The sequence below is a fragment of the Oncorhynchus clarkii genome, chromosome 26, assembly GCF_045791955.1.
Source record: "Oncorhynchus clarkii lewisi isolate Uvic-CL-2024 chromosome 26, UVic_Ocla_1.0, whole genome shotgun sequence".
NCBI classification, from domain to species: domain Eukaryota; kingdom Metazoa; phylum Chordata; class Actinopteri; order Salmoniformes; family Salmonidae; genus Oncorhynchus; species Oncorhynchus clarkii.
Window position 1 is genome coordinate 8,425,357 of NC_092172.1, and position 288,358 is coordinate 8,713,714.

Below are 288,358 nucleotides of genomic sequence, written 5' to 3' on the forward strand. Positions count from 1 at the left end.
TTAATAAATAAAAGAAACAATGAACACGAAACACACAACGCGCCGACATGAAAACAGAGTCAAAACACCTGAGGAAAGAACCAAGTGGAGTGACAGATATAGGAAAGATAATCAAGGAGGTGACGGAGCCCAGGTGAGTGTCATGAGGCACAGGTGCGCGAGACGATGGTGGCAAGTGTGCGGGATAATCAGCAGCCTGATGACCTAGAGGCCGGAGAGGTAGTATACCCCCTCCCCGACGGGCGGCTCCAGCCGCAGGACGCCATCAGAAGGGACGAACCCGGGGATCAGGAGCGGACCGGTCAGCCTTGCTGATGTTCGAGAACCTGTCATGCCAGCTAAGGCACGGGAACCTGTCGAGCCACCAGGGGCGGGGGGAACCTGACAGATCGGTTGAGGCAGGGGAGCCTGGCGATCCGGCTGAGGCATGAGAACCTGACGAGCCGGTGGAAGCAGGGGAGCCTGGCAATCTGGTTGAGGCATGAGAGCCTGTAGCAGTTCCCGGACCCGATGTCATTACTCTGACACAAAAAAATAAAAACACTCCCTGATGCTTCCCTTAGGTGAGGTGTTATTCTGTAACAAGGGCGCTGAGAGTCGGGAAGCAAGTTCAGGGAGTGTGTGTTTTAATAGATATATGAACACAAAACACAGACAACGCACCAACATAAAAACAGAGTCAATAACACCTGAGGAAAGAACCAAGGGGAGTGACAGATATAGGGAAGATAATCAAGGAGGTGATGGAGTCCAGGAGAGGGAGTATACTTGACAGTTAATGTCTTATGATAAACTTCAGCAATTTTTGACAATTATTTGATACATTTAACTGATTCCCTACTAATTACAAGACATTTTTGAATATAGTTGAATCCCGTTTTGTCTGGATTCCTTGACTCCATCTGCGTTCTCCGTATTGCAGATTTTATAGGGCCCCCACCGTAGCCTAGGCTGCATCTTGAGGAGGGATTTTTCTGAAGTCCTCTTTCCCTCCAATACCCCCTTTGCCCCTCCCTTGCTGCCGTCTGCTCCTCTCTTACTATCCCGTGGCTCTGTGACTTGTGCTGCGGCCCGGCTGTGGACTGCCCCTAGAGCCTGGCTGCTCTCAGCAGGGCTCCCCTAGTCATGCACAGAGACCGGCGGGCTTCAGGATCAACACACTAATCTCTGTTAACACAATGGGCAACTTCAAACGACAGGAAGAGGGAGTCAGCAAGGTGGTTTTGGAAAACCTGGGGCTCTCTTTGTTATGGGCCTATCCCTCGGAAACCATAGCAATGGTGATGTGGAATTCATGTTTGCATGTGCAATCTGCCAAATAAGAAAAGTCTCTAGCTGGTTTATGGTGAAACCACATTGTCTTAGCGTCTTGAACATATAGCTGAACAAGGATGCCAGCCTTATATTATAGAGATCCTTTGTTATGGGTAAATGTCACACCTGCTCCCACTCCCCCTCTCTGGTGATGGGCACCAGGCTGCCCATCATTACGCACACCAGTGCTCATTGGACTCACCTGGACTCCTTCACTTTGTTGATTGCTCTTCTCTATCTGTCTGTTCCTTAGTTGGTTCCCCGTGTCAGCATTATTGTCGTAATGTCATTTTCTTCCCCCTGTCCAGACGCTGTTCGTTTTGTTCTACGTCCGTCGTTTCATTAAATGTTCACTCCCTGTACTTGATTCTCGTCTCCAGTGTCTGTCCTTACAGGTAAATATGTATTTAATGTTCCTGTCTATTTCAATGGTGGTAAGAAATGTGATTCTGCAGAAATTCTTAATGGACTTATTGGGGTTTAAACTGCTATTAAGCTGTCGCAACTATGGCACACTAAATTCCTCACGGAACCTACTCTTTTGTTTGTATCAGTGGTTGTGTGTGTTTATGCGTGCGTGCGTGAGTGAGTGAGTGTGATACTTGATTTGACTAACTCCAGGTGAAAGGCCAGTAGAAGGGGGACTGTCATAGTAACTTAGAGTATACATCATAGTTAAATGAAGGCTGACACCCCACAACTTCAAGGATTTTCACCACTAATATAATATCCTTCGTGTGAGGGTGGTTCGTTACAGTAAATCCTACATGTATACTATTTCTATTACGGTGATGCATGCCATAGCTTGGCCGTTACCATTTCAATTAGCTAACAACTCTATGGATGCTAACTTACTTTTAATACGGCATGGATTCTGGAATGTAAAACATAAAATAGTGACATTTGCTTCATGGTTTTCCTTTCATTGAGGAAATTCCAATCCAGTCTGGCGTAGCACAGACAAAGTGTCCCTTTAGGTTTATTGTGATTCATTTAGGCCACTAAACTGTCAGTTGTTATATCACCAAACTATGTCTAGGAGTGAGAAATGCCTTTTTCTCCCCAGCAGGCTATTTTGAGACAGTTGGCAGGTGAGGCCATGTAGTGGTCTGGATTCACACAAACCTGTTACATAACTTCGATCAAAGTCTTATGAAGGAAAATCCTGGAACGTGATATTGTGGGGTAATCACGGGAAAAGCAACTACTTAGACATGACTCTGAACACACAACACCTAATACATTAAATGAACTCAAAGTGGTCATCCCACTGGTACTTGAAAGATATGATTCTAGAAAATCCCACATCAACATGCCAATCAACAAGGATTCTGTAGACAGGTGTTGAAAAGAGAGTTTCCATACAGCTAAATTCAAGGTTTTAAAGTAAGTTACTTCCCACTGGGCACAGACGTCAATTCAACGTCTATTCCACGTCGGTTCAACGCAATTTCATTGTAATGACGTGGAAACAATGTTGATTCAACAAGTGTGTGCCTAGTGGGTTGTATCTTGTATTTAGCCTCCAGTTTATCTGTGCTAGGAGTGTAAATCTTAGCACATGCTGTATTTAGGTCTCACGTGCAAATCTATGCTGCTGATAAAATAACTAAACTGGAAATAACATTGCTACCAAATCCTCCTCTGCACAATATGCCCGTCACAGTTGGGAAAATGTGGCATTTCAAGATGGAGGGGTATTCAGTCTGCTGCTGTGCTGTTGTCGAGCTCCGAGTTCAACCTCTGCTTTCTGCTAACAGTAGGGGAAGGAAGGAGGCGATGGAGAGTTGGATAAATACTGGGATTTATCCCCAGAAACCTGCCATAGCTGTTATCAGCTTTCAATTTACACAGTGCCCATATTATTGAATAGAGCAGCATGTGGGTGGGTTGGAAGGTAAGTTGGTGTGTACAGTCCAGTTTATGTGTGTGCATGTGTGTGCGTGTGTGTGTGTCTGTTGCCTAAAGAGAAGGCTGTACCTACCGTTGTGCAAAGTGAATGGCTGTTTTGTTCTCAGGAATGGCCTGTTCTGATCGTGAGGCCTGCCTCTATCAAATACATACACACACACACACACACACACACACACACACACACACACACACACACACACACACACACACACACACACATACACATACACACACACACATACACACACACACACACACACATACACACACACACACACATACACACACACACACACACACACATACACATACACACACACACACACACACACACACATTTGTTTTACTATACTTGTGGGGACCAAACAATTGATTCCCATTCAAATTCCTATTTTCCCTAACCCCTAAACCCAATCCTAACCCTTAACCTAACCCTAACCCTAACCTTAACCCCAAACCCCTAACCTTAACCCTAACTCCTACATAACCCTAAACATATCCCCTAACCCTAATTCTAACCCTAACCTTAAACCTAACCCCTAAGCCTAAAATAGCTTTTTCCTTGGAGGGACTGGCGACATGTCCCCACTTGTCATAATGCTCCTTGTTTTACAATCCTTGTGAGGACTTCTGGTTCCCTGGGCTGCTGCTGTGACAGGTCGGGAGAACTTGACACACTGCCTTTAGCTGCAGGAGCAGAGGGCAGCAGCAGAGGAGGGGGCGGATTTTCTCCCTCTATATTTTCTCGCTCTCCCTCCCTGTGTCTTCCCCTTCCCTCTCTAATGTAACACACATGTACATTACAAACATATATTTTATCTTCTGTCTTCTTTTGTTCTCTGTGCTGTGTACTTCTGTGGTCTTGGTCAAGGTGACCCACCACAGAATGAATGTTAATCTTTCATCTAATCTTTCATCTAAAACACACACCCGCTGCGCTCTTACATAGCCTCCACCATTCATCAGGCAGCAATAGCAGGCGGAAAAAGCACGACGTAATAGCTTTCAAGAGCATTGTCCTTTGGTAAATGATTTCTTTATTTTAAGGGTGAGTGAGAGTATTGTGTGTCAGATTTCACATCAAGTGATATGCAGTGGTGTAAAGTACTTAAAGTACTACTTAAGTCGTTTTTTGGGCTATCTGTACTTTACTTTGCTATTTATATTTTTGACAACTTTTACTTTTACTTTTACTCCACTACACTCTTAGAGGGAAAAGGTGGTATCTAGAAACAAAAAAAGTTTTTGGGTTGTAACCCTTTGACGAACCATTTGTGGTTCCAGGTAGAACCTATTTGGTTCCATGTAGGATCATGCCGTCTGGTTTGCTTAATATAAGGAATTTGATTTATAGCATTTACTTTAACTCAAGTATGACAATTCAGTACTTTTTCCACCACTGTACTTAAAGGGGAGAGAAGCCAAACGTGAGTTGGCTTGGGGGTGTGGTTTGATATTTGTGGTGTCCTAGCCACCACCAAGACACGCCCATCTGTCAGAACCTTGCCCGCAGATGTTTCCCTCCACTCAATGACAACAAACAAACCTCCTGCAGGTTGAGTTCAACAACTGCAGGCAGATGCATGGTGAGGTGTCGGAGGAAGCTTTGAATAGGTCAGTATCCTACAGAGTAATATGAGAAGAATGCAATTGCTGAATGTATGTAGATATTCTAAACTAAGTGTTTTGATACCTTTCAAATGTAGAATAAACAACCCTTTACACAATACCATAGAAGAATACAAATGTAATTCCCAGCCGATACAGATACTGTACCAAACAGCATTTTGTGGTAAAGTGGCTACCTTGGCAAATATGTCAGAGTGGTCATACATTCCGGTGTGGTGTCCCCTGTTCCTGGTGCAGAATACACAGGGTTTCTCCCTCCCCATATTGACTGGTAACATTCAGTAAAAAATAAATAATAATACAAGTAAAAGTTGTGTCTAGTAAAATGTTAATGCCGAGTGACAGGTCTCTCTTCATTCAGAGACGTCAGCATCAAGCCTGTCTGTCAGTCTGAACTTCATCACATCACCTTGCATCAAGTCTTCATGTGCTGGCTTTATACATGTTTCTGTGAACACATACACACACACACACAGTCACTGTTCTTTAACCAATGGGAGTTAGGATAGGTAATAGCTCATACACAAACAGGTATTAAGTTGAAGTTTGAAAAGGTCTCCCCATCGATGACAGTTGGTAAGCAGGCAAGAAGTGAGGCTGGAGGTGAAGTCTTTGCCAGAGCCCCAATGATGGGCAACACACACGCACGCACGCACGCACGCACGCACGCGCACACACACACACACACACACACACACACACACAGAGCACCCCCTGCTACTCTGATTTTCAATGTGAAATAATCTACAGTTGAGCTACTGTAGATTATTTCACATTGAAAATCAGAGTAGATCAACTGTAGATTATTTCACATTGAAAATCAGAGTAGCAAGGTGGTTTAGAAACCATCACACCTACTCCATACCACATTATCAATGGTGGTTATGATTAGCCTGGTGGAACCAACCTGATTGCTGCGTTCACCTTTCTATTTCACTTCAGATGTCATAAAATGAGAAGTGAAATAGAATGGTGAACACAGCGACCAGACCGGTTCCACCAGGCTAGGTTACTGTACCACCAACTGAATTCTGCTCTGCCCGGAGTATCCTTGCACTGGGAGCTTGGCAAAAGGGGGAATTTACTTGGTGTGACTCACTCAGGTTCCAAGATCAGTTTTTAGAGAAGACTGACTTTATGACTAAAATGATCCTATTTACACTTTCTAGTCAATTTTGACACTAGAATACATTTTTCTGACTCATATCGATGCCACATAGGCCATTTTAACCTTTCTGATCTCCCCATCCCGGATCCGGGATCGTGAATACAGACTCAAGCTCATTACCATAACGCAACGTTAACTATTCATGAAAATCGCAAATGAAATGAAATAAATATGCCATCTCTCAAGCTTAGCCTTTTGTAAACAACACTGTCATCTCAGATTTTCAAAATATGCTTCTCATCCATAGGAAAACAATCATTTGTGTAAAAGTAGCTAGCTAGCGTAGCATTTAGCGTTAGCATCCAGCACGCAACATTTCAACAAAAACATAAAAGCCTTCAAATAAAATCATTTACCTTTGAAGAACTTCAGATGTTTTCAATGAGGAGACTCAGTTAGATAGCAGATGCTCAGTTTTTCCAAAAAGATTCTTTGTGTATTAGAAATAGCTCCATTTTGTACATCACATTTGGCTACCAAAAAAACCCGAAAATTCAGTCCTCAAAACGCAAACTTTTTTCCAAATTAACTCCATAATATCGACTGAAAACATGGCAAACTTTGTTTAGAATCAATCCTCAAGGTGTTTTTCACATATCTCTTCGATGATATATCGTTCGTGGAAGCATGGTTTCTCCTCTCAATCAAATGGAAAAATACTTGCACATGGCTTTGCGCACCAGTTTCGACGCAGGACACCAGGCGGACACTTGGAAAATGTAGTCTCTTATGGTCAATCTTCCAATGATATGCCTACAAATACGTCACAATGCTGCCGACATCTTGGGGAAACGGCAGAAGGTCTAAGCTTATTCCTGTCGCATTCACAGCCATATAAGGAGACATTAGAAAACAGAGCTTCAGAAATTCTGCTCATTTCCTGTTTGACGTATCATCTTGGTTTCGCCTGTAGAATGAGTTCTGGGGCACTTACAGACAAAATCTTTGCAGATTCTGAAACTTCAGAGTGTTTTCTTTCCAAAACTGTCAAGAATATGCATAGTCGAGCATCTTTTCGTGACAAAATATTGCGCTTAAAACGGGAACGTTTTTTATCCAAAAATGAAATAGCGCCCCTAGAGATGCAACTGGTTAAAAGGGATTGGTTGTTTTTTAGGGACAGTCTCTAAGTACAATTAAAACAAGATACTTTAAGACTTTTACTCAAGTACTATTTTACTGGGTGACTTTTACTTGAGTCATTTTCTATTTAAGTGATAATGGCTGAGAAGCCGGCTTTTGGAGGATTTATTGACACTTTTGTTGTTCATCTCGGGCCGGCTTCGAGGGCATTATCACTTTTACACAACGGGTTACGAACCTATTCAAATAATGATTTACATATTTTCATTATAAACATTATTTTGTTGAATTTATTCATACTATTTCATCCTTTCACAAGATATAATCCCGAAACAAATCGAGGGTTGCTACCCAAGCTGGCTGTTCGTTCTGTCGGTTCGGTTGCCAGAGACGTGACCCAGTCGTTCAGTCTTTTTGCTCTGTATCTAAGGATGCGACCCAGTCGTTCGTTAAATGTTCCATTGCCATACTGGCTGGCAACATTCTTATCCCTTGCTCGCTAGCTAGCCACACAGTTGAAATGATAGCATGACAGCACCTCTTCCCCCTCAGAAGGCTGAAATTATTTGAAATGGGCCCAAAGATTCTCAGAAAGTGATGCTCACAACAGCTGCACCCGTGTGAGCATCACTGTAGTTACAGAGGTGGTGAGTACAGCCCAGTACATCACTGGGGCCGAGATCCCTGCCATCCTTGGCCTCGATACCAGGCGGTGTCAGAGGAAGGCCCAAAAAAAATTCAGACTCCAGCCACCCAAGCCATAGACTGTTCTCCCTGCTACCGCACAGCAAGAGATACCAGTGCACCAAGTCTGGAACCAACAGGACCCCGAACAGCTTCTACCCCAAGCCAGAAGACTGCTAAATAGCTCATCAAAGTGCATACACCCACACACACATAACATGCGCACACATGCATACTGATGCCATACAAACACACACTCACACACTTTTTCACACTCACCACATAAGCTGCTGCTACTGTATTTTAATCAATCCTGTTTCCTAGTCACCTTACCCCTACCTACAGTTGAAGTCGGAAGTTTACATACACTTAGGAGGTTGGAGTCATTAAAACTCGTTTTTCAACCACTCCACACATTTCTTGTTAACAAAATATAGTTTTGGCAAGTTGGTTAGGACATCTACTTTGTGCATGACACAAGTGATTTTTCCAACAATTGTTTACAGACAGATTATTTCACTTATAATTCACTGTATCACAATTCCAGTGGGTCAGAAGTTTACATACGTTAAATTGACTGTGCCTTTAAACAGCATGGAAAAATCCAGAAAATGAAGTCATGGCTTTAGAAGCTTCTAATAGGCTAATTGACATAATTTGAGTCAATTGGAGGTGTGCCTGTGGATGTATTTCAAGGCCTACCTTCAAACTCATTGCCTCTTTGTTTGACATCATGGGAAAATAAAAAATAAAAATTGTAGACCTCCACAAGTCTGGTTTATCCAAGGGAGAAAATACCAAACGCCTGAAGGTCCCACGTTCATCTGTGCAAAATATAGTATGAAAGTATAAACACCATGGGACCATGCAGCCGTCATACCGCTCAGGAAGGAGACAGGTTCCGTCTCCTAGAGATTATCGTATTTTGGTGCGAAAAGTGCAAATCAATCCCAGAACAACAGCAAAGGACCCTGTGAAGATGCTGGAGGAAACAGGTACAAAAGTATCTACAGTAAAACTAGTCCTATATCGACATAACCTGAAGGTTATGCCCTCCCGGTACTGACCCTTTCTGCCTGCCCTGCCTGCCCTGACACTGAGCCAGCCTGTCTGACCATTCAGCCTGCCTTGACCTCGAGCCTGCTTGCCCCCACTGTACCTTTCGGACTATGACCTGGTTTATGAACTTTTGCCTGTCCCCTTTTGCCTGTACTCTAACCATCTGCCTCCTGTGTCTGCATCTGAGTCTCACCCTGTGTCACCCACCCTTTGAACAGCCTACCACGGCTTCCCGGGAACCCCACTCACCTCCTGCTGAGTGCTATGTTGGGGACCCTGGAACCTGCTGGGCATTTCTTTCCCAATGCTCCCTCATCTTTGAGCTGCAGCCCTCTTCGTTCCATTCAGAGTGTTCGAGAATAGCGTATCTTACAACGCTCATGTCTGGTAGGGCACTCTCCTGGGCTACGGCGGTATGGGAGCAACAGTCTGCCATTTGCCTTCGTTGGGAGGATTTCATAGTGGAGGTGATGAAAGTATTTTGATTCTCCGGTGTCCGGGAGAGAGGTAGCCCAAAAGCTACTTCGATTAGGTTAAGAACCCCGTGGTGTGGCAGACGATGTAGTATACTTTCACACGTTGGCCGCCGAGAGTACCTGGAACGCGGAGTCTCTGTTCAGTACCTTTGTTCGTGGACTTTGCGAGGAAATTGAAGACGAGCTCGCTGCTCGGGATGGATGAATGTCTACGGGAGTGCAGGAGTGAGAGGTCTGTTTTCGGCATTACAAATCTACCTGTCCAGTAAAAGACCAGACTCATCAGCTAGGTAAGAGTACGATGGTGAACCATACTGGGAGTTTTCTAACTCACATTACTCACACTCTCTTCGATGTTATCCTGCTGTGGGTTGACCAGTCTAAATCTTGCCGAGTGCTCATTGACTCTGGGGCTGATGAGAGTTTTATGGACGCTACTCTGGTATTCGGAGCTGGGTATTTACACACAACCCCTCTCCGTTCTCATGGACACCAGAGCACTGGACAGACGCACAATAGGCAGTGTCACTCATAGTATGGTGCCCAATAACCTGTGTGTGTCGGGCAATCACAGGAAGTTCATTCAGTGTCTTTTCATTGAATCTCCCAATGTTCCTGTTCTTTTGGGATTTTCATGGCTCCAGAGGCACAACCACGTTATTGACTGGACCGCTGGTTCTATCATGGGTTGGAGCCTGTTCAGCCACTCACATTGCCTGAAGGCAGTGCAGCCTGCCCCGGGATGCTCTCCTGCAGGCTCTGGTAAAGCCTTGGATTTCTCTGTTGTTCCCACAGGACCTCCTGGAGGTGTTCAGCAAGACTCGTGCCTCTCCCCCTCTACATAATCCCTACGATTGCGCTATTTATCTTCTCCTGGGCACAACACTGCCTCATGGGCGGTTATTTTCCCTGTCTGGCCCTGAGATCAAGGCCACGGAGGAGTACATTGAGGGAGCATTTGTCCTTCTTCCTCCCCTGCTGGAGCAGAGTTCTTCTTTGTGGAAAAGGACAAGACCCTGCGTCCATATATCGACTACCGGGGCCTCAATGACATCACGATGAAGAATCGTTACCCTCTACCACTCCTCTCCTCGGTTTTCGAACCTCTCCAGGGGGCAACCATCTTTTGCAAGTTGGACCTTCGGAATGCCTACCACCCAGTTTAAATACGCGAAGGAAACAATTGGAAGACGGCCTTCAACACAAGTAGTGGATACAATAACTACCTGGTCATGCCAATTGGACACACCACAGTGTTCCAGGCCCTGGTCAACGATGTGCTCCGTGACATGTTGAACAGATTTGTGTTTGTCTACCTCAACGACATCCTTGTTTTCTCCCGTTCTGCTCAAGAACACATCCTCCATATCCTCCAAGTCCTTCAGCGTCTCCTAGAGAACCAGTTGTTCGTGAAAGCTGAGAAGTGCGAATTCCACTATTTCCTTTCTGGGATACGTCATCACTGAAGGAAATGTTCAGATGGATCCTGAGAAGGTGAGAGCGGTGGTGGATTTTCCCCAACCCACATCCAGAGTGCAGCTGCAAAGTTTCTTGGGATTTGCTCATTTCTACCGCCGCTTTATTTGGGACTATAGCACCCTGGCGGCTACCCTCTCTGCACTCACTTCTCCCAAGGTGCCGTTCACATGGTCTCCAGCTGTTGACAGGGCGTTTTTGGACCTCAAGCATCGTTTTACTTCAGCCCCCATCCTCATCCATCCGGATCCGTCCCGTCAGGTCGTGATTGAGGTCGACGCTTCTGACGTTGGAGTGGGGGCCATCATGCCCCAGCGGTCTGCCCAGGACCAAAAGCTGCGTCCCTGTGCCTTCCTGTACCATCGTCTCAACCCTGTTGAGAGAAACGACGATATAGGAAATCGGGAACTTCTGGCAGTCAAGATGTTGTTGGAGGAGTGGAGGCACTGGCTGGAAGGGGCAGAACATCCCTTTTTGGTGTGGACCGATCATAAGAATCTAGCATATCTCCGTACCGCCAAGCTCCTTAATTCTAGGCAGGCCCATTGGGCCCTGTTATTCACCAGTTTCAACTTCACCATTTTCTACCACCCAGGGTCCAGGAATGTGAAGCTGGACGCTCTCTCTCGCCTGTATAGTTCCGCTGCCACACAGCCTGACTCTGAGACCATCCTCCCTACCTCATGTGTGGCAGCTACAGTTGTCTCGGGAATCGAGCGCCTGGTTCGCAAGGCACAACTTTCCCAGCCGGACCCTGGGGGAAGGCACGGCTAACCGTATGTTTGTCCTTGATTCAGCCCGAGCTCAGGTCCTGGAATGGGCTCATTCTTCCAAGCTCACCTGCCATCCCGGCTCCCGTCAAACCCTGGCCTTCCTCCGACAACGCTTCTGGTGCCCCACTATGGTTCCTGACATCTCAGACTTTGTTGCCGCATGCACTGTATGTGCTCAGAACAAGACTCCGCGGCAAAGTCCGGCTGGCCTCCTTCAGCCACTCCCTGTTCCTCATCGCCCCTGGTCCTATATATCCCTGGATTTTGGCACTCGGCTTCCTCCGTCTGATGGCAACACCACTATCCTGATAGTAGTGGATAGGTTCTCTAAAGCTGCACATTTCATCCCTCTCCCCAAGTTACCTTCAGCCAAGGAGACGGACCAGCTCATGGTGCAGCACATCTTCCGAATCCATGGAATCTGTTGACATTTTCTCTGATCGTAGCCCTCAATTCTCGTCCCGATTTTGAAAGGCGTTCTGAACCCTCATCGGGTCATAGCCAACCTGTCCTTTTCCATTGACCTTTTACAAATGTCTCAAATATTTCATTTATAAACACAGTACAGTATACATACAGGCCTATAACCATCGCAGAATAATTTCCTCACCATTTCTGGTCATGATGAGTTCATATTCAAGATGTAGCCACACAACAAATGACCATGCACCGGGCAGTGGAACATTATTGAATTTAAACGAGCTGTTTACAGGTCCCCAACAATTCAGAAATGGTAAGATACAGCCAATGTCACTGCAAAAGAATACATTCTGCCAACACCTCCAAAGACATTTGACCAAGTTCGCCATTGCTATTTCCTTGAGATACGGTCTAGGCCTAATTCCAATAACTCTAAACTATAAAGCAAATAAAGGCGTTATTGTCACCACAAAAGGTGAATGTTGGGAATTTTATAATGCTCATTGTATAATGCGCACGCACCATTTTTCGACAGGTCTGATTTATAACAGGAAATGTGTATGTATGGCGAGCGCCAAATTGATAAATCTCTATATTTTTGTACATTGTGCAGATTTGAAAGAAATGGTGCAAGCAGATATTTAATGTTAAATTTACGCAACGGTTATGAATGAGGCCCCTGGACTGCCACAAACGTCCCATGACGATCAAGGAGAGAGTCACTCTTTTGACGATCCAGGACCGCCACAGTCATGACAATCCAATACCGTCATGGTCAATATGACGATCCAGGACTGCCACAATCGACCATCCACATTAGGAGAACATCCGATTCAGGGAAGGCTTGCCTCAATGCGTTGATTTCTAACATACTGTATCTTTGTCAACCAACAAACATCTAAAAATACAGCACAGGGATAAAAGGGGGTACATTGCATATAGTACAATCCAGTGAAAAACCCTAAAAATACACTTGGCTGGCCATTGCTTTGGAGTTACTAGTTTCAGAAGGGCATACTCAACTCAATCGTTCTAAAGTCTTTGGGAGCAGGGTTAAATGAAGATGTAACCTATAAAGAGGAAAACTACACACTCCCTTCTTTTCAGTGTTGTCAACACTACCCCAATTGGAAACTATACTGCTATCAAATATGTATTACTGTAAAACGACTTGAAACAACTGCTACAGTATGAATGAAATAAGGGACAAATATTTATAAGTGACTGCAGTTTTTTTTTGCTTCTTACAGAGTCTTAGAATGAACATGACATTGCGAATTTGAAAATTATGTTAGGGATAGGAAACAATAGGTGTAGTTTGTGCAGTGCTAGTTCAAGAGTCTCTGGCTTTTCCACTGCTTGTTATAATGTATGCCTCGGAATTTCATGTCCATGTTCATTTCTTACTGCCAATGTAGAAAGGAGTAGTAGTTGACGCAGGGGGCTGGCATCTTGAAACAATGTTCTTTCCATGCTGTTCCAACTTCTTCCTCGTGGAAAAAGTCTGACAGATCTTGTTCAATGTCTGGTAAAATAAAACAGTCTTTACAAGGACCTGTGAATGTTTCTTGCGCAGCATACCAGTACGAATATTCTGTATGTCCTTTGAGGTGACAAGGTATTCTATATTGTTCAAGTCACTGTGTCATTGGGCCCTAGACCATGAGTGTGCCTGAAGGAGTATAATGTCGGGTTTCAGTCCTAAAGAGATCCATTCTTCAATTTGGCTTGCCAGTTCAAGGCATGTTCTTTTGAAATGACGACCCTCTTGGCACTGTTGATTATGGCCATTGTGGTGGCTAAATGTCCTCTGTACCATTACTTTTTAACCCAACCAGTCTTTTCTTAACTTAAAGTACATACAGTGGGGCAAAAAAATATTTAGTCAGCCACCAATTGTGCAAGTTCTCCCACTTAAAAAGATGAGAGAGGCCTGTAATTTTCATCATAGGTACACTTCAACTATGACAGACAAAATGAAAAAAAAATCCAGAAAATCACATTGTAGGATTTTTAATTAATTTATTTGCAAATTATGGTGGAAAATAAGTATTTGGTCACCTACAAACAAGCAAGATTTCTGGCTCTCACAGACCTGTAACTTCTTCTTTAAGAGGCTCCTCTGTCCTCCACTCGTTACCTGTATTAATGGCACCTGTTTGAACTTGTTATCAGTATAAAAGACACCTGTCCACAACCTCAAACAGTCACACTCCAAACTCCACAATGGCCAAGACCAAAGAGCTGTCAAAGGACACCAGAAACAAAATTGTAGACCTGCACCAGGCTGGGAAGACTGAATCTGCAATAGGTAAGCAGCTTGGTTTGAAGAAATCAACTGTGGGAGCAATTATTAGGAAATGGAAGACATACAAGACCACTGATAATCTCCCTCGATGTGGCGCTCCATGCAAGATCTCACCCCGTGGGGTCAAAATAATCACAAGAACGGTGAGCAAAAATCCCAGAACCACACGGGGGGACCTAGTGAATAACCTGCAGAGAGCTGGGACCAAAGTAACAAAGCCTACCATCAGTAATACACTACGCCGTCAGGGACTCAAATCCTGCAGTTCCAGACGTGTCCCCCCCCCCTGCTTAAGCCAGTACATGTCCAGGCCCGTCTGAAGTTTGATAGAGAGCATTTGGATGATCCAGAAAAAGATTGGGAGAATGTCATATGGTCAGATGAAACCAAAATATAACTTTTTGGTAAAACCTCAACTCGTCGAGGGCCTCCCGGGTGGCGCAGTGGTTAAGGGCGCTGTACTGCAGCGCCAGCTGCGCTACCAGAGACTCTAGGTTTGCGCCCAGGCTCTGTCGTAACCGGCCGCGACAAATAATGAAGAGAAATTATAGATGTAGATAAAACATAACGGTGCTCATTGGCCATTGAACATAAACATTACATTAACAAACAAGTTGGAAATCAACAAATTCAACAGTGAGTGGTTTGGAATTAGTGACAGTGGCTAACTGCAAGCATTGCAACTGGGAAGTTGGGAATAAACAAGCTCAGACTGGGAAAATACGTTTTGAACGGTCATCCAACTCGGGATTGTAAATCCGTCCTCTTTGTCTTTCTTTGATGATAAAAGTTGCCCATGAAGGACCGCCACTCTACTTTCCACATTACAAGGTGAGTCCAAAAATGTCTTATATGCTGCTGCATAAATTATTATAATATGCCACGGAGATACATGCATGTATACTGTAGCTAAGAAAGCAATACTAAGTGTATGTTGTATAGTAAGTTGTTAGTAGCCGATGTGTCTCACCCTAATAATTTGGTCTATTTTCACCTCTTCATTTTGCCTAACGTTACTGTTCTGACTTGGTGGTGCACATGTAGCCTAGCGGGACCCCTCGACAACATTCCGTTGAAAAGGCAGCGCGCAAAATTCATTTTTTAAATTTTTTATATGTAACTTTCACACATTAACAAGTCCAATACAACAAATGAAACATAACCTTCTTGTTAATCTACCCATCGTGTCCGATTTCAAAAATGCTTTATAGCTAAAGCACAACATATTAGTTAGGTCATAGCCAAGTCAAAAAAATACATCAATTTTTCCAGCCAAAGATAGGAGTCACAAAAAGCAGAAATATAGATAAAATGAATCATTAACCTTTGATTATCTTCATAAGATGACACTCATAGGACATCATCTTACACAATACATGTATGTTTTGTTCGATAATGTGCATATTTATATCCAAAAATCTCAGTTTACATTGGCGCCTTACGTGCAGTAATGTTTTGATTCCAAAACATTCGGTAATTTTGCAGAGACACTCATAATAAACATTGATAAAAGATACAAGCGTTATTCACAGCATTAAAGATAGACTATTCCTTAATGCAACCGCTGTGTCAGATTTCAAAAAAACTTTACAGAAAAAGCATAATCTGAGAACGGTGCTCAGAACCCAAAACAGCCAGAGGAATAATCGCCATTTTGGAATCAACAAAGTTAGAAACAACACCATAAATATTCACTTACCTTTGATGATCTTCATCAGAAGGCACTCCCAGGAATCCCAGTTCAACAATAAATGACTGATTTGTTCCATAAAGTTCCATCATTTATGTCCAAATAGCCACTTGTTGTTAGTGTGTTCAGCCCAGTAATCCATCTTCATGAGGCGCAGGCACTTCATCCAGACAAAAACTCAAAAAGTTCCGTTACAGTCCTTTAGAAACATGTCAAACGATGTATGTAATCAATCTTTTGGATGTTTTTATTGACATCTAGTGGAATCCGTAGGAAGTGCAACTTGACTCCATAGACACTGTGTATTCGGTAGGCCAAGCTTTGAAAAACTACAAACCTCAGATGTTCCACTTCCTGGTTGGATTTTTCTCAGGTTTTCGCCTGCCATATGAGTTCTGTTATACTCACAGACATCATTCAAACAGGTTTAGAAATTTCAGAGTGTTTTCTATCCAATATTAATAATAATATGCATATATTAGCATCTGGGACAGAGTAGGAGGCAGTTCACTCTGGGCACGCTATTCATCCAAAAGTGAAAATGCTGCTCCCTATCCCAAAAAGGATAACCTCTTTTTACGAAATGTAATCATGGAATATTGTAAGAGCTTTCATTGTATGTTTATATGCCCCCTTTATTTATCCTATGGTTCTGACTTGGTGTACAGGGAGAATACTGTAAGAGCAGCCCATGTTCTGCATTCTGTCGCTGTACATTTCAAAAGTGCTGAACAAATAGTTATATTGACTACGTCCGTCCTAGCTCGCTCTTTAATGTCTTCATCAAAATTACGGATTTCCTCTTATCTGCTCGTCGTTCCCTTATGCCATAGTTTGTACATCTCAATTGTCAGTAGAAACCGCATTTGTTTAAGCAAGTTAGCCATATCAGCTATGTTTTTTTTAAAGGGAGTAAATGAGGCTGAATGAACTGTTTCGCTGCCAGAAAAGGCTCTGCTGATAGCCAGGTGTAACGGTGGTATGTGACCATCCAGGACAGCCACACTCTTAGAGGGCTAGCTCGATGCTAAGCGGTCTATAACAAGTCTGTGGTCTGTAAGAAGGCCTCATACTTATAATGTTTTGACTTGAGGTTCATGGCAATGGAAAATGTACCTCTTATGTTGAATAGATTTTGCAGAAGCACACAGCTGGTCAGTGAGGTCCACTAGATTTTCTTTATTTTGGTGGATACATGGGGGGCATTGCACATCTTGCGCATGTTGATGATGTCATAAGGCAGACAATAGTCTGATATGTTGATATAATAAAGACGATACAGGAACGTGTCCTACTTGGTCAAGCCTGCCATCGACGCATTGACGTCAGTCATTACTATAAGGGCACAAGGCGAGACCCAGATGCAGACAGGGAGGCAGATGGTTTGAGTCTTTGATATTTATTAATAATCCAAAAGGGGTAGGCAAGAGAATCGTCGTGGACAGGCAAAAGGTCAAAACAAGTTCAGAGTCCAGAAAACAGGCAAGGGTCAAATCCGGGAGGATTAGCAAAAGGGAATAGCAAAGGCAGGAGCACGGGAAAACCACGCTGGTTGACTTGGAATATACAATACGAACTGGCACAGACAGACAGAAAACACAGGTTTAAATACCCAGGGGATAATGGGGAAGATGGGTGACACCTGGAGACAAGCACAAGGACAGGTGAAACAGATCAGGGTGTGACAGTACACCCCCCCCCCCTCTAGGGGCGCCACCTGGCGTCCTACCCGGGATACCTGGTGGACCGGATGGCCATCGATGACACGGGGTGGAGGGGTGGGCCTGGAAACAGAAGACAAAGGGCTGTGAGACACGGGCTTAATCCTAGACACATGGAAAGTAGGGTGAATACGGAGAGTACGCAGTAACAAAAGACGAACAGCAGTGGAACTAAGGACTCTAGAGATGGGGAAAGGGCCAATGAAATGTGGGGAAAGTTTGCGGGACTCCACCGGGTACGCCGACAGCGGCGGATTAATATCTGGTATGTTGACTTCCTGCTCTTGTTCTGGGAAGAGTAGAGGCTGGCCGACGATCCAATAAGGTTGCAGAACGCCTTCCAGAACTGAGACGAGAACTGAGGACCCCGGTCGAAGACCATGTCCACTTGGAGTCTGTGGATGCTGAAGATGTGCTGCACCATGAGTTGGGCCGTCTCTTTGGCAGAGGGTAGTTTGGGGAGAGGGATAAAATGGGCAGCCTTGGAAAACCGATCAGACTGAGAGAGCCTAGTGACAAAGTACAGGGATATATGGGACCAGGAACGATGAGGGACAGGTAGTGGCTGAAGGAGGCCGGAAGGGGTTGTTGTGGGGGTGAGTCCTCAAATCAAATCAAATTTTATTTGTCACATACACATGGTTAGCAGATGTTAATGCGAGTGTAGCGAAATGCTTGTGCTTCTAGTTCCGACAATGCAGTAATAACAAGTAATCTAACTAACAATTCCAAAACTACTGTCTTGTACACAGTGTAAGGGGATAAAGAATATGTACATAAGGATATATGAATGAGTGATGGTACAGAGCAGCATAGGCAAGATACAGTAGATGGTATCGGGTACAGTATGTACAAATGAGATGAGTATGTAAACAAAGTGGCATAGTATAGTATAAAGTGGCTAGTGATACATGTATTACATAAGGATACCGTCGATGATATAGAGTACAGTATATACGTATGCATATGAGATGAATAATGTAGGGTAAGTAACATTTATATAAGGTAGCATTGTTTAAAGTGGCTAGTGATATATTTACATCATTTCCCATCAATTCCCATTATTAAAGTGGCTGGAGTTGAGTCAGTGTCAGTGTGTTGGCAGCAGCCACTCAGTGTTAGTGGTGGCTGTTTAACAGTCTGATGGCCTTGAGATAGAAGCTGTTTTTCAGTCTCTCGGTCCCAGCTTTGATGCACCTGTACTGACCTCGCCTTCTGGATGATAGCGGGGTGAACAGGCAGTGGCTCGGGTGGTTGATGTCCTTGATGATCTTTATGGCCTTCCTGTGACATCGGGTGGTGTAGGTGTCCTGGAGGGCAGGTAGTTTGCCCCCGGTGATGCGTTGTGCAGACCTCACTACCCTCTGGAGAGCCTTACGGTTGAGGGCGGTGCAGTTGCCATACCAGGCGGTGATACAGCCCGCCAGGATGCTCTCGATTGTGCATCTGTAGAAGTTTGTGAGTGCTTTTGGTGACAAGCCGAATTTCTTCAGCCTCCTGAGGTTGAAGAGGCGCTGCTGCGCCTTCTTCACGATGCTGTCTGTGTGAGTGGACCAATTCAGTTTGTCTGTGATGTGTATGCCGAGGAACTTAAAACTTGCTACCCTCTCCACTACTGTTCCATCGATGTGGATAGGGGGGTGTTCCCTCTGCTGTTTCCTGAAGTCCACAATCATCTCCTTAGTTTTGTTGACGTTGAGTGTGAGGTTGTTTTCCTGACACCACACTCCGAGGGCCCTCACCTCCTCCCTGTAGGCCGTCTCATCGTTGTTGGTAATCAAGCCTACCACTGTTGTGTCGTCCGCAAACTTGATGATTGAGTTGGAGGCGTGCGTGGCCACGCAGTCGTGGGTGAACAGGGAGTACAGGAGAGGGCTCAGAACGCAACCTTGTGGGGCCCCAGTGTTGAGGATCAGCGGGGAGGAGATGTTGTTGCCTACCCTCACCACCTGGGGGCGGCCCGTCAGGAAGTCCAGTACCCAGTTGCACAGGGCGGGGTCGAGACCCAGGGTCTCGAGCTTGATGACGAGCTTGGAGGGTACTATGGTGTTGAATGCCGAGCTGTAGTCGATGAACAGCATTCTCACATAGGTATTCCTCTTGTCCAGATGGGTTAGGGCAGTGTGCAGTGTGGTTGAGATTGCATCGTCTGTGGACCTATTTGGGCGGTAAGCAAATTGGAGTGGGTCTAGGGTGTCAGGTAGGGTGGAGGTGATATGGTCCTTGACTAGTCTCTCAAAGCACTTCATGATGACGGATGTGAGTGCTACGGGGCGGTAGTCATTTAGCTCAGTTACCTTAGCTTTCTTGGGAACAGGAACAATGGTGGCCCTCTTGAAGCATGTGGGAACAGCAGACTGGTATAGGGATTGATTGAATATGTCCGTAAACACACCGGCCAGCTGGTCTGCGCATGCTCTGAGGGCGCGGCTGGGGATGCCATCTGGGCCTGCAGCCTTGCGAGGGTTAACACGTTTAAATGTCTTACTCACCTCGGCTGCAGTGAAGGAGAGACCGCATGTTTTCGTTGCAGGCCGTGTCAGTGGCACTGTATTGTCCTCAAAGCGGGCAAAAAAGTTATTTAGTCTGCCTGGGAGCAAGACATCCTGGTCCGTGACTGGGCTGGGTTTCTTCCTGTAGTCCGTGATTGACTGTAGACCCTGCCACATGCCTCTTGTGTCTGAGCCGTTGAATTGAGATTCTACTTTGTCTCTGTACTGGCGCTTAGCTTGTTTGATAGCCTTGCGGAGGGAATAGCTGCACTGTTTGTATTCGGTCATGTTACCAGACACCTTGCCCTGATTAAAAGCAGTGGTTCGCGCTTTCAGTTTCACACGAATGCTGCCATCAATCCACGGTTTCTGGTTAGGGAATGTTTTAATCGTTGCTATGGGAACGACATCTTCAACGCACGTTCTAATGAACTCGCACACCGAATCAGCGTATTCGTCAATGTTGTTATCTGACGCAATACGAAACATCTCCCAGTCCACGTGATGGAAGCAGTCTTGGAGTGTGGAGTCAGCTTGGTCGGACCAGCGTTGGACAGACCTCAGCGTGGGAGCCTCTTGTTTTAGTTTCTGTCTGTAGGCAGGGATCAACAAAATGGAGTCGTGGTCAGCTTTTCCGAAAGGGGGGCGGGGCAGGGCCTTATATGCGTCGCGGAAGTTAGAGTAACAATGGTCCAAGGTCTTTCCTCCCCTGGTTGCGCAATCGATATGCTGATAAAATTTGGGGAGTCTTGTTTTCAGATTAGCCTTGTTAAAATCCCCAGCTACAATGAATGCAGCCTCCGGATAAATTGTTTCCAGTTTGCAGAGAGTTAAATAAAGTTCGTTCAGAGCCATCGATGTGTCTGCTTGGGGGGGGATATATACGGCTGTGATTATAATCGAAGAGAATTCTCTTGGTAGATAATGCGGTCTACATTTGATTGTGAGGAATTCTAAATCAGGTGAACAGAAGGATTTGAGTTCCTGTATATTTCTTTCATCGCACCATGTCACGTTAGTCATAAGGCATACGCCCCCGCCCCTCTTTTTACCAGAAAGATGTTTTTTCCTGTCTGCGCGATGCGTGGAGAAACCTGTTGGCTGCACCGCTTCGGATAGCGTCTCTCCAGTAAGCCACGTTTCCGTGAAGCAAAGAACGTTACAGTCTCTGATGTCCCTCTGGAATGCTACCCTTGCTCGGATTTCATCAACCTTGTTGTCAAGAGACTGGACATTGGCAAGAAGAATGCTAGGGAGTGGTGCGCGCTGTGCCCGTCTCCGGAGTCTGACCAGAAGACCGCCTCGTTTCCCTCTCTTTCGGAGTCGTTTTTTTGGGTCGCTGCATAGGATCCACTCCGTTGTCCTGTTTGTAAGGCAGAACACAGGATCCGCGTCGCGAAAAACATATTCTTGGTCGTACTGATGGTGAGTTGATGCTGATCTTATATTCAGTAGTTCTTCTCGACTGTATGTAATGAAACCTAGGATGACCTGGGGTACTAATGTAAGAAATAACACGTAAAAAAACAAAAAACTGCATAGTTTCCTAGGAACGCGAAGCAAGGCGGCCATCTCTGTCGGCGCCGGAAGTAACAAGTCCTTTATTGCCTATTGAGGGTGTCGACGTTATCCTTGGGAATAACTTGGCTGGTGAGCGTGTATGGCCTGTCGTTTTTCCATCTCTAGTGGTTTCCGCTAAGCCGTCATTTTTAGGGATTCCTGATGAGAGTGTGCAGAGTTTCCCAGAGGTGTTCTCTGCGTGTGCAGTGACACGTTCTATGAGCCGCGGCGACCTGGTCACTGGCCCGGCTAACTAGAATGCCACAAAGAAATCTGTCACTACTTTCCCTGTTATCCCGTTATCTGTACCCCGCTCCGATCTAATCAATGCGCAACGGGCTGACCCCACATTAGAAGAGTTGCGTGAACAAATTGTGCCTGTAAAACAGTTGGGAGACGTCGCCCAGGGTTATTTTCTCCAAGAGGATGTCCTGATGACAAAGTGGGTGTCTCATGGTAGATGTTTTCTGGGGGAGGCGATTAGTCAGGTTGTTGTACCAGTTAAGCTTCGTAAATTGGTTTTGACAACTTCCCACAATGACGTTGCTGGACATACGGGTGTGAGGAAAACCTAAAATAATTTTTTGGGGGCCTAGGTTAAACCTTTTTGGGATAGGGGCAGCATTTTTACTTTTGGATGAATAGTATCCCCAGAGTGAACTGCCTCCTACTCTGTCCCAGATGCTAATATATGCATATTATTAATAATATTGGATAGAAAACACTCTGAAGTTTCTAAAACTGTTTGAATGATGTCTGTGAGTATAACAGAACTCATATGGCAGGCGAAAACCTGAGAAAAATCCAACCAGGAAGTGGGACATCTGAGGTTTGTAGTTTTTCAAAGCTTGGCCTACCGAATACACAGTGTCTATGGAGTCAAGTTGCACTTCCTACGGATTCTACTAGATATCAACCGTCTTTAGAAACGTGAATGAGGATTCTACTATAAAGGAGGGGCTTCTTTACTGTTAGGTCTCTCTAGTAGGCACGTTACTTCTGTGGGTAAAAGGAGGCTTTACAACATCCTTACCTTTGCAGCGAAGAAAAACATCCTTTACAGTGAATTAGTGATAAGGTTCCTTCTATTAAAGATTGGCATAAGATACTATTTGAATGGGTGCCTCTGGAATATCTGACATGTACATTGCATTCTAAAACAGACCAGTTCTACAAAGTATGGGAACCTTATCTAAATTACCCAGCTATTATGCTGCAAGGATTCTCTTAGAATGGCGGGGATCTATGTATTTCAGAACTACACTGTACGTTCCATGTGTGGAACCTAACTTCTTGGTTTAAACTGAGCTTTTTTGTTTATTTCTGTTTGTAAGTTTGTTTAAAATGTAAGTATTGAGAGACGCAATGATGGGGATGGGGTGAGAGAAGCACCGAGCGGGAAGAGGAAAATGGTGTACGTATGTATGGGTGTGTGTGGTATGTATGTATGTGTGTGCATGTCTGTGTGTATGCATATATATGGGTATATGCATGTGTGTATGTGTATGTGTATGTATATATATATATATATATATTTATGCGTAGTTATGTGGAAGTGAGTGCTGTTTTTTTTTTTTTTTGTTGCTTTGCCTCTGTTGTTGTATCTCTTAATATGGGTGAAAATTGTGAAATTCCAATAAAACATACTGTTACAATAAAGGAGGGGCTCATGAGACCTGTTTGAGTCAGTCGTCTGACAGAGTTAGCTCTCATTCCAGTGCTTTTCTTCAGACAGGAATTTTCCGGTTGGAACATTATTGATGTTTTATGTTAAAAACATCCTAAAGATTGATTCCATACATCGTTTGACGTGTTTCTACGACCTGTAATGGAACTTTTCGAGTTTTATCTGGACGAAGTGCTCGCGCCTCATGAAGATGGATTACTGGGCTGAACACGCTAACAACAAGTGGCTATTTGGACATAAATTATGGACTTTATGGAACAAATCAGTCATTTATTGTTGAACTGGGATTCTTGGGAGTGCCTTCTGATGAAGATCATCAAAGGTAAGTGAATATTTATAGTGTTATTTCTAACTTCTGTTGACTCCAAAATGGCGGATATTTCTCTGGCTGGACTGGGTTCTGAGCGCCGTTCTCAGATTATGCTTTTTCTGTAAAGTTTTTTTGAAATCTGACACAGCGGTTGCATTAAGGAGTAGTCTATCTTTAATTCTATGAATAACACTTGTATCTTTTATCAATGTTTATTATGAGTATTTCTGCAAAATCACCGGATGTTTTGGATACAAAACATTACTGCACGTAAGGCGCCAATGTAAACTGAGATTTTTGGATATAAATATGCACATTATCGAACAAAACATACATGTATTGTGTAACATGATGTCCTATGAGTGTCAACTGATGAAGATCATCAAAGGTTAGTGATTCATTTGATCTATATTTCTGCTTTTTGTGACTCCTATCTTTGGCTGGAGAAATGGCTGTGTGTTTTTTTGACTTGGCGGTGATCTAACATAATCATATGTTGTGCTTTTGCTGTAAAGCATTTTTGAAATCGGACACGATGGATAGATTAACAAGAAGTTTATCTTTCATTTGCTGTATTGAACTTGTTAATGTGTGAAAGTTACATATTTCTAAAAAATATTTTTGAATTTCGCTGCCTTTTCAACGGAATGTTGTCGAGGGATTCTGCTAGCGGAACGCCTGTGCTAAAAAGGTTGAAGAGGGATATTTCTGAGTTCATCAAAACTTGTCACACCTGTCAATTAACTGGTAAACCTAATCAAGCTAATAAGCCGGTACCACTGTGTCCTATTCCAGTACTCAGTCAACCTTTTGAGTATCTGATTATTGACTGTGTTGGTCCTCTGCCTCTGACCTGTTCACTGTGATGTGTCAGACCACGAGGTTTCCTGCTGCCTATCCTCTCCGGTCTATCACAACTAAGTCTGTGCTAAAAGCTTTTACTCAGTTTCTCTCACTGTTAGGAATCCCTAAGGTCATTCAAGGTGATCTAGGATCTAATTTCACCTCTAATCTGTTTGGTCAGGTTCTCCAACAGCTCCATATAAAACACAATTTGTCTATCTCCTATCACGCGCAAAGTCAAGGAGCGCTGGAATGTTTCCATCAGACACTTAAGTCTTTGTTGAGAGCTTATTGTACTGAGATGGATAAGGATTGGGAGGGGGGTTTGCCTTGGTTACTGTTAGCCGCTAGGGAGGTTTCACAGGAGAGCACGGGGTTCAGTCCAAATGACCTTGTGTTTGGTCATGGGGTGCTTGGACTTGCTTCTGTTCTCCAGGATGACTGGAAGTCTCCCGAGCCACCTCAGTCCCTGTTATCTTATGTGTGTGATTTCCGGCAACGCCTGTACGCCACTGGTGAGATGGCTAAAGAGAAGCTATCATCTTCACAGGAGAGGATAAAAGGCATATTTGATCGGCGAGCTGAGCCTCGTCACCTTAGTCCAGATGACCAGGTTCTTGCTCTGCTGCCAGTTGTTGGAGATCCTTTTCAAGCCAAGTTTTAAGGTCCATATACGGTTGTGCGCCAGTGCACTGAGAAAGCTATCTAGTTGCCACTCCAGAATGGAGAAAAGCACACCAACCGTGCCATGTAAATTTGTTAAAACCCTATTATGCACATTCCTCTGAGGCTGAACAGTAGGAGTCTACAGAGAACAGTAAAACCTGTTCTTTAGGCTGATACCGTTATTTCCCTGGATTCTTGTCATGCTAGGTCCATGCATGAGGAAGATGTTCCTGGTTCCGACAATTGCATACTGCAGGGTAGATTGAAAAATATTTTAGATAGCCTTCTCGCTCATCTACCTGTTGATTGGCGGATGGTTGGTCTGATTCTGAGATTTCCAGGTTTGTTTTCTGATACACCTACCGTACAAACTTAATAGAACACGATATTGACGTTGGGGATACTGACCCCATTCATCAGCAGTTTCTTAGAGTTTCTTCAGAGAAACTGCATTGTCTGGATGCTGACATCAGGTACATGCTGGAGAGTGAGATAGCAGAGCCTTCTTTCTCCAGTTGGGCTTCTCCCTGTATCTTGGTCAGTAAACCGGATGGGACAAACAGATTTTGTACGGACTACTGTAAGGTAAACAGTGTCACTAAGCCAGATTAATTGCCGCTTCCTCGGATGGAGGACTGTCTTGGTCAAGTTGGCGCAACTAAGTTTGTGAGCAAATTTGACCTGTTAAAGGACTATTTGCAGGTGCCACTGACGACTAGGGCACGTGCAATCTCTGTCTTTATTACACCCTCTGGTCTGTACTCATATTCGGTTATGAGTTTTGGCCTGAGTAATGCACCTGCCACTTTTCAGCGACTTATGAACAGGTTTGTCTCCAGTCTGGCCGAGTGCGCTCTTTATCTGGACGATGTAGTGATATATGCAGATACTTGGGAGGAACATCTGTCCCATATTCAAGCCCTGTTCGACCGCCTAGCTGCGGGTCGCCTCACGATCAATCTGGCTAAATGTGAGTTTGCTCAGGCGACCGTTACATGCCTTGGAAAGGTGGTTGGGCAGGGTGAAGTGCGTCCTGTTCGGGCTAAGATGGTAGCTATTGATGCTTTTCCACCACCAACTACTAAAAAGGAACTGATGCGTTTCTTGGGAATGATTGGTTATTACCGTAGTTTTTGTAGGAACTTCTCTACTGTGTTTGCTCCCTTGACAGATTTGCTGAAGGCTAAGGCTGTTTCCGTATGGTCTGGTCGTTGTCAACAGGCTTTTGAAGATGCAAAGAGGTTGCTAACCTCAACTCCGGTGCTGGCTGCTCCTTGTGTGGATTTGTCATTTACCTTGCAGGTGGATGCTAGTCATGTGGGGGCAGGTGCAGTTTTGCTGCAAGCAGATGTGTATGGTGTTGAGAGGCCTGTTAGTTTCTTTTCCAAATAGTTTAACCATTATCAGTTGAACTACTCGGTCATTGAAAAAGAAGCGCTAGCGCTCATATGGGCGCTACAACACTTTGAGGTCTATGTCGGGTCGGGAGTAGTACCTATAGTGGACTACACCGACCATAACCCTCTCACCTAATTGAGGTCCATGATGTGTCCTAATCAGAGGATAATGAGATGGTGTTTATTCTTTACAAGCATTCCATCTCAATGTGCGGCACATCCGAAGGACTGATAATGTCTTTGCTGACGCGCTCTCTCGTGCGCCATGTTCCTGAATGTCCACGTGACTGACCACTGTTAGTTTATGTTTGGTATTGTCCTGTTCTGTTGCTCCTGACGACCCTCCCACTCTGTCTGCCGAATTCTTTCTCTTTGCTCTTGTTTTCCTTAATAGGATGTCGGTGGGCGGAGCCGGGAGGGTCATCAGAGAAATGGAACACACCTGGTCCCAGGATAAATGCACCTCTTCCCCATTCATTGAGGAGACTCTCTCCATGCAGACACACTTACAGATTTTGGGTGTTGGCATTTTCTGTGGCTGTTATGTTTGTTTGCGTTGTCACCTTTCAACACCCCTCATTATCACATGTATCCACACAACCACTCACTTACACTACTGATTACACACACCATTGTTAATTGTAATTACTTTACTTCGGTTAATAAATATATTTTGTTATTCTTTATCTCCACGTTGTCTCCCGGTCCGAAGGGAATGAAGATGGCTGTAGCTCAAAAATAAGGGAGCATTGAGAAAGATCCCCGGCAGGTTTCAGGATCCCGAGAATATCACTCCGGAGGTGGTAAGCGGGGTTATCGGGGAGCAGGGGTATGCTGTACAAATCCACCACTGATAGTAGACAGGTTACTGGGTGGTTGAGAGGTCTCAGACGTGGCAGGCTGCCTATGAGCTAACTCACTGATTCGCTCCATGATAGCCTTGAACCCTTGGTCGCGGCGTTCCGTCAGAGAACGAAGCCCTTCCAAAAGGTCCAGCACTAGCTCCTCATGCCTCCCAATGGTGGCTCCATGCAGGGAGACAGTGTGGGGGAGCTGGTCCAAGTCTGCTGGGTCTGTCATGGCCAGTTTGTACTATAAGGGCACAACGCAAGACCCAGATACAGACATGGGAAGCAGATGTTTGACTCTTTGATATTTATTAATAATCCAAAAGGGGTAGACAAGAGAATGGTCGTGGACAGGAAAAAGGTCAAAACCAGTTCAGTCCAGAAAACAGGCAAGGGTCAAAACTGGGAGGACTAGCAAAAAGGGAATAGCAAAGTCAGGAGCATGGGAAATCCGTGCTGGTTGACTTGGAACATACAAGACAAACTGGCACAGACAGACAGAAAACAGAGGTTTAAATACCGAGGGGAAAATGGGGCGGCAGGTAGCCTAGTGGTTAGAGCGCTGGGCCAGTAACTGAAAAGTTACCCAAGTTACCCAATCCCCAAGCTGGTAAAATACCCAACAAGGTAAAATGTATCTGTCGTTCTGCCCATTAACAAGGAAGTTAACCCACTGTTTCTAGGCCGTCATTGTAAATAAGAATTTGTTTTTAAAACCTCTTAGTGATCCCTTCGCTGCGCCAATCCCGTTAACAGGATTGATTTGACAACACCCAGTGAAATAGCAGCGCACCAAATTCAAAAACAGAAATACTCATAATAATAATTCATGTTATACATGGGTTTAAAGATGAACTTCTTGTTAATCCAGCCACAGTGTCAGATTTCAAAAAGTATTTACGGTGAAAGCAAACCATGCTATTATCTGAGGACAGCACCCCAGCAAACATACACATGAAAATCATAATTCAACCCACCAGGCACAACACAAAAGTCAGAAATAACATATAATGCATGCCTTACCTTTTAAGATCTTCTTCTATTGGCACTCCAAAATGTCCATTAAACATCACAAATGGTCCTTTTGTTCGATAAATTCTGTCGTTATATATACAAAATGTCCATTTATTTGGCGCGTATGATTCAGAAAATACTCGTGCAACATGACTACACATTGTCTAATTAGTTACCTGTAAACTTGATCCAAACATTTCAAATAACTTTCCTAATCCAACTTTAGGTATTTTTTTGCGTAAATAATCAATAAAATTTAAGGCGGGATAAACTGTGTTCAATACCGGAGGAAAACAAAGTGTAGCGAGCTTTCAGGTCACGCACCTCAACCACAACAGTACACTTCACTCGACCCTCGTTCTGAACAGGGCTACTTCTTCATTTCTCAAAGGAAAAACATCAACCAATTTCTAAAGACTGTTGACATCCAGTGGAAGCGATAGGAACTGCAAGCAACTTAGAATTCTAGATTCCCATTTAAAACTAAAAAGAGAGTGACCTAAAAAAAAAATATTCCTGGATTTGTCCTCGGGGTTTCGCCTCCCAAATAAGTTCTGTTATACTCACAGACATCATTCAAACAGTTTTAGAAATGTCTGAGTGTTTCCTATCCAAATGTACTAATAACATACATATCCTGGCTTCTGGGCCAGAGTAGCAGGCAGTTTACTTTGGGCGCGCTTTTCATCCGGACGTCAAAATACTGCCCCCTAGCTTTAAGATTTTTTAACTGACATGCCTAGTTAAAAAAAGGTAATAAAAAATTAGGAAGATGGGTGACACCTGGAGGGGGTGGAGACAAGGACAGGCGACACAGATCAGGGTTTGACAGTTACTATAGCAGTACACATATCTCTAATAAATATTGTTCAATGTCAAAATCCTAAAAATAGACATGTTTCTATGTTAAATGCACATTTTAATATTAGTGGGTGGAATACATCTCTTCTCTTTCTGAAGTGTTTCCATTCCCCTTTATGATATCTTTACCTTTACTCAAGTATTACTTTTTCAACCACTGGAGATATGATGATGAGCCTTTAGATGTTATTTAATTTGATTATTTGCTGTTACTTAAACTGATTATTATTTGAGTAAACTGATTATTTGGTGTAAACACAAATCTGTTGAGTATCTAAATGAGGGAATCAAGTAGCTCATCTTGAAGACCTGAAAGGTTGTGCTGTGGGCACAGGTTCCCAGGTTCCCTTGACTCCATTTAATGGCCCAGAATAATTGTCGGAGTATACAATTCTGTTTTTTCTGCCTGCTGATGGCTGAGGGAAGGGGGTTGGACAGTGTGACAAAGGCCTGATATCCCCCAACAGACCCCATGCTGGGGCTGTCATCAGCACTCTCTCTCAGAGGAAGAACGCTATGTTTCCCACACATGCATACACACACGTACGCCTACGAACAAACAAACACACACATTGTGTGCGCACACACACACTCCTACACCAAGAGACACATTGAGTATAGTCAGCTTTAAAGTGCTCGCTCACCCCCAGTAGTAGTTTGAAAGAGGAGCAAGTGATCTGCAGAGGAAGGGAATCACAGTCCTTTCAGTGGCCATTAGGGATAACACCATGGATCAATAAGGAGCCGTACTACCACTGAGGTCTGACTAATAGGTTTCTGCAGGCCCGCATATAATGACAGCATTAGCGCAGATTCCCAGATGGATAGCACGTTGGGAGAGGATGATGAACCAGAGACAGATGGAGATAGAGGGAGATACAGAGGGGAAATAGGTTACTCATATTAGTTGACATGATCGTTCAAAAAATAATGTTTTTACAGGAAAAATCCCCTTTAGTGTTGAATGATTTCTGTTGGTACAATCATTTACATCATGTTCCTTTAGCTGACATTTTTAGGGAACAGTTCTGGCTCAAGCTACAGAGGAAGTAAGTAGTCCCTTTAAATTAAATAAAAAGCAGACATCATGTGGTTATAAGAAAATCGCAAATCCACCACAGTGTGTTTTTGCATGAGGAGAAAAATCTGGACTCCCATTTGGATGTATCTATCCACCAGGCTGATCCTCCTGCTTGACTAATAAATCATGTTGAGTTTGCCTTGTGGTCACCTGAGACCCATTCGCTGTAAGCCCAGCTGAGGGGCTGGAGTTGGGGGAGCAGCAGCGTGTATCTTCTCTTTCTACACATACACAGCTTTTAATATAGGCTCATGTTGTTGGGAATCTGCAGCCTCCATTTCCAGGATGTTGGCTTGGGTTTCATTTAATTACTTTCTCAATGTGTCTTCCTCAGTCTCTCCAAGTCAGTGCTCGCTTGTCTGACTGTGTCCAACAATGTGAATGTAAAAAAAAAAAAGCTTTGTATTCTGTAGAGTAGTACATTGTGTGCTGTGAAATGTGGAGTGGATCTGGCAGTTTTACTTGCTACTCGTGATAACATGGCCTTTGAATTGAGTACACATTTTCCTTCCTGTTTTCTTTCAAAGGCACCACTGAGAAATGGCTAAATAAACGAAGGCCTTTCCACATATGAAAAAAGGAACAGGAAAGCACTTTTAGCTCTGTGCCAAAGCCTTAGTATAGAGTGCATAGTGTTAGAGTAACCAAGCAATGCAGCTGGGGATGGACAACGATGCAACTTAAAGGCAGTGTTTAAATCAAGATTCAAGCAGAGCCTCTACCCCAAACTACAGGTCACAGAGACCCTAGCACAGAGAGCGAGAGAAAGAGAAAACGAGAATGAGAAGAAGAGAGGGAGAGAGAGAGAGAGAGAGAGAGAGAGAGAGAGACAAAGAGAGAGAGAGAGAGAATGGGCTGTTTAAAGGAGAAAAACCTTACCCCCCAGTGTAATATCCTCAGTCTGGGGTGAGGTACTGCAACTGGATTCCTCATCTTAAAATGTCTACACTATGATCCCATCCCCTCAGAACGGCCTGAACCAATGAAAACTTGGCAAACACATGCTGTTGCCGACAATCATTTTTCTAATTTAAGTGAGAGAAAAATATGTTAATATTTGATGCTGTGCTTTTTTCTCCAGTCCTTGGTTACATAACTGTTGGGTTTGGGTGATTTTTTTGTTGTCCTCCTTTGAGCAAGTATTCAATACAGGTTAGCTAGGGAAGCAGGGGAAGTTTTCAACCTCTTGCTCACAATGGCGTTTTTAGAGGTGATATTGATAGTAGAGCTGGTCTGTTTTTGTGGAGAAAAACGCAACCTTTGAATAATGCAAACACAACCAAACCCATGGGAGTAGCTATTGGATATTCATGATTTCCGTGTCTATAGACTGTAACAGATACTGTATATCCTAGAATTTGTTCTGACATATGAATAGCCCACATATCCCTAAAAATCTATGCATTTTGTTATCTATTGACAAGTTAAATAGTCTGTGTACAGTCGTGGCCAAAAGTTTTGAGAATGACACAAATATAAATTTTCACAAAGTCTGCTGCCTCAGTTTGTACGACGGCAATTTGCATATACTCCAGAATGTTATGAAGAGTGATCAGATGAATTGCAATTAATTGCAAAGTTCCTCTTTGCCATGCAAATTAACTGAATCCCCAAAAAACATTTCCACTGCATTTCAGCCCTGCCACAAAAGGACCAGCTGACATCATGTCAGTGATTCTCTCGTGAACACAGGTGTGAGTGTTGACAAGGACAAGGCTGGAGATCACTCTGTCATGCTGATTGAGTTTGAATAACAGACTGGAAGCTTCAAAAGGAGGGTGGTGCTTGGAATCATTGCTCATCCTCTGTCAACCATGGTTACCTGCAAGGAAACATGTGCTGTCACCATTGCTTTGCACAAAAAGGGCTTCACAGGCAAGGATATTGCTGCCAGTAAGATTGCACCTAAATAAACCATTTATCAGATCATCAAGAACTTCAAGGAGAGCGGTTCAATTGTTGTGAAGAAGGCATAAGGGCGCCCAAGAAAGTCCAGCAAGCGCCAGGACCATCTCCTAAAGTTGATTCAGCTGCGAGATCGGGGCACCACCAGTACAGAGCTTGCTCAGGAATGTCAGCAGGCAGGTGTGAGTGCATCTGCATGCACAGTGAGGGGAAGACTTTTGGAGGATGGCCTGGTGTCAAGAAGTGCAGCAAAGAAGCCACTTCTCTCCAGGAAAAACATCAGGGACAGACTGATATTCTGTAAAAGGTACAGGGATTGGACTGCTGAGGACTGGGGTAAAGTCATTTTCTCTGATGAATCACCTTTCCGATTGTTTGGGGCATCCGGAAAAAAGCTTGTCCGGAGAAGACAAGGTGAAGCGCTACCATCAGTCCTGTGTCATGCCAACAGTAAAGCATCCTGAGACCAATCATGTGTGGGGTTGCTTCTCAGCCAAGGGATTGGGCTCACTCACAATTTTGCCTAAGAACACAGCCATGAATAAAGAATTGTACCAACACATCCTCCGAGAGCAACTTCTCCCAACCATCCAGGAACAGTTTGGTGACGAACAATGGCTTTTCCAACATGATGGAGCACCTTGCCATAAGGCAAAATTAATAACTAAGTGGCTCGGGGAACAAAACATCGATATTTTGGGTCCATGGCCAGGAAACTCCCCATGCCTTAATCCCATTGAGAACTTGTGGTCAATCCTAAAGAGGCGGGTGGACAAACAAAAACCCACAAATTCTGACAAACTCCAAGCATTGATTATGCAAGAATGGGCTGCCATCAGTCAGGATGTGGCCCAGAAGTTAATTGACAGCATGCCAGGGTGGATTGCAGACGTCTTGAAAAAGAAGAGTCAGCACTGCAAATATTGACTCTTTGCATCAACTTCATGTAATTGTCAATAAAAGCCTTTGACACTTGTGAAATGCTTGTAATTTTTACTTCAGTATTCCATAGCAACATCTGACAAAAATATCTAAAGACACTGAAGCAGCAAACTTTGTGGAAATTAATATTTGTGTCATTCTCAAAACTTTGGGCCACGACTGTACATGCCGTAATACCTGAACTTGTTTTGAAACAGACAGTATCATGGTGATGCTATGAAAATATCAGCTTGAATCAATGCCTGCACTGTGATCAGTCTACTGTAATTTGTCAAGCTTACTCTAATCTCACTGATGATCTCTTGATTGAAATGTAAGGGGGATTTAGATAATGATAATTTACAGACTGTTTTCCTGAGATGAATAGGGAAATCCATACAATTGTATCCTGTTTTCATATACACTGTAACCATTTGGCACAGAACGCTTCAGATGGGAGAGAGAGAAAACAACCCAGCGTGTCCATCCACCCAACCCCCAGCTCTCAATAACGTTATTTTCATGAATCTGAGGGCCGGAGTATTTCTTGAAGAAACCGGAGCAAGAATTCAGGGTTGCTATGTGGAGGAGCTCGTTATGGTGCCGTTGGAAGACGCTTGGGAACCTTCGATATCTCCATCGAATCTTCTTTCAGATTTTGACCCACTCTCTATAAATTCTGTAGGAGATTCAATATACAGTACATATGCCTTGGACACTCATGAACACAAACACAGTCTCATGAACACACACACACACATACACAAACGCGCATCCACAAACACATAACATTTATCTCCCTTGTGCTAATGCATGTGCTTTGGTATCTACATGACAGATACCCTCTAGCCTCTTTTAAGATGTAGGTGCAAGCACCATGCTCAGGAGCATTCCGCAAGGGCCGATGAAGTAGGTGTCAGAACCTTCTACGACTGTTTTATCCACCATCGCCACCCCCTTGCCCAATTTCAGCCCCTGAAACAGTATAAAAATGTCTCAAGGCAAAAGAGAGATTATCTCATTTGTCATGGTTGTGTTCTCTTCTGTGCTGCGTCAGAGCTCTTCCTTTCATCCCAGACCCTCATCCCCCCCACTCACTCCCACCAACCCCATTGAAAGCCCCTTCCTACTCCAAGAATACATGCCCCTCCCCCAAACCCCCTCGCCATTTCAATCTCTGAAATGTGGGGAGTGTGTGCTGCCCACAGAAATAGAATGAATAGAACAGGCGTCCCCATTCAAGTCAATGATGGTATAATGGGTGGACTGGCAGCCATTTTGAGTGTACCCATGCCAGGAAGTAAAAGCAGGACGTGTACCCTTGAATCTGCTGTGATTTGTTGTCAACTCAACTGACAAAAAACAAAAATACATTCTATTGTATGAGCCACATCAGTTAGCATCATTTGAATGAATATTCTACATCACCATGGCAATCTAGCATCAGTTGACAGAACATTCCAAATTACCATGGAAATGACTGCATCACAATACCAGGCAGCCATTGCGAGTGTACCCATGAGTTTACCAGTCAAATAGATGCGGTGAATAGGTCAATGGAACGCAGACAGTGGGAGCTAGAAGAACGATGCCGAATTGGTGCAAATTCAACAAATTTGATTAAAAAAAGTGGATATTCGTCAAATCCATCATGATTTATGTATTGTAACAGGCCCACAATGTGGTTACTAAATAGCTACATGTAACATAGAGAAATCGGTGGTGGTAGTCAAAGTCGTTTTTTAACTGCAGTACTGTTGATTGGTGACGATGACAAGAAAATGTTTTGGAGTTGACATCTATACAAGCATTATATTCTGATTTTTACCTCAACATATTGTGAAATACACATACAAACATTAGCCTAAATCTATCCAAATTTTGCTGGGGGGCAATGAGGAGATTTGGGATCTTTCCCGCATATTTCCGCATGTGTTTCCATGGCATTTCCATTGTTTGGGTCGAGTTCCATTGACCTCTTTACCGCATCTTTTGCCAGGGTCAGAGCTTCCAAGCCCTCTCTATTCATTCTATTTCTATGGTGCTGCCTGCCTACCACAGCTTGGAGTTCCAGTGAGATGGGCTATTATGATGTAAGAGGTAGAGGAAGAGATGACCTATGAAATTATCTGTCTGCATGCATTAACATGGTCATATTTTTCAAACAAACACACAGGCAAGCCAAGATTCACCAAACTAAATATTTGCAAGGCCAATGACCTCGAGGACATTGGTCTACAGGTAATACAATCTGGCGACCCCTAACCCAAAAGAAACCTGGTCTGTACATAACTGTAGAAGTTTGAAATGAATGATGTTCTGTAGATAATGTCTCCGACTGCTGATATTGGTGCACTCAATCTATCAGCCAACAACAATAAAGCACTGGACGAATGTCAGTTTTCAAAGATCTCCGTTGTTTGCACCTAGGTTTACTTATTATAATCGATCATAAAGGCATCTTACGATACAGTTGAAATAATTGTAACATGCTAAAATTGACTAAAATGACCTGTCATTATATGATAAGGCCCTGTGTCAAATGGCTCTTGCCTAATTTATATAGAATACACAACAACAAAAGAACAATCAGGTATAACAGTCTTTTTTTATTCTCCATTCCAAGCCATCAATGAATATTCCTTACTGTTTGCACCATTATAAAAGGCCAAAACTTTTCATCCATTATTTTGTCATGTAGTTAAAGGAAAGATATGTGAAAGTCTAAGTTAGATCACTATTGAATGCTATTCCGATAAAACATGTTTAATAATCATCAGGCTCACACACAAAGACAAGACTACTCATTCCATTCAACATTTCCAATGTCAATGTCACGTTTTTTTTCTCTGTTGTCCAGTTTTTTGTTGTTGTTGGTTTTTACTATACTACTCCCTCAAATGTTGCTGGCTTTCATCTCACCACAAATGCTGCAAACACAGGCTGCCCCTCTGCAATGACGTGTGGGGCACAAAGACTCAACACTGCAACCATCTCTTCCTTCACATGTACCTCACTCCCCCTCTCTACACTTGAGTGGTTGTATTTCCTTTTAGTTAACCGGAAACTACTTTGCCATAACAGACATTTTTATATTTATCTTCAGAAGCTTGTGTTGGAGGTTTTTTCGGATCATTAGGGACTTTAGGGACACATTTATATTAGCTTCAGACCAAGTCAACAGCCTGACTTATTGCCTCACCGATTGCCTCAGGAATCTGGATGTCGCCAGTCAGGTTCAAGTCCTTTTTAAATTCACAGTCAATTTGCACCTCAACGGCATCCTCTGGCTTGTCAATGCCATTGACACATTCCTTTTGTTGTGGCTCCGGGGCAGACACGGCAGCCGGCTCGGCTGCCTGCTCCTGACACTCCCCATTGACCTCAGGGGCAGAAGGCTCAGCAGTAGCCTCCTCTGCGGAAACAACTTCCCTGTTGTCCAGCACAGCCTCCTGTGGCCCAGCGCTGGCCTCCTCGGCAGCAGCAGGTGCAGCAGATTCTGAAATTATGATCTCCGGGATGAATTCTGCAATGTCGGCAGCCTTTGGCTCTGCTGCCTCTGTTACTGCATCAACAGCTTCAGGTTCAAGCTCTGCTATGGATTCTTCTACAGGTAGGGGGAGCTCTTTAGCGGCTGGTTCTGGGACGGATTCTGGTTCTGCGGCTGCCTCTGGCTCTGCGGCTGCCTCTGTGGCTGACTCTGACACAGCTTCTGCAACTGATGTAGGCTCCTCCTCCAGTGCGGGTGAAGCTGCTTCTGCCTCTACTGGTGCCTTGGGCACAGCCTCAGGTTCTGGGGCCTCCCCTGTAACAGTCTCTGTTTCAGGCTCTGGAGCAGCAGGCTCAGGTTCTGTAGTGTCTGCCACCTCTGTGGCTTGTTCTGTAGCCTCAGAATCCTTTTCTGGTGCTGCGGCTAGGCCCACAGAGGCTACCGCAGGCTCTTCTGGTGCAGGCTCTTTTGGTGCTGCCTCAGGCTTTTCTGGTGCATGCTCTTTTGGTGCTGCCGCAGGCTCTTCCACTGCAGGCTCTTTTGGTGCTGCCGCAGGCTCTTTTGGTGCAGGTTCTTTTGGTGCTGCCGCTGGCTCTTCTGGTACAGGCTCTTCCACTGTAGGCTCTTTTGGTGCAGCTGCTGTTTCGTCTAGTGCCGCTGGTTCTTCTGGTGCCTCTGTTTTATCTGGTGCTGTTACAGGTTCCTCTGGTGATGCTGCTGGTTCCTCAGCTGCAGCAGGTTCTTCCAGTGCTGACACTGGCTCTTCTGGAACTGCAGCTGGTTCCTCTGCTACGGCTGCAGGTTCTTCCGGTGTCGACACTGGCTCTTCTGGGGCTGCAGGTTCTTCTGGTGCTGCAGCTGGTGCTGGCTCCTCTGGTGCTGCAGCTGGTTCTTCTGAAGCCACGGGCTCTTCTGCTGTTGCCGCTGGTTCTGCCGGTGCTGCCACAGGTTCATCTAGTACAGCCGCTGGCTCTGCGATGGCCCCCTTGGCCACAGCCTCTATAGCTGACAGGGCCTCTTCTGTCGCTTCTGTGATGGTTACCGCTGCCAACTCCACTGCTCCCTCTACCGCAGCAGACACCTTAGGAGCATCCTTCGCTGCCAACTCAGCGACCGGAGCTGGTGCTTTGCTCTCCACGGCATGGGCCATGGCCTCAACGGCACTCACAGCAGCCACAGTAATCTCCTCCTTCTTGTCTTTTGGGTCGCTGACATCGTACCCCTTCTTTCTCTTGCTCAGTTTGCCTCCCATGGTGTCTCCTAAAAGTGAATAATAAAATCAGAATGACTTAACAAGTGTGACAGGTTGTTGCGTTTGATAATCCATGCATAGCATATATCAATTTCCTTTCATTACCCACCACAAACCTCAATACCGAGTTAAAGCTGAATAAAATTCAACGCATTGCAATCATGCCAACATAGTGCCGCCTGTCTCCGTTGTAAGAAAGCACTCAGTCAGGCTTTAAAGGGGGAAGGCATTTCAATCTGGAGACCACACTCTGCCAAATACTTTTGGCAAAAAGACAAATGACCACTGCATGGGAACTACTCCAAGTTCTAAACTATCCAGTGCTCTTGTATAAACCACAGGACAAGAGACCCTCTCTGGAGACTTAGGTAATGTTATTATGTGCCAAGTGAGCCTCCCATTCTACTGTTGCCCTTTAATGGTCTGTTTTAGTTGTACACTTATTCCCACTGGTATACTTTTAGAATAGCAGGTTAGAGGCACAGTTAGAGGAGGAAGGAGGACTTGAGTTCACAAAATGAAGTTAAAAAACACAATTGTTTTTAGCTATAGGTTTTGGGAACCTATTGAGCACTTGTTGTGCATGACTGGGACCTGTTCAACAATCCTGGTGAAAATGATTGTATAATCTGCTAACCTTATATTGCTTTCTAGTGCACTGTATATAAATAAGTAAGGGAAAAATCAACGAGGGGCTATGCGTTCTGTGGAAAATAATGAACGACGTGGAATGCCCTTTAACCAATCAGAAACTAGTATTGAAATAATGCCATGGTATTTTAAAAACGACAGGTTGGTGAGAATTTTGGGGGGGCTATGGTCTGGATTTTCTCTATACTTTAGTGCAAGGGTTAAATAAGATTCAGGCCAGGGTAAGCATGGATAAGATAACATGTTATTTTACAGACTATAAACTCCTGTTACTTTGCAACCACTAAAGCATGATAATGAATTAAGGGATAATCAACAAGGGGCTATGCGTTCAGAGTGGAACTGACCTTCCACAGAGATGCATTATTTTCCAGAGAACGCATAGAGCCCAGAATTGATTATCCCTGTCATACCATCCATTTTATACTATTTGCTTGTAGAAATGTGTTCAACATCCACTGAAGTAGCTAGCTAGCAAGTTTTATTTTGATAGCTACAGTAGTTACCATGGTAACCAAACAAACAGACCGCTAATTTAGCTAACCAAGCCATCAGACTTAGCTGCTATTATGAAAATCGAATTCAACAATACCAATACTGTTTTCAATTTGACTTTTGCTTTCAAAAGCAGCTCAAACAAAACGTGTACAAATTAACTATATCCATTGATTTCTATCATGCAAAAAAAATACCCAAGGGGGTGTGGTATATGTCCAATATAACATGCAACTCGGAGTGCCTGGATACAGCCCTTAAGCCATGGTATATTGGCCATATACCACAAACTCGAGGCGCCGTTGCCAATGTAATTAGAGCAGTAAAAATACATGTTTTGTCACACCCGTGGTATACTTAAGCAATAAGGCATGAGGGGGTGTGGTATATGGCCAATATACCATAGCTAAGGGCTGTTCTTAGCAGGATGCATCACGGAGGGCCTGGACACAGCCCTTAGCCGTGTTATATTGGCCATATACTGCAAACCCCTGAGGTGCCTTATTGCTATTATAAACTGGTTATTAACTTAATTAGAGCAGTAAAACTACATGTTTAGTCATACCCGTGGTATACGGTTTGATATACCACTGCTGTCAGCCAATCAGCATTCAGGGCTGGAACCAAACAGTTTATAATGTCTGATATTCCACAGCTGTCAGCCAGTCAGCATTCAGGGCTCCAGCCACCCAGTTTATCATGGGAAATAGTGCATGCTCTAGAATGCCCTTCAAGCCAATCAGAAAGGACTATTCAACAATGCCATGGTATAATACTGAGTAGTAGTATTCCGAGTAGTAGTACTATACACCCTCCACCGATGATAACAAAAACATATAGCTAAACTATTTTAGCTATACATATAGCTTAACTAAGTATGTGTGTAGGGTTAACTTTATCACACTGGTCTCACTCACAAAATTGTGTTTATTTTACTCCATTGCCATGCTTGTAAGAGGAAGAGCTAATTTCAACATACTTCAACTTCCCTTCCCCTATCAGAAAACCGAGAACTGGAAGTTAAAATGTTATCTGATAGATTATGTTTGGTGATACTAGTACTCAATTATTCATTTATATAACAGTAGGCTGGCTGTCACAGAAAACAATATTTACCATGGGAATGGATATACTAAACAGGAATTACAGGTTACAGGTTTCTTCTGCCTGACATACAGTTTTAAGTGAAGCCAAAAGGTGGAAAATGATCAACATTCAGGCGGTTCTCAAAAAATGAAGCAAAACTAATCACGAACGGAACAATAGACTATGACATTTTCCCCAAGTACTTCGATTGACCATTATCCAAAATGTCCCAAACATAGTTGAATCTAATTTGTCTTTCTTGTTAGATAGGTGAGAGAGCGACTGCCATATTGCATATTTATTTGAACTGCAGAACACACGGGCGTGATCATAATAGGAGCTGTCCATAGTGCTGCATTAGGGCAATCAAGAAGGGATGCGGACAGAGGGAGCCATGCGGCAGGCCAGCGCAGGCTAAGGGCTGTACAGCTAAATCCATGCTGATATCAGAGCAGCGATGGGTCCCCTCTACTAGACTATCGGATAAACAGGCTTTCATATTCCTCCCAATTACTGTCCATATTTGAGGTTCGCTATAGCATGCGAATTAAGTTAATTGCGCGAGTTATTTATATGTGTTTGACTCAATTAATTTCCTCGGTTTACATGACATTTGCCTATACACACACATTAAAAGAAAACAGTCAGACATTTCAAAAAGAGATTTCAAGATAGATTTGCCAAAAGCACATGACAATGCTCACAGATTGGGGAAGTACATGGAGCCTATAGGCGACGAGGGGATTAAATAGTACCGGTTTAGGGGTGTGAGGGATAAACCAATTACAGCAATATGATCACACACAGATTACTGTAAACACTACCGGGTAGCCATGTATTCTTTTCTATTAAAACTCAAATAGCGCTGAAGACACGTTAAATTACGATGAAGGAAAATGTGCTGGTAAATTTACAACTCCTGTTGCACCAGCAAGGCTCTGAGAGACAGGCATCCTAGATGCCTGCTACAGAATGATGTTAACTGTGAAATCCACCTCATTATAAAAAATATATAACTTTTATAGTTTGGATGGATGGCTGTCTTTGATGTTTGTCATTATAGAACAAATATAAGTAATGATTAAAAACGACGTATTATCGACAGGGAAGGCACACTGACTCCATCCCCCCAACCACATACCCCCGCTACTTCACTCTATCTTCACTGTTCGTTAATGTTGCCATACCGTCTTGTGGGGCGATGGAAAATATGTTTTTTTTTTTCTATTAAGTTTGAATCTTGATTTGTCATCTTACTCTACACTTGATCTTTTTTCAATGTATTACATAAATTGATTTGGGCACACACAGCCCTGTCACCCTGATGCTTCTGGATAAAAAAAAAAAAAGTCTACACCTCATAGCGCAGACAAATTGTTAAAATCCCAGGAAAGACTCTTTGGAACATCCACATAATAAAACGCAAATCGTGTCTCGAAGATGTTGAATGTGAAAATCCACGCACGCACCGGTAGGAATGCAAATACATGAACAAAAGAGAACAAAGGATAGCTTATCCAACTCTTTCTCCCTTCTCCATTCTTTATTCTCCAATTTACCACAACAGCAGGCTATATGTTATCTTATTTTCTCCAGAATAATAAAAAAAAAAACATACAAAAGCTGAAAAGTATAGATACAAAGTTCACTAACCTGGATTTCTGCCTTAAACCCAAACGGTAAGGAGAGTCGAGGAACTGATGTATTCCCTTGCAAGACTGAGCACGGACTGATAATAGAAAAAATCTTGCGACTGAAAGCTGCACCAAAGTCCTCCTCGCTCCCTGAGGTGCAATCTAGGACTGTGCTTTTTTGAAGAGTGCCCCTATAGGTTTGCCAGACATCATTCCCTATCACAATCTATTCCACAATCTAGGAGAAAGTGGGGTAAATTTAGCATTTTTTTTTACATTCAGCGTCCTTCTGTCAAGGGAAATATAGTATTCTTTCTAACAAAGATATATAGGCTACATATATTTCAGGATGTTGTGTATCCCTGGAAATATTCAGAATTCATCTAAACGTTACATTTTTGAAAACATACTGTAGCTTGTTTTCTCTTAGCATAATTTACCCCGATATTGGGTCAATTGAGTCGCAGGACAGGGTAAATTAAGCCACCTACACATTTCTGTACTGAATGAAATATGAGTATGACCTATCTCAGAGGAGGCTGGTGGGAGGGGCTATAGGAGGACAGACTAATTGTAATGGCTGGAATGGAACCAATGGAACAGAGTCAAACGTGGATTCCATTTGTTTAACGTGTTTAATGTGTTTGATACCCTTCCATTTATACCATTCCAGCTTTCACAATGACCCCGTCCTCCTATAGCTCCCCCCACCAGCCTCCACTGGTCTATCTTTATTTCCCAAACACAATTTAACACAATCACAATCCCTTTTTTGGGTTTTAATACATTTTAAGCATCTTTTAACACAGGCTTAATACCTAACAAACAATGTACTTAAAAAAATAAACACTTTTAACATAGGCCAGGCACGGTTGTTACCTCATATCCCAGCGACAATGAAACGATACTAGCGCACACCGCTAACTAGTTAGCCATTTCACACCGGTTACACTCACCCCCCTTTGACCTCTTCCTTCTCGGCAGCAATGATCCGGGTCAACAGCATCAATATAAAAGTGTTGCTTCCATCCCTCTCCTTGCACCAACCTGGGCTTGTTACCTTTCTCTCCATAAAAGCCTAGCATAGCAAGGGAATCATTTACTTCAAGGTCTCAGAGTGAGTGACTTCACCGATTGAAATGCTACTAGCGCACACTACTAACTAGCCTGCCATTACACACTAGTTACACAAGGATACACTTTCACAATAGGTTTAGGACCTCATACAGCAGCTTATAGAGACCCCAACGGATGTATAGAACAATCTTAAAATGATCTACTGTGGTGTAGATACAAGCATCATGAAACCACTGAAGGATTGTACGCTTTTTTAAAATTTTCGCCTAAAATGACATACCAAAATGTAACTAACTGCCTGTAGCTCAGGACCTGAAGCAAGGGTATGCATATTCTTGATACCATTTGAAGGGGAACACTTTGAAGTTTGTAGAAATGTGAAATTAATGTAGGAGAATATAACATATTAGATCTGGGAAAAGATAATACAACAAACAAACAAAAAACAGTAGGGGATTAAACTGTAGAACCAATTCCTACATTTGAATATAAAAATGGATTTCATCATACAAAACTATGACACATTTTATCTCTGGGACCCTCAGGATGACAAATCAGAGTAAGATTACTGAATGTAAGTACATTATTTACCTTCAGAGGTGAATGTATCAGAATGTAGCAGCGGATATGCTCCCGAGGTAGGGCCCACCACCTTGGGACTGGAGCCTACATCCTCGGGTGCTGAAGCACCTGTGGGACAAGTTCGGAAGGGCGCAGGTGGACCTGTTTGCCTCCCTGGACAATGCACACCACCCCCTGTGGTACTCTATGTTGGAGCCACCAGGGCCTTTGGGCTTGGATGCTCTGGCTCCCGATTGGCCAGGGCTAGAGCTTTACACATTCTCCCCTTTTCCACTGATTCAGGCTGTGCTGGACAGGACCAGGATGGCAGAGCATAGTCTGCTGCTGGTGGCCCCATACTGGCCCAGACAACCCTGGTTCAGTCTTCTCCTATCCCTGTTGTCTGGGACACCCTGGCAACTGCCCCTGAGACCTGACTTGCTGTGTCAGGCCGGGGGAACTCTGTGGCATCCGAGACCGCACCGCCTCAGTCGGTGGGCTTGGCCGCTGAACGGCACCAATGGTCCATGTTAGGACTACAGGGGGACGTAATGAACACCATGCAGAGTGCAAGGGCACCGGATACAACTGTGGCATACCAGTTGCGCTGGTGGTTCTGCTTTTGGTGCACTGGTATTGAGGTTGTGCCCGAGTCATGCGGGGTGCAGTACGTCCTCCAATACCTGCAGTCTCGCTTGGATGAGCGCTTGGCAGCCTCTACACTGAGAGGGTATCTGCATGCCATGTGGGGTGGATGGACAGGCCAGTGGGGAGCCATTCGTTGGTCTCCAGGTTTATGAAGGGGGTTTGTCGCCTGCGTCCAGCTAGGACCCACTCAATGGCGAGCTGGGATCTGGATGTGGTCTTGGCAGCTTTGGCGAAGATGCCTTTCGAACCGTTAGAATCTGCCTCCCTGAAACACCTCTCTATGAAGGTGGCTTTCTTGGTAGCGATTACTTCCATGATGAGTGTGGGTGAGCTCCATGATCTTTCGGTAAGTTCTGAGTGCCGCCCCTAACCTTCATTCCTCCCAAAGGTTCTGTCAGACAGGCATGTGAACATCCCTTTTTACCCTACCAGCAAAAACATTGTAATCAGATTACAGATACTTTTGAAAAACAAGATGATTACTTCGAGGATTACTTTTAAATTTCGTAAGGATGTTTGCAGGGCAAAAAAATTGACACTTCTCTGTTTTCTCAATGACATTCAAATCAGCATTGAAAAAAGGCGCAAATTTAACGTGGTTCCACCTGAGCGAGTCTGACCACAAGTCAGAGACCAATATGATGACACACCAAATCTGTTTGATGGTTCACAGTAAAAGAGCAGGAATAAGCTTTTGTAGGCTACAGTCCAAGTTATGTCGTCCAATGATGCGACTGCTGTCGGCATCCAAAGATTATCCAACTTGAATAAACGCTTGGAGGTAAGGATGACAGCAGAGGTGTAGTCTACGGCAATCCTGATATCACGGATATCACATACGGATATCTACATAGCGCATTGATGTGAATCCCACTGCTGCTCTCTGATTTACCTATTTGCACTTTACGAATTGTGGTTGTTGTGGATGGCTGTTCACACATCAAAATATGTATGTGAACCCAATAATGGTTGAATTCAAGATGTTTAATCTGCCTATCAATCATTGTTGCGCTCTTGCAACATCTGCAGAGTGCGGATCCCAGACTATGGAATAAAAGTGGGGCTTCTATTGCTCAATCTAATTCATGCTGATAAAAAAACAAATCCATAGGCCTAATGGACACATGCTCAAATTTGCACACTTTTGATAGACTTGAAGGGGCAATCTGTAATTGCAATCTGTAATTGCATTTTTGGATTTATAAATTAGATACATTAACGTAAATATATAATTTAATCGTATTATTATATGTAGTAGAAAGCGATGTGTTAGAAGAAGCCTACATAACCAACCCATAAAGTAAAATTCAACATCCCTATATGGCCAGCTATGTAAACTTTAACATTTATTTATCCTGCAATAGATGTCGTTCAATCGTCTCTCTTAAGTAATCTAAAAGTAACTGAATGTAATCATATTACGTTACTGAGTTTGGGTAATCCAAAAGTTACATTACTGATTACAATTTTGGACAGGTAAATGTAAAGGATTTACATTTAGAAAGTAACCAACCCTGTATATGAGGACACCGAGGTCCGGACCTCGGTTATTTAAAAAAAAAAATATAATAATTGTCGGACTGAACTTACTGTTGAGAGTTAGAATAGAAGAATACACAAGGTTACATTTCTAGAATTGGTTGTAGCAGCTTTCTTCTTATTTTGTCACTCACTGACAGTCACTCAATTAGCCCATGTCAGTTAAAACATGTTAGATTATTATTTGTATATATTTTTTTTATTTAACCTTTATTTAACTAGGCAAGTCGGTTAAGAACAAATTCGTATTTACAATGACGGCCTACCCAGCCAAATAAAGAGAGACCTAAGAAAATGAGTCTAGTTCGCTATCAAAACTTGTAGTAATCATGGCCGAATTACTGACCAGGCAGGCAGGGCACGTGCCCAGGGGGCCCCTGACGTCCAGGGGGCCCCGATTTGATTTTGTCAGTCACTCTCACTCAGATATCACATTAACCTGGCATAAATCATGGCAAAATATGTAGAATTGCAGGAAATTTGCTTTAAAACTGCACAAGAAATGGTTCTGTAAAGCAAACGTATTTACCTTTTGTTAATTAAATACTTTTTCTGCTAACAGATCCCTCAGTATGTACAGTGCCTTGCGAAAGTATTCGGCCCCTTGAACTTTGCCACCTTTTGCCACATTTCAGGCTTCAAACATAAAGATATAAAACTGTATTTTTTTGTGAAGAATCAACAACAAGTGGGACACAATCATGAAGTGGAACTACATTTATTGGATATTTCAAACTTTTTTAACAAATCAAAAAATGAAAAATTGGGCGTGCAAAATTATTCAGCCCCCTTAAGTTAATACTTTGTAGCGCCACCTTTTGCTGCGATTACAGCTGTAAGTCGCTTGGGGTATGTCTCTATCAGTTTTGCACATCGAGAGACTGAATTTTTTTCCCATTCCTCCTTGCAAAACAGCTCGAGCTCAGTGAGGTTGGATGGAGAGCATTTGTGAACAGCAGTTTTCAGTTCTTTCCACAGATTCTCGATTGGATTCAGGTCTGGACTTTGACTTGGCCATTCTAACACCTGGATATGTTTATTTTTGAACCATTCCATTGTAGATTTTGCTTTATGTTTTGGATCATTGTCTTGTTGGAAGACAAATCTCTGTCCCAGTCTCAGGTCTTTTGCAGACTCCATCAGGTTTTCTTCCAGAATGGTCCTGTATTTGGATCCATCCATCTTCCCATCAATTTTAACCATCTTCCCTGTCCCTGCTGAAGAAAAGCAGGCCCAAACCATGATGCTGCCACCACCATGTTTGATGGTGGGGATGGTGTGTCCAGCTGTGTTGATTTTACGCCAAACATAACGTTTTTCATTGTTGCCAAAAAGTTCAATTTTGGTTTCATCTGACCAGAGCATCTTCTTCCACATGTTTGGTGTGTCTCCCAGGTGTCTTGTGGCAAACTTTAAACAACACGTTTTATGGATATCTTTAAGAAATGGCTTTCTTCTTGCCACTCTTCCATAAAGGCCAGATTTGTGCAATATACGACTGATTGTTGTCCTATGGACAGAGTCTCCCACCTCAGCTGTAGATCTCTGCAGTTCATCCAGAGTGATCATGGGCCTCTTGGCTGCATCTCTGATCAGTCTTCTCCTTGTATGAGCTGAAAGTTTAGAGGGACGGCCAGGTCTTGGTAGATTTGCAGTGGTCTGATACTCCTTCCATTTCAATATTATCACTTGCACAGTGCTCCTTGGGATGTTTAAAGCTTGGGAAATATTTTTGTATCCAAATCCGGCTTCAAACTTCTTCACAACAGTATCTCGGACCTGCCTGGTGTGTTCCTTGTTCTTCATGATGCTCTCTGCGCTTTTAACGGACCTCTGAGACTATCACAGTGCAGGTGCATTTATACGGAGACTTGATTACACACAGGTGGATTGTATTTATCATCATTAGTCATTTAGGTCAACATTGGATCATTCAGAGATCCTCACTGAACTTCTGGAGAGAGTTTGCTGCACTGAAAGTAAAGGGGCTGAATCATTTTGCACGCCCAATTTTTCAGTTTTTGATTTGTTAAAAAAGTTTGAAATATCCAATAAATGTCGTTGTACTTCATGATTGTGTCCCACTTGTTGTTGATTCTTCACAAAAAAATACAGTTTTATATCTTTATGTTTGAAGCCTGAAATGTGGCAAAAGGTCGCAAAGTTCAAGGGGTCCGAATACTTTCGCAAGGCACTGTATTAAATGATCGTTTTTAATCACAGTAAGAGTTTGGTACTGTACATCTAAAGTATTTAGAATGATCTGATTTTTAGTTCTGATATTTGCCATGCATGGTAAGGAGTACAGATGTAGCTCATCCTGGGGAAATGTGTCCAATTTGTCCTGATGGTGGTACGGTGCGCCCACACCTTGAATCCTGCCAATGCTGCTTGCAGCTTTAATTTTTTGTGTGTTTTTGTTGTTGTTTTTGCTGTTCTCCAAATAGCATTTTAGAGTTTTGAATTGGTTTAGCAATGCAGTAAATGAGCTTAAACCTTTCTGGACCTCACTAAAACAGACCCTGCTCACTGGGCACAGACGTCAGTTCCACGTCTAGTTTTGATTTACATTTGTTTGAGTTGTCAACTAATGTGAATTCAACGTGAAATCAACAACAAATTTCACCATACCATTGAATTTAGGTTAAAAGTTGTGTGTGAAAAAAATACGAAATTCCATTTTACATTGATTACTTTTGCAAATCCAATCAGCTTTCCACTTAGGTAGCTACGACCCTGTGTGCCATAAACCCTCAGGAACATGGTGTCTGATTCCCGTAGGTTCAACATACTGTTTTTCATGTTAGTTATTGTTCGTAAAGGTGACAGAGGGCCCAAAGGTCACTCTCAATATTACTTTTCCATTTTAAGTTTCCTGACATATGGCATCTTTGTTATATTTGCCGTCTATGTGTTAATGGGCCCAATATTATATGTGAGGTTTAATGAAATTCTACAACTTGATCCTTTTTGTGCGTACAGTTCACCCGAGAGATGATTCCGTTTTTCATGTACAGTAGGTCTTGTCTTGTTATCATCTGCATCGTTGAAAGACAGGGAACAGAAAAATATTAATAAGGACATTTTGAAACAGAAAAAGGCAGATTATTCCATTTTGTTCTCAAGACAGGAAACATGAAGAGTTTGTCTTATTGCCCAGGAGTGGATTTTGTTTTGATGGACTGAGGGGAATGGTCTTTGCAAGTGTAAATCAAAGAAAAAAGGAATAGGAAAGGAGGAATAGAATGTGTTTGTTCTTTCAGCTGCAATTTTATGTGGAAATTGTTTAGCAACCACAAGGGAAAGATTAACTTCAGGCACTTGTAATAGCCTACTAGGCTAGACTACAGTCTTTGACCAACCACTACTGAACCAGATATTACAAGCCAGATCTTACATGTGTGGTTTAATAACACATTAAGGACTTTCTGGATCACACCTTACAAAACAAAAGAGTGAGACTTGTTTTTCTGTCTCACCTAAGAGTGGACTGAATCAGTCTTTAATTTGATCACTCTCATTGGACAGGAGCCATCAGCAATCAGAGATTAGATCACATTACATCAATGAGGAGGAGGATCTGTCCTCTCATCTCTATGGTGTGGAATGCAATCAAACAAGTATTAAAGAAGTGCAGTCACCAAATGAACATGCTAATGAATAGGGAGAGGTGTGGTAGCAGGGTTAAATATTTTATTACTGCATACAGATAGATGGAGGATCTAAATTTGAGTCAGTCTCCTACAGCAGGAAAAAAAATCCTGCAGCAACAGGAAATGTGAATTATTATGTGGACTATAATTAAAGGACATTTTTGTAGCGGTTGATATATTTTTCATAAGGGAAAATCAAGTCTGAAATTTGTAAGTGGAAATAACAAACTTTAGAAGCCTTTTAAAACCTCAAATACACTAGAAGTTTTAAATGTCCAAGGGTGAATTTACAGAGTGATCAAATTAAGATCTTACATCTGTATGATTGCCAAGCTTATTGCCATCCAGGACCTATATACTAGGCGGTGTCAGAGGAAGGCCCAACCACCCTAGTCATAAACTGTTCTCTCTGCCTACCGCGTGGCAAGCGGTATCGGGGCGCCAAGTCTAGGTCAAAAAGTATTCTTAACAGCTTCTACCCCCAAGCCATAAGAACAGCTAATCAAATCCAGACTATTTGCATTATCCCCACCCCACCCTCCATTTTTACGCTGCTGCTACTCTTTGTTTATTATCCATGCATAATCACTTTACCTCTACCTACATGTACATATTACCTCGACTAACCAGTGCCCCTGCACATGGACTCTGTACGGAACCCCATGTATATCACCTCGCTACTATATATATATATATATATATAGAGAGAGATTTTTTAAACTGCATTGTTGGTTAAGGGCTTGTAAGTAAGCATGTGCAAATAAAATTTGATTTGATTGGCACTTAATAGGGAATGAACTTTTCCAAAACATGAAAACAGGAATTTCCATTCAATTATGTAGTCAGTAAACTCAACTGTCACAAGCTCATCAGATTCTGTTAATGTGCCTTGGGGAATAAGCAACCTATTTGGCAACCTTACTATACCAAAGTTATTTCCCATGCAGGCAGAGTGTTATGAGGCATGACTCATGAGGAAATGTTTCATTCATACCCGTCTATCACGTTTTCATTTCACCACTATCAGTCAGTCGACTGTTAATTTGTTAGATTGACTTTAGCTGAGGATAAGGTTATAGACTTCCCATACCCTTCAAGTAGAACATTGTATGGTTTGTGTGCTGAGTTCCACTTACTCGGCTCTACAAACACATCATAAGCTATCAATCATAAGGGTTTTGCAGAACCAAGTTCTGGAAGGGAATTTTACTAGGAGAACAGTGTCACCTTCTGTCTCTACTATGGAATTACATCAACTGTTTGATATGAGAGTAGCTTTTATGGACAATAAGCAATATGTACGTTAATGTGAACTCATAGCTTGCTGTTTGGTAGTAAGCATTTATTAGTTTAAAGGACACACTATCCAATCTGAGTTTTTTTGTTTGGAATGCTACGCCTTGTATCAGAGACTGATGCAGGATGTATGAGGGGTGCACACGCCCTCTCAGGAATTGCAGAGAAGGAAGCCTAATTGTGTGTGCCCGGGAAAAAAATATAAGCACACTTAGCTTGCTCGAATGACAAGTTCAATAAATTAAATATATTGTATTGCAGTGTAGCAAAATCAGTGTCATTGAGCAGAAAAGCAGAAGGCTTGTTTCCCTCAAGCCTTTGACAAATACAAAACCTGTTTTATTAGATGTTCCTGGCAGCAGGAGTAGGCCTCACCACACCAAGAATGAGAGTAAGAGAAGAAAGGCCAAGTATCACGCCTCACAGTTCTGGCATGCACTTCAGCCAATATCCCTAATCTACCCTGGATCTATAGATGGGGAAACCCAAAGCCATATAGGGAGTCCTAAGGGAATTCCCTACAGCAATAATGTAGATGCCTCAGTTCAACTGTCTGCCCTGCCTTCCTGTCTCAAAGGTCTATGGTGGAGCAGGTGGGACTCTGAGTCCCTCGGTAATCTCAAAATGAATTACCAGCACAGCTCTATTCAAGTCTGGGTGCCCTTTTTCACACAGTGATTGATTCAGGTTTACGGGATTGCTCCTATTTCTTTTGGGGCCCAGATTTAATTATTGATTGGCGTCATTCTGGTTTGAACTAGTGTAAAGCAAGTTTCGGTCATTATGTTGTTTACATGGTTTGTCTTGTAAAGGCTGATTATTATCTAACGATTGTGTATGTTGGCGTTTACATTAACAATGTAATGTGCAACTGAGAGGCACTGACTAAGGACATTGAAACCCTTTACATTTCGTGGAAAATATGTTAAAAAAATATTATTTTTTTTTAAATGTGAGGAACCCATTAACAATGCAATTGTTAAAATCATATGATTTCCTCAATCGTTAACACTTTACAGCTTTTACTGTGAAAACAGTTAGCATACGTATGAACATGTATGCACTCACTACTGTTAATCGCTCTGCGTAAGAGCGTCTGCTTAAATGTAATCGTATCAATCCTCTTGCATCCCCTCCTCTCTACGCACACACGGTCTCTGTTTATTAATTACATCTTGCGGAAGACCTAACTAAAATGATTCCAAGCAGTCGAAATGATTACACATCTTAGTTTAAATTCGGATATTGATTGAATGAACAGAACCGTACACGGATCGGATCGTCTAGACACACACCTGTTTGCTAACTTTAGCCTTTAGCTCGATGCTTGGTGGCTTTTAATATAAACTCCCTGTCTTGTCTGTCAATATATATATATATATATATATATATATATATATATATATGTATATATATATATATATATATATGTATATATATAAAGTAGACCAGTGAATACTGTAATAGCGTGTCTTTTCTTATGACAGTTTACATTTTCCATGATGTTCCTATCCTTTCGTTTATAGACTGGCCAATAGCTTCTATCCCCAGACGGTTAGGCTGCTGAATAGCCACCCAATCAGCCACCTGCCAATCATCTACCCCTCCTGTCGGAGCTCGGAGTTGAAGATTTTCACTGGACACTGCATTACATCTGCAACCATGTGCATGTGACTAATACACTCTAAATATAAATCTACATGTTGCCTTCTCATGATTCCACTAGGTGGCATCATCACTTTACCCAACTGTATTATGGCCTAGCTGCACAACTGATCCTGGACCAGTTGTTAAGTGTACAATGCCCAATATTAAAAATAAGTCAGTCAGCCTTGCAGGATGACATCATGCAAGCCAACGCGTACTGAGCGCGCTGTTATTATGCCTGATCACAATTAGCGTACACAACACTTTCATGGTAACGTGTTGTTTTTCTTTGTCTTATTTTGCCCCCCTTTCATGATTACAGTAAATCATTGAGTAAATCATCATGATATAATCAGATGTAGTTTTTGGAAGGAGGCTACTGAGTTGTCGGTGTACTGGGTTTAGTATGCGCAAAATATTGTACACTAGCCCACTTCAGATATTTTGATTGGGCCACAAAAAATAGTGAGGCATTGAGTATCATCACCATAAGTTATCATCAGCATTGACCCTTTGTCTGTATCTGATAGCAAGATGTGGTAGGTATCAAACGTCTCTGTGTTGTTTAGCTATAGATTTTGAACCATCAATGATGAGCCGCATTCCGGGATTTGTTGCGGTGTAAATCGGGTGCACACAGTTTTAACAAGGTCCTAGGGCGCCCAAGTCGCGCCTCTCTCTTTGTGGCTGTAGAAAGAAGATGGCTCCCGTTCTGGAGAAGAAGTTCCTGGGCGCAGCCGGGGCAGGCGACACTATGGAAAATAGCAACGAAGACGAGGAAGGACAAAACCTATGGCAAGTTCAAGTACTCGTGATTTACAATGTGCTATTTTCTGTAACGGAAAAGCTTTTTACTAACTTGTTTAATGTGCTTTGTCACTGCCGGGTGCTCTCATCAAAACGGTCCCGGATGCCTTCAAAACAGTTAACGTTATTGCTAACGCGTACTGTAGTTACGATAGCAAACATTCGTTCAGCTACAACATTTTGCTTTAGTTAGTGTGGCTACATAACTAACCAGTTTCAATAACAAACGAACCAACCAACCTTATAGCTAACTAGGCAAGCTAACCAATATCCACTCCAAATCAATACTAATAACAGGCGCGTTAACTAGCCAAGTTATTGTCGTCTGATTGTGCAGGACCAAATAATGTGACGTTAACTAGCTTGCTTTCCAGCTAGCCCCGTAGCCACAATAATTGTTGTTCCTTGATAGTTACAACTACATAACTAGCTATGCCATAATATTGCCAAGCCAGTCAAACTTATTTTATAAAATATTCAAAATTAAGAAACGATCTAGCTAGCAATGTATGATCAGTGACAGCTGACACTCAAAAGCTCATTCGACAAGATAGGCTAATTAGCGTAACAAGTGATAGCTAACTTAGGTAACGGTCTTGGTGGCAAGACAGGCATGCAGACAGACACTTACCAGTAGGCTATGTGTTAAGCCTAGGCTACTTAATTGTATAATGTGATAGCAAGCAATCAAACTAAATGCATTGTTATTCCCTTCAGGACTTCAATTCTCAGTGAGGTTTCAACACGTTCAAGTTCTAAGTTGCCATCCGGGAAGAACATATTGGTGTTTGGTAAGTGTAAATCCATAGCCTTCAGTAACTTGTAATCACATCAAAAGGGAGAAGTAGCTTATTTTCAGGAGAGGTTGCATTTAACATTATACAGATAATAAATGTTGTCTTCAGTCAAATAAACCAAATCATAACAATAACATGACAATAACCAGTTTGTGCGGAAATGTTTCAGGTGAGGATGGGTCAGGAAAGACAACGATTATGGCAAAACTCCAAGGAGCAGAGCACAATAAGAAAGGAAGAGGCCTGGAGTATCTGTATCTGAACGTCCACGATGAGGACATAGATGGTAAGTTCCCTGTTCCAGTGGCAAAAGAATACAACTGTACATGGGTTAGGCTACATGTTATTTTTTGCGTGACTGTAAATCTCTGAATATTGGCAGACCTTACACGCTGTAACGTGTGGATCCTGGATGGGGACTTGTATCACAAAGGCCTGCTAAAGTTTGCAGTGACAGCAGAGTCGCTGAACGACAGCTTGGCAGTGTTTGTGGCAGACATGTCAAGACCCTGGACCATCATGGAGTCGCTCCAGAAGTGGGCCAGCGTGCTGCGTGATCATGTGGACAAGCTCAAGATCCCGCCGGAGGAGATGAGAGAGATGGAGCAGAGGAGTAAGTAGTGCTGAATCATCTACTTCACCTTGGCTGCTGCGACAGTGTCTGTGAGGACGATTGTCCAAGCGAAGGCCAGTCCCAACATTTAGCTGTGTTTGTTTGGCAATCAGACAGTAGAGGTGGTGATAATTGCTTCCCTTTATGTTGCAAGATGCTTGTGGAGCTGATATGGGTTTTGTTTGGCAAGTGTCTGCAGCATAGTGAACATCCCCAGGACAGAGCTTACATAACACATTTAGGCTACAGTTTGGATGCTGGCTGGTTTTTCATTTAAACTAAAGGGAATGGCAGTAGAAAGCAGACACTGGATTATAAAATTACTCATGGTCATGGTAGTTTGTAGGTCATCAGAAAGGCCCATGATTATCAGCTGTGTTCAGTCATGATGACCAAAAGCCTAGTCTGTTGATCACTGTCTTATGTACTGAATGCTCCCTCCTGATAATTTTAGAAATTATCATGAAGTGCTCTTTTGTGCTCTGAAGTTGCATGCTCTTACAAGAGCCGGGGGTTATCTGAGGTTCTCTTGAGCAGGCTGTCTGAAGGTTACTCTACTTGGAGATGCTTTAGAGATTGGTTTGATTTTTGCAATCCAAAATTAAACCAATGCCATGTTTAATGTGCTCAAATAATCCCAGTGGATAGGTTCACTATTGTTTTTGTCATCATTCAACTGTAGGCCTATGACTACTCTGGGCTTAAGTGTCAGGTTTATGATTGGAGAACCACTAGGCCTAACTGTTTACAAACTAAAATGTGTGAAAGGGGAAGTGGCAGAAGGATGATGTTTCTGTAGGCAAAAAACCTTTGAGGTAACTTAGCACATTACTGCGTTCTACACAAATATTGAATATTTTGCGTAATCTGAACGCTTCTACTGGACCAATAATCAGTGATTTACTGAATCTATACTGTAGGCTAAATTACATAATTTTGATAGATGAAGACATGGTTTGAATTTTCTTTCTCAATATAGGGAGGAAAGCCTTTGCATAGTTGTCAAGCCTTGTTTTTCATTGTGGATTGTGTTGTACTAGTAAATAAGTTTTACTTTACTTTCAATAGTGGAAGTGGAGGCCTGATTTTGGCAAGTGGTGTTTGCTGATATCCAACACAGGTAGCCAGGCTGGCATATGCGCCCTGCTAAACTCTTTTGTTGAATACACTCCCAACCACAAGCATTTACATCTTTCCAATCTAGCGGAGTAGCATATCACCCAGACAGTGTTCACCTTTCAGGATGTCGGTAATGATGTCATCACTGCACATGTCAGACTAGTGCGACATATCTAAAAGGGAGGAGGGGTGTCCAGGCGCCCTTACAGCAGTGTTGCGTCATGGTTTCTTCTGACGCCAGATTGAGTCTAAGCATGGAAGGGATATCGAGTGGGCAGGACGTTCTGGCTCAGTTGAAACTGGAGCAGCTTGGTGGTGCTCTGTAGCAGAACCATTCCTTGCTGTATCATGCACTGTAATAACACAGATCAACAGTTTTTCTATTAACAACTGTCATTATCAGGATTCAGGAATATGTCTCTGCATTATAACGCCACGAAGCTGTAGGGTCCCGCAGGGAAAAAAATGGAAATTACGCTTCAAATTGGTCATTATCATATCTAGGCTAATACTTATACTGTAAAGCTATTTGGCCCCACCCATGTTTGTACTGGAACGGTTAAGTGGGCAAAGTTGAACGATGGACGATGTGGTGTCTGAATGATGAGAAATCTGGATTTATAACTGTACAGATGAAGGCTAGAAGTGTGACCACTGCACCTTTCTGACAGGCACTTTACTGTTATTACCGTACTAAAGATGTTTTGCTGCTCAGCCGGGTTATGTAAGAAATGTAGGCCTAAGCTATGTATGTCACTCCCACCAAGGCAGTCTACCAAAATATCCAAGGAGAAAAAAACAAAGCTCAATGGCTGAGAAGTGCTTGCCTAAGAATGTTTTCCTTGAAGAACACAATGTGAGCCAGGCATTTTTTTGTACACCCAGTTATTTGAGTTCTTTGGAGACAATTGTTTGTCCAAGAGAGTAAATGCCGTAGTGTTACACTAGGGCAATTGCACATTTGCATCTTTTGGTTTGTCTTTGTTAGTTGAGACTGTTGCGTCTAGGCTCTGCTGGCCCCCTGTAGCTTTAGCTGGCACAGATCAGAGCCTGAACAGGGAGTCTGATCCCATCCCTGTTCCCAATCAGCTGGAGTTTACATCACAGGGCCCAGGCCAGGCAGCCCAGCACCCTAAGGGTTGTTCTGTTCCTGGTGGGAGGGAAGTGCTGTAGCAACATTGGCTCTCTGGGTTAGCCGTAACCACATTCCTAAGGTTCCTGAGGAAGGGGAAGTGCCTTCCCAGACCACTGCTCACAGCTGCTGTTCTGGGATGCATACAGGGGACAGACTGCCAGCACAGATGCCTGCAGCAGTGCCCTATTGGGAGTTATGCTTCTCCTTTATACCGAAATAGACCTAGCCTTTGTTTTATTTTGCTGTAGCAATATATGGATCCATCATGTTAGTTAAGCTCTTTGGAGTGTAAATATATTAGCAAGTCGTACTAAAAGCTTAGCGAGTCGTTCTGAAAGCTTTTGCACTTGTTTACATATCTACCAACTACAGTCTCTAGGGTTGAGTCCTGTAGAAAGTCCAGGAGAAGCTAATTGTCATTGATATTCTGTTTAGTTGGAGTTAACAGCGCACAGTGGCATGAATAGCTAGATGACGGATGGGCTGTTGTCTGCTTGACTAAGGCAGACGGTTAGTTATGTGTGTAAAACACATTGGGAGTTATTCTCCAGTCTGGGTAGTGGAGCAGGCAGGAGATCCAGCTGATCCGGCTGTCAGATCAGCTAATGTCTCTATAGACATGGTGCAGCGAGTTCTGGAGCTCAGTGAGAATGGCTGGGTCCGGGGGAACAGGGACTGCATTTACTCCATGTCAGGTCACTTGGTCTTTAAAAACTCAGGTCCCCTCCCGGGTGGCGCAGTGGTTAAGGGCGCTGTACTGCAGCGCCAGCTGAGCCACCAGAGACCCTGGGTTTGCGCCCAGGCTCTGTCGCAACTGGCCGCGACCGGGAGGTCCTTGGGGCGACGCACAATTGGCCTAGCGTCGTCCGGGTTAGGGAGGGCTTGGCCGGTAGGGATATCCTTGTCTCATCGCGCACCAGCGACTCCTGTGGCGGGTCGGGCGCAGTGTACGCTAACCAAGGTTGCCAGGTGCACAGTGTTTCCTCCGACACGTTGGGTGTGGCTGGCTTCCCGGTTGGATGTGCACTGTGTTAAGAAGCAGTGCGGCTTGTTTATCGGAGGACGCATGACTTTCAACCTTCGTCTCTCCCGAGCCTGTACGGGAGTTGTAGCGATGAGACAAAATAGTAGCTACTAAAACAATTGGATACCATGAAATTGGGGAGAAAAAGGGGTGAAATTAAAATAAAATAAAAATAAAAAAACTCAGGGAACTAGTTATGGAGTACCCATTTGTGATGCTGTCCTGTATGCTTTATTTCAATCAGAAGAAAATATATGCTCTCTATACTAGAGGTCGACCGATTTATTATTTTTCAACGCCGATACTGATTTATTGGAGTACCAAAAAAAGCCGATAACAATTAATCGGACGATTAAAAAAAAAATATATATATTTATTTATTTGTAATAATGACAATTACAACAATACTGAACACTTATTTTAACTTAATATAATAAAATCAATTTAGCCTCAAATAAATAATGAAACATGTTTAAATAATGCAAAAACAAAGTGTTGGAGAAGAAAGTAAAAGTGCAATATGTGCCATGTAAAAAAGCTAACGTTTAAGTTTCTTGCTCAGAACATGAGAACATATGAAAGCTGGTGGTTCCTTTTAACATGAGTCTTCAATACTCTCAGGTAAGAAGTTTTAGGTTGTAGTTATTATAGGAATTGTAGGACTATTTCTCTCTCTACCATTTGTATTTCATATACCTTTGAATATTGGATGTTCTTATAGGCACTTTACTATTGCCAGTGTAACAGTATAGCTTCCGTCCCTCTCCTCGCTCCTCCCTGGGCTTGAACCAGCAACACAACGACAACAGCCACCCTCGAAGCAGCGTTACCCTTGCAGATCAAGGGGAACCACTACTCCAAGTCTCAGATCAAGTGACGTTTGTAACGCTATTAGCGCTCACCCTGCGAACTAGCGAGCCATTTCACATCGGTTACACCAGCCTAATCTCGGGAGTTGATAGGCTTGAAGCATTGCGAAGAGCTGCTGGCAAAACGCACGAAAATGCTGTTTGAATGAATGCTTACGAGCCTGCTGGTGCCAACCATCGCTCAGTCAGACTGCTCTATCAAATCATAGGCTTAATTGTAACATAATAACACACAGAAATACGAGCCTTAGGTCATTAATATGGTCAAATCCAGAAACTACCATCTCGAAAACAAGACGTTTATTCTTTCAGTGAAATACGGAAAACTGTTGCATATACCCTGACTCTGCGTGCAATGAACGCAAGAGAAGTGACACAATTTCACCTGGTTAATATTACCTGCTAACCTGGATTTCTTTTAGCTAAATATGCAGGTTTAAAAATATATACTTCTGTGTATTGATTTTAAGAAAGGCATTGATGTTTATGGTTAGGTACACATTGGAGCAAGGACAGTCCTTTTTCGCAAATACGCACCGCATCGATTATATGCAACGCAGGACACGCTAGATAAACTAGTAATATCAACTATGTGTAGTTATAACTAGTGATTATGATTGATTGTTTTTTACAAGGTAAGTTTAATGCTAGCTAGCAACTTACCTTGGCTTACTGCATTCGCGTAACAGGCAGGCTCCTTGTGGAGTGCAATGAGGCAGGTGGTTAGAGCGTTGGACTAGTTAACTGTAAGGTTGCAAGATTGAATCCCCGAGCTGACAAGGTAAACATCTGTCGTTCTGCTCCTGAACAAGGCAGTTAACCCACCGTTCCTAGGCCGTCATTGAAAATAAGAATGTGTTCTTAACTGACTTGCCTAGTTAAATAAAGGTGTTAAAAAAAAGAGACCCAAATCGGTGTCCAAAAATACTGATTTCCGATTGTTGGCCATTCCAATTAATCGGTCGACCTCTACTCTATACAACCTGTGTTTAATAAATCTTGTAAAGATTATTGATCCTCCAAATGAAAAAGGTGCATTGCGACTGGCCTAACCAATGTGGCCATCCCCTGTTTGCCCCACAGTGGTGAAGGCTTTCCAGGAGTACACAGAGCCGGAGGGAGCCGATCCAGCCTCTCCCCAGAGACGGGCTCCCCCAGCAGGGGGGGATGACGAGGGCGTGGTGCTACCGCTCGGGGAAAACGTACTCACACACAACCTGGGCATTCCAGTGCTAATAGTTTGCACAAAGGTAAGTTGAGGCTGTCTGGTTGAAATATACAGTACCAGTTAAAAGTTTGGACACACCTACGCATTCAAGGGTTTTTCTTTATTTGTACTAATTTTTTTTTACATTGTAGAATAATAGTGAAGACATCAATAGTGGAGTCCATGTAGTAACCAAAAAAGTGTTTAACAAATCTAATTATATTTGAGATTCTTCAAATAGCTACCATTTGCTTTGATGACAGCTTTGCACACTCTTGGCATTCTCTCAACCAGCTTCATGAGGTAGTCACCTGGAATGCATTTCAATTAACAGGTGTGCCTTGTTATAAGTTAATCTGTGAAATTTCTTCCCTTAATGCAGTTGAGCCAATCAGTTGTGTTGTGACAAGGTAGGGGTGGTATAGAGAAGATAGCCCTGTTTGGTAAAATACCAAGTCTATATTATGGCAAGAACAGCTCAAATAATCAAAGAGAAATGACAGTCCATTACTTTAAACTTCTTGATACTACCCATCCTGGATCCGGGAGCGTAATCATCGCCTCAAACTAATTAGCATAACGCAGCGGACATAAATATCCCTAGAAAATGTTCCTATTAATGAAAATCACAAATTAAATATATTGAGACACCGCTTAGCCTTTTGTTAATCACACTGTCATCTCAGATTTTCAAAATATGCTTTACAGCCAACGCTAGACAAGCATTTGTGTAAGTTTATCATAGCCTAGCATAGCATTAAAAGCAATCAAATTAAATCATTTACCTTTGAAGAACTTCGGATGTTTTCACTCACCAGACTCCCAGTTAGATAGCAAATGTTCCTTTTTTCCAAAAATATTATTTTTGTAGGTGAAATAGCTCCGTTTGTTCTTCACGTTTGGCTGAGAAATCGACCGGAAAATGCGGTCACTACAACGCCAAACTTTTTTCCAAATTAGCTCCATAATATCGACAGAAACATGGCAAACGTTGTTTAGAATCAATCCTCAAGGTGTTTTTCACATATCTATTCGATAAAATATCCACCGGGACAATTGGTTTCTCGTAAGAAGCGATTGGAAAAATGGCTACTTCTGTACTTTACGCAAGATTTTCTGCGGGAGCCATCATGTGACCACTTGCTCAATGTGGTCCCTTACGGCTATTCTTCAACATAAATGTGTAAAAAGACGTCACAATGCTGTAGACACCTTGGGGAATACGTAGAAAGCGTAAGCTCATTCGTAGCCCATTCACAGCCATATAAGGAGTCATTGGCATGCAGCGCTTTCAAAATATGGGGCACTTCCAGATTGGATTTTTATCTGGGTTTCACCTGTAACATCAGTTCTGTTGCACTCACAGACAATATCTTTGCAGTTTTGGAAACGTCATAGTCGAGCATCTTGTTGTGACAAAATATCCCGTTTAAAACGGGAACGTTTTTCATCCAAAAATGAAAATACTGCCCCCTAGTTACAAAAGGTTAAGACATGTTCGGTCAGTTTGGAAAATTTTAAGAACGTTGAAAGTTTCTTCCAAGTGCAGTTGCAAAAACCTCCATGAGGACCGCCACAGGAAAGGAAGACCCAGAGTTACCTCTGCTGCAGAGGTTCATTAGAGTTACTGTAACTGCACCTCAGATTGCAGCCTAAATAAATGCTTCGCAGAGTTCAAGTAACTGACACATCTCAACATCAACTATTCAGAGGAGACTGCGTGAATCAGGCCTTCATGGTAAAATGTTTCTTTGCAGCAATCTTTTGGTCTGATAAATCCAAATTAGATTTGTCTTTGTGAGACGCAGAGTAGGTGAACGGATGATCTCCGCATGTGTCGTTCCCACCGTGAAGCTTCGATGACGAGTTCTGATGGTGTGGCGGTGTTTGCTGGTGATGCTGTCAGTGATTTATTTAGAATCAGGGCACACCTAACCAGCATGGCTGCAGGGATGCATCTGGTTTGGTTCGCCATCACATCTGGTTTGCGCTTAGTGGGACTGTCATTTGTTTTTCAACAGGACAATAACCCAAAACGCATCTCCAGGCTGTGTAAGGGCTATTTGACCAAGGAGGAGAGTGATGGGGTGCTGCTTTAGATGACCTGTGATACACAATCCACCTGATCTCAACCCTATTGAGATGGTTTGGGATGAGTTGGATCACAGAGGTGAAGGAAAAGCAGCCAAGTGCTCAGCATATGTGGGAACTCCTTCAACACTGTTGGAAAAGCATTCCAGGTGAAGCTGGTTGAGAGAATGCCTGCCAAGAGTGTGCAACGTTGTCAAGGCAAAGGGTGGCTACCTTGAACAATCTCAATTATATTTTGATTTAGCACTTTTTTTTGGTTACTACATGATTCCATATGTGTTATTTAATAGTTAATAATAGTAGATGTATTCACTATTATTTTACAATGTAGACAATAGTAAAAATAAAAACCCTTGTAAGTTTGTGCCCAAACTTTTGACTGGTACTGTAGGTACCTGAAAGAAGTAGCCTGCCATATTTAGGCACCAGTTTTCAAATTAATAGACAGGTTTTGTACTGAAAGATTTAAATAACACTGATCCTCAGATTCTTCATGGGCCCACAACTAACTAGTACACCATTGACGCTCCACTCTGGCAGTCCATTTCATGGTTGGTGCCTGATCATCTCCCGTCTCGAGTTGCTGGTTTTTAGTGTTGCCCGTGAGGCAGCATCTTCAGCCCATGAAAGCACCACATTGTTCCATGTCCATGAGCTTCTGGCAAATGGCTGCTTTAAAAGAACACAATGTTGTCAGTCATCAGTACTTCACATGCTAGTCATGACGAGGACGAGTGAATGTATTCTTTTCACTGCTCACTGTTTTTCTATTTATTTTCTGCCTTTAGGGAGGAAAGGCTTATTTCACTCCCGGGGAATTCATATGGGTCTTTAGTGCAGTTTGTTGAATATACTCTCAGAGCATTAGTGAAGTGTCCTTTCTTCAGGCACGATACATATGGATTTAGTGGATTTGAAGTGTGGTATGTCTTAGTCTGCTGTCATTACGTGTTCCATATTTTCAGACTACTCTATTTTATTTTTCTTTCGTTTGTTTTGTTTTTGCAAATTTTACCCTGTTTTCTCCCCAATTTCGTGATATTACTGTCTTGGCTCCGCTGCAACTCCCCAACAGGCTCGGGAGAGGTGAAGGTCGAGTCATGCGTCCTCCGAAACATGACCCGCAAAACCGCCCTTAACATCCGCTTGCTTAACCCAAAAGCCAGCCGCACCAATGTGTTGGAGGAAACACCGTTCAACTGTTGACCGAGGTCAGCCTGCAGTTGCCCGGCTCGCTACAAAGAGTCGCTAGAGCGTGGTGAGCCAAGTGAAGCCCTTCTGGCCAAACTCTCTCCTAACCCGGATGACGCTGGGCCAATTGTGCGCCACCCTATGGGACTCCCGTTCACGGCAGATTGTGACACAGCCGGTCGAACCCCAGGCTGTAGTGACACCACAACACTGCGATGCAGTGCCTTAGACCGCTGCGCCACTCGGGTGGCCATTTGCTGTATTTTCTAAATTATGTCATTTGAGTTTGATAATTGAGTGAACCACATTGTTGCCGTTTACAGAGCTATAAGGAATATGAATGCCAGTTTATTCGCTGACACAGATACACAGGTTAAATGATTAAGCATGCTAGCATATACCATATACTTCCAGTCATTGTGCTAATGCTAGTTAGCATTGGCTCTCAAAACTACCTCTAACTTCCTTCATACTGGACACAGAGACATAGAAAAATGGTATCCACAAGTTCATCTGACTCTGGGGAAGTAGATGAAGAATCTCTGCTCAAATGGCAAAATATCCCTTTAAGTCCCACTGAGTGTGGCACTTGGGTATGTATATTTAATGAAGGGCTCCTGCATACTTAACCAGGCCTGCTGTCTTTGCTACTGCCATTTTTTTTATTTCAGGAAGTAGCTAGCCTGGCATTCCCTGAGTCATGCTCAGCCAGTCAGCCTTGTTGTCAAGGTTACCATATTGTGGTCACTGTGGGGAAGTGTATATATGTGTGTGTGAGAGACTGGGTGGGGCCTGCCTGCAGGGTCTTACTGCTCCTTCCCGGAGGGAGTGAGGAGGGGAACTTGCAAGCGAGTGGAGCAGAGGGGAGGAGAGCGGAAGTGAGGGAGGGTCTGAGACTGAAAGGGAGGCATGGCGAAGTGAGCTAAGCTTGCGCTAAGGCGAGTCATTTTTATGTCCCTCGGGAAGGTATGGTTTACTTGCTCCAGTTGTAGCCTAATTGCCGTCTACTTTGCTCTCTTCCTCGCTCTTTCTCTGTCAGTTAAATTCAAAGGGCTTTATTGGCATGGGAAATATATGTTTACATTGCCAAAGCAAGTGAAATAGATAAAGTGAAATAAACAATCTAAAATGAACAGTAAAGGTTACACTCACAAGTTTAAAAGGAATAGAGACACTTCAAATGTCATTATGGCTATGTACAGTGTTACAATGATATCTCTCTCCACAGTGTGATGCAGTCAGTGTTTTAGAGAAAGAGCACGACTTCCGAGAGGAGCACTTCGACTTCATCCAGTCCCACATCCGACGATTCTGCTTACAGTGTATCCTTTCCACTCAAACACAACTCTCCCTTCTTAGAATGACAGGCCCCACCATAGATGCAAAATTATACAGTTGAAGTCGGAAATGGACATACACCGTAGCGAAATACATTTAAACTCAGTTTTTTTACCATTCCTGACATTTAATCCTAGTAAACATTCCCTGTCTAAGGTCAGTTAGGATCACCACTTTATTTTAAGAATGTGAAATGTCAGAATAATTTAGTGATTTTTATTTCCGCTTTTATTTCTTTCATCACATTCCCAGTGGGTCTGAAGTTTACATACACTCAATTAGTATTTGATAGCATTGCCTTTAAATTGTTTAACTTGTGTCATGTTTCGGGTAGCCTTCTACAAGCTTCCCACAATAAGTTAGGTGAATTTTGGCCCATTCCTCCTGACAGATCTGGTGTAACTGAGTCAGGTTTGTAGGCCTCCTTGCTCGCACACGCCTTTTAAAATTTTCTATAGGATTGAGGTCAGGGCTTTGTGACGGCCACTCCAATACCTTGACTTTGTTGTCCTTAAGCCATTTTGCCACAACTTGGAAGTATGCTTGGGGTCATTGTCCAATTGGAAGAACCATTTGCGACCAAGCTTTAACTTCCTGGCTGATGTCTTGAGATGTTGCTTCAATATATCCACATAATCTTCCTTCCTCGTGATGCCATCTATTTTGTGAAATGCACCATTCCCTCCTGCAGCAAAGCACCCCCACAACATGACGCTGCCACCCCGTGCTTCACGGTTGGGATGGTGTTCTTCAGATTGCAAGCCTGCCCCTTTTTCCTCCAAACATAACGATGGTCATTATGGCCAAACAGTTCCTTTTTTGTTTCATCAGACCAGAGGACATTTCTCCAAAAAGTACGGTCTTTGTCCCCATGTGCAGTTGCAAACCGTAGTCTGGCTGTTTTATGGCGGTTTTGGAGCAGTGGCTCCTTCCTTGCTGAGCGGCCTTTCAGGATATGTCGATATAGGACTCGTTTTACTGTGGATATAGATACTTTTGTACCTGTTTCCTCCAGCATCTTCACAAGGTCTTTTGCTGTTCTGGGATTGATTTGCACATTTCGCACTAAAGTACGTTTATCTCTAGGAGGCAGAACGCGCCTCTTTCCTGAGCGGTATGACGGCTGCGTGGTCCCATGGTGTTTATACTTGCGTACTATTGTTTGTACAGATGAACGTGGTATCTTCAGGCATTTGGAAATTGCTCCCTTGGATGAACCAGATTTGTTGAGGTCTGCATTTTTCTTTTCTGAGGTCTTGGCTGATTTATTTAGATTTTCTCATGACGTCAAGCAAAGAGGCACTGAGTTTAAAGGTAGGCCTTGAAATACATCCACAGGTACACCTCCACGCCTCAAACTCAACATAGTGTATGTGAACTTCTGACCCACTGGAATTGTGATACAGTGAATGATAAGTGAAATAATCTGTCTAAACTTTTTTTGGAAAAATGACTTGTCATGCACAAAGTAGATGTCCTAACCGACTTGACAAAACTATAGTTTGTTAACAACACTTAGGTTGGAGTAAGAAGTTTACATAAACTTGTTTTTCATGACTCCAACCTATGTATACTTCTTACTTCAACTGTAAGTGTTTTATTTAATTTTGTGCCCTATCATGTCTGCATGTTCCTTAAACCCACCTGACAGATGGAGCTGCATTGATTTACACCTCTGTCAAAGAGGAGAAGAACATGGACCTCCTATATAAATACATAGTGCACAAAATATATGACTTCCAGTTCACCACGCCTGCCTTAGTGGTGGAGAAGGATGCTATTTTGATGTAAGTGAATGCTCAGTTATGCTCTGTTAGGTGCCCACGTATTGAGGTAATTCTTTTTCATCTTGTGATTTGGCCTTTTGATGGCCTCAAACAAAAAAGACGGAACAGTTCAATGTACAAAGTGGCAACACAATGCCAGAAAATGCAAGAATCCATTCAAATGTAATGTACTAACACGCCCCCTTCCTGCATTGGGGAACATCCCATGCTCTCCCTGCACGCACCCCACGTCTATTTCTATGGGCACAATTACTGTTCATGACACAAACGTTTCAACAGTTCTGCACATTTTATGTGGTGCAAAGAACATTTTGCCGTTTTAAATTTTAAAAAATGCAATTCTATACCTTTTGCCATGTCTGTGTTTTTGTGGGTATTTGAGTGACAAAAAAAATGCAATATCTATGGGCTAAAAGAAACTAAATTTAAAGAATGTTAGCTGACATTGGCTAGTTGAACTGGACATTTCTGACAACTTATAAATGGCTCTCTAAGGTATGCAATGACTAACATGACAAGAGGAACTGATGATGCACTACCCAATTGTGAAATTGCACCTTGTGCATTCTACTATTACAACTTTCAAAATTAAGTTTAGAGCTGGACTGGATTAAAAAAAATTGAACATTTATAAATGTTAACATTTTGGGGGGGAACCCGTGTGTGTGTGTATGTGTGTGCCCGTGCCCCCCGCCGACCCCTCGCACAACCCCACAGTTTCGGAACCACTAATTTAGCACACATGCTTATCCAGAGCGACTAACAGGAGCAATTGGGGTTAAGTGCCTTGCTCAAGGGCGCATTGATTTTTCACCTAGTTGGCTCTGGGATTAAAACCAGCTAACTTTTGGTTACTGGCCCAATGCTCTTAAACACTAGGATACCTGCCCCCCAGATATGACTGGTGGAGAGTTCTGAAGTTATATGAACGTGTACTGTATTGTCATTGATGGTTATAGTAACAAACTATTGGTCAGTGCTCGAGTACCAAACAAAACTGTTTTCCTTTTCCTAGTCCATCTGGATGGGACAATGAGAAGAAGATTGCAATTCTGCATGAAAATTTCACAACGGTGAGACCTGAAGACCCCTTTGAAGACTTCATCATGAAGCCTCCAGTACGAAAGGTAGGATCATGAGACTTCTACGGATAAGAGACATGACTAGGACATTTGGCATTTGACAAATGTCCCTTATGCATCTCCCTTGGTTGGACATTCATGCCTTCTCTCTCCAGCTGGTTCATGATAAGGAGGTCAACGCGGAGGACGAGCAGGTGTTCCTTATGAAGCAACAGGTATGTTTGTTTACATTCTAGATCGCACAGTTCTGGGTTGCCTTTCATGGTTGCAATTCCATGTTCTCTCCTCTTCTAAAGATGCACACTAGATGGTGGTGAGCTGAGAATAAAATGATTGGTTTTGTTCAAAGCTATGATTGTGGATAGTGGAGCCAGTTTAATTTTATTAGCATTTCCCAAGCTTCAAAGCCTGAGGTTCCTATTCTGTACTTCCTCCCGGCCAATCAGGAGTCTGAGAACATCAAGGGCTTTAGCCTAATTGGTTGAAAGGGTGTTGTTTCTGAGAGATCACGTGGTTGCCTTAGGGCGAAGAGCGCTTCCTTTTTGTACTGGGCTTCAGTCAGTCCCTGTTAGATCAAGCTACCAGTATCCATCCATGCAATGTTTTTCTACTATGCCCATAATCTGTGATGGAAGAAAGTGTTTCTGAGAATGTTATGAGGGTTGTAAAATATAAGATAAAAATGCTAAATTTTATGGGGCCCAATTATTTCAGTGAAAATAGAATTCACATCATTTTTCTTTTTGTCTGTTCTGAAGTCTTTGCTGGCCAAGCAGCCTGCCACACCAACAAGAGGTTCAACAGTAAGTGTGATAACATCAACCACACTTTCTTCTTTTTTTCATGGCCACTTTTTCTTGACAAATAAGTGTTGGATGACAATCATTTCGTCAATAGGAGCCATGATTAATTTGAATTGCCTCAACTGTACTCTGCTCTCTGTCTTCTGTCTGTGTTTCAGGAATCTCCTGGACGGACCGCTTCTGGCTCGCCTCGACCCACTGGCCGTACAGGCCCTACCAACGTGGCCAGCGTCTCGCCAATGACCGCGGTCAAGAAACCTGACCCCAACATGAAGGGTAAGTTGGACCACTGGAACTTACTGCCCACCCTTTCTTTTGTATTTTTACAGAGCATCATGGAAACTGTTGTATGAGAACTGGCAGTCATTTGGGCAACACTTCATTTGGGTGTTGGAAGTGTGTGACTGCTGTGTAACCACTGCCCCCCTGAGGTAGCTATTGAAATAATTCCATAAACAATGGATTCCTGCAGTCCTCCCTCCGCTGGCCTTGCTTGGGGAGAAATATTGACATTTTCTCCATTAAGCTCAGTGGTGGAGCTGTGCATACCGGTGTGAATAGATCCGCTTAAATTAAGCCAAATTTAATTGAGACCTGTAACCCCTACGCTGTAGTTGATTGGTGTTGGCAAGGACATGTGGGGAGGAAAGGAATTGGATACGCTATATGAAAACGGACAGTTAATCCTCTAGGGATGCATCTGCATCGAATTGAGTTATGTAAATCGTGTTCCAGTTAAAGTATGATGCTGTGTGCGCTCATGTTTTTTTATTTTTTATGATGAAATTATGAATACCGTGATCATACAGGAATAACTGTTGTGTGCCTGAATTGTATGGAAGAAATAGATCTCTCAAGGGATGCTCGTTTCATGTGTTTGTGTCTAAGGAGCAGCAGCAAACGAGGGAGTGCTGGCCAACTTCTTTAACAGCCTTTTGAGTAAAAAGACTGGGTCCCCTGGGAGCCCAGGCACCGGAGCTGCGGGAGCAGGATCTCCAGGATCAGTCAAGAAAACAGGTAAGGTCTCCTCTGGCCTGGCCCTCCAGGGCGTCACTGGCTTCTCTCTGGTTTAACTGCCTCATGTTGTTGCCTTTGGACCATGCTGTTGTCTGGAAGTTTACCCCTAGAACCTGAGAGAAAGAGAGGGTGAAAAGGGAGTTCTTGGCAGGTCCTAGAGGAGCGGAAGTGTTCCACTCGACTCCTCTGCCACTGGAGGAACTGGTGAAAGGCCTGTATGCATGGGACAACAGTTGTTAACAATGTATCATTGTCTGGCTGAAAAATGTCACAAAACCACCCTAAATGACACCAAGCACATACCAACGCTCACTGCTCATCTCTCGTTTTTGTTTATCCATTCAGTATGAAGTTGTAATTAACCCATTGTCCCAGCATACTTGCGTGGCCTTGTGTCCTACTGGCCTCGTTCGGTTAATGACATAAAACTGAAAGAATATGCATGGAATGTTTTTAGTGTCTTATGATTGGTTTTGCATGTGTGCACCTGTCATGTGATGCAACTGAAGTAATTTAGCATGGGGCCACATCTCATCAGTTTCCTTCCGCTTGCTGGCCTGGCCATAACAGTCAATGTCGTATTTCTAGTACAGGCACAGAAACTACAGGATATTACTTTCTCTTCTCTCTTTTATTTTCCAAGGGCAGAAGCCGGTTTTGACTGACGTCCAGGCAGAGTTGGATAGAATGACTCGCAAACCGGACTCCATGGTTACAGCTAACAACACACCGACAGAGAACGAAGCGTGAACGCAACAACAGCATTGTCCACTGCAAATACTCTGGAAAACAAACACACACAAGCATAAAAAAACCGAAATATGACCAAATTCCCAATGTGTATATCAGTCAGCAGACAGTAGTTTTGCCAAATGAATTTGAGATGCGATCAGATATTTTTGGTTATTTTGGTAAGATGGGGAAAGAACAAAAGGTACAGGTTTGGAGGAGGAGGAAGTTGAGTACTTGGCTGTATCTATCCTTATTACTTCAATTGTAATTGTTTTTTTTTGTTTTTTTTGCAAGGGATGTCCGGTTCAGTAATGCGTGCACACTCCTTGGGGGGCAGCCAAATCCCCTGGTCAGCGAGCCCTCCGTTAGCTAGGGGATACACCCTCCCTCACAAGCTTAAAGAGTGGAAAAGTGCTGCGGCCTCTTGTTCAGCTAATCTTATGGAAGGAAAGCGGTTGTGATAAGAACAATTAAACCCTAAATATATTCATTTAAAAAAAAAAATGAAATACTTGCAAGCGTATGTAGTATGTACAAAAAAAAAAAGAAAAGGTTAGAGAGATGATACTGGTGTATTTATATATAAAAAAAATGTTATTTTCTATTTTTTTCTGCACTGTTTGCGATTTAGTAAAGGGTTTAGATAGCTATATCTCATAACATGTTAAACTCCACTGATGTCATGACACTAATGTGACAAATACAGATAGCTGATAGCAAACAGTGGCCTGCCCACAAAATGGCAGGTCCAACTAGTCATCTAAGGATTCTGTAAATATCAACGAAATTGCAATTCAAGCTTTTGGTCTTATTTTGTACAAAAATGCAATTTTTTCACAAGATTGTGAAGAAATGTCTGGGATAAAATGAGCATTGTTGGGATTGGCAAGTGTAGAGTTAGCAAGGAACACTCTTTTGGCTAGAGGTGTTTTGGGGGCAGCATCTTTCCTACTATAACTCCCAAGTGCCTGGCACAGTAACTGTTTGTGTCATAGTGGAGCTGCTTGTCTACTTAAAGAGGAAATGCACTGTACCACCAACGGCAAAAAGTTGTCCATTTGGTCATTTCAAGTAATTTATTTTGTTAATTTTTTTTGTATAACAAGTCTGTGGTCTTTGCATAAGGTTTCAAAAGAAATGTAGCTGACATTGTTCACTTGAGCAATATTGAGAGGTATCTAGATGCAGATTTTTAGAAGCAACCACAAGTTTAGAGTATTTGTGTCCCCCAGATGAACACTTGCATGGTTTAAACCACTCACTTGCGTGGCCAAATCATATGAAAATCAAATACTACGGTTTTAATTAAATGGGTTATCCTAAAAAAGAAAATTTAGCTCTGTTCTTTTTCAGTTTCAAATGTTTTTATACAAGCTGTATGGCAGGTCAGGTTAAACATTCCCGATTTCTACATGATGTCGGTGTAAAAATCGTGGCCCAGTAGGAAATTGCAATGTCCACAGATCTTTTGTGTAATCTTCAGTGCCCATTTGCAATGTTGACTTTTTGCCTTCAGTGTACATACAGTTCACAATTTGTACATCTGTGCACCCTGCCTTCACTCAGGGTAGATCTTAGTCAATATTATCAGCCTTTACTTGTGTCCTTAGTAGTTTTTTTTTAATTGTCCTAGTTCTGCCAATGTTTTTGTTAGTTACATCCACTCTACTGTACCATATCAAATCATTTGTAAAAAATCGTAAGATTATTTGATTAATCACAAATAACTAGATGATCACCCTCAAATCTACCTACAGTCTTAGCTATGGTTAATTTGCAGATCAGCAATTGTAACATTGGTTTAATAAACTGTAAGAGCAGCTACTTGGCTTTTAAAACCACCTATAACAACAACGGACACTACATAGAATTGGAACCTGGAACCAAAGATGCAGCAATCAGTGTGTTCTGTTTGTGTAGAATAGTCTGGTTTGATTCCCAGGTGACGATCTCCCCTGGCCCTGCGTGGAACACCTGTCATTCCAAAGTACATTCTAAGGTGGTCCATATACTTACTTGAGTTGCCAGGCTAACTTTTTTTTACTCTGTAAGGGAAAAAAAATACAAGACCTAGAGGTGTGCAGTCTACTTTATTTTGTGTTAACTAATCTGTTGTAAGAATAAGAACTGGCTGGATTTTGATTCCATTTTTTTTTTTTTTATATATCTTCATTGGGCAGAAATTTGCATCTAAGATCTGTTGCTGAAATTCAAGCACAATATTGTGACAGCCAGGAAGGAGTATTAATCTTACGTTGAAATAATCACTTTCATTGGGAGAGTTGTAGTGAACCCCCAGATGTTATTGTTTAAACTAGAGAATGCATACTCTTCTACCTGCCTGCTTAGAGTGTGTATTGATGAATTACAAGTATGATGTACTTAATATTGCATTCATATTTTTGGGATTAGCAGTATAAAGAACATGTCCCTGGCAGTCAAATCTGCTCCAGACTTTTAAAGCTAGACTTTTTTTTGAGATTTTAAGAAAATATCCAAATAAACTCAAATGCATGTCAATGCTCCTTAGTTTTTCATGTGCATTTCTGGTACACCTGTCCATTGCAGCACATCTCCTTGGTATTTTTCTGTTAGATTTTTCTGCACAACAATGGTTGCTGTTTGCAAGCATTACTATGCGTAAATGATATAGGACAGATATCTTTAGGGTGGTAACAGCCTAGAAATTCATGAACTAGTTCACTCCTCTGATGTTTGTCTCCACATAGTTACTATACATCTGCATTAGCCAAACAGACATTTGTATGTTTGGCTAGTACATCACGCTGCTTGATTTCCAAATTGCAAGTTTTTGATGATTGGATATAATTTTTTTTCTCTATACATCATCTTAGTGCTATGCCTTCAGCCCTTGAAAATATACACATATAGGAGATTTAAAAGCTTTTGCTTCCAGTCCTTTTTATTCAGGATATAAAAACCTTTTAACCACATGGAGTACTGTGTTTGTGCCCTGGACATATTCCGTGTGATTGTATGGCTTTAACGTGATGCAGCCATGTGGTATCTCGCTTTTTGTGCCGACAAAGATAAGGAAAAGTGTCTGTCAGCCCTGGCTTCAATAAAACAAAGAATCCAGACTTGTTACCTTTTTGTATCCCTTTGTCTCAAATCATGATAATGTGTGTCTAGAAGGCAAGTAAAATCCATGGTGAATATTGCTCTGTTTCGCGGTTTTAATGTACTGGTATTCAGTGTGAATTCTAGAAGTGACACCAATGGGTACATATTGGTTAGTCATTTTATCGAACCCCTCAACCTACTGGTTGTGACTGAGTAGCAAGTGAATGGACTGTAAGTGGAAGTGCAATAAAAGTATCACCCTGCTAACTTGTCCCATGTTAACAAGTGATTTTCAGGGTCCGTACTCTGTAGTACTTAGGTTTTCAAATTGACCTTGACCATGAGATGGCAGTGCAGTGTATTTTCAGACAGTAGGACACTTAAGTGCAATTCTTTTGTTCTTGCACTACATCCAAACCCACCCAAAGTAGACGTTGGCGCTGAACAGATGATAGTGATCAGTCTTTAATTGTTTTATTTTTAAATGTCTGTCACTTTTAGTAGACATGACTTACTTTGATGGTCAGAGTAAGTAATGTAGCCAATGGTTATTTTATGACTACTGGTACTCCTTTTTAAAAAGTCGGAGCATATTTGTTTTGCCTGTTCTGTATCATGTATGTTGATTGGCCTGTTTTGGAGATTTGTAGCCTAGTGGTATCTATTGTCCACTCCAAACGACCACTGCATAGTGGATGAACAGAATACTGTAATATGTTACAGTAATCGGGCTACTATTGCAAACACTATACAGTAGGCCTAGCCATAGAGATGATGGGGCCTACCTTCCATAGCGTCATCAGTGTACACCTGCACGTCACGATCATAGACCACCACTCCGCGCCCTGCATGGCATGGGCAAACCTACGCAGTATCTATCGACGAACGATGATACACACATCGGGAAAGCACTTCACTATTTACAATTAGATCCACGGGGATAGTAAAGACTGCCCCCGGGCCCTAAACTACCAGAAGTTACTATATCCGATGGGCGTCTTCAAGCAGTTAAATACGTTTTAAAGCGTGTGCATACAGGAATGTGCCGTTTTTTTGGGCGAAGACTTTACATGTACAGCAACCGTAACATAATTTGTATTTCAGCTCAGAACTTTTGGCTACCAACGCCATGGTGTAAAAACGGCATGTCTCGTTTATTCTGGCCATGATGGATTTTTGTTATTTACATAAGTATCACAAAGGAGCGGAATGTAGCTCGCCTGTTTCTCCAACTCCATGAATAGGTGTTTTCGGTGCGTGCAGAACCAACCAGAATCGTCCCTTACACTAGTGCGCAACTGTAAGGCAATTTGTATCACATTCTTTATGGAAGCAGCATTTGATCATCGAGGAATATTCGCGGAATAAGCATTGTTACCCCTTTTAAAAAATGTTCGCCACAACAAAGTAGCTTGTGCGATCGTCGCATCAAAAGTGAGCTGTTTTTATTTTTTCGCTTTCGCGTATTGCATAAAGTGTTTTTTTGTTTTCAAAGCCAAACGGTGAGTAAATCCACTGGGCTACTCTACTAAAAGTTCCGGTGCGTGTAGGAGCGTACAGTGAAATCATGAGGAACAGTGAGGAGGCGGAGGGGTTTCATGGCGAGGCCTCCAACACTTCCATGATCTCGGGAGCAAGTAGCCCATACCAGCCCACCACCGAGCCCGTACACTCAAGGAATGTTTTGGGTGGCATTAGGTGTGACTTTGAGTACCTGAAGTCACACTTTGGCATATTAAAGGCCGTTGAAGTGGTAAGTTAAATAATTAAGTCAAATCATTCAACAGACTGCATGACTAGGCGACTGAAGTTTTAAATATGTGCATATAAAAACTTCATTGAACGATGTGCGTTGTAACCTACTGTGTTTGCATTTGTATGCGTGTAGCCTGTGCTTGTCTGTTTTTGAGAGATGGCCTGGTTCTTTAAGCACAGTGACATAATAGTAACCCAGTTTGCATGTGGCTCACCCACAGTCCACTATGCTACACTTTCAAATGTTTTCAAATCCAAATTTGTCTCACGTGCCGAATACAACTGGTTTAAGACTTTACCGTGAAATGCTTGCTGCCGAGCCCTTCCCAACAATGCAGAGTGTAAAAATAAAATACACATGAAAGGCGCAATATAGAGGGACTAACATTACCATATCAGTGTACGAGGTATTTGAGGTAGATATGTACATGAAGTCAGTACATAATATTGCAATGGAAGTAGCCCAAATAATGACAAATTCCTCTACTAGAAAGAATTCCATATCAACCACTTATAACAATTGTATGACTATTGTTTATTTTCATGAAATCAGCAACATTTCTCTAAGCAGTTTACAGGAAGGGGAAACAGAATAGTTTAATGTGGGGTTTGTGCCAGTACACCTAAAACCAGATGTCTAGGTGGGGAGAAGATGCCTCCAAAAGCTATGATAATTCAGCTGCAGAGGAAACGTCTGAGCCAGAGTTTTGTCCCATCTATTGGTGCCAAACTGCTCAGTCGGAGATGGTGCTCTCACATAGCCTACAGATGAAGCACTGGGGAAACCAGTAACAACCTAAGCCGCCCACTCAGAAGATGCCATGTTCGAATATTGCTTCATTAGCAGTTATAGAACATAATTTGGCTTCTATTGTGCTGTACAGTGGTCAACACACGCACACACAGACTCTTTAAGTGAACTCATTGTACGAAGAGTTTTGATGTTCAGAGGATTCACCAGATTCAACGCCAGAAAAGGCACAGTACCAGTCTGACAAGGAGAACAGTGGGAGAGGTGTAGCTGGAGAATCACACACACACACACCGGAGATATGTCTTTGAGAAAGACATCTTTAGCCTACGTCTGTGCTGAGAGCAACTCTCTGTGCCCAGGTGGATGTCTTCTTCTCAGATGATACTGACAAAAATAAGCATGTAATTACAATGTCGTAGTTGGAGAAAGCTGACCAACTAGAGGTTACATAAAAACAAACAAAACACCGAGGTCAAACAGGAAGTCATGTCTTTCACCACCGTTACCCAGGGCAAATGTAAATGTGCAGTGGAGACAGCACAACTCCCAGTGACATTACGGCAGGTAGCCTAGTGGTTAGAGCGTTGGGCCAGTAACTAAAAGGTTGCTAGATCGAATCCCCTAGCTGACAAGGTAAAAATCTGTCGTTATGCCCCTGAACAAGGCAGTTAGCCCACTATTCCTAGGCCGTCATTGTAAACAACAATTTGTTCTTAACTGACTTACCTTGTTAAATAAAGGTAAACTATTTTTATTTTTTATTTTCTATTCATGCAAGTCTAATGTAATACCTGCACTGGGCAGGACGTCTGAATGTCATTATCTCACCTTATCTCACCTTCACCATGTCTGCCATCCAAGACCTGTTGGCTTCATGGACCTAGTCACTGTATTACCTTATTAGTCTAGCTTTCACAGCCGAGAGCTGCCTACCAGACGAGCTAAATAACTTCTATGCTTGCTTCGAAGCAAGTAATATTGAAACATGCGTGAGAGCTGTTCCGGACGACTGCGTGATCACGCTTTCCGCAGCCGATGTTAGTAAGACCTTTAAACAGGTCAACATTCACAAGGCCGCTGGGCCAGATGGATTACCAGGACGTGTACAGCGTGCATGCGCTGACCAACTGGCAAGTGTCTTCACTGACATTTTCAACCTCTCCCTGTGTGATGCTGTAATAACAACATGTTTCAAGCAGAACACCATAGTCCCTGTGCCCAGGAACACTAGGGTAACCTGCCTAAATGGCTACCGACCCGTAGCACTCACATCTGTAGTAGAGGTCGACCGATTTATGATTTTACAACGCCGATACCGATTATTGGAGGATCAAAAAAAGCCGACACCGATTAATCAGCCGATTTTTAAAATGTATTTATTTATTTGTCATAATGACCATTACAACAATACTGAATGAACACTTTTATTTCAACTTAATATAATACATCAATAAAATCAATTTAGCCTCAAATAAATAATGAAACATGTTCAATTTGGTTTAAATAATGTGAAAACAAAGGGTTGGAAAAGAAAGTAAAAGTGCAATATGTGCCATGTAAAAAAGCTAACCTCTGATATCCGGAAACTATCATTTAGAAAACAAAACGTTTATTCTTTCAGTGAAATACGGAACCGTTCCGTATTTTATCTAACGGGTGGCATCCATAAGTCTAAATATTCTTGTTACATTGCACAACCTTCAATGTTATGTCATAATTACGTACAATTCTGGCAAATTAGTTCGCAACGAGCCAGGCGGCCCAAACTGTTGCATATACCCTGATTCTGCGTGCAATTAATCCAAGAGAAGTGACACAATTTCCCTAGTTTAATATTGCCTGCTAACCTGGATTTCTTTTAACTAAATATGCAGGTTTAAAAAAAATATACCTCTGTGTATTGATTTTAAGAAAGGCATTGATGTTTATGGTTAGGTACATTCGTGCAACGATTGTGCTTTTTTCGCAAATGTGCTTTTGTTAAGTCACACCCCATTTGGCGAAGTTGGTCTTCAAACAGTTCGCAACGAGCCAGGCGGCCCAAACTGCTGCATATAGCCTGACTCTGTTGCATAGAACGCAAGAGAAGTGACACAATTTCCCTAGATAAAATAAATTCATGTAAGCAGGCAATATTAATTAAATATGCAGGTTTAAAAATATATACTTGTGTATTGATTTTAAGAAAGGCGTTGATGTTTATGGTTAGGTACACATTGGTGCGACGAGAGTGCTTTTTTTCACGAATGCTCTTGTTAAATAACCGTTTGGTGAAGTAGGCTATAATTCATTGATAAATTAACTGGCACCGCATCGATTAAATGCAACGCAGGACAAGCTAGATAAACTATTAATATCATCACCCATGTGTAGTTAACTAGTGATTATGTTAAGATTGATTGTTTTTATAAGATACGTTTAATGCAACTAGCACCTTACCTTGGCTCCTTGCTGCACTTGCATAACAGGTAGTCAGCCTGCCACGCAGTCTCTTCGTGGAGTGCAATGTAATCGGCCGTGATCGGTATTCAGAAATGCAGAGTACCGATTGTTATGAAAACCAGAAATCGGTCCTAATTAATCGGCCATTCCAATTAATCGGTCAACCTCTAGTCTGTGGCCATGAAATGCTTTGAAAGGCTGGTCATGGCTCACAGCAACACCATTATCCCAGAAACCCTAGACCCACTCCAATTTGCATACCGCACCAACAGATCCACAAATGATGCAATCTCTATTGCACTCAACACTGCCCTTTCCCACCTGGACAAAAGGAACACCTATGTGAGAATGCTATTCATTGACTACAACTCAGCATTCAACACCATAGTGCCCTCAAAGCTCATCACTAATCTAAGGACCCTGGGACTAAACACCTCCCTCTGCAACTGGATCCTGGACTTCCTGACGGGCTGCCCCAGGTGGTATGGGTAGGTAACAACACAGCCCCGCTGATCCTCAACATGGGGACCCCTCAGGGGTGTGTGCTCAGTCCCTGTTCACTCATGACTGCACGGCCAGGCATGACTCCCAACACCATCATTAAGTTAGCTGATGACACAGCAGTGGTAGGCCTGATCACCGACAACGATGAGACAGCCTATAGGGAGGAGGTCAGAGACCTGACCGTGTGGTGCAAGGACAACAACCTCTCCCTCAGCATGATCAAGACAAAAGAGATGATTGTGAACTACAGGAAAAGGAGGACTGAGCACGCCCCCATTCTTATCGACGGGGCTGTTGTGGAGCAGGTTGAGAGATTCAAGTAGGGCAGGGCGATATATCAAGTGTTTTTTTTATATATATTCGAGTTGATGTTTTAGCGCGATATGGAAAATGTCTATCGCAAAGAATCAAGGTTATCCACCAATCACAACCCTAGACAGCCTGTCACAAATTGTAACCACGCGGAGAAGTGTAGCGCCGGTAAGAGTTCCACCAAAATGGAAAGTGAGGAAGCCAGCTCAGGATCATGAGGATGAAATCATCCCCAAAAAGGGCAGCAATGTTTTTTCAGTAATATGGAAGTGGTTCATTCGGGTTTATGTTAAGCAAACAAATGTCCTGTGCAAAAGGTGTCAAAAGACAATTGCAACGAAAAGCAGCAGCACAACCAACCTCTCCCATCACCTGCAGCTGAAACACACGGTGGAATGGGAGGAATGTGTGAGACTACGCAAAGCCAATTCCAGTCGCTCGATTCCCAAAACATCTGCTAAAAGACAAACTACCATAGTCGCATCTTTTTCAAACGTAATCCCTTATGACAAGAACAGTTTGAGGTGGAAGGAGGTAACGGATGCAGTGACCTATTACATAGCCAGGCTTAAAAAAGCTGCTAGGTACAGTTGATCACAAATATCAGCTGCCAAGCTGCAAGTATTTCACGGAAGAGGCCCTGTCACGATTATACACTTGCTACCCGCGAAAAAGTAGCAGAGAACCTTGCTAGTGTTTCATATTTTTCCACCACAGCCAATCTATGGTCAAGCAGAACGTCAGAGCCATACCTAAGTTTGACAGTCTACTACATAAATGAAGACTGGAAATTGCTAAATGTCTGCCTCCAGACGTCTTACTTCCCCGATGATCATATGGGTGAAGTAATAGCCCAGGGTCTCAAAGACTCTCTGGCATCGTGGAAGATGAGCGAAGATCGACAGGTGTGCATGACAGCTGACAACAGGAGTAACCTGATAAAAGCATTGCTCTTGAACAACTGGACCCGCCTGCAGTGCTTTGGGCACAGGCTTCACCGTGCCATCGGTAAGTGTGACATTGGATAATTCAAGTGCATTCAAGAAGTTATGTTCAGGCTAGCTGGAGGCTGTGTTAGTAGTTTGTGTTAGTAGTCATTCTGCCAATCCAATAGCAAACATCCACAGGCTGTTTTAATTATAACAAATGAACTAAAATAATACATTTTCAATCAAAATTATTATATAAATTACATGTTCAAACAGCTATTGGTCAAACATGCCTAAACAATAGAATATACTTCATTTGTTTTGCACAAATAGGCCTTGAGTCCTTGTATATTTTTTTATTTGAATAAAATGTCTTGGCCTTTTTAATTTGTTTAGAGAAAAACAAAAAAAATTGAGATATATATCATGAATTGTCCAAATCGCTGAAAAAAATGGAGATATTACTTTTAGGCCATATTACACAGCCCTAGCTTCAAGTTACTTGGCGTCAACATCACCAACAAACTAACATGGTCCAAGCACACCAAGATAGTCGTGAAGAGGGCATGACATAACCTATTCCCCCCCAGGAGACTGAAAAGATTTGACATGGTTCCTCAGATTCGCAAAAGGTTTTACAGCTGCATCATCGAGAGCATCCTGACAGGTTGTATCACTGCCTGGTATGGCAAATGCTCGGCCTAAGACCGCAAGGCACTACAAAGGGTAGTGCGTACAGCCTAGTACATCACTGGGGCCAAGCTTCCTGCCATCCAGGACCTCTATACCAGGCAGTGTCAGAGGAAGACCCTAAAAATTGTCAAAGACTCCAGCCACCCTAGTCATAGACTGTTCTCTCTGCTTCCGCACGGCAAGCGGTACCGGAGGGCCAAGTCTAGGTCCAAGAGGCTTCTAAACAGCTTCTACCCCCAAGCCATAAGACTCCTAAACATCTAATCAAATGGCTACCCACAAATGGCTACCCTACGCTGCTGCTACCTACAGTGGGGAGAACAAGTATTTGATACACTGCCGATTTTGCAGGTTTTCCTACTTACAAAGCATGTAGAGGTCTGTCATTTTTATCATAGGTACACTTCAACTGTGAGAGACGGAATCTAAAACAAAAATCCCGAAAATCACATTGTATGATTTTTAAGTAATTAATTTGCATTTTATTGCATGACATAATTATTTGATACATCAGAAAAGCAGAACTTAATATTTGGTACAGAAACCGTTGTTTGCAATTACAGAGATCATACGTTTCCTGTAGTTCTTGACCAGGTTTGCACACACTGCAGCAGCGATTTTGGCCCACTCCTCCATACAGACCTTCTCCAGATCCTTCAGGTTTCGGGGCTGTCGCTGGGCAATACGGACTTTCAGCTCCCTCCAAAGACGTTCTATTGGGTTCAGGTCTGGAGACTGGCTAGGCCACTCCAGGACCTTGAGATGCTTCTTACGGAGCCACTCCTTAGTTGCCCTGGCTCTGTGTTTCGGGTCGTTGTCATGCTGGAAGGCCCAGCCACGACCCATCTCCAATACTCTTACTGAGGGAAGGAGGTTGTTGGCCAAGATCTTGCGATACATGGTCCCATCCATCCTCCCCTCAATACGGTGCAGTCGTCCTGTCCCCTTTGCAGAAAAGCATCCACCTCCATGCTTCACGGTTGGGATGGTGTTCTTGGGGTTGTACTCATCCTTCTTCTTCCTCCAAACAGGGTGAGTGGAGTTTAGACCAAAAAGCTCTATTTTTGTCTCAGACCACATGACCTTCTCCCATTCCTCCTCTGGATCATCCAGATGGTCTTTGGCAAATTTCAGACGAGCCTGGACATGCGCCGGCTTGAGCAGGGGGACCCTGCGTGCGCTGCAGGATTTAAATCCATGACGGCGTAGTGTGTTACTAATGGTTTTCTTTGAGACTGTGGTCCCAGCTCTCTTCAGGTCATTGACCAGGTCCTGCCGTGTAGTTCTGGGCTGATCCCTCACCTTCCTCATGATCATTGATGCCCCACGAGGTGAGATCTTGCATGGAGCCCCAGACCGAGGGAGATTGACCGTCATCTTGAACTTCTTCCATTTTCTAATAATTGCGCCAACAGTTGTTGCCTTCTCACCAAGCTGCTTGCCTATTTTCCTGTAGCCCATGCCAGCCTTGTGCAGGTCTACAATTTTATCCCTGATGTCCTTACACAGCTCTCTGGTCTTGGCCATTGTGGAGCGGTTGGAGTCTGTTTGATTGAGTGTGTGGACAGGTGTCTTTTATACAGGTAACGAGTTCAAACAGGTGCAGTTAATACAGGTAATGAGTAGAGAACAGGAGGGCTTCTTAAAGAAAAACTAACAGGTCTGTGAGAGCCGGAATTCTTACTGGTTGGTAGGTGATCAAATACTTATATCATGCAATAAAATGCAAATGAATTACTTAAAAATCATACAATGTGATTTTCTGGATTTTTGTTTTAGATTCCGTCTCTCACAGTTGAAGTGTACCTATGATAAAAATGACAGACCTCTACATGCTTTGTAAGTAGGAAAACCTGCAAAATCGGCAGTGTATCAAATACTTGTTCTCCCCACTGTGCATGTACATAATTACCTCAATTACCTCGACACCGGTGCCCGCCGCACATTGACACATTGACTGTATATAGCCCCGCTATTGTTATTCACTGCTGCTCTTTAATTATTTGTTATTCTTATCTCTTACTTTTTTAGGGATTTTCTTGAAACTGCATTGTTGGTTAAGGGCTTGTCAGTAAGCATTTCACTGTAAGGTTTACTACACCTGTTGTATTCGGCACATGTGACAAATACGATTTGATTTGATTTGCCCAGCCATGCTCTGCTTCCTATGTAAGGGGGTTTCATTTGAACGATAGTACAGAGGAGTTGATAACACATTCCTTACATTTACTCACGCTAGCTCGATGAGGAAATATGCTCAAGGTTGACCATAATAGTTTTACGATAGCAGAGCTCCCATGTTTCGGGCTCGGGTTTGACTGTCAGTTGACCTTGGAGTGCATGTAGGCCACCGCCTTTCCCACTGCCACTGGACAATGATTGACTGGCTTGAAGGGCCTCACAAGGGAACTGCTGAGGCCTTGTGTTTTACTATTTAATCCCCCAGAACACCGCTCGTTGTAACTCACCTGCAAATGTGCCCAGTTTTTCCCTGAACAAGAGCTCTCTCAATGTTAATGGATCATCCCAGTTCAATCTGCGTTACCGCAGAGTTGATGATTTGATATAGTTGAACTGAATTCAACTAGTGATAATGGACTTGATGACGAAAAGTTATCCTTCCCTAATAGGCTATTCAGTTACGTAAAATCACGTACGATTTCAGCTATAAATCAAAAGGCATACTTTTATGGGCTAGTGAAGAGGAATGTTCGGTGCTAACCTTGCTGGTCCAATCAGGAGGGTTGTGTGTATAGTATATTTCACATTAGTTAAGTTGAGGTGAAACCCTCCTCCCGTCAGCATGTTTACCTCTCCTAAGGACTTTACTATGGGAACTGTTCCTATAGCCACACCATCTTGGTCTCTGGTCCCATAGAGGTTGTTGTAACATAAACACTCTGAAGGCCTGAGGTTGATTTGGTGTTACTGGGAGAAGCAGTAGTACCGGGATACTGGCGCTATCACTTTCGGAGAACCTTTCTTTGTGTCAGTCTATGAGGAAACTTTACACGGGTGTGAAAAGTCTCGTGACAACAGGCTTTTTGTGGATCTCATCTCCTCTAAGCATTTCCACAGAGCTCAAGTCATGTTACACAGTCAGCTCTTACCCAGTCAGCTCTTACCCAGTCAGCTCTTACCCAGTCAGCTCTTACCCAATCAGCTCTAACCCAGTCAGCTCTAACCCAGTCAGCTCTTACCCAGTCAGCTCTTACCCAGTCAGCTCTTACCCAGTCAGCTCTAACCCAGTCAGCTCTTACCCAATCAGCTCTAACCCAATCAGCTCTTACCCAGTCAGCTCTTACCCAGTCAGCTCTAACCCAATCAGCTCTTACCCAGTCAGCTCTTACCCAATCAGCTCTTACCCAGTCAGCTCTAACCCAGTCAGCTCTAACCCAGTCAGCTCTTACCCAGTCAGCTCTTACCCAGTCAGCTCTTACCCAATCAGCTCTTACCCAGTCAGCTCTTACCCAGTCAGCTCTTATCCAGTCAGCTCTAACCCAGTCAGCTCTTACCCAATCAGCTCTTACCCAGTCAGCTCTAATCCAGTCAGCTCTTACCCAGTCAGCTCTTACCCAGTCAGCTCTAACCCAGTCAGCTCTTACCCAGTCAGCTCTTACCCAGTCAGCTCTTACCCAGTCAGCTCTTACCCAGTCAGCTCTTACCCAGTCAGCTCTTACCCAGTCAGCTCTTAGCCAGTCAGCTCTAACCCAGTCAGCTCTTACCCAATCAGCTCTTACCCAATCAGCTCTTACCCAGTCAGCTCTAACCCAGTCAGCTCTTACCCAGTCAGCTCTTACCCAGTCAGCTCTTACCCAGTCAGCTCTAACCCAGTCAGCTCTAACCCAGTCAGCTCTTACCCAGTCAGCTCTTACCCAGTCAGCTCTTACCCAGTCAGCTCTAACCCAATCAGCTCTTACCAATCAGATTTTGACAGTCCCTCCTTTTTGTACTGTTTCTAATGTAATTTACACTGTGGCCTTTATAATACCAAAATAAAACTCCCATTTCATCTCTTTTGTAGAGTGTTGCCGTTTGGATTAAGTTGTTACATAGCTATTCAATTGTGTCAATGGACCTTGTAATGTAGATATTTTATTGTGGTGATTTAACAAGGGAAAGTTAAATATTATTGAAGGCCCTTTTTGTAGGCTGTGTATGGCGCTAAATTAATTTACCAGATGCTGCTCCGTGTCCGCTAGCAATTCTCATTCTGGAGAGACTGTGTGTTCTGTTCTAGTGTTTCTCTCAGACTGGTCTGTAACAAACACGCATGATAGGCGGAGTTTCTGGCTCTACAGACATCTCTGGGTTCAAGAAACAGGAGAAAAACGGTTATTGTTGCACAGATTTCCATGAGCCATTTAGGCCAGGAACGAAATGCACAGGACTCCGCCGATCAAAGGTCGTTGGAGTGCAGTCTGTGTTGTGATGCCTACCTCCGTTCCTTTTCTGGCCACAACAGATGGTGAACAAGACTGGGATCTGACTCCCAAGTGGCCATTGCAAGCAACTCACAATGTAACTAATCCCAGAGATGAACAATGGGAGGTTTTGGAGAAGGGTGGGTGGGGTTGACATATAATCATTAGTTACACACTTACCCAGCATGCATAGTAACCCCATCCCCTCCCCCCTCCCTGTCTGACACCTGCTCCACACTGGGCCAGGGAAGGGCTGCTTTTATCACGACTCGGCGATGACTTCATCCACTGCATCCCACCCTCCACCCCACAGTCTGGACACGTCCATGTTGTAAATGTCACACTGTGTGCACCCAGGCAAACACAGCTCTGATGCGGTTTCACTGCCACAGAGAAAGACATGGGCCAGAATGAATTCCTCGCAGAGGTACCTACTGCAAGTGTGGCCTTGACAAAGATTTGCCACTCTGAAATAATATGTTTGTATGCACGTGACTGTGTGCATGCTTGTGTGTCTGCGTGAGATTGAGTGTTTGGCCCTTCGCAAGGCTGTAATTCCAGTACAAGGCTGTAATTGCAGCAGATGTGTTAGCCAGAGAACCTGTCAGGAGTGTAGCCTAAGCACTCTCCTGCCTCAACAACTCTATGTGTCAGAAACAGAGGAGTGTTGTGATGAGGAGCCCTGTTGCAGTCCCCTGTTCTGTTCATTAACCGGGCTGACAGGTTTAAGAAACAGCCCGGGGCTTGGGAAAAGAGGTGTGGAAAAGTCAGAAGGAACACGACCAGCTGCCTCCCTGCTTGGGTTGCTGGTTGGTTTGCTCCCTGCACTTATCATGTCTCAGGCAACTAAGATGCCAGTTTTGCAGCAAATTCTGACGTTGACAATATTGCTCTGTTCAATAGAAAACTGTTGTTGTCACATGGATGATTATCTCATCCTCACGATATCACAAACTTGTTCTTCAGGATAATATATGACTTGGATGGAGAGGAAAGAGTGGCTTCTGATCAGCAGTGTGTTTGACCCAGAAAAATACAGGATGGATTGGGCCTTGACACTGCGCCAACATATTTTATAGAAAATGTGTTTTGTTTTCATGAACATTTTTAATATTACAGATGGACTGGTCTTTTGTCCAACTTCATAATTATGGTAATTCTTTACACATAAATCATAGGATTCATATTGTCTCCAACGCCATTACAGATAATTGTACAGAGGTGAGATGTTTTTTCTCTGTCTAAAGATAATATCACGGCTAAAAAGGGAGGTGAATCTACATATTCAAGTCCCACTGTTGCCATGGAAATCATTGTCTGTCAATCACCCTTTCCATTTAACCAGTACAAAACAGGAGACGGCTCTTCACAGAGAGTTCTGGCTCAATCTGCATTTCAAAAGAGCATGGAAAACAGACAAGAAATCTGAGCAGGTCATACATTATAGAAACATCAACATTCTTGTCACGCCCTGACCTTAGAGATCCTTTTTATGTCTCTATTTGGTTTGGTCAGGGTGTGATTTGGGGTGGGTATTCTTTTTTTTTTTTTTTTTTTTTACCCCCTTTTTCTCCCCAATTTCGTAGTATCCAATTGTTGTAGTAGCTACTATCTTGTCTCATCGCTACAACTCCCGTACGGGCTCGGGAGAGACGAAGGTTGAAAGTCATGCGTCCTCCGATACACAACCAACCAAGCCGCTGCTTCTTTAACACAGCGCACATCCAACCCGGAAGCCAGCCGCACCAATGCGCCGGAGGAAACACCGTGCACCTGGCCACCTTGGCTAGCGTACACTGCGCCCAGCCCGCCACAGGAGTCGCTGGTGCGCGATGAGACAAGGACACCCCTACCGACCAAGCCCTCCCTAACCCGGGCGACGCTAGGCCAATTGTGCGTCGCCCCACGGACCTCCCGGTCGCGGCCGGTTACGACAGAGCCTGGGCGCGAACCCAGGACTCTGATGGCACAGCTGGCGCTGCAGTACAGCGCCCTTAACCACTGCGCCACCCGGGAGGCCCTGGGGTGGGTATTCTATGTTCTATTATTTGTATTTCTATGTTTTGGCCGGGTAGGGTTCTCAATCAGGGACAGCTGTCTATCGTTGACTCTGATTGAGAACCATACTTAGGTAGCCCTTTTCCCACCTTTCTTTGTGGGAAGATGACTTTTGTTTATGGCTCATAGCATTTAGCTTCACGGTTTGTTTTTGTAGTGTTTATTGTTTTGTTCGGTGTCTTTTTTTCCAAATAAAAAGAGAAATGTACGCTCACCATGCTGCACCTTGGTCCTCTTCTTTTAACGGCCGTGACAGTTCTGGCCGTAAGCAGATCCTCAGACGCTTGGCTGTCCCAAGTCCATGTGGGGAGCCGTAGACTGTCATGAAGTCATGTGACTTCCTTGTCAAAGCTGTGAAACCAAGCATCTGCATAAGACACCTGAAGGCTCCCCTTAGGAACAGGCTTTTTGAAAAGTGGTGGGAGGAGAGAGAGATAGAAAGGAAAGAGATTCAGTGTCAAATCAAATGTTTATTTGTCACATACACATGGTTAGCAGATGTTAATGCGAGTGTAGCGAAATGCTTCTATTGCTTCTTTTGAAATGCAGATTGTGTGTGTGTGTGTGTGTGTGTGTGCACGTGCACATAGATAAGAGTGTGATGTCACTTTTGATGATGATACCAAAATAGTTGTATCTCCCTCTCTTTCTCTCTTCCTCAGGCACTGAGTGATGTGACTAGGGAATGGTCCATTAGCCACCTTTTAGCTTTCTCAAGGTGGTGTGAATGTATACATGGCAAGGGTGCTAAGTGTGTGCATTAGCATGCCTGTAATTCTCCGACTTCCTGTCACAGAGCTCATACATTTTTGATGATACAAGCTGGACTGGGCCCATTATTCCAGAAGGAACAGATTCTTTATTTAGATCTGTCAGGCAACTAGATCCGGTCTGAGCCCGGCCCAGATGGGACAAAGCCTGGAATATGTATGCGTGGTGATGGCGGTGGTTCTGTCTCCCTCAGGCTCATGTGGACCAACCTGTAATCTGCTGGTCTGAGGTTTGTGGAGAGCCGGGCTGATTGCAACGGAAATCCTTAAATAACACATGAACCTCCGAGTTCTCCCCCATCACTGTGGTGGAGGAGGGAAAATATATCAGTTAACTGTTCACAATGAGGTTGTGGGCTCCTCTCACTCACTTCCCAAGGCAATGCCACTCCATCAGCACCAGTCACCCCAGTCTCATCAAAGTTATTGAAACGTTGGTGTACGGTGAAAGAAACGTGGTTAGTGTCACTAGTTGATATATACACTGCTCAAAAAAATAAAGGGAACACTTAAACAACACAATGTAACTCCAAGTCAATCACACTAATGTGAAATCAGACTGTCCACTTAGGATGCAACACTGATTGACAATACATTTCACATGCTGTTGTGCAAATGGAATAGACAACAGGCGGAAATTATAGGCAATTAGCAAGACACCCCCAATAAAGGAGTGGTTCTGCAGGTGGTGACCACAGACCACTTCTCAGTTCCTATGCTTCCTGGCTAATGTTTTGGTCACTTTTGAATGCTGGCGGTGCTGTCACCCTAGTGGTAGCATGAGACGGAGTCTACAACCCACACAAGTGGCTCAGGTAGTGCAGCTCATCCAGGATGGCACATCAATGCGAGCTGTGGCAAGAAGGTTTGCTGTGTCTGTCAGCGTAGTGTCCAGAGCATGGAGGCGCTACCAGGAGACAGGCCAGTACATCAGGAGATGTGGAGGAGGCCGTAGGAGGGCAACAACCCAGCAGCAGGACCGCTACCTTCGCCTTTGTGCAAGTAGGAGCAGGGGGAGCTCTGCCAGAGCCCTTCAAAATGACCTCCAGCAGGCCACAAATGTGCATGTGTCTGCTCAAATGGTCAGAAACAGACTCCATGAGGGTGGTATGAGGGCCCGACATCCAAAGGTGGGGGTTGTGCTTACATCACCGTGCAGGACGTTTGGCATTTGCCAGAGAACACCAAGATTGGCAAATTCGCCACTGGCGCCCCTGTGCTCTTCACAGATGAAAGCAGGTTCACACTGAGCACATGTGACAGACGCGACAGTCTGGAGACGCCGTGGAGAATGTTCTGCTGCCTGCAACATCCTCCAGCATGACCGGTTTGGCGTTGGGTCAGTCATGGTGTGGTGTGGCATTTCTTTGGGGGGCCGCACAGCCCTCCATGTGCTCGCCAGTGGTAGCCTGACTGCCATTAGGTACCGAGATGAGATCCTCAGACCCCTTGTGAGACCATATGCTGGTACGGTTGGCCCTGGGTTCCTCCTAATGCAAGACAATGCTAGATCTCATGTGGCTGGAGTGTGTCAGCAGTTCCTGCAAGAGGAAGGCATTGATGCTATGGACTGGCCCACCCGTTCCCCAGACCTGAATCCAATTGAGCACATCTGGGACATCATGTCTCGCTCCACCAACACCACGTTGCACCACAGACTGTCCAGGAGTTGGCGGATGCTTTAGTCCAGGTCTGGGAGGAGAACCCTCAGGAGACCATCCGCCACCTCATCAGGAGCATGCCCAGGCGTTGTAGGGAGGTCATACAGGCACGTGGAGGCCACACACACTACTGAGCCTCATTTTGACTTGTTTTAAGGACATTACATCAACATTGGATCAGCCTGTAGTGTGGTTTTCCACTTTAATTTTGAGTGTGACTCCAAATACAGACCTCCATGGGTTGCTACATTTGATTTCCATTAATAATTTTTGTTTGATTTTGTTGTCAGCACATTCAACTATGTAAAGAAAAAAAGTATTTAATAAGAATATTTCATTCAGATCTAGGATGTGTTATTTTAGTGTTCCCTTTATTTTTTTGAGCAGTGTAGTTATCATGACTAAATGGCATGCCTCAAATGATGAATTAACAATATAAAAACAGAAAGCTGTCCTGAACGTTGGCTCTCCTTCTGATTGAATGGATTTGTATGGGTTGATGTGGGTAGTATCATAACGACACACTCTCTACCCACTCTACTGTAGGACTGACTGTATGTTTATAGTTTATTTTAAGGCTGTCCTTGACCTGTCCCTCTTCCTCCTCCCTCTCCGCAGGCCTTGGCCCTCATAGCCTTCATCTGCATAGAGACCATCATGCTGTGCCTACCCTGCGGAGGGGTCTACTTCTTTGAGTTTGTCAGCTGCAGTGCCTTTGTAGTCACCGGCGTCCTCCTCCTCATCTTCAGCCTGAGTCTGCACACCAAAGTGCCCCACGTCAACTGGAGCCTGACGGTGTGTATCCCACCAACACACACTGACCAATCACATCCTCTTACTGGTTTAGATGTCAATAATTTCTTAGTTTACCTTTATTTAACTAGGCAAGTCAGTTAAGAACAAATTCTTATTTTCAATGACTGCCTAGGAACAGTGGGTTAACTGCCTGTTCAGGGGCAGAACGACAGGTTTAAATACTGACTAGTTTAAATACAGTGTTATTATATAGGTATGAGAGCAACTTGACATGAAGGTTGATCAAGTAAAAGTTGATCAGTTGAACCGAGGGTAAACTGAATTTGCTGAAAGTGCACTTGCCTATAAAATGTGGGCGACAAATGAGTTTAAAAAAAATAATGCAGTCATAGCAAATGAAACCCTTCTAAAAAGTATGGCAACACTGCACCGTGTCAACACAGCATCTTTGTCTCTCCATAATTCAATATGTCCATATCTCATTCTAATGATGTGCTATTTGATCCTGTCATCTCAAACCTGTGTTTGGTGGTATGTTTGGTAATGCTCTATTGCTGTCTTGGGAGTATAGGGGAGCTGTTCCCTCACCTAAGAAAATGAGCACAGCCTTGGGCTTCATCATAAATCTCCCCGGGGTAACCTTTTTTTGAAGAGTTGGTGAGTGTAGGCTCCTGGAAACGTCACATTTGGTTAGAGGTCATTTGATTATTCAGAGACATTGTTGGCTGTTCTTTTTTCTCTCCCTCTGCCCTCCTGGTGATCTGTGTGACGCCGTGTCTCTGGATGGGGTGGCGTTGGTCTATCTTGTGCTAGGCAGAGACTGGACCTCTTTTTGTGGCATTGCCCACAACGGCCATGCATTGTCTCAGCTGGCTTGCTCTGTTGTCTCTCCACACAAAGACTTTCAAATGACCAACTGCCATGCCAGGGAGAGACAGCACAGAGAAGGGTGACCACACACACTGCCCGTTTTCAATGTGGGCGAAGTGCTGGCCTAATGAAGGAAGGGAAAGTTTTTGCTCAGAAATGAGGAGGCTGGGAACAGAAATCTCAGTACACGCACGAGTGAAATAACAGCCTGTGGGAGAACCTGAAGTGGCCTCTTGACTGGATCTTTGACAATGTGCCAAGTAGAGTCTCCCTTCTGAGTGTGAGAGCATGCTGTATGCTGATCTGGTTTGCAGGTTCTCCCTTTCTCACTTTACTACAGATCCTTCTGTGCCAGCTCCTTATGGAAATCAGGCAGTGCATTGGCTTGAGTGGAGCGACGGTTTCTGTTTAGATGGATGAACCTGTGGCAAATCACAAACAACATATTACTGATTTACTTTGCTTGACTACTGATGAAACATGAGACACAGTGCATTCCTCTTGAATATGTAGCCGTATGGTTTATTTTCCTTGATTCTTGGCATCTGTTGAAATAGTGTGCAATGCCGTCCTGTTTGTGTGTGTGTTAGTAGTCTCTGCTGTTTGTTGAACTGAATGTATTCTGCAATGTGTTTTTGGGGACTTTTCTTCCATGAAGTCTACTCCCACTTCAGAGAGTTTGTCTAGATATGCGTGCTTCCTGTTGCCTTAATCCTTGTCTAAATCAGCATAAACACGCAGCTGAAAACATTTGGTAGAGCCATTTGAAGGGGATGTAGCTACTAGAGCCTCGACAGCCCTCCTCATCGAAAGACCACTCCTAACACACTCACACTTTCTGGCTTCCAGAGAGTCCCTGACTGCTCTGCCAAATGCTGAGCTTGCTGACATCTCCCCGTCTCCCAAAGAAGCCAGTAAGTCTAAGCGGCCTTCCTGCCTCTCTGCCTCGAGGCTGAGGTTGAAGGAGGGGTTGGAGAAGTGTGTCACTCTGCAGAGAGAGAGAAAGCGAGAGGCAGTGGTTTGACTGGGGTATTTAAAGGCAGGCGCTCCATCTTTTGCTACTGCTTTACAAACCACCGCTGTGCATGTGGAATGTGGGAATGGTTTCTCCCAGAGAGTATTGTGCTGGGGTGAGCTGGACCTGAAGTGAGCTGGATCTAGGGTGAGCTGGATCTGAAGTGAGCTGGATCTAGGGTGAGCAGGATCTGGGCTGAGTAGGATCTGGGGTGAGCTGGACCTGAAGTGAGCTGGATCTAGGGTGAGATGGATCTGCGGTGAGCTGGATCTGGGGTGAGCTGGATCTAGGGTGAGCTGGACCTGAAGTGAGCTGGATCTAGGGTGAGCTGGATCTAGGGTGAGCTGGATCTGGGGTGAGCTGGATCTGGGGTGAGCTGGATCTAGGGTGAGCTGGACCTGAAGTGAGCTGGATCTAGGGTGAGCTGGATCTGGGGTGAGCTGAATCTAGGGTGAGCTAGATCTAGTGTGAGCTGGATCTAGGGTGAGCTGGATCTGGGGTGAGTGGGATCTGGTGTGAGCTGGATCTGGTGTGAGCTGGATCTGGTGTGAGCTGGATCTGGTGTGAGCTGGATCTGGGGTGAGATGGATCTGGGGTGAGCTGGATCTAGGGTGAGCTGGATCTGGGGTGAGCTGGATCTAGGGTGAGCTGAATCTAGGGTGAGCTGGATCTGGGGTGAGCTGGATCTAGGGAGAGATGGATCTGGGGTGAGCTGGATCTGGGGTGAGCTGGATCTGGGGTGAGCTGAATCTAGGGTGAGCTAAATCTAGGGTGAGCTGGATCTGGGGTGAGATGGATCTAGGGTGAGCTGGATCTAAGGTGAGCTGGATTTGGTGTGTGTAGTAGAGGGAGCATGGCAGTATTGACGCTGATAAATCAGTCCAGTAACTCCAGTTGAACCAGTGTATGCTGTGCTGTTACTATTGTGTTGGTGATGGTGGTGTGTCCAGTGGGAGATCCAGCTCTACAAGATAGCCTAGCGCCGCTGTAGAAACACATCAGACAGATTAAACCCCAGGAAAAACAGCACTTTTCACAGTTTTACATCCCACTGAGCATCGTTTGCTTTCTCTTCACACATTTTGCCGAACAGATCACACACAGACACACTCTCTATACCTGCCACACACACAGACTGCATATACAGGGAGTGGGGCATTAGAGAGGATTTGCCCTACATCTGAAGCCAAGTGTGAGACTCAGGCTTGATTTGTCTCTGATTGATTCCAGTGTATGTGTGGTTTGGTGGTCTGAGCTGTACATGTGTGTTGGTGCAAAAAGGGGAGACTTGAGTCTGGTCTGGCCAGTATTCTGGTTTTGAGGTTCTCACTTGGCTAGTGTTCAGTCTTGAGTCTGGTTTGGCCAGTGAGTCTGTGGGAGAGAGTTGGTGTCATGTGAGACGATGTGGGTTATGACTCCCATCACAACAATTCACATGGGGGGGCCTTGCCCCAGTCATGCTGGGACATTTATTAAGCATACACTGAAGGACTGGTCAGCCAGCCAGAACAACACATCCTGAAAGCTCACGGAGACACAGTGTCCTATGTTCATGTGAATAATCAGGTCCTTGTACAAGGACCTTCAGTGATTGGCTTCAGCGCCAATTACTATCAACAGAGAACAAGAAAACAGCACAAACAATTCCAAACATTTAGATAGCTGATGGATTGACAAGTATGACAAAGATGTGGTTTACAGAGACTCTAAATATGCAGCTTTGATATGACAGAAACTGATATCTTAATATGTTACATAAATATTACAATTCTGAAATACAGCATGAGCATACCGTACCAGTCAAAAGTGTGAACACACCTACTCATTCCAGGGTTTTTCTTTATTTTTACTATTTTCTACATTGTAGAATAATAGTGAAGACATCAAAACTATGAAATAACACATATGGAATCATGTAGTAACCAAAAAAGTGTTCAACAAATCAAAATATATTTTATATTTGAGATTCTTCAAAATAGCCACCCTTTGCCTTGATGAGAGCTTTGCACACTATTGGTATTCGCTCAACCAGCTTCATTAGGTAGTTACCTGGAATGCATTCAAATTAATGTGTGCCTTGTTAAAAGTCAATTTGTGGAATTTCTTTCCTTCTTAATGCATTTGAGCCAATCAGTTGTGTTGTGACATGGCAAGGGTGGTATACAGAAGCCATTTTACACCCCCTGTCTCCTGTTCATAAGAACTGCATCCTGCCCAATAAAAGACCCACGCTCCACCAAGCCTCAGGCCACCCTTCTCATCTCCATCCATCCGTCCGTCCGTCCGTCTGTCACTCTCTCCCATTAGAGCTGGACACCACAAAGTTACCACTTTCTATCACGTCAAAAACATGGTGGAAAGAAATGTGTGTGTCGTTTTAACCGCTAGATGGGTAGCTTTTATTATTGCTTTTATTTGAGCCTACTTGGTAAATATTTTCTTCTTCTTCAACCGCCCTGTTGGTTAAGGGCTTGTAAGTAAGCATTTCACGGTAAAGTCTACACTTGTTGTATTCGGCGCATGTGACCAACAGAGTTTTTGTTTATTCTTGTTATCTGAGGTTCCTTTGAGAAACACTGCTGTTTTTTGTCTTCTTTATGGGTAAAGTTGTTATATCACATGACCCTAAAACATTACTCAACATAGTCTCTGCACGACATGGCGAGAGAAGCTAGTACTAACCCCTCGTTAGTAACTATCCGTCTAAACGTGACATGTTAATTAATATGCGTGGTCTGTCTGTCTGTCTGTCTGTCGCCACAGGACCTGGTCAACACTGCAGCCAGCACCGTCTTCTTCTTCCTGGCTTCTGTGGTCCTGGCTGCTCTCAACCACAAGTCCGGTGCCGAGATCGCAGCAGTGGTGGGTTCCCCCTGTCCCGCCCCACTGCATCCTCATCCTGGTCACTCCCCTCGTGACCCCCTGACCCGGGCCTTCTCGGGAGTGACCACCCTGTTTATCAGTCTGTCTCAGGTGTACACCACTGAAACATGGGCTGAGGTCTTTCTCCTTTCACCCCCTCGTCCTCTCTTCCCTTACTCCCCGCTCTCTGTGAAAGAGTTCTTTGATCCGTGATTATGCCACGCAAAGAACAGTGGCTGGTGTTACATGACCCACTGAATTTCTGTTGTTTGAAGAGTTGCCTACATGTATCTAAAATATACATCAGGGAGCTTTACTACAAAATGTGATGTTCAGAGGTATGTTCAATAATCAAATCGAACGCAAGACATTTAGCGATTAGCAACAAGCCTCCCTGAAGTTTTTCTGTTGATTTTCTTTTCTTTGTCTGTCCATGTTATACTGCATTTCCTGTTAACTGCTGCCCCCCTGTGGAAGGTAGCCTGAACTGCATTTCACCAAGTCAATATGGCATTTCCTCCCCACCTACGGTATAATAAATCCAAAATAGAATTGCTGCTACATCAAGTTGCTTGACAGTGTGAGAGGTTTGACGATCAGTTGGCCAGGCAGTAATTGGCCAGCCCAGGTGCAAAGTGTTCATGTTCGGGAAAGTGCTGGGAGCTTGATGATGTGTGAGCAGAGCCACAGTGAATGTTCATGGCTCCATTGGCCACCCAGCTGCTGCCACATCCACACTATTTACTGACTCAGTCCCTCCCTGGAGGTTATGAGCTGATTTCTGATTCCTGTCCTGTCAGCTCTGAGCTGTGACATGGATGTTTACTCTGGAGTTCAGCCCCAATCCCCTGGTTGGAGAGAGAGAGAGAGGTCACACCTCATTGGTTTCTCTCTCGTTTTGCTCTCTTGTTTCATTCCCTTTTTCGCTCTACCTTTTCTCTTTCTCTTTTGACTATTAACCCTCTTTGTAACCCTCAGCCTAATTTTGATGTCTCTCCCTTTCGTTCCTTGCACCGCTCGCTCCATGATCTCTTGCAGATGATGTGAATTGTCTGGCAAGGCTGACTTGTTTCCTTACACATAAGAAAGCATGCACGCCCTCGCACACACGGCTGGTCCCTTGATTCCTGTGGTTGTGCATGAGGCTGGATCAGCAGAACTGTGTACTACGGGCGCCCGGCCGGTGGCCTGGGGATTTGTGCTGAGTCGTTTATGGTACAGATGTTCTCAGCAGGAAGTTTCTATTAAACATCCTGGGCTTTTTTCAGGCCTGGAAGGGGCCAGTGAAAAGCCCTGGGCTCTCCTGCTGTGGGGAGGGATGGAGGGAGCCGTGGGAGGTGTGTATTTGTTGAATTCCACTCTTGTCTATTTCTTTAGGGGCGTAGACTGTATAAAGGGCTGCGATTTGGAGAGGGATTAGACACGTTGTGTGTGACTGTTTAATCAGCCAAATGTCTTGCTGTAATTATACAGTAGTCCCTATTTTAGATGTATTTACTACTGGGACTATTAGGAAGGACTGGAGGGAGGTGTCATTTCCTCCTGTACTACTTGGAAACCCACATTTATTTTAAGATCATAGTAACAGAAATTCTGTTGTGTTGAATCATGTTTCTGTAACTTCCTGTGCAGGTCTTTGGCTTCCTGGTGACGTGTGTGTACGCTGTGAACACCTTCCTGGCGGTGAAGAGATGGCGTATGGGTGATGGGCGCTCAGTGGCGGTCCAGACCAGTGAGTACATGCGAGCCCGCACTGCCTCCCGGGGAGAGATGGAGTCACGGCCTGACCTGGCCTGATGGAGTTGACATTCTGAGACCAAGACTGACATTTAGGGCTTCTATCTTACCATACCCTCTCTCCGACTACCCCCTAGTGACATAACCAATCACCGTACCCACTCCATGGATGAGCACTGCAGCCTCTTTACTTGTGGGTCTCGCTTGGCGAGAGTCCCCCAAGGCCTGGACCCAGAGCCCTATCCCCCTGAGTGTACCAATACACAGACTGGCTCAGAGATCTACCTCTGTCGACGGTCATCAAGAGCATTGATTTGATATGAATGAAGTGTTTTTCTGGTTTTGAATTCAGCGTGGTTTGACATCTTGCACCAGTGTTTGGTAAATGCTCTTGACTGTGTGACTTGGTATCTATGGCCACCAGAACGTACTGTACAGGGTTTGGTGGTTGTTTTATTTGCAATACGTACAGGTGTACACTGTGTTTAGATATGGATTTTTTTTTTTTAACACTACAGATCTGACACACAAAGAGAACAACAATTTAATAAATTCAATTGATTGATATTTTTTTTTAACGTGAACTTGAAAAAAAAGGACCAAAAGCTTAGGCCTGTTCGTTACGACGGATCAACCGGTTATTACGTTTTTATGAACTCCGATACTCCTGAAACACATTCCCAACACAGTTCAGTTCCACAATGCCATTACAGTTCAGTTGTCTCTCTCTCTGTAGAATATGTAAAGTAACCATCCTCATTGTATCTCACTAATACACAACAACCGAACCACATGGATGTTTGAAGGAAGATTGAAGGTATTTGTTTTTTACTATTTTGTTTTATTGAAGGACTTTTGATTTACAGTTTCTTCAGAAAATATTCACACCCCTTGACTTATTCCACATTTTGTTGTGTTACAGTCTGAATTCAAAATGGATGAAATAGATTTTGTCTCACCCATCTACACGCAATAACCCGTAATGACAAAGTGAAAACATGTTTTGACATTTTTTTTGTGCTAATTTATTGCAATTCAGGCTGTAACACAACTAAATGTGGAAAAGGTCAAGAGGTGTGAATACTTTTTGAAGGCAATGTAGTTGGTGTGGGTGCTATTTGTTAACGGTTAAAGAGTATGAATGTGATGTGTATAGGCGTTGTACCTATAGTATATCTGGCCTAGTGAGTGACAGACAAATTGCACAGTGGTACGTTACTAACATGGTGGTACGTTTGATAATTGAGCGAAATACTGATAAAATGGGTGCTGGTCGAGGTCAGCGTCCATAGCACATCTCAGGTATTGGCTGACTCATCATTTATGTTCTATTGTCTGTTTGAAACTTAAATGTGGCAACATTTGTCAGATGTTGCCGCCTTAATAATTGGGTCCACGGCATACTCATTCACAGAATGGCGCACCAATGTATCTCAGTTGAATGTGTGATCTTATTCATCTTATATAGCATACATAATCACATATCTTATTTCATAAAACACCCTCGCAGTCAATTTAACTTCCTGGATTTTTTTTTGTTGGTACAGACGAACATTGAATTCACATTTATGTTCATATGTGCAAGTTTGTACTGAATGTGTCTCGGATGAAGGACTTTTAGAAATGTTGACATGTGTTCTGGTCTTTGTATTTTTTGTTCTAAATAGTATTGTGTGTTTACATCTACACAACATTGTGATTCCGGGTGTTCTGTATCCCACTGACCCTGCTGGTGATACTGTATGTATATGTGGATTATGGTAAAGAGACCCTCAGAGGAACTGCTCATGGTGGATGCTTTATATGTACTGAAGTGCACCCACTCCTAGTTGTGGGACATCTTACAAATGTTTTTAAAAGATGCCATCTTTGTCAAAGTGATCCTATTTTGTGTTCAGAGTTGATGAACCAATATTCTTTGTGAGGACAGTGGGAACAATCTAAAGGCCTAACTACATGAATGACATTGTAGGTGAGGGCAGGGACATTGCACATCTCAAATTGCAGATTTAATTTGAATGAATTGACCGTAATCACTGTTGATTATGATTGAAACTGTGTGAAGAATAGACAATCAAATGTGTGTATTTATGTCTCTCTATTCAGGACTCGGTTGATTGTTTTAAGTCGTATATTATGCCTTGACTTCACAGTAGTGGATCCATCTCCTTTATCTAGCAATACATTATCCTCTAACATACAGTAATAGGCCATGTGAGTGCATATGTAATCCTTGCTTTAACTAGTAGTGAAATGACGTGACTATAGTGGAACAATACAAGTTAATGCTTCGTGATGTCCTTAACAATCCAGAGCACTCTGTAAATATAACCTAATATTTTGAGATGGGTGTATTTATCGTACAGTAACGTAACGTCCTTAAAACAATTTTACCGACAGTGCTTCGTGCAGAGGTTATTGCTTGTGTCAAGGTTTTGAACCACTCAACATCTGAAATGGCTTATCTTAAATTGAAGACTTAACTGCTCTTACCTTTTTTAAGGTTTGACCTTGATTTTCTTAAATGCTCTGTCACTGATACAAGTATTTATTGAACTCTAGGAAGCAGTATTACAATCTGTATTGTTGTATGGAAAGAATTTTCTGTAGATTTAACAAAACTATAGTTTGTGGTGACAAACTTGTCTCAAAATAAAATGGGTTTGGAAATACTGTTGAACATGTCTTCATTTTTTATTAAACAAATTAAAGCTTACAAATAGCTGAAAATCAACTGATTTCTTTCTTATTTTCTTTACATGACCTGCAAATTGACAAATGTTTGATGTACAAACCTGGTAAGAAAACCCTTCTGAATAGGAAAACATTTTGGTGTACCATTTTCAATAATTGAATGCAGTCCTACCCCATTTGCAGTTTACATTTCAAACACAATCACAAAAGTCTCCCAGTGCTTCTCCGTGATTAAAAGCTTTCGGAATTGGAAGAAAAGAGAAGACAATATTCTGCTGACAAATCAAATTCAAACAGGAAGTGGCCATTTAGGAAGTAGCTAAGTGCCATGCACAGTCTTCTCAGCTAAGTGAACATGGATCTATCACAAAAATGATTTTAACGCTAGGATATCACATCAGATACAGCAACATTTTCAATAAAGGACACCAGAAAATGAAAAAGTCAAGCAAAGCAAGAATGATGATCGGACAGACGGTGTAACCAGCCAACCAGCTGCCAATCTTTTCAATTGTGTAAAAATGTAGTGTCATCTGCCTTTGTTCCCCATGCTCCTCTTGGTATTATGGAGGCTGAGCAACTGCAAACCAATAGCCATCACTAAAAATACCACAGTTCATTCACAGCTTCAGAAATGTATTTCAGGGTTTGGACAATTTTACAGCATTTGGAAAAGAATAATGTAACCGTAATGGATCATTTTGTATGTGCCAACATTCCAAAGCGCTAAAGACCTGTTTTCACGTCGGTTTAAAATGAAATGTGAATCCTTCGGGATGCCGTTGACGTCTGCAGAATGGATGTCTTCCTGCCAGGCATGGTGGACGACACACACACGGTCCCTGGGCTAGAACCTCTTCAGTCCGAGTCAGAGTCTGAGTCATTGTACTCTATAACACAGAAGAAGAAAAAAAACTTTTACACTGAGGGTATAAGCAACGCATGTCTTTGTCTGTCTGTGCCTATCCCTTTCAAAGAGGGAAGTGAAGGCCTGTGGTCTCTGCCCTCCTTATGCAATGATCAGGAATTAAAGTTCGAGATGAATATAAAGTCTATATAATTGTGGAAGCCAATTGTGATAGGTAAAAACACATACAACATAGATGATTCAAGAGTTCATATAAATGTTATTAACATAGTAACAACTAGGTTGTGATCAGATACAGTTTCATGGCAAATGAGAAATCATAATTCAGATGTTACCATGTTTTGTTTATCGAATAGATTAGCTACTCGGCATGGTCAGAACGAAGCACAATCTGCAAAGATTATCACAGACGATGTGCTGACTCCCCAAACACACTCCATGAGTATTCACTCCCACTGACCTATGGGACCCTTGGCTGAGTGAACTTGAGCCATGTCGTCCACAATGTGGCTTATGATTTCTATCAGCAAACTGCAAGTTTATTTGTTTTCCTAAACTGCCCAAACAAATTTCATTAGAACTGACAGAAACAAAAACCCTGAATGGAGGGTCAGCACTAAGTTCTCATTTCTATATTTCCTGTAGCCATTTTGTGGGAAGAACAGGGAAGGACTGAATGTTTCTGAGGAGTATACAGTATGCAGCATTGGAGACATGTAGATTTACATCAGACTATATACTAGACATTATTTGAAAGAACGCTTTACCTGAGGTTCTTGGTGGCTCGTCACCTGAGTCCCCTCCTTGTTTGAGGAAATTAGCCAGGTCATTAAAGATTAAGTAAAAATCTAGAGCAAAAACAATGGTGGCAATGAACCCAAACACCTGGAGGGAGTGGAAGAAAAGAAAACCTTTGATATTAACATGAAACAGCTAGTAAATCCAGAAGGGGGTGAATTGTCTGACAGAAGCTAGCTGTAACATGATATCCAGACACAATGAAGTAATGCAGCAGAGTAACCAGACACAACTTCTGAGTTCAACCTTAACTTCAGAGTTCAATGTGTATGCTGTACATCAGGGGTGTCAAAGTCATTCCATGGGAAGCCTAGTGTCTACAGGTTTTTGTTTTTTGGCCTTTCAATTAAGACCTCGACAACCAGGTGTGGGGAGTTCCTTACTAATTAGTGACCTAAATTCAACAATCAAGGACAAGGGAGGAGCGAAAACCCACAAACACTCAGCCCTCGGTGGAATGAGTTTGACGCCTGTGCTGTAAATGCTGAGGAGATACAACTCCGATCGTGGCATAGGCTTGATGAGAGATGTGTGGATAGTGTCAAAGAGCTTTTCTTACCCCTGCTGCTTTAGAGGCCCCGTCTGTGAACTTGGAAACTGATATTATGGAGATGATAAAAAAGATAATGGACGCACTGACACAGCGCAGAAAATCCTAAAAGAGAGATAATACAAATGAAAATGTAGTTTTCACATTTGTTTTAAAATTGGCTATCATCCCTACTGTACCCAAGTGGACTATACATATATTGAGTATACAAAACATTATGAACACCTGCTCTTTCCATGACACAGACTGACCAGGTGAAAGCTATGAGCCCTTATTGATGTCACTCATTAAATCCACCTCAATCCCTTCAATCAGTCCACTCTGGCTCCCGAGTGGCGCAGCGGTCTAAGGCACTGCATCTCAGTGTAAGAGGGGTCACTACAGTCCCTGGTTTGAATCCAGGCTGTATCACATCCAGCCGTGATTGGGAGTCCCATAAGGCGGCACACAATTCGTCCAGGTTTGGTCGGGGTAGATGTCATTGTAAATAAGAATTTGTTCTTAGCTGACTTGCCAAGTTAAATTAAGGTTAAAAAAAATGTAAATGAAGGGGAGGAGACAGATATAAAAAATAAAAAATTAAGCCTTGAAACAATTGAGACATGGATTGCGTATCTGTGTCATTCAGAGGGTGAATGGGTAAGACAAGATGTAAGTGCCTTTGAATTGTGGTAGGTGGTAGAAATGTTTTTTTCACGCTCAACAGTTTCCTGCTTGTGTCAAGAATGGTCCACCACCCAAAGGACATCCAGCCAACATGGTCACAACCGTGGGAAGCGTCAGAGTCAACATGGGACAGCAACCACTGTGGAATGGTTTCGACACCTTGTAGAGTCCATGCCCCAACGAATTGAGGCTGTTCTGAGGGAAAAGTGGGTGCAAATCAATATTAGTAAGGTGTTCTTAATGTCTTGTACACTCAGTGTATACTCACCATGAGGGGGAAGTGGAATCCCTTAAATCGCTCATTGAATTTGGTGGAATAGGCAAAAAGGAGGAAGAGGGCAGCCAGGAACTCAATGAGGGGTGCTGTGACAAAGGCTGCTGCCGTGGACGCCACAAAACAGATGAACGTGATGAGGGACAGAGCCTGACAGAGAAGACAGAGGGAGGGAGAGATAGAGACAGTGACTAATAGAGTGCAAGGCGTACTAAAAGTTACTTTGGTCCAAAATCTCCCTTTCAAGAAATGTTGCAGTGACCCGAAGCATTTACATTTCCTGTCTCAAGCTGTAAGGAGATGCAGCTGTTGAATGACAAATAACATACACAGACACTCACAGACACACTATAAGCCTATACTGTACGTGAGTTCAAAAGTTGTTGCTTGTTTATACACAAATGTATTAACGCGACTGTTCACTTTAGCTAATCATGAAACATGTTTGTCTGGTTGATCACAAATCCTGAAAGATGCAACTGTCTTTGTGATTTCAAAGACGCCCATAAGTCTTTAATATCAGCATCCAGTCTCTCCACGAATCACAAGTTTATGTTTTCTTTGTAAACGCATTTCTGGTGATAGTGCTTGTTTTCCTACATCCCCTTGTCCTGAGTTTCCTCCGGGCCAACATCATTGGACGAGACAAGCACAGGCACTGTTATCTCCACAGAGCCATCTTGTATTTGTTACACTGGGCCATCAAAACCATAGACAAGGCTCACCTTGGGGTGGGAACTCCCCGAAATGCAACACAGACTGCTACTGCTGCTTTCATAATAGATACAACCCTGAGCACACTGTTCATCTATCTTACACTTAGAATGGGTTTCATCGTTGAATAACGTTGAATATCTTCGTAACGCACAGCAGAACTGCTTATCAGACATTTTGTCTGACCTCGACATGGCTAATGTTTCTCATCTCAGACACCCACCGCTATGTTTCTGCATAGTAAAGCAACAAGGTAAATTCTCTAGGAATCTTGGAATCTAAAACTGGCTTCTGAGAATTCTGGCACAACACATTTCTTGTCAATTGGATGCTACGAGCGACCAACTAAACGACTTAAGCAGCATTATTGTCATTCCAGCGAATAACGATCATGAAAAACTCTATGCATATATGTTTTCCAGCTGTCTTGAGCCACTACTAAAAACCAGGATATTTCATTGTGAGTTTTTTAAAGTCATAGTAGCACCCTTGTGGTTTCTAGCAATAACAAGGGAGAGGATCATATTCTAAGTGTGTGTAAAGAGGCTCCATTGTTCTTGGAGACTGATTTCGTTACCTTATAGGGCCAGTCAGCCAGAGCCCTCTAATAAAGCCCTCTATCCTATACAGTATATATTTTGGGCTACATGCCCTCCAGCAGAGTCAGTTAATTAGAGACTGAGAGGGTTGAACATTGTTTCATGCAGCACATCCAGGAAATGAATCTCACATGACATACATGGGAGAGTCCATGATAATAACATATGTGTTCAATCGGTTAAAATCCTTGGTGATGACCCCTTTCACAGTGAAGATGTCTAAGCAGAAACACTCGTTTCACTTCCTGATATCTGCGGTTTGAAATAATCAATACTCATTGAAGAATTAATGGAGTTCATTTGTTTGCAACGATTTGTAATTTTTTAGCAAACTATCTCTTTTAAAATATATTTTTTACCATTACCATTTTGGTTTAATTGCATGTGCAAACGTGTCCCCACAACAGGCTACTGCACTCATGTCAAAACCTATTAGTAGTTATCCAGTAATACAAAGCAGAACCCCCGACAGTAGACTGACCACATGAAGTATAGAACACATTACAGCTGTATGTAAGGTCTATTGCTTGCTTGTGTAAACATGAATAGGCCTACACTAGGCTACATGAATATGAATGATAGTTTACAGGCTACATGTCTCCAAAATGATCCATATGCATTATGTCTTTCGTTTAACTGGTATAAATCAAAAATTCTCACCTGAATGAAAAGGTAGTCAGTCGTAAACTTAAAACCTTCTTCCAAAGTAAAAAAAAAATATTTGGCGAACTAATTCATAAATACTTTTTTTTTTGCGCCTTTGCCGAAAACAAAACGCTCCCTTGCCTAAATGAGAACCGTGTGATGGACACATTGACCTCAATAGAAATGGGCAGAATTCAATGGATGTGCTTTCCATATAGTTTAACCTAAACAGCTGTTTGAAGATTTGGTTAGGATCGGATAAAATAATCCCAACAAAAACCTACTTTTGAGCGTTCAAAAGCGTTACACTGAATAGCACAAACCCGTTAAATCGAGTGCACCCCGCCCCCGCCAACTAAACTTCTACGCATCTGTTTGTCTTGGCAGCGTTGAAGAAAAGTATTCGGAAGAAACAATGGAAATAAAGACACTAATATATTATTTGAAATGCTACGTTACCACTTCTGCAATAAGAAGTTGTCCTTTCCGTGAAGATGCGAATTCTTTTGCGATTGGGAGAATCGTTTGAAGGACACTTTGGCGCGGTCCAGTCGTACCGGGAGCTTCGATGTCCCCCATTTCAAAGATAACGTTTGACTTGAGTAATGGTTACAGATCCAGCGGCGGCTGGAAGAGTTGAGAGTGGAAAATGCAAAGCCCCGAAAAAAGAGTGTTGCTTGTTGAAGTGGAAACGGAAATAATGACAGTGCGAAAACGTAGTTCACAAAGGCGCAACATCTGCATTCCAGAAGAGATGTTAGTTGACTGGGCTAAGTGCATGCGTCAAAATTAAAATACTGTAATGTATTTGTTAAAATTGTTGTGATGTATCCCTCGAGTTTTATAAATAATCTGTTTTAACTTTATAGGGCTATGGTCCAACTTTATGGGAACGTCACAAACAACTCAAAATGCAGTAGAAACATTACTTAAGAATAAAGTAGAAATAGACTCGGCCTACATGTAATCTGACATTGTTTAAAAAATGATACAGGCCTAGGTTTCAAAGGTGTATTTATTTTTTATACATGATAATTGTGTTATTGCATTGATTAGGCTATACAAACAAATGGGCAATCTACAGTTGATACATCAATTTTTGGATTTAGAAATTAATGATATATGTACTCATATAAATGCCTCATGAACTTAGTTCTACTGCCATACCCCATCAGAACACAAAATATAAGCTTGTTTTACTCCAATAATTGTAAACAAATAAAGTGTAAACAAACACTATATAGCCTCGAAACATGGTTAAAACTACAATGTTGATATCATTGATGGTCAGTCCTTGCACACATAGCTCTGTCTATGAATTTGAGAGTGGTTACATTTATCCAGCCCCATATCCTTCAGGTTTTTACCAAAATGGGCCAGGGCCAAGCTTTGTTATTGTTTCAACTGCTGATTGCCCCTTTAAACCTACACATACACTACCTTTCAGAAGTTTGGGGTCACATCCTTGTTTTTGAAAGAAAAGCACATGTTTTGTTCATTAAAATAACAAAATTGATCAGAAATACAGTGTAGACATTGTTAATGTTGTAAATGACTATTGTAGCTGGAAACGTCTGATTTTTAATGGAATATCTACATAGACGTACAGGGGCCCATTATCAGCAACCATCACTCCTGTGTTCCAATGGCATGTTGTGTTAGTTTATAATTTTAAAAGGCTAATTGATCATTAGAAAACACTTTTGCAATTATGTTAGCACAGCTGAAAACTGTTGTCCTGATTAAAGAAGCAATAAAACTGGCCTTCTTTAGACTAGTTGAGTATCTGGAGCATCAGCATTTGTGGGTTCGATTACAGGCTCAAAATGTCCAGAAACAAATAACTTTCTTCTGAAACTCGTCAGTCTATTCTTGTTCTGAGAAATGAAGCCTATTCCATGCGAGAAATTGCCAAGAAACTGAAGATGCGTACTACTCCCTTCACAGAACAGCGCAAACTGGCACTAACCAGAGTAGAAAGAGGAGTGGGAGGCCCCGGTGCACAAAACAATTAAGATGGGCGAAAGAACACAGACACTGGACAGAGGAACTCTGAGAGTGAGCATCTGAAGAGACAATTGTGGTGTCTTCACTTCACAGTGCCAGTTGCTGCTGTTCTTGGTTGATTGAATGTGACCCTCTTGAAAAGCATGCAACCATCCACACACCACAGGCCTGTTGCTATGAAACCCACTATCTGGATAGGGAAAGTATACAAGACTCAGTGTTAATATCAGATATAGGCTACAAGATATAATTATAGCTGACATTTTTTTGTAATAGTTCATTCATTAGTTGTACTGGGTGCCAAATGTGGGATTACAGTATATATTCACATTAGTGGAAATGTTCATAAGGGTTGTATTTCTTCCGGGCAGTTCATTATTGACAGGATGGTGTGTAAGATGAGGCTTCACCCAGAAACCCAGTTGTATAAGGCCCCCAAATAGAAGGTCAACAAGGAATACATTTGTTTTTATCTCACCCCTCCACCCAGGGTCCCTGTCACTGTGTAAGTGGACACTGCTATCAGACTCAGGATAAGAATGAAGACTGCTGCAAACAGTGAGTTGAACAAATCCTGAAGAAGAAAAGACAATGGAAGTTACTCAGGAAGCTTGACTGCCTGACATTTTCACAGCAGTTAATCAATGTGAAAGACCTACAGTAAACACTGTACTGTAATTGAATAGGTTCCTTACAACGAGAGGCCAGAAGAACAGAGTCAGCTTCTTGTTCAACTTCAGTGTGTACAGCAGAAGCAGGGAGAATGTGATCACAAACTCCATGCATGTAGCTGCAATGTATTTGGGCCTGGATGCTACAGCAAAACACACAAATGCTACAAACATAGTCCCCTGAAACAGAGAGCATTGGCAATTAGGAAATTATAGGAAATGCTAATTGATTGTTTCCATTCAAAGATATTTAAGGATAGTCTAATCCTACAAATTGAAATGGTTGTTTCACACCAAAAGCTGTGAAAATTAGGGTCGTTTTTATTGATTAAAATGTAATGTCCACTAGAGGGCATGCAGTATCTTGTTTACCGTCATCATCAACTGCAGGGTTTAACGTTTGTACTGTTCACAGGAACTACAACTCTGACATTCACTTCTAGTTCTGCTTTGTCATAGACAACATATTTAGGAAATAATGTAAATCAACATAATCTCTCTGTAAGAGTAAGCTATTGTAATATCCTGTAACAATACTGTGTAATATATTCTTGCTGTTTTTATCAAATTTACACCAGATATATGGCTTTATCTGTGGTGATAAGTCTTTCCAAAACTCAATGGTTTAACAAAGTATGAAAACATTTCTCACCATCTCTGCTAATTTAAGGACACCCCTCAAGGATCTGAGAAAAGCAGTATCAACCTCCATGGGTAATGAAGGGATGTTACTGGTTGTTTTGGAACAGTCGCCTGTCATGTTACGTTTCAAAAGAACTAGCTCAGAGTCTGTGTTTTCTGAAGAAGCAATTTCCTTTCAGTTGCAGGAAATTACAGTCCGTTGCAATCACTTCTAAACATACTAGGCCGTATCATACTGCTTGCATGCCACTAAACAAACTAACCATGATCTGAAAATGTCAATCAATCTGTATAGAATATTACAATCAGAAAATATTTGATTGACTTTCTCATGTAGGCCTACAGACATAGAGACGTAAAAACATTATGAGCAGCCCTATATATTTTAATGATCCTCAACATTGCTGTACTGGCATAAATCACGGTAGCAGTGTTACCTATACACGAGTCCCTTTGCCCTCAATGGTGATGGCAGTTGGTGGAGGGAATGCAGGTCTCAGAACAAATAAAGCGATTCAACCAATAGAAAAAAACTACATCTCCATATCATGAACCAGGAAGAGGTTATTTGACACACGGAACTGGAGTGCCAGTTCACGGTCGAGCGCTGTGTGTGTGATTCAGATAATTATGCGAGATTTCCTTTACATCTATTTGTATTAAGAATTTGTGGAGATCTGCTACACGACTATATTCCCACACTGCTGTGAGGTCAGCGCGATTAGTGGCTATTTCCTGCAAAATATTTGGTGATGCGCGCGGTGAGCTCTGCCAGACGAGAGGCCAGAGCAACAACACACAGCTCGTCTCAAGTAGGTGCCCTTGCACAAGGTTTATTTATTCGCTGGTCTGAAACATTGTTTCGGTACAGAGCGATACAATGAAACACCCTGTAGACTAATGTTACAATGTCATGTTACAAATGATGTGTTACAATGTTGCGTCAGAACAACAGAACATATTAACAACATAGCTCATACTGTTACAATTTGAATTGCCAAGTTTACAATACAATGTGACAGAAAATGTTTAGAAACAATACAGTTGTACTTTGAGCTCACTTTAGCTACCACCAATACATTCTGTATATAATTTAAATTTGATGCAAATGTAAAATGAATGCTAACTACCGGTAGATATGGCCATTCCTGTCAGACTCATCCATGAGCACTGCTATTATCTACCACTACTCTCAGTGAGGCTACTTGCTCATCAATTTGCTCTAACCAAACCAGGGCAGAAAGCTATCGCCCTGCATACATCACCCATATTAACACCCTTCTCTGTTTGGCTTGACCATAGGTACTGACTTAAGCTGAAACCAAGAAGTCAGGTTATCTTACAATGCAGTCTTACTCCTCCCAAGGAAAGCTGGTGCGGAATGGGGAGAAGAATAAGTTAGTGGTATGTACTGGTACACTGTCATTTTAAATCCTTCAAAATCTTTGAAATTGATACTAAGACATTTGAAGCCTATATACCTGAGGGAGAAGTCGACACAATGTATCTTGTTATTTTTCTTTAGATCTGTATAGAGGGGAATATTGCTAGTGGGAAGACAACATGCCTGGAGTATTTCAGCAAAACCAGTAACATTGAGGTAAAAAAAAAAAAAACATTTTGTTCAACATTTTGCATTCCTTAATTTTCCTTTTGTCCCTTGTGCTGCACTGTGTGTAAAACAAAAGGTCAAATGAAATCACAATTTTAGTTTTGAATTCTCAGGTGCTGACTGAGCCAGTTTCCAAATGGAGGAATGTTCGAGGGCACAACCCCCTGGTACGTGACCATTCTATAGAAGATGGTTCATTTTGATAATGACATATTGTATGCTGATGTTAGATCTACTCCCATCCTGCAGGGGTTAATGTACCAGGACCCTACTCGATGGGGCATCACTCTACAGACCTATATTCAGCTAACCATGCTGGACCAACACCTCTCAACAATAGTAGGCACTCTAAAACATTGCACAGAACAGGTTGCACTGATATCCTAGTTTCACTACTGTTGCATGTTTTTTATCAATAGTACAGATTTCTCTTTCGCCAAGTACAACGACTTTGATTTTACATTGCATAATTAACATGGCTTGTTTTGTGTTTGTTGATTCCAGTCAGCCCCAATGAGAATGATGGAAAGGTCCATCTACAGTGCCAAGTACATCTTTGTGGAAAATCTTTACAGAAGGTAATGCACATGGTATATTTCACACCAGCTTATAGCTGGTTCTCATTTGTGCCCAATCTAGTTCATTCATGCCAGCAGCATACCACCCTGCATACCACTGCTGGCTTGTTTCTGAAGCTAAGCAAGGTTATTCCTGGATGGGAGACCAGATGCTGCTGGAAGTGGTGTTGGAGGACCAGTAGGAGGCACTCTTTCCTCTGGCCTAAAAAAATATCCCAATGCCCTGTGTAGGGTGCCGTCTTTCGAATGGGACATTAAACGGGTGTCCTGACTCTCTGAGGTCATTAAAGATCCCATGGCACTTATCGTAAGAGTAGGGGTTAACCCCGGTGTCCTAGCTAAATTCCCAATCTGGCCCTCAAACCATCATGGTCACCTAATAATCCGCAGTTTACAATTGGCTCATTCATCCCCCTCCTCTCCCCTGTAACTATTCCCCAGGTCGTTGCTGCAAATGAGAACGTGTTCTCAGTCAACTTACCTGGTAAAATAACGGATAAATTAAAATAAAATAAAATCAATTTGATGTACTTCACAATATTTTGCTCTCTGCAGTGGGAAGATGCCCGAGGTGGATTTTGCTGTTCTTAGTGAGTGGTTTGAGTGGATCACTCAAAACATTGCCATTCCTGTGGATCTTATCGGTAAGCTGTGCAGAAACACAAGCTTTCTACTTTATTCTGATGATGTTGGGTCCTTGGTAGAATCTTGTTCATTTAGTTCCTCCTCTGTTTCAGTTTATCTCCAGTCGTCTCCACAGACCTGCCATGAGAGGCTAAAAGAGAGATGCAGGGAGGAGGAGAAGATCATTCCTTTGGTGAGGGTAGAAGAATTACAAACTCTCAGTGCTGTTCTGGGTCTTGGTCTAAATTCAGAGGGGTTTTAAGACTCGTCTCTTGCCCTACTCTCTCATCCTACTATCTTTCTCGCTTTTTTTATTTTAAAGGAATATTTAGAGGCAATCCATCAGCTGTATGAAGACTGGCTGATAAAGAAAACATCCTTCAATGTTCCTGCTCCAGTCCTTGTGAGTGATCAATCTTTTTCAGGCATGCGTTTTGGAGGACAATGGTCAATTAATGAGGAACATTGTTTATACGTTCTAGTGTCTCCTGTGATAAGCGCCAGAGTATTGGTCATCTATGTCAAGGAGTCCTTGTTTTTCCATTGTTGGGAAATAGTCCATTGTTCAATAGAAAGGCAGGCATGCAGGTACAGTGCCTTGCGAAAGTATTCGGCCCCCTTGAACTTTGCGACCTTTTGCCACATTTCAGGCTTCAAACATAAAGATATAAAACTGTATTTTTTGTGAAGAATCAACAACAAGTGGGACACAATCATGAAGTGGAACGACATTTATTGGATATTTCCAACTTTTTTAACAAATCAAAAACTGAAAAATTGGGCGTGCAAAATTATTCCGCCCCCTTAAGTTAATACTTTGTAGCGCCACCTTTTGCTGCGATTACAGCTGTAAGTCGCTTGGGGTATGTCTCTATCAGTTTTGCACATCGAGAGACTGACATTTTTTCCCATTCCTCCTTGCAAAACAGCTCGAGCTCAGTGAGGTTGGATGGAGAGCATTTGTGAACAGCAGTTTTCAGTTCTTTCCACAGATTCTCGATTGGATTCAGTTCTGGACTTTGACTTGGCCATTCTAACACCTGGATATGTTTATTTTTGAACCATTCCATTGTAGATTTTGCTTTATGTTTTGGATCATTGTCATGTTGGAAGACAAATCTCCGTCCCAGTCTCAGGTCTTTTGCAGACTCCATCAGGTTTTCTTCCAGAATGGTCCTGTATTTGGCTCCATCCATCTTCCCATCAATTTTAACCATCTTCCCTGTCCCTGCTGAAGAAAAGCAGGCCCAAACCATGATGCTGCCACCACCATGTTTGACAGTGGGGATGGTGTGTTCAGCTGTGTTGCTTTTACGCCAAACATAACGTTTTGCATTGTTGCCAAAAAGTTCAATTTTGGTTTCATCTGACCAGAGCACCTTCTTCCACATGTTTGGTGTGTCTCCCAGGTGTCTTGTGGCAAACTTTAAACAACACTTTTTATGGATATCTTTAAGAAATGGCTTTCTTCTTGCCACTCTTCCATAAAGGCCAGATTTGTGCAATATATGACTGATTGTTGTCCTATGGACAGAGTCTCCCACCTCAGCTGTAGATCTCTGCAGTTCATCCAGAGTGATCATGGGCCTCTTGGCTGCATCTCTGATCAGTCTTCTCCTTGTATGAGCTGAAAGTTTAGAGGGACGGCCAGGTCTTGGTAGATTTGCAGTGGTCTGATACTCCTTCCATTTCAATATTATCGCTTGCACAGTGCTCCTTGGGATGTTTAAAGCTTGGGAAATCTTTTTGTATCCAAATCCGTCTTTAAACTTCTTCACAACAGTATCTCGGACCTGCCTGGTGTGTTCCTTGTTCTTCATGATGCTCTCTGCGCTTTTAACGGACCTCTGAGACTATCACAGTGCAGGTGCATTTATACGGTGACTTGATTACACACAGGTGGATTGTATTTATCATCATTAGTCATTTAGGTCAACATTGGATCATTCAGAGATCCTCACTGAACTTCTGGAGAGAGTTTGCTGCACTGAAAGTAAAGGGGATGAATAATTTTGCACGCCCAATATTTCAGTTTTTGATTTGTTAAAAAAGTTTGAAATATCCAATAAATGTCGTTCCACTTCATGATTGTGTCCCACTTGTTGTTGTTTCTTCACAAAAAAATACAGTTTTATATATTTATGTTTGAAGCCTGAAATGTGGCAAAAGGTCGCAAAGTTCAAGGGGGCCGAATACTTTCGCAAGGCACTATAAGTGATTGTTAAACACAGCTCTGTTTTTGAATCACGTTACTATAATCTGTAAAGGCAGTTTCACAGCATTTAATGATATATACACTGAGGATACAAAACCGGATGAAAGTTATGATCTCTTATTGATATCACTTGGTAAATCCACTTCAATCAGTGTATATGAAGGGGAGGAGATAGGTTAACGAAGGAGTTTTAAGCCTTGAGAATTGAGAGATGGATTGTGTATGTGTGCCATTTAGAGGGTGAATGGGCAGGACAAAACATTGAAGTGCCTTTGAACGGGCTATGGGAGTAGGTGCAAGGTGCACCGGTTTGTGTCAAGAACTGCAACGATGCCGTTTTTTTCACGCTCAACAGTTTCCCGTGTGTATCAAGAATGGTCCACTACCCAAAGGACATCCAGCCAACTTGACACTATTGTGGGAAGCATTGGAGTCACATGGGCAGGCATCCATGTGTAATGCCTTCGACACTTTGAAGACTCCATGCTCCGACGAATTGAGTCGGTTCTGAGGGCAATGGGGGAGGGGTGCAACTCAATATTAGGAAAGTGTTCATAATGTTTGGTATACTCAGTGTATTTGTATTTCTATATTTTCAGGTAATTTCGGCAGACGATGACCTGCAGAAGATGATCCTCCAGTATGAGGAGAACAGAGAGAAGATTTTATCAGGGAGCAATGTGTGACTGAAGTACAGTGCCTTTGAAAATTATTCAGACCCCTAGACTTTTTCGACATTTTGTTAGGTTACAGCCTTATTCTAAAATTGATTAAATTGATGAGGGAAAAACAACAATCGACTCGCAATACCCCATAATGACAAAGCAAAAACAGGTTTTTAGTAATGTTTGCTAATTCAACTTTGTTGAAGCACCGTTGGCAGAGATTACAGCCTTGAGTCTTCTTGGGTATGACGCTACAAGCTTGCCACACCTGTATTTGGGGAGTTCCTCCCATTCTTCTCTGCAGATCCTCTCAAGCTCTGTCATGTTGGATGGGGAGTGTTGCTGCACAGCTGTTGTCAGGTCTCCAGATATGTTTGATCGGGTTCAAATCCGGGCTCTGGCTGGGCCACTAAAGGACATTCAGAGACTTGTTCCCGAAGCCACTCCTGCGTTGTCTTGGCTGTGTGCTTAGGGCCGTTGTCCTGTTGGAAGGTGAACCTTCACTCCGGTCTGAGTTCCTGAGCGCTCTGAAGCAGGTTTTCATCAAGGATCTCTCTGTACTTTGCTCCATTCATCTTTCCCTCGTTCCTGACTAGTCTCCCAATCCCTGATGCTAAAGAAACATCCCCACAGCATAATACTGCCACCACCATGCTTCACCGTAGGGATGGTGCCAGGTTTCCTCCTGACGTGACGCTTGGCATTCAGGCCAAAGAGTTCAATATTGGTTTCATCAGACCAGAGAATCTTGTTTATCATGGTCTGAGAGTCTTTAGGTGCTTTTTGGCAAACTCCAAGTGGGCTGTCATGTGCTTTTTACTGAGGAGTGGGTTCCGTCTTGTCACTCTACCATAAAGGCCTGATTGGTGGAGCGCTGCAGAGATGGCAGAACCTTCCAGAAGGACAACCATCTCCACAGAAGGACTCTAGAGCTCTGTCAGAGCAACGATCGGGTTCTTGGTCACCACCAAGACCCTTCTCCCCCGATTGCTTAGTTTGGTCGGACGGCCAGCTCTAGAAAGAGTCTTTGTGGTTCCAAACTTCTTCCAATTAAGAATGATGTAGGCCACTGTGTTCTTGGGGACCTTCAATGCTGCATGAATGTTTTGGTACCCTTCCCCAGTTCTGTGCCTCGACACAATCCTGTCTCGGAGCTCTACGGACAATTCCAACTGTCAACTGTGGGACCTTACAGTGCCTTGCAAAAGTATTCAACCCCCCCTGGTGTTTTTACAATTTTGTTGCATTACAACATGTAATTTAAATTCATTTTTATTTGGATTTCATGTAAAATAGTCCAAATTGGTGAAGTGAAATGAAAAAAATAACTTGTTTAAAAAAATTATTCACCTTTTTGCTATGAAGCCCCTAAATAAGATCTGATGCAATCAATTACCTTCAGAAGTCACATAATTAGTTAGATTGCACAGGTGGACTGTATTTAAGTGTCACATGGTCTCTATATATATATATATACAGTGCCTTGCGAAAGTATTCGGCCCCCTTGAACTTTGCGACCTTTTGCCACATTTCAGGCTTCAAACAAAGATATAAAACTGTATTTTTTTGTGAAGAATCAACAACAAGTGGGACACAATCATGAAGTGGAACTACATTTATTGGATATTTCAAACTTGTTTAACAAATCAAAAACTGAAATATTGGGCGTGCAAAATTATTCAGCCCCCTTAAGTTAATACTTTGTAGCGCCACCTTTTGCTGCGATTACAGCTGTAAGTCGCTTGGGGTATGTCTCTATCAGTTTTGCACATCGAGAGACTGACATTTTTTCCCATTCCTCCTTGCAAAACAGCTCGAGCTCAATGAGGTTGGATGGAGAGCATTTGTGAACAGCAGTTTTCAGTTCTTTCCACAGATTCTCGATTGGATTCAGGTCTGGACTTTGACTTGGCCATTCTAACACCTGGATATGTTTATTTTTGAACCATTCCATTGTAGATTTTGCTTTATGTTTTGGATCATTGTCTTGTTGGAAGACAAATCTCCGTCCCAGTCTCAGGTCTTTTGCAGACTCCATCAGGTTTTCTTCCAGAATGGTCCTGTATTTGGCTCCATCCATCTTCCCATCAATTTTAACCATCTTCCCTGTCCCTGCTGAAGAAAAGCAGGCCCAAACCATGATGCTGCCACCACCATGTTTGACAGTGGGGATGGTGTGTTCAGGGTGATGAGCTGTGTTGCTTTTACGCCAAACATAACATTTTGCATTGTTGCCAAAAAGTTCAATTTTGGTTTCATCTGACCAGAGCACCTTCTTCCACATGTTTGGTGTGTCTCCCAGGTGGCTTGTGGCGAACTTTAAATTACACTTTTTATGGATATCTTTAAGAAATGGCTTTCTTCTTGCCACTCTTCCATAAAAGCCGGATTTGTGCAATATACGACTGATTGTTGTCCTATGGACAGAGTCTCCCACCTCAGCTGTAGATCTCTGCAGTTCATCCAGAGTGATCATGGGCCTCTTGGCTGCATCTCTGATCAGTCTTCTCCTTGTATGAGCTGAAAGTTTAGAGGGATGGCCAGGTCTTGGTAGATTTGCAGTGGTCTGATACTCCTTCCATTTCAATATTATCGCTTGCACAGTGCTCCTTGGGATGTTTAAAGCTTGGGAAATCTTTTTGTATCCAAATCCGGCTTTAAGCTTCTTCACAACAGTATATCGGACCTGCCTGGTGTGTTCCTTGTTCTTCATGATGCTCTCTGCGCTTTTAACGGACCTCTGAGACTATCACAGTGCAGGTGCATTTATACGGAGACTTGATTACACACAGGTGGATTGCATTTATCATCATTAGTCATTTAGGTCAACATTGGATCATTCAGAGATCCTCACTGAACTTCTGGAGAGAGTTTGCTGCACTGAAAGTAAAGGGGCTGAATAATTGTGCACGCCCTATTTTTCAGTTTTTGATTTGTTAAAAAAGTTTGAAATATCCAATAAATGTCGTTCCACTTCATGATTGTGTCCCACTTGTTGTTGATTCTTCACAAAAAAATACAGTTTTATATCTTTATGTTTGAAGCCTGAAATGTGGCAAAAGGTCGCAAAGTTAAAGGGGGCCGAATACTTTCGCAAGGCACTGTGTATATATATATATATATATATATATATATATATATATATATATATATATATATATATATACCTGTTCTGAAAGAGTCCCAGAGTCTGCAACACCACTCAGCAAGGTGCACCACCAAGCATGTGGCACAATGAGAATAAGAGCACCTCTTCCCAGCTGCCCACTGCACTGAGGATAGGAAGCACTGTCACCACCCATAAATCTACGATAATCGATAATTTCAACAAGCATTTTTCCACGGCTGGCCATGCTTTCCACCTGGCTACCCCTACCCCGGCCAACACCTCAGCACCCCATGCAGCAACTGGTTCACCAACTACTTCTCAGACAGAGCTCAGTGTGTCAAATCGGAGGGCCTGTTGTCCGGACCTCTGGCAGCTCTATCGGGGTGCCACAGGGCTCAGTTCTCTGGATGACTCTTTCCTCTGTGTATATATATCAATGATGTTGCTCTTGCTGCTGGTGATTCTCTGATCCACATCTACGCAGACGACACCATTCTGTATACATCTGGACCTTTGGACACTGTGTTAACAAACCTCCGAACGAGCTTCAACGCCATACAACACTCCTTCCGTGGCCTCCAACTGCTTTTAAATACTAGTAAAATTAAGTGCATGCTCTTCAACCGATTGCTGCCCGCACCCTCCCGCCCGACCAACATCACTACTCTGGACGGTTCTGACCTAGAATATGTGGACAACTACAAAATTTCGCAACAAAGCCTCTTTCACTCATGCCGCCAAACATACCCTCGTAAAACTGACTATCCTGACGATCCTTGACAACGGCGATGTCATTTACAAGATAGCCTCCAACACTCTACTCAGCAAACTGGATGTAGTCTATCACAGTGCCATCCGTTTTGTCACCAAAGGCCCATATACTACCCACCACTGCGACCTCTATGCTCTCGTTGGCTGGCCCTCACTATATATCCGTCACCAAACCCAATGGCTCCAGGTCATCTATAAGTCTTTGCTAGGTAAAGGGGGCCTTTTTCAGCTCACTGGTCACCATAGCAACACCCACCCATAGCACACGCTCCAGCAGATTTATTGCACTGGTCATATTGAATAGTTATGCACGCTCAAGTTTTCCGTTTTTTTTGTGTTATTTGTTTGAAGATGCAAAATAGTTTTTATTGTGAAACAAAGTGGTAGGCATGTTGTGTAAATCAAATGATACAAACCCCCTAAAAATATATTTTAATTCCAGGTTATAAGGCAAAAAAATAGGAAAAATGCCAAGGGGGGTGAATACTTTCGCAAGCCACTGTATATAGACAGTGGTGGGCCTTTTTCCAAATCATGTCCATTCAATTGAAATTACCACAGTTGGACTCCAAGTTATAGAAACATCTCAAGTATGATCAATGGAAACGGATGCACTTGAGCTCAATTTCGAGTCTCATAGCAAAGTGTCTGAATACTTATGTAAATAAGGTATTTCTGTTTTTTAAATTTTTTATAAATTTGCAAACATTTCTTAACCAGTTTTTTCACTTTATTATGGGGTATTGTGTGTGGAATTCCTGAGGATTGTAATTTATTTAATACATTTTAGAAAAAGGCTGTAACGTAACAAAATGTGGAAAAAGTCAAGGGGTCTGAATACTTTCCGAAGGCACTGTATATATGCTGCACCAACAATGGCAGTAAATATGTTTGTTGTCTGTAAGCAGGTAATTATAGTCCAAGAGAGAACACCAGAATGAGCTTGTGGAGTTTCTGTTATCTTACACACTGTCTTAGAACAACTCTCTGACTGGTACATTTTCAGACCGCAAGTATTCCATACGGTATATTTACTGCTACAAGTCGCATTCCAACATATGTTACATAAGCACTTGCTCGTTGTTTGTTTCACTGACCATGATGGATTATCTCTATACGGGAACATGGTACACTGTTGGTTTCTTAACGTTGGTCACGTGGTGTCAGCCCTAAAATAATACCTCCATTTTACAACTGCTGGGACATAGCGCTATCACCTCTGTAATACAAAGCATATATTTTAGGGGGCTGCTGACTAACATACTGTATATTTACTGCTACAAATCGCTTTCCAACATGTGCCGAGATGTGTTTTGCTCTTATTTTATTTACTGCTAATATATAGAGGAACATGTTGTCAGGCTGGAATTGTACTTAGTTGTGAACAGGACTAGCAGTTATTGTGCTAAAGATTGTACTCTCTTGCTGAGATCGTTTTAATAAATACCTAAAAAGGGATTTTGTATAATAACATATGTTAATGTATGCTCTATTGCCGATTTAAAGTTAGTGTAACTGTCTATTTTGTATGATCCATTTGAACTTCTGAAGAACACGAAAGTTTTCCAAATTTTTATTTTAGTAAAAAAAAAACATTCTGAATAGAATTGGACTTATATTTCCATAAACATTACAAAGCATTCAGTAGTCCCAATGACAATGAGCAAGGAAAGTAAGTGCAGGATTGGCATAGAATTCATTTCACTAAGGCACTGTCACTGTAAGAGGACACAGTGGAAACATTACCTCCACCTCGTAAATTAGGTCAAGCATAATTGACATTGTATTAAAAGTCTCCTAAGAAAGAGTACAAAGCAAAGACCAGAAAATACTGAAGAGGAAATACATTAAATGAAGTAATTATTTCCGTCACCTTCGTACATTGAATCCACAGGAGTTTGGTTGCAACTTAATTGGGAAGGACCTGCTGGTGGTAATGGCTGAGGCAGAAAGGGGTGGAATGGCATCAAATATGGTTTGATGCTATTTCATTTGCTCCGTTCCAGCCATTATTATGAGCCGTTCTCCCATCAGCAGCCTCCACTGATTGAATCACCCCAGACCAAAACAACTTAGTGGCAAGTGATGTTATAGACCTGAACAGGCATGTCAATCAATTTCTCTCTGTGTGTTCTGACGGTTCAGGAGCACCAGCATTCAATCATGACCTTACTTCCTCTAAGGCTCGTCCACCATGACATATGTCTGAAGCAGCTCGTCCTCTGAGGGCCTAAGGATGGGGCCCTCCATGTCCTGGTGCTGAGGGCCTGCGGAGGGCTGGTGGTCAGCAGCAGTAGGGTCTAGCACTGGGGGGTCCAGGTGGCTGGTTGGGACATAGATGGTGTGAGGTGGCTCTTTGATGATGTCCCTACCAGGAACGTGTTTGTGGGGGCTGTCTGCTACTTCACAGCTGCTACAGCCTGGGGTGTTACAGACCGGCACCAGAGAGGAATGGCACATTAGAGGCTGGCTCTGGTACCCAGCAGAATCCTGGTGAGGGGACCCATCATGGCAACTGGCATGCGGCAGTGCTGTCTCTTCTACAGGGTATTTCAGGTTCTCCACCTTGTGCTCCTCCACCTTGTGCTCATGGACATGCAATTGGCCAATCCTCTCAGCCAGCTTGCTCAGCTCGTCTGCATCATCTGCCTCCTGACCCTCTCTGGTCACTTCTACCTGTGGAGGAGTTTGTCCATGGATCGTGGCAGTAGTCTCGTAGGCCTTATCTTCTGGAGGCTGGAGTTTTGGGACTGCTTCTGTGAGATGGGGTTTTGGTGCTGCTGTGGCGTGAAAGGAGATAAACTGGAGACCACTTACATCACTGCCAGCTAAATTGGCTGGACTGCTACCTTCCTCGGGTGTGTTCTCTTTGATAAGTCGCCTCCGCACTACAGGAGGTCCACCCAGTAGCTTACTGAATATTGGCTTCTGCCTTATGGCAAGGTCTGGGTAATTCTGCTGCATCTCCAGGATAGACCGGTCATCGTTCAAGAATGCCCTGGGTGGTCTGATTCCTGGAGAGTGTGTCGTCTCAATGGGCTGGACCTCCAAGTTGAGGGTTATCTGTCCATCATCCTGTTGCCTGCCTGGTGTGCTAGCAGTGACACGGTTCTCCTCGGTTAAGTCTCCCTCATCTGTCTCCACCAGTCCTGGGTCTACCAGGGAACAACCATTAGATAGACCCTTATCTTCATTCTCCTCTTGTTTTTGCATTTGTGAGGGCTCCGTTTCAGAGTCCTTTGCTGTCTCCTCGGCAGCCTGGGTGTTATGTAGTGGTGCAGCTCTCCTCTGTAAAATCTCCAGACACTCAGGCTGTGACCGCTGACCCATGAGCTCCAACAGGTACTCGCACTCTGTTCGGGCCAGGAAAAGCTCAAAACCCATTTTCATGGCTGTTTCAGGGTCTGCATTGTCTGTGAGTCGGTACTCTGTGTCAGTCTCCAGATGATACCCTATTGTTTCAAGGATACTTTTCGTGGCACTCTTTGTCAGGACCGGCTGGATGCAGTAGACAAAGGGGCCAGTGAAAGTCTGAGTGGGAGATAAGAGTCTTAATTATCACAACAACAACTCAATGAAACGTAAGAAAATGATCACTACAGTATAGAGAACATCTGTGCTTTAATCCTCTCCAGTTTCAAATCATGCTTCACTTTTTGACATTTCACAAGCCCCGCAAATAATTTAGCCTGTACAGTTTACTTTCACTTCCTGATATGTGACAGCTGCACCTTTGAATATGTGGCTTGTGATTAGAGATGGCGTTTCAATGTGAAACCAGTCATATATTATCCCTCTATTTCTTACTATGATGATAATAATTTATACATCTGCATTAGGCTATCCTAGCCTAAATCTAAGCCCATTTGCTTGGGTGCATTGCGCAAGATAAAAGCAGGCTAGGCCTAATTGTCGAAATTGAACTATGAATACCATGCCAATTATATTTTTTACCTTGAGCATCTTGATCTCCTTCTTCCATGGGTAAAGAAACAGATTTACACAGAACATCTCCAACACCTCTGTGGCTTTGATGAGCGCACTGAAGAATGCCCGACAATCTTTAAAGCCGGATTTTACGCATTCGAATGCAGTAAGGTAAAAATCCAAATTAGAAAATCTTTCTCCGGGGTCTGTCTCTAACAGCAAAAATCGTCTAGCTCCCACGGTAACCTGTTTCTCTTGGCATAGTTTCAGGTTACCTTTACTCCATATCTGATCATAGTAATTTAGGTAATTGTCGAACGCCTCTTTACGCGCTACAGGCGTTTGGTCACCGACACCATCCTTCATGTTTTTTAGGTTGAAAAATACTGTTCAGGCTACACGCTTCTTATCGGATTTAGAAATAACATGGGAACAAGGAAGTATGACGAGTGGAAGTGAAAGACGGTACACCATTGATATTGCTCTGACAGGTTTGTCAAGTAGGTAAAACATTTACAAAATGCGGAAGCATGGCTATTTCGCTACAGTTAGGCTACGGTGACATTAGATTTGCCCATGTATCAATGAAGTTTCTCCTTCAGTATCGACTTTGTGTTGCATAGCACGACTGACATCTAGAGGACAAAGTATAACATATCCTTTCTAGACTGAAGACATGCATCTTCCAACAGATGGCGCTACAGGAAAGAAAAATACATCATATTCTAATCATGCCACAAACCTGAGATGATGATGAAACGGCTGGAGCAGCTCTTCTCTGTAATGTTAATTAATCATCTTCCAGTGTATCTCTCTCCGTCAGGTTGTTTTTCTGTGCTGCTACAGGTGATATATGTTACAGTACATGTTCCACCAAAAACAATGAGATAGAGAATGATGATAAACCCTTGAATTATGAATGCATAGCTGCAGCAGCCTGATTTAGAGCATGTTTCAGTTGAATAGTGATCATGTTAAAACTGTTTTTCAATGGCATGGTGATTTTTCAGGCATTTAGGTGATTGGATACCTTGGAAACATCACTGTAAGACACATCTATGAGGTTCTATCACAGATGATGTCCACCTGACCTATGGTCACCTCTAACTCGCCACAGAGACCAGAGCAGCTCCAGAGAGCTCTCTTCTGCTTTGTCTGTCACATCAGGAAGGAAAACACAGTTTGAAATGATTCCCCTCCTAAGTCAATAAGATCTGGGTGAGTGCAGTATTCACAAAGCCTCATAATGGACGCTGTGGACTTATTATCTAGAGTGCAGTGGCACTAGATGAAATTAGCTTTCTGCTGGCACACCCTAATAGGAGCCTTGCACTGGGCAACGAGGGTAATTAGGAGCAGAGCAACGGCACAGGCCATCTGCTCAGTCTGGTTTACATTAGCTAGCTAGCCCACCACCCGAACACAACATTCAGAGCAGATCAGAGGGGAATGAATGGCTGTCAACGGACAGGATGTCACAACATATTCCCATGCGTTATACATGGCAGGATTCGATTGGTTAAACGTTTAGGGGAAACACTTAGCCAATGTAGATAATTGCGCTACACTGTTTCTGCACTTTTGGATGCTATACAAACACTCCTCATTCCCAGCTCCCTCCTCTACTATCCCTATGTGTATCAATAGTAATGGTTCTCCTCCTATATTACAGCCACTACTCCTCGGTGTGGCCTACACGTAAAACAGGAAGGCGATTTCAATGCCCAGAGTCGCAAAACCAGGACGAACAGTCACACCCGACTCGAATCATAGAGGTCAAATGTATTTAATTTCCCCAATATAAGAAATTAATAAAAGCTCTAATACAAAACATGGATATACGTCGATGACTGTGATTATAGGAAACAATAATCTTTTGTCACACAGGACAGTTGTGTACAACAGTGGGACTTATAGGGGAAACTATACATTGGAAGTGTACGTGTACAGCGTTACACATTATTTCACATTTATGTTGAACATGGACTTATTGTGCTACCAAAAGGAAGTCAACAACAAAGACAAAACAGCATGTAAGACCAGAGTGAACCGCATTGCAGTTTTACCTCAACAGGTGTTGGACTAGGCCCTTCCAACACAGTTACAGTGCATTTTGAACTGACTTGTAAAGGCAGGTAAAGTTGCATTTCTGGATGACTCTGAGTGTGTCACGATGCACACAATCTAATACGTTGTACTATATTCACTGCATTGCACTTTTAAGATTTCAGTTTATGAAACACAAGAACATCATTATTATTGTATAGCATCGCTAGATTTGCCGCAGCTACGAAACAATAAGCAATAATGCTCATTGTCAAATTATTAACACATCATTTTCAGCCCAAACGTGGCTTTGTTTATAGGGCTTGACATGACAATTCTGACCACAAATAGAATATGTATTAACAAGTGATGAGAACGGCATTTGGTTTTTAAAAGCCATTTAACAGACTCTCTTCAAAGTCAAATCCATTTGATGATGATTGGGCACAAGAATGTAACGCAAGAAAAATAACCTGTTGATCTTTAATCTTTAGACGTTTCTGTCTAGTGCGAAGCATCTGTGCTGTCGTACATCTACATTCTGGTGAATCTCACAACAACTATTTAATAGTAGTCCTTCCACAGTTATACACATTATTGATAAAGCTATTCTAAATAAATACTCATCTCTTTCTAACTTTTATTCACAATGCCAGCAATGCAATCATGCGACTAATTCATTTATAAAATATTCTTTAAGGGTTCATCAGTGAGGATTTCACTTCACAACAAGGGATTTGGTAAGATAAATGAGGGAGACAATGAGAAAGAGAGGGGGGCTGGAACAGAGATAACAAGTTCTGGGCCAAACGCAAAGGTGACAGGGGGTCATTGACTCCACAAATACGGTTTTATACACAAAATATGGACATTTTCTGCTGAGAGTACTTTTTTTCTGGGGTTTCAATGATGAACATAGCCTTATCTGAATAACTTAACAAAGTAACACAAGCCTTGAAAAAGAACAAGCTCTTGATTTGTTATCCAGTGTTTCAAGTTACTATGGTTACAATGTTAAGCAGTCTAACAGTCTTAGACGTAGTGCTTGGCAGGCACAGTCATTTTTATACCATTTATACATAGATGACAGACATGTAAAGAACAGTTCAACTGGAGACAGTTTATCTGTACAATGAATACTCACAACCAAAAACAAAACACTGAATAATAATTTGGAACCATTTAAAAAGATTCCAGCATTTCGAAAAATACAATGTGTCTAGACTGAATAATAACTTGTAAAAATGAATTGTTTATTTTATCATAATATCAAAGATGACAGTACTAAAGTATAGTAAACCCCTAATCACAGTCGACTGTGTGCTCATAGTATTTGTCCTTCCCACCAATTGTCAAATACCATTGTATCTCTGCTACAAGGTATATTGTACTTTGATGTTAGCTGGCGAATGGGTCAAGCGCATAGTAATTTCGCTCGTGAACACCTAAAAAAGCTCTCCACAAAAAGAGGAGTAGCGAGAGAAAGAGAAGAGGAATGTGTGCCGGTACACGTTTAGAGACTGAAACAGAACAGTTTGGATCTAAATAGGCCTCAGCCCCCAGAGGGGAAACCTAATTATAGAGAATAGACAGTATTTCCAGCTCATATGAACGTGTTTATAACCAGAAACCATATAAAACCATATACCACAAAAATAATTTATTTTCAAATAATAGTGAAAAAAAAAAAAACCTACTCTTAGAAAAAAATTGTTCTAAAAGGATTCATCGGCTGTACCCATATGAGAACCCTATTTGGTTCTAGGTAGAACACTTTCAGGTTCCATGTAGAACCTTCTGTGGAAAAGGTTCTATGTGGAACCAAACGTGTTCTACCTGGAACCAAAAAGGGTCCTTCAAAGGGTTCTCTTACGGGGACAGCCGATGAACCCTTTTAGGTTCTAGATAGAACCTTTTTTAATAAGAGTGTATAACACTGGGGTATATTTATCAGTTGAAATTACTGGACATTTTACAGACTGTCGGAGTCCTAAAGTCAACTAAATATAAATCAAATATTATTTGCAGGTAGAAAATATTAATAAAACCATATGGATATGTGATGGAATGTGAAATTAGGCATTCTTTCTAGAGTGTTTTTTATCAAGAGCGATTCCATTTCAACACAACAAGAACCAACAGTACATACAGAATATCTATGTGAAACCACTTCAGGTTACCTCTAGTGTTTTTTTGTGTGCTAAAAACAGACTTTGATAATGCTTCCTAAATGCGTGAATGCCTCCTAAACTGAGACCATTGTACAGTATGAAGTGAATTCCCTCTGGACAGAAAGACCACACTCCCAGCCCCAGGTAACCAGTAGTAGCCCTGTGATTGCATGGCAGTGCCCCAGTAGTAAAGGGAGAGAGAGTGAGGAGTGGTGCGGGTAACATCGTGGGAGTCGGGGGGACGCAGCTTGTCCAAGAGGTAGGGGGAAGGAAAGGAAGGTGCAGACTGAGTTCAGGTTCAACCCAAAGTTTCCGCTTCGGTCCAGAAAGTCCATCTCTTTTGATACTGCCTGTCATGCACAAAGGGACACTGGAAGAAGCAGAAGAGAGATTTCAGGCTGTCCTACTTAGACTGGGGTGGGGGGTGTGGCTGTCCACACGAAGAGCATCGGAGTGGACTAGCCCAGTCAGCTCTACAGGATTCTGTGTGCGACAGCCCGGGCTCTCTGGGGACTATGGCTGTCCTCCGAGGGGTGTTTGAGCAGGTCCATGGGCATCAGAGGGATGGGCTGGTTCTGCCTGCTCACCACCACCTCGTACGGGGGCGCCTCCTCCAGGGGGAACGCTGACTGGGAGATGGAGGATATTGGCTGCTGCCGGAGCTCGTGCAGTCCGATTGGGTAGTGGGAGGCGGCGGCGCTGCTGGCGGACACCCAAGAGGCCCCGGCTCCAGTGGATGGCTCCTCCATCTCCAGGCTGGTGTAGGTGGCCTGCTGGTGGCCCCGCTGACAGGGGTCCATGAGGGAGTACGGAGGGGGGTCATCTGTGGGGACGTATATCTGTGTCGCACCTGGTCCCACACATTCATCATAGCTGAAATAAAGACGAGTATATCAGGTAAATACGTGTAACATTTTAAAAGAGGTTTCAAAAGGCCTAAGGATATCTCCAACCTTCAAACAGTGGTAGGTCAAACAATTTAGCCTATGCCGATGGACCGGGATTCTATGTTTGTAGTTAGCAACATCAACACAAATTAAATGTTTAGCATAAGAAGAGACAATGAATATGACATGACTGCTGTCCTGGCTGTCTGGTGACTAAACATAATCGAAATTTGAACGGTGAAACAGGCCTGTTAGAGGAGACTCTTGTTATCTACTGTGAGCTCTGTTCCTGTGTGGCGGCTGCTAGTCTTGGTCTGGTGCTTTCCATGGGAGAGCCTGCCAACGGACAGTTATTTCAGCTCTCACATAACCCACAATCCCACAGTGCACTGGAAGTCTGTCTAGCACATACAACCACGCTACTAGAGCTGCCGGGCTCCATAGAGGCCCTGTAACACAAAGGGAATACGCGGAGAGAGAAAGAGAGGGCCGAAAACGGTGTCAGTCAGGCCGACTGGCTTGAGATACATTTGCCACGGACCATCGTCATATGTGTGAACCACCCGCTAAATCGCTCTCTACCACCCCGACCGCAGGGGATATCTGGGAATAGAGGCAAATACAGCGGGATAATTGAATCTGTGGAATTGTAAACAGCATCACTCTTTCAGAGAGCGGGTGTGAGGAAGCAAGGCAAATGGCACTGTGGCTGTGGATTACTTAAGCCTGTCACCTCCGGGCTGGGCCGGGCGATACACTGAGAGATTTAATGAGGAGAGAAGGCATTGCGAGCCGGAGTAAATGATGATGTAAATTAATGATAGACTGGACGAGAGTTCCACGTCCTCTGCACAGGGCTGGGAAAACAACATTTTCAGTAGCAGGTTTAGCTAAATGGAACAGTAGGAACATTCACAATGGCTCTCATATATCAGATGAGGCCTGGTATAAAGTGTATTAGGTATACACTGAGTGTACAAAACATTAAGGACACCTGCTCTTTCCACGACATAGACTGACTGGGTGAATCCAGGTGAAAACTATGATCCCTTATTGATGTCACCTGTTAAATCTACTTCAATCAGTGTAGATGAAGGGGAGGAGACGGGTTAAAGAAGGATTTTTTTAAGCTGTGAGACAATTGAGACATGGATTGTGTGTGTGTGCCATTCAGAGAGTGAATGGGAAAGACAAAATATTTAAGTGCCTTTGAACAGGCTATGATAGTAGGTGCCAGGTGCACCGGTTTGAGTGTGCCAAGAACTGCAATGCTGCTGGGTTCTTAATGCTCAACAGTTTCCCGTGTGTATCAAGAATGGTCCTCCACCCAAAGGGCATACAGCCAACTTGACACAACTGTCAGAAGCATTGGACTGAACATGGCCCAGCATCCCTGGGGAACACTTTCGACACCTTATAGAGTCCATGCCCAGACGAATTGAGGCTGTTCTGAGGGCAAAAGGGGGTGCAACTCAATATTAGGGAGCTATTCCTAATGTTTTGTACACTCAGTGTATATTTTCTGCCATCACATTACCCCATTCTGTTCTAAACATTATTCTGGAGGGTTTCAAATGGGTTTGAGGTAAATTAAAGTATGTGAGCTACTCTCATAGTCAGGTATCTTCTCCTCATAGAGACTCATACAGTCAGGTATCTGCTCCTCATAGAGACTCATACAGTCAGGTATCTGCTCCTCATAGAGACTCATACAGTCAGATATCTGCTCCTGATAGAGACTCATACAGTCAGGTATCTGCTCCTCATAGAGACTCATACAGTCGGGTATCTGCTCCTCATAGAGGCTCATACAGAGTCAGGTAGCGGGTCCTCTCCTCGGGTGGTGCTCTGTGCTCAGTGGGACAGTAAAAGATGCCGTTCAGGAGTCTCAGTAATGACTGCTTGATTTCAAATGAGCCGTGCAGCTGACTAACTCCCCGGCCTCTGCTCCCTCCACCCTCCATCACTGTGCTGCAGAGGGCTGCCTGTATGCCTGCGTGCAGAGCTATTTTAGACTCCAGCCGCGCTCTGGCTCATTCAGACAGACTTAATGTCCCCAGAACACAGCAGGACAGAGACATTTCACATGATCCGGGGTTACAGACAAAAACAGGACTTGCCATTAGCCGGTGCTCTAGTGCAAAAATGGTTCATAAGGGCATTTTCTATGCAAGACTACAGTGGGCCATTAATTTGCCATATAGCAGTACAAATCCAGAGTGAAACCTGACGGACAACATTGACTGTATACTAAAACTTTTCCCCCTTTCCCCTCTTATTCTACTTGGATCGACGATTTTTGATTAAAAAGGTGAGCGCGATCTGAGATACTTTGTAAAAAAGGTGAGCGATACTTTGTAACTGTGTAACCAAAGAAACAAAAGAAAACATGCACTCCTTTCCGCCCTCTGGCTCTGTGCGTGCAACGCTCAATGCTGTAGCATTGCTCGGTTATGTAATGACTGCACAACACAGCAAAGTCAAAGCAGTGGGCACAGAAACGCCAACTTACTATTGAGAGGTGATGACACGACTGGCAGTCAGTGGTGATGCATACAGAATCTCTCAATTACTTTATTTTCTTATCTCAGATACTTTCTTATAAGAGTAGAAGAGGAGGATGATGCCCCACTTCTTATTGGTAAACATTGCATTATCTTATTCGTTCAAATTCCTTCTGGTTACGTGCTGTTATTGAGTAGATTGTATTCCACACTCTTATGCATCATTGGCTATAGCTGTGCAGACAGCTGGGCAGTATCAGAACTCACCAGGGGTCACCTGACTACTTGAATTATCCGGATGTTGTGGGTAGAGAAGGATTTGTTTAGCTAGTAATCACTGTCGGGCACTGGGGCCCTTCAAAAGCACGGAATCAGGAGTTCCCAAACATTTTGGGGTCTTTGACCCTATTTTGACATAAACAATGTTTTGCGACCCCATCATGTAAAAAAAAAGTGATGGAATCAACGGCAAATGTTAACTTTTATAATTAGACAGTCTATTATAAATCAGTCCGACAGTATTTATGACACTATTTCAATCTGAAGAAAGTATAGTTTGAAGTGACTAAAATGCGTCAAAAAAATTATTGAGAAGTTCAGAAGATCATCAGGCAATCATTTTGTATAAACTTCTGTGTAGAAAAGAACATAACCATTAATGATGTTTTTTTCCACCCTTGTCTGATTTAGTGCCTGGTCTTGTCCACTCTGTTCTAATGAGTCCTGCGTAGCTTGTGGGCATCGTAGAGGGAAACAGAAGGCCTGTATGTGTTCCTGATAATCTTATTGTTCAGTGATGGGGTCATAATATTTTTGTTGTTTAAACCGTTCAAAAGATAGGGCGACATTTGTAGGAAGAAAACAGAAACCGCTCCGTTTATTACAACCGCATATAATGGCTACCAGATGTTCAAATCAGGCAACTCCACATGAGTTCGCGACCCCTACTTTGGCAAACGCTGCACTAAATACTGTACATAACACCCACATATCTCTCAACCTTTCTAACCCATACTGTTAGTCAGCTCCAGTCAGAAGGAATATCAAGTTATCAGCTGTTGCCCCGGTTACTTTCAGCAGTTTTTTCCCCCTACTCGTTTTCATGAATAAATTATGACCATGCTGATCCAGGAAAGAGGGTGAGAGTCTCAGCTTACAGAAGTGTCTGTGTGTGTGTGTGTGTGTGTCTGTGTCTGTGTGTGTGTTTGTGTACGTGTGTCTGATATTCATCACACAGCTCAGCAATGTTATTAATCCCTTCAAGGGTGCAACAAACTACCAGCTCCACATAAACACTGAAAATAGGACTTTTCTCTCTAAATAAACACGCTGATACAGACATTTGTTGAGAGTTTGCCAGGTATGGCAGCGCTGTGGACACCTGCGGGCTTAGCTGTTTTCATGCCAGGGTTTCATGAGCGTTTCACCAAGCTGAGAATCCCCCCTCTGATTCCGGTGAGAATATTTTTCACGTTGCAGTCCCCCCCCCCCCCCCCCTTTTATGGGAACTATAAGTCCCCTAGGATGCTAACACAAGGTGTTGCATCCTAAAAAGGATGAATTATTAGCTAGCAAAGGCAGATATAACACCTCTACAGCCTAGCCCTGTTTAGATTGTCTAATCAATCCTGCCTGCAGTCTACTGCTGTTTTTAATCATCAACATGCTTTATGGGGTGGTAGGTAGCCTAGCGGTGAAGAGCATTGGCCCAGTAATCGAAAGGGCACTGGTTTGAATCCCTGAGCTGACTAAGTGAAAATCTGCCGATGTGCCCTTGAGCCAGGCATTTAACCCTAATTGCTCCTGTAAGTTTCTCTGCTAAATGAGGTAAATGTATGTTTGCATACACATTCATTTCCCTGAGCACAGTAGTATAATTTGTCATCTTGGCTTAATTAGTCATAGGATGAAACTACAGTATGGAGAACCATGGGACTTCTTCCAGAAACATCTGTGGTGCATATGACACAGAATGTGTTACTTTCCAACGCCTAGAGAGGCATTCACAACTATGATACATGAATTCAGGCGCATTAGGCGGTCCAAAAGTTGGAAGTAAAGCGCAATACTATATACTGTAAATCTTTAAAGGTATACAAGGTACTACTCCAAAGCCCAAGGAGAGGTGTGGGTCACTCGAGGGAGGACCTCTGGCTTCTGGCCTGTAGCTCTGGAGAGATGACAGCACTGACTGGAGCATATGGCCCGGTCTGTCCACTGCACTGCGGGGCTGGCACAGGGAGCTCATTTTTTCAGCTCCCTGGCACTATCAGACGCCCATTGCCTGTAGAGCTACGTACAAGAGCAACAGTGTGTGGTTATGAATGTGCTGTGCATACATTATTGTGCATATACCTGCAGATGTTGGTGTGAGTTTGTGCGTGTGAGTGAATGCATGTGTGTGTGTTTAGATTAGTATACACTCAGTTTACAAAACATTAAGAACACCTGCTCTTTCCACGACCAGGTGAATCCAGGTGAAAGCTATGATCCCTTATTGAAGCCACTTGTTAAATACACTTCAATTAGTATAGATGAAGGGGAGGAGACGGGTTAAAGAAGGAATTTTAAGCCTTGAGACAATTGAGACATATATAGTGTATGTGTGCCACTCAGAGGGTGAATGGGCCAGACAAAAGATTTAAGTACCTTTCACCCGGGTATGGTAGTATGTGCCAGGCACACTGGTTTGTGTCGAGAACTGCAATGCTGCTGGGTTTTTCACGCAAAACAGTTTCCCGTGTGTATCAAGAATGGTCCACCATCCAAAGGACATCCAGCCAACTTGACACAACTTTGGGAAGTGTTAGAGTCAACATGCGCCAGCAACCCTGTGGAACGCTTTCGACACCTTGTAGAGTCCATGCTCTGACGAATTGAGGCTGTTCTGAGGGCAAAAGGGGGTGTGAGGTGCAACTCAATATTAGGAAGGTGTTCTTAATGTGTTGTATACTCAGTGTATACAGTACCAGTCAAAAGTTTGGACACACCTACTCATTCAAGGGCCTTTCTTTATTTTTTACTATTTTCTACATTGTATAATAATGGTGAAGACATCAAAACTATGAAATAACACATGGAATCATGTAGAAACCCAAAAAATGTTAAACAAATATTTTTGATTCTTTAAAGTAGCCACCCTTGGGCTTGATGACAGCTTTGCACACTCTTGGCATTCTCTCAACCAGCTTCATGACGTAGTCACCAGGAATGCTTTTCTAACAGTCTTGAAGGAGCTCCCACATATGCTGAACACTTGTTGGCTGCTTTTCCTTCACTCTGCGGTCCAACGCATCCCAAACCATCATAATTGGGTGATTGTGGAGGCCAGGTCATCTGATGCAGCACTCCATCACTCTCCTTTTTGGTCCAATAGACCTTACACAGCCCAGAGGTTTGTTTTGGGTCATTGTCCTGTTGAAAAACAAATGATAAAGGCAAACCAGATGGGATGGGTTATCGCTGCAGAATGCTGTGGAAGCCAATGCTGGTTAAGTGTGCCTTTCATTCTAAATAAATCACTGACAGTGTCACCAGCAAAGCACCCCTACACCATCACACCTCCTCCTCCATGCTTCACGGTGGGAACCACACATGCGGAGATCATCTGTTCACCAACTCACAAAGACACTGGTTGGAACCAAAAATCTCACATTTGGACTCATCAGACCAAAGGACAGTTTTCCACCGGTCTAATGTCCATTGCTCGTGTTTCTTGGCCTAAGCAAGTCTCTTCTTCTTATTGGTGTCCTTTAGTAGTGGTTTCTTTACAGCAATTCGACCATGAAGGCCTGATTCACGCAGTCTCCTCTGAACAGTTGATGTTGAGATGTGTCTGTTACTTGAACTCTGTGAATTATTTATTTGGGCTGCAATCTGAGGTGCAGTTAATTGACGATTTCTGAAGCTGGTAACTCTAATGCACTTATCCTATGCAGCAGATGTAACCCTTGGTCTTCCTTTCCTGTGGTGGTCCAAATGAGAGCCAGTTTCATCATAGCGCTTGATGGTTTTTGCGACTGCAAAGTTCTTGAAATGTTCCTCATTGACTGACCTTTATGTCTTAAAGTAATGATAGGCTGTCTTTTCTCTTTGCTTATTTGAGCTGTTCTTCCCTTAGTATGGACTATTTGGTCTTTTACCAAATAGGGCTATCTTCTGTATACCACCCCTACCTTGTCATAATACAACTGATTGTCTTAAACGGATTAAGAAGGAAAGAAATTCCACAAATGAACTTTGAACAAGGCACACCTGTTCATTGAAATGCATTCCAGGTGACTACCTCATGAAGGTGGTTGAGAGAATGCCAAGTGTGCAAAGCTGTCATCAAGGCAAGGGGTGGCTACTAAATATTTGTTTAACATTTTTTTGGTTACTACATGATTCCATATGTGCTATTTCCTAGTTTTGATGTCTTCACGATTATTCTACAATGTAGAAAATAGGAAAAATAAGGAAAATGCCTGGAATGAGTAGGTGTGTCCAAACTTTTGACTGGTACTCTATGTAAATAACAACAGTGTGGTGTGTGTGTGTGTTTGTGTTGGGATGTGCCCAGTTCTCCCTCTGCGGAAGCAAGTCCCTTCACAGGCTCCACAGGTGAGCTGCTGATCTAGGTGGTGTAAGCTCTGTAGTTTCCCTGAGCCATCTGTGGCAATGGCAGCACTGCCCAGCATCACATGCCTTTCCCTCCATCCATCCACTCCACCCTGCTGCCTCCTATCCCTGACTATGCACACAATGTACACTGCAAAACATACTCTCTCTTTTATCCTCTCCAATGCACTGGTCCTCGGCCAACAGATTTAGATATTTCTATTTTGCACGGGATATTCTTCCTGATCTAAATCTACCTCAATCTATGACACATCTTAGCCTAAATTCAGGCATAAGAAAACATCCCTGTGGTGTGGTTGATGTTTCCTACATGAATTGGAACAGCAGCGAAGAAGACGTAGCTTGAGAAGGCGTAGTTTGGGAGTGATAAAAGCACATTAGGTCTCAGACACGAATCGTGCCTCTGTTATTATGAGGAGTGATTTCCCTCCCTCCACAGCGTAGCAGAGATTGATGGAGGCTATGAGAGGCTGAGGCATTGACAGAGTGGCTTGTTCAGCACCAACAACCAAGCCCACCACCAGCACCACCACTAACCCCATCTAACAGTGGAGCCTAACATCCAAACCGATAATAACACCAGCTCTCTAAAGGCTTGAAAACACAAGCACTACTTGCCAATTAGAAGCTAGTTATCCAGTCCGGTCTTAACATCAAATACGTTGTGTTAGCATAGGACTTTCTTAGCTGTAGCTGTGACACTGCAAAGATCAACACTGTTTTTGACAATCTGTTGATCATTAGCATGTCTGTCTCATTAAAGGACAAGCTCTGACTATCAACAATCAGGTGTTGGTATTTAGAGCAGAACAAAGACTGTTAAGAAACACGACTGGACATGTTAAGAGACACGATTGGCTAAACCTCCTCTTTCTCTCACTCGTGCCCACTCTCTTGTAAGCCTTGTTTATACCTGGCGCTAACATGCATCCTGCGTCCTGATCTTGTCCACATTCTGATTGTGCCCACATCTTCAGATATACATTTACACGTGGTGTTTAAATGTCTCTTATCCATCCACTGTGTCCACATTCTGACCAGATTTCTTGGTCTCTCCCTGTATGCAAATTATACATAGATATATATATATTGATTTACTTATTGATTTTAAGACACATATTGATGTCAGAAGTCAATGTTGCCACCTGACTGATGATTTCAGAAACAGGATAGTGATGATTTAAATGGTTTCACTGTCCGGATCCGTCTACACTAAGATATCCAGACACAACGCGTGCCTGACTACCTCCGGAGTAGGTAATCGTCTACACCTGTCAAAACAATGTGGGCACAATAAGAATGTGGACAAGATCAGGACAAAAGGCGCATGTTAGAACCAGTTATAAATGGGGCTTTAGCCTACGTTTGCATACTGTATGTAACCTACAGGTTTATCTGATGGAAAAGGCCAGTGAATAAATGAGGTAGGACATTACTATCTATACAGAAATTGAGCAGATTGATATATCGCCAAACTGAATTACACACTATTCAGTGACATTAATAGCCCTGTCTGTGGCAGTAATATTCCATATTTTTCATAATTTGTTGTTGAACAGGAATGGGCCCGATGTTTCAGATGGCTCCTCTGGAGGGAGAGGTAATTTCACCCTCTTTAGAGGCCCCTCACAGGGCCTTACACAGGGCCCGCCGCACTAATGGAACTGTCATATAAATGTAAATAACATTGTGACTCTGTGAAACAAACCTTGAAGGGCAAGCAGGCAGAATTGAGCCGGATAAACAAACAAGCACGCTCGAGCACACATTCACGCAGGCGTGTGCGCACACACGCGCGCACACACACACACACACACACACACACACACACACACACACACACACACACACACACACACACACACACACACACACACACACACACACACACACACACACACACACACACACACACACACACACACAACCCTGGAATCCTGGGCGGCAGGTAGTCTAGCAGTTAAGAGCATTGGGCCAGTAACCGAAAGGTCGCTGGGTCAAATCCCTGAGCCGACTAGGTGAAAAATCTGTCGACGTGTCCTTGAGCAAGGCACTTGCCATCAATAATGACTAGCCTGTGCTCTGACCCCACTCTCTGAGGGTGTCTCAGTGTGATTTGCAAAAAAAAAGTGAAATAGAACAAATGTAAGCACCCACCTAATTATCTTATCTCATCTTCAAACCAAACCCACAGAGTTGTTAGTCCATCTAGTCACAAAAAGGTTGCATTTCCTCTCAGGTTAGTTTTCTAGCTTCATTCTGAAATATATGGGGTAGTGAAATAGATAGTGAAATCATCAGGAGCTGTCTAGGATGTAATCACAGACTAGTAGTCAGTAAGCAGGTGTAGTGTCAGCCAGGGATCAGAGTGGAGATGATGTGGTGGAGGCTGGCAGGATGTCTAGACCTGCAGATTGAGCCAGTGGAGGTTTAGAAGACTGTCAGGATTAAGCCTCCTCCTCCTCCTATGTAATCCAATCACAGTGAGGAAATAGTGCATTAACTAGACTCTAGCACACTGAACCTAAACAGGGAATAAAGAACTGCTTCGTAGCCTACCCTCTCTGTGAGGAAACAACTTTTTATTTCTTTGATTTTTATTTTATCCTTATTTTATCAGGGAGACCAAGGTCTCTTTTACAGATGGGCCCTGAATTACAGAAATGACAGAAAATACACACATCAAAACATAAATACAAAATGCAAGCAGAAAGAAAGAAAGAAAAGTCATCAGTAATAAGGCCCTCAATCAGCTTTCTGAATTGCCCCAGAGGCACCAAAACATCCCATTTAAAGAACATTTTGAAGATTGTTCAACAAATAAGGTGCAAGAAAACTAAAAGCTGACATATCTAACTCAGTAGAGTCCGAAGGAATTTCCAGAGTTAACCATCCCGGAGACCGGGTGTCTAAAGTTTAGTAATCATGTTAGGTACAGTGGGAGTTTTTGTAAAAGGGCTTTATACATGAAAACATAGCAATGCATCAACCTACGTGACATCAAGAGCCAACCAACTTTCTGGGAGCGAATGCAGTGATGAGCACTAAAACTGTCACCCGTATTAAAGTGCATCTAATGGCTTTAATGAAGTGGCAGCTGCGTTCATGTACAGTTGGAGTCGGAAGTTTACATACACCTTAGCCAAATGCATTTAAACTCAGTTTTTCACAATTCCTGACATTTAATCCTAGTAAAAAATCTCTGTTTTAGGTCAGTTAGGATCACCACTTTATTTTAAGAATGTGAAATGTCAAAATAATAGTAGAGAGATGTCACACCCTGACCATAGTTTACTTTGTATGTTTCTATGTTTTGGTTGGTCAGGGTGTGATCTGAGTGGGCATTCTATGTTACATGTCTAGTTTGTCTAGTTCTATGTTCGGCCTGATATGGTTCTCAATCAGAGGCAGGTGTTCGTCATTGTCTCTGATTGGGAACCATATTTAGGTAGCCTGGGTTTCACTGTGTGTTGGTGGGTGATTGTTCTTGTCTATGTGTTTTCACCAGATAGGCTGTTTAGGTTTTCGTTACGTTCTTTATTTTTTGTAGTGTTTGTATTTGATTCGTGTTTTACGTTTGTTTATTAAAACATGGATCGAAATCTACACGCTGCATTTTGGTCCGATCCTTGTTCTACCTCTTCATCAGAGGAGGAGATAGAAGAAAACCGTTACAAGAGAATGATTTATTTCAGCTTTATTTTTCTTTCATCACACTCTCAGTGGGTCAGACGTTTACATACACTCAATTGGTAGCATTGCCTTAAAATAGTTTCACTTGGGGCAAAAGTTTCAGGTAACCTTCCACAGCTTCCCACAATAAGTTGGGTGAATTTTAGCCTATTACTCCTGACAGAGCTGGTGTAACTGAGTCAGGTTTGTAGGACTCCTTGCTCACACACATATTTTCAGTTCTGCCCACACATTTTCTATAGGATTGAGGTCAATACCTTGACTTTGTTGTCCTTAAACCATTTTGCCACAACTTTGGAAGTATGCTTGGGGTCATTGTCCATTTGGAAGACCCATTTGCGACCAAGCTTCAACTTCCTGGCTGATGTCTTGAGATGTTGCTTCAATATATCCACATAATTTTCCTTCTTCGTTATGCCATCTACTTTGTGAAGTGCACCAGTCCCTCCTGCAGCAAAGCACCCCCACAACTGCCACCTCCGTGCTTCACGGTTGGGATGGTGTTCTTCGGCTTGCATGCCGCCCCCTTTTTCCTCCAAACATAACGATGGTCATTATGACCAAACAGTTCCTTTTTTGTTCCATCAGACCAGAGGACATTTCTCCAAAAAGACAATCTCTGTCCCCATGTGCAGCTGCAAACCGTAGTCTGGCTTTTTCATGGCAGTTTTGGAGCAGTGGCTTCTTCCTTGCTGAGCGTCATTTCAGGTTATGATGATATAGGACTCGTTTTACTGTGGATATAGATACTTTTGTAACTGTTTCCTCCAGCATCTTCACACGGTTCTTAACTATTGTTCTGGGATTGATTTGCACTTTTCAAACCAAAGTACGTTCATCTCTAGGAGACAGAATGCGTCTCCTTCCTGAGCGGTATGATGGCTGCGTGGTCCCATGGTGTTTATACATGCGTACTATTGTTTGTACCGATGAATGTGGTACCTTCAGGCGTTTGGAAAATATTCCCAAGGATGAACCAGACTTGTGGAGGGCTACAATTTTTTTCTGAGGTCTTGGCTGATTTCTTTTGATTTTCCCATGATGTCAAGCAAAGAAGCACTGAGTTTGAAGGTAGGCTTTGAAATACATCCACAGGTACACCTCCAATTGACTAAAATGATGTCAATTAGCCAATCAGAGGCTTCTAAAGCCATGACATCATTTTCTGGCATTTTCCAAGCTGTTTAAAGGCACAGTCAACTTAGTGAAAGGAAGCTTCTGACCAACTGGAATTGTGATACAGTGAATTATAAGTGAAATAATCTGTCTGTAAACAATTGTTGGAAAAATTACTTGTGTCGTGCACAAAGCTATAGTTGCCAAAACTATAGTTGTTAACAAGACATTTGTGGAGTTTTTATCAGCTTATCAACTTTCTTTTGTCAGCTTATCAACTTTCTTTTGTCAGCTTATCAACTTTCTTTTGTCAGCTTATCAACTTTCTTTTGTCAGCTTATCAACTTTATTTTGTCAGCTTATCAACTTTCTTTTGTCAGCTTATCAACTTTCTTTTGTCAGCTGGCATCATCACTTCATAAGTGTCTTTAGAAAGGATGGCAGACCAAACTGCAAGAGAGAGGAATACGGCTGAATTATTAAAGACGCCAATTAGCTGGGCTGCCATTTAGATCAAACACACCAGGCTGTCTTTCACTGCAAAGCAGTGGCATTTACCAGCAGCACCAGAGGCTTGTTCAGGGAGCGAAGCAGGCTGGGCGCCGGGCGGAGAGTTTAGAGTGTGAGGCGGAGCACCCAGCCATGAAAGAGTTGAGCTGTGCAACAATGCTCTAATGAACGACTTGACACAACGGCATGGTTCAACTCAACCTCAGAGAGGTTGCCGAGGCCTGACCTAACTCAGCAAGCGTGCAGGAGAACTGAATTGTAAGGCTGGTGTGTAAAATGGAGTCTTCTTATCCCTCTCTTTCTCTTCCTCTCTTTCTCTGAGCGCTCCTACTCTTTCTGTCTCCTTACTGTATGTCCTCAAAGACTACACCAGCAGGGTAGAGGACAGCCATCTTGGCAATTTGAAACTAAAAAGACTTTCAAAGGAATCTTCCAGCACGATCCCCAGTCCCCACAACTGTTTGCTGCTATTAAGGTGAGCATGGCTTACAGCAAAGTTATAATATATACAGTATCATTTAGCACAGTGGGTCTCGACTGGTTTTGACCGGGGACCCAAATTTGACAATGACAATTGAGTCGCGACCCAATATGATGGACTGCTGATGATTACATTTTGTAATGTTGTGTTGCAGCTGCCTTCTTGGGCAGGCTTCACTTGCAAAATAGACTCTGTCGCACGGGTCTACTATTATGGTATTAAAGAAAGCCATTACATAGCCATATTAACTGAGGAAACATGTAAATTCAAGAGAATTGAATTAGGAGACCAGTTCAGGAGTGGGGTGCACTACATTGTCGGGCACCATGTCCTTCGCTGCCAATGCCTCCCTGTGTAGGAAGCAGTAGTTCCACGCCGCACTCGGTGCTCTCTCCAGGATCCGCTTCAATACCCCGAAGTGCTTTCCCGTCATGGCAGCTGCCCCATCAGTTGTCACACTGACGCACCCGTCCCAGGCCAGTCCCACGGAGCCCAGGTGCATATCCATTGTGTTAAAGACAGCCTCTGCAGTGGTGGAGGTGGGCAAATCAGCACTAAAAAGGAACAGCTCCTCGAAGTTACTATCCCAGACGTGTCTGACATAGACCATTAGAATTGTATGGTGAGCCACACCTGTTGATTCATCAAGCTGCGTGTCCTCATGTCCTCATGTCCTGGATTCTCCTCCTCATGGTGTCATTGGATAGGGGTATAGTTTTAAGTTTGTTGGCGGGTTGACTCTCCCGATATTTCAGTGCACATATCAATCGCAGCAGGGAGCACGAGATCCTCTGCGCTGGTGTGGGCTTTTTTTTGCACTTAGCAATGCGCTGGGCCACAAGGCATGATGCGCAAAGTGTCTTTTCTTGAATGGTGAATATGTTCTTCAATGAATCTTGTGAGGACACCAGATATTGACATTTTCTTAAAAATAAAAAAAAGTCAGCTTGTCTTATCTTTGTGACTTGGATGCTTGGTGTCCAGATGCCTTTTCAGTTTGGAGGGTTTCATGCTCTCATTAGCTAAGAGCTCGTTGCATAGGACGTCTCCACTCACCCTGCCTGTCTTCAATATATGTAAAACCATAATTGATGAAGTCGGGGTGGTATTTTCTCTTCTTGACAGGGACAGGGTTGTCTGCCTTGCTGTTGACATTGGAAGCAGCAGTAGATGAAGAGGGAGCTGCACGTTTTAAAAACGTGTCCATGATTTTACTCTGACAGCTAGCCTACATGAGTTAAATGACAGTTAACTATCCACATGTATAATGCCTGCAGAACACATCTGCATTACTTAGCTGTCATAAGAAGATCTGTATTATCTGATTGCTCGTGTCACATTTAAAACAAAAAAATGTTGCAGAGTGACAATTTCATTGGATCAGTGTGTGTGTGTGTGTGTGTGTGTGTGTGTGTGTGTGGAAGGGGGGGGTCAGTGAGTGTGTGCAGCGCGAAAACCCTCCAAGTTCGAACGTAGCTAGCTTTTTCAACACTGCTGACGCGCTGCACGTGTAAAGTCAGCAACAATAAGCGGTGAGGCCATATCTTTCAAAATAAAAGTTTCAGTGTGGCGGTTACCTTTCAAAATAATTTTGTATTACATTTTTTATATTCTTGCAAAAGTCCCACCCCCCCAGTTGAGAATCCCTGATTTAGCAGACGCTTTTATCCAAAGTCACAGAGTCATGCATTAGACCGCTGTGCCACTTGGAAGCCCAAAGGCACTGCATCTCAGCGCAAGAGGGGACACTAAAGTCCCTGGTTCGAATCCAGGCTGAATCTCATCCAGCTGTAGGGTGGTGCACAATTGGCCCAGCGTCGTCCGGGGTAGGCCGTCATTGTAAATAAGAATTTGTTCTTAAACTGACTTGCCTAGTTAAATAAAAAAATGCATGCATACATTTGACATACAGGTGGTCCCGGGAATTGAACACACTATCCTGGCGTTGTAAGTGCTGTACTCTACTAACTGAGCTAGAGAACTACAGTTTTTGCATGGAAACTGGAATGCACATGAAATACATATTTCATATATTCCAAAACCCTTTACATTTCAATCATATATCATAAGCGTGCACTAAGTACAGAAAGCCTATGGCTCTCCACTATGGTGGTTGATAATGTGATATTCAGATTGATCAGAGAGCTCTTAACCACTTCTCACATCTACTCATTACTACAGCTCTCCATTCCCCTGCACATCCCTCCATTCCATTACCTTGACCCTTCACAATGGTCCTGCTTCATTATCATAGCCAGATCCTATCTCTCTCACACACACACACACACACACACACACACACACACACACACACACACACACACACACACACACACACACACACGCACACACACAACCTGGGGATCACCCAGAGGTAACCAACCAGAAGACTAGTGGTGCTCATGATCATTACTCATCCATCATTTATCATAATGTATGAAGATAACAGCAAATGGACCATCAGAGACCTCCCTTTATCTAGCCATAATGGTGACCAAAGGAATGAAGATGATCGTAATGCCATTTTGGGTGGAAATACAGTCGAGTTAAATGACTTACTGAGGCGGGGAGTCTGGATACATCACATTGACTTGTGATAAAGTCTCCACGTAGGAGTCAAAGTCAAACACTGGAGGGAACTCCTCGACACACGTCGACCTCAGCTCCCCGATGGAGCCGCCGTACGAAAAGCCATCCGGAGCTGTGGAAAGGCAGGGCAGTCTAATACAACACTAACGAACACAATAGCTTTTTTTTCTCCTCAGTGAACTACAGCACACAGTCAGGATTGTAAACATGCTCTGTGTTCAGTTCAACTGAATATATCTCATGGTTTAGGGATCCTACATTGAACTGAGTAAGCAGTAAATACAGTAAATACAGTAAATATTTCTTTTTGCAGTCTATCTCTCTCATCTGCACTGTTTTTACACCGGAGCAGTCAGAATCTTTTATGAAACATAAAGCTAAGGGCATGTGGCTACTTGAAGATAGAGGGGCTGTGATTGAAGCCAGTGCGATACAATCTGGGTATATCAGTCTTTGGCCAGGCAGAGGGGGAATGGGGCCGCGTCCTCACACAAAGGATGCTCTTTGAGCTTTTTGTGCTGTCTCTGTGTGAACTGACAATGGGACCCGGTCCATGGGGCCAAGTGGCCTTCTACAGACGTGGCTTTGGCTGTGTGTGTGTGTGTGTGATTCAGTTTGGCGCAATATTTTGTTATTTTCCCATTCCGTTATCAAACCCACAGGCAGAGTGTGGTCCCTTTACATGAGGTTTCAGGAGAAGAGCACTGGTTGGTTTAAATGCCAGCTCTGGAGAATGCCAAATGTGGCATATTAATGCCATGTGGGTGAAATGTGTTCATTGGAAGACTAAACTGAATATCTTCTATCGGTTCAGCTCTGGGAAAAGGAGCATAGACAATTCATGGCCATACATTTTGTCCCAGGGATTTGTAAATAAGACCTATGAAACAGCTTGTAACTGAAAACTGATAAACTAAAGCTTATGAATGAACGGGCCACTAACACACCTACTGGCCTCATCGATGGACAACTCTCTGTAACTCACCATAGCTGGCCCGCAGGTGGGGGTTGCGCAGACGGCTGTCTTTGCGCAGGCTGCCCACGATGATGGTAACGCAGGACAGGAAGAGCACCAGGCCGATGACGATGCCAGCCACCACCAGCGGAGACACCAGCAGGCTGGCCTCGCTGCCCCCATCACGGCAGTCTGGGTACTCATGGACACTGCTCTGGTTCGAGCTCACTGCACAGTTCACAGACCACAAGGTGGGGCACAGCCACAGAAAAGAGAAGGCAGGGAAGAATGGAATACAAGAGGGACAGTGTGGAGAGAAGGAAGAGGGGGGGCGGGAGAGAGGGAGGTGATAGAGAGGGAAGAGTGGTGAGAGGATTAGAGAAAGTGGAGCGAGAAAAAAACACAGGTTAATTATTTTTGTTGGTTGTAAAGCAGAAATTCAAATCCTTTGTGGCAATGCCAATGTTACAGACGTTGCCACCATGACCCTATGGAGAGAAACATGTAAGCTGACATTCCTCATCTTACACATACCTCTCTGTGGACCGCAGGTCAGGAACACTCCCAAGATTTTCATTCCTCAGCGGAGGAATAAATTCTTAAGTCTGCCGTGTTTAATATTTAATCCTCAACCCGTTAGAATTCTTAAATACACGGGGTGGAACTCTTTCATGTCAGCTCAGGGGGCAGAAACCACACTTCAGCCATTAGTGGCTCTTCTCAAATCCCCTTCACCCTTTTCATCAGAACGAGAGAGAAACCAAAATAAGCGCACACAACATAAATCAAATGTACTCAAATAACACCACACAGATAGTGACACAGACAGATTCAATATGGGCAGGCCGGGATAATAAGAGGTGCCGTGTTAACTTTGCCACATTTGGCCTCTGAAAACTTTTTTGGGGGGCATCAACAGGAGACACGAAATCAAATCAATTTATTTATGAGGAGGCCGTTGTCTAAATGCTAATCGTATTAGTCTCTATTCATCTCTTCCCTGCTGAGGAATTCCTGCCATAATTGAGGTTATAAAATATTTGTGTAGATCATAATCAATGTTAATATTTGAATCCACAGTGAGCATTGTGTGTTGATTTGAAGATCTAGCACAGTAGTCTACATCTTCATGCTGTTTATGAAATTATTCAGATCCCTTGATTTTTTCAAAATTTTGTTAGGTTCCAGCTTTATTCTAAAATTGATTAAATAGTTTTTTCCCCCCTCATCAATCTATACACAATGCCCCACAATGACAGAGAAAAAACAGGTTTTTAGAAATGTTTGCTATTTATTAAAAATAAAAAACTGAAATGTCACATTTACATAAGTATTCAAACCCTTTACTCAGTACTTTGTTGAAGCGCCTTTGGTAGCGATTACAGCCTCGAGTCTTCTTGGGTATAATGCTACAAGTTTCTCCCATTCTTCTCTGCAGATCTTCTCAAGCTCTGTCAGGTTGGATGGGGAAAGTTGCTCCACAGCTATTTTCAGGTCTCTTCAGAGTTGTTCAATCTGGTTCAAGTCTGAGCTCTGGCTGGGCCACTCAAGGACATTTAGACACTTGTCCCAAAGCCACTCCTGCGCTGTCTTGACTGTGTGCTTAGTGTTGTTGTCCTATTGGAAGGTGAACCTTTGCCCCCAGTCTGAGGTCCAGAGCTCTCTGGAGCAGGTTTTAGTCAAGGATCTCTGTACTTTACTTTGTTCATCTTTCCCTCGATCCTGACTAGTCTCCCTGTCCCTGCCACTGAAAAATATCCCCACAGGATGATGCTGCTGCCACCACCATGCTTCACTCTAAGAAAATTGCCAGGTTTCCTCCAGATGTGATGCTTGGCGTTCAGGCCCGAATAAATCTTGTTTCTCATGTTCTGAGAGTTTTTAGGGGCCTTTTGGCAAACTCCAAGCAGGCTTTCATGTGCCTTTTACTGAGGAGTGGCTTCCGTCTGGCCACTCTACCATAAAGACCTGATTGGTGGAGTGCTGCAAGTTGTCCTTCTGGATGGTTCTCCCTTCTCCACAGAGGAACTCTGGAGTTCTGTCAGAGTGACCATCGGGTTCTTGGTCACCTCCCTGACCAAGGCCCTTCTCCCCACGACTGCACAGTTTGGCGGCCAGCTCTAGGAAGAGTCTTGGTGTTTCCAACTGTTGGGTTCTGAAAGTATGAAATATACTTATTCATGTCACTGAGGGAGAGAGGGGAATGTATAACGTTTACATTCTGTCCGGATAAGCTATTGTTAGCCATCGGGGATCCAATGGGAGGAAAAAAGACACTGTCTGGTACGAGTCAACATGACAGCCGTGAGTTGGGGAGGAGTGAGTACTTTGAGGCAGAGGTCAGATGAAGTGATGGAGGAACAGATATCACTAAGGTTCTGTCTTGCCACAAAGATGCATTGGCTGTTCAGATATGTAGGAGAATCAGCAAATGAGAAAGGGTTAAATATCAGTGCTTGTGTGAATATGTATTTTATCTTATGCAGCTGTATGACCCAATGGAGAAATAAACTTGGTTTGAGCGTTATTAAGCGCCCGATACATTTTATAAGGTTAATTTAGAACCTAACAGTTGGCGCTGTGAGCAGGGTTAACCACGATTTACAGCTGAACTAGAGATTCCGAATCAGTGAACAGGAGCCGGCACCGGGAAACAAGGTATGCACAGTTCCTACACCTGTTATCACTCATTCTGAAATCTTGGGGAGATGAGAGTCGTAGGTTGAACCAATTATAGGATATGGATCTAGAAAGCCTGAGCTTATGCAGTTGTCCCATTGTATTACGACCGGTCATAGCTTTGTGGTATATGGTAAGTCCCGGGAGGTAAGCCCAAACACGTTGGTACCTGTAGAGGGTAAGTCCTAGGGGATAAATCCTGAGTGGGTTGATTCCTGCTAGTACCATAAAGTATAGGATAAGTCCCGGAAGGTATGCCCGAACAGGTTGGTACCTGTAGAGGGTAAGTCCTAGGGGGTAAATCCCGAGTGGGAAGGTACTATAAGAATAGGGTGAGTCCCGGAAGTTAAGCCCGAGCAGGTTAGTACCTGCAGAGGGTAAGTCCTAGGGGGTAAGACCCGGGTGGGGTTGGTTCCCTGCTAAGCCTGTAATGAGAGGGTGAAGGTCTCAGCCACAGTGGCTGTGAGGCAGTATAGTGCCAGGGGATGGATAACGTGTCTGGAGGAGAGCCTCATCCATGGTTCGAAAAGGAAAAAGACATTCAAACGTTGTTTGAACATGATTTGAGTATATTAGCAGTAGCAATAAGGAGAGAGGTTGGTTTATGCCCTATTTGGGCGGGGAACCGTGACAGATTATGTGCAAATAGGAAGACAATTTTGGTAATGTGTGTTATCAACAACAGTGATATTTGAGGCGTAACACTGAAATAAGACATTAGGTCATCCGTATTCTCCAGTAATACATTTGCAGACGCTATAGTATTGGTTCTGATACAAGGTATTAAGTGCAGTGACAAATTAATAGGCACACATACCCTAACTATTCTCCTGGGGATGTGGGTAGCTCTACCTTGGAAAATAGTTAATAGAAGGTGTGTATTAGAGACAGGAGTGAAGAAATCGAAACACCTTGGACACTGAAAAAAGTGCATGAGCATTCTACCAATTCGGCTCGATTATGGGAAAACTTGAGCAAACTGGATACAATTGGTCAGCATTTCCCGGCTAACGGAAAATTCAAATCTAGTAGAGAATTCAGGGAGGCAATTGTGACTTGGCACATTGACATAAAACCAGAATCAAAAGTTCAATATACCAGCATTTGGTATCAGCATTCTATCAACAAAAAATACAAACCGATTAGCCCGGAATTAGTAGATGTACTCAGCTGCAGAAAGACTGGGTACATTGATAGAAGTTGTACGTCGGCTTTGATGGCAGGTTTGAAACCTGTCATCAAAACGGCAATTGCGGGGGGTGGTGGACCAGCATTCTCACTGGGATGAAATAGTACAAGCGGCATGGAGAGAGGAAGCTAATTCCGTTTACTCCGCAGATGTACGAGTGGTTAATGCTGCCCCAGTGGAAGTCGTTAACTGCGGTCTCATTGGCCAAGGTAGGACAAAGAAACATAGAGGAAAGGGTAGCGAGCCTGCGCTAAGGCACAGGGGGCTAGCTCCCTGTTTTAGATGTGGGGCTATTGGTCATTGGAAGAATGAGTATAGAGTGGTAATGGAGACTACTGCACCTGCTGCATTCGGGGGGGATGCTGCAATTCAAGCATTTGCATCTTTGTCAAAACAACAGCAGCAAACACTCCTGAAAGTAGTGGGGTTAGATCAATAATGGTTCAAGGAAATGACGTTTTCTATGTGAAGGAAGGACTGATGAGATCACGTCTTACACAACTTTTTAATAGATGCCAGGGATCAAATATTGCAGATTCCTTATGATGAAAAATTGGCTAAATTGCCGCAGGAAAAAAACATTTTGGGTTGAAGAATCTATGCGAAATGGGAATGGATTCTGAAGAGGTAACAAATCAAATGATCTGGACATATACACTCCTTGCAAACTTAGAAAACCTTGGGGGGTTTTTAGTCTCGTGTGAGACATTTTATGTTGTTTTATTTATGAAACAGATTTACATTTTATGTCGCCTTATTCTGAAATAGATTTATAGAATGGACGAAAAGGGAGGAGGGGTCACGAGAAATTAGCATTGGGGTTACCAAACCTAAAATGAACTTTTTTAGTTCATGCCATGTGGGTTCATGAACACGAAGAGCGTTGTGGTGCGGTGGTTATGGAGAATCATGGGGAAAAGAGACAAGGGAATCGCTAGACTCGGTGGCGAGATAATGTCGCAGTGTCTAAGGGTAGTACATGCCAAGTAAGGGATACATAAACAATGGGGGTGGATTAAAACAAACGGTTAATGGTTGGAGTGAGGACAGTGGATTTACCATTATCATGTTTCGCTTGTAATTAATACTTTTGGATTGCTGATTAAGATGTAGCATAGCGAATGCTAAAAAAAAATTACACTGTCTTTTCCAGGAGAGGAGGGGTTTTCATTATCTCTCTTTGGAATGTTTCCAGAGACTGTGGTCTTGGGGAGAGCAGTTAGTGAAATTCGGCATTTTTATTAGTATAAAAGTATGCAAAGGGGCCCCCTCTGGTGAGGCCTGATCAATCTCAGTAGAGATGATCGAGACGGGTGGGATTTTAATTATAATATGAAGGAGGGACATTAGTCTCTAGTCTATTTGACCATTACCTTATACCTTATGGGATACCATTATTTCCTTATGGAGTAATCAAGAATTGTAATTATAAGTTGATTGGTTATTCTAATTTGTTTATTATTGAGTTAACATGCAGTGTTTTTGAATCACAATGTGAATCATGTGTTCAACGGGTAAATGACCAGTTCCCTGGGGCCCTGGTTCTTTGGTTAAATACACTAAAGAATTTTGTTCCGTCTTCACATAGAAGGGAAAATATATGTTAATGAGGGTTGACGGTTCCTCCAAAAGGATTTCATTTTGGTCTTTGTTTCGATACAAATTTCACCAGATTGGGTCTGCCGGATTGTTGGTATTTCCCCCATGGGTTAGAGTTCTAACTCCCTGATCTGGTAACTCTTCGGAGAGGTCGCCAGTAAAATAAGGGAGTATGAACCAAGTTTGAAAATGGTTTCAACAGTAACAGTATGTTGTTTAGCTCTTTGACATTTGTCTTAGAGATAATGGTATTACGAAAACTGAGAATGTAATAATTAATCAAACGGTGAACGGATGGTCTGGATATCCGGATTCAGAAGTGTCTTAAACTGTTGTTTTGCTCCGTCTTCTCTCAAGTAATGGCAAGGGTGACGTCAAATGGTGTCTTAATGCATGGAAGGGATCATTTGACCACGAACAGTGTGTGAACCTCAAAAACCTCCCTAGCCAGCTGAACAATAAGCGACAAATACGTTCAATACGACCGTGACTTTTAACACTCATATCTGTGACCTGAGTCCGAGCCATCAACCTGGGTACAGGAGGAGTGCGTCATGAGTCCTGAGACCGCGCATGTGGCGTGAACATGGAGAGAAATCACGTTCAAACGTCTCTCATGCTCGTGGAGTACTGGTGGGAAAAATGGACCAGACCGAATGGTGGTGTCGGCACAGGTGAGAGACTTGTGTATTGGAATTTTTAAAACTTTATGTGGATATTGATATAGGGCCATTATCAAAGGCCATTAAGTTGAGTTACATACGTGCCGTTGGGAAGATGAACTTTAACACTACCTGAAGAGGAACCCATAAAGACACGCTAGAAAGATAAGTGCTGGGAGAAGAGGGGGGGGGGGGTCAACCGTGCCCGTAATTGTTTAGTTGGGGTGTCAGGTTAATTGAGGAGGAATACACTGCGACATTCCTAGTAATTTGGACTAAGAATGCATTGAGATACCGATCTTTCATCACCATGCCACTCGTAACAGGTAAACAGGGACAAATGGGGGTTGTAATGAGAAGAGTTATTACCGGCAATCAAAGGTCCCGTTTGAAAATGTACATTCTAACCGTGATGATGTGTGCTAGGTTGAAAAGCTTGAATTAGAGTGATAGACTCTAAGTAAAGCACTAAGGACTGTCATTCTAAATTTGGCTTGGATAATTTATAAAATGTTTTAATTATGATTCGGATAAAGCGAGAGAGCGCGCTACTCTCAAACTGTGAGGGGTGGGTGCACGGCTCTAACTTATTGGGTCTAGGGAGGGTTTTTCTCTTTAGAAATTTTAACTTTAAGTGTCCTCCGAGAGGGAGGTTATTAGAGAACTCACTGGATTGTCACGCCCTGATCTGTTTCACCTGTCCCTGTAATTGTCTCCACCCCCTCCAGGTGTCGCTTATTTTCCCCAGTGTGTTTATCCCTGTGTTTCCTGTCTCTCTGTGCCAGTTCGTCTTGTATGTTTTCCAAGTCAACCAGCGGTTGTCCCGTTCTCCTGCTTTTTGCATTTCTCCTTTTTCTAGTCCTCCCGGTTTTGACCCTTGCCTTTTTTCTGGACATTGTACCCGCCTGCCTACCTTGACCACGAGCCTGTCTGCCACTCTGTACCTCATGGACTCTGATCTGGTTTAGACTGTTTGCCTGTCCACGGCCATTCTCTAGCCTACCCCTTTGGATTATCAAACAATGTAAGACTCCAACCATCTGCCTCCATTGTATGCATCTGGGTCTTGCCTTGTGTCCATGATAGGATGATAACTTGAGTCAACCATGAAGGGGATTTTGTTTTACAATGTCTTTTATAATCCTAATGTTGAAGCATATCAATACATGTGGATTGCTGGATGATACGGTACAATAAATTGCATACAAGGCTCATAGTCTGTGTCTTGCGTTGACACCCAAGGATGAAAATGAAGGAGACGGGCATGGAGACTAGCATCCCATGGGCATAGAACAGAACGGATGGATGGTTCTTTCCACCGTCTTAGTCGCATCAAGAGTGGTGAGAAATTATTAAACATGCATTTCCCCTCTTCCTTGTTCAAGTCAATCTGTTTTTAGGTGTTGTGGAACACAAGAGTGATCATTGTTCATTGTTGGAGATCTGTGGGGGCTCATAAATTAAGGTTGGGGTGATGATAGCTTGTAGGAGAAGGAGACAGTTAACTGTGCACAATATAGAGTATTATGACGTTACATACTCACCCAGATCATGGTGAGAGTAGCAGAGATAAGTGTCGGCACATTACTGTCAACCTTCAAGAAACCTGTGACTCAAAGTTTTGTTAGGTTGCGTACCATTCCAACGTCATATCTTCCCCATTTCTAACAGCCAGCAAACACTTGACATATCTCCCAGAAGACTGGGACCGATCTAACCTGAGCACAAGAGAGTATTATCCACAGTTCTAAACTGTAGCAGAACACAGAAGGTCATTGGAGACGGGTGGCAAGGGGCCGGGTATGAGTATATGAAAGTGGTCAGTACCTAGATCTATCTGTGTACCACACACAGTAGAAGAGCAGGAGACAGATTCCCGTAGCTATTCTCACAGCAGTTGGTGAAGGGACAGTGCCTGAAGGATCAGTAATAGTAGCGAAGGAGGCTATAGTAACAGCATGGAACTGGACTACGGTGCAAACGAGGGGTATTGTGAAGTATGCAGTGTTGGCAGTAGCAGGGGTTACTTTAGTAGCATTGTTGGGATATCATCTTCTGAGGGCCTTGATGTTGAAATGTATTCACAGTGCTGAGTGACCTCCAAGATGAGGTAAAGGTTAAGGCCACTGCATGTGTATATCGGGTGGCTATAGAGGAAGAAGGAGATGGGGAGCAAAGTGAGAATGACATGGCTTGGGAACACCTCTCAGAGCCTGTGGTCTGACGGCGAAGACTGGGTGAAAGCACAAGGTTTTTTTTAGGGTCTTCATTTTTGCCAAATCCAGTAGAAGAGAACCCTGAAGGCATAGGCAGGTGAAGAGAGAGTAGGACTTGTCATGCTATCAAACGTTGTTGTTTCTTTGCATATAATATTGTGCATAGTTTAACACATTTATTAATACTGTTATGTATTGTGTTTCTTTTTGCTTTTCAAGTCTTGTGCTATCACTCTCTTAGGAACCGGAAGGAGAACGTTTGAATGGAAGAAGTCAACAGCTCGAGTGGACATGTTGTTATCAGTGTTCTATGAGAGATGGAAATAAGAGTGTGTATGGTGTGATTATAGAACAGAGGCCATAAGTCTCTGTGAATGTTAATCATGTTTCATTTTTTTGTTTGTGTTTTTATTATCATTGTTTGTTCATTTTTAAGTCATTTCCAAGTTTATGTAAGTTGAACAGTAGGAAGCTAATGTTTCAAGAGGAGGGATTGTTGGGTTCTAAAAAACTATGAAATATACTTATTCATGTCACTGAGGGAGAGAGGGGAATATGTAATGTTTACATCCGGTCCAGATATGTTATTGTTAGCCATCAGGGATCCTATGGGAGGAAAAAAGACAGTCTGGTACGAGTCAACATGACAGCCGTGAGTTGGGGAGGAGCGAGCACTTTGAGGCAGAGGTCAGGTCAGATGAAGTGAGGAAGAACAAATATCACTAAGGTTCTGTCTAGTAACATAGATGCATTGGCTGTTCAGATGTGTATGAGGAGAATCAGCAAAGGAGAAAGGGTTAAATATCAGTGCTTGTGTGAATATGTATTTTATCTTATGCAGCTGTATGACCCAATGGGGAAATAAACTTGGTTTGAGCTTTTTTTAAGCGTCTGGGATATTTTATATGTCTCATTTTAAAACCTAACAATTTTCAATTTAAGAATGATGGAGGCCACCGTTCTTGGGGACCTTCAATGCTGCATACATATATATATTTTTGGTACCCTTCTCCAGATCTGTGCCTCGACACAATCCTGTTTCGGAGCTCTACGGACAATTCCTTCGTCCTCATGGCCTGGTTTTTGCTCTGACGTGCACTGTCAACTGTGTGTGGTGTGTGCCTTTACAAATCATGTCCAATCAATTTAATTTACCACAGGTAAATCAAGTTGGAGAAACATCTCAAGGATGATCAATGGAAACAGGATTCACCTGAGCTCAATTTCAACTCTGATAGCAAATGGTCTGAATACTCCTATAGATAAGGTATTTCTGTTACATTTTTAATACATTTTCAAAAACCTGTTTTTCCGTTGTCATTATGGGGTATTATGTGTAGATTGAGTGTTATTTAATCAATTTTAAAATAAGGCTGTGACGTAACAAAATGTGGAAAACGTCAAGGGGTCTGAATACTTTCCGAAGGCACTGTACTGTAGCTGCCCAACCAGCAAATACAGAACATTCCCACAACATATTCCCAATACCTTCTAGTTTGGGTTTTTATCTAACATTAGGATGCTAACATCCCAAAAACATTCAAATAATGTTTGATATCAATGTTTTTATATTTTAAATGAAATATCCTTGGAATGTTCTAACACCTGTAACAGCCACCACAGAACATTACCGTAAGGTTCTTATTAGGTTTACAGGTAATGTAGTAACATTTGTTCTGGGAATGTTCTACCAACATCGGGTGAATGTTTTATACAGACATTGTATAATCATCAACACATCTGCACAGTTTTTGTGTTCTAACTTTTGGGGAAACCTATTGAATGTTCTCCGAACGCTCACAGAACCAATTATTTTTGGTTTGCTGGGCATCCTGATTGGCTAGCGGGCACGTTGACATCACGGCCACGATGGCGTCAAAACAAGGGACTACTTGCTGCACCTCTCCTGTTACTTTGGGAGTGAACAAGCTATGCTTACTGGTAATGCATATACAATGTATGTGGTGTGTATGTGGCGTGTGTAAACAAAGTCCAGTCTTCCATTAATACTGATCTGGAACAAGTCCGAGGTCGGTGTTAATGCAGAGAGAGGTCTGAAGGCAATAAAGGGCCATATATCACAGTGTAGGTTAATGGGATTATTCTGCAGGGCAACTCATTATGGTTGTATATGATTCACTGGACTGCTTACACAATGCTTTTGCGGGACTCTGTCCCCCGAGCTGGTGCTTTATAAAGATTGATTTCATCTAAAAGAAGGCAGCGGGGGAAAATAAATGAGCAGAGAGTAGAGACATCAAAATCAATCACTAGATCTAGTGATGAATTGAAACAGCACACCCTTGAATAATAACTGTATCATTTGATATATCTGATTGAGAGCGAGAGGGTGCGAGAGAGATACAGTTGAAGTTGGAAGTTTACATACCTTAGCCAAATACATTTAAACTCAGTTGTTCACAATCCCTGACATTTAATCCTAGTAAAAATGCCCTGTCTTACTTAGGTCAGTTAGGATCACCACTTCATTTTAAGAATGTGAAATGTCAGAATAATAGTAGGATGAATGACTTATTTCAGCTTTTATCTCTTTCATCACATTCCCAGTGGGTCAGAAGTTAACATACACTCAATTAGTATTTGATAGCATTGCCTTTAAATTGTTTAACTTTGGTCAAATGTTTCAGGTAGCCTTCCACAAGCTTTCCACAATAAGATGGGTGAATTTTGGCCCATTCCTCCTGACAGAGCTGGTGTAACTGAGTCAGGTTTGTAGGTCTCCTTGCTCGCACACGCTTTTTCAGTTCTGCCCACAAATTTCCTATAGGATTGAGGTCAGGGCTTTGTAATGGCCAATCCAATACCTTGATCTTGTTGTCCTTAAGCCATTTTGCCAGAACTTTGGAAGTATGCTTGGGGTCATTGTCCATTTGGAAGACCCATTTGCAACAAGCTTTAACTTCCTGACTGATGTCTTGAGGTGATGCTTCAATATATCCACATAATTCTCCTGCCTCATGATGCCATCTAATTTGTGAAGTACACCAGTCCCTCCTGTAGCAAAGCACCCCCACAACATGATGCTGCCACCCCCGTGCTTCACGGTTGGGATGGTTTTCTTCGGCTTGCAAGCCTCCCCCTTTTTCCTCCAAACATAACGATGGTCATTATAGCCAAACAGTTATTTTTTTTGTTTCATCAGACCAGAGGACATTTCTCAAAAAAGTACGATCTTTGTCCCCATGTGCAGTTGCAAACCGTAGTCTGGCTGTTTTATGGCAGTTTTGGAGCAGTGGCTTCTTCCTTGCTAAGCGGCCTTTCAGATTATGTCAATATAGGACTAGTTTTACTGTGGATATAGATACGTTTGTACCTGTTTCCTCCAGCATCTTCACAAGGGACTTTGCTGTTCTGGGATTGATTTGCACTTTTCGCACCAAATTTCTAGGAGACAGAACGTGTCTCCTTCCTGAGCGGTGTGACGGCTGTATGATCTCATGGTGTTTATACTTGCGTACTATTGCGTCCATATTGTACAGATGAACGTGGTACCTTCAGGCGTTTGGAAATTGCTCCCAATGATGAACCAGACTTGTGGAGGTCTACAATTTTTTTTCTGGGATCTTGGCTGATTTCTTTTGATTTTCCCATGATGTCAAGCAAAGAGGCACTGAGTTTGAAGGTATGCCTTGAAATAGGTCCACAGGTACACCTCCAATTGACTCAAATGATGTCAATTAGCCCATCAGATGCTTTTAAAGCCATTACATAATTTTCGAGAATTTTCCAAGCTGTTTAAGGGCACAGTCAACTTAGTGTATGTAAACTTCTGACCCACTGGAATTGTGATACAGTGAATTATAAGTGAAATAATCTGTCTGTAAATAATTGTTGGAAAAAATACTTGTCATGCACAAGGTAGATCTCCTAACCGACTTGCCAAAACTATACAGTTGAAGATGGAAGTTTACATACACTTAGGTTGGAGTCATTAAAACTTGTTTTTCAACCATTCCACAAATATCTTGTTAACAAACTATTGTTTTGGCAAGTTGGTTAGGACATTTACTTTGTTCATGACACAAGCAATTTTTACAACAATTGTTTACAAACAGATTATTTAACTTATAATTTCACAATGATTATGTCAATGTTGTTGATCTCCCTACCACAGCCACTAGCCTCTAACGGTTTTAAAGACACCATTAGCCTCATGGTGAAATTCCTGAGCGGTTTCCTTCCTCTCTGGAAACTGAGTTAGGAAGTATCTTTGAAGTGACAGGATGTATCGATATACTATCCAAAGTGGAATGAATAAAAACTTCAACATCCTCAAAGGGATATTCAATGTCTGCTTTTTACATTTTTACCCATCTACCAATAGGTGTCCTTCTTTGCGAGGCATTAGAAAACCTCTGGTCTTTGTGGTTGAATCTGTTTGAAATTCACTGCTCGACTGAAGGATCTTACAGATAGTTGTATGTGTGTGGGGTACAGAGACAAGGTAGTCATTAAAGAATCATGTTAAACACCATGCAACATATTATGTGACTTGTTAAGCAATTTTTTTTACTCCTGAACTTCTTTTGGCTTGCCATAACAAACGGGTTGAATACTTATTGACAAGACATTTCAGCATTACATTTTCAATTAATCTTTAAGAATTTTGAAAAACATTCCACTAGGACATTATGGGGTATTGTGTGTAGTGACACAATATCTAAATTGAATCAGTTTTAAATTCCGGCTGTAGCACAATAAAATGTGGAAAAAGTCAAAGGGTATGAATACCTCATGCACAAAGTAGATGTCCTAACCAACTTGCCAAAACTATAGTTTGTTAACAAGACATTTGTGGAGTGGTTGAAAAACGAGTTTTAATGACTCCAACCTAACCGTAGGTAAACTTCCAACTTCAACTGTATATACAGCCTGATATTTCTGAAAGCGTCAAGTCAAAGCCTCACTCTGAAAAGAAGACAACTCTTGTTGTGTATCAAGCATCTGGGCATGGTTAGCATCATTCTTAATTTAGCGTGATTCTTCACTGTCCAAAACAGAGATGCTAATTAGCCTTTGCTCTGTCATTAAGAGGCCTTTTAGAAACATCATTAGAGCAGATTTCCGCTATTGCACTCACAATCTCACATACTGGAGAGGGCCATGACTGTGCCAAATAGTTAAGTGTCAGATTATAGTTTGTTGTTTAATTAATACACCTGCTAAACTCCTAGTCGACACTATGCACCTACCAATTGGTACTAGTGATTAGTAGTCCTGATACAGTATGTGCTGTATTTCAGCAGTATGGGCTCAGTCCTACTATCCTGGAAGTGATGCATTGTGTAGTGCTGTGCCTGTAAAGACATCACTGAGAGCACCAGCAGCAGCAGAGCGCCACATGGCCAGGTCTCCAGGGCCCAGTGCTGTAGCCAATGCACCATGGATGCCTTGGGTCATCCAGCTGGCTGTGCTTCACATTGGGAGACACGTGTCTGGGACGTCATATTGCTCATGTGCATGATACAGGATGTGCTGTGGAGGCTTCTCCAGAGAATGCCTTAGGTGAAGCTGGGTTTGTGTGTATGTGTGTGTGAGAGTGAGTGAGCGAGAGTGAGCGAGAGCAAGAAAGGAAGCAAGAAAGTGAGCAAGTGTGTACGTGTACGTGCGCGTCTGCTGTTTAGCTGAGTGAATGGCATATCGTCAAGGCCTGGGTCTATGGAGCACTTTGATTGTGTTTGATTGCTGCTCCTCCATGCCGCAGTAAATCGTGCTGACCTTCTCCAAACCTGCCCTTGGGCCCGTGACACAGGACCTCACAGAGAGCGCACAGTCTGCCCGCTCGATGCAGAGGGTCACACCAGTCCAGAACACCAGGACTGCGTGCTGTATATAATCAATGTACCCTCGCTCCCTCACTCTCTTAAACTCAATTTGGCATATCTAGGTCAAATTGAGACACAGATAACACATTTTTAGGACTTTCTCGATCACTACCGTTTCATCTTCATTTCTTTGACTTTGCATTGGTGTTGAACACGCCATTCCCTCTCCATTCTCGTTCTCATCCACCCTCCCTTTCTCACACAGGACTCATCCCAGTTTTGCACCACGGATTACAATAATTATAGCCCACGTTTAGTCCAAATGTTCTCTCCTCGTGCTCAGATAATACTGCTAACGGTGGTAGTCTGTTCCCTTGGTGCCCCTTTTGTGTTTATATGACATCTGTGTACTCCCTGGTCAAGATTCATAAGATTAGAAAGCATTTCTCACTGTCTTTATGTTCGCTCCCGTAAGACTCCTATCCTGCCACCCCCTGGCCTGTCTTTCCCGTTGAACATTAAACAGAACCATCGATAAACCTCCCTGTGATTTAAATTCACAATATCATTCCGTTCCTCCTCGAGTGCTTTACAATCCAGACGAAGCCAAGTGGTACGCCCACACACTATATATTTCTCAGAGGACTTTGCTGTTCTCAAACAGTGGAACTGTCCACTGTAACGTGGTATCAACCTCAATATGATATAACTCCGGAAATATGAACGGTGGTGCGTGAGTGTGAGAGACAGGGGGAGAGAGAGAGAGAGAGAGAGAGAGAGAGTGAGAGTGAGAGTGTGTGAGGAGAGGGGGGCGCACAGGGAGCGAGAGAGAGCGGGAGGGGTGATTGTTATAAATTGTGTATGTGTGATGTTTGTGCGCCCTATGGGGTTAGCAGGCCCCAGCTGGAGAGAGAGTGGGAGAAGAAAACCGAGCGAGGGCATCTTTTCTGGCATATTATTCTGGTTAGACAGAGGAACTCAAGAGGCTTTACTCTCAGGAGATGCTAGAAAAAAGAGGAGTTGAACAGCATCGCTGCTAGGAGCGTAATATAAAACAGTGGGATACGAACCGAACAATATTAAATGACACACAACCAGCATCTCTATCTCTCTCAGAGGAGAGATCGGATAACACAAACAAACAAGTCTCTGAAAATCTTATGAAGTTAATTTTTTTCTCAAATGACAGATTTAAGATATAATAACCGTGTAAATTCAGTGGGATTTTTTAAAATGTCTTAACACAGAAGACGAACCATAGCTAATTAACACATCTTCAGCACCAACCCAAGCAGGTGCTGATAATGTTCAACACATGGCACGTCGCTGTGAGGAAGTGTTTTGCCAATTTTTTGTTGTAAATTCTTCACAAGCCAATTCACCCTTTTAAACATATTTATCACATATCACATTGGAATGTACAACCTTGTGAGGAAAAGTCCACTGCAGTTCTTCATGTTCAATAAGTCGACACTGAGCTGATTGAGTGGGACATGACAAACATACAGTACTGTAATAACAGCGGAAGTTATTCAGTACACACAGCTCCCGTATGACCTCAATACAAGATAATCACTCTTATGCCCATGTTGTCCTGACATGTACGGTACATACCAAGGCCCCATCCAGTGCGTCAAGTGGCCGCACGCTTGTGAAACCTTTCTGGATCTAAGGTGACTATTATGATATTGATAGATGATGACAGGGTCTGCTTTAAATAGTCTATGGGACTCTATATAAGCTAGAGGGAGCACAACATTGAGACATCAGCCTGACGCAAAGAGAATGTCTGGATGTGTTATGGTTAACTGTACTGAGGATGACTGCGCTATGAATATGTATAAGGGGCATCCATTACTGAGTACATTGTGCAGGTGAGGAGAAGATGAAGGCTGTTGCGTTTACATTGTGTATTACCCAGTATGAGAGGTACACGGTTATGTGGATAGCCCTATAAGGACTCCTCTCCCTGCATCCAATGATAACAGGCCTCCCTGACATCGAGGGCATTCTCTCAAGGGGACAAGGAAAACAAATGTCACCTTGCATGCCTCTAGAAGATTCACCTGTTGTAAGCCAGAGAAGAGCAGAGATATTTTGCAGATGGATGATTTCTGCTCTGACCTCAAGGATATCTATATTCATTTATTTCAATTCTGAAATATTACAATATTAAAAAGAAGAAAAGATCCAGCTCTACATCCATCCTCTAACAATATGTACTGTTTTTTACGAATGAAAAGGACTATGAGTGTTCTTGATTGACTTGGATTCCATATTAGATGTCCTTATTACAAATCAGCAATCCATAGACTTCAACAACAACAACATCTCAACTTCATGTCCAAAGATGAAGGTATCCCTTGAGCAGGACATAAACAACTCTGGGACTGGAAGACAGGCTGATATCCCAGGCCAGAACACTGACTACCACTAGATGGCAGTTCCATGTCTTACTGAGGACATGTCCGGCGGACAAAGCCTTCACACCTCCTACAAGCAACACAGAATCCACCATGGGACTCCCATTCCCACAGATTTGTCACTTGCATTAATAGGTGACACAACTCTTTGCTTATTTCCCCGAGTGTGCCCCATGTGGCACGGGTAGGTTTGCAAAGATTGTGGTAGTTTACCAAAGCTACCTGGACCGTCAAACATTTCGGTAATTTACAGAAAATCTATCGTGGCTTTTGGTGATTTATACTTTAATAACTTTTTCAAATGTATTCATATATAGTAAAAAAAAAAATATCCGTCTCGTCCATGAGTTTCTAGTAGATAGACCGTATGGTTCAAGAGAAAATAGCTTAACCAATGAAAAAAAAATCTGATCAACAATGGCGTTATTTCAATGAACTCTGAAACTCTTTCAACTATTGACACTACTGCCACTAGTTTGAAGGCAAAATAGTGACAACAAACTGACATAGTAAAGTAAAAAAAAGTGTGTGAAAAAAATATAAAAGGATATTTCATGCTGAAAACCTTGACGGTTTATATTTAGGATGATGTTTTACAGCTCTGTCAGTCAATAAAAAAAAATCTACTTCATTATTTCATACATTCGATATGTGATAAGGCCACACAGACGGCCAGAGATCATTACAGACACCTGTACAAATCGGAAGTCCCCAAAAGAGTCACTGAAGTCGTGCGATAGATTACACATAATCCTTGAAAGACACCACAATTCTGGAAGTTTACTGGTAAACTTTGAAAGTTTGCAGTAATATACCTTCCCTTTGCAACCCTCAGTAAGGGGATAACAGAAGCGACAGGCAGGGACACATCCACAATTTCCCTCTTCTGTTAACAAGAAAACATGTCAGATGTCCACAGCGCTTACCAAAAGACTGCAACATATGAGAAGAAGAGGAGGAGAAGAAAAGAGAGCCAATTAAAGAAGAGTGAGAGAAGCTTTTCTCCTCTCAGCACAAATGTGTTCCTTCAATTCCATGAGGGGGGTGAGGGGAAGTCTTACGAAGACAGACACTGGGAAGGAAATGGCCCTGTACGACGAGTCTGGGGGGATGGACAGCACTGTGTGGAAAAGCACCGTGGACTTTTAGAAATGCTTTTGCCCCGCAATCCATTCTTCTAACGTAAGGTAGAGCCTGCTCCGTTGAGCAGAAACCGATCATAGCCACACTACAAAGCACACACGTTGCAGTGAGTAGCTCGCCCTTCAACAAGCCGCCATGTAGTCTACTTGCAAAAACGAACAATAGTAAAGGGAGTGCCACTGGTACACCTTGGAAGTGTTGCTAAGTGGCACCGGGGATAACTGGAATCACAATACAGGTGTACTGGTAACATTCCATGCCCTTTTTTGAAAAGTACAAACTAGACCAAAGACATAGCAGTTCACTCATGGTGTATTTCCATTAAGGATTTTAGCCAAAAGACTCAGACTTTTCTGTTTCCATCTATGTGGGCCGGCAGCCGTGTCTCACTGGGCCATGGCTCTGGCGGACCTGCTCTCACTTGGGGCCAAAGCCAGGCCCCTGGTACTTTCCCGCTGGCATTTACTTAACAATGGAGGAACTGTGAACTTTAACATCTTCTCACAAAGCAACTGTTTTGATGATGCAGAGGTTGTTGATTCTGCTCTTCACAACTCCTACCGTCAGCTCTAGCTATGGAAACACATTATCCCTAGTATAACATAATAGGGCTGGTATTGCCAGGGACCACGACAATACGATATTATCACGAAACTTAAGTGACGATACGATATATATTGCGATTTGACACTATGATTTGATTGGGATTCGATGTTCCAAATATATTCCTCACCATAGGTCTGCTGCAGATGGACGAGGGAGAGACTTGGGAAAACAAGTTTTGATAAGTCATGGAGTGTCGACAACAAATTGGCTCCCTATTTAAAAAGAAGATGAAGAACGCGCTGTGAAGGACAAATACTCGAGTTTTGGTGCAGACAACTAGCACAAAAATAACATTGCAATATTGTCAAAACGACACGATAAGACCATCTCCAAACATGTAACTGTACCAATTCAATTCCCTCCCCATCGCCACAACATCAGGGTGTATGACCAGTGTAACTCTGGTGTTACAGTCGAAAGCAGCATCCTGGATGCTTCTCCCCACAAAAGTGTTTTGTCTTCAGGATGTGGTTTGTTTTGTCTTCAGGATGTGGTTCTGTTGATGACAAAGGAAGGGCTGTACGCGTGGTACTGCCTCTGTCTCTCTGGTCTGTTGGCGCGTTATCTGCAGCAGATCAGTTCAGTCGGCAGGCGCTAAGCCGAGCGGCTTCCGGTTGTATTGAGCAAACGTCGGGTCTGATTCCGGGCCCTTGGCTGAGGTAGTCATTAAGCAGTCATGTCGAATCACCAGTGGAGTGAGGGAGGATGTCCGGATCCCAGGCCTGACACGAAGCCTCTCGCTCCTCTACCACTCACCTACTGCCAGACCAGGCAGCCAGGAGGTGGGTATGATACTCACACAGGGGCTCATGGGTAATTTATGAGCAAGGCACTGCAGGCTTTGACACATGAAAGCAGGAATTCAGGAGCCTGTAAGAGGTTGAGGCTCACACTGGAGATGTTTGCTGATACCTGAGCTGACACAGCAGTTTGGGGTGTGTCTGATAGGATCACTCTTTCTACTAGGTGGAATCGCACACATCTTCCCAAACTCCTGGACATATAACACCCTCCACACTGTGCTCTTCTCAATTTGCATCAACAACATAGCTCCGGCAGTAGGAAACTCTCTCATCCATTTATATGCAGATGATACAGTCTTATACTCAGCTGGCCCCTCCCTGGATTTTGTGTTAAATGCTCTACAAAGAATCTTTCTTAGTGTCCAACAAGCTTTCTTTGCCCTTAACCTTGTTCTGGACACCTCCAAAACAAAGATCATGTGGTTTGGGAAGAAGAATGCCCCTCTCCCCACCGGTGTGATTACTACCTCTGAGGGTTTAGAGCTTGAGGTAGTCACCTCATACAAGTACTTGGGAGTATGGCTAGACGGTACACTGTCCTTCTCTCAGCAAATATCAAAGCTGCAGGCTAAAGTTAAATCTAGACTTGGTTTCCTCTATTGTAATCGCCCCTCCTTCACCCCAGCTGCCAAACTAACCCTGATTCAGATGACCATCCTACCCATGCTAGATTACGGAGACATCATTTATAGATCAGCAGGTAAGGGTGCTCCCGAGCGGCTAGATGTTCTTTACCATTTGGCCAACAGATTTGCCACCAATGCTCCTTATAGGACACATCACTGCACTCTATACTCCTCTGTAAACTGGTCATCTCTGTATACCAGTCACAAGACCTACTGGTTGATGCTTATCTATAAAACCCTCTTAGGCCTCACTCCCCCCTATGTGAGATTCCTAATACAGCCCTCATCCTCCACATACAACACCCGTTCTGCCAGTCACATTCTGTTAAAGGTCCCCAAAGCACACACATCCCTGTGTCGCTACTCTTTTCAGTTTGCTGCAGCTGGCGACTGGAACGAGCTGCAAAAACACTCAAACTGGACAGTTTATCTCTTATCTCTTCATTCAAAGACTCAATCATGGACACTCTTACTGACAGTTGTGGCTGCTTTGCGTGATGTATTGTTGTCTCTACCGTCTTGTCCTTTGTGCTGTTGTCTGTGTCCAATAATGTTTGCACCTTGTTTTGTGCTGCTACCAAGTTGTCCTGCTGCCATGTTGTGTTGCTGCCGTGCTGTGTTGTCATGTTGTGGTATTCGGTCTCTCTTTATGTAGTGTTGTGGTGTCTCTCTTGTTGTGATGTGGGTTTTGTCCTAAATCTTTATTTTGTCCCCGCAGGAGGCCTTTTGCCTTTTGGTAGGCCATCATTGTAAATAAGAATTTGTTCTTAACTGACTTGCCTAGTTAAATAGAGGTTCAATTCTTATTACCAGATAATGTATCTACAGCAGAAAGCACACTCACAGTTCAGTTCACAAAAGCACACACTAACTCTCATATTCACATACAGATGTTGGATCTTAATTTGACCAGTTTCGTCACAGGAGTAAAATAATCCTGCAGGAGGATTTGATTATTCTCAAAAAAGTAAAAACATTCTAACCTTCTATTTTCATAGGCTACAATAGGCTACAGTTTAGGTGCAGCCTACACCTGCATTACAGGTACACTTCTATGTCGTAGACCAATATCTACCGTGTGTTATTATTAAGCTACACTGAACAAAAATATAAACGCAACATGTAAAGTGTTGGTCGCATGTTGATGAGCTGAAATAAAAGACACCAGAAATGTTCCATATGCACAAAAAGCTTATTTCTCTCAAATTCTGTGCACATATTTGTTTACGTCCCTGTTAGTGAGCATTTACCTTTTGCCAAGATAATCCATCCATCTGAGAGGTGTAGCATATCAAGAACCTGATTAAACAGCATTATCAATACACAGGTGTACCTTGTGCTGGGTCAATAAAAGGCCACTCTAAAATGTGCAGTTTTGTCACACAACATAATGCCACAGATGTCTGAAGTTTTGAGGGAGCATACATTTGGCATGCTAACTGCAGGAATGTCCACCAGAGATGTTGTCAGAGAATATAATGTTCATTTCTCTACAATTAGCCGCCTCCGACGTCATTTTAGAGAATTTGACAGTACGTCCAACCGGCCTCGCAACCGCAGACCACGTGTACGGTGTAATTTGGGTGAGCAGTTTGCTGATGTCAACGTTGTGAACAGAGTGCCCTATGGTGGCGGTGGGGTTATGGTATGGGAAGGCGTAAGTTATGGACAGAGAATACAATTACATTTTATCGATGGCAATTTGAATGCACAGAGACACCTTGACGAGATCCTGAGGCCCATTGTCGTGCCATTCATCCGCCGCCATCCCCTCATTTTTCAGCATGATAATGCACGGCCTCATGTCACAAGGATCTGTACACAATTCCTGGAAGCTGAAAATGTCCCAGTTCTTCCATGGCATGCATACTCACCAGACATGTCACCCATTGAGCATGTTTGGGATGCTCTGGATCAACATGTATGAGAGCATGTTCCAGATCCCTCCAATATCCAGCAACTTCACAGAGCTATTGAAGAGGAATGGGACAAGATTCTGGTTACACCAGATACTGACTGGTTTTCTGATCCACGACCCTAACTTATTTTTAAGGCATCTGTGACCAACAGATGCATATCTGTATTCCCAGCCATGTGAAATCCATAGATTAGGTCCTAATGAATATATTTCAATTAACTGATTTCGATATATGAGCAGTAACTCAGTAAAATCTTTGAAATTGTTGCGTTTATACTTTTGTTCAGAATATATAAAACTACGGTTGTTGATGCATACGGTTGAATTTCAGATACATTTTAGTACATTTGAATGTCGCAGTAGTAGGACCTACAGCAGTAGGGCATTTATTCTGTCTGGTGCGTTTGAGTGAGTGAGAAAGAAAGAGAACTGCTGGTTTTCTGTGAATATATTTATCACGAGGCTCATTTCAATTTGAAGGAAAACACTCAGCCACAACAGAGTGATCAAATGAAGATACTATATCTGTACTACACCTGTTTATACGTACTATAGTAAGAACATACCACACATACTAGCCAAGCCATGCCAGGCCCATATAACAGCTTCTGTGTGTGATAATATCTTATAATTTCACCCGTTGCCTGCATGTTACTAGCGGGTGGTAAGAAGTCATTCTCACACCCTGTGGTAGACAGACTCTGTTGGCTGGCTGGCTGATGGATGGGTTATAATGGATCTGATCGTCGCAGTCATGTTCCCTCCTTTCACATTCAGTGTTGAAAGGAGCCTACAGGGCTAAGATGCCACTGTTGCTCCCTGACTGTGACTTGGGATGGGACTGCTGTTTTCTGGGCAGTCTGTCAGCCATGCAGCCATCTCCACAGCAACCCTCCCAAATCAATTTCGCATGAGACTGATTCAGCGGCTCAAGGTCATCCTGCAGCACAGCCATCAGAATCAGGCTGGAGTCTGGATGACACGACAGCTGCTGACCAGGCCAGGGCACACTGTGACTGCACAGAGCAACAGCTCCACAGGGACCAATACTAAGAACACACACTCTCCCACGCTCTCTCTCTCTCTTTCTCCCTCTCCCTATCCCCCTCCTTCACACTCTCTTCCTCATCTCTCTCCCTCCCCATCTCTCTCTCTCTCTTTCTCCCCAATATCTCTCTCTCTCTCTCTCTCTCTCTCTCTCTCTCTCTCTCTCTCTATTTCTAATATTTATCTTGCTCACACACAAATTCAACCAAATAGGACCCACAGACAAACAGTACACAAAAACAGAGCTATGAAGAAAGAGGAACAAACCCACGTGTACCCAGCTCTCTTATCGTCAGCTCCTTGATTCAATGTGACAAAGACAGCCAACCACAGTGTGCTTTATGTTTTACACAATACATGGTGTGACCCATTTCCTGCCTACTGTATGGTCTTGGCTGTTTATCTGGCTGTAAGACAAGTCATCAGAGATCTGATTCTAAAACCCAGAGGCTGGTGTAAAAAGAGGGCAAGCAGTCCTCAGTCTCTTCCACAACGGCACTGTCACACCTTCAATCACTACGATATCGCAACCACAGGAGCCTGGTGGCACCTTAATTGAGTAGGATGGGTAGAAAGGAATGGCTGGAAGGGATGGCTGGAAAGGAATCAATGGAATGGTATTGAACACATTAAACACATGGTTTCCATGTGTTTGATAACATTACATTCACTTCATTCCAGCCATTATTATGAACCGTCCTCCCCTCAGCAGCCTCCTGTGATCCCAACTGATATGCATGAATGAGATAGATAGCAGTGGCCCCTATTTTGCAAAGACACACAAACTATTCAGCTTATTCTATTGAGACAGTTCATTGAGGTTACAAGTGATACAAAACAGTAACATCTGTATGTTGCAATAAATGAACTGTATCTGTCTCAGAGATGCAACCTAATACTGTATCTGGGCACAATGCCTTTTAGCAGACAGTGTTACTATCACAGCCTCCTTCACAGCATAACACCGCCACAATATTATACATGAAGGGAAGTTGGATATGATTGGATGTGGGTCACAGAGCCGTGGAGGGGGAATGAATATCTGGGTCAAACTGGATCACAGAGGCTTAAGTCTCTGTGCATTCTGGCTCACCTATTAATACACCACAGAAGGGATGGCACAGATAATCATTATTATACCAGTGTTCTTCCACATCCAACCGTACTCATTTACCAGGAGGTTTGTTGTTGCTGTTGATGTGTATTTTGTGCGTGCATGCGTGCGTATGTGTGTGATGTCGCGGCATCACCATAGACTCACTATTCTAGATCCATTAACCCAATCCCATCATTCATCATCACTGCAACAGAATTAGAGTCAGAGGAATTAGGTTTTGCATATTTCACATTAAATACATGATGAATCCTAAAATAGATATTTTTTGCTCATCTGCCTGGCAGCAGTTTGAAATGACTCAAAATCCCTACCCCATTTCTGCTGGACTGGACACTTTCAGAAGAGTGGTGTTTGAAAAGGGGAAAATCCCCCTTTACAGACAATACTTTTTTGAGCACTGAGCAAAGGAAACAGTAGAGGCATGTAGATCTGCCAATGATTCACCAATCTAGATTCTAACGGTGTTGAAAATAAAGCGTCTGACCATTCCCTTGAGGCTGCCATGGTGAAAACAAGAAAATTAAATGTGATTAGTTTATCTCCCGTTGAGGTGGAAGTGTGACAGTGCTCCTATCCCAGAAGTCCAGACACCATCAGCCTGGATTAATGGGGTTAGGTATGAATGAGTCATTTCCTGTACTAATCTAGGACCAAACCTGACTGGGACTGTCTGTCCCTCTTGCCACAGTAACAGCACAGGACAGGCAGCATGAAACAACAGCTACAGGAAATGATTCTAACTCAAAGTAGCGGAAGAGCCAGGTCATATCATAAAATGGAAGACTTCAATTCAGAACAAATTGTTATCATTATAAGTGGGTTATCTAACAGTGGCAGGTACTGGCTCACCAAAACCCGTCAACCGGGGAAGAACTTGCAGAATGAAAGTTGATACCTTTTGATTCTATTAATTCAATAGAAGATTACGAGATCAAATCATTGACTGGCTGTGCCTCCCTACAGCGTGGCCTGGCTTTACAAGAACAAGGAGATATTGAAGAAGAAGAAGAAGAAGAAGAAAATGCACTGTGCTCTTGAGTTTGGTTAGCCTCTGACTTTATTTCCATTCATATTGTGGATCATTCAGCCTCTGTGGATTCAGGCAAAGGAAGCTGCTTCACTCCAAGCTGTTGTGGAAACTGTCAGGAAGATATGAAATGGCGAAAAGTGCATAAGTCTGTCAAAAGTGATGTCCGCTTCGCCATAATTGGCCTAGACTTTGAGGTGTCTGAGAGCACAGGCATCCTGTCCTTATCCAGGCTCTGCCAGAGGCTCCAGCCGGTGGGGAAACTTCATACGGAGATCCTTCTGAGGGGGATCCGTGGAAAGACAAATTAAGACAACCGAACCCCGAAAGGGAGTGAGTGAATAATTGAGCTACACTCATTCTGGATCAAACCAGTTTGGATCGCCTGTGGCGGCCAGCCAGCTACACTTCTACAGAGTTCCTCAGGGGACCAGGTTTACTGTGATGCCATGCTAGAGACAGAGCGGGCGGGGCGGGGGACAGGTTTTTGCTTATCATGATTATCCATGTGATTCAAGTGAGCTCTGAAGAACAGTTGATTACTCAAGGTACACAAAGCCCCATTGAAAGGCTTTCACAGAGTGATATGCCAGTGCTCAAGGTCATACGACACTCAACATTGCATCAGTCCATTAGATACAGCATGGCTTCTTGATTAGGACTACAGCATCATTTAAATGCACTGTTATTGAAGTCTGTGTGTAGAGTCAGCTTTTACCCACCGTCCTAAAACACTGTCAAGGACAGCAAGCAGCCCATGACTTCACTGCACTTTATCCCTCTAAGATAATTAGACACTTTGGGAGGAGGGGCGGCCATTTAAAGGAGAGCTCTCCCCATGTCATTTGACCCAGATTAGAGGAGTACCGGGGATAAACCTGCATGTGCGGGCCATGGCTGCTGCACCTCCCAAACAAACAGACAGCCAGGTGACGAGGCCCGGCCCGGCATTATCCTAGACCTCTGAAGTTTAGTGGGTGAGGAGGGTCAATAGCAGGGCCCATTTCAGCGGGATTTGGCTGCTTTTGATCCCACTCTCACCGTCACGGCTGGCACACTGAGACCACGGGATGAGGCCACAGTGCAGCCTCTTAATCTGGTTAAAGCGTCTCCAATAACCCCTGCTTCTAGTTGATGTAATAACCCCTGCTCCCTCCGACTGTATCTGTCCTGACTTCTCAACTGGGGGGAGACGGATGTCCATACCTAACATACTGTACACTACAGGCCTTCATCTGAGACCCTGGGGAACTTAAATCATACAGGGTGACACAATACAAAGGGTAACTTATAAGCTGGGCCCTAGGGTACATCTGGGTATAGGGAGAAGCATGCTTGCCACAGGGCACTACTGACCTTTGCGTATTGTATCCACAGCTGTGAACTGGGTATGGCATGTGTAAGCACATTTCCCGCTTTGAGAAATCCCATTGCTTTTGCAACGTGTGGAGGAACGGATGCTTGGGGTGTTAACCAGAACACAATAACCCTTCCTGATGGTTCCTTCTGCCGACAGTGTTCTGGAGCCATTTTCCAGGCATCGTGTTCACAGACACATTCATCCTCATCATGTCTCATCATGCTTCGACCGAAACGTCTTACATATTGGATTGGAGTTGTAAAGCTAAGTTAATGGATCCATTTGCTGTAAATGGCGAACAGAGGGATCAATAGACTAAGGCATAGACAAAGTGATAGACTAAAGGAATATGTCTAAAGCAATTCATGTGAATGGAGGCACTCGCAAAGGACCAATTGTCTCCATCCTCCTCTTGTCTCACTCACTCCACCCCGTAGCAGTTTGCCATTGCAATTATTAGACGCTATTAAGAAAGCTTGGCCGCTAATTGCAAAGCTTTTCTTCCAAAAGGCACAGGGAGAATTCACCTGACATCTGCCACCACTATCTGGCCACCTGCAACGCTTTTAATCGTTTTTTTTCTACTGTGACAAGGGAACTGAAGCGGAACCATCTTGGCATTTTATCCCCAGCCTCCATATTCTAAAATCTCACATATCCTAATATGCATTTAGATGGTCATACTTTGACCAAAAAAATTTGCAAATGCGCCAATTTCTGATGGATAAGCAAAGAATCATGGGTACCATTGTACTCATAGATCATGTGCGCTGAACTGGAACAGACCGTTTAAATTCCGGTCCCATTTTTTACTGACAGGTGCTTTTTTCTGATGACATGATTTGCTGGGAGTAAACAATCATACTCATTAAGATGCAAAAGGGTGCAATAGGATTGGCTCATTGATGAAAAGACAAAAAGGAAATACACTGAGTATACCAAATATTAGGAACCCCTCATTCTTGATACACATGTGAAACTGTTGAGCATGAAAAACCCAGCAGCATTGCAGTTCTTGACACAAACCGGTGCACCTGGCTCCTACTACCATACCCCGTTCAAGGTCACTTACATTTTTTGTTTTTCCAATTCACCCTCTGAATGGCACACCACAATCCATGTCTCAACTGTGTTAATACTTAAAAATCCTTCTTTAACCCGTCTCCTCCCCTTCGTCTACACTGATTGAAGTGGATTTAACAAGTGACATCAATAAGGGATCATAGCTTCCACTTGGATTCACCTGGTCAGTCTATGTCGTGGAAAGAGCAGGTGTTCTTAATATTTTGTATACTCAGTGTACTGTACATCATTGAATACATTCTGACGTTCAGATGTTTAAGTGTTTAAGGATAGAACAACTGAAGTGGCCATAGATCTCCCTATAAAATATTCACCGAAATAGGTTTTGGAAAGACGACATGCCTCAACTTTTGTCTGTGAAAAGGCTTCATAATAGGTGTTGCTAAAATGTATATTTACATACTGTGGGCAAACCCATTGTAATTACAGTGTAGGGATGATATGATTGGTGTGATTGCACATGGACGTTTGGGTGTTATACGTTGACATTTACGTGCATTGGATTTCCAAACAAACTCAAACTGATTGTGTTAAAACCTTCCCTCGCCCGTAGAATCATCATCCCAGTTCGCACATCTCCGAAATTGTACAAGTTGCAAACAGGTATTCACACACAATCAAATGACAGCACACACAGACCGGATAACACAGATGACAAGATCTGGTGTTTTCCTGGTGTAGAGGAGCGCCGGTTGTTGTGGATGTTGAGGAACGGTACATTACACAGTGGTGATGGATGTGGTCTGGGGAGTGCATCCTGTCTAGGGAGTACAGCCTGTCTGTTCCTGTATGCCCCTACTCTGACAGACAGCCAACAAGGCGTAAGTAGGGCCACAGCAGGACCACTCCAGGGGATCCAGAGCCACCGTCACAGTCCCTAGGTCTGCGTTGGCAGCGGTGAGGAGAAGGTCAAATCAGGAGAGGGGCATGATGACAAAGTGGCAGCATTAGTCAGCCACTTGCTGCTCTTTACATTATTTATTTACCCACTCAGCAGATGCCCTGATTCACCGGGAGGTGGATAGATTTACATATCATCCACGTCTACAGCTGAATATTTAGACAAACAATTTGGGCTAAGTGTCCTTCTCAAGGATAGAGCCCCGATGTCCCATCTGTAGCCTTTATCCTTCAGCAAGCTGTCCTTCACTGAAGCCCCTTTTCTCAATCAGAACGATGAAACCAAACACCAACGTAATACAGTGTCGCTGCCACACTAGTATGGGGTGACGATATTTCTTGGAAGTGAATTACTATGACAAAGAATAAACAAGACCAAAGTGAAGAGGATAGTGCTGCATCCATGGAAACCACTCTACTATTTGATTTGACATGGGAGCACAGAGCCAGTGCCTCCATTTGAGAGCTGAAGCAGATATCTGCACTGTGACTAATGGAAGGTTAACAGGAGATTCAGGACGCTGGCGGTTATCTATTCACTGCAAACAGTGCAAATAGTACACTTGGGCATACAGTATGAAGCAGGTAATATCTGAACGAATACATTATTACATTAATGCACATATATTTTATCAAGATGAGAGGATTCATCCATTGAATGTATTTAAATGTAAAAGTATATCAAATTGTAATATTAACATCTGTATTATATTACAGGTCCTCAAAAGGAAAGGCATTAAGAGATAAAGATCGCTTAGATAATATCTGCTATCATGGCATTCAGATTACAAAGACATTTTTAACATGGCAAATTCATTTCTCGAAGACATTCTCAGTGATCTGTTTGTGGAAAGTGAGGTTCTACGCCTAACACTGAGGTACTGAAATAGTAGCAACACACTTGGCCAGCCACATGTTGAGGGGTAATCCCCCCCCCCCCCAACAAAACATAAAAGAAAGTCTTCAGCTACAGTGTCAACATAAAGGACTGTGCTGGCCATAGTGGCATGTCCATAGAGGAACCTAAAAAGATCCTACCTTTCCATTCTCTTGATCTATTTGTTTGACTCTTATTCATTTTTTTTACAGCTTGGCCGAGAGCGGGGAGTCCATCCACCGAAAGTCATTCCACAGCCTAGAGGGCTGGTGACATTTCAGGTGAGAGAGGGATGAGCTGCGAATTATAGATTAGAGGGAGAGCTGGTATTGGTGAGTTTTACTTTGAGAGGAGCTATGATTGGCAGAGCAGCCAGCAAGAGTGTATAGGTTTAGCCACCCTTCAACCCTGGGAAAACTCCCATTACAGCTCAGTTTATTGATACCAACACAACAGTCTGTGTGCGGTCTAAACATGCTAAATACTTTGAAAAGAGTTTAAACATTTCCTCTCATCTTGACATTACTTTATTCAGATTTCAATGGTTATGTATGTAGAATACGGATGCCATAAAATCCCACAAGAGCCAGCTTTAACGGGTACAAATGTCCTCCCTGATCCCAGCCCTCCCCAACAGTCAGTCAGGAGATAGATATTGTGGCTGGTAGAGGAGCCCTCTGTGGCTCGTTAGAGCTCTTCTAAAGAGTGCCAGGGACCACATGACGCACCGAGGTTCCACTGACTGACTGCGGCCGTTTGTGGGCACAATTTTCTCTCTCTGCAAACAGTTTAGTGAAAGGTCAGGCTGCATTAGTGGCCGAGGGGACAAGCTGTTCACTGGAAAGGTACTTATAAAGGACCGAGGCTACCTAGCAGCCAATAGATCATATATCAGAGATGGAGGTGTTATATAAAAGGCAAAATGGCACAGTCTTTCCCCGAGGCACATTTTTAACACAATAAGGCGACACGTGGTCACTACTGACGTACAAACCATGTTTGTGTCAATGAAGAAAAAAAGACCCTGATTAAAAATCAACCAGGCAGGGAGGTAACTGTTTTTTTTCCACCGACAGTTTGTGCCTCCAAGCCATGTATTTGGACTGGAACATCACATTTTGAGGATGGATGACAACCCGCGTTTGCAATATCAATTTATTTACCCGTTTATTTTTAAGCAGGAACATTTTTTGGTGTCATTTTGACAGCCTGGCATGTCTATTCCCATAACGCTGTACGTACAGTGATATAATGAAGTTATGTCAATCAACACTACTAGCACTAACGGCTACCACTTTAGAAATTCACCATAGATTTAAGACACCTTAGGTCGTTATTTAAGTGGTTCAGTTCTCTGCGGATTGGCTCTGGGGTCTGCATTCCTGTCAGGTAAATTGATGATCTGAAGAGTGCCAGAGGAAGCTTACAACTACACTATTTAATCAACTAAAGACAGAAAGAGATGTTCTCAATCACATCCCAGACATATGTTTCCATGGTTATTATTGTTTCTCTAAAAAGAAAGGTTACATGTTCTTAGTCATTATACATATATTACAAACTGGGTGGTTCGAGCCCTGAATGCTGATTGGCTGAAAGCTGTGGTATACCAGACTGTATACCACAGGTACGACAAAACATTTATTTTTACTGTTCTAATTATGTTGGTAACCAGTTTATAATAGCAATAAGGCGCCTCAGGGGTTTGTGGTACATGGCCAATATACAACGGCTAGGGCTGTTCTTCGGCATGACGCGATGCGGAGTGCCTGGATCCAGCCCTTAGCCGTGGTATACTGGCCATATACCACACCCCCTCAGGCCGTATTGCTTAAATATTGTGTGGATAATCAGTCTAGTATACACCATGACAAGAACAATTAAGACAATTCACATAAAAATGTGCAGTAAACATGCAAGGATGTGTCCCTTACCTGAGCAGATTAATTTCATCAACATGTACTCCCTTCCACAGTCCTTCTTATAGTAACATTTCAGCCGGTTAATGAGGCAGGTGCCGAACTTGAGCTTCTCTCTTCTGCACAGAAGGGCGATGTCCTCATCTGCAAGGACAGGCAAAAGGGAGGGAGATTGAGAGGGGGGAGAAGGAGACAGAGAGAGAGAGAGAGAGAGAGAGAGAGAGAGACAGAGAGAGAGAGAGAGAGGGAGGAGAGTGATGTGAGTGACAGGCTCCCTGTTGTTTATAAAGCCTGAGGCACATGCATGTGTGTACTTGTGAAGATTTGTGTGTGGTGTGCAGCCAAGGGGCCACCCACGCTGCCCTGTGTTCATTAGTCTTTCCGGTACATGACCACAGGGTCTGAGTGTTCCGATCAATCCCAGGACCCCTCTACATACAATATTAAAGGGATACTTTGGGATTTTGGCAATGAATCTATCTACTTCCCCAGAGTCAGATGAACTCGTGGATACAATTTATATTGCGCTGCGTGCAGTTAGCGCAATTGCTAACCAGAATTAGTGCAATGACTGGAAATCTATGGGCATCTAGCAGATACCCATAGACTTCCAGTCATTGCGCTAATGCCAGTTAGCACAGCCTTACGAAACTACCTCTAACCTTCTTCATTCATGAGACAGAGGCATAATAAATGGTCTCCACAAGTTAATCTGACTCTGGGGAAGTAGATAAATTGCCTCATTGCCAAAATCCCGAAGTATCCCGTTGAGGCGTCCGAAGACTGGATTTGTAACTAGGTGGAAATGATTTCATTTTCTAGTTTCGAAAAAATATCCATATGTAAATGAATCGAGCAGTGTATTATACGCGTGTCACTACTTTGAGCGCTGTGTGCACGTGTGTTTTCATATTCAAATGAGGTGAGTCACATACGAAGACGTTTACTCGGTGCACACGGCATGAGGGACGACTGCACTGCCTGCCATCACAAAGCCCCTGTCATTGTGAATTAGGTTTCAAGTCCTGTTTTAAAGCAGAGTATCTAATGTCATGCTAACCAAAGGTGCATAGTGCTCTTACATAACGTTGCGTCTTCCAGGCAGCTGCTAAAATCTCTTAGGTTCGAGTTCACGGACCACGAGTCCTGTATTATACATTAGACACACCATACATTCATATACCCACATCCATGTATGATATAACCTGTGCATTCCCTTGTATAAGAAGCCAGGGTTAAGTACAGTACTGAGCATTGGAACATTGCGTAAAAACACAGAGAAAACTCACAGGCTTTGGAGTAGTTCCTGGCAACTTCAATTGCGTTTGAGGTGCCACAGACAAGGGGAACGTGCAGTGCTAGAGCTGAGGGCAGGAGTGAAACACAGAGAGAGAGAGAGAGAGAGGAAGCATTCATCTAATTTTGTAGTCGTGTCAACTTTGTTTTACGGTGACTGAGGTGTTATTCCCTCTTGGCTGACTCTGACATCACATCATGCCTCTTTGGCATTTCTGCCCAGGCCCAACGAGGCTAATGCAGAGATTGGACCTGGCCCGGCTTGGTATTTCAGGTCCAAGGCAGACTGTGGGACTGAGCCAGACAGTAATAACATCTGCATATTGGCTTTGGTCAACAGGCTGCCATGACCATTACTGTCTGAGGAAAAACTACAGCAGAGCTGACTACAGATCAGATATTCAGACAGTCACGCCAGTTGTCTCACAACATCAAAGCACAAGTTGCATGGTGATGTGACCGTATTATTGACAAGCTAAAATGTGAAGATCAAGATAAGACTTTATATCCCCCCCCCCCCCCCCCTTTTGTATTTATCAAAAGGCAGAAATTGAGTTGATTAGTCGGTATTACCAACCCGGGAACGGACAGTTTTTGGATACCCAGATCAATATGTAGAAAAAGAGCCCAAAAAGGAGGATGGGAATGAGGACAATCAATGAAATTGTAATAACTTATCATGAACATTATGTAACATGGTCAGTGGGTTGGCATCATCCTCTACAGCTACTAATAGAGCACTAGGATAGATACTTGGATTTTATATGAAACCAGATGGGCCTCTAAACTGGCTGTCTTGCTGTACAGTAACATGGACATTTCAAATGCATCTAGTCCCTTTAAATGGGACAAGTATAGTTCCACACAGAGCTCTGTATCTATGTACTATGCCATATAGATTCTGGGGATGTTTGGAAGATAAATGCAATGCTTTCTAGCTACATTCTACATACTCCTCAGGGGTAGGTGCATAGCACTAGGTGCCTGTATACACTATACTCATCAATCTTGGGCTAGCCCTATGTGACAGCCCAATTTGGCCTATTTTGGGTCAGTCATCAATTCATGGCCTTCCTTGGACAAAAACCAAAATCATAACGTAATAATGAGAAAATATGAATTGACTTCAATTATTTTTTTTGAAACATTCTATGAAAGCCCAAGCATGGTGCATGGATGCCATGATCTCAGTGGTGAAAACATATTTAAAGGTGTACCCACAACACAACATAACAAAAAAAAAGCTAGACTGCTCAACCTGGAATAGTCTACGCAGATCACAGGTCTATAACCCAAAATTCAACAGTTTATCGGACAAGAGGAAAGAGTGATACAGTACATACCCACCAACCGGTATAAAAATATCCCCATGTGATGCAGGTGTTTTCTTGTCCTTCGATTTCGGGTAGCCTACCTACCCAAATGCCAGCAGAAATATTACTCGTTTTAATTCGAAGAAAACATCGTGGTTAAAAGGGGTTACGATATCTTACGGTGCCACGTTATATCTGGTGCGAAAACCACCAGAACACCTTCCCTGGTCCAAATTCCAACTCAAACACGCGCGCTGTCGACCCGAGACATGGCCCACCTGGCCAAAATAGCAAGTATATCACTCATTAAACTTCCGTTAGCACTAGTAGGTACTAGATAATACTAGAGTTTTTCTAATATCCCTGGTGTAACCATCGAGCATGTAAACCAAATGCCTTCAAAAGCCGTCAAAATCAAACACTGCAGCAAGAAGCATCTTCTATGTCCCACCATGGCTGCGAACGTGGTAGGTCGTTTGCAGCGCTCAGTTATCCAACACACAGTATTATAATGCCATATTTAATTTAGATGACAAGCGGCCAGCGGCAGTCATGTGCCAACACTGTAGTTTGTTTACAAATGACATAAGGGCAGATGGATGGTTACCATATCGCAGACAAACGGGGAAATACAATATGAACGTCCCAGGATGTAAGAGCACCAAAATTGTCTGTTTTAATGTTAAGTTTACAGTATTTGTAAAAAATAAATAAAAATCTACCCGTTTTCGCAAGCAGACGAAGGCTATTATGATGTAAACTGTCTTCTGACATCCACACATTTCGACTGTTATCCACTTTATTCACTGTTTATTCATGTATTACTACATAGGAGGATACTGAATAAGAGGAGATTGGAGTCAAACACCATTTCAGTTGAATCAAATTGGGAAATTCCAATTCAAGAATTTTCATTGACTATAATGGACATTTTTCATTTTTACGTTAAGTAATAACTTGCGAAAAGACACTAGGCATACACTGAGTATACAAAACATCAAGAGCACCTGCTCTTTCCATGACATAGACTGACAAAGTGAACCCAAGTGAATGCTATGATCCCTTATTGATGTCACTTATTTAATCCACTTCAATCAGTGTAGATGAAAGGGAGGAGACAGATTAAAGAAGGATTTTTGAGACAACTGAGACATGGATTGTGTATGTGTGCCATTCAGAGGGTGAATGGACAAGACAAAAAAATATTAGGAATGTGTTCCATTTTTGAATGAATTACAATTCATGAAGTTGATGTGGGGTATCACAAATATTCCATGCTAAGTGTGTTGGCCACCCCTACTGGTGATATAATGCATTGCCCAAAAGGCTTGCTGGTGGCATATATTATGATACATTCTTCCCATTATGTCTGTTTGCTGAAGGAAATTGTAATTCTGTGTACATCATAAGGACAATGTATCCATAACCATAAAGGCATTTTTAACCAAATATTTATGGTAAGCGGAACTCGGTCAATGAAAATGTGGTATTGACTCAAAAGTAAATAAGAAGTCACATGTATAAATATATATATTTTAGATATGATAACAAATTATGTTTTTTTTCCCAGCATGCCCTACTGCAGGTAGATTCTTTAGAATTGTTTTGAATATCTGTTTTGAATATCTGTGTACATTGATTAATCCAATCATTTAATTACATTTTTTTTTTGCAAACGTTACTGAAATGTTTTTCCAGATTAAATGGCTTTGGTAGTCTCCGCACAATGTTTCTGATCCTGGTAGTCATTATGAATGCAGGTTGCGGGTGAATACAAATGTCAACTGTTGAATAAATGTCAAATTTTTCCTAATTTGTTGCCTTACAACCTGGAATTAAAATGGATTTTTTTGTGGGGGGGTTGTATCATTTGACTTACATAACATGCCTACCACTTTGAAGATGCAAAATCATTTTTTTTTTGTGAAACAAACCAAAAAAATGGAAAACTGGAGCGTGCATAACTATTCACCCCCCCCCAAAGTCAATACTTTGTAGAGCCACCTTTTGCAGCAATTACAGCTGCAAGTCTCTTGGGGTATGTCTCTATAAGTTTGGCACATCTAGCCACGGGGATTTCTGCCCATTCTTCAAGGCAAAACTACTGTAGCTCCTTCAAGTTGAATGGGTTTTGCTGGTGTACAGCATTCTTTAAGTCATACCACAGATTTTCAATTGGTTTGAGGTCTGGGCTTTGACTAGGCCATTCCAAGACATTTAAATCTTTCCCCTTAAACCACTCTTGTGTTTGGGGAGTCTCCCACATGCCTGTTGGTGAACACCAAACCTGTTTGCTTATTTTTTTCTTTAAGCAATGGCCTGTTTCTGTCCACTCTTCTGTAAATCCCAGCTCTGTGGAGTGTACGGCTTAAAGTGGTCCTACGGACAGATACTCCAATCTCCGCTGTAGAGCTTTGCAGCTCATTCAGGGTTGTCTTTGGTGTCTTTGTTGCCTTTCTGATTAATGCCCTCCTTTCCTGGTCTGTGAGTTTTGGTGGGCGGCCCTCTCTTGGCAGGTTTGTTGTGGTGCCATATTCTTAAAACATTTTGATAATGTATTTAATGGTGCTATGTGGGATGTTCAAAGTTTCTGATATTTTTTTATTATCCAACCCTGATCTGTACTTCTCCGCAACTTTGTCACTGACCCTGTTTGGGAGAGCTCCTTGGTCTTCATGGTGCCACTTGCTTGGTGGTACCCCTTGCTTACTGGTGTTGCAGACTTTGGGGCCTTTCAGGTGTATATATACTGAGATAATGTGAGAGATCATGTGATACTTAGATTGCACACAGGTGGACTTTATTTAACGAATGATGTGACTTCTGAAGGTAATTGGTTGCACCAGATCTTATTTAGGGGCTTCATAGCAAAGGGGGTGAATACATATCCACGCACCACTTTTCCATTTTCTGTATTTTTATGTATTTTTTGAAGCAAGTCATTTTTTTCATTTCACTTTACCAATTTGGACTATTTTGTGTATGTCCGTTCAAATAAAAATCTACTTGAGTAATACTCAAGTATTACAATTGGGTACTTTTTCCACCACTGGACAGAGTTAGTCTGATAGAGGAGAACATATCTGTTGTGTTACCATATTACGGGATCTGCCAGTCCAGTTAGGAGGGTTCGAGAACACAGGGAAGCCAGAGAACACAAATATGGTGCAAATACAGGCGGTTTCATTTAGAGTGCAGCCCGGTGATGATAGGCCTAGTGCAAAAAGGGATTGTCCAAAATGTTCAATGATATTTACAAGAGGCTAAATACAATACATACCAATCAACTGAACACAAAAAGGCAATGAGTATAACACCTGAGCAATGAGTATAACAAGCGCTATAGTAGTTAAGAGTGTTGGACCAGTAACCAAAAGGTCGCTGGTTCGAATCCCCAAGCCAAGGGTGAACAATCTGTTGATGTGCCCTTAAGCAAGGCACTTAACCCTGTTTGCTCCTTTAAGTCACTCTGGATAAGAGCGTCTGCTAAATGACTAACATGTAAATAATGACGAGAGGATGGTATATAGCCTGAACAGACATTCCCAACACTGAACAGTAAACACAGAAACAGTTAGGTCAAAATGGGCACAATAAAGAAGCTTAAATAAACCATGCTTCCATCCAACTTTAGTAATAGTAATGTCTGGAACAGAGTTAATGGAATGGCATCAAACAAATAGAAACCATGTGTTTAATGTATTTGATACCATTCCACTGATTCCGCTCCAGCCATTGCCACGAGCCTGTCCTCCCCAATTCAGGTGCCACCAACCTCCTGTGGTGTTCAGGTAACGGTCCGGCGTCTTTGTGTTGGATGTCACAGTTGTCACAGCCTGCACTAGCTTTAATTAACGCTGACACATTCTGAGCAGGGAGATAGGATCAATGGCAGAGGTCAAGGTAATGATCTCGCATTTAGCTGGGGACTACTGTCACCTTGTTCAATGTTTTGGCTGCGACAGACAGGCACTAGACTAAACAGCGGGCTGTGATAAGGGAATTGTAAGGTGGTGACTGGGGGCTTGATGGCCATGCCGGTCAGTCATTGCCAGTCCTTTTTCATCTGCACTGCAGCATCAGCAAGCAGACACAGCTATAAATATTTCAGCCTGTAAAACTACTGCTGGCGGTCGGCAAAGTCTCCCTACTTAGCACTGAAAGGATACTTTCACCAAAGCATGCCATTGTAAAGGCAAAAAAGGTGCTCTATGTGCACTTGGCATTGAAAATGTCATCATAGATTTGAAAAGTAAGGAGAACGGAGGTATACTGAAGTGGAAGAAGGAGTGAGGGTACTTTAAGAAAGGAATGGGAACTATTATATTGACATGGAAATGTGCTACTGTGTAGTTAGTTGTTGATGTCAACTGGTCATAGTCAGTTATGAACCCATCTGTGTTTTTAAAGTATATTTGCTGCCCTTTGTTCTTTGTCAGCAGGAAAAGATGAGTGTGTGAATCTTTGCTTCACGTCAACAATGAACGCTCACACCGATGGGGATATAGAACAAAACAGATACCCAGATGGGGTGTTGCTGTACACTGCAGATGTATGCAGGCAGACTTTATTCACTGAAGTGTCAAGCAGGGATTTATACGTAAACAAAAGCTATTGCTTTAACAAGAATTCACCAGGTCCCTTTAAATCAGACAACGTGGAGGATTAGTCAGATTTCAGCGCAATAAACTCAGATGCCTGTGCACTGACAGAGTCATTTCAGGACATTGTTATTCCCTAAACCAGGACAGCGGAATGACCTGTAGCATACAGTCTTCATATTTATTAATCCCACTATGAAGGCTATGTTCTGCAGGGGTCCGTACCATGGGACCTTTCCACAACTACAGTTGACATAAAACAGAAAGATTAGGATTTAGCTTTTGGACTCAGACACACTCTCTCTTTCCTCCCCAGAGACTCAGAGCTGGGGCCATATATTTGGAGGAGTACGGCCAGCGTTGCCCTGCCCTCCCTGGAGCTGGACTGCTGCTGCTGCTGTGGACAGATGCTTTGTGGAGTGACACGTGAGAGAGACAGGTAGGTCACAGACCGCTCAGGGCACACACAGGCCATCTGATCTGTAATCTCTGTTCAGTCACAACATCACATTGTTGACTTTGTATGGATTAAGTATGTTTGGAAAATGATACAAAGTACAGGAGGGATTTTCCTGTGTGTGAGAGAGAGAAAAAAATATGATTTTTGAGGCAGAGGATTTATTTCTTAGTAGTAATATAGGAGATTTGGTACATTTGGATGAGTTAGTGACTGAGTGTGTGTGTCTTAGCACTGTACGTGTACACTATATGAGAGTCTGGGTGAGTAAGGAGGAGGTGAAAGACTAGAAAACAGGATCTGATTGCACTCTGGGAAGGCATTGAGGTGGAAGACACATTCCGGTTGGCGAGAGGGGGGAAAGTTTACATTTACAGTCCTTCCCATGTAGGACTGCCATCCACTATGGAAAAGCTCTATCATCATTTGAAAGATGAATAGCATCTTCTAAGTAATATTGTTGTGTTGTAGATGAAAGGTGAGCATGTGTCAGCGATTGGGTGCAGAGATGTAGCGGAGTCAGGCGCAGAACACAGGTATTGAGCAAAAATTCCAAATAGGAATATACATATACACTAGCACATACTACAACCACTTAAGACACCAACAATCACAGACAGAACAGAAATGTATGCCAGAGGGTTAAATAAGGAACATGATATGGGAATTGAAACCAGGTGTGTGTGTAATACAGACAAAACAAAACGAAACTGAAACATGGATCGGTGGTGACTAGAAAGCCGGTGACGTCGACCGCCGAACACCACCCGAACAAGGAGAAGGGCCAACTTCAGCGGAAGTCGTGACAGCATGTCATGTTTCGGGTGAGAGGATGTGCGATAAGGAGGGAGATGTACTGAGGAGATCAAATCTGAAACAAAGAGAGGATGTAACAGGGGAACAAAATTCCTTGGCTTGCATGACCTTCACGTTTCGTTTTGCTTCAGTCCACCTCCTCCTCCTTGGAGAGATGAAATCAAATCAATTCTCATCAGGAGCCATTTGCAAGCATGTCATATTCTGTAAGGAAGCGCTAGCCCTTAAATAAATCGAGACAGATGACACATGCATGGGATGGCTTAAGCATGTAGAGTGCATTCGGAAAGTAATAAGACGCCTTGATTTTTTCCACATTTTGTTGCGTTTACAACCTTATTCTAAAATTGATTAAATCGTTTTTTCCTCATCAGTCTACACACAATACCCCATAATGACAAAGCGAAAACATTTTTTAAAATTTTTTTAAAACTTTTTGCAAAAATCTGAAATAGCTTATTTACACAAGTATTCAGACCCTTTGCTGTGTGACTCGAAATTGAGCTCAGGTGCATCCTGTTTACATTGATCACCCTTGAGATGTTTCTACAACTTGATTGGAGTCCACCTGCGGTAAATTCAATTGATTGGACATGATTTAGAAAGGCGTACATCTGTCTATTTAAAGTCCCACAGTTGACAGTGCATGTCAGAGAAGAAACCAAGCCATGAGGTCGAAGGAATTGTCCATAGAGCTCTGAGACAGGATTGTGTAGAAACATAGATCTGGTTAGGGTGCCAAAATAATTCTGCAGCTTTGAAGGTCCACAAGAACACAGTGGCCTCCATCATTCTTAAATGGGAGAAGTTTGGCACCGCCAAGACTCTTCCTAGAGCTGGCCGCCCGGCCAATCTGAGAAATTGGGGGAGTGGGGCCTTGGTCAGGGATGGTCGCTCCAGAGTTCCTCTGTGGATACGGGAGAACCTTCCAGAAGGACAACCATCTCTGCAGCACTCCACCAATCAGGCCTTTATGGTAGAGTGACCAGACGGAAGAAACTCCTCAGTAAAAGCCACATGACAGCCTGCTTGGAGTTTGCCAAAAGTCACCTAAAGGACTCTCACACCATGATAAACAAGATTCTCTGGTTTGATGAAACCAAGATTGAACTCTGAACCAAGATTGGCCTGAATCCCAAGCTTCATGTCTCGAATAAACCTGACACCATCCCTACGGTGAAGCATGGTGGTGGCAGCATCATGCTGTGGGGATATTTTTCAGAAGCAGGGACTGGAAGACTAGTCAGGATTGAGGGTAAGAGGAACAGAGCAAAGTACAGAGGTATCCTTGATGAAAAGCTGCTCCATAGTGCTCAGGACCTCAGACTGGGGCAAAGGTTCATCTTCCAACAGGACAACGACCCTAAGTAAGTACACAGCCAAGACAACGCAGGAGTGGCTTCAGGACAAGTCTCTGAATGTTCTTGAGTGGCCCAGCTAGAGTCCAAACTTGAACACAATAAAACATCTATGGAGAGACCTGAAAATAGTTGTGCAGTGACTCTCCCCATCCAACCTGGCAGAGCTTGAGAGGATCTGCAGAGAAGAATAGAAGAAACTCCCCAAATACAGGCGTGCCAAGCTTGTAGCGTCATACCCAAGAAGACTCGAGGCTGTAATTGCTGCCAAAGGTGCTTCAACAAAGTACTGAGTAAAGTAAATGTGAATGTGATATTTTTATAAATTTGCAAAAATGTTGCTTTGTCATTATGGGGCATTGTACATAGATTGATGAGGGGAAAAAGTATTTAATACATTTTAGTATAAGGCTGTAATGTAACAGAATGTGGAAAAAGTCAAGAGAACCCTTAATACTTTCCAAATGCACTGTGTGTGCACAGTCATTTCAGATACCATTCAATCCAGCTTCATTATGTTACACCCAGCAGGAAATGTAACATGCTGCACAAGGGCTGAAGATCTGCATTGATTATCTATATTATTGAGCTAATTAGATCAGCAAGCATGGTGCATGGTATTAATATTTGATCTCATGACATGTATATGTTAATGATGCATTTATGCTCACATTTGAATGAACCCACAGATTCCACTTCAAATCATATCAAATGTATTTATATAGCCCTTCGTACATCAGCTGATATCTCAAAGTGCTGTACAGAAACCCAGCCTAAAACCCCAAACAGCAAGCAATGCAAGTGTTGAAGCACATTGGCTAGGAAAAACTCCATAGAAAGGCCAAAACCTAGGAAGAAACCTAAAGAGGAACCAGGCTATGAGGGGTGGCCAGTCCTCTTCTGGCTGTGCCGGGTGGAGATTATAACAGAACATGGCCAAGATGTAGGTCAAATAATAGGTCTGGGACAGGTAGCACATCTGGTGAACAGGTCAGGATTCCATAGCCGCAGGCAGAACAGTTGAAACTGGAGCAGCAGCACGGCCAGGTGGACTGGGGACAGCAAGGAGTCACCATGCCAGGTCATCAGGTCTCAGGTCCTCCGAGAGAGAGAGAAAGAAAGAGAGAAAGAGAGAATTAGAGAGAGCATACTTAAATTCACACAGGACACCAGATAAGACAGGAGAAGTACTCCAGATATAACAAACTGACCCAAGCCCCCCGACACACAAACTACTGCAGCATAAATTCTGGAGGCTGAGACAGGAGGGGTCAGGAGACACTGTGGCCCCATCCGATGATACCCCTGGACAGGGCCAAACAGGAAGGATATAACCCCACCCACTTTGCCAAAGCACAGCACCCACACCACTAGAGGGATATCTTCAACCACCAACTTACCATCCTGAGACAAGGCAGAGTATAGCTCACAAAGATCTCCGCCACGGCACAACCCAAGGGGGGGCGCCAACCCAGACAGGAAGATCACATCAGTGACTCAACCCACTCAAGTGATGCACCCCTCCTAGGGACGGCATGAAAGAGCACCAGTAAGCCAGTGACTCCGCCCCTATAATTGGGTTAGAGGCAGAGAATCCCAGTGGAAAGAGGGGAACCGGCCAGGCTGAGGCAGCAAGGGCGGTTCGTTGCTCCAGAGCCTTTCCGTTCACCTTCACACTCCTGGGCCAGACTACACTCAATCATATGACCCACTGAAGAGATGAGTCTTCAGTAAAGACTTAAAGGCTGAGACCGAGTTTGCGTCTCTCACATGGGTAGGCAGACCATTCCTTAAAAATTGAGCTCTATAGGAGAAAGCCCTGCCTCCAGCTGTTTGCTTACAAATTCTAGGGACAATTAGGAGGCCTGCGTCTTGTGACCATAGCGTACGTGTAGGTATGTATGGCAGGACCAAATCAGAGAGATAGGTAGGAGCAAGCCCATGTAATGCTTTGTAGGTTAGCAGTAAAACCTTGAAATCCGCCCTTGCCTTGATAGGAAGCCAGTGTAGGGAGGCTAGCACTGGAGTAATTTGATCACATTTTTTGGTTCTAGTCAGGATTCTAGCAGCCGTATTTAGCACTAACTGAAGTTGATTTAGTGCTTTATCCGGGTAGCTGGAAAGTAGAGCATTGCAGTAGTCTAACCTAGAAGTAACAAAAGCATGGATACATTTTTCTGCATCATTTTTGGACAGAAAGTGTCTGATTTTTGCAATGTTACGTAGATGGAAAAAAAGCTGTCCTTGAAACAGTCTTGATATGTTAGTCAAAAGAGAGATCAGGGTCCAGAGTAATGCCGAGGTCCACAGGGGCCATATATTGCCCTTACTGCTGCTCGATCATCTTATTTTTCCAACTTAATTGAGGAAAATAAGAACAATCCGAAATTCCTTTTTGATACTGTCGCAAAGCTAACTAAAAAGCAGCATTCCCCAAGAGAGGATGACTTTCACTTTAGCAGTGATAAATTCATGAACTTCTTTGAGGAAAAGATTATGATTATTAGAAAGCAAATTACGGACTCCTCCTTAAATCTGCGTATTCCTTCAAAGCTCAGTTGTCCTGAGTCTGCACAACTCTGCCAGGACCTAGGATCAAGAGAGACGCTCAAGTGTTTTAGTACTATATCTCTTGACACAATGATGAAAATAATCATGGCCTCTAAACCTTCAAGCTGCATACTGGACCCTATTTCAACTAAACTACTGAAAGAGCTGCTTCCTGTGCTTGGCCCTCCTATATTGAACATAATAAACGGCTCTCTATCCACCGGATGTGTACCAAACTCACTAAAAGTGGCAGTAATAAAGCCTCTCTTGAAAAAGCCAAACCTTGACCCAGAAAATATAAAAAACTATTGGCCTATATCGAATCTTCCATTCCTCTCAAAATTTTTAGAAAAGGCTGTTGCGCAACAACTCACTGCCTTCCTGAAGACAAACAATGTATACGAAATGCTTCAGTCTGGTTTTAGACCCCATCATAGCCCTGAGACGGCACTTGTGAAGGTGGTAAATTACATTTTAATGGCATCGGACCGAGGCTCTGCATCTGTCCTCGTGCTCCTAGACCTTAGTGCTGCTTTTGATACCATCGATCACCACATTCTTTTGGAGAGATTGGAAACCCAAATTGGTCTACACGGACAAGTTCTGGCCTGGTTTAGATCTTATCTGTCGGAAATATATCAGTTTGTCTCTGTGAATGGTTTGTCCTCTGACAAATCAACTGTACATTTCGGTGTTCCTCAAGGTTCTGTTTTAGGACCACTATTGTTTTCACTATATATTTTACCTCTTGGGGATGTTATTCGAAAACATAATGTTAACTTTCACTTCTATGTGGATGACACACAGCTGTACATTTCAATGAAACATGGTGAAGCCCCAAAATTGCCCTTGCTAGAAGCATGTGTTTCAGACATAAGGAAGTCGATGGCTGCAAACTTTCTACTTTTAAACTCGGACAAAACAGAGATGCTTGTTCTAGGTCCCAAGAAACAAAGAGATCTTCTGTTGAATCTGACAATTAATCTTAATGGTTGTACAGTCGTCTCAAATAAAACTGTGAAGGACCTCGGCGTTACTCTGGACCCTGATCTCTCTTTTGAAGAACATATCAAGACCATTTCAAGGACAGCTTTTTTCCATCTACGTAACATTGCAAAAATCAGAAACTTTCTGTCCAAAAATGATGCAGAAAAATTAATCCATGCTTTTGTCACTTCTAGGTTAGACTACTGCAATGCTCTACTTTCCGGCTACCCGGATAAAGCACTAAATAAACTTCAGTTAGTGTTAAATACGGCTGCTAGAATCCTGACTAGAACCAAAAAATTTGATCATATTACTCCAGTGCTAGCCTCTCTACACTGGCTTCCTGTCAAAGCAAGGGCTGATTTCAAGGTATTACTGCTAACCTACAAAGCATTACATGGGCTTGCTCCTACCTATCTCTCTGATTTGGTCCTGCCGTACATACCTACACGTACGCTACGGTCACAAGACACAGGCCTCCTAATTGTCCCTAGAATTTCTAAGCAAACAGCTGGAGGCAGGGCTTTCTCCTATAGAGCTCCATTTTTATGGAACGGTCTGCCTACCCATGTCAGAGACGCAAACTCGGTCTCAACCTTTAAGTCTTTACTGAAGACTCATCTCTTCAGTGGGTCATATGATTGAGTGTAGTCTGGCCCAGGAGTGGGAAGGTGAACGGAAAGGCTCTGGAGCAACGAACCGCCCTTGCTGTCTCTGCCTGGCCGGTTCCCCTCTTTCCACTGGGATTCTCTGCCTCTAACCATATTACAGTGGCTGAGTCACTGGCTTACTGGGGCTCTCTCATGCCGTCCCTGGAGGGGGTGCGTCACCTGAGTAGGTTGATTCACTGATGTGGTCATCCTGTCTGGGTTGACATGATGACTCCTTGCTGTCCCCAGTCCACCTGACCGTGCTGCTGCTCCAGTTTAAACTGTTCTGCCTTATTATTATTCGACCATGCTGGTCATTTATGAACATTTGAACATCTTGGCCATGTTCTGTTATAATCACCCGGCACAGCCAGAAGAGGACTGGCCACCCCACATAGCCTGGTTCCTCTCTAGGTTTCTTCCTAGGTTTTGGCCTTTCTAGGGAGTTTTTCCTAGCCACCGTGCTTCTACACCTGCATTGCTTGCTGTTTGGGGTTTTAGGCTGGGTTTCTGTACAGCACTTTGAGATATCAGCTGATGTACGAAGGGCTATATAAATAAATTTGATTTGATTTGATTTGATTAACCGTTAATCTCTCGCGGGAAACCATCACTCTTGCGCAGACGTTTAGAAACAAAACATGCCAATTTGAAAAATAAGCCAGGAGTTTATTGAGCAACAATTAAGATGAAGGCTTAAGAAGGGGCTAGAAGCGTCTTATATGGTATGCTACCGAGTGTCTAGGACTTTGTCCCAGCGGATATGGCTGGGACAATGCTGGGGGAAAGGCCCAAAAAACTGTACAGACAATGCCTTCATCAAACAACACTGTTTCACAACGCATCAGTGACATGGAAGGAGATGTTATGAAACAATTACTGCTTCGCATACAAGCCAGTGAATTCTATGTGTTACAGCTGGATGAGTCAACAGACGTGGCAGGCCTGGCACAGCTCCTGGTATATGTCCATTACATTTATGGGGGGTCAATTAAGGAAGACATCCTCTTCTGCAAACCACTGGAAACCAGGACAACAGGAGAGGATATTTGTGACATCAAATGGACTTTGGTGGTCAAGATGTGTTGATATCTGTCCTGATTGCACAAAAGCCATGACAGGGAAATAGTGGAGTGGTAACACACATGAAAGCAGTTGCTCCCGACGCCACTTGGGTACACTGCAGCATCCATCAAGACGCTCTTGCTGCCAAGGGAATGCCTGACAGCTTGCAAGATGTTTTGGACACTATAGTGAAAATGGTTAACTTTGCTAAATCAAGGCCCCTGAACTCATGTGTATTTTCTGCATTATACAATGATATGCGCAGTGACCATGTAACGCTTTTACAACATACAGAAGTGCGCTGGTTATCAAGGGGCAAAGTATTGACACGTTTTTTTTTAAATTGAGAGACGAGCTTAAAGTTTTCTTTACTGACCATAATTTTCACTTGTCTGACTGCTTGCGTTTCTCACAAGACTGGCCTTTCTGGGTGATGTTTTTTTCCGCCTGAATGATCTGAATCTCGGATTACAGGGACTCTCCGCAACTATATTCAATGTGTGGGACAAAATTGAGGCTATGACTAAGACGTTGGAGCTCTTCTCTGCCTGCATTAACAAGGACAACACACAGGTCTTTCCATCATTATAGGATTTTTTGTGTGCAAATGAACTCAAGCTTACGGACAATGTCAAATGTGATATAGCGAAGCACCTGAGTGAGTTGGGTGCGCAATTACGCAGGTACTTTCCTGAACTGGACGACACAAACAACTGGATTTGTTATCCCTTTCATGCCATGCCTCTATTCCACTTACCAATATCTGAACAAGAGAGCCTCATCGAAATTGCAACAAGCGGTTCTGGGAAAATGGAATTTAATCAGAAGCCACTTCCAGATTTCTGGATAGGGCTGCGCTCAGAGTATCCTGCCTTGGCAAATTGTGCTGTTAAGACAACCGATGCCCTTTGCGACCATATACCTATGTGAGAGTAGATTCCCGGCCCTCACTAGCATGAAAACTAAATACAGGCACAGGCTGTGTGTGGAAAGTGATTTAAGACTGAGACTCTCCAATACAACCTAACATTGCAGAGTTATATGCATCCTTTCAAGCACACCCTTCTCATTAACCTGTGGTGAGTTATTCACAATTTTTGATGAACAAATAAGGTTTTATATGTAAGATGGCTAAATAAAGAGCAAAATGATTTATTATTATTATGTTATTATTTGTGCCCTGGTCCTATAAGAGCTCTTTGTCACTTCCCACGATCCAGGTTGTGACAAAAACTCACACTCATTCTTATGTTTAATAAATGTATTGTATAGTGTGTGTGGCTGGCTTACAATGATGGCAAAAAAACAAAAATTTGAGAGTGCGCTGACCCTGGTGCTAGAGGGGGTACGCAGCTGGAGGTTGAAGGGGTACGGGACTATAAAAAGTTTGGGAACCACTGGGCTTGACAGTACAGTATGAGGGAATGGGTTATGGTCGCGAGGTCTAGCTAGTATATTGCCCCCTGCTGGTGTTTAATGGGTAACGGGACGTCTCCAATACTCCTAGTTCCTCATCTCAGACATTAGAACTCCTTTAGTCCACTGAGGCTGAAACAACCAAGTATGGCAGCACTAGGGCTTCTTCCCTCAGGTATTTGTCTCCACATCTTCAGATCAGATGCTGGTGTCATCTCAGTTCACAATGAATCTGTTTGATCTGTCAATCCAAAGGCATGGGGCGCAGGTCGGGCGTATGGGCGTTGCCCACGGGGTGTTGCTGAAGTGACAACAAATTCAGAGATACTCTGATGTTGTTAGGGCCTGATATTTAATAATTGATACCCCTGTCTCTTTAATCCGACGGGAACCACAGCAGTGTCACTGTGTTTATGTTGCATGCGCTTCTAAGTGAGGAATTTGTCCTGCAGGGGTAATTAGAAGAGCGATAATTTAAGCAATCCAGCTGTCTCTTTAAAACAGTGCAGACATGTACAAATGGGACTGCCATATTGGATATTTTCCTCAGCCATGTTTATCTATGTAGTTGTGGTGACAACGAGAGGAGGACCTGGGTCCCTTTATCCTCATTCCTCCGTAGCACAAAAATAAATAAACGCATTATAACTATTAAAACCATGAATATAGGGATAGACAATGTTTTTATCTCAGTGTCACTGTGTGTGTGTGTGTGTGTGTGCGCGCTTGCGTGTGTGTGTGTGTGTGTGTATATATCGGTGCCCTGGCTGCTTCCCCCAGTAACAGGCTATTTCTTCCCAGCTGTTGTATTTATCTTGTGTCTGCCAGGCAGCGACCACAGAAAGGTTGTCTGAGGTGGTGGAGCGACAGGTGGAGTGGTCAGATAGTCTGTGGGTAGGAATGGGCAGGGTGACCCGGAATAGGAATAGGAGACGTACTCTAACTAACTCTATTGTTGCATTCCGTAGCAGTATGGACTGGACAGGGAAAAAGGGATATCCCCTGAGATTGTTTATCACATTCTCCTAGATTTTGTTGTTATTGACTGTTTGAAGGCGGCTGGCTCATCATTGTTCTATGATTTAGCCATGACGCCGTCGCAGTATGTCTCGGGAATTAGTTTGTTTTGAATTTGAGTTGTGTATGTTTTGATGCTGGATGACAAACACTGACATGATGGCAAACCAACAAGTGGTCAGGCTAAAAAAAAGCCACATTGTTTCTCCACTGACAATAGAGAGAGTGAATCTATTCTCGGCGAAAGCGTTGGCGTTGATCTAAAATGTTACCTCTTGCATTCGTAACATTTTACTGTCTCCCAGTGTTCACTTGAGCAAACTACACCTGTCTGACAGTTATGAGATCAGCACTCTGTTGAAACATATCACAGAGTGTAACTGACCCATAGCTGAGTTACAACTGAATTGTAATAGTTTTTTTTGTTCCAAATTGTGGCCACTTAAAACATTCAAAATGACACACTTTCCCTCTAATTTGCCCCTTGCACTTCCTGTGCTGTGATGAAGAGATTTTTGGTCAAGGTTCACAGTCCTCAGGTCTCAGTTCACAGTGCAAATGAAGTTGGTGAAAGGGGACACTTGGCTGCTGAACGTTGGGAAATGTGATGCAATATTTCTTCCTGTCCCAACTGTTCTTCTATACTCTAACGAATCAAAGTATTTTCAGCACATAGCTTCCCCCAGTATTAAAACAATGACTCATAAGGCCCAAATTCACAGCGGCACTCACCATATATCAGAGGTCCTGAGAGGCCCAACAATTTTCTGGTCATTTCAAACAAAAATGTGAGGACATATGAAGCTTCAGGAAGTTCCCTACTGGCTGTTTTCTTTCAGTCCCGGGAGTTTGAGGGCGTGACATCACTGAGGCATTTCCCCTCATCTCTCTGTTATCTTTGCAATCTCACACACACACACACACACACACACAGTCCTCCCGTGTACTTTCTAGACCTCAGGGACTGTAGCTGCTGTTGGACCTGAAGACTGAGCCTCACATGAAGATGACCTTCTCATACAATAATGACTTTACAATTACAAGAGGCCAATTTAGATGGCTAAAAAGGCATTACGATCTTTATTTTACAGCAAAACACAGAAACCAAAACTTAGAACGGACCATGGCTTAAAGCAAACATCAAAGCTATATTATCCTAACATAGTCTGTTCAATTCAATTTAGTATAATATTACTCTGTTCCTTCTTGCATTTCTTTGAAACAATAGAGCTCACTTTTTGTACTTCTCATTTTACGTTTATTTTACACATACAAAATTGGTACTTAACAAAAAGTTGTTGTTTTACACGATACAAACCATAGAAAAGATTGTGTTCACCGTCAAGAGAATGATCATAAACCAAGGCACACAGTGCTCCCCTACAGAATGATCTAGCTGCATACGAAAGGAATGCCTTTGAATGTTTTCTCTTCTCATTTCGGTGCCCAATGCTGACAACCAATGGAGTGAATTTACACAGGTGGACTCACACATACATACAGTATCAATCAATGCACAATTACACATCAATTACACACTAAAAAAAAACTACATATTTTACACTTTCAGCAGACAAAGGCCAGTGTCAAGTAAAATCATTTTGAAATAACGCAAAAAGAAGTGAGGCCAATATCAATATTGAGGCACATTTTCTATATACAGTTTAGACAACTACATTTCCAGTACTCCCAATCTCGATAACATGAATACCGTATTGCCAAGTTACTTATTGCCATTGAAAAATAGTCCATAAGGTTTACAGATAATTATACAGAGCACCACTAAAAGTAAGAGCTCGTGAAATAGAATAGATCATTAATAGCATGGAACGAAGTAGATCAGGTATGTTATACAGAAAGACCTTGAGACATAACATTACAGCACAGTTTACCAGTGGCTACTATTGTAAACCGAGGTTTCACCATACTGATCTTTGGTAGATGGCCGACACAGAAATGAAATGTTGCCTGTTTTTAAAGTCATCATAGCTCTTACATTGTTCTCCATCTATTTGTCCCTCTCCAAAGGTTTTTCCCAGGCAGGAAAACAGGAAGCGAGTCACAATGTGTTGCTTTACTTTAAAAGATAACAGGGCAGGAAGAGGGCTTCCTCACACACATATGTGCAGGAAGCTGATTCCAGTGTTTTGTTTGGGTAATGTGTATGGGGCGGACTATGGTGTTTGAAAAAGGATGGGGGTCCTGCTCCATGTATATGATCCAGACAGGGAAGTGGTAAGATAGCTTCCACACATTGTATCCATGGTTTATGAGAAGTGGTCCCAAGTAGGCAAAGCTTCAGTATACAACAAACAGTCCACATTCTAAATATAATTAAAACAGAAGAAAACCTTTGCTCTCTTTTTGCTATGTCTTCAGTCAAGAAGGACAATAGCGATAATGATAAACTTTAACTTGTGTAGATTGCCCTCATTATATTAAGCTGTTTCAGCAAATGGAGCAGAAGCATTATGTTGAAGCAGTATGTTGAAGCAGTATGTTGAAGAAGAATATTGAAGCAGTATGTTGAAGCAGTATGTTGATGGAGTATGTTGAAGCAGTAGCTCTAGGACGAAAGGTTAAAGTAATTCAGATAACTTTGTTGTCATCCAAAGGACTATTAAGCTACTTCACGTTTCCTGAGTTGGTCTTAGTACTTTTGTTACAGAGGACCTCGGAGACTTGGGCTTTATCCACAACAATTGATGTGTTGATGAGTCCTGTCAAATAAACTGGGAGTAGACTTTAATTCTTTCAGAGCTTCTGTTATCATTGTTTCCTGCCGGGCTCTCTGCCGGGCTCCCATCAGTAGCTGCTGATGAGAAGGGTCATTCTGTCTGAAAGACAACTCAGTACGCCACTGTGACTCACTGAAGGACCAACCTCTCACTACATAGCTACAGTTGGTTTAGTCAACCATAAAAAAAAAAACACAATCAATCAAAATGAAGGCATACAGATTTCTGTGTGTGTAATCTGATAAAAAACGAATAACTAATCAAATGAAAAAAGAGGAAATAAAAACACAATTTCTTTAAAATAATAATATAATAATAATAATAACAAAAGAAAAGGAAGAGGAGGAAAAAGGATAAGTAAGAGGAGGAGCAACAGGGGGTAGAAGAAGAGAGAATTACTGAGGGTCCACACGCTTGAGTGGACCCTATCATAGTGTGCTATGATTGGACAGATTAGTGGAAGAAGTTAATCCTGATGTGCTTTTAGTCAAAGGAAGAGTTGAGAGAGCTGAGAGACGTCCTGCCTGCTGGTCTTTAGGCTCAGTGTGCTCAATACAGGGAGTCACTTCCCTCAGACCCATCTACCCCGTAGAGCTCAGCCAGGGTTCTGAAGCGAGGGCCCCAGTCATTTAAGAAGTCATAGTCAAGGCTAGAGCCAGTGGATGAACTATCCAGCGAACTGAGGCTACCAGCCAGGGACTCTGGCCCCTCGTAGCCGTAGATGTGCAGGGTATCGTAGGGGATCCCATCCCTGTCATGGTCAGCTTCGTCTTTCTTCACCTCGATCATCACGGCCATGTCTCCCTTGCACGCGGTTGGCGGTTTCTTCACCATGGCGTAAAGGCTGGGGCCCTGCCTCATGCTCATGCTGCCGTCATTCCGAGCTGAGGTCAGGATGGACACGTCGTAGCCGTTGGTGTCCATCTCCCCACCGCCCTCCTCGTCGTATGTCACTAGCTGCTCGTGGATCTCACTCTTACCCAGAGTGACCAGGGCGTCCTTTTGGTGACGCTTTCTCATAGCGATCAGGATCACTATGACTGGAACGAGGAAGAAAACATGTTTAATATCTATGTCACACAGAAGAAAATAGAAGCAGGAAAATATATATACAGTTATATATATATATTTCATGAGGCAAATGAAATCGGGTGTGAGAAAATACTTTGTCGAATGAGTCCCCAGTATATTTCTTTGGGATTCATACGATAATGACTTCAATGTTTAATAGTTAATCACCACTTCATTCTGTGTCTTAACAAGACAGCTGAATAACTGATCATCTTCTCATTATCTTCTCATTAGCCTTCCCATTCTTCTCATGTTTTTCCCACATTATCTGCTTTTGTAGAAGCCTACTGCAGCAGTGCAATTGCTCTCTGCTTCAGATATGAGCTTTTGACAAAACATCTCTGGCACATGGCTCATCTAATATGACAAATGGTTTTCTCCCAAGACAGCAGAGCAGAGAAAGTATCAAAGAGAACATTCAGCTCAATGCTTCACGTTCCTTCCACTATTTACTTTGCTTGTCCTGCAATCTTGAGTGTTATTTATACAATCAGTTACTGAGGTAAAACTCTTCAACTAGGTCCCAAAAAATAAACAAACAAAAGATTGAAATTATTTGCCCATCCCCCATCATCGGAATTATTCACATTTATCGTTAATAAAAACCTATCCTTCTACTTGTGTCGTAAATACTTCATGATCTTACCCAAGAACACCTTGAGCTGAAGTACCTTGTTTAATGATCTCTGTTGTTTATTTCTTAGACGATTGCTCTATTTTATAATATGTCTTAATAAGGGACAGTGTTGTGATATAATGCCAGGGGGCGCTATTTCATTTTTGGATAAAAAACGTTCCCGTTTTAAGCGCGATATTTTGTCACGAAAAGATGCTCGACTATGCATATTATTGACAGTTTTTGAAAGAAAACACTCTGAAGTTTCAGAATCTGCAAAGATATTGTCTGTAAGTGCCCCAGAACTCATTCTACAGGCGAAACCAAGATGATGCATCAACCAGGAAATGAGCAGAATTTCTGAAGCTCTGTTTTCCATTGTCTCCTTATATGGCTGTGATTGCGCAAGGAATGAGCCTACACTTTCTGTAGTTCCCCCAATGCGTTAGCAGCATTGTGACATATTTGTAGGCATATCATTGGAAGATTGACCATAAGAGACTACATTTTCCAAGTGTCCGCCTGGTGTCCCTGCGTCGAAATTGGAGCGTAAAGCCAGGTGCAATTATTTTTCCATTTGAGAGCAAGGAGAAACCAGGCTTCCACGAAGGATATATCATTGAAGAGATATGTGGAAAAACACCTTGAGGATTGATTCTAAACCACGTTTGCCATGTTTCAGTCGATATTATGGAGTTAATTTGGAAAAAAGTTCGCGTTTTGAGGGCTGAATTTTCGTTTTTTTTTTTTTTTTTTTTTTTTGGTAGCCAAATGTGATGTACAAAACGGAGCTATTTCTAATACACAAAGAATCTTTTTGGAAAAACTGAGCATCTGCTATCTAACTGAGAGACTCCTCATTGAAAACATCAGAAGTTCTTCAAAGGTAAGTTATTTTATTTGAAGGCTTTACTTGTTTTTGTGATAGTTGCCTGCTAAATGCTAACGCTAATGCTAACGCTAAATGCTATGCTAGCTAGCTACTGTTACACAAATTATTGTTTTCCTATGGTTGAAAAGCATATTTTGAAAATCTGAGATGACAGTGTTGTTAACAAAAGGCTAAGCTTGAGAGATAGCATATTTATTTCATTTCATTTGCGATTTTCATGAATAGTTAACGTTGCGTTATGGTAATGAGCTTAGGTCTATAAATAGAATCCCGGATCCGGGTTTGGTTGTCGCAACAGGTTTTAAGATAGGCACCCCGTTAACAGGACAGTTGTAAATCGTGCAGCGCCTTGTGTCACTATCGCAGATTTGAGAAAATCAACAAATGTCGGTACATATAAGTGTCTTATATCGGCTGAAAGCTTAAATTCTTGTTAATATAACTGCACTGTCCAATTCACAGTAGCTATTACTGCGAAAAAGTGCCATGCTATTGTTTGAGGAGAGCTCCTAACAACAAAACACTTTTTTTCACAGCGATAGGTTTGATAAATTCCTCTCTGAAGGTGAAATATGTACTTACATTCTGAAATCCTGCTCTGATTTATCATCGAAAGGGTCCCAGAGATTGCATGAAGTGTTGTTTTGTTAGATAAAATCCTTTTTCATATCCTAAAAAGGTCCATATAGCATGCACGATCGATTTTGTATTACCACCCGTTCAATTTGCAAAGATAGGAATCTGTAAAAATCGAACCCTAAACATTGATTCAACTACTCAAATCGCATTTGTATTTATTCCTCAGAGATCCTAGAACGTAACCAGACTCCATTATATCATTAGGGGTGTGGTATATCCTATAGGACACCATATTTGGTCAGAGAGCGACGCCTTCATGGCACGCCGATGACGCAGGCAGGTTTTCACTTAATCAACTAACTTTGTTAACTACGCACCAATCGGGGTCAAACAAAGCTAGCTAGATAGCCAATGAGCTGGGCTTTACGGCAGTGTCGGGAAACCCCGTATCTGTCGCAAAATGTAGCTGCTAACCTTGTGCGACAGCAAGCCTTTTCCTTTTGGACAAAAATTATAAGAATATGGAGAGAGTTATGAAGTTATAAAAACTCGGTGTTTTGCTAATGTTGAACTTATAATATGGCTACTAATACTGGAAAAGCTAAATCAAAGTCCAAGTATACAGATTTGACAATATTCTTGCAGAAAAATGTCATGTGAATGTGAATGTCTCCTTCACGATTTGCCCAATGTACCTGGGTGACTTCAAACTAAATGTCATGTAGTGTGCTCATACTTCAAGTTATCCGTCTGAAACTTTGCACATATACTGTTGCCATCTTGTGGACACCATCGGAATTACAACCATCGGGATGGCTAGATGTGGGCCCTTTCTGTTGCATTTCAAAGATGGTGGAACAAAAAGAAAACGGTTGGTTTTTTTTCTTTGTATTTTCTTCTACCAGATCTATTGTTCCATTCTCCTACATTCAATTCACATTTCCACAAACTTCAAAGTGGTTCCTTTCAAATTGTACCAACAATATGCGAATCCTTGCTCCAGGGCCTGAGTTACAGGCAATTAGATTAGGGTATGTCATTAACGGTGGAAATTGAAAAAAAAGGGGGCAATCCCTAAGAAGTTCTCAAATGGAGAGGACTGGATATAGTAGAGGAGAGATTGACTCACTCAGAATAGTCAGGATGCACAGTATAGGAATCAGGGTGTAGACACCCACACCCATTTTTAGTTGGGCTGCTTTGCACTGGGTGTGAATCCTCTTGTTGTCACACCTGCACACTTTGATAGGCAGAGTGGTGATGCTGCTCATGGGAGGCCTGCCTCCATCGCTGATCCCAATCTCTATTACATAATCCCTGGAGTCCTCCAGGCTGAAGCCTCCATGTTTCAGGACTATGTTAGATGTGTTGTCTAGGAGAGGGGGACAAGAAACAATGTTAGTTATCAGAGGTTTGCCATGGTTAGATTTGGAGGACATTTTTATACATTAAAAGGGTCTTCATAGATAGTGCATTGGTTCCAATGGTGGAATGCTCTTAGCTACAATATACTTATGTGTAGACTTTTGCATCTACATAATAAGCAGACTGTTGATTCTGAGAGTTTATGTGTAAGGGAAACTTTTCCGCACTAACAAAATCCCTAAAATCGCAGTAGGTACGAATCCTCATAGCAGGATAATTGAATGTGCGCCGAAACTAGATCTAGGAATTAAGCTTTTCCACATGGTTAGTCCCATGTGGATTGGATATGATTATCTCCATGAGCTTTAGGTGCCAGTACATGTGGCTAGAAACGTGGCATACTCATTTTATATGTTCAATTTGGTTGGCCTAATAAGTAGAAATACAGTATACAACCATTCAGAAATAGAAGCTATGAAGGACGTACTGCAGTACGTACGGTACATCAAAGCTAGAGATATGGCCTTAACATGCACATCATCACTAAAGTAAGAACAACTTCTCACTATTCTTCTGGTCTTCCGGCGCTATGACCTTCTCACTAGTTGCACTGGGCTAATGTGCAGCCTACTCCCAGTGTTCCGTGTTCCTGGCTGATCATTACATGGTGAAATGTCACATCAGTTCATTATGCAGTGCAGCCAACGAGGCAGCACAGACTGGACCAGGCCACCCCAGTGCTACGCTGAAAATGTTCCCCAGCCATAGTGCCTCTGAGGTCGTCACTGTTGCTCTCCAAATATGTAATGAAGGGCTGCTGGTTTTAAAGAGCTTGTACGTCATGAATATTTCAGGGGCTCTCGGCAGGTTTGTTGCTGTTTTTGTTTCCGCCCGACTAGATGGAGAACGTTCAGACGTCAGATTGCTTTAGAACGGAGCGCTGCCCTGGCTGATTCCTCTGCCACTGGGGAGCACAGTGCTATCCTGAGCACATATCTGAACCAGCCATTCACTCCCACATTGTCCCTGTTATACCCACCTCACCGCCCCTCACACCAACCAACAGCTTAGCATTAGTAGAATGTGTCTGCCTGCACAGCTCAAGCTGACATAATAAAGGTGGCACTTGTCCCATGTTCATGCATTGAAATGATCAGCTCGCTCACCGTTGTTATCGACGACCGAAAAGTTGCCGTTCGGCTTCACCAATGTGAAGCTGAATGCGGGCAAATTATAATCTTTGTCTGTCGCACTTATGGTCCCAATCACCTGTGTGAGGGGAAAACATTTTAAGAAAGACTTCATGCAAGTTTCAGAAAAGTTTGATGGCTTAGATGACATCGAACTCTGGAAAAAAATCCTACCGTGCCAGCCATATCATTTTCACAAACAAATATCTCTTCAATGGACAGCTCTGGTTTGTTGTCATTGATATCAATGACCAGTATGTTGACGTTCACAAAAGATTCCAGTCCTGAAGAGGAGATGGGAAACATTATTTTATTATTGGGAAACACCTAAACCCTACTAGTTATTAAGATAAAAAAATGTTTTGGACATGAATTACATTTCACGCAATAAACGGGTATGAATAAGATTAAAGATGATGGCTAATGCCATACCATTGGGTTCCTCCTTAGCTTTAACCTGGAACATGTGATTCGCTACAAGCTCCCGATCCAGCTTCCTCACTGTGAAAAGTTGTCCAGTTATGGGGTTGATACCAATGGGACTGTCCTTGTCCTCCATGGAATACCTGTAGAGGGGGCATTGAAACATTGTCGAAATCGCCTCTCAGAAAAGAGTTCTATGTTAATTCTAGCTTCAGCAGCATGTGTCAATTAGTGAAGGTGTTGAATACCTTATGGCCTTGTTGGCTTTATCAGGGTCTCTGGCTGAAACGACTCCAATATTATTGACCATAATTTCCTCTATCACATTAAAGTTGTAGATGCTCTTGCTGAATTCTGGCTGCTCATCAACGTCTAGCACCTGGATGGTCACCTGGGCCTTGATCACTGGATTGTCCTTATTATCCACAGGGGACTGCAAGTGGTTCTCCCTCACGTGCACAAAGAACGTGTAGCTGCTCTTGGTTTCATAATCCAGTCCCTGAAAAGAAGTTAAGGAATGTTCAGGAAAAAACTCAGTACATGGACTACACGTATAATCTTCAGCAAATGTGTCCCACTCATATATGTTCCCTACATCGTTACCTATAATGTACAGACTGTACTGATCTTTTTTTTTCTCTCCCCAGAATACTTTAAGCAGTTTCATTTTCTCTGCTACTGTATAGTTTAGTGTTATGCATCCCTCTGTGATGCTCATATCTACTGTAGAGTTTAGGACACATTGGGAAAGCGTTCAACCTGGTTGCACGATAGAGACAAATGTGGATTTTCTTTTATTTTGGTGATAAAAATAAAGTAACAGTTTAGGATGAGTGAAATACCTGTTTCAGCATGAGGTTGCCGTCTTTGATCTGACTGCGCTCCATTTCAAAGGTGTCAGATGGAGGTTCTATGGTGAAGATTGGGTCTTTATTCTGGATCTCATCTCTGTCCTCCAGGACTATGGTATCTATTCTCTGTCCCCGCTTCATGTCCTCTTTCACACTAAATACATAGGAACCTAGGGAAAAAGACACTCTGCGTGTTAGTAAGAGAAACGTCTGAGGGACGGCATTATGGGAAAAATCCCTCATTTGCTGCTAGGAATTCCATAACAACCATTCATATTTAGGTTTAGCTCCTATAAGACCAATCATTGTCAATGTGCTCTATATAGCAGTCAGGGATGTTCTATTTTGCCCTTACTTTTGGTAAATGTGGCTATGTTATCATTGATGTCGCTGACTGCGATTGTGACAGAGGTGGTGGCGGTGCCTCCTTGTTTAAGTCCTCTCAGATCCTGGGCTTGAACCACAACCACATAGCTACTCTGGGTCTCACGGTCCAGGTTCTCATACTTGGTGGTGATAATCCCTGAAATGAAGCACGTTCATTTAGTCTTTGATTCATGACTTTGATTCAGCACAACAATAAATTCATATTGGGTTATTAGGAAAGATTATTGAGAAGAGATGTAGATACTGTACAATGGACTTTATGCGGTATGAGTTCAAATGAATGAGCATCTCCTACCCGTTGTGTTGTCTATATTGAAGAAATCTCCCCCCTCTAATAATGTGTAAGCAAGTTCTCCATTTGCAGTCGTTGGATCATCTGCATCAGTGGCAGTGACTTCTATCACTTTAGTTCCTACACAGGGAAGAAATAAAGGGAAGTGATTTAGCAAAAGCACTTTTTAATATCCAGCACAATCACCCTTGTGTTTATTATTTGACCTCCTGTACCGCTTTTGGATCTCTCTTTGATAGAAGCGTTGAACGATTTGGTAAACACTGGATCGTTGTCATTGATGTCAGTAACCAGGATCACAAACTCCTCCACTTTCTCCACCAATATGTTGCTCGTATCAAACAGCTTGGCACTTAGAAGGTATTTGCTTTTCTCCTCTCGATCCAATCGTTCAGTGACATAGATGTGTCCTTTTTCATCCACTTTGAAGATAGTGTTGGCACCTTCTCCTTTAATGACATAGTGTGTCCTGTCACCAGATTTAGTTGACTTTAACTACAAATAGAAAAACAGAAGACAATTTTAAGATAAGACATCCTATCTATCAGATATATTGTTGCTGTATATTCTCATTCAACTCTCTGGCATTCTACCAGAGCCTCCAAGGTACACCTACATGGTAAAACAACGACATACCTTTCCGATATAGTATTGTTTGTTGGTTGGCCTTTCCTCCTCTACGTAAAGGTTGTTCCACAACCACTCTCTCTTGTGCCTGTGGAGAACTGGGCTGGTTTGGAGTGCTGGCCTCTGGACCACATGTTCAGCCATGGTTAGACTGAGGGTCACGGCCAAGGCAAAGAGACCCATCCACATCTCTGGCCCAGTCATCTGCCTCCATGCAGACTGTCTCATCATCTGAAGGAAACAAGGGAGAAGCAGAGGAGTAGCAGAGAATTAAATTTGGGCCATTGAGACCACTCACGTCTCAGGCAACACACCTGGCTCAAAAGTGATTTGCCTTCTTTCAATTACTTAGCTATTACTTTAGGTACGTTTAATTAAGCTTGGCTGTAGGTTTGGCACTTTTGGGAGTTTTCCACTAGAAAAGTTGAATGGACACCTTCTTTAAATGGACGCTTTCTTTGTGGTCAAGAGGATAGCTAAGCATTAAAGAAGTCCATCCCAGATAATGTACTTTGTCTGGATTATTCCACTCTTATTGTTGCCAGCCCGTAGCATTGGATATTAAGATGAAGTGGATTATGGTTCGTAAATGTTCCCAAATAGCTTAATATCACATTCTAAAGTCCAAAAAATGACTATAATCGAATGACTTTCGTTACAACCCCATACTGCACAGATAAGAAAGTCTCTTATCTTCTCCACACCGACAATGGGCTTATCTGGGCCTTTGAGGTAATGCACTTGGCACCAGGTAAATATCTCATCACGTTTTGTTGTTCCATATCTTATTGAATCTTGTGTTCAGCTATTTATCGGAACAGCTAAATATTGTTTGTTGGAAAACATTTATAACGTAAAGAGTCAAACAAACTTTCCAATGTATGGTTGTCTTGTTACTCCTAATCGTATGTGTTAACTATGCGTCATTTGATGTCCTTCCTGCCACGCCCTGAAGTTTGTCCCATAAAGGAGAGAGACCTTTTTAAAACTCCAGGTACTTTAGAGATAGACATCCTCAATTGTCACTGTTTGTAGCTGTCTTCATAATCATGGATGTCCCACTCTGTCAAAAATATATATTTTTAAATGTCTCCTTGTTCTGATACATGAGGTCATGATGTGAAGTCTGGCCTTTTATCAAGGAGAGGAAGTGTAAACACAATGCCCTTGGGAAAATAACATTCCAATTTCTAATGAAGGGTCATCATTACGCTAATGCTACTGTGGCCTCACACCCTTCCTGCAATTCAATTTCTGCCCCCTCCGTCTTCTCCCCCCTCTCTCTTTCTCTCCCTCTCTCTCAGTCTCTCTGGCTCTCTCTTTCTCTGACAATTTTCTTGAGCAGTAGCGAGAGTTAAGGAGAAAACAATGGGATTTTTAAACAATGTGTTAAATGAGTTGGTGTAGGAAGGATGCTATTGGAACAATGGTAAAGTATTTCATTCAGGGCCTCAGCTATACCTAGTTCAGATAGATCAAACCCATTTAAAGTTCCAAATGATGGGCCAACTTATATCCAGAATGTCAGCTTCGTGTTCTCCTCAAAGCGAGTCCATTGACCTTTCATTTGAATGCCATTCAATGATAACTGAAAGTCAATTTCTCGGTCTGTGTCATTATAAATGCTGTCTATGCAAATGTCAGATTTGATGACCATATAGACATTTTTTCAGAAGTTCTCAATAAGGCAGCTTATCGTGTTGGAAGAAAAAAAGAGGAATTACGGTCCTGTATTTTGAAATATGCTGTACGTTATTCCTGCTTGAATTCATCTTAGTAGGCTATGACTCACACAGTTCACAGGCTGATTGGTATGCCTGAGACAATTGGTCATGTGTTCCAATCCCAAGTAGCACACAAAGTTATATGGAATATCCAAATCAATTCATCAGTTTATGGATATAGTCATACAACCTGACCTGATGCACCTGCAATCTCTAATCATATACTGGAGTGTAACATTAGTCGAAAAATAAGCAATATTTGGTACTATCAAGGCAAGCACTCAGCATTCACAATATGTTGAATTCTGACTATCCAAGATCAACGAACAAGCCAGCCTCAATACTGTGATGATACTGTAGAATTAAGCGACGTACAATATGTGCGTGTGGGTGTGTGTGTTTGCCCACTGTAGATTAAAACAGCTTTAATCACAGAGCAGCTTTCAACAATCTGTCTGCCTACTCACTCCTCTAGGAAACTGTCACGGATGAGCCGTCTCCTCAGCCCTGGTTCACCCACACAACATCACACTGGACTCACTGGCTCTCTCTCTCTCTGGCAGCACTTGTTCTCGGAGTCTGACAGACAGTGTCTATCTATCACACCTCTTCCCTGAGCTCTTCTACCACCGTTCTTTTACATGAGATTCTCTAAAAAGGATTCGTTCGGTGTCATTAGATGTTATTTGACGAGTTTAACTGCTATCCTAGTGTCTGGCTGTATGTTCGGCTTCATTGTCATCATTTCAAGCGTCAACAATTCGTTTTAGAGTCTCTATCTGTGTACAGTATCTGAAACAATTCAACGTTATTAACACTGTCACAAATCTGGTATAGGTAAACAAATACAATGCTATTTTTTTTGTCTACTTTTGAAAGGAAAATGATATCTGAGGATGAGTTTCCTTAAACTTACATCATAGAGTACAAGCCTCAATATGTTGCACAGATGGTTTCAGGCTTTCTTCAGATGCATTTCTCCCTTGTGGCTGCAGAGTATTAGCGTAGCACACATCAACATAGTCAATCTGGTATCAAATTGTCTCGAGGGTTCAGCCTTACACTCAGGGCTAATGTTATCAAATCAGTCGCTGTTGTCCAGTGTGGTAATAGATTAAATCAGTTTGAGACGCAATGAGATGCACCATACTGTATCGATGTGGTATTTAAATCATACATTTTGTACGGAGCCACACAAATGATAAAATATTATGAGTTATTCGTAACCAAACTTTACAATAGAAACAAACCTATTCATACGGTAGAAATTACTGGAATGACTTACCAGAGATGAATTATTTTCAGATCTCTTCCTTTTTAGCTCGTCCAATGCGTATAAGTCACAGGTAGATCCTAAGTGTAAGAGCAGTAGTATTGTTAGCTGTTGGCTGTGGACCTGTCTGATTCTCTTCTCAGAGGGTAGCACTCAGGACTTCCAGGCCAGCCCAGTGGCCACAGAGATCAGCCCAGTTCCCCTGGTCACGTTTCCTGTTATAGTCCCTCTCCTCTCCTCTTGTTGGAGTCTGCTCTGTGGCCCCTGATGTGGAGAGTGACACAGAGAATCAGATAGAACAAACAGCAGCTCCTAATTGCAGCCTGAACAGCAGAGCCTGGGCTGAGGGGGGAGAGGGAGGCATGCGATGTGCGTATCACAGAGCCTCACGTCGCTGCTGAAGTGACTGGAGGAGGTGGTGAGAGCACCAGCCACATGTTAAGAGGCAGGCAGACTGTGGCGCGTGGAGGGGCAGAGCGTCGTGAGAAGCATTACATGTCTGCTCTCGCCTCCATGATAAAAACACAAAAAGAAGGAGAGAAAGCAACGAGATTCATTATTCGTACCTATGGGGACAAAGATGATGATAAACGCGTTATAGACGTTAATCCCATGAGATTTCCCACACGGTGGTATTACATTTTTGCAGGGCTACGGCGGCGTATCTGCCTCTGAGATCTTGTCTAAGCTGGTAAGTGAGATGAGTGGGCTTTCTCCAGTACTCTCTCGCTTGTCCCTCGAGCATCATCAGTAATTTGGGGAATTGGACTGGGGCTGTATGGCAGTTTTTTTTAATCAAAGCCCCTCAGCAACAGACCCTGTAGATCTGAAGGGAGGCAGTCAGTTTAGTGAGATTAGTCTTAAAGAGAGGCCAAGCCTATTTGACAGAAGAACTAAGATAATACCGTAGGGCAGAGAGAGAGAGAGATTTGTCACCATCCTCTGTCACAGCAGGGGTCGTGGTTCTAGCTGTAATTGGTAGGGAGGGAGGGGATCTGCTTCTTCTGTAGATATGTACTGTATAGAGCTGTGCACTTAAAGAGAGAGATATGATATTGTGCACATAGCTATTTAGCTGTTTAGATATTAGCTGTAGTCATGGGAGTTTACAGGGTTCCCTTGAGAGGAACTGTGCTTAAGGCACAGCCTCAAGAATGAAAAATTCAAAATGAATAAATGAAATCCCCCTAAATGCCATGCAGACCATAGGCATAATTACAGATATTCATACTTCTCGGAGCAGTAGATATTTAATCATGCATATATTATAACTATGTTCCAGTATGTGTTACTTTACATCGATCTGAACTGGTCCTTGCATGTGACAGAGTGAGAGGTGTGCTGTGTGACTGAGATGCTTAATTTTGCAGACCAGGGTTGATTCTTGAAAAGGAAGCTTGATTTTCCTATGCAGAGACTCACATAGTCTTCATAACTGTCCTTAAAAGTGGTGTCTGGGAAATGTACTAAAAGTCACTCTGTAGGACTCAGAGGACACTCAGTGGAATGTGGCAGTGCCTTGACCTAATGATATTGCTGGAAGCTCTTCTCATTTTCCATTTTGGCAGTTATTTTTGTTTCAAGTGGTCAGCTATTGGTTGTGTCGCACTGACTGTCTTGACCATTGAGACAGTTGTTTAACCCAGTCCAGTACTTTGTGTGTGATCCTTGATGTTCATCACAGCTAGTGAAGGAGAGTCGATGCCTTGTGAAGTGTGCTCTTTAAAAATAGCAGGGTTCTTGTCATGGTTCATTTGCTATGGGCCAGCAGTACGCTGTATAGCCCCTTAGAGAGTGGAGATGTCGAGTTTACAAGAACTCGTCTGACTGATCTCAATGTGAATGTGCCTGGGGGCGAGGATTGGGAGGGAACCGACTTTATAACCCCCTCCCATCCCAAATCAAAACATCTCCCCCTCCCATCTCTAACACTGTACATACTTCAACGTTTTAAGCAATGAACCGACAACCTCTGAATTATTTTTACGCTGATATTTGTAGAGGGTGATTTCTTTTCTCTCCTCCTGATTTTACCTGACTCTGTGATTGCCCCCGGCTTTAATCTCTTTTCAAGCTTCTCGGTCAATTCAGCCAGCAAGAGGTTACTTAAATGACACCAACCTGATGCAGAGGGTTGTGCCCTTCTCACTTTCCAGTGCTTACAGATGGCGTCTACAATGCACTCTAGATCTGGTGTTTGGAAGGGGGGGAATCATGGTAAATTATGCAACATGGTGGAAGCATTCCACTTCACAATCGGTGTTAATTCAGCTCAGCTAGACTGTGGCGGCTGGATGCTCACTCTAAATAAAGTGAAGTACAAGACACAGTTAAGTGGAAATAGGGAATTGGATACATTCAGTAAGGAATACAATGTACACTGCCATGTTTTTAAACACTGAAAGTGATTACATCAAATGTCTAATTCGGTAAAATAGAAAGGGCATCTAGGTCATGTTACCTTGACAGTTCAACTTTAACGATCTAGTACTGTAATAAAACATTTTATCTCAGTGTTTTGACCAGGACATAAATTCACAAATTCACTATATTTTGGAACAGTTTCTCTGAAACTAAAAACAAGCTGGTACTACACTGTTAACACCAACAACAATCCAAACGAATAAGACACTGGCTTGTTTTTTTATGATAGCGAGATGTGTGGAGTTGAAGAAACCTGAAGCGATGCTCTGGAAAAATGAAAGAGAAAGACACTTAGTTGTTTGAGAAAATAGATTTAGGCAACGCTTTCATGTTGCTTTCCTTAGACTCACATGTTGAAACCATTAATTCCCAGAATATATTCCCTTCAGGTTTTTAGACTTGAGTTAAAATTGCCATAGGATTTCATCATGGTGTTGCACTTTGCCCTTCATACCTTCTCTCAAAAACAAACTGCACAGGCACTGCTTTATGGGTAACTACAAAAGAAATCTCTTCATTTGTAAAAAAAAAAAAAATGCTGTAATTTTTCATTTACAGGACCAATAAAACCAACAGATATTATAATTGTCATATTTCAATTAATATGTTACTCCCAACATAGCTCATTTAAAACAGAAATCAGATTCAGAAATCATACAATATACGGAGTGCGCCTTTAGGACTTTGTATCTACCGTTGATGAAGACTTTGTAAAGAAGGGAATTGTCAGTATAGAGTAGTTAGTCACACATCTGCCTTTAAATCATGACGTCCAAACTTCCATGATGCAAAGGGCCGTACTGTTAAAATATATGCCCTGACTCACTTCCTGTCCTCACATCAGAGGTTATAGCTAGCTTCACTATAAAGGCCTCTCGTCATTACACATTTTGAAAATCAGTAGTTCTTGTAATCTCATCTGCTCAGTCCTAATCAAGGAGCTCCAGCCCTCACAGTCATTTCCGTAGTGTCAAGCCTCGGCTTCCTCCCAAACCCAAACTAATCGGGAGCTCATGTCCTGTGTTTCAACCTTCTGGAAGCGGCCACAACGGGGAACGGTTTATCTGCTCTCTATGTTTAATCATGGAGCAGATTTGCGCTCTAGCAGTTGATTACTACAACATAACCTCTATGGCCAATGGCTGGGAAGCCCACAAAGCCGGCCTTTTCTTTCTGATTGGGAGAAGAAACAAAGATGCAACTCTTTGTTTATCAGCATAGCCTATGTTTGTCTGTTGTGGGAAGTGGTTTGCTTTAAAGTATATGCATTTAGCTCATTTGCCGTCTAATTGCACACTGATGCGTACACTCAGGCACGCACACGCATGCACCCTCACACAGAGTCAGTCACAGACAAATGCAGACAAGAACACGTAAGCCGAAATGTATCCATCATAGACAAACACAGACTGACACATACTGTGTCACAATCTCTCTGTCACTGGCATTAATCGCCTCTGTATCTGAGGGAACAAAAGTTCTCAGCTGGCCAGCTGTGCGCCATCCAAGGGATTTCCATTTTCTCAACAGGAAGATCAAGGTTAAAGGTTTTAAGGAGGGGATGTAGCTACTGTTTCAATAGGAGGAAGCGGGATTGACCTAGCACAGCAACAAAATTCCTCTACTGCTGGTCAAAAGTTACCTCTACATTACAATCTGTTTGAATCCAAATGCCCGATGCCAAAGTCTCCCACAAGTACGTGTCTTATTATTACCTGGCAAAATGAAGTGGCCTGGCAGTTAATCAAATTCAATGTAAATGTTCAATAGTGCAAATGATTTCCATAGAGTTCCTTAACATTTTATCGACAAAGTTATTTTTGTTTGATTCCATCTGCTTTGAAATGGCTTGTAAAAATTGAGATGATGGCCACTCATGCAAGGATGATATAACAAGCAATGGGATTATCAGACTATTAAAGACGAGTGAATCAATATTGAAAGGGGCGCTACAGTTTGTTTTCTTCAGCTTTGAAACCCAATTTAGTGGCCTAGTCGTCCAAAACACAGAGTAAAGAGGACTCCATCTAGAAGGGAAGAGTGAGAGGGGGGTTACCCTCAATGTCCCTCCTCTCTCCCCCTCTCACATACTGACACACAAATCCCTGGCCCCCCGCTCACAGCAGTGATACACATTCTTTTACGTCACCTCATCTCAATATCTACAAGCTTCATAGCTCCTCAACCTCTACATATTATTATCCTGTACACTACTGTAGCCCATACAGGGCAGCCTCTGAACCTCAACAATATATAGGCTAAACTGAGGCTGAAAATGGCAGTATTTGAAAGTACAACGTATTTTCTTTGATTTCAAATTAAGCTCTTCAGTCAAATCCCGATTCACTTTGCCATAAGCTTTTTTATAAATTAGATGGAAAAGTTAAGTTTGGAGAGCTCTTTGATCCTATAGTGACACAACAGCAGCTGGCATATCTGGCGTGTTCGTGGAGTAATTTGACCAGGATGGGTTCTCTTGTTGTTCTAGAAGGTTGGGATCATCCACGGTATCCGTAGAAAATACTTTTAAGCCTGCTATTAGAGGGGACATCCAAAGACTGATAACGGGGAAATGATTTGCGTCGGATTTTGATCCAATTTAGCATTGTAGCCTACATTGTCTAAACGATATTTCCAGGAAAATGTTACTTTTTTGGACCCTGGCAATTGAAGAGGAAATGTGTGCCTCTTAATGAAGCGGATTTTTGGATGTATGGATTTAGAAGCTGTAATGCTTTGCCTAGCCCTAAGCCAAAGACACACTTTAACCCTTTCTACATTTGACTCAAGGCAAAGGGCTAATGTTTTTGTTTATTATATGCCACATGAGATGCCACAATAGAGAGAAAACGCAAACAGAAACGTCAGGAGAGCTGATATTTCTGCGAATGTCCCCAAAAGCGTTGTGGAAAAAAAGGTTGAGCTGGCTGTTAGTGACTTATCAGACACAGTCATGCACAGAGGCAGGATACTCAAGCCCTTTGTCAGTAGCCGCAGGCCGCAGTCTTAATTGAAGCGTGATTAATAAATAAACCAAACTCCTACTGATTGTGGATTATCTCTATAAATATAGCTAATTAATCCTGCATATAAATGTCATTATTTTCCTGTTTCTAGACATGGAAAGCTCTTGCCTCCTATTGGTTTCTGCCTGAGAGAGGGAGTTGTTTTAACTGAAGTGATTGCTTTCGAACACAGTGGATTTTTAAATGGCACAATAAGACTTCTTTTGCATCCACAAAGATGCCGTGCCGATAGCAAAGCTCATTGACAGAAAACAATCAAATGGTTCTGTCTAGGAGATAAAAGCGATTTGAGAGGATAATGAATCATTTTTGTTTGTCTCTCTCAGGTTTGCTAACAGATTACCCTCTGAGAGAGAGAGAGTGGGGGGAGAGGGGGAGGGGAGTGAGATAAATACAGAGCGATAGAAAGAAAGAAAGAGCGAGTGGCACTCCATTCCAATTTACCCACTCACCATGAAGTTACAGCCATGAAAAACACAAAGTCATGCATAATGAATGCCATACATGAGAATAAAATTAAACCCTGCTCGCTCTCCCTCATCGTGTCCCTGATTTCAGGCATAAAAATGTGTCTGAGAAACTGAGCTCGAGGAAGAGCGTCGGAAGCACATCAATAACTTAACACACTTGTCAATTAAAATATGGAACAAAAACACCATGGAAGCCAGTAAAATATTATTAGGAATTACCTGGTATAAATCGCTGTGACTGGGGTAGAAATTACCTCCTTCTCCTCCTGTGGAGTGGAGTTGTGTGGCTTGGTTAAAGAAAGTGCTGTTATTTTTAGGGGCTAGAATTAATAGTCTTATTAATGACCACTAATCAGTAAAAATAGCAATGGGGGAACTGTTTAGTCTGCCACACATAGTACATGTACATATGCTCCACATATTCATCAAGCGTGAAGGGCCCCTGGCTCCCTGGTGAATACGTGGTCGGACTTCGGAGGCCACAGCAGACCTGAGGTCACATCTTCTAGCCTTCCCAATGCGCTGAGGTCATTAGGGGTGAAACAAAAACAGGAAATGAAAGTAGCCTCGTTGCACACCTCGCAATATGATGCTAGTTCATTGACCCATTGCTCGTTTATGAAAGGGAACCTTTGTTATGTGAATTGGTGTACAGTGCAGTAACCCAAGACTAAATGGGAGTCAGTAAAGGCTTTGAGGAATAGCGTGATATACAGTGCCTTCAGAAAGTATTCATAACCATTGACTTATTCCACATTTTGCTGTGTTACTGCCTGAATTCAAAATGGATTAAATTAAAAAGAAATGCTCACTCATCTACACACAATACCCCATAATGAAAACCATAGTGAAAACATGTTTTTAGACATTTTTGCAAATGTATTGAAAATTAAATACAGAAATATCACATTTACAGAAGTATTCACACCCGGAGTCAATACTTTGTAGAAGCACCTTTGGCAGTGATTACAGCTGTAAGTCTTTCTGGGTAAGTCTCTAAGAACTTTCCAACATTTGCCTATTATTCTTCTTCATGCTCTGTGAAAGTGATTGTTGATCATTGCTAGACAAGCATTTTCAGGTATTGCCATAGATTTTAAAGTAGATTTAAGTCAAAACTGTAACCACACAGGAACATTCACTATCTTCTTGGTAAGCAACTCCAGTGTAGATTTGGCCTTGTGTTTTAGGTTATTTTCCTGCTGAAAGGTGAATTCATCTACCAGTGTCTGGTGGAAAGCAGACTGAACCAGGTTTTCCTCTATGATTTTGCCTGTGCTTACCTCCATTCTGTTTATTTTTTTATCCTGAAATACTCCCCAGTCCTTAACGTTTACAAGCATACCCATAATATGATGCAGCCACCACTATGCTTGAAAATATGGAGAGGTACTAAGTAATATGTTTTATTGGATTTGCCCTAAACATGACACTTTGTATTTAGGAAAAAAAGTTAATTGCTTTGCCACATTTTTTTGCATTATTACTTTAGTGCCTTGTTGCAAACAGGATACATGTTTTGGAATATTTTTTATTCTGTACAAGCTTCCTTCTTTTCACTCTGTCAGTTAGGTTTAGTATTGTTGGAATAATTACAATGTTGTTGATCCATCCTCAGTTTTCTCCTATCACAGCCATTAAACTCGGTAACTGTTTTAAAGTCAACATTGGCCTCGTGAAATCCCTGAGCGGTTTCCTTCCTCTCCGGCAGCTTAGTTAGGAAGGATGCCTGCATCTTTGTAGTGACTGGGTGTATTGATACCCCATCCAAAGTGTAATTAATAACTTCACCATGCTCAAAGGGATATTCAGTGTCTGCTTCTTTTTTTGTTTTTTACCCATTTACCAATGAAAATCGCCCTGGTCTTTGTGGTTGAATCTGTGTTTGAAATTCACTGCTCGACTGAAGGAACTTATATATGTGTGGGGTACAGAGTCATTCAAAATAACTACTGCACATAGAGTGAGTCCATGCAACTTATTATGTGACTTGTTAAGCACCTTCCTAGTCCTGAACTTATTTTGGCTTGCCATAACAAAGGGGTTGAATACTTATTGACTCAATACTTTTAATTCATTTGTACAAATTTCAAAAAACCAAATTCCACTTTGACATTATGGGGTATTGTGGCATACAGATCTCAATTGAATCAATTTTAAATTCAGACTGAAACACAGCCAAATGTGAAAAAAGTGTGTGAATACTTTCTGAAGGCACTGTAGATATTATGATGTTATGGCATGATGTTTTCCTCTAATCAGATGGCATCTTGCGTTAGCACTACCTCTTTCATTCCTTCCCTCATATCAACAACAGTATCGACAAAAGAAATGAAAAAACACAAACGACTACAAACCCACGCAGGCCATGCAAAGTGGGAGATTATCGTGAGAATATTTAATCCCTTTATCTTTTCTCATCTCTTGATTGCTTGGCTAAAGCCACTTCTCCCCACACTTTCCAGTCTCCACACCTTCCGACCTGTTTATCGCTTTTATTCTGGATTAAATTGGGCCCTAATCCCATTGAGGGGATCTGATTTAAACCGCTGCACAGAGTGTCTGTCTCGTCTAAGTGATTTTCTTTGTTCCATCATCCCACCCTTCGGACATTACAAGAAGGAAACTATGTCCTTTGTTCTTGCACTCATGAAAAGAAGTTCAATAGCATGCTGGAAAAAGGAGAAAAAAGACATGGGAGGGAGTGGGGAAGTTAGTTACTCCCTTTTAAAATAACCAAGGGTTACTTTGCGAGCTGTCCATCATGTATTTGTGCAATAGGCCTCTTTTAAGTGTGTGGACATATCTAAAGGAGTCTAATTGTTGGACCCCTCTGTGGTTGTTACTCTGTGGTTGTTGTCTCTGCTTGGCATGATTCTCAACATGAATCAATACAGTTTACAGTCCCACACCATTAGCTGTGTTTTTTTTTTTACAAGATGCAGAAATACCAGAGCCCAAGACTCAGTTTTTAGTACTGTAGAGAGGGTGATAAACAAATTAATACTTCAGGCATGCAGTATTATTATGAGATACTGCACTGGAATTTCTACAAAGCCCATAGTCGCCATCTTGTGGATTTATTTACCATTACAATCTATGGCAGTCTTGCTGACAGCAGGGACAGTGTTGAGACTTTTAACCATTGTGGTTTTCCCTGTAAATAATCAGAGGATCCTTGGATGAAGACATTGATTACCATTTAAGTGTCTGATACGCCTTCATCTGCAGTTTTCTTCTGGCTATAGGTCCCTGTCTGCCCATTCCCAGCCCCTGTTGGAGCGTCTCCAAAATGGCCCTGGCTGTTTTATTTGAAGAGGCTGAGTGCCGGGTTGTATAATTATCACGGATGTGTTTGCTTGTCGTGGAGTGGCACGCTGGAAAATTGGACGGATTTCAGGGACAGTTAGCCAGACTGTTCCCGAGATAGACAATATGGCTGAGTCCAGGATGGGTTTAGCCGGTTGTTGCACCACAAATGAACGTGTGATCTGCAATGGTTAGGAGTTAGGACTGCACTACACATAAATGAGAATGAATGGTTATGAATGGTCTGCATGAAATGCTCTCCCTGTGCTGCTCTCATTGTTCAAGAAGATATAGTGTATTCAGAAACAGAACATTCCATCTGGCCCTTTCTGATGAATGAATGAAATTCAGAGTGTTTATTGTTATATATTTAAGCGATAATGCCCGAGAAGCCGGTGTTTGGAGGACATATTGCATCGGTGTTGTTAGGCCCGAGACAAAGTCGATGCCAATATATTCTCCAAACACTGGCTTCGAGAGAATTATCACTTTTATACAACAGGTTACCAAATATTCAAATAATGATTGACAAATGTTCATACATTTTTTTTATTATGAATGTATTCATACTATTTCATCCTTCCACAAGATATAGTGCCGACACAAATCTAAGGTTGCTATCCAAGCCGGCTGGTCGTTCGCTCTATCGGATCGGTTGCCAGACATGTGACCCAGTCGTTCAGTCTTTTTGTTCTGTAACTATGGATGCGACCCAGTAGTGTGTTCTAAATGTTCCATTGTCATACTGGCTGGCAGCGTTCTTATCCCTTGCTTGCTGCTAGCCAACTATGGCTAACTTACAGTCACGTCAAACAGTGCAACCAGAAAAACAGCAAAGTAGCTGCATTTATGTTTGTTTAAGCTGTTTTCTATTGACATTACTTTGTATATATCCTGGAATAGAAGATGTGCTCTTTCGTCAGGACACTGTTGTTCAGAAGAGGTAGCCAACATCAAACCTAACACAATCACTTCAAGGAGAAGCTGGAAACACTGCAAACAAGCTGCATTTCATTTAGTTCTACCTGTTTTCTATTGACATTACTTTGTATATATCCATACAAATGATGCCAGCTAATTCATGATTTCAACTGGCTGAGAAAAGCTCCCTGCCTCTTTGTCTCATCCCGACACGTTCATTACTATGGGACAGGTGGAGATCGAATTTCAATATTGAAACAATGTTGCAAATGTCGGAGAGACAGACAGCAAGGTTTATACAAATCTCCACTGTTGAAAATCAAATCCTAGTCTAAAAGACATGGGAGTTAGTTTCCAGATGGATTTTATAGTGGAGATCTAGTTTATAAATTGCCTGGCTGGGCTGATGAGACAGTAGATTGCAGTGAGATGGAACAGAGTAAATAGGCAACTCCTGAAAATCAACCAATCAGCATACAGGATCCAAACAACCCATTTTATAAAACAGCATAGTCCTCAACTCCCAACTATTGTATGTGAGGTTTTATTCACAAATAACTTTCAAATTAGCACAAAGCAGCTCATGCTCCCTCTCCTGGAAACTGCTGGCAAAGGCATCATTCCATGGTCTGCTGGTGTCGTGGGCTAATGTTGGCTCATACAGCTGGGGGCTCCACCATAATCCTTTTTAACTTCACACAGCTTCCAGAGAGAGAGAGGAGGACTTCTGATCCAGTCAGGAGGGAGAAGGCCGACTAAAACACAAACTCACTTACCAACATGAGCTGGGCTTACCACTACAGATGGCAGCAGGGAAGAGGGGAGATAAAGTGGACGGTATTCAAGCAGGATCTACTGTTCCCAGTCAAAGAATACAACCTGCTTGAACATGGCAGAGTTAAATAGAGGGCCAAGTCCGGCTCGTTAGGAAGAGATATGGGTCGGCATTTGCTTGAGATAAAAAGACACGTGCTGGCAAACCATTCCAATGAAACGAAGGCAGCGTTTGATGAAATATCAAAACAGAAGGCCCAGTCGGAGCTTAATGCACAGCTTGTGAATCATTTGTTGTGAACATGCACCATATTAATTCTCCAGGACATAAATAGTCAGTATAAAAGGGGTTCCCTCAGATGCTAAATCCAGGCATTTCACATAACATCCCTTTTTATTTATTTTTTATTGTAGGTCAAGAGAAAAATATTTACCCAGATGCTATTCAGGCGAATTGCATTTTATGAAGGCAACTGATCCCACCACTCTAATGCAATAAAATGTATATTTTAATCCATATAAATCCAGGTCATTGGATTTGATGACATGTCAGTCATCAGGCCGTCATTGTAAATAAGAATTTGTTCTGAACTGACTTGCCTAGTTAAATAAAGGTCATAACTACAGGATTGACTGATCTAAGTCATTTTGATCTTGCAGCAGAGTTTTTGCTCATCTTTCAAACTACAGGGATATAAATCTGCACACAGGCCTTGAAACAAGTTGACCAACACTGACAGTAGCTATGTTACTACAATGATCTAATAGCTGGCAAAACAAAGCCTATCATGCGGCCTATTTAAAAGTGATTGACTATTTAATTCAGCACTAAAAAATAACTCCTAGGCAACGTGGCAGCAATTTCCCATCATATTTCCTGTTTGTTAGACAAGTTCAGGGCTCTCATAGGTAGTGCTGTATTTATCAAGGCTCAGGAGAAGACCCAGATGCAGACAGTTTTGAATAAACAAAAACAGGGGGGCAGGCAAACGACAGGTCAAGGACAGGCAGAGGTCAGTAATCCAGAGTACAGTCTGAAAGGTACAGAACAGCAGGTTGCGTCAAGGCAGGCAGAGATGAGAAATCCAGGGTGGTGTGACAAGGTACAGAATGGCAGGCAGGCAGAATGGTCAAAACCAGGAGAACAGGAAATGGAGCAAGACATGCACACGGGACAAACACTTGCAGGCTTTACAAGACAAAATAAACTGGCAATAGACAAACAGAGACCACAGGTATAAATACACTGGGGATGGGGGGGGGGGGTGGAGACGAGCACAAAGACAGGTGAAACAGATCAGGGTGTGACAGTATTATTTGTCCATCAACAACCACAAGGATTTTGGACTAGCCTATTGCTCAGAACAGTTGGAGTCCTGCCTGAAAAGCTTGTCATTTGGACAGAGAGAAATAGATAAACAACAACCCGAAGAAGTGTAGTTATACACAGCTTCGAAACGTCAGCTGAGTTTCTGTCAAGCAATGCCCAGAATTTATCAGGTCTATTTTGGCAACTGTAAAACAAATTAACTCTATTCTTGGAGACAATAAGACATGATTTCAGTTCAATTGTATGTGTAGTAAAACACATTCATACAAAGGCATCTAACAGCAGTCGGTTCTGCAGTATGGAGAGCACAATGGCAAACAATTGCAGTTGGCAACAACCGACGTATTTTAATTGTGTTAATTATGTAATCAAAGCAGAAGTGGAATACAACATCCACGTCGAAGCGGATTCAAGGTTTCCTAAATGATCCCCGTTGAAATGTTGAAGGTGATTAGAAAGACACGTTGTCACTTTCAGATATCTTCTTCGGTAGCTACGTGTAGATTATGAGTAGCCACAGTATGCATAGGGTTTGGCTACAGATGATGTCAAATCAACATATATTACAACTGCTAACTTATTTAACACCCACTTTTTTTGAATACTGTATATTGCATTAACAGTGTCTAGAGAGAATGGGGTACAGTATATAATTTGTGTATTGGTATGAGAGCTATGGGATGTAAGGTACTGCTGCTGGGTACTTTGAGTGAGAACTCAGTTCCATTGCAGGAGGGAGAGAGCTCTCACTGCTCTGTAGTGTAGTTGTTGTTTGGCACGGAGGCAAACTGTTCTCGATTAACAGGCGGAACATTTAATCCAGTCGGCCTTAACAGAGAGGCTGCCTCCCCCCACCTCCCTTCACACACACTGCACACCCCGGCTGTGTGGCGCAGAGCTGCTGGGAGGGCCCCCGGCTCCGGCCCCCCAATTCCTTGGTTCACACCTTCAGATATGCTGTGAAGGAGATGCAAAGCTGGCTAATATAATTGCATATTAGCAAGCTTAGGCTTCCACCTCCCAGAGGGGTTGTTAATTCATCGCTACTAATTTACATTTCTGCCACTTTCTAATAACACTAATGAAAGAACTTTCCTCAGCAACAAGAACGCCCCCAGTGCCTTTGGTAAGGGCTCAAGGTGCATTAAACACACAAGAAATGCACAGAAAAAATCTCCCGACAGTTTGCCATATGTCACCAAGGTCCTAATTAGTGAGAGTTTTGTATTTTCAGAGGAGGAAAACGCAACTGTGTCTGAGTTTAGAGAACAGCAATGTTTCTCAGTGGGATACATTTCAAGCGAATAATAAGCAGAATGAAGCATCTTATGTTTCAAAGCACTTGAAGAGACTATTAATGAAGCAGCCATTGTGTGTGTGATTTTACTGCTGGCTTATTAGATGTGCAAATGATGTGCTGATGGCTCTTTAATCTGGGGAACTAGACAATGCAGTGTTCTCAGTGGGAGCTGGTGTACTGGGTTTAACTCTTCACCTACTGTCACTGATTCCCTGCAAAACTATTCAAAAGCCAGGAAGATCACTTTGACTTGTCCATGTTTTAAGTTCTGTAAATACATTTGGTGATAAAGCTACTGCTCCGCCCACAACCATAAGGCTCTCCAGAGGGTAGTGAGGTCTGTACAATGCATCACCGGGGGCAAACTACCTGCCCTCCAGGACAGCTACACCACCCGATGTCACAGGAAGGCCAAAAAGGTCATCACGGACAACAACCACCCGAGCCACTGGCCTGTTCACCCCGCTATCATCCAGAAGGCGAGGTCAGTACAGGTGCATCAAAGCTGGGACCGAGAGACTGAAAACAGCTTCTATCTAAAGGCTATCAGACTGTTATACAGCCATCACTAACATTGAGTGGCTGCTGCCAACATACCCAAATCTCTAGCCACTTTAATAATTAAAATAATAATTATTTAAAAAAAATAATGTATGCATGTAATACATGTATCACTAGTCACTTTAAACAATGCCACTGTATATAATGTTTACATACCCTACATTACTCATCTCATATGTATATACTTTATACCATCTACTGCATCTAGCCTATTCCGCACGGCCATCACTCACCCATATATTTATATGTACACATTCTCATTCATTCCTTTACACTTGTGTGTATAAGGTAGCTGTTGTGAAATTGTTAGATTACTTGTTAGATATTACTGCACGGTCGGAACAAGAAGCACAAACATTTCGCTACACTACACATTAACATCTGCTAACCATGTGTATGTGACCAATAGAATTTGATTTGATTTGATACATTGAGCATCTGTTTGTTAACAGATATCAGTAGATTTAAACGATTATAAGACAGGCTCCTGTCATACTGCCTTCTTTTCACAACTGTTTCATCTGTGCAGCGAGGGGTTTAGAGTGGCATTGGTGCAGTTTAGGAGCACTTCTCGCCCTCTCCATTCTATATGCAAGAACTGTGTGACCTTCTGCTCTTCCGTCTCTGAAGGTTGAATTGTACTATGCTTGCTTGGCTGGTCTTTGCCACCAGCCTTTAATTTCACTCAAAAGTATAAGACAATACGAGTGTGGCAGAAGGCAAGAGGTGACAAGTCCACTACAGAGCCCAGAGAGTCATTTTGGATCGAGTGACACTCGGCACCTCAAGACAGTCCTCGGCTTAAAGAAAAAATATGAAAAAATCATTAGCTCCAGTCCAAAAAAAACTGTGTAGACTTGCTCCTAGCGGTTGTCTCATTGGAGGGAAAAGCAGGCTCAGTCCCACTGAGGGTAAACTAACTGTCCCTCGAGTTCCCTCCCACCATCATAGAGAAAAATGGAATCCAGAAACTGTCCAGTCCACCAGCGATTTAGACACTTGGGCCATTGATTTGATCCTTTAATAATAATTGGAATTTGTGAAGCACAGCAGGAAAGGCCAGACGGGAGAAACAAAAAGATCAAAACAAACCCGAAGCTCTGTGGTTTAGACGCCATAAGTGGTCCCAAATAAACCGCCCTCCATCACTACAAACAGAAAGAGTGGTTGGCCACTATCTGTCCGTTCTGTTGCTTTTTGTGCTCAGCAGGATATCAGAAAGGAGGCTGCCTCGACAGGTTTATGAATGTAGCCTGTCATCTGTGCATGACTGAAACACAACATTTGCACAGTGTTGCAGAAAATAAGTGGGCTCTCAAACATAATTTGTTGCACTCTTTCCATGGCCGCGGGAGGATATTTTGGGGGTAGAGAGAGGTGCGGAATGTTTTTGTCACCAATTTGGTGAAATGTTTTATTTCACTTTAAAAAATATTTTATTTATTTGTTGCACTCTTTCCATGGCTGCGGGAAGATGTTTTGGGGTGGGGGTGGTGAATGTTTTTGTCACTAATTTGGTGAAATAATGTATTTTTCTTTAAATATATTTGTTTTATTGTGATTTATCAGACATTGCTGTAACACCTTTAGCACCCCTACTTCCCAAGGCTATGACTCTACTCTTTGTCTATGACAGACAAAATGCCATAAACTAGTGTTTAAATATAGGTAAATGACAGTTATCCTCTAGATATACAATGCTCTCTCACTTGAAAGCTATCAATTCGGTGAAAGGGTTAACTTGTTTTCTAACCCTGCTGTGAGCACTTATGTGTTTGTGTATGCTCAATATTCTCTGCTTGTTATTGGCCTTAGTTGAGGCTTCTGGGAAAGGGGCATTTAAAGTGCTTAGTTTTCATTCCTGTTATCAGGGAGGCAATGGAGATGATATATCATTGCACTTATCCAGTGTATCTGACAAATGAAATGGCATTGGGCTGTGGACAATGGCTTCTTAATGGAGCTGGCCTTCCTCTAACACCAAGTCCAGGCAGACATTATGCCACAAGACGAAATATTTAGCGACCCTTTCATGCACACACTGGCGTCTTTGATAACTCAGCAACTCTTTAGAGAGAAGGGAAGCCGGGGGAGGTGGAGATGAAATTCAACTTAACCTATTCAGAAGTCACCGCCTGAGTCAATGAAGTGGTATTTTATGGCCTGGTGTCACATCCTTCACTTTAGATTCACTCACCTGTAGCAGAGTATATCACTTCTCTGCCTGAGTGTGAGTGCTCTGGTGCCAGGCAGGTTCACCAGACTGACAGTCACTGAGACAGCAGCCATTTCAATTGGGGCCAGATTGATTGGCCTAGCTAGATTGCACTGTGATGGTGGTTTGTGGGAAGGGGGGGGGGCTTTAAGGGGGGTGGCTTTCGTTCATCACGGACTGTGTGCCGAGCATATTGCTCTGATTGACTAGTTCAACGTGATTGCAGGAGTGATTCTTCCCCACTGTGTCTCTCAAAAGATCCCAAGGCAGTTTTTTAAGAGGCTAAAGCAGAGCACTTAGCTGCCTTCCTGCCTGAGCAGTATCCATTGATCTTAATGAGGGTTAATGGTTTAACTATGCTGGATGAGATGAAATGAGGGAGACTTTGACCTGTTGTAGGGAACCCACATTAAAATACAATTAAGCCCCGTGTTCCTGCAAATGGGCCCTCAACTTGCTGTGTGTGGCATGATGCATTTAGAGACGAGGAACAAGCCTTGGAAAACAACGGCACACATTGCTCTTGGACACCCTTGCGTTTGTTCAAGTGGTGCTGTTCTTTTATTCTAATCTATCATTGAGAATGTTTCAGTCACCAAATTAAAAAGACACACAAAACAGTTTGCCTTGAATCTAGTCTTTATAGGAACAAAATCGGGTTATTTTTTTTTAGATTACACAGGAGTTCCATTCCAAAGATGGTCACCAGTACCTTGGTGACAGTGACAGAGATGACATCTACTACTCTGAGTGATGCGAAGAGCAGCAAACTGTTCATTTCTTCTTTCCCCTTCAAAAGCGTTTTTTTGAGTCATGGAGGTAATTTGTTTTAAAATGCCCAATCATCAATAATACATTATGTACAATGCTCAAAAAGGTCTATGTGGTTTTTAATTGCTACTTGCTCTCAGATTAATTTCAATTCAACGTGGGAATAATTTAAATGACCTACCAAACAGGAACAAATGTGAGCTACTATTAGATGATGCAAAGGGCTGAAATGCATTATCTTGTCTGTGTGCGAGAGATCAATGAGAATATATATATTTTTAAATCTGCCATGGCTTGCTTTCAACTCTCTCATCAACTACAAGCATACTTACACTAGGGATCATAAATCTATTTTTGATCTTGGTGATAATCAGACGTGTTCTATTTCCCAAATGGATTTGAACACCTGACTCCTGTGCTAAGAGAGCCTGTTCTATGTCAGTAAATGTGTCATGTCTTTTTATTCACTTGAGTGTGTTTTTTTCTATCTTCCTTCGCAAACATTGTTTGTGATTTTCCTTCAAAGAAAAGGTCCGTCTTAAGTGCCAACACTTGAGCCGCCTGGCTGAGATCAAGTTGAGCACTCACCCCAAAAGTAGGCAACTACTGCGTCGTCATTAGCACTTTAAAGTGTGTTGTTGTTGTGAGTTCCAGAATCTGACATGTAGTCTCTGTGATGCAAGGTAGGCCTTGCAGTTTTACACTGGACTAGCGTGTCCACTGAAGACAGGGCTGTTCATACAGACAGGAGAGCAGAGGAACTAAGAAGTATCCCCACCGGCCCTCTCAGTACAGAAACAGTGGGTGTGTTGACATCGGACCGCAAATGAGAGGCAGCAGCTCTCCTCTTGAGGGGGTTGGGAGAGAGCGGAGGGAGGGGATCCAGGGGGTTTCTCAGTGGTGCGGCTCCTTGCTGGGGAACACCTAATCAGCTGTCATCCAGTGGGGCCTGCTTAGAGAGCGCCGCCTGCTGGGCCTCAGTGGTAGCCACCACAGGAGAGTGTCCAAACCGTGCCTGATCCACACCACCGCCTCTCAGCGGCACAGAGAGAAAACAAACAACAACAACTTCTCTTGTTGCATCCCTGCCCCTCTACAAAATCAAAGGAACAAGCATCAACAATGAGATACAGGTATAGGTGATGCTGGACAGTGAATAAATGAATAGCCAGATAAATAATAATGACAGACAATTCAAACACGACCATTGTGGTTTCCTGCTCGGAATTCTCGTATCTGCCAACGCCTCATCAGCTCCTCAGGTGTAGAGAGAGGCAGACGAGGGCTGTAATTGGCTGCCCAGACACAAATTGGGAAGATGAAGCCTGTCATTGGCTGGCTTAGACAAAAATTATACTGACTCTGTGATTAAGGGCCTCCTCCCTTGGGGGCCTCCTCTCCATTCATCAACCATCCAGACAGCCAGCAGATCCTCCTTATCACAACTCTCTGACTAAGAACCAGCCTCGGCAGACACACACTGACTAATTTATAGAGCCATTGCCAAGCAACACTTTTAGTTATTTATTTATTTGAATATCTATTCGGGATCACAGTGGATGGATGGCCCCCTGATGCTGTTTCAGAAAGAAAAAGAAAACTTGGCTCTGATGGAGACAGACTGAAGTCCAGAACCAGAAACAAGATTCAGAAAACTCTGTCGAAAGCCAGACGGGAATATCCTGATGTGCTCCTTTCAGAAATTCTGTGATTGACGGTATCTTAAGAGAGAGTTCACAATATTGATATGCCTCAATTACCTCTTCATGAGAAGTATAATAGAAAACACAATGCTTAGAGGCTCAGCAGTGCTTAAATAATGTACAGCCAACTAATGGGGCACAGTGATTCAACATTTACTGTGACCTTTACTAGGGACTAATGGAAATGGGAAAACTAACTAATCTGTGGGGTGTAAAAAAATAAATATATATAATTTACGTAGTTAAATGGCATCATGTCAATGTAATGTAAAAGAGGTATAACAGAGAGTGCCTGACTGTGGCAGTAAATGGTTTGGGGGATAATACAATGGTATGTTGTCATGACGTGCCCTGGGGGAACATAGCCCCCCCCCCTCAGCCGTTTGGCTACACGGCTGGAAATGGTTCAACTCTGAGACTATCGATCACTACAGAATAAGAACAAATTTTAGGCATATAATTACTAGTCTGCAGCTAGAAATTACGTAAGTCTATCTATGAGAACATTTCTGAATGGTACTCTGAAGGATGCATTCTAACCATCTACAACCACGAAAGACATTAAGACTTCTGGGAAAGTTAACCAGAGACTCTGATGAACTCCACAGGACGATCGAGTGTTTTCAACGGAGAGACAACAACAACATCCAAGCGTAAATATGTACATTGCCATTTCTATCAGAATGAGAGGCCGTTCATGTGCAAGGTATTAGCATGTCCATGAGTACAATTATCCACTGTGTGTAGTGAAATCCATTTGGTCTTTCCCGCTCTTTCTAGGTCCCCACCCCTTTCCTTTGTCTACCAAGCCGTCATATCGGCTTCGTCCGCTATGGACTTTTTCTTTGTATCATGTTAATAACCAATATCTATTGTTAGTTTGTTTATGTAATTCTGTGTGATTATTTCGTGTGATGAATCTAAAATAGAATGAGGTCTTCATGTTTGAATTAAGTATATATATTAGTTGTGCAAACAGATTACTGTACGAACATATGAATAGACAGGAATAGACAGGAATTTATTGGTTGTATGTGTGGTTGCTCATAGAAGTTGTCCTGGTGTCGCATATCTGACGACGTCAGAGTGTCTTATGAGTTGGTGAAGTTAGTGATTACATCGTGCTAGAACACGATCCAGCTACTTATAGAAATTTGACAAATAAACGCGTTGGGCCAAATGTGCTATTTCTGTCTCTCGTGTTTCAGAAGCAGGTAGACTCAGTCATTATTAATTTCTTGAGCGAGGACATAGGGCCAGCCGATTGAAATTTGAGGATATATTAGCTTGGCCAAGCGATAAATCTCAGTCCCCCGTATTTTCAGTAGCGTTGGTAGGGGAGAGGCGTAACTTTTTCCAAAAATTACCGCGAGTTCCTGGCTAGCAAAGAAGATCGCCGATAAGGGTTTGAACGTAAAACGTTACTAGTAAAACCGCTCCCTTATCTATGTTATGCTTGAAAGTGTACAAAGTAGGGTTAGCTTGCACGAGATGCTAGAGCTAACAAGTTGAGCAGCCATTTGGGTTTTCCTGTGTCACGTTGAAATTCCTCCGTCTTGGGCGACGGAAGTCCCGCCTTTTGTACCTCCATTTGATTTCAGCTTTCTGCGATAAGTGATCCCTGGGGGTGAAGAATCGCTAGTACATTTAAACACTATTAATTTTATTTAGCTGACACCCAAACATGTATCACGTTTAACAAGTGGTTACTTATGATATCCAGCCAATCTCAACTGATTGGATATTGATGTCTCATTCAATTTAACTAAGAAGTTAAAATTGCTTAACAAATATTTTCAGGTAGATCTCTGAGATAATATCCAAAGTGATTGGTTTCTACAAATGAGACAATTTAAACTTTTCCACATTAACCTAGATCAACAATGTTGTCAGGTTAATTCAAGTTTAATTCCCAAATAGCCTATACAGGTTTGATTTATCATTAAGGCTTCGGCCATAGGGATAAATGAACCTTGTGGTGAATGTACCATGACATTTGCTCTACTGGTTACACTTATGATAATCCAGACAATTTCAATTCATTGGATATCATTGTCTCATTCAATTTAATAAGTTAAATTGTCGAACATACCATTTCAGGTTCTTCCAATTAAATGAGACATTTTAAACTTTTCTATATTAACCTAGATGAACCAACTTCTCAGGTTAATTAAAGTTTATTTCCCAGTTGCCTATACAGGTATGATTAATAATTAGCATTGATTAATCAAGTCAATTTCCTCTTGCAAATTCATTCACGTCCAATTCCCACGTTACTGATACAGTACTGATGGTTCATTAACGTCTATAAATAGATTAAAATCATCTTTGCAGCATACAATGTATTCCAAAACCAAACTTAGGAAGGTTTTATTTTATTTTCACTTCTCAAATGTTCTAATAATGTGCAAGCTATCAGAGGGAGTGGTCCCCAATCCCCACTAATTAGTGAACCCCTCACACATAAAAGTATTGATCTCTGACCTAAGCAGCGATACCAACCCTAACTATGCCATTTGCGGAAAAACAGTAGAAATCGTGACAGATGCTCTTCAAAATCAATTTTCGGGCGCAGGCCCTGTTAAGGTTCTCTCCAGTTTAGCCCTGATGTCTTGACATCCAAGATTGACATTGGTCCAATAACGCAATGCACAGCTGAAGCACTAGCAGGAAACTGTAGACATAAAGGGACAGGTGGAGAGAACCGGGAAACTAATGACAAAAGCAGAAAAGGGAAAAATTATGCTAGCTATGGAACTGCATTTGAAAAACTGAATAATTAAATGTACAGTGGGGCAAAAAGTATTTAGTCAGCCACCAATTGTGCAAGTTCTCCCACTTAAAAAGATGAGAGAGGCCTGTAATTTTCATCATAGGTACACTTCAAATATGACAGACAAAATGAGGAAAAAAAATCCAGACAATCACCTTGTAGGATTTTTAATGAATTTATTTGCAAATTATGGTGGAAAATATGTATTTGGTCAATAACAAAAGTTTATCTCAATACTTTGTTAAATACCCTTTGTTGGCAATGACAGAGGTCAAACGTTTTCTGTAAGTCTTCACAAGGTTTTCACACACTGTTGCTGGTATTTTGGCCCATTCCTCCATGCAGATCTCCTCTAGAGCAATGATGCTTTGGGGCTGTTGCTGGGCAACACAGACTTTCAACTCCCTCCAAAGATGTTCTATGGGGTTGAGATCTGGAGACTGGCTAGGCCACTCCAGGACCTTGAAATGCTTCTTACGAAGCCACTCCTTCGTTGCCCGGGCGGTGTGTTTGGGATCATTGTCATGCTGAAAGACCCAGCCATGTTTCATCTTCAATGCCCTTGCTGATGGAAGGAGGTTTTCACTCAAAATCTCACGATACATGGCCCCATTCATTCTTTCCTTTACACGGATCAGTCGTCCTGGTCCCTTTGCAGAAAAACAGCCCCAAAGCATTATGTTTCCACCCCCATGCTTCACAGTAGGTATGGTGTTCTTTGGATGCAACTCAGCATTCTTTGTCCTCCAAACACGACGAGTTGAGTTTACCAAAAAGTTATATTTTGGTTTCATCTGACCATATGACATTCTTCCAATCTTCTTCTGGATCATCCAAATGCTCTCTAGCAAACTTCAGACTGGCCTGGACATGTACTGGCTTAAGCAGGGGGACACGTCTGGCACTGCAGGATTTGAGTCCCTGGCAGCGTAGTGTGTTACTGATGGTAGGCTTTGTTACTTTGGTCCCAGCTCTCTTCAGGTCATTCACTAGGTCCCCCCGTGTGGTTCTGGGATTTTTAATCACCATTCTTTTGATCATTTTGACCCCACGGGGTGAGAACTTGCGTGAAGCCCCAGATCCAGGGAGATTATCAGTGGTCTTGTATGTCTTCCATTTCCTAATAATTGCTCTCACAGTTGATTTATTCAAACCAAGCTGCTTACCTATTGCAGATTCAGTCTTCCCAGCCTGGTGCAGGTCTACAATTTTGTTTCTGGTGTCCTTTGACAGCTCTTTGGTCTTGGCCATAGTGGAGTTTGGAGTGTGACTGTTTGAGGTTGTGGACAGGTGTCTTTTATACTGATAACAAGTTCAAACAGGTGCCATTAATACAGGTAACGAGTGGAGGACAGAGGAGCCTCTTAAAGAAGAAGTTACAGGTCTGTGAGAGCCAGAAATCTTGCTTGTTTGTAGGTGACCAAATACTTATTTTCCACCATAATTTGCAAATAAATTCATAAAAAATCCTACAAGGTGATTTTCTGGATTTTTTCCCCTAATTCTGTCTGTCATAGTTGAAGTGTACATATGATGAAAATTACAGGCCTCTCTCATCTTTTTAAGTGGGAGAACTTGCACAATTGGTGGCTGACTAAATACCTTTTTGCCCCACTGTAATTGCAAAAATGTATGACAACGAACGAGCACAAACTCTTCAACAAAATCATCTTCTACAGGCACATTCTACAGGAACAACACGATTTAGCCAAAACTAAATACAACCATGTCCACGCCAAACTAGATAAATATGACGAATTACCTACAAACAGGAGCGTGCAATTTGATAACATGCATGCAGTTTTGTTGAATGTCACTCAAAGTAACAATGTTCTACTCCAAATGTTGACAGGTCAACAGAACTCATTGAAGTCGCTGACCAAATGAATGATGAGAGAACTCAGGTGATGAAGATGGAAATATTGATTTCTAAGCAAGTGGAGGAAATCTCATCACTGAATCTCTCACTCTGTACTCAAGACCTCTATTTGCAAACCATGACAGATAAGTTTGAGACCGAATGGAGCAAGTGCGACACTCACTTGTCCAAAATCAGTACTCTAAGCACTCAAGTGGACTCTGCAATGCAGCAGAATACCACCCTCAGGTACAATCTGGTGGAATTCCAGAACGATCACACACTACAGCGTGACTACCCAGCCAAGCAACAGGAGTCCAGTACTCAAAGGAGTGAAGATGATAGAAGGTTTCAGACTTTGCCTCCCTCATGTGTCCCTCAGTCTTCTCCTCTTGGACTTTTGGCCCCAATTTCCCCACAGGATGAAGCCAACCCTCTCCGCCCGCTTGGCGTGGAACTCCTTGATAAACTCGTCCAGAATTTCCCTACCTTTGACCCCATTCCAGGTCAGCCAAATGATACTGAGATGTTCTTAGCTGACATAGAGGACGCATTGGATGGCTACCTGAACGCTACGGGTTCTAACAGTGTTTACCTTTTGAAGCGAATGTCGAATAGACACGTGACGAGGTTCATTCGTCTACAACAGCAGACTTGCTTAACGACTACGCTAAACTTGCCACAGCTTTGAAATTAGAATTCAGTGTTTCTGCGACTTGCAAACACGATAGCTCACTGGCTAACACTGTCAAACAAGCTCGGAATGAACACCTACAAGGTTACTATCATAGGCTTTGTTCAGCTTACTTTGGCCTACTCACTGAAACAGGAATGAAAGAGCTGTTACCATTCAAACAAATGTTTATGTCAAACATGTATACCACCTTCATTACCTACTTGCCCACATTGGCTTGCCAATCTTACATCTCAGAGAGCTTGCAAACACAGCTTTTGAGGCATTAAAAGCTCACAATGCTAAGAGCCCTGACCTCTCGGTTTTGAAGTTTGCAAAGAAAAAGGTCAAAAGCTTCACCAAAGCCAAGCTCACTCAAAATCAAAAAAGTCGATCTGGTTCACTTTGAACAGAAATGGCACATCACGTCATTGCGAACGACCACTCCACTTTGTCACAACTTGCAGACTTATTTTCGAGTTGCTGTGCGTTTTGTTGCCAACCTGTTTTGTTACCTGACAAATTTACGGTTTTTACTTTTTAATTACCGTTTATATTTTAGTTTTTTTTCCCTCAACTTTTTCACTCCGGACTCTTTATCTGGACACGATTCGTCAGGACCTCCAACAGCCGAAGCTAAGTAGTAACATTAACATGATGCCTTCTAATTGCAGTCGCTGTACTCGCCTTGCGGCGAGGATAGCTGTGCTACAAGCCCAGCTTCAGGCGCAATCGCTAGGCAAGGGTAATTTCAGTGTAGGAAAGGATGAAACAGCGTCTGTGCCACCAGTAAGTACAGATAGTAGTATAAATCCCCTGGCACAGTCCCCGCAGCCGGACAACTTTCTCACGGTTTCTGGAAGGAAATGCTGTAGGAACGCTCAACCGGTGTCGCTCATTCAGCCGACAGAAACTTTCAACCGGTTTTCCCCATTAAGCAGCGGGTCGGAGTCAGAGGCCGAGTCTTCTCTGGTCTCTACTCCTCCCGTTACGGGGTCTGAGACGCCGAAGCTTCCCACCATTAGCTCTCACAATTTGAAAACTCTAGTCATTGGCGACTCCATTACCCACAGTATTATACTTAAAATGAATCATCCAGCGATCATACACTGTTTACCGGGGGGCAGGGCTACCGACGTTAAGGCTAATCTGAAGATGGTGCTGGCTAAAGCTAAAACTGGCGAGTGTAGAGAGTATAGAGATATTGTTATCCACGTCGGCACCAACGATGTTAGGATGAAACAGTCAGAGATCACCAAGCGCAACATAGCTTCTGCGTGTAAATCAGCTAGAAAGATGTGTCGGCATCGAGTAATTGTCTCTGGCCCCCTCCCAGTTAGGGGGAGTGATGAGCTCTACAGCAGAGTCTCACAACTCAATCGCTGGTTGAAAACTGTTTTCTGCCCCTCCCAAAAGATAGAATTTTTAGATAATTGGCCCTCTTTCTGGGACTCACCCACAAACAGGACCAAGCCTGACCTGCTGAGGAGTGACGGACTCCATCCTAGCTGGAGGGGTGCTCTCATTTTATCTACCAACATAGACAGGGCTCTAACTCCTCTAGCTCCACAATGAAATAGGGTGCAGGTCAGGCAGCTGGATGTTAGCCAGCCTGCCAACATAGTGGAGTCTGCCACTAGCACAGTCAGTGTAGTCAGCTCAGCTATCACCATTGAGACGTGTCTGTGCCTCGACCTAGGTTGGGCAAAACTAAACATGGCGGTGTTCGCCTTAGCAATCTCACTAGGATAAAGACCACCTCCATTCCTGTCATTATTGAAAGAGATCATGATACCTCACATCTCACAAAATAGGGCTACTTAATGTTAGATCCCTTACTTCAAAGGCAATTATAGTCAATGAACTAATCACTGATCATAATCTTGATGTGATTGGCCTGACTGAAACATGGCTTAAGCCTGATGAATTTACTGTGTTAAATGAGGCATGCCGCAAAGGCGGAGGTGTTGCTAACATTTATGATAGCAAATTTCAATTTACAAAAAAAAAAATGACGTTTTCGTCTTTTGAGCTTCTAGTCATGAAATCTATGCAGCCTACTCAATCACTTTTTATAGCTACTGTTTACAGGCCTCCTGGGCCATATACAGTGTTCCTCACTGAGTTCCCTGAATTCCTATCGGACCTTGTAGTCATAGCAGATAATATTCTAATCTTTGGCGACTTTAATATTCACATGGAAAAGTCCACAGACCCACTCCAAAAGGCTTTCGGAGCCATCATCGACTCAGTGGGTTTTGTCCAACATGTCTCTGGACCCACTCACTGTCACAGTCATACGCTGGACCTAGTTTTGTCCCATGGAATAAATGTTGTGGATCTTAATGTTTTTCCTCATAATCCTGGACTATCGGACCACCATTTTATTATGTTTGCAATTGCAACAAATAATCTGCTCAGACCCCAACCAAGGATCATCAAGTCGTGCTATAAATTCACAGACAACCCAAAGATTTTTTCCAGATTCCCTCTGTCTACCCAAGGACGCCAGAGGACAAAAATCAGTTAACCACCTAACCGAGGAACTCAATTTAACCTTGCGCAATACCCTAGATGCAGTTGCACCCCTAAAAACTAAAAACATTTCTCATAAGAAACTAGCTCCCTGGTACACAGAAAATACCCGAGCTCTGAAGCAAGCTTACAGAAAATTGGAACGGAAATGGCGCCACACCAAACTGGAAGTCTTCCGACTAGCTTGGAAAGACAGTACTGTGCAGTACCGAAGAGCCCTTACTGCTGCTCGATCATCCTATTTTTCCAACTTAATTGAGGAAAATAAGAACAATCCGAAATTCCTTTTTGATACTGTCGCAAAGCTAACTAAAAAGCAGCATTCCCAAGAGAGGATGACTTTCACTTTAGCAGTGATAAATTCATGAACTTCTTTGAGGAAAAGATTATGATTATTAGAAAGCAAATTACGGACTCCTCCTTAAATCTGCGTATTCCTTCAAAGCTCAGTTGTCCTGAGTCTGCACAACTCTGCCAGGACCTAGGATCAAGAGAGACGCTCAAGTGTTTTAGTACTATATCTCTTGACACAATGATGAAAATAATCATGGCCTCTAAACCTTCAAGCTGCATACTGGACCCTATTCCAACTAAACTACTGAAAGAGCTGCTTCCCGTGCTTGGCCCTCCTATGTTGAACATAATAAACGGCTCTCTATCCACCGGATGTGTACCAAACTCACTAAAAGTGGCAGTAATAAAGCCTCTCTTGAAAAAGCCAAACCTTGACCCAGAAAATATAAAAAACTATCGGCCTATATCGAATCTTCCATTCCTCTCAAAAATTTTAGAAAAGGCTGTTGCGCAACAACTCACTGCCTTCCTGAAGACAAACAATGTATACGAAATGCTTCAGTCTGGTTTTAGACCCCATCATAGCACTGAGACGGCACTTGTGAAGGTGGTAAATGACATTTTAATGGCATCGGACCGAGGCTCTGCATCTGTCCTCGTGCTCCTAGACCTTCGTGCTGCTTTTGATACCATCGATCACCACATGCTTTTGGAGAGATTGGAAACCCAAATTGGTCTGGCCTGGTTTAGATCTTATCTGTCGGAAAGATATCAGTTTGTCTCTGTGAATGGTTTGTCCTCTGACAAAAGAACTGTAAATTTCGGTGTTCCTCAGGGTTCCGTTTTAGGACCACTATTGTTTTAACTATATATTTTACCTCTTGGGGATGTTATTCGAAAACATAATGTTAACTTTCACTGCTATGCGGATGACACACAGCTGTACATTTCAATGAAACATGGTGAAGCCCCAAAATTGCCCTTGCTAGAAGCATGTGTTTCAGACATAAGGAAGTGGATGGCTGCAAACTTTCTACTTTTAAACTCGGACAAAACAGAGATGCTTGTTCTAGGTCCCAAGAAACAAAGAGATCTTCTGTTGAATCTGACAATTAATCTTAATGGTTGTACAGTCGTCTCAAATAAAACTGTGAAGGACCTCGGCGTTACTCTGGACCCTGATCTCTCTTTTGAAGAACATATCAAGACCATTTCAAGGACAGCTTTTTTCCATCTACGTAACATTGCAAAAATCAGAAACTTTCTGTCCAAAAATGATGCAGAAAAATTGATCCTTGCTTTTGTCACTTCTAGGTTGGACTACTGCAATGCTCTACTTTCCGGCTACCCGGATAAAGCACTAAATAAACTTCAGTTAGTGCTAAATACGGCTGCTAGAATCCTGACTAGAACCAAAAAAATTGATCATATTACTCCAGTGCTAGCCTCCCTACACTGGCTTCCTGCCAAAGCAAGGGCTGATTTCAAGGTTTTACTGCTAACCTACAAAGCATTACATGGGCTTGCTCCTACCTATCTCTCTGATTTGGTCCTGCCGTACATACCTACACGTGCGCTACGGTCACAAGACGCAGGCCTCCTAATTGTCCCTAGAATTTCTAAGCAAACAGCTGGAGGCAGGGCTTTCTCCTATAGAGCTCCATTTTTATGGAACGGTCTGCCTACCCATGTCAGAGACGCAACCTCGGTCTCAACCTTTAAGTCTCTACTGAAGACTCATCTCTTCAGTGGGTCATATGATTGAGTGTAGTCTGGCCCAGGAGTGGGAAGGTGAACGGAAAGGCTCTGGAGCAACGAACCGCCCTTGCTGTCTCTGCCTAGCCGGTTCCCCTCTTTCCACTGGGATTCTCTGCCTCTAACCCTATTGCAGGGGCTGAGTCACTGGCTTACTGGGGCTCTCTCATGCCGTCCCTGGAGGGGGTGCGTCACCTGAGTGGGTTGATTCACTGATGTGGTCATCCTGTCTGGATTGCCCCCCCCCCCCCTTGAGTTGTGCCGTGGCGGAGGTCTTTGTGGGTTATACTCAGCCTTGTCTCAGGATGGTAAGTTGGTGTTTGAAGATATCCCTCTAGTGGTGTGGGGGCTGTGCTTTGGCAAAGTGGGTGGGGTTATATCCTTCCTGTTTGGCCCTGTCCTGGGGTGTCCTCGGATGGGGCCACAGTGTCTCCTGACCCCTCCTGTCTCAGCCTCCAGTATTTATGCTGCAGTAGTTTATGTGTCGGGGGGCTAGGGTCAGTTTGTTATATCTGGAGTACTTCTCCTGTCCTATTCGGTGTCCTGTGTGAATCTAAGTGTGCGTTCTCTAATTCTCTCCTTCTCTCTTTCTTTCTCTCTCTCGGAGGACCTGAGCCCTAGGACCATGCCCCAGGACTACCTGACATGATGACTCCTTGCTGTCCCCAGTCCACCTGGCCGCGCTGCTGCTCCAGTTTCAACTGACCCGAGCCCTAGGACCATGCCCCAGGAATACCTGACATGATGATTCCTTGCTGTCCCCAGTCCACCTGACCGTGCTGCTGCTCCAGTTTCAACAATTCTGCCTTATTATTATTCGACCATGCTGGTCATTTATGAACATTTGAACATCTTGGACATGTTCTGTTATAATCTCCACCCGGCACAGCCAGAAGAGGACTGGCCACCCCACATAGCCTGGTTCCTCTCTAGGTTTCTTCCTAGGTTTTGGCCTTTCTAGGGAGTTTTTCCTAGCCACCGTGCTTCTACACCTGCATTGCTTGCTGTTTGGGGTTTTAGGCTGGGTTTCAGTACAGCACTTTGAGATATCAGCTGATGTACGAAGGGCTATATAAATACATTTGATTTGATTTGATTTTGATTTGATTTTGTGGGGAATATGTCCACTAAATCAAATCAAATCAAATGTATTTGTCACATACCCATGGTTAGCAGATGTTAATGCGAGTGTAGCGAAATGCTTGTGCTTCTAGTTCCGACAATGCAGTAATAACCAACAAGTAATCTAACCTAACAATTCCAAAACTACTACCTTATACACACAAGTGTAAAGGGATAAAGAATATGTACATAAAGTTATATGAATGAGTGATGGTACAGAACGGCATAGGCAAGATGTAGTAGATGGTATAGAGTACAGTATATACATATGAGATGAGTAATGTAGGGTATGTAAACAAAGTGGCATAGTTTAAAGTGGCTAGTGATACATGTATTACATAAAGATGCAGTAGATGATATAGAGTACAGTATATACATATACATATGAGTTGAGTAATGTAGGGTATGTAACATTAAATTAAGTAGCATTGTTTAAAGTGGCTAGTGATATATTTTTACATCAATTTCCATCAATTTCCATTATTAAAGTGGCTGGAGTTGAGTCAGTGTGTTGGCAGCAACCACTCAATGTTAGTGGTGGCTGTTTAACAGTCTGATGGCCTTGAGATAGAATCTGTTTTTCAGTCTCTCGGTCCCTGCTTTGATGCACCTTTACTGACCTCGCCTTCTGGATGAAAGCGGAGTGAACAGGCAGTTGCTCGGGTGGTTGTTGTCCTTGATGATCTTTATGGCCTTCTTGTAACATCGGGTGGTGTAGGAGTCCTGGAGGGCAGGTAGTTTGCCCCCGGTGATGCATTGTGCAGACCTCACTACCCTCTGGAGAGCCTTACGGTTGTGGGCGGAGCAGTTGCCGTACCAGGCCCGACAGGATGCTCTCGATTGTGCATCTTTAGAAGTTTGTGAGTGCTTTTGTTGACAAGATGAATTTCTTCAGCCTCCTGAGGTTGAAGAGGCGCTGCTGCGCCTTTTTCACGACGCTGTCTGTGTGGGTGGACCAATTCAGTTTGTCCGTGATGTGTACGCTGAGGAACTTAAAACTTACTTCCCTCTCCACTACTGTCCCGTCGATGTGGATAGGGGGGTGCTCCCTCTGGCTGTTTCCTGAAGTCCACAATCATCTCCTTTGTTGACGTTGAGTATGAGGTTATTTTCCTGACACCACACTCCGAGGGCCCTCACCTCCTCCCTGTAGGCCGCCTCGTTGTTGTTGGTAATCAAGCCTACCACTGTAGTGTCGTCCGCAAACTTGATGATTGAGTTGGAGGCGTGCATGGCCACACAGTCGTGGGTGAACAGGGAGTACAGGAGAGGGCTCAGAACGCACCCTTGTGGGGCCCCAGTGTTGAGGATCAGCGGGGTGGAGATGTTGTTTACCTACCCTCACCACCTGGGGGCGGCCCGTCAGGAAGTCCAGTACCCAGTTGCACAGGGCGGGGTCGAGACCCAGGGTCGCATTCTCACATAGGTATTCCTCTTGCCCAGATGGGTTAGGGCAGTGTGCAGTGTGGTTGTGATTGCGTCGTCTGTGGACCTATTTGGGCGGTAAGCAAATTGGAGTGGGTCTAGTGTGTCAGGTAGGGTGGAGGTGATATGGTCCTTGACTAGTCTCTCAAAGCACTTGATGACGGAAGTGAGTGCTACGGGGCGGTAGTCGTTTAGCTCAGTTACCTTAGCTTTCTTGGGAACAGGGACAATGGTGGCCTTCTTGAAGCATGTGGGAACAGCAGACTGGGATAAGGATTGATTGAATATGTCCGTAAACACCTCAGACAGATGGTCTGCACATGCTCTGAGGACGCGGCTGGGAATGCCGTCTGGGCCTGCAGCCTTGCGAGGGTTAACACGTTTAAATGTTTTACTCACGTCGGCTGCAATGAAAGAGAGTCCGCAGGTTTCTGTAGCGGGCCGTGTCAGTGGCACTGTATTGTCCTCAAAGCAGGCAAAAAAGTTATTTAGTCTGTCTGGGAGCAAGAAATCCTGGTCCGCGACGGGGCTGGTTTTCTTTTTGTAATCCGTGATTGACTGTAGACCCTCCCACATACCTCTTGTGTCTGAGCCGTTGAATTGCGACTCTACTTTGTCTCTATACTGATGCTTAGTTTGTTTGATTTCTTTGCGGAGGGAATAGCTACACTGTTTGTATTCGGTCATGTTTCCGGTCACCTCGCCCTGGTTTAAAGCAGTGGATCGCACTTTCAGTTTCACGCGAATGCTGCCATCAATCCACGGTTTCTGGTTCAGGAATGTTTTAATCGTTGCTATGGGTACGACATTGTCAATGCACTTTCTAATGAACTCGCTCACCGAATCAGTGTATTCATCAATGTTGTTGTTGGACGTAATGCGGAACATATCCCAATCCACGTGATCGAAGCAGTCTTGAAGCGTGGAATGAGATTGGTCGGACCAGCGTTGAACAGACCTGAGCACGGGAGCTTCTTGTTTTAGTTTCTGTCTGTAGGCTGGGAGCAACAAAATGGAGTCGTGGTCAGCTTTTCCGAAAGGAGGGCGGGGGAGGGCCTTATATGCATCGCGGAAGTTAGAATAACAATGATCTAGGGTTTTACCAGCCCTGGTTGCGCAATCGATATGCTGATACAATTTAGGGAGTCTTGTTTTCAAATTAGCCTTGTTAAAATCCCCAGCTACAATGAATGCAGCCTCAGGATATGTCGTTTCCAGTTTGCATAGAGTCAAATAAAGTTAGTTCAGGGCCATCGATGTGTCTGCTTGGGGGGGAATATATACGGCTGTGATTATAATCGAAGAGAATTCCCTTGGTAGATAATGTGGTCGACATTTGATTGTGAGGAATTCTAAGTCAGGTGAACAGAACGACTTGAGTCCCTGTATGTTGTTATGATCACACAACGTCTCGTTAATCATAAGGCATACCCCCCCCCCCCACCCGCCCCTATTCTTACCAGAAAGATGCTTGTTTCTGTCGGTGCGATGTGTGAAGAAACCAGCTGGCTGCATCGACTCCGGCTGCATCGACTACACTAAGCGCATACCTAAACGTCCCTACCTGCTTCACTTGTCATGCACTAATTGATTCAGGCTCGACAATATCGCTCATCTCTCAAACATTGTTTGATGATCTCAAAAGGGCCTTGAAGCCAACTAAACCTTGGTTAAAAGTGGAGTGATACGACACTAAACTTCGAGGTTTCACTCAGACGACCTTGCCTCTCACATTGAGAGTCATGCTGAAACTACACTTCCAGGATGTATCGCTCGTTCATCCTGTGTATGTTGCCAGCCTCGAATCTGAACCACTGCTACTCGGAGCAGACTTGATGGTTACTCCCACTGATAGACTGGAAAACCAACCATGCATGGTCACAGTGGCTTCTCCACTGACCACGCTGTCTTCCACTAATGCTAACTGTAACGCAGTCATCCACGAGGGGAATCTGTCGAAAGCACCCCTTGGGAAGAAGACGAATCAAAACCTCTTGGTGCAGAATCCGATCCAAAGAGATATTACAATATCTCAACACATTCCATCAGCAAACCTGATTGACCATTTGTTTCATGATTTTGAGCCAGCAGTCTCTGTGAATGAGCAACTTCCCTCCTCCTTGAAGTCGTGCAATACTGTAGTTGAGATGAACTTCTCTTGCCCTTCGGACACTTCCGCAAGCACTGCGGCCGTCTCAGCAAGAAAAATATCCCGATGATACATCTTCCGCTTTGTGGGGGACTGTCACTTTCTTTCAATGACACTACTGGCATCAGTCCAGCATCTGACCCGATGACTCCCACTGGTGAAACACTTTGCAATATCACAGACAGGTATCCTCGTCTCAGTTCGCAGGTACTGAAGAGGTTGCCACATGCGGACGCTGTGGTGACTGATAGGCCTCGACAGACACTGAGCGTTCTAAAGTACAAACACGAGGAGATTTGGTTGAAAGGTTACAACCATTCTCATAACGAAGCGGCCAAACTTTTCGTTTGTGCCTCAGATACCAACACCAACCGCTTATGGGGACCATATGAGGCCACCAGAGCAGAAAACAAATCTAGTTGTAAACTCCACTATGAGAACCTGTGAGGAGCAGACAGGCTCCAGATATGGATAATCTTAGAACACATCTAATATATTACTTGGGTGTACAACACTGGTCGTAAAAGAAGTCCAGTAGACTTCCCCCTCCAAAACAAATGGCAGAAATAGTCTTGCCATGTGTAGGTTCAACTACAATACAACTAGTAAAATGCTCTAATCATGTGTTCTAGTAGGATAATATTTCAGAATAAATCAGTAGGATAACTGGTCCCCTTGAGTACCAATACCAATGCTACCACAGTCAGTCCAGCAACAATCAGTAAGAGGATGAGAGACCTCACAAGTCAAATTGCTATTGATAATAGCGACAGAGGAGTTAGTAGTCACTCAGATTGCAATACGTGTAATGGAATCTCCAGAACACTTTTCTGATGGTCAACACACATGCCAATAATAAATAGAACCCTCCATTCAGGAGAGAAGTTATTAGAAGTCATGAACCATGATCACACCGCGTACGACTGGTTCAGTGCTTAGAGGGTACTTCCGTCGTGAGGTTAGCTCCTCCGTGGATAACATAGCTATGAGATAGACCCCTTCATACCTATCACCGCTACAATGGTGTAAGACACATTGCCATGCAGTAAAACTACTACAGGTCCCCTTAACATATGTCTTGAGGTCGACATAAATTCTTACTCCAGGCATCGACCTGGTAATGATCTGATGACGTCAGACTCATTCTGAACAGGTTGCAACCTACCAGGATACTTGGTTCTTTCCCTTGGCATGTGCGCTTATGTAAGCATAAATGCACTGGTACAACGGAACATTAATGAAGATTTATGTTCGGATCACATAAGGGTTCGAACAAAATACCAGCCTTAGTAAAGTTGAAAATTTACTCTGAAGCCTTTGACTCTACAGCTACAGTACGCACCAGTTCTCCACAGAGGTCCATAGGTCATCCCTGTAGACTACCCGAAGCTGGTGCCTTACATCTGTAGACTTATCATGTAGTTATCAACTTAGGATAGTGCCCTCAGCAACACACCACATTAGACAATGCCATGATAGGGTCATTTTGCCAAGACCTTGGACGTATACAGAATACAGTCCAATTAGATTAAGGTGTGATAACTATATTTTGTATATCTTTTGTTTAAGCTTTCATTCCTTTTCGTTTCATTTCCTTTGACACTTAGGAAGTGATAGAACCATAAACAAAGTCCCCATACAACCATCAGTTAGTGCCACAACGCCGCTCATTTGGGAAGAAATGTAATTATATATTTAGTGAGTGTGTGTGCGTTGTTAACATCTGCCTAAGTTACTGCCCAGATCTTGCAGTCTGGACGACCAGATGACGGGTCCGGAACGGCGATCACCAACCGGACATCCACTGCCCATCCTTGTGGTGGACTGCTCTGCTTTCAGAGAGCCTACCAAGGTCAACCAACAGAGGTGAACCGCAACGATGATCCACAACCAGTTTTACTTGCTATATTGTATTTACTTCGCCACCATGGCCTTTTTTTGCCTTTACCTACCTTATCTCACCTCATTTGCTCACATTGTATATAGACGTAGTTTTCTACTGTATTATTGACTGTATGTTTGTTTTACTCCACGTGTAACTTGGAGAGGTCGCAATTGGAAATGAGAACTTGTTCTCAACTTGCCTACCTGGTTAAATAAAGGTGAAATAAAAAATAAATACAAATAAAAAACATCACGTGGTCATTATTTTTATGTTTGCTTGCAACTTGCAGGATAATCACAAGATTAAACCCACCAGAGGGGGACTGTCAAGACGTGCCCTGGGGAGAGGATCATAGCCCCCCCCTCTTTCCCCAGATTTATGACTTTATGACAGGTCATAAATACCTGGTAGAAACTGCCATGCAGTATTGAGGGAAAGAGTCTACCAGAACAAAAAGCTTTTCTTAGTTCAAAACTCCTAATCCCCCAAAATGGGAAAACTAAACAATATTTCTACTTTTCAGAATTTGGGAATGGTCTGTGGACACTTAAGGGGCAGTCATGACACGTGTGTTTCATTTGGTGATCTCATGAAGTACTGTACAGGAAACACACATAATTGCATCTCTTCAAGTGTACATTTCTAAAAATTGTGAAATGTTTTTGATTAAACATTAAACTATTTGTGAAAAGATGTAATGTGATGTTAACCTTCTAAATGACAAAATATGGGTGTTCATATAAAGTTAACCAAGTCAGTAACCACGCCCACATGAGCATAGACATTACGTCGGTGTCATGGAACACCCTTTTCTCTGAAGTGTATAAAACCCCCTCCTGACGAAATTCACATTAGACTACAAAACATGCAGCTGACGCTTCATGTGAAATGGTATAAACTACAACTCTACCAAAGGACAAGTCAGAGAACGCCGGGACGGAGTTCCCACGTTGGAATGACTACAATTCTATAGGCCATCGGAGACCATACAGCTGTAGTTTGGCTACACGGCTTGAAATGGTTCAACTCTGAGACTATCGATCCCTACAGAATAAGAACAAATCTTAGGGGTATAATTACTAGTCTGCAGCTAGAAATTACGTAAGTCTAGAACGAGAATACTGACTACCGCTGAAGAATCTATTCTATTTCCGAATGGTACTCTGAAGTACCCATTCTAACCGCCTATAACCATTGTGACTTCTGACATTGTGACTTCTGGGAAAGTTAACCAGAGACTCTGATGAACTCCACAGGACGAGCGAGTGTTTTCAATGGAGAGACAACAACGGCATCCAAGCGTAAATATGTATTGCAATTTCTTTCAGAATGAGAAGCCGTTCACATGCAAGGTATTAGCATGTCCATGAGTACAATTATCCACTGTGTGTAGTAGTGAATCCATTTGGTCTTTCCCGCTCTTTCTCAGTCCCCACCCCTTTCCTTTGTCTACCAAGCCGTCATATTGGCTTCGTCCGCTAGGGAGTTTTTCTTTGTATCATGTTAGTAACCAATATCTAGTGCTTGTTTTTGTAATTCTGTGTGATTATTTAGTTAGTTAGTAAATAAATAATTAATCCAATTTGTATATCGCTGATTCATGATCTTGGCTAGGGTTCATGTAGATAGCCAAGAATTTGGCGACGTTTGGAATGAGACTAACGAAGGTAACAATTAATAATCATTAATGGAAGATTAATTGATAAGATATTAAAATATCTGAAGAGTTATATTTGGTCAATTATAACTCTGTAACTCTAAACATTTTCCCGTTGTGCCCCGACTTCCTAGTTAATTAATGTTTACATGATTAGTTTAATCATGTAATAATTAAACCTAGAGAATTGATTTGATAATATACAGTCTTCACATTTAATGATAGTTCAGACACGACAATGGTGAAGGTGTTTCTTTCTCCTAGCCAATCAGTGTAACGGCTGTCATCGGGAGAAAGAGAGGACCAAGATGCAGCGTGGTAAGTATTCATTGTAATTTAATACAGAATGAATACTTAAACAAAAACAATACATGACAAATGAACAGTCCTGAACGATGCAACAAAACACAGAACAGAAAATAACTACCCACAACCCATAGTGGGAAAACAGGCTGCCCAAGTATGATTCTCAATCAGGGACAACAATTGACAGCTGCCTCTGATTGAGAACCATACAAGGCCGAACTCAAAAACCAACATAGAAAAACAAACAGACTGCCCACCCAACTCACGCCCTGACCATACTAAAACAAATATATAATAACAGAACTAAGGTCAGAACGTGACAATCAGGATTTTAATATAACCCCAGTGGGTGTGCCTTTAATGTTGCATGTGGCAACACACGTGTTGCACAGAGGAGCAGTAATAAACTCAATTCCTCACACAGGAGGAAGTAGATATTTTCGTAAGTGAATTCTAAGCGTGTTAATTGTAAATCTACGGTGAAGACACCAATCCCCTAGGTAAGAACACTGTTAAACTGAGTTAGAAAGAGATGGAGTCTCATTTATTCATCCATGAATGAATATTTCCATGTACAACATGCATTTAAACCAACACATACAGCAGCTCTTACAGATGTGTTATCTGCTGGCAAGGCTTTGGAATTGTGCTACTTTCCCCACTTACTCTCATATGCTTTTGTGTAAACTGAAATTTGGCTCCAAGGTTTCATTCGTTTAATGTATTACTCGAGTCAGGAGAAAGGCGTCTAGACAACCAATGACCAATGGATTGCCTGCCACAATAAAAGAGTGGAGGGAACAACATTCTGAAATGGCCATAATAATAATGCCTCTGCAAATGCTTGAGAAACTGTATGAATATAGCAACGCCAGACATTTTGTCCTGGATGTACAGTAGCCTGGTTTTGAGATGTGGATTTTAGTCATCGTCCATGTTGCTTATTGTTCATATTTTAGATCTGGTCGTCTCTGCCGTCTTTATTGTGCCACTATGTTAATGAAAATGAGTTATGGAGTGTTCATCACAGTGTTTATCACAACCCAAAGACAAAAACTCCACCAGGTATATTCCCTATACACCACAATACTCTTTGGTCTTATCTGTGCAATGCAGGTAATCAGCCCAGCAATACAAAAATAGTTTCTGCTTCTGGGATTAGGCATTGCTAAGGCTGTTTTGTGGACAGAATATGGAGCCCCAAAAGGCAACGGAATCTTACAAATTGCAATGGCACAGCACACACCGCAAGCTTTGTTTACCACAAGGCAAGCGTTTGATTCGAGACTGTTTGAGATCCAAAAACAGACTCACTTCAGAAAGGAATTTCGTATTGGCGTTGCTTTTCAAAATCTATTTTGGTCTTTGAAATACTTCAGAGAACCCAACACTGCAATCCTTCAGACACACAACAAATATTTAAGCTTTTCCTTAGTACTTCAAAGCAAATACAGCAGCTGAAATATTAGAGGTATTTTACAGCTCCAAGTGAAACCACAGTGTATTTTGCTTCACCTTGTGAAACACCATGGACAAGAGAGTTTGAATGTTCAGCCTTGATCCTGTATCAACGATATGAAATGTGGCTCAGAATGATGATGTCATTGTGCCTTGAAAGCTGTCATTGTCTGTTAAACCTTCCCTATTAGCAAGCTCAGATCCACAGGTCTATCACCATGCCTATATGACTGCAATACATAGTCAGACTGTCTGTAACTCTCCTGTGAAACCCCTTGGCTCAATCAGAGTGAACTAAGGGGCCCAGATGAGGCAGAGATACATTATGATGCCATTGTATAGCCATGGCACATCCCCGACACTGTCTCGGTGGGCTGTGGGACTCAAAGAGCTGAATGAACCTAATCTACTCACACAGTTTCTCTCTTAGTGGCCAGACATACTGTCACACTCTAGCCAGCCTTGCCCTTTCTCTTTAACAGAGGTCAAATAGCCAGCCGCCTTTGCTATGCTAATCCTAAAAATGATTTTTTTTGTTTGTAAATACAAATCATAGTGGGTCACATAGCCCGTGTGAAGTGTGACATTTAAGAGAGGGGAGAGTTGTCAGAGCCATTCCAGGAATTTTGGCAGGGAGACAGCTGAATAACGTTCTCTTAGTAACATGTTAAATACTCTGTTCCTCACCACTCCTCATGGGGGCAGCATATCTCCATAATTTACTGTCACCTCACCCATTTCTAAATCCTTTTGTTTTCCCAGCCCTTTTTCTTTCCTTTCACTCATTTCTATCAGTTTAAAAAATATATATTTGGTGAGATACAGTGAGACAGGTTCCAGTGATTTATCAATTCGATCAAAAAGCTATTTAACAATCAGAGTGCTAGAGCAGCCTGCAGTGCAGCCCCTCTCCCTCTCCCCACACCCACCTACAGTGTGCAGCACCCAAACCAGGCAGTGCCAATGGTAATAGACCTTGAATTACAATTAATCCTGCCTCGCTCGATTTACCAATAGTGATTCCAGCACAGAGTAGGGAACTGAGAGTGAGCTGGAGAAGTGAGCAGGGACTTCAGGTGGGTGTATTTCAGCATGTTAGAGAGAGGCTGCATCTGAATTATTTAAGGCCACGCTACCTGTCATTCATGCAAACATATACAGCCCCTTTATGCCTTTGGTACAAGACCAGGCTGTTAGACTTGACATACTTATTTCATCTCTTTCTCCATTAGTAACAAAGCAAGCTCTCGCAGCTAGCCATAAAATTGTTTTATCGCCACAGTGTTCCCTATAGGTTTATGGGAGACTTCCTTATTCTATCAATGGTACTTGGTCAGCCTTGTTATTGTGGCTCAGGGTAAAGGCTGAGATGACTGTTGTTGTGTTAGTTATTTTACATGCCTATCTTCTGTGTGGAGTGCTGGGCTGTGCTGAGCAGAGCCGTGCTGAGAGAGGTAATAGCAGGGCTCCTAGTAGCAGGTTAGGCTCCTGCCAGGAGTCTGCTCCAGAGCCCAAGGTGCACGCTGGTATTTAGATTAAGAGGCAAAGAGCGATTTCATTAGTTGTTTATCTGAGGGCTGTGAAGCGTTGGTCCGCTTATTAAAACATACACACAAGCCTGTGGGGTAGACTGGTGGGGGTTGAGAGATCACTGGGTGTGGAAACACAGCTGCAGAACAGCCTCTCTTCCCGCGGCCTCCCTCCACTCCCCTCCTCACCCCCTAGATCCCCTCCACCCAACCCCTTCCCCATCAGCACTCTGTTAGTAGTGACAGCCAGTGGCAGCCGGCAGGCAGATGTCATCTATCCCAAGGACAAAATGAGCAGTGGATCTCTCGGAAGGCACCGCCACCCTGGCTGGCTGTGGAATCTGCCTGCCTCTGTCATTCAAGCTCCATCTGACTCCCTGTTGTCCTTGTCCATGTCCCTGTTGGTCTCTTGGATAAGAGGTAAACTGAATAGAGCCACCTAGCATTAGGTGTTTTACAATACGTGATGCCAAAATAATAAAGCCAGTGTCATCAGGAAGGCTCCTATCTGTCTGTCTAGTGGAACTCATTGTGATGTGTGCTGGTTTGAAGAGCCTTCCTGATTCTTTCTTTGTATGCTTCCTCAGTGGCCTTTATTGAGAGAGAGAGCGAAAAAGAGAGAGAGAGAGAGAGAGAAGTAAGAATGACAGAGTTCAGGCAGGTGAATAGCACCAGAGAGGGCTTTTAATTGCTCCCTTTCATACTGTGGCGAGAGTGTGGAGTTTTTCATTTTTGTTCCTGTCTTTATACAGACAAACAAGGAAAAGAAAAGAGAATGGAGACTCATAATCACCCAGTATGACTCATTGCCCCTTGGTGGTTCACATACTGTGTTGGTACGAGGTTGATGGCACAGGTCAGACAGTCAGACCGACTAGTGAAACATGTACTGAGCCCCAGAGCAAAGCAGTGTCTCCCACACAGACGAATGTGTGTCACATCTGTGCCAGATGGACCTCCCACCTCCGGAATGGAGGCAGGGGACCATCCGGTGCCCCATATTTCAACTATTCCATTCTCCTTATTTGGCTGCAAGTATAAACATTTTGATGGGGTAGAAATTGAGAAGTGGAGTGGGGACAATATGGCTGTCAGCTACATTTACTACCCAGACATGAGAATTGTCCCCCCCCCCCAACAACATAACACAATGCTGTTCACTAGACCCATGTCTCTATTGGTTCAACATATAGTATATGATGTGAACTGCCAGTCAGCCTAATGTCTGTGGCTAGGGAAGCAGGGGGTCCACAGTTCTGCTGCCGCGGAAACAGAGTTTATGATAATGGCTGTCATACCCTGAAGATGGGCTGAGACAATGTGACAGGAGTCGGTTCTGGTGTGGTGCTTTATCGATTGCTCCCCAACCTGGGCTCTGTTTATTGGAAGTCATGCACAGCCTGTAAAGTCCATGTATATGCAGCAGTCGGGTCTCCCTCCCTCCCTCCCTCCCTCCCTCCCTCCCTCCCTCCCTCCTGTCTCAGGTGTGTGTTATTTATGAGGCCCGCTCTGCTGTGAATCTTGCTCCTTGTGGTACTCTCCCAATTTATAACAAGGTCTTTCATAACTCATCAAACTGTGAAGGACAATCTAGCCGCTGAAAGAGAGCAAATGCAGCCATTTTTTCTCACTTTTCCCACTGCTTTTCTTCTATTTTGTTCATCACATGATAGGTGCTCCTTTGACCATGTTTCAGATGATGTAGAGGCTCACATTTATCACTCACACTTGGTTACCGTTGAGCTAACATAAAAACTTGATTTACCTATACTGTAGAAAGTGAATGATGCATTTCATAGATAACATCATTGACAGATTGCATGTAATTTCATCTGTTACATTTCAAGTGTACATATACACTTGAGCTAACATAAAAGAAATGTTATTTACGTACATATACTGTAGGAAGTGAATGAAGCATACTATAGACAGCATAATTGACAGATTGAATGTCATTTCATGTACTGTATACTGCATAGTGAAATATCGAGTGTACATATACTTTAAAACCAATAAGTATTTCAAAGTCTTATTTATAGCTGAAGGAATTAGGATGTGCAAGTGTGTGCCAATGTCTGAGGTCAGTCATTTGATAGTGCCCTCCCTCCTGAATGTGTATGGGCAGAGTTTCTGTGCACCTGCACCCACAGCTGTGCGGAGCTCAAGGTTAGACATAATGCATCCTGTGGTCATCCACACAGAGAAAGGATGGGAAAGTCAGATTTGAACTCAGGTGAACCTGGGATCCGGTTTCCTGTCTCTGTCTTTGGATTGACCTCGTTGTCAGTTGCGACGCACCTGACTGACTGCCACTCGGAAGGTCGCGTTGCTCTGGAGCAGCAGTCGCCTACCCTTCTCCCCTCCTCCCTTTCCTTCCTCTCCCTTCCCCTCCCACAGAGCCACTGTCCCCTGGGTGACTTTTAGCCACGTCCGAGAGAGAGAAAGGGAAAGAGAGCTCTGAGTCAAGGCAGCTGTGTGCTCTGTGTTCCACTAATCAGAAGGTATAGCAATTGAATGCTGCACGTTTCACTCCACACAGCACAGTACCTTTGAGCAGCTTGACAATAGCCCTAACATATTCACCTTAATGGATGGAGCTACACAAATGGAGGAGAAAATCCATGCTCAACCTCCACAACCCCAATAACTAGTGGCAACAGACGTCATGGCACACCAGAAGAGAGCCGGACAAGAATTGAAAACCTTTTTTTCTAAAGATCATGGTATATGGGATTGATTTGAAATGTTGATTAATTAATTTGATTAATATTAAGATGTTTCTATTCCAAGAAAAACAAAAAAACAAAACCCTCAGGGTTTCCGTGAGAAAAATGTGGCGCTGTACAACAAGACTGTTTCCACACCCTAATTATAGGCTAACCAATACCCAAACAGAGATTCAGTGAAAATAAACATCTCATTGATTCATCAAGACAAGTCTCCATGCCAGTCTGAGAGCAGTGCGAAGCGGTGCTGAAATAGTTGACCATACCCGAGTAGGCTATTGCTTCAAATCCAATTATAGCAATTGGATGACGGCGGGCCAGAACATAATAAGTATGTAATATTAGCACAATTATTTGGCCTACACTACAAATTTTACATGTTTAACACATATGATTAGTACATAATACATTCAGTGACAATAAGATAATAATTTTGATCTGATTACGCTCATAAAAGCACTATGTCTCTATTCAATTATTATTTTTGTCTATTTCTCTGTGCGTTGATTGGTGGGGAAAAACAAGTATACGTAGCCTACTGTAGGCTCCACTACTTTTTTTAACATCAAAATTTTGTTCAGAACAATTTGCTTCATAGCAAGATATAATGTCGCTCTCAAAAAGTACCAAGAAGAAAGGTGGATAATGAAAATTGAAGTTTCAGAGAAAAATGTACAGAGAGATATGCGTTAATCTCTAGATCTTTCCCCAATGCCAAGTCAGCGTGTCTTATTTGCAATGAAAATATCGCTGTTTGAATTATTTGCAATCTCAGACGTAATTATGAATCTAAGCATAGAACTTTCAGTGGCCTTCCCGCCTCATATAGAGGCCCGACGCAGAAACATTGAATCGTTAATTGCAAGCTGCACATATTCTGTAACTTAAACTAATTAAATCTGAAGTTACAAGGAAGAGAGAAAAAGTTGTGAACAAGCTGGAGAAATATGAGGCCTGTACTATGAAGCTTGAGTTGTTCGATATGGACATGTCATCTGGAAGGCTACTACACTTCAGCACACTGAAGAAACAACAGGCAGAGGCACCAGGCCGCAGAATTGTCACAGAGGTGATGGAAGATTTCATCAAGCAGCCGAGGGACAAATTATCCACCAGATTTGAAGACTACAGCATGCCCAAGGATATCATTGCGTTTGTATGTGATCCTCTCACAGTCCGCCCGGGTGGAGAATTCTCCTCACTTGCTAAGAAAACAATACCCTCGCTGGATGAAGCTGCAATTCAAACTGAACTGATTGAATTCCAGACATCAAGCCAAATCAGGGATGCTCTCAGGAGTGCCGAGTTCCTGTGTGCGTTGTGGGTGGAATGCTCAGAGGAATCCAGCACAATAAAGAAACTTGCATTTTATGTGCTAGCAATGTTTTGGATCGACTTAATGAGAGTCCTCATTTTCCTCTATGAACGCAATATAGACTCACGTCAGGAACCGGCTTTCACATAAGTCAATAAAGGACTGCCTGTACATCAAAAACACATTCATTCGATCAAACCCGACATCCACAAGATTGTGTCCCAGGGGAAATGCAACTTTTCTCATTGAATAAGTAACTTAGTGGCCTATATGAATGTATTTAGTAAATACTAATATTATTGTGAGAGCATATCCAGGGATATTTACGTCTCAAGCTGACAGTATGTTCTGTTTGTTATGTCGTTAGAAGAGAAGGCTATCCCAACAGACTTTTTTTCTTTAAATTGTTTTATGTAGGATGCTACATTTTTGACCAGTTGCAATTGTAAGTAGGCCTAATAAAAAAAATCCTACTTCTGTTAGGGTGTTAAGGCTGTTAGGCGTCATAGCCTACCTTAGCCAGTTAAGTAATTTTATATACAGTTGAAGTCGGAACTTTACATACACTTAGGTTGGAGTCATTAAAACTTGTTTTTCAACGACTCCACAAATTTCTTGTTAACAAACTATAGTTTTGGCAATTCGGTGAGGACATCTACTTCGTGCATGACACAAGTAATTTTTCCAACAATTGTTTACAGACAGATTATTTCACTTAGAAGTCACTGTATCACAATTCCAGTGGGTGAGAAGTTTACATACGCTGTGCCTTTAAACAGCTTGGAAAATTCCAGAAAATTATGTCATGGCTTTAGAAGCTTCTGATAGGCTAATTGACATAATTTGAGTCAATTGGAGGTGTACCTGTGGATGTATTTCAAGGCCTACCTTCAAACTCATTGCCTCTTTGCTTGACATCATGGGAAAATCAAACGAAATCAGCCAAGACCTCCAAAAACATTTTGTAGACGTCCAGAAGTCTGGTTCATCCTTGGGAGCAATTTCCAAACACTTGAAGGTACCACGTTCATCTGTACAAACAATAGTAAGCAAGTATAAACACCATGGGACCACGCAGCCATCAATGCGCTCAGGAAGGAGACGCGCTCTGTCTCCTAGAGATGAACGTACTTTGGTTTTGAAAAGTGCAAATCAATCCCAGAACAACAGCAAGGACCTTGTGAAGATTCTGGAGGAAACAGGCACAAAGGTATCTATATCCACAGTAAAACGAGTCCTATATCGACATAACCTGAAAGGTCGCTCAGCAAGGAAGAGGCCACTGCTCCAAAACCGCCATAAAAAAAGCCAGACTACGGTTTGCAACTGCACATGGGGACAAATATCATACTTTGCTGGTCTAATTAAACAAAAATATAACTGTTTGGCCATAATGACCATTGTTATGTTTGGAGGAAAAAAGGGGAGGCTTGCAAGCCAAAGAACACCATCCCAACCGTGAAGCACGGGTGTGGTAGCAACATGTTGTGGGGGTGCTTTGCTGCAGGGGGGACTGATGCACTTCACAAAATAGATGGCATCATGAGGAAGTAAAATTATGTGGATATATTGAAGAAACATCTCAAGACATCAGTCAGGAAGTTAAAGTTTGGTCGCAAATGAGTTTTCCAAATTGACAATAACTCCAAGCATACTTCCAAAGTTGTGGCAAAATGGCTTAAGAACAACAAAGTTAAGGTATTGAAGTGGCCATCACAAAGCCCTGACCTCAATCCTATAGAAAACTTGTGGGCAGAACTGAAAAAGCGTGTGCGAGCAAGGAGGCCTATAAACCTGACTCAGTTACACCAGCTCTGTCAGGAGGAATTGGCAAAAATTCACCCAATTTTGCTTGTGGAAGGTTACCTGAAACGTTTGACCCAAGTTAAACAATTTAAAGGCAGCTCTACCAAATACTAGTTGCAAGTATGTAGACTTCTGACCCACTGGGAATGTGATGAAAGACATAAAAGCTGAAATAAATCATTCTCTCTACTATTATTCTGACATTTCACATTCTTATAATAAAGTGGTGATCCTAACTGACCTAAGACATGGAATATTTACTAGGAATTTTGAAAAACTGAGTTTAAATGTATTTGGCTAAGGTAAACTTCCGACTTCAACTGTAGGTCTCCGAAGAAATAGACTCAAATTAAGCCCTCTTGTTTGTAGTCAAATTAAAATTAAGGTTATTGTTTAATTAAATGAATTGCTCGACTGATGTAGGTTTTCTCCATCTGTTGATGTGCAAGACTTGCATAACAAGTTAGCTATATTTTTTATTTGGGTACGGTGACTTCCTTCTTCCTTCTTGACCTTGCATTTGGGAGTATTTAAAAAAAAAAAGATTATGATAACAATTTTCCTTATTAATTTAGGGGGACAAATAACATTGCCGCCAGTTGTTTTTAAATTTAACCTTTATTGAACTAGGCAAGTCAATTAAGAACAATTTCTTATTTACAATGTCTGCCTACACTCTAAAAAGACAGATTCCTGGAGTATCCATTTGGAGTTCTTCAAATTGAACTGTTGGGGAACCCCTATAAGTTCTTCAAAGAACCATTTAGAAGGGTTTTAATCCTCAAATAAGTTTTTAATCCTCAAATAAGTTTTCAAATAAACATTGAGGGTTAATTTGTGAACTACCCCCCTCCCCTATTATTATTATTATTCATCATTATTATTAATAATAATACGCATAACAATAACAGCCATATTTTAGTTGTCAGTGTTTATAATGATTTTTGTGGAAAAGCAGAATAAAAAATATCCAAATATGAGGTTAACTCCCAGCAGTCCAATGGGTATATCCTCTGACGTAATGTGTTGATGTTCTCTGAATCCATAGCCAGGATGGTTTGGCAGTGCGTGGTGATCGAACAGGTTACTCGTTATATTCATCAGAAGTGTAGGGAGGGTGAAGTCTATGAATACAAAAATAGTAATTATACAGATGATTAACAAAACATGCACACGACAGTATTCATACCTTGGTTTTTGTGGTGAATGTGAATGAAAAAAAAATGGTTTTGAATATGGTTTTCATACACATGCCTTGTCCATAATGTAGATGCCTATGGGATATTCATTGAAGAGGTCAAGGAGGAGGATAGTAAACCACGTGATCTGTATAACATACCAATACCAACTGACATACCTTTGTATGCCTCCTTGACTGTATACTTGCAGACACAGGCACAACAGTGAGCAGTTCAGTCATCTGCACCCAAAACAGCTAGCCTTCAACATATTCTGATAGCCTACATATTCTTACCTTTGTGTTGATTGATATCCATTGAATTCTGTCCATTTTCTGTTTTAGAAAGATTTGCACAAATATGAAACGATAAATAGTATCATGATCATACAATGAACAAACCTTACCTTATTAATCTTCACATTTTTCAGTTAAGTGTCTGCACCTGCTGTCCTTTCAAATCCAAATGTTTCAGTTGGGCAGTTTTTGGGACCACATTGTGTCTATTGTCCTGCTAATAGCCCCTGTGAAAAAAAAGTGTTTGAAACATTAACGTTATTTTTGAGATTATTTGGTTTCAAAATAACCGAAAGTTATTGGCTATACTAGAGAATGAATGTTTTTTTGTAAGAACGTAGTATGTCGGATTGATTTAGAGAAATTAAGCTTAATTAATTTGATTAATATTATGGTGTTTCTATTCCAAGAAAAACAAAAAACAAAACCCGCAGGTTTTTCCGTTGGAAAATATGGTGCTGTACAACATTACCTTTATTTAACTAGGCAAGTCAGTTAAGAACAAATTCTTATTTACAATGATGGCCTACACCAGCCAAACCTGGATAACGCTGGCCCAATCATGGCCAATTGTGATACAGCCAACTTAACTAAGAAGTACATTTGACTATACAATTTCCCCCCTATCCTCCTTCTTGGCAAGAGTCTATTGTCCTGCCAATAGTCCATAATGGCACTGTACAATGTGATCGGTCGAGAGTAGGCTACAGTACTACAGTAAGAGAAAAATAATCCTAACATTTCCACACCCTAATTGTAGTCTAACCAATATCCAAAACGGAGATTCAATGAAAAGGTCAGGATAAGGTCAGGATCACCAAAACATGTCTTTATTAAAGACTATCAGAAAGAATGTTGATACTTATTTATTTTGAGTCCCTCAGCCTTGTGTCGGTGCCGAGGCTATGTGACTGTGCCATCAACTTGATTATTTAGCAGACATAACTTGCTTATATTCAGTCAACACATGTATCTTAATAAGAATATCATGGAATATAATTGAACATTTTCGTTTCTCTTAGAACTAAAATAAAAAGTTTTAGTAAGTAATACTGACAAGTAGAAACCAAAAAATAAGTGTATTTTTCCAGGTGTGTGTGCAGGACAAAGGAAGAGCAATTCTTACACTATTGTTCTAAATTCAATCACTTTATTCATCCTCATCATTCAATTTTGAAGTCGTGCACAATTATCAGTGTCCATGTGGCTTATGTCGCCCATTCATTGTCAGTTAGGGACACATTATCGCTTTGGGACCCAAAAGCATAATCAGTGCTCTAACTCCCCCTTGCTCTGGTTTGGCGCAATGAAGCAGTGACGCAGGGTACCGTACTGAAGCACAAATTACTTCTACGTCCCGCAGCATAATCTAAAAAACATTTAATTGAGTAAACACTGTATGAGACTTCACAGATGTGCCATCTATCTGGAATATGCTTCCTCAGAACAGCATTAGAATTGGTATCTAACCACACAGTGGGTTGAGTTTGCAAGAAAGGCATTTCACTGTATCTGTGCATGTGACATTACAACTTGAGTTCAATACGAGCTAATTGTTAGCTCGTGGCTGGTGGAGCTGCAACCGCGATAGCCTATATGCACAGATGATCTTATACTCAGCTCTGCAGCTCTCCGGCTGAGCAGGGACAGCCTTTAGAGACACAGAGCTTCAGTGGTTTGGCCCATCACCGTGCTGTAAGCAGTGGGCAGGGACATCTGCTCTGACAGTGGGAGTCAGAGGGGAAAGGTCACACAGTCCCTGGGCTTCCAGGGCTGCTGGGTAATCCTTTGTGACACAGTCGGAACGCAGGCCCGTGGGGGAGACAGACGTCAATGGCCTTCCTGCTCACCTTGCTCACAATCCCTGATCATGAGTTTGAGACAGAGCGGATGAGACAGAACCGGACAGTGCACAAACATTGTGCTGAGTGGAAACAAAAACAGAGGAACGATGTGGGGCGGCAGGGAAGTAGGGCTCAAGAGAAGTACAGGAAGGCTAAAGCAGGTATTTCTCAGATAGAAAGGGGCAGGGAGGCTGAGTGAATGCTCTTTACGGAGGTGGAGAGCTGAGCTCCTCTCATCTCACAGTGAGAGAGAAGGGGCAGGCGGTGGTCGATTCCCTCCCACACTGCCCCTGAGAGATGGCCCATAGTAAACGTGTGGAAATAACCTGAGGTAGAGAAGAGTCCCCCTGGATCGGTGTGTTGACAGAGTAAATGTATCTGTGTGTGAGAGAGAGTACTTACCCCTTTGTACTGTATACTGTAGGTGAGGTTCTTTATTTCTGTTCTGTGTGGACCAACTCTCCATACGGGCGTACAGCCATAGATGAGATCGTCTTCTTTGTTTTTGATGTGGCTTTTCCTGTCTGCGATTTCAAATTTGTGTCAACCTTCACTATCAGGTGTTGTTTCTATTCTGTACCTGTCATTTGTTCATCTTGACTGCACATGCTCTTGGTAAATGATCCCCCATCGTTCCTCCTGCTGTGTGGGATGTCATTAGATGCGTACTGAGTGTTCTAACACCACGTCTCTCCTTCGCACGTCACTCTATTTTTCTTGTTCTGTCAGGTGGGAATTCCACCACCATCTTCTGTAAATGCAGTGGTCACACACAATCTCACCTTATCATCCCTTCACCCATCTATCTATCCGTCTGCTGTGAGTGGAACTGGATGGGAAAGATCACTCCGGTATAGATGAATTAATTTGCCTAGTAGACACGGTTACCAAGTTGACTTCTGATGCCTCTTTTGGTTATGGCGCTTCATGCTCGGTACCTCATTTCACAAATGTATATATGTTGGTGTTTTCTGACAACCAGGTAAAAGACAGTGTTTGAACCAACCAACTCGACAATTCAACAATTCACCTCTAAATCAGTATAAGCCGAAATACACACTACACTACTCTCCTCTGCAGTAGGAGTGTAGCTTGCACTTCCTCCATTTTTACAGAAATCAGAATTTAGATTTCAAAAGGATGACAACTCTGCAATTTTCCTTTCACCTTTCTATTGTTTGTTAAAGCAGATGTCATGCGGGGACTGAGCGGTGACCAGAGAAGAATCCCAGAGTACAGTGTTTAAAATTCAAGGCATCACCATGACTTGATTGCTTTGCATAAGATCTGCCAGGATGCCTCTAATGATGAGAGGAATCAGAGGACACAGTTTATATTGATGCCAACAGGCGTGACGTCTTTAACTTTTCACCCCCAGCACTTGACAGACATCTTGAGAATGCCAACTGTTAGCTTTCACTGGATGGAAGTGAGGGGTTATGGATCCGGAATAAGGAAGAAGTTTAATTTAAAAGAAGTCTGACTGACTGATTTTGATATTACTGCTTACATTATGCATTCGAATTAGTAGGGTTACTAGGGTGAAAATGAGACATTGTGAAGAACGTCTGGCACCTTTTCATTAATTGATAGCACACGTTTAGTCCTAATTGTATCTCACTGTTGTAACGGCTGTTGGGAGGAGAGGACCAAGATGCAGCGTGGTAAGTGTCCATGTTAGATTTATTCGACAAGGGGAACACTGAAACACAAAGTAAACAAAAGAACAACCGAAACAGTCCTGTCTGGTAGAGCCACAGAGACAGAAAACAATCACCCACGAAACACAAGTGGGAAAAGGCTACCTAAGTATGATTCTCTTTACCCGCCTCCGCGACCCTCGCCGCCGAGCTCGGACCCGAATGGACGGGAGATTCCGGCAGCACCGGACAGGCGGGAGACTCTAGCAGCTCCGGAGTGAAAGGCGATTCCGGCAGCGCCGGAGTGACAGACGGCTCCGGCATTTCCTGACTGACCGGTGGCTATGGCAGCTCAGGACAGACGGGAGACTCTGGCAGCTCAGGACAGACGGGAGACTCTGGCAGCTCAGGACAGACGGGAGACTCTGGCAGCTCAGGACAGACGGGAGACTCTGGCAGCTCAGGACAGACGGGAGACTCTGGCAGCTCAGGACAGACTGGAGACTCTGGCAGCTCAGGACAGACTGGAGACTCTGGCAGCTCAGGACAGACTGGAGACTCTGGCAGCTCAGGACAGACTGGAGACTCTGGCAGCTCAGGACAGACGGGAGACTCTGGCAGCTCAGGACAGACGGGAGACTCTGGCAGCTCAGGACAGACGGGAGACTCTGGCAGCTCAGGACAGACTGGAGACTCTGGCAGCTCAGGACAGACTGGAGACTGGCAGCTCAGGACAGACTGGAGACTCTGGCAGCTCAGGACAGACTGGAGACTCTGGCAGCTCAGGACAGACGGGAGCACCTGTAGGGAGGAGACGGAGAGACAGCCTTATGCGGGGGGCTGCCACCGGAGGCCTGGTGTGTGGAGGAGGCACCGGATAGACCAGCCCGTGGGCACTGGAGGTCTCGAGCACCGAGCCTGCCCAACCCTACCTGGCTGGATGCTCCCCATTGCCAGGCCAGTGCGGCGAGGTGGAATCGACTGCACTGGGCTGTGCTGGCGAACCGGAGACACCATGCGCAGGGGTGGTGCCATGTACCCCAGCCCGAGGAGATGCACTGGAGACCAGATGCGCTGAGCCGGCTTCATGGCACCTGGCTCGATGCCCACTCTAGCCTGGGCCAATACGAGGCGCTGCTATGTAACGCACCGGGCTATGCCTGCGCACCGGGGACACCGCGCGCCTCACTGCATAACATGGTGCCTTCCCGGTCCACCTCTCTCCACGGTAAGCACGGGGAGTTGGCGCAGGTCTCCTACCTGACTTAGCCAAACACCCCGTGTGCCTCCTCCCAATAAATGTTTGGGGCTGCCTCTCGTCCCAGCCGCGCTGCCGTGCTGCCTCCTCATACCACCGCCTCTCGGCTTTCGCTGCCTCCAGCTCTGCCTTGGGGCGGCGATATTCTCCCGGCTGTACCCAGGGTCCCTTGCCATCCAAGATCCCCTCCCATGTCCAGGAGTCTGGAGATTGCTGCTGCTGCCCGTTACCACGCTGCTTGGTCCTTTGGTGGTGGGTGATTCTGTAACGGTTGTCTTCCTCCTCTGATGATGAGGAGGAGTAGTAGGAAGGATCGGAGGACCAATGCGCAGCGTGGTAAGTGTTCATGATATTTATTATAACTCAGAACACTAAAGAATAAAACAACAAAGAGAACGAAATGAAAGTGGAACAGTTCTGTCTGGTGCAGACACAAAACAGAAAATAATCACCCACGATACACAAGTGGGAAAAGGCTACCTAAGTATGATACTTAATCAGAGACAACTAACGACACCTGCCTCTGATTGAGAACCATACCATACCATACCAAGCCAAACGCAAAACACTACATAGAAAAAGGAACATAGACAACCCACCCAACTCACGCCCTGACCATACTAAAACAAAGACATAACAAAATAACTAAGGTCAGAACGTGACAAATGTGAAATGAAAGATTTGCATACCAAAAAAAGATGCCATGTTTTTTATAGTCTATTTTCTCTACTGCACCTCTTTCCAAATGCATTTAGACATCAGAGCTGAGGTAAATTCGCATTGAAGGCAGTCAATTCAGGAAGTAAACTGAAATTATAATTAAATGATTGAAAACATTTTCAAATACTTCTCAATAAAAGCTATTTATTTCAAATCACTTCTTCAACTGGCGGCCTTTAATTTAAATTGACCCCAGCCTTGTTATTCATACTAAATGTTTATTTACGGGCCTCCAGTGTCGTTTCCATGGAAGTCATAGTTAAGCCCATTTGTCCAAAGCATGCTGCTCACTACAGAACAATATTAATATTTTATCATGAGAGAAATGACCTGCCGACAAAGACACTGCAGGTCTTTCAGAGGAGAGAGGAAGGGGGCAGTAAAACGTCTGGAAAACCCAACCTCAGAAATGAAAGGAGAGGGAAGAAACAGTGGGGGGAGGCATTTTCTCTGTGAAAACAGAGGGAAATGGAATGGTGGTCTTCATCTTACCACAGATTCCTGTTGGAAATAGAAACAGCTTTTTTTCTCATTAGCTCAGGTGGCATTGCAGCAGGGATGACGAGTCACCTTTGTTTAAATCAAAATGCGCGCGCATGTGTGTGTGTGTGTCCGTGTGTGTGCGTGCGTGTGTCTGTGAGAGAGAGAGAGAGAGAGAGAGCGAGATAGGCAGGTATGGCGGGCGGTCCCGTACAGTAAGTGCTCAATTAGGGACAGACAGCATAGACGGCACAGTCAGAGGACAGAGGACGGGAAACGGGGGGGGGGGGGGCATATACTGAGAACATTTTGAAACCATGTAGGATATTTATATCATTGCATCAATATTGGGTGAGAGAGGCAGAGTGCTGTCCCTGTGCTCAACGCACCCATCAGTTATGTCAGATCTTTTCATTTCAGCTTTAATACAGGTAGGTACACCTATACATCCTTAGGTCAAACAATGTATCCAACTCAAATTCTCCAGGACAATTCTCAAGCCTCGATATAAAGTAAATCATATTGAAGCCCACAGGTTTCCATGGTAAGATACAGCAATATCTTACCATGGATATGTGGTATCCAGTTGTATATGATGTGTGCATGATTACGACGTGCTGCGATAAGCAATATCTGTCTTCCGTCTGTTAGCTCTGGGTGGGGTAACTATAGGTTTTCATCCATACCTCTTGCTCTTACTCATCAAGGTAATTGAAAAAGCTCCACACCATGACTCATAGAGGGTATTGGGGTTAAAGAGTAGCCAATCAGAATTCCGGACAGTTTTGGCTTCCATTCTTCTAACAGTAAAATCATGTATGAAGAAAATGTCTAACACTGCTTAACGTTAAATGAAAATGACGTTTTTTTCCTTGGCATATTGACCCCATCACATGTCACTGGTCTACCGCACTACAGCACCATTAACAATTATCAAACAGGGTGACACATGGCAACATCTTGCAATGAATACCGAATAGAATGCCTTATTTCTGGATTTGATTCCCATTTGTTACCCAGGTAGTTACAGTACAGTACAACACAACACATATGCATTTTATCTTCACAGATGTACAAGTTTTTGTCAATTGGCTTTTATCTGCTGTTTAGTATTCTTTAGACCAAATGTCTGGGTCATAGTGAAGAGTAGTGATCTGGTGTGGGGTGAAATGTAATACCCAAAACACAAGGCACGTACCAGGGATCTGTGGGCTTTACTCATTTCACCCTGTCAAACAGATATATTTTGTCTAGGAGAACTGTCAGACAGGACCCCAGAAGCATCATGCTCAAGTGGTCATGGGCATCCTGCGCCTGCTTCGATGGTCTCTAATATATAGCCTTCACTTCCAGAAAAGCCTAATCTGTTAACATGATGACATCTTGGTGCATTATCGTTGGCACAGAGCTGAATTGGGTGCCAGTGGCTGACAATGGAGCGAGAGGGTGAAAATTGAGCCCAAGCGTCAAGTCAACCCAGTCTTCAATAACCAACCCAACACATCAAACCATATTTCAGATGGAACCTGTCAAACTCAGCCTCTCCTGTAACTGACACAACAATAAGAGTAACATATTCAATCTCAGAGCACCAGTTTGAACTGGCTCTGCAGGCATGGGGCTCCCGAATGGCACAGTGGTCTAAGGCACTGTATCTCAGTGCTAGAGGTGTCACTACAGACCCTGGTTTGATTCCAGGCTGAATCACAACCGTCTGTGATTGGGCGGTGCACAATTGGCCCAGCATCGTCCGGGTTTGGCCGGGGTAGGCCATCATTGTAAATAAGAATTTGTTCTTAACTGACTTGCCTGTTTAAATAAAATAACACTGTTTCGATGGGTGAGTCACTCAACAATGCTTAAAACAGTGAGCCTTGTGAGATGCTTTTTGTATTAATCCTTTACCCTCTTACCCGTATACGATTTGAAAATGGCAGACTTTGGCACTGATAAGAATCTAAATTGGAATGCAGTGACTGTACAGTAACATGCTATAAATTACATCAGAGTTCCAGATCTGTGCTTCATAGAGCTGAATGGGTTTTGACTGACAGACGTTCTGAACTTGAGGACTGCATGGGTCAAGAAGTTGCCCCTATCCCTCCACTAATGGGGAAATTTTAGCAAGTTTTTTGTTATTATTATCATTTTTTAAAGTGTTTTGTTATGTGAGTGAGGGAAATGCTGTAAATTAAGAGGACTGAATGTATTTTCAAATATGAGACGTTGGGGATTATATTAAATAATGCATTGATGACATACAAGCAAGCCAAACACCCGTGAGTCCAACTATGCACTTCACATTTCCATATCATAAAACCCATGTCACAGACAGTGTCAACATGTATCATCACTATGTTTGATGTACTAACATATGACAGTTTTATCTTCAAAGGACTGTAAAATATGTATCGTAGACATGAACAATTCTGGTAAATAATGAGTGAGGGAAGGACATTGTGTATCTGAATTTCAATTGCTTCTCTCTCTGGGGCTTCACAATTACCTGTTGCAGCTTGGTAACCTTTTGGGGGTCCCTTATAAAGCAATGAGAGCATAAAATACATTGTGGAAGCTGAATTACTGTGGGGCCTTGAGAGGCAGAACAGTAAGAGTGAGGGAAAAAGTTAACATTTAAGGACAATTTGAATGAACCTCTGTTGAGCCAAGTTCATTATATCGGATTCATTAGCGTGCAAATTAACCCTGGCTAAGCTCAAAATGGAGCGGAGCAGTGGACAGGGTGGTTAAGTATGTGATCTAATTTTGTCAGCCAAAGGTTATGGATGAATAATTCATGCAGTACTTTATTTCCGGGTTGTCAGTCATCCGTCCCCTGTATGGCACGGGTCACATGGTCATGATGAGATAGCGGGGTGAGTGGTTGGTTTATTTGGGGTTTAGGAAACACAGCTGTACGGGTATACTGGTTCCTTCCCCTCCTCTCCCTCTCTGCTGCAGCATCAAGAGCAGATGGGACTCATTTAATTGAATAATTTATTAACCAAATCTCTGAGCATATGCTGGACATCGAGCATTCTGTCTCTGTGGCCAAACAGTCGTCAAATTTGAATATCCGGCTGACTCTATTGCTTAGCCCATCCATCCTCTAGTGGGAGAAAGAGGGGCGGGAGGTGAGGAGGGAGGGAGATGAGGGACAGGAGAGGAGGGAGAGCGTGGCACCCCTGAGGGCAAGGTGACATTCCACATTCACCTGCCTACCTCTGGCAACATTCTCTGGAGACGTTCCTCTTCTCTTCCTCTGTTCTCAGCAGCCCTGTAGATTTGCTGCCCATCAGCACTTCTGGGAGAAAGTGCAGAAGATAAACCATGTTTTTGGGGCCTTGTGGCCCATAGACTGAGGAGAGACACAGACACAAAACAGGGGGGGCAGATGAATTGAAGTCCCTTACATGACCATCATGACAAATGGCTGAGTAATGACCTAAGATTAACTTGAAGAAAGGTCAGGATACAGGAAGTGGGAGCACTGAGCAGCTGGCTGCTGCAGTCTAGTAATGTGAGGAGAAAAAAGGTTAGTGAAAATACCTGTAGCCTACAGAGAAGATGGATGTAAATTGTGTTCTCAAGGTTTTTTATTCACATTTGTTCTCATAACCCACCAGGGAATTAAGTTCTATATTTTCTACATGAGAAACGATAAACACAAACTTTTCCAAGTATTTTTTTTTTTACGAATGACAATGTAAATTCTACCGGCATCCATTGATTGGAGTTTTAATGGTAAATGTCCCTACTAAATGTCAAGCTATGGAATGTGCAGTTTGGTAAGAATAATTTCCTGAAATCCTCTATCTCATCTCAACTCAAATAAAGACGAGATGTCTTTGATCTCTGCAAATCAAAGAGCCCTGTATAATTTCATTGGCTGCTGAGGAACTCACTCTTTACCTGAGTGTGTTTGTCAGCGCCAAGCAATTTGCATTTGGAAGGGTTGCGCGGCGTGATTGCTTTATGGAGTCACGGCTAGAGCTCACAGCTCTGCCTGTGAACAAAACATCCCTCAGCAGGGAAGGACGGAAGGAAGGAAAGAATGAGAAAGATGGAAAGCATGAGTCAGTCGGAGATAGGAAAAAATGCATGACTTCATTTATAGTTCTCCTCTCTAAGGACCCTTTCTTGACGCATCGGAAGACAGATCAATAAACGAGGAGATAAATAACGACAAAATAAAGACTGGGCTGTGTACAGACAATGACAGCCCGGGCTGTGATGTCACATGACACCGAGCATGGATGTAAAATGAAGAAGAAATGAAAAGATAGAATAGATGGAAATTGACGTGTGAAAGACATCTGAGAACTTTTCTTCACTGTTTTGGTGGGGAGGAAGGAGAGACCGTGTATCTGTAGCAAGTGCTGCAGATGTTTGTGTGAGCCTTAGAAGCAGGCAGAGTGCCAGCAGTGAGCAGCAGACAAGTAGCTGTATGAGCAGCTTGCTGTACTACCTGCATTCCAGCACAGGCCGTTAATTGCTTTGTGCCTTCATCTCCGCAGTGAGCAGAGAAGACCCAATTAAAAACCAAATATGGCCTGGGAGGTGTCTGACTATATTTAGACTCATGAACAGGGTCTGTTGTGTATAGTAACAAAAGAATAAACGGAAGGAAGTAGGGAATGATGTCCTACAGTAATAAACAAGTGATGTCATGCTGCTCTCAAGGTAGGGGATGAAATGTGGTGAGCAGTGATTGCAAGAAACACACGGCGTACTGTATGCTAGGCCATCGCCTCAAAGGGGACGTCGTCTGCACATACATCTTAGTCTGCTGGCATCTGCTTGAAAGCGCAGTCTCTTGCTAATGATGCGTCACATGGGCTGTGAGAAAAGAAACATTTGGCATAACTAGGGACACTTTTACCCTTTCCTTTCAAATCAATTAACAATTCACCTGAAAAACAGCTGCTGATTTCTTTTCCCGGTGTTTTGTATCAAACATCATTTAAATGTAACAAAAGGAAACACCAGGACTGCGTTTCACTGACACAAAATCACTGAAAAATTCTAAGTTCAACTTGATAGATCAATTCATGAATTGTTATATGCTCATGCCAGGGCTTCCACTTCCCTTCTCTCCAACCCTGTCTCCTTCCTCCCTCTTCTGCTTGTTCCTCTAATGAGGGAGCAATCAGAAGACAGACGAGATCAACTAGTGCTTTGTTTAGGTCAGAGTGTATTTCACTCTGCGTTAGAAGAGGTTAAACACAGCCCAAAGCCTATTTCAACGGGTCTAGGGTCAAATTGGAATCTGATTCCAAAACTTCAGGGGGTTAGGATCTTTGCTTATCTAGTCATCCATGTGGCTGGCGGCTCAAACTTATTTCTCTAGGAGTGGGGCAATGGAAAGAAAACAACCTTAATCTCACTTAAATTTCCTCTGAGGCGCTTGAAACCAGAGCTAGCATATTAGCCACAACAGTAACAACGCCAGACTATCACTTACCATAACAGGCTGGGAATAAACTCCTTCTGAGGTAAGAAGTTGTTGTCATGATCAACCTCGTTAAGAGGGCTAAAAGAATGAATCCCTCATTACTACTGTACCATCTCCCTACTACTATCCTGACACCCAGGCAGACCAGCGGCCTCTTGTTATAAAAAAGCTGTTACAATGTTATACTTATGCAACATTATATGTATTTGTGTACTGGTATTTGAACGCACCGTTCTGTTGCTCATTAGGAAAAACGAGATTTCAGTCTTAGGGCTGTGGTTCAATGTGGGAGTTACTGATGTTTGTCCCCCATGAGACAGCATAGGAACCAAGCCAGTATCACGTCCACAAAATAGTTGTTATTTTATTTCATTTAACCGTTATATTGAAAGGGAGTCAATGTTGAGAACAAGGACTCTGTTCCAGATGAGCCCTGTTTAGCACAACATTACACATCAAAATACAACATGCACATTAAACTACACATCCATATATACAGTACATTAAAATACATGCTATTATACACAACAATACACGAAAAAGCAAAACACACTCATAAAAAAACAGACATATTCTTCAGTGAAAAGGTCCCCTAACAGCCATCTGAAATGCCATAGAGGCACCAATTCCTCCGATGTTAAAGTACATTGGAGGTCATTCTACACCTAAGGTACACTAAAAACTAAAAGCAGATCCTCCTAACTCAGTGGAAATCGAAGACATCTCCAGAGTTAGTCCTCCCCGATACCGGGTCTGGTATCTCGTACTCGTAAGTTAACAATGAAAGAAGGTTTATGAAGGAGGGCTTTATAAACAAAAAGAGTGCAATGCATCAATCTACAAGACTTCATAGAGGGCGAGCCCTACTTTCTGATACAGAATGCAGTGATGTGTACTGAACATTTCAGCCATAATGTGCTATGATAAACTGCGTCCAATGCCTTTAATACAATTATATACTATTGATGGTTAAAGTACATACTCTGGCCTCCCGTGGTGTAGCAGTCTAAGGCACTGCATCGCTACAGCCCCAGGTTCGATCCCAGGCTGTGTCACAGCCGGCCGTGACCGGGAGACCCATGAGGCGGTGCGCAATTGGCCCAGCGTCGTTCGGGTTAGGGGAGGGTTTGGCCGGGCGGGATGTCGTTGGCCCATTACGCTCTAGCGACTCCTTGTGGTGGGCTGACTTCGGTCGCCAGTTGTATGGTGTTTCCTCTGGGTTAAGCGAGCAGTGTGTCAAGAGGTAGTGCGGCTTGGCAGGGTCGCGTTTCGGAGGACGCTTGGCTCTCGACCTTCTCCTCTCCTGAGTCTCCCGGGACAAGACTGTAAAATGCAGATTGGATATCACGAATTTGGAGTACAAATCATACTCCGAGCATGCACATTTACATATTTAATCTATGGCCACCAACTACGCAAATATAATTTTTTAAATCAATTATCCAACCAGAGTCTGTTTAAGCAGAAACTTTTGTTTTGTTGTGAGCTTGTGTGAATCTGAACGAACGTAATGAAGATTTAGTAATTCTGACAATTCTGTCAGTGGGAGTCAAAGCAGTGCTCTCCTGATTCCACCACTGCAGCAGAGCAGAGACCCACAGTAGTTGGCAGCAGTCCACACAGATTCAGTCTTTTACGGTTCCTTGATGCTTTCATTTGTCATTTCTAGTGCTAACTCAAAAGATAGCATCCTTGCACCCATAGTTGAGGCTGAAAGTTTAGAGACGGATTAGGAATCATTTTCACAGGGCCTACATCCCCCGATATGCAACTCAAAGCCCATCTAAATGTATCACCCCTTTCATTGGATATGGAAAAAAAAATTGCATCCTGTCTCAGTCCTGTCATTATTGTATTATAACATAGAGGAAGACAGCGTTAGTGGGCATACTGTACCAGAGCATATCTACCGGTATCCTAAATCTTCAGAGTAGATAGTTTTTTGGGGATGGCAGTCACAGCCAATTTTTTTTAGGTCTTCATATCCTATCCTTGGAGGGTTGACATGACAGAAATATTGTGCAGGAACTTTGACAGACCTCTCAAAGGCGTTGCTCTGCTCTGAAAGAGTAAAGACATACAACGAGCGCTAAGGTCTTCTCAACAGGACCAATCTTTCAAGAGCTAAGGTACTTGGGCTTGTTTCACTTTATGTCGTCATGCGCCACAAACACCCTCCAGGTTGTGTATAGTAAAGCAGGTGCGCAGTAGAGCTGGGATGGGACTAACAAGTACCCTATGTGCTGACACATAAAGAGAAGCCAGTTCAGAAGGGAACCTTGGGTGTTGGCATCAGATGATCCCATTAGCTGTTATAGCACCATATTGGATTCACACTCTTTACTTTACATTGCGGTCTATTTAAGTTGACCAGTTCTGTAAACGCTCGCCGATGTCGCGCGAGCGCATGTGCTGGTGTCTCTTGCTGGCATGGCCGCCGCTGCTGTAACTAGCGGTTACTCGGTACGCTTGCTGTTTTCTGGGTTCTGTGTTTCTTCCTGCAGGGGATTGGTAAAGCATACCGTGCTCACTGCCTGTAGCTCTTTGATCATCTTTGTATGACACTTCGTATCTGGCGGTGAGCTACCCTGAAGGAACAGAGCCTAACGAAAAGACTTTACATGAATCTCTTCTAATAAATGGTTAAACATACACATTGTGTTTTCTTTTCTGATTTGATATAATGCTTTGTTCATAATGTGTTCGTTTAAGCTCTGTCGTCGTTATAGTACACTGTCTCCTTAAATCTAGAGACTGTCATGGTATTCCCAGAGGGTGAAAGAATTGAATCAGAATTCAATTCTGTCAACACTAATCCATGTACAATGAGGCAATTTTAATGCAGATGTTTACACACAGCCTTAGAAGGCTGTTGGTGGTAAACAGAAGCCATTTCCTCCTGTAGACGTCCACACACCCGCTGTCATCCAGTAGGAACTATTTGATTACCAGCAGAGGAAGCAGTCCTCTGCCATTCCTGCACAACAAAGAGGACATGCAGGCCTTTTGTTAATACTAAGCCCTCATCGTGATGCACAGAGGAACACACTATAAAACCACGTTTTCTTGATTTGTGGAACTGCATCGGCACAGACAGTTGCTATAACCCGTGGCTGGCTCAGGGTGATGGAAATACAAATGAAATCAGTAAACAAAGTACTTTAGTGTCACCTACCTCTACTTTTTTTGGTGTTACATTGTATCTCGTGGACATTTTAATTGGATATTGAATAGCCTAATGTATATGTTGCCATACGCACAGAATGATCAGTCCAGGCATAATAGGATTACTGCAATTACACAAAACTACAGTGCTACCTGTACATCCCCATGAACAATTAACAACCTGCCTGGTGTTCTCAGTGTGTGAGAGGCTGCTTTGTTTGGGCTGTTGTTTTGTCTCTGTGCTGGTGACCCCCGCTGTGACGCTGAGCTAGGACTTTCACCGTACCCCCGCCTTACACCCAGATGCTGTATTTTTAGCCAGGGATGTGAGTGGTCGGAGAGGGTCTGTGAGGGGTCGGAGAGGGTCTGTAACGGGGCAGAGAGGGACTGCGAGAGGGCAGAGATACTCAGGGGCTCCAGTGGAGGGGTATTGATTTTGATGTGTGTCCCCGTGTGTTGGCGGCTAATGAGGGAGAGAGAGAGGGGAATGCGGGGCTGGAGCACACAGCCCCATTAACGCTGGGTCTGCCTGCAGCCTGATCCCTGCCGTCCCCTTTCATCAGTACTAACCAGTAACCAGCAGTAGCACAGTGTCCTCTAACACATCCCATAATACACACTGACATCACACACACCCCTCTAAAACAGAGGACACTGCAAACGATAACCTTGACAAACATCGCACAATGTACATTCCACAGGATATAGCAGCACATTAGAGTACATCAGTAGGTGTACAGTTGTCATGACTATACAGAATAAGATCTGATATGACACTACATTCAAATGAGGATGGCTAAATATAAGAACAAACAAAACAAACAGCAAAACAAAACAGTTGGTTGAGCTTTGAAAGGGGGAATAGGGCGTGAGAGAGAGAGACAGAGACAGATGGTATGCAGTCGAAGGGAGATTTCGGGTCGTGCCACTGCACTTACCTTTATGTTTCCATATTTCACTTGTTCATGTTTGGGCAAGTAACAGCCTCTACACAATGCAGTATCATGGCTAAAATGACCCCACACATCTAGCACGGGCATACATTACCATCACAATCCAGACCCAGGCGAGGTCATTAAGCTATTCTGGCTAGCATAGTCCTGTATTTCACCGTGTGGGGAGATATACCTGGAGGCTACCTCTCTATGAATAAACTCCTGCCCTTTTCAATGTGGTTTAGAGATTTCATCAGCTCACACCACAGTACATCATTGGCACTGGGTTCATTGTCAGTGTAATAAAAGTTACACTAATGATGATTGAATTATGACTTGTAGCATGAGTCATTACTCCCCATACAACAAGCTTTGTTCTTAATGTGGGAGTATAGCCCCCTTTATGAATCACCCTGACTGAGGAAGAAGAATGATTCTGGAGACTGATACAGATAACTGTGTAGTGCAATAGGAGTTTACCATCATTAGAGATCAGTGGGAATGATGTTGGTATGCCAAGGGGTCAGGGTTCAACCTGGCTATGGGAAGAAGAAAAAAACAACATCCAAACTTAATGAGGCTTTTCCTGTAATTTTGTTGGTACAATCTTTTTGGTATTTGGCACTGGTTTTGCTAAAGATGATTGAATTTATTAGCTGACGGGAAATACGGAATGACTTCCCCGCTCTAAAAATGTCTGGGAGTGGTATAGCCAAGATCAACAAAACCCACAACCTCATTTCAACATGTAACCTCAATGTTGGGTTTTGGTGGGAAAAAACAATGTTGTCCTTTGCCTTCCAAATATATATTTCCCAGGACAATGAATCAATGGAAGGTCACTCTCCAATCAAGATTCCCACAGCATCCCCTTCCCTGGAAAATGTAGAAATCTCTCAGGCTGAGCGAATAGCAGACTCATTGATATATATGAGCTACCATTAGGATCAGGGATGGATGGGAATTTACATTGAAATATTCACACAATACCCTCCTCCTGTGCCTCTGGCTTGGCCCCTCAATAGATTGGAAACTCACATTTTGATAAAAAGGCACTGCCCTTGTCCTCTGTGGCTTTCATGTAAAATAAGTGGCAGATACTGAGACATTTCTTTCTTGCTTTAAAAAGAAATATTGCTTCTCCTGCTATACTGAGAAATATGATGCTCTCTTATTTCCATTCAGTTCATCGTCTATAAATATTCAGCGTTACAGATATATTTGGCGAAATGTGGTCCATGGCGACATGTGCTCCTAGGAACATTCCTAATGAGAGACAACCCCTGCCTAGTTGTGAGGGGATTTTTCAAGTGACAGTCTTATCCATGTCCATATATAGCAGTGTGTGATTTCAGGGAGGAATCTTGGAATGTGAGGGTTACTCGCTTTAGAGGTTATGGGGAGGACTGCTCTACTGCAAGTGGAGAAGGGGGAGAATGGGAGGAGGGGAAGATGGGAGGAGGGGAAGGGAGGAGGAGGGGTGGGACACATCTGCTTCCACTGCTTGGGCAGTAAGTCTGGGGCCTCTCCTTGGACTAAGCCTCACTTCCCGTGGGGGCTACAGTGCTGATCAGACAGTGGAGGAGTCACCAGGTTACAGCTGGAGCGTGCAATTACATACCCTGATTATTTAGTTCAGAGGCACTGATAAGGCCCCTGTAGGCTGCCCAGAAACACTGCGCCTCTTGTCTTTTTTAAATTCAGAGATGTGGTCTTTGGTTCCTGCACAGCAGAGGACTGTGCGTGCCTAGACTCAATTCCTGTGCGTCCTCTATTCGTTTTGTGTGTGTGTTTTTTTAAGTTCCAAATGAACTTGCCCTTGTTTTTCTTTGGCTGTGTTCATATGGACAAGAGGGACCTCTTTCGTAAGTAGACCTGTTTAAAAACATGTACACGCTGACTAAGAAAAATGATTCATAGACATTCATGTCATCGATTCCCTTTTTAGAAGTTGCAGCACCCCACAGAGAAAGAGAGAGAGAGAGAGAGAGACAACCGCAGTCAGTCTGCATGCGGCATGTCCATTTGACTCCTAGAGCTCATCTTTCACCCACAGAGTCTTTAGAGAAAGATCATGTCCGGAGTCACTTTGTCACTGATCCGATGAGACCTGTCTGGCAGAGGGAGGCAGGGGAGAAAAAACCAGGTAATGCAGTATTGAGCAGTACCCGTGTTCAGCCCCCAATCTATCTCAGAAACACTAACTGAATGAGGGGTCCTCAGTCTCTATCTTCAAGGGGAAGGCAGGAAATATGTTACGACCTTGAAGCAGAAAGATACTGAATTGTTGGATTACATTGTAGAGGGTCTTATCTGTTTATCTGAGAATCAGGTGGGCTGTATCTGCAGTGACTCACATTTAGTATTGAGTCTGTTTTGCTTTGCTACTTGCTGCGGATGACAGTATAAGGGGAGGTGTGTGTGTCTGTCTCTTTGTGCATGAGTGAGTGCAATAAAGCACTACTTTTTAGCTACCCACGTCTTTCAAAACATCTCTCATGGTTGGCCCGTGATAGCGTACTGGTCTTGAAGATTCCGTCCAAAAATTGCCAGCGACAACATTTAAAAGAGTGTCTGACCCTTTCGTGACACAGGATAAATATATTTTTTTCAAGGCGATGGGGGATTGTGGGTAATTACGTATGGCAGGGATGATAGTATTTGTTTTAGTCGACTGGGAACAATAGCACGACACGGCAATATGCTGTAGGTGTTCAGTGACAAGTTCCAGTCGTCTCAGATTTGATATTGTGCCATGTGGCATATCGCATTAGATTCGACAGACTTTATTGTGGTCTGGAAGGGAAGCACAGAGAACCTGCTGCGTTGTTAGGGAGCATGTTACAGAGAGGAGGTGGGGGAGATGGAGCAGCAACGCCTGTCAGTTTGTGTTCAGAGGAAGACTCTAAATGTTAACGCGCTCCCCCTGACACATTTATAAAACAACCATCTCTATTACCCACAAGCCAGCTGGGCTATCACTCCCTGCTTCCAACTGCAGCATCAAAGGCAGAGGACTGGGAACAGCACAGTGTGAAAGCTGGGGATTAGATGATTCAAAGTTACTGTGTTGCTTTATGTCTCGATATATCACGTCAGTCATGTTTTATTGTCAGTAGATGAGATACCGACTCACATCGAGACGATGAAGAGTAAACTGTTCCACAAAGACAAAAATCCCCAAAGCCGTTTTCTGAAATTCGAACTAACCAGGCACAAAATGTAAAAGCTGGACGAGGCACAAAGGTTATGGTCAGAAGCAAGATTAAAAAGCAGCCTTTTTCCTGGAAGAGCACAGTGCCCGCAAGCCACAATGCAGACTAATATGAAACAAACGCATTGGGGCCCGTCCTGCCAGACTCTGTGAAAACCAAATCTTCAGAGTCAAGCAGTCCCCTGCCTGCCCAATGCAAGGCCCCTGGCTTATTTGTTACTTTTGGAAGCAGCCCTGGGAGGAAGCTTGTGCTTTCTTTATTTTTGTTGTAGCAGCTGAGCAATTCAAGCAGGCTTGGGAGGCATAATTTGTCCCTGGAGTCCCCCCCCCCCCCCCCACCACCAAAAAAAAAGAAAGCCTGGCTGCAGATGTACAGTGTACGTGTGGAGCCTACGTGGGGTTTTCTGCTCTCCTATTCAACCTCTTTCACAGTTTGAAAAAACGACTGTTTGAAAATCAAATCCTCTGTGTGAAATTCTAATCCTCATAGCATTTCTGTGGACTCTGAATAATTATATTCTGAGCCACGTTTTTATGATGTGGTAGGCTACCAGTAAACAAAAAAGCACAGCATCGTAACTAGAGATTGCTACTCATCAAAAACGCTTCCACGGGCTAGTAGAATCCCACGGGCTAGTAGAATCCCACACACGACAGAGGTAGTTTTATTTGTTTATTTACATTTTTAAGTAGTGGGAAGGAAATGGGCATAAATGATAGAAAGCGTTTGATTAGTGAGATGACGATGGAGCCACAGGTACTGTATAAAGTATCTGTTCTATTGTGTTTAGTACTTACGGGAACACTGAATTGAGACACTTTGCAGATGCTATACTCCCCCCACCAAGATGTTCTCAGCTAAATTTCCATAATGCATATATTCTGAAGACAAAGATTATACAGATGAGAACTTAGTGGTAGACAAATCCCATTGTAAAATGCCAGTGGAGACATGCATAATTTAAACCCATTATGTAACCGGGTGCACGTCTCCACACAGTTGAGTTAAAATGATACTGAACAAAAATATAAAATGTAACAATTTCATTTATTTGACTGAGTTACAGTTCCTATAAGGAAATCAGTCAATTGAAATTGTCACACCCTGATCTGTTTCACCTGTCTTTGTGCTTGTCTCCAACCCCCTCCAGGTGTCGCCCATCTTCTCCATTATCACCAGTGTATTTATACCGGTGTTCTCTGTTAGTCTGTTGCCAGATTGTTTTGTTCGATCGAGCCCACCAGCGTTTATCCACTTGCTCCTGGCTATTTCTAGTTCCTGTTTTTCCGGTTTTGACCATTCTGCCTGCCCTGCCCCTTAGACTGCCTGCCGTACTGTACCTTTTGGACTGTACCCCTTGACCTGTCGTTTTGTCTGCCCTCTGTTCTAGTAATAAACTTGTGTTACTTTGACACTGTCTGCATATGGGTCTTAGCTGAAATGTGATAGAAATAAATAAATTATGCCCTACATCTATGGATTTCAGATGACTGGTGTGCAGCCATGATGAGTGGGCCTGGGAGGGCATAGGCCCACCCACTCAGAATAAGTTTTTCCACACAAAAGGGCTTTATTACAGACAGAAATACTCCTCAGCAGGTGAAGAAGCCGGATGTGGAGGTCCCTGGCTGCCGTGGTTACACGTGGTCTGTGGTGAGGCCGTTACTGCCTAATTCTCAAAAATGACGTTATAGGCAGCTTATGGTAAAGAAATTAACATAAAATTATCTGGCAACAGCTCTGGTGGACATTCCTGCAGCCAGCATGCCAATCTGTGGAATTGTTTCATTGACAAAACATTTTAAAGTGCCCTTTTATTGTCCCCAGCACAAGGTGCACCTGTGTAATGATCATGCTGTTTAATCAGCTTCTTGATATGCCACAACTTTTAGGTGGATGGATTATCTTGGCAAAGGAGAAATTCTCACTAACAAGGATGTTAATCCAATTTTCAGCTCTTGAAACATGGGACCAACATTTTACATGTTGTGTATATATATTTTTTCAGTGTATACTGTATATATTGTACGGTAACAATAACCTTGAATTTTTTCAGAATCTTTCCAAAACCGAGTAAGAATCGATATTGTTCGTATTTCGTTTAGCTTCAGGTGAATTCTTATATTATGGCAATAATGGTTAGTCTCCATCCTAGTGGATTGCTGTATTTTACCATTCTGATGACCGCCAGTTACAAGGCATTCGATCTCTGACGGCTTTTCCCACATTGAAGAAGTGTAAAGAGCCTTCCTCTGACCCCTGAATTCCATGTTGGTTTATGCATGTTTTTCATTTTCTTGTAGGTCAACTGATGCACTAAAGTTGTTTGTTGTGGATGTTAGCCCCCTAGAGCCTTGTAGTGCTGTAGAGATGTCCACACTCTGACTCTGGCCCTTGCCTTAGGGTTCTGAACTCTCCTGTCTTCCACCATGTCTCTTGTCTGCTCTGGTCCATGTAGGTCAAACAAACGCCTGATTTAATCCCGATGGAATAGACAGAACATGATGGGTTTCAGTGTTGAAGGTGATCCACGTACTGTGTATTGGAACTTGAGACAGAATGTTTTGATGTATGTCTGTCTCAGATTATTTATAGCCATTACAGATTCATGGAGCGAGTGTGTCACAGTTTATAACATGATTCTGATCTTATTACAGGCAGTAAACATATCAACAAACAAAAAGGAAGGATTTTATATGACCCATCTTTGGTTGACAGGCAAACACTGCAGTTGTCTTTTCAACCTTTTTTTCCATTTGTCTCGCTTTTCTTAACCTCTTGAAGCTAGGGGGCACTTTTTTTGTGTTTGGAAAAATAACGTTCCCAAAGTAAACGGCCTATTTCTCAGGACCAGATGCTAGAATATGCATATAATTGACAGATTAGGATAGAAAACACTCTAACGTTTCCAAAACTGTCAAAATATTGTCTGTGAGTATAACAGAACTGATATTGCAGGCTAAACCCTGAGGAAAATCCAATCAGGAAGTGCATTTAGAGGGATATAAACCAGATTCATTTTTCTATGGCTTCCCTAAGGTGTCAACAGTCTTTAGACACAGTTTCAGGTTTTTATTTTGAAAAATGAGCGTGAAACATCACATTGTGTAAGTGGATAGGTGGGGGCTCTAAGAGTGAGTTTTTGCGCAACTGCGTAAAGCCGCCATTGTTCCTCCCGCTGTTATTGAAAAACCTACACACTCGGTTGATATATTATCGAATATATATTTTACAACCTACCTGAGGAATGATTATACAAAAACATTTTTACATATTTCTGTGGATATTATGGAGACTATTTGGAATTTCCGTCTGCGTTGTCGTGACCGCTCTTTCCTGTGGATTTCTGAACATAACGCGACAAACAAACTGAGGTATTTTGGTTAAAAAAAATAATCTTTATGGAACAAAAGGAGCATTTGTTGTGTAACTAGGAGTCTCATGAGTGAAAACATCCGAAGATCATCAAAGGTAAATTTGATTGCTTTTCTGATTTTCGTGACCAAGATTCCTGATGCTAAGTGTACATAATGCTATGCTAGACTATCGATACATTTACACAAATGCTTGGATTGCTTTCGCTGTAAAGCATAATTTCAAAATCTGAGACGACAGGTGGATTAACAAAAGGCTAAGCTGTGTTTTGCAATATTGCACTTGTGATTTCATGAATATGAATATTTTTTAGTAATATTATTTGACTGTTGCGCCCAACATCAAAATATTTTTACACCGGCACAAATAGTGATTAAATATTCACTTTTTGAAAATCTTCCTCTGATTTGTCATCCGAAGGGTCCCGGCTATAACATGTAGTGTTGTTTTGTTAGATAAAGAACGATTTTATATCCCAAAAAAGTCTGTTTAGTTGACGCCATTGATTTGGGTAATCCACTCGTTCAACATGCCAAGAAAGGAATCCCAAAATCTTCCACTAAACTTTGGTTCAACAAGTCAAAATACGTTTCTATTTAATCCTCAGATACCCTAAAATGTCATTAAACTATAATATTTCATACAGAAAGGAATACAATATTAGCAGGTGGGTGTCCACTTATTCACAAATTTCCAAGTCTGTGTGCCTGTAGTAAAACGTATTATTCTTACTCGTTTTGGAAGAAACAAGCCTGAAACATTGAACAAAGACTACTGACACCCAGTGGAAGCCATAGGAATTGCATACTGGGAGCTAGATTGAATTATTTCCCTATACATTCCATTATAAGAGCAGTGGCTCACAAAAAAATAAAAACATCTGGTTGGTTTTTCTTTGGATTTTCTCCTACCATATCTATTGTGTTATAGGCTCCTACATTATTTTAACATTTCCAAAAACGCCAAAGTGGCTTCTTTCCAATGGTACCAACTATATGCATATCCTGGCTTCAGGGCCTGAGGAACAGGCAGTTTACTTTGGGCACGTCAGTCAGGCGGAAATTGAGATAAAAGGACCCTAGCCTGAATTAACAAATCACAATGTTGTAAGCCTCGGGGCAGAATCTCCAGAATAAAACCTCACAATTAATGACCACTGTTTATACAGTTGAATATTGATGTAGTTATACTCGAGTGATATATAAAATGAACAACAATAATTTAAGTTAGAAGACAATTATGGGTCATCTTTTTAAAACGATCCTATAATGAGGACCTACAGTACACTCAAGTTCGTGTTTTCTCCTGTCTGTCATTTAAAAAAAGATGTTAAAAAAAATAACATTTTTACTTGTACCCTTTTTTCTACCCAATTTCATGGTTTCCAATTGGTAGTTACAGTCTTGTCTCATCGCTGCAACTCCCGTACGGACTCGGGAGAGGCGAAGGTCGAGACCCGTGTGTCCTCCGAAACACAACCCAGCCAAGCCGCACTGCTTCTTGACACAATGCCCACTTAACCCGGAAGCCAGCCCCACCAATGTGTCAGAGGAAACACAGTGCCAGCGTGCATTGTGTTTTCGCAATTACCATTTTAAAAGAACACATCTTTTTAGCTTAAAGGGTAATTTTCTCTGGATCCATAATCAGGTTTATTCCCTAAGCACCCGAGAGGAACATTGGTTTATAATTAGATGCACAACAATAATCTGCTTCGTTGATTAAACGGTATCTAGTCTCCGCCCTGTATGATAATTTGATCGGTGCTATCTTGACATCCGGTAAAAAGCTGGCCTTTTCTGGTTCGCTCCTTAACAGACTCCAGTGTTGGGAACTCACAAGGAGACACTGATGGCCTTCCCAGACATTCTGCAGTGGGGCCTTGTCTGTCTTTCCTGCATTCCGTCATCGTAACTGTATTTGTGAGCTCCAGTGATCAGACCCAGGAGTCTAGGGGTTTATTGGGAGAACAAGCTATGCTCTCACAGCCTGCCTAGCTCAGGCAAACAAAGGTGATTTTCCCACACCACTTCCAAGCTCTCCACACCCAGTGCCTACAATCATGTTTGACTCTCCCAACCTGTTTAACTATATTAAACCACATATTTAAGTTTATTCTCGGAAAGGGCATAGATAGCAAATGGATTCCAAAAAAAGGAAAAGTAAATTTATCATGAGTAATGTATTTTAAAATGTTGTGGATGGGTTACTTTGTCATAAAGTATTCTATGATAGAATAGCATGGAGAGGCAGTCTAGTCATTAACAATCCTCTGCAGAGAACACCATGGGTCTAGCAAATATACACTTTACACTGATATACATGTACAGAATATATTTCAATGATTAATATTTGTCTCCAGTAATTTACATGAAATCCATTGCGTTAATTTGATTATTATGCAAATTAAGGAAAAGTGATATTTTTTTTCTTCAACAAAATGCTCAGTAACATCGTTTTCCCTTTCGATGAGCTTGCCGTTCACATTTTTTACGGCTAACTCATTTTGACAGTCAGAGCAAAACACAAAAACTGCACTAATGTCACTTTGTGCTGGGAAAATGTTTCAAATCATGTTAGGAAGGAAACACGACCCCAGAAATACAAAGTTCCTAAAGGGGGAGGGGGCTTTGTTGCATCCTCTGGAGTCCGTGGAGAATACCCGCTGGACACAGACCTCAGTTCCACGTCTAGTTTTGATTTACATTTGGTTGAGTTGCCAGCTAACATGGATTCATTATGAAATTAAAAAATTTAAAAAGTCACGGTGTTGTTGGATTTAGGTTAAAAGTTGGTTGGAAAAAAATTCCCTTATGTAGATGACTTTTTTGCAAATCCAATCAGTTTTCCATGTTGATTCAACGTCATCACATTACATGTTTTGTTTGAAGTCATGTAGAAACAACATTGATGCAACCAGTTTTTGCCCAGTGTGTAGACAATCACATCCACTTGGGAAACAAAGATGGCATTTTGGAATTTTAAATTAAGGTTAAATAAGATGATTAGAGCGATATGCATTCTGATGAGAGCTCCCATGGTGCACACTGGCATGACCTTAGTCTCCAAAGGACCGGCGCCACACTGGCATTCTAATTGGGTGCTCAATGACATCAAGGTGTTTTTCAAAAAGTGGAAGTGACCTACAGTATATATATCATGCTTAACTGGACAGAAAGCTGTGTGATCAATGATGGGCAAAAATGAGTGACAATTAGTCAAATATTGGATTTTCTTTTAATAAACACAAATGAGAACTGTCAAAAGTCTTGAGTGGAGAGATTAAACTGAATAGACAAATGAGAGAAGCTATATGCAGTAGCTCATATTTTAATGCGTTCTGATGGAGGTTTCTTCCCAGTCTGAGCTCTTGTAAAGGTTGGGATGGAAAGTAGGCCAATGGGCCACTGTAACAAGTGCGCTGAGAGTCGGGAAGCAAGTACAGGGAGTGAGTGTAAATAAAACAAACATGAAACACAGACAAGGCACCGACATGGAACAGAGTCAATAACACCTGAGGAAAGAACCAAGGGGAGTGACAGATATAGGGAAGATAATCAAGGAGGTGATGGAGTCCAGGTGAGTGTCAAGAGGTCGCTGGTGCGCTTGCCGATGGTGACAGGTGTGAGGGATAATCAGCAGCCTGATGACCTAGAGGCCGGAGTGGGAGTATATGTGACAGCCACGGTGTGGCAGGTAAACACATTGAGTAAGAGCCACATGGGGATGGTGAAGGCACTCTCAAGGGGCTATATAGCTTAGCCTGTGCACTTTTAGCCTTTGCTGTGAACGCTCTCCCTCACCCAAACCTCCCTCACAGAAGGGGTCGCTCTAGTCACCTTCCAATCAGGAAGTGGATGATGTATGAGTGGGAATTCCTGTGGAAAGAAATATCTAACCAAAGTCACATACAAAATGGTTTCTTTCCCTCTTAGGCAGAGTGCAAATTATATCATGCCATTAAACCCCATGCACTGAAGGGCTTGTGCCCTGCTCAAGACTGAGAGTCAACAGTAATGACTTAGAAATACAACATACTTTCCCTGATTTAAGAATACATTCAGTGAATCCATTGTAATGTCTTAGCACAGTGTTGCTTATAAAAAAGTACATACAATTCAAGGCACTACTTTGACTCCTTAAACGATATGTTATGAAGTTGTTATTGATGACTTATAAATACCAACTCTGATCAACTACCAGTAAGCAAATTGTTAACCCCGTATTTTTCAGGCAATTGCCACAATGTTTTGACTTTTACAAAATGCAGACAACGGAGGAAGTAAACCAACGTTAACTGAGCACAGTCACGAGACTCAGATAAGGAAATAAAGTTATTGGGAAGAAAGTTTCCCCCCCAAAATTGGCCTAATAAAGACATTTTAAAGTGGAACTGACAGTGTTTTAATTGACTTGCAGATATAAAACAGACAATCATAATATCAGTCAAAAATATAAAATTCCTCGTTTATACTACAAAACCAACTTTAAGATTTAACTTTAAACGTGTTTTATTCGATTTGACTCAAACTTCCATGACGTACAGTAAGGCATCGTTGGCAGAATAAATGGATGTATTTCAATGCATAAGTACAATTCACTAATACTTTTCTTGGTAGTCCCCAAAAAATGTCCTCTCAGGTCGTAAATCACAGCTGGCTTGGTACATTGTTTGCTGCCTCCACCCATTCAGGATGCACCGTTTCAGTGACGCAATATTTTGGATGAAAACGGACGAATGTAACTAAGGCTGGGTATGTCAAGACGATCAAACATAGCGAGGGAAATGATCACAAGTCAGTCATAACGTGGCTAATAGGGTAGCAAATCTATTTATGTAGCAAGGTAAAAAAATAAATACAAAAAATGAAAAAACACTGAGCTTAAAGTTAGCTAGCTGCTGGGAGGATGTAATGTCCTTGGAGGACTGGGTGAGTGACCAACTTTTTCCCCTCCTCGTTTTTCGGTGGCAACAGCTAGATATGCAGGTGTCATTTGGTGAATCGCTTTGCTGGCTAGCTATGCTGAACTTGAATGACTTATCCAGTTAGCATATCTCTTGCGTTTGTAAATTCACTCTGGCTATCTACTCTGATTTCAGAGAACTCTTGTCTGAGTGTGCCAGTGCACAGAATAACTGATGAATTTACAAAAGGCGCAACACCCGCTGAATATGACCAGTGTCATGAAAAGTTTTAGGGAAAAGGTAATTAATTTGTTGCCTACAGCACACTAACGCTCCAGATAACATGTAAACGGCTCTGCTAGGGCGAGTAAAATGGTCAGAGTGAAGTGTTCTCTCATTTGTGTCTGGAAGTAGCTAGCAAGTTAACCAACTTTAGCCAGTTAGCTTGGGTGCCATTGTGAGGAACGCTCGGATCAACCCTACTCCTCGGCCATAGCATCCAGTGTCAATAGTGCAGCGTGCGTTCTAAAACGCTAGGAGAGTGAAACACTCTGAATTGACAAACAGACAATGCTCTGTATTGACGAACACAGACTGCAAGCATGCATTGGCAGGCAAGCAGCAGGAGGACGAGCAGGCTACTATTCCCCATCGTTTATAAGTGCATTTTTCAACGACCAACTAGCTGAATAAGTTTGAGAGGGTTTATCTAATGTTCCTTCGTTAGATTTTAGCTCATCTTGCTCCAGTTAGCATTAGTTGTTGATCTTGTTGTTGTTAGTGTGCATAACCGAGGGAGCGCGTACCTTTTAACGGTTGTTTGATCAATAGGACTGCAAAGTTCCCAAATGTAAGAGGACTCCCATTGTATTTACGTATTTGCAGAAATCAATTCGGGTCTATTTTGTTGCTTTTGGCAAATGCGTTCGAATGATCCAAAGTCGCGCTGTTGCTACTGGCTGTGAACAGTCCAGTTCAAATTGAATGATGGCAGGCCCGTGTGACAAATGGCATATTTGTGTAACGACCTACTGTAGCTCTGATTGGCTATGGAGAACCGGTCTATGTAGACTCTGGTCGTGGATGAGACAGGTTTTATTTACTGCAGTGTCTATTAATTGTCCAAACGCACAGGCACTTTCCCACTCTATGTTGCTTTAGAACTTTCACAAATGCCTTGCTCTACATAATTCCCAAACATTCTATGAATTTAATGACCATATCAGTGCTAGCTTGTCTGAAAATGAAAGTTAAGGTTTCATATTCTTCCTGGGGGTGTATATGCTTTAAAAAAATAAATAAATAAGACTTCATGTTGCTAAAACGCTGTCAGTAAAATGCAAACTTTACATTGATAAACCCATCAGAGACACAGGCCATTTTATGGCTCAGTTTGTCTTCCTGTAAATAAGACTTAAACTGTTAATCCTCCCTGCCCTTTTCCTGTTTTAGTCATCATGGTTTTCCCAGAGAATGGGATACAATTCAATGATGGCAGTTTATAATATTTAATTTCATGCTCCAAGACATCCCAATGTCTCTCCAACTGGATAGGGAAAAGGGACAAGGAAGGGAACTGTCAGCCTTGCCTTGTTTAAGCCAATCCATTTGAATTCATTTGGAACTTTCTCCCCAATACGTCTCATGACTTTGCTCAGTTAACATTGGCTTATTACCGCCATTGTTGGCTGCATTTTTGTAAAAGTCTAAACATTGTGAAAATTGCCAGAAAACAACTGTGTTTATAGTTTGCTTACAGGTGGCTGATCAATGAGAGTTGGTATTTACTAAAAGTCATCAATAATAACTTGATACGTTATCATTTAATTTGTGCCTTGAATTGCATGTACTTTTTACAAGCACAGTGTTGCTAAGACATTACTTTAGATTGAAGGAATGTATTCATGTATGCTGTATTTCTAAGTCCTTCTTAAGTCATTACTGTTGATGCACAAGCCATCCAGTGCATGGGGTTTTTAGGTCCTATTACATTTCATTTCCAGAACTCATTTAAGCAGATTTCAGCCTGGCTTGGGCATGGCTTCAGCAGCCATCTGTCTCCTCGCTGTAGCCCTCAGGATGCCTCTCTATATAATGACTCAGAGAGCTGTGCCACCTTCACTGCAGCGATCTGGCAGCCCAGAACCCTGTCCCTCTCCTTACTGAGGCCTAGATCGGCTGGGATTGATGTGGGGAATGGAAATGACAAACAGCTCAATCGTGTTTCTGCTTTTTCCCTCGAGAGAGCGGCAAGGTTTGTTGCGACCAAGTAAACAGGGAAATGTGCAAATCCTTGGACCCCTCCTCAGCCGGAACTGTGTGAAAGGGCATATTTCAAGATTCAAGGCTCCACTGTCAACTTGTGTTGATGGAGGACGGGCTAAGTACATCAGAGTCATGGCCCCGTTTAGCGCCTTTAAGAGGGCCGCTGGACTGGCTCTGGAAATCACAATTTTTCACATTGTTATGGAATCTCAAACTACTCCTTCCTGGGGGGAAGATTCAACAGCCATGGGTGTCATGGAACATGAACCGGGCAACGGAAATAATGGCTTTTTCAAAGTCATTCCTGCGCTGTAAGTGTCGGCCAGGGTTACACCTGCCAGTAGTCGATGTTGACCAGGTCAAAACAAGATAGAATCAGTTTGGAAACCAGTTCTGATTTAATTTTTTCAGGCTTTAGCTTTAGCTATTTATTGTTGTCGTAGAAATTGTGTAAAGGATTTATCATTGAGTGCTATTCATTATAATAATATATATTTAGCAGATTTTATTCAAAGCTACTTACGGTAATGCATGCATACATTCTACACGCAGTTGGTTCCAGGAATTGAACCCACTATCCTGACATTGCAAGTGCCATGCACTGCCAACTAAACTACAGAGGATCAATCACAATTCAAGTCTGGTTTAAATTTAAAAAGGGTGCACACAGCAAGCACAGTTGACTGTAAAAATATCACACTGGACTTTTTCACCTTTTACTGACGTAAATAAAAAATAACCCTGTCTACGTTGCTGTTCTGTGTACAGGTGATACATTCACCCTGGAGAAAAACATTGCATATAGCCTAGCCAATATTTCTCCCACCTCACCTCTAGTGCAGCTTTTTTTTTAACTCTCAGTCCAGGTCATTCCCTTTCAATTCCCAGACAGCATTCATATGTTTCACCTTGTCATGGCAAGAGGGCCAGTCTCCTGTCACCTGACCTCACACCCCACTTACATAAAAACACAGAGATCATCACTGTTTGTCTTTTGCTCTGCTGGGTTCCCATCAGACATCAGGTGCCGTTTAAAAGTTCCCGCTCAACACAGACTGGTGGCCAGTCCCTGAGCTGGACACTCCCAGAACGCTGCCAAACGGAAACATAGGTACATGTGCATACACAAACACACCACATCAGAGATGCTGCACGCATAAACTACCTCTGCCCAACAAGATGCCAGAGTTGAAAAAATAATAGCTGCTTTGAAATGTGAAATTAACAAAAATTAGGCCATAACAATGTGAATATAACACGCTGTATTCAGCAGTACAGCATAGAAGAACTAGAAGTCTTTGTCCTTGAGAAAATCTCCATATTCACTGCTGCTCTTGCCTACATAATTCCCTTCCCCAATCCCCACTATCCCACATGTTCCTAAGTCATCCTTCTCCTCCTCCCAACCACATCAATGTGGGGAGAATTAACACAGTTTCTCTGGAGCTGTTAGCTTTTACAGTGATCCATTGGACCGTGGGGGTCTCCAGCTCAATCTGACACACACTCACAGGACAGATGTTTCCTCCGAGGTCTGGCTGGTTTCGCCACCTTCTGTCAATGAGCCTGTCCTGCTTCACTCCAAGGTTCTGCAGAGCATGCAGCCCTCTCTCCTCTGTAGCTTGCTTAATGGGTGTGAAGGTCCCACACATGCTCAATAATAAGAACATAGAAGGAAAGCATGCACACCCTCCAGCGACAGTTACCTATAGATGACCTTGTGCAAACACATCTAACTTTCCCTTTTTTGAAAGGCCTTTGCCTATTTCACACTTAAACAAAACATCCGGCTTCAGTTACAAATGCAATCAGCACACATTGAACAAAGACATTTCCTGTAGATGTTTTGCATTTCAGTTAAAATTAACACATTGTTCTTCAATTAGATTGTTGGATTTGAAATTGATTTATGTTATTTTGAATATGTAGCTTCATTGCTCATTGCACTTTCTATGATATTCTTTGCATTGGCACAACATGAAAGTGAGGGCAAAGCAATGACATGAATTGCTTTTGTAAACAGAATAACTTTTCTGAAACCGAGAGGCGACATGCAATGATTGAAAGGAATTTGTGTAATGTGTTATGGGTTTAGTGGTTGGAGGCCAGACTGAGAGCCTTGTCATTTCCAGAGCTTCGTCACTTTTGAATTTAGACTACTAGACAACAACACCCTTGATGCCTGTTTGCCGTTTACAGTGGCTTGCGAAAGTATTCACCCCCTTGGCATTTTCCCTATTTTGTTGCCTTACAACCTGGACTTAAAATTGATTTTTGGATGGTTTGTATCATTTGATTTACACAACATGCCTACCACTTTGAAGATGCAAAATATTTTGTTGGGGTGTGAAACAAACAGGAAATAGAACAAAAAACAGAACTTGAGCGTACATAACTATTCATCCCCCTCAAAGTGAATACTTTGTAGAGCCACCTTTTGCAGCAATTACTGCTAAAAGTATCTTGGGGTATGTCTCTATAAGCTTGGCACATCTAGCCACTGGGATTTTTGCCCATTCTTCAAGGCAAAACAGCTAAAGCTCCTTCAAGTTGGATGGGTTCCGTTGGTGTACAGCAATCTTTAAGTCATAGCACAGATTCTCAATTGGATTTAGGTCTGAGCTTTGACTAGGCCATTCCAAGATATTTAAATGTTTCCCCTTAAACCACTCAAGTGTGCTTTAGCAGCATAATTAATGTCATTGTCCTGCTGGAAGGTGAACTTCCGACCCAGTCTCAAATTTCTTCGAAGACTGAAACAGGTTTCCCTCAAGAATTTCCCTGTATTTAGCGCCATCCATCACTCCTTAAGTTCTGATCAGTTTCCCAGTCCCTACCGATGAAAAACATCCCCACAGCATGATGCTGCCACCACCATGCTTCTCTGTGGGGATGGTGTTCTCGGGGTGATGGTGTTGGGTTTGCGCCAGACATAGCATTTTCCTTGATGGCCAAAAAGCAACATTTTAGTCTCATCTGACCAGAGTACCTTCTCCCATATGTTTGGGGAGTCTCCCACATGCCTTTTGGCATACACCAAATGTGTTTGTTTATTTTTTTCTTTAATCAATGGCTTTTTTTCTGGCCACTCTTCCATAAAGCCCAGCTCTGTGGAGTGTATGGCTTAAAGTGGTGCTATGGACAGATACCTCAATCTCCGCTGTGGAGCTTTGCAGCTCCTTCAGGATTATCTTTGGTCTCTTTGTTGCCTCTAATTAATGCCCTCCTTGTCTGGTCTGTGAGTTTTAGCGGGCGGCCCTCTCTTGGCAGGTTTGTTGTGGTGCCATATTCTTTCAATTTTTTGATAATGGATTTAATGGTGCTCTGTGGGATGTTCAAAGTTTCTGATATTTTTTTATAACCCAACCTCTGTACGATCTGTACTTCTTTTAAACTTTGTCTCTGACCTGTTTGGAGAGCTGCTTGGTCTTCATGGTGCCACTTGCTTGGTGGTGCCCCTTGCTTAGTGGTGTTGCAGACTCTGGGGTCTTTTAGAAGAGGTGTGTATATATACTGAGATCATGTGACACTTAGATTGCACTCGGGTGGACTTTATTTAACTAATTATGTGACTTCTGAAGGTAATTGGTTGCACCAGATCTTATTTAGGGGCTTCATAGCAAAGGGGTTGAATACATATGCACGCACCACTTTTCCATTTATTCTTTTTTGGAATTGTTTCACTTCACCAATTTGGACTGTTTTGTGTACGTCCATTACATGAAATCAAAATAAAATTCCATATAAATTACAGGTTGTAATGCAACAAAATAGGAAAAACACCAAGGGGGTGAATACTTTTGCAAGGCACTGTATGTCGGTTTGTTGTTGGTTCTGGTCAGACTCCGGAGACGGGCACATCGTGCACCATTCCCTAGCATTCTTCTTGCCAATGTCCAGTCTCTTGACAACAAGGTTGATGAAATCCGAGCAAGGGTAGCATTCCAGAGGGACATCAGAGACTGTAACGTTCTTTGCTTCACGGAAACGTGGCTTACTGGAGAGACGCTATCCGAAGCGGTGCAGCCAACAGGTTTCTCCACGCATCGCGCAGACAGGAAAAAACGTCTTTCTGGTAAAAAGAGGGGCGGGGGCGTATGCCTTATGACTAACGTGACATGGTGTGATGAAAGAAACATACAGGAACTCAAATCCTTCTGTTCACCTGATTTAGAATTCCTCACAATCAAATGTAGACCGCATTATCTACCAAGAGAATTCTCTTCGATTATAATCACAGCCGTATATATCCCCCCCCAAGCAGACACATCGTTGGCTCTGAATGAACTTTATTTGACTCTTTGCAAACTGGAAACCATTTATCCGGAGGCTGCATTCATTGTAGCTGGGGATAATCTGAAAACAAGACTCCCCAAATTTTATCAGCATATCGATTGCGCAACCAGGGGTGGAAAGACCTTGGATCATTGTTACTCTAACTTCTGCGACGCATATAAGGCCCTGCCCCGCCCCCCTTTCGGAAAAGCTGACCACGACTCCATTTTGTTGATCCCTGCCTACAGACAGAAACTAAAACAAGAGGCTCCCACGCTGAGGTCTGTCCAACGCTGGTCCGACCAAGCTGACTCCACACTCCAAGACTGCTTCCATCACGTGGACTGGGACATGTTTCGTATTGCGTCAGACAACAACATTGACGAATACGCTGATTCGGTGTGCGAGTTCATTAGAACGTGCGTTGAAGATGTCGTTCCCATAGCAACGATTAAAACATTCCCTAACCAGAAACCGTGGATTGATGGCAGCATTCGTGTGAAACTGAAAGCGCGAACCACTGCTTTTAATCAGGGCAAGGTGTCTGGTAACATGACCGAATACAAACAGTGCAGCTATTCCCTCCGCAAGGCTATCAAACAAGCTAAGCGTCAGTACAGAGACAAAGTAGAATCTCAATTCAACGGCTCAGACACAAGAGGCATGTGGCAGGGTCTACAGTCAATCACGGACTACAGGAAGAAATCCAGCCCAGTCACGGACCAGGATGTCCTGCTCCCAGGCAGACTAAATAACTTTTTTGCCCGCTTTGAGGACAATACAGTGCCACTGACACGGCCTGCAACGAAAACTTGCGGTCTCTCCTTCACTGCAGCCGAGGTGAGTAAGACATTTAAACGTGTTAACCCTCGCAAGGCTGCAGGCCCAGACGGCATCCCCAGCCGCGCCCTCAGAGCATGCGCAGACCAGCTGGCCGGTGTGTTTACGGACATATTCAATCAATCCCTATACCAGTCTGCTGTTCCCACATGCTTCAAGAGGGCCACCATTGTTCCTGTTCCCAAGAAAGCTAAGGTAACTGAGCTAAACGACTACCGCCCCGTAGCACTCACTTCCGTCATCATGAAGTGCTTTGAGAGACTAGTCAAGGACCATATCACCTCCACCCTACCTGACACCCTAGACCCACTCCAATTTGCTTACCGCCCAAATAGGTCCACAGACGATGCAATCTCAACCACACTGCACACTGCCCTAACCCATCTGGACAAGAGGAATACCTATGTGAGAATGCTGTTCATTGACTACAGCTCGGCATTCAACACCATAGTACCCTCCAAGCTCGTCATCAAGCTCGAGACCCTGGGTCTCGACCCCGCCCTGTGCAACTGGGTACTGGACTTCCTGACGGGCCGCCCCCAGGTGGTGAGGGTAGGCAACAACATCTCCTCCCCGCTGATCCTCAACACTGGGGCCCCACAAGGGTGCGTTCTGAGCCCTCTCCTGTACTCCCTGTTCACCCACGACTGCGTGGCCACGCACGCCTCCAACTCAATCATCAAGTTTGCGGACGATACAACAGTGGTAGGCTTGATTACCAACAACGACGAGACGGCCTACAGGGAGGAGGTGAGGGCCCTCGGAGTGTGGTGTCAGGAAAATAACCTCACACTCAACGTCAACAAAACTAAGGAGATGATTGTGGACTTCAGGAAACAGCAGAGGGAACACCCCCCTATCCACATCGATGGAACAGTAGTGGAGAGGGTAGCAAGTTTTAAGTTCCTCGGCATACACATCACAGACAAACTGAATTGGTCCACTCACACAGACAGCATTGTGAAGAAGGCGCAGCAGCGCCTCTTCAACCTCAGGAGGCTGAAGAAATTCGGCTTGTCACCAAAAGCACTCACAAACTTCTACAGATGCACAATCGAGAGCATCCTGGCGGGCTGTATCACCGCCTGGTACGGCAACTGCTCCGCCCTCAACCGTAAGGCTCTCCAGAGGGTAGTGAG

The 288,358-nt window shown here is 42.8% G+C and overlaps 9 protein-coding genes across 15 annotated transcripts; 3 read left to right on the top strand and 6 right to left on the bottom strand.

The window, feature by feature from the left end:
* Positions 1-35,885: 35,885 nt before the first annotated feature.
* Positions 35,886-42,011, bottom strand: LOC139384773 (fibrous sheath CABYR-binding protein-like). The gene is made up of 2 exons (XM_071129652.1): positions 41,928-42,011; positions 35,886-38,050 (listed from the first exon to the last, which is right to left on the bottom strand). The coding sequence occupies exon 2, from the start codon at positions 38,040-38,042 to the stop codon at positions 36,468-36,470; it is 1,575 nt and encodes a 524-aa protein (XP_070985753.1). The 5' UTR covers positions 38,043-38,050; positions 41,928-42,011; the 3' UTR covers positions 35,886-36,467.
* A 10,995-nt stretch (positions 42,012-53,006) lies between these two features.
* Positions 53,007-70,492, top strand: LOC139384982 (cytoplasmic dynein 1 light intermediate chain 2-like). Of its 4 annotated transcripts, none has more exons than XM_071129939.1 (13): positions 53,007-53,124; positions 53,854-53,927; positions 54,103-54,219; positions 54,316-54,546; positions 59,777-59,943; positions 64,411-64,504; positions 66,172-66,307; positions 67,323-67,434; positions 67,545-67,604; positions 68,148-68,192; positions 68,351-68,468; positions 69,081-69,209; positions 69,853-70,492. In XM_071129939.1, the coding sequence occupies exons 1-13, from the start codon at positions 53,030-53,032 to the stop codon at positions 69,957-69,959; spliced, it is 1,485 nt and encodes a 494-aa protein (XP_070986040.1). In that variant the 5' UTR covers positions 53,007-53,029; the 3' UTR covers positions 69,960-70,492. The 4 variants fall into 4 exon arrangements, with proteins under 4 accessions (XP_070986040.1, XP_070986043.1, XP_070986041.1 ...); XM_071129942.1 differs by having other exon boundaries at positions 69,858-70,492; XM_071129940.1 differs by having other exon boundaries at positions 69,087-69,209.
* A 3,393-nt stretch (positions 70,493-73,885) lies between these two features.
* Positions 73,886-99,237, top strand: LOC139384983 (CKLF-like MARVEL transmembrane domain-containing protein 4). 2 transcript variants are annotated; one of them, XM_071129944.1, is made up of 4 exons: positions 73,886-74,778; positions 89,946-90,122; positions 94,732-94,830; positions 96,463-99,237. In XM_071129944.1, exons 1-4 carry the CDS (start codon positions 74,593-74,595, stop codon positions 96,625-96,627), a joined length of 627 nt encoding a protein of 208 aa, XP_070986045.1. In that variant the 5' UTR covers positions 73,886-74,592; the 3' UTR covers positions 96,628-99,237. The 2 variants fall into 2 exon arrangements, with proteins under 2 accessions (XP_070986045.1, XP_070986046.1); XM_071129945.1 differs by lacking the exon at positions 94,732-94,830 and having other exon boundaries at positions 73,903-74,778.
* Positions 99,238-99,242: 5 nt separating this feature from the next.
* LOC139384984 (CKLF-like MARVEL transmembrane domain-containing protein 3) lies at positions 99,243-105,202 on the bottom strand. Its single transcript, XM_071129946.1, has 5 exons — positions 104,835-105,202; positions 102,412-102,567; positions 101,487-101,582; positions 100,897-101,014; positions 99,243-100,151 (listed from the first exon to the last, which is right to left on the bottom strand). The coding sequence occupies exons 1-5, from the start codon at positions 104,952-104,954 to the stop codon at positions 100,120-100,122; spliced, it is 522 nt and encodes a 173-aa protein (XP_070986047.1). The 5' UTR covers positions 104,955-105,202; the 3' UTR covers positions 99,243-100,119.
* Positions 105,203-105,374: 172 nt separating this feature from the next.
* On the bottom strand, positions 105,375-108,202 carry LOC139384463 (chemokine-like factor). 2 transcript variants are annotated; one of them, XM_071129238.1, is made up of 5 exons: positions 108,133-108,202; positions 107,706-107,851; positions 107,078-107,233; positions 106,861-106,956; positions 105,375-106,572 (listed from the first exon to the last, which is right to left on the bottom strand). In XM_071129238.1, the coding sequence occupies exons 2-5, from the start codon at positions 107,811-107,813 to the stop codon at positions 106,465-106,467; spliced, it is 468 nt and encodes a 155-aa protein (XP_070985339.1). In that variant the 5' UTR covers positions 107,814-107,851; positions 108,133-108,202; the 3' UTR covers positions 105,375-106,464. The 2 variants fall into 2 exon arrangements, with proteins under 2 accessions (XP_070985339.1, XP_070985338.1); XM_071129237.1 differs by lacking the exon at positions 108,133-108,202 and having other exon boundaries at positions 107,706-108,058.
* Positions 108,203-108,281: 79 nt separating this feature from the next.
* Positions 108,282-114,699, top strand: LOC139384464 (thymidine kinase 2, mitochondrial-like). The gene is made up of 10 exons (XM_071129239.1): positions 108,282-108,507; positions 108,998-109,099; positions 109,221-109,295; positions 109,421-109,474; positions 109,557-109,646; positions 109,812-109,885; positions 110,441-110,529; positions 110,623-110,702; positions 110,832-110,912; positions 113,324-114,699. The coding sequence occupies exons 2-10, from the start codon at positions 109,040-109,042 to the stop codon at positions 113,408-113,410; spliced, it is 690 nt and encodes a 229-aa protein (XP_070985340.1). The 5' UTR covers positions 108,282-108,507; positions 108,998-109,039; the 3' UTR covers positions 113,411-114,699.
* A 2,896-nt stretch (positions 114,700-117,595) lies between these two features.
* LOC139384465 (uncharacterized) lies at positions 117,596-121,801 on the bottom strand. Its single transcript, XM_071129240.1, has 2 exons — positions 121,224-121,801; positions 117,596-120,800 (listed from the first exon to the last, which is right to left on the bottom strand). The coding sequence occupies exons 1-2, from the start codon at positions 121,560-121,562 to the stop codon at positions 119,448-119,450; spliced, it is 1,692 nt and encodes a 563-aa protein (XP_070985341.1). The 5' UTR covers positions 121,563-121,801; the 3' UTR covers positions 117,596-119,447.
* A 2,413-nt stretch (positions 121,802-124,214) lies between these two features.
* On the bottom strand, positions 124,215-176,810 carry LOC139384752 (protein BEAN1-like). 2 transcript variants are annotated; one of them, XM_071129619.1, is made up of 6 exons: positions 176,388-176,810; positions 175,038-175,112; positions 173,764-173,892; positions 142,799-142,996; positions 141,784-141,925; positions 124,215-126,286 (listed from the first exon to the last, which is right to left on the bottom strand). In XM_071129619.1, the coding sequence occupies exons 1-6, from the start codon at positions 176,413-176,415 to the stop codon at positions 125,887-125,889; spliced, it is 972 nt and encodes a 323-aa protein (XP_070985720.1). In that variant the 5' UTR covers positions 176,416-176,810; the 3' UTR covers positions 124,215-125,886. The 2 variants fall into 2 exon arrangements, with proteins under 2 accessions (XP_070985720.1, XP_070985721.1); XM_071129620.1 differs by lacking the exons at positions 175,038-175,112; positions 176,388-176,810 and adding an exon at positions 143,303-143,504 and having other exon boundaries at positions 173,764-173,813.
* A 15,513-nt stretch (positions 176,811-192,323) lies between these two features.
* Positions 192,324-205,524, bottom strand: LOC139384673 (cadherin-5-like). Its single transcript, XM_071129495.1, has 12 exons — positions 205,315-205,524; positions 202,315-202,536; positions 201,894-202,173; positions 201,682-201,798; positions 201,355-201,522; positions 200,991-201,169; positions 200,397-200,647; positions 200,158-200,291; positions 199,900-200,009; positions 199,702-199,804; positions 198,300-198,542; positions 192,324-195,052 (listed from the first exon to the last, which is right to left on the bottom strand). The coding sequence occupies exons 2-12, from the start codon at positions 202,534-202,536 to the stop codon at positions 194,562-194,564; spliced, it is 2,298 nt and encodes a 765-aa protein (XP_070985596.1). The 5' UTR covers positions 205,315-205,524; the 3' UTR covers positions 192,324-194,561.
* Positions 205,525-288,358: the final 82,834 nt, after the last annotated feature.

Coding starts and splice junctions, on each gene's coding strand:
- LOC139384773 (XM_071129652.1), bottom strand. CDS start 38,042: ATGGGAGGCAAACTGAGCAAGAGAAAGAAGGGGTACGATGTCAGCGAC.
- LOC139384982 (XM_071129939.1), top strand. CDS start 53,030: ATGGCTCCCGTTCTGGAGAAGAAGTTCCTGGGCGCAGCCGGGGCAGGC. Junction 59,944..64,410: donor TGCTAATAGTTTGCACAAAG/GTAAGTTGAGGC, acceptor CTCTCTCCACAG/TGTGATGCAGTCAGTGTTTT. Junction 67,605..68,147: donor TGTTCCTTATGAAGCAACAG/GTATGTTTGTTT, acceptor TCTGTTCTGAAG/TCTTTGCTGGCCAAGCAGCC.
- LOC139384983 (XM_071129944.1), top strand. CDS start 74,593: ATGAGGAACAGTGAGGAGGCGGAGGGGTTTCATGGCGAGGCCTCCAAC. Junction 74,779..89,945: donor TATTAAAGGCCGTTGAAGTG/GTAAGTTAAATA, acceptor CCCTCTCCGCAG/GCCTTGGCCCTCATAGCCTT. Junction 90,123..94,731: donor ACGTCAACTGGAGCCTGACG/GTGTGTATCCCA, acceptor CTGTCGCCACAG/GACCTGGTCAACACTGCAGC.
- LOC139384984 (XM_071129946.1), bottom strand. CDS start 104,954: ATGGGGGACATCGAAGCTCCCGGTACGACTGGACCGCGCCAAAGTGTC. Junction 101,583..102,411: donor GATTCCACTTCCCCCTCATG/GTGAGTATACAC, acceptor TCTCTCTTTTAG/GATTTTCTGCGCTGTGTCAG. Junction 100,152..100,896: donor CGAGCCACCAAGAACCTCAG/GTAAAGCGTTCT, acceptor TCTGTGTTATAG/AGTACAATGACTCAGACTCT.
- LOC139384463 (XM_071129238.1), bottom strand. CDS start 107,813: ATGACAGGCGACTGTTCCAAAACAACCAGTAACATCCCTTCATTACCC. Junction 106,957..107,077: donor TGTTCTTCTGGCCTCTCGTT/GTAAGGAACCTA, acceptor TTTCTTCTTCAG/GATTTGTTCAACTCACTGTT. Junction 106,573..106,860: donor CAGGGACCCTGGGTGGAGGG/GTGAGATAAAAA, acceptor TTCCCTATCCAG/ATAGTGGGTTTCATAGCAAC.
- LOC139384464 (XM_071129239.1), top strand. CDS start 109,040: ATGCAGTCTTACTCCTCCCAAGGAAAGCTGGTGCGGAATGGGGAGAAG. Junction 109,475..109,556: donor TTCGAGGGCACAACCCCCTG/GTACGTGACCAT, acceptor CCCATCCTGCAG/GGGTTAATGTACCAGGACCC. Junction 110,530..110,622: donor CATTCCTGTGGATCTTATCG/GTAAGCTGTGCA, acceptor CCTCTGTTTCAG/TTTATCTCCAGTCGTCTCCA.
- LOC139384465 (XM_071129240.1), bottom strand. CDS start 121,562: ATGAAGGATGGTGTCGGTGACCAAACGCCTGTAGCGCGTAAAGAGGCG. Junction 120,801..121,223: donor AGGAGATCAAGATGCTCAAG/GTAAAAAATATA, acceptor TCTCCCACTCAG/ACTTTCACTGGCCCCTTTGT.
- LOC139384752 (XM_071129619.1), bottom strand. CDS start 176,415: ATGGGGATATTTTTATACCGGTTGGTGG. Junction 175,113..176,387: donor ATTTTTATACCGGTTGGTGG/GTATGTACTGTA, acceptor TCCTGCCCTCAG/CTCTAGCACTGCACGTTCCC. Junction 142,997..173,763: donor GATGAAATTAATCTGCTCAG/GTAAGGGACACA, acceptor TGAACTGTGCAG/TGAGCTCGAACCAGAGCAGT.
- LOC139384673 (XM_071129495.1), bottom strand. CDS start 202,536: ATGATGAGACAGTCTGCATGGAGGCAGATGACTGGGCCAGAGATGTGG. Junction 202,174..202,314: donor AACAATACTATATCGGAAAG/GTATGTCGTTGT, acceptor TTCTATTTGTAG/TTAAAGTCAACTAAATCTGG. Junction 200,292..200,396: donor AAAGCCAACAAGGCCATAAG/GTATTCAACACC, acceptor CCCCCTCTACAG/GTATTCCATGGAGGACAAGG.